This window comes from Struthio camelus, chromosome W (genome assembly GCF_040807025.1).
Source record: "Struthio camelus isolate bStrCam1 chromosome W, bStrCam1.hap1, whole genome shotgun sequence".
In the NCBI taxonomy this organism is placed as follows: domain Eukaryota; kingdom Metazoa; phylum Chordata; class Aves; order Struthioniformes; family Struthionidae; genus Struthio; species Struthio camelus.
In genome coordinates this window covers 66,062,583-66,306,375 of record NC_090981.1, presented here as the reverse complement: position 1 = coordinate 66,306,375, position 243,793 = coordinate 66,062,583, and the positions used below count along the sequence as shown (strand labels likewise).

The 243,793-nt window shown below is 48.8% G+C and overlaps 1 protein-coding gene and 1 long non-coding RNA gene across 21 annotated transcripts; one reads left to right on the top strand and one right to left on the bottom strand.

The window, feature by feature from the left end:
• Positions 1-8,351: 8,351 nt before the first annotated feature.
• Positions 8,352-221,047, bottom strand: LOC138060891 (CBP80/20-dependent translation initiation factor-like). 20 transcript variants are annotated; one of them, XM_068925319.1, is made up of 13 exons: positions 220,906-221,028; positions 171,930-172,142; positions 165,884-165,967; positions 150,135-150,257; positions 144,347-144,420; positions 143,312-143,416; positions 139,463-139,538; positions 107,155-107,234; positions 75,193-75,634; positions 72,957-73,286; positions 37,768-37,923; positions 16,747-16,800; positions 8,352-14,452 (listed from the first exon to the last, which is right to left on the bottom strand). In XM_068925319.1, the coding sequence occupies exons 2-13, from the start codon at positions 172,107-172,109 to the stop codon at positions 14,237-14,239; spliced, it is 1,920 nt and encodes a 639-aa protein (XP_068781420.1). In that variant the 5' UTR covers positions 172,110-172,142; positions 220,906-221,028; the 3' UTR covers positions 8,352-14,236. The 20 variants fall into 20 exon arrangements, with proteins under 20 accessions (XP_068781420.1, XP_068781423.1, XP_068781416.1 ...); XM_068925322.1 differs by having other exon boundaries at positions 72,957-73,256; XM_068925315.1 differs by lacking the exon at positions 220,906-221,028 and adding an exon at positions 206,746-206,857 and having other exon boundaries at positions 107,155-107,231.
• LOC138064135 (uncharacterized) lies at positions 110,338-111,771 on the top strand. Its single transcript, XR_011137409.1, has 3 exons — positions 110,338-110,465; positions 110,613-110,832; positions 110,910-111,771. It is a non-coding gene; the product is annotated as an uncharacterized lncRNA (long non-coding RNA).
• Positions 221,048-243,793: the final 22,746 nt, after the last annotated feature.

Sequence of the window (243,793 nt, the reverse complement as noted above, 5' to 3'; positions counted from 1 at the left end):
CGTTTCTGGTTCTGGGGGCTCCTCTGAAGCCTGGTTTGGCCACCAGTGACTGGACGTTATTCCTATTATCATAGGGAAATTTAGGAAGGAAGAGACTTCTAGACCAGCCGGCTGCTCAGACGGTCTTAGTAGACTATGCAAAACCAGTTTCAGACTTTCAGCCCGCAGCAAACATGACAAGGTCTCCGCAAAGGCTGCCTGCGGTCAGGAGTTACTGGTGACCCATCGGGAACCGGGGGGCCAGTGCAGGCATGGAGCAGCATGGGACCACCTTGCTGCCCAAAGATGGTCTCCGGCATGGGGCTGCAGATGTCCTTTGGCCAAACCCCCCCTACCCCCAGCAGAGAGCCAAGTCCTCCGTTTTTCCAGGCCGATGCTTGGGACCGCTCATGACCAGTAACAGTAGAGCATCAGGAACCTCAATGCTGAGCACGGGGTGGAAGTGGTGCTTGGGGACAACTACGTGGCCAGAGCAAAAACCATGCTGAGGGTGGTCCGAGCAAATCTGCAGCAGGAGATAATGGCTTTCTAGTGCTGGGGTGCACTCCTGGCCACTTTGGATGTGCCACCACTGACGGAGCTGAGAGCCCAGCCACCTCTGCGCTGGCAGGTGAAGCACATCCTTGGATCCGAGGCCGCCTGGCAGGTTTTGGGGCCACCAAATTCACCCAGGCTCCATGCTGGGGTGGCCATGCATAAAGGGATAAGCGCCGGGCCCGTACGAACCCCTCAGCCTATACAAACCCCTCAGCCATGCCGGGGAGCTGGCTGGAGGCCCAGGGAGCCGATGCGGGACAAAACGGTGCCGAAGAGCGCTCGAAGCGGTAGAGGAGCAGCCGAGCATGCTCCAGCACCTGGGAACCTTCCCAGATGCACTTCAATTTTCCAGTACAGCCCTTGAGGCTACCTCCAGCAGCTCTCACAGCGTCATACCACCTAGAGGACTCCATTTTCCCCCTTTGCCTTCCCTTCCCTGGGACGGGTCATTAGGACAAACACTGGGGTGAGGTAGGGGCAGTTTGGGAAAGGACTGGGAAAGCTACCCAGAAACAAAAATCCAAGATGAAATAAGTGACCGTGGCAGTGTTTGGGCCATGCAATGCAGGAGCAAAGTGGCCCTCGTGTCTGCGGCAGCATCTCAGGGCCAGCAGTGATGGCCCTGGGTGCCTCTCTGGGCTGGAGATGGCTCTGCAGATCTGTCACAGCATCAGTCGGTGCTCATTTTCTTAGCAGCTCGCTCGGGATTTGATGTCCACAGGCAGCTGGGCTGTTTTTCTTTCTTTTAATTGAAAAAATGGAAGAAGAAGGCTGGAGAGAGGCACGTCTGAGCCGCCGGCAGGACTGGGCCGTGGAGGTCGGGAGAGGCAGCGCCAGACCAAGTCCAGCCGAACTGGAAATATTGCAAGAGGATCCTCTTCGGCGGCGCCCCAGCGTTTCCACGCAGACGAGGAAGTCACGCTCCAGCAAAACCATAAAAAGAACAACTTAAAAAAAAAAATTCAGGCCCCCTCCCCCGCCAGCCTTCCTCCCCGTGAACTTTTTCGAACTGGGAAAAAAAAAAAAAAAGCAAAACAGGGCCGGGTTCAGCTTCAGTTCAAGTCGTAGATAAAGTTCAGCCTTGTTCTAATTTTATCTCGGTGGTTCCCACCGTTCCCAGCAGAAAGCCGCTCCACCGAAACGCCTGGGCGCCCCGAGCCCGCGGCGCCGGACCCCGCGTGCCGTGCGAAGCTCAGCCGATGCGGCCGCACGGGAAGACCGGCGGTGCCGCTGCCGCACGCTCCGGCCACCGAGCATCTCCGGCCGGGGCCACCCGGAGGATTGCCGGACGTGCAAGGGCAAATCCACGTCACATCCCGGACTTGTAAGCCTTCGCCTGGGTTTCCCCCCCCCCCCCCCCCGCTTTTCCCCCCCTCTCCGCTGCTTCCCTTAGGAACAGACCTTTGATCCAGTGCCACGCAGGCAATTAGTTAAACTGGAGAAGAGGGTAATTAGGGGAGCAATTGGGAGGAACCGGCTACGAGAAAGGAGGCTATGGGCTGCTCTGGAGGGAGAACACAGGACCAGAGGGGACCACAGACCTGCCTAGGGCATCGTCTTCATGGACCTGCGAGCATAGCCAGGAGAGCAAAGAGCTTCTTAAAGACAGTGCTGGCATGGGGAATAGGAACATCCTAACCAACGGAGCAGGGATATTTGGGATTAGCCCCCCTGAGGAGCCCCGTTGCTTCATCCAAGGGTCCCTCGGAGGCCCTCATGGGATGCATCCAGCGAACCGGCCCGGCCCTCCCTGGGCTCAGGCTTTATTTTTGCCTTTGTAGCGGAGATTTCGCTGTCATCCAAGGCTCCCCCATTGCAATAAACGACGCGTGGCTCTCGGGACGAAAATAACTGCCACCGCAGCACCGTTTTCACTCTGGTCACAGAAAAAACAGCAGTGAGATTTTGCGAGGACTATATAGGTGGACGTGCCCATGCAACTATGGTGAAAACAGTTCAGCTCTACTCCAAGGGAGAGGGGGGCGATGAGCACTTGCAATCTCTGCACGCGACACAATCGTCTTCCGAATGCTTCTCGCCCCCTTGAAAAACCAGACTGCCTCTTGTCTTTAGGAAATCAGCACAAAACTTTGCTTCCTAATACGACCCCGTCTGCTTCATTTTTGTGCTTTAAAAGAAGAGCAAGGTAGCCCTGCAAACTAGGGTTCGACTTCTAGCAATCATTGTAAAACACAGCCCTCGGGATAGAAGTTGCCTTAGCTGTAAGCCAGTACGTGCGCTATATTTCACAACCTTTGCCGTCTTTCTCTCCCCAGAGTAAGATTTTACAGCATTTGCCCTCAAACCAGTTTGTCCTAATACAACCCGCAGCCAGGTTTTTGTAACCCATCCGCTGACACACCTTTAATCATCTCTCCCTCTCCCCCTACCCCGGTTCCAACATGTTTCGCCTCCGACCCTCACCAAAACTGGGCTCTCCTGGCTTCTCCTCGCTCTGCAGCAAGTGCAAAATCGCCGCTCTCCGGCACCGGCTTCACCAAAACGGAAACTTCTCACAGGAACGCGCAACGGGAAGTTGTTGAAAAGGTCTGGGCTAATCAAGTCAAAACACTGTGTTTAAATGTTATTGCTACAGCAATGTAACACACACCGAAGTGAGATGCTTTGCTTGGTGAAAAGCTCGGGCAATTGAGGACGGAACGGAATCATGACATCTCGGCATTCCTCTTGAGGGGGACTCGGCATTTTGGTGGCATGTCCCCCGGGTACGTTCACCCTAGAAACACAGGGCAGCTGTTTCACAGTGAGGACAATTAGAGCCACTCCCCAAGAGCTGTAAGTGGCTTTTGCATTCCTGGAAATGGTTAAAGAAAGAGGGGATTTTTTTTTTTTTTCCCAGAAGGTCAGGAATTAATTTGGAGAAGTCCTGTGGTTTGCAATAGCCAGAAAGCTAAACTGAATCGTCACTTGCTGTGCAAGTCTCTGGCTTTATAATTAACGATCGCAGCGGAGGATCCAAAAGGAAGAGGCCATCTACTCTTGCCATGTGTGTTATTACTATTATTGTTGTTCTGCTTGTTATTAATGCTGTGATAGCACCCAAAGCTGAAGAGCTTGTTCCTCAACCATGGAAAAAATGCTTCTGGTGTCCAAAGAACCTACAACCATCGGAAATCAACACAGTAATTAACGGACATTATTTGCTGCCAAATGGCTTTGGCAAAAAAAATCGCGTGGTTGCAGTGAAACAATGAGGCTCAGCCCTTGCGCCAAGGGCGTTCATACAGCAGGGTATGGTGACTCATCTCCAGCACAGCGACGGTGGGACGGGGCTTGTTCAACCCGCCGGGCGCCGAGCCCCGATGAAGCGTACCAAGATCCCCCGAATGAGTCACGTCGTTACCCAGCTTTTGCCTCTTTTGAGCCTTTTGCAAGGCAAAAACGAAGGGTTCAGCCGTGTGAGGGGGGCGAAGGCTGGGTGCACGGGCACATTTTGGCCCCGTTTTCGCTCGGTTGTGCCGAGATCCCACTGGCATCTTTGCTCTAGGGTGATGGCTCCGTGGTGCCATCTCTTGCTCTGGCCAACTCCGGGCACAGTGATTCTTGGCGAGGAAAATCGCTTCCTCGCTGTCCCTGACACTAAAGAAAGAAAGCTGTTAACAAATGCAGCCCCAGAGAAGGGTTTAATTACAAAGGCAGAGCACTGGCGCTGTCCCATCCTGCCTGGTAACGTTCTGTTTTTACTTTTGCCAAAGCAATAATCATTTAAGCTACATTTCTGCGCGTGAACACGGCAGCAATGCCGTCGCATTAAGTGTGAACTCGCTTTGTCACTTAGATGGGATTTATCTTTGTTACTCGCTTTGCCGCTTGTGCGAGCATTTAAAAGCTCGGTCATTATTCACTATTAGAAGCGGAGCTGTTGGGAAAGTAAAACATCCTCGCTCTTTGCAGGTTTGCCGTGTTTTAGAAAAGCAAAGTGAACTTGCGATGATTCATGGGGTTTCTTTACTTGCTGCTCTCTGGGTTTCTGGACGCTGCTAGAGATGCACAGAAATATTCCTAAAATATTTCAGAACTGCAGCAGTGACCATCGATCTGCTCCAAAAAGTCTCATCTTTGCTACATGTTGTTTTCTCATTTAAAAAACTCCTGCTGTCCAGGAAGAAATTTGTCTCGCTCGCTGCAATACTCTCTCCTGCCTGGTTGATGCAGTGACAGAAGTCACAGGAACAGTCCAGGAGTGCATAAAAGTACCATGACAGAAACGACTCCTCGTTGAGTCGGCTTTTCAGTAGATAAGGGGAGATAACGCAACCCAGGTTATTGTTTTTCTCCATGCTGTTATCCAAATAACCTCGAGTATGGCGATCATCTGCAGAAGGACTAAACAGGCCTTTTATCTTCTCCAGCGTGAGAGTGGATACTTTCATCATCAGGCTATGGGCAGAATAGTGTCCATAGCATGAGCAATGGGCCAGAGCATGGATTTGGGAAATGGCACATGTAGACTAAGAGGGCTATAGCCTACCATGGGAAGATGCCTGGGGAGGCAACAGGAGGTCTGCAGATGCTCCTTCACTGGAGGTTTTAGAAGTAAGTTAGCCCAACGTCCCCTGAGAACAAGGCCGGCTGGTTGGTCCTGCTTTGGGCTGAAAGGGTGGACTAGCCACCCTTGCACTCCCTTTCAGCTGTGTTTTTGGCGAGTAACACCACCTGGTAGGTCACAGCATGTGATGGTTCCCCACCTCCAAGCTGTGGCTGCCTCCAGCCTTGAGGTGGCTCACAGGCTCGGAAGATTCACTCGCTGATGCCTTGGATCCCTCATGCCAGTTCGGCTGTGCCCCAATGAGCTCCAGGAAAGCCTGCTTGCAGTTTGGAGGTGTTTACTGGTTGTCACCTCCGTCCTGGGACACGCTTGCTATCTTGCAAGCCACCACATCAAATCTGCTGCCTTTCGGTGCAGCTACATCCCCAGAGGTGGGATGTGCAGCCCACCTGCCTTATCTTCAGTAAAAGACCAGCAAAGCCTCCTGCATTTTAGTGCCAGGGAGTTTTGGTCATAGCCACAGTTGATCCTCTTGACCATATATCAGTGTTGGCTCTGGTAAACAGTGAGTAGAGGGAGCTCCTGCACGGTCCTTGGGACACTGCCGATTTGCAGCTTGGCCAAGACTTCTGCTTACAGAAGTACAAAACCTGTTTGGAGATAGGGCTGCATTCCCCTGGGAATCACAGGCTAATTCCAGCACAAATCTCAGCGTGGATGTGTTTTACATTTGCATGTCCAAAATGTAGTATCGGCAAAGACAGTCATCTTCAACCAGCCCTGCATGGCAACCAGTATGCAAACCCAGGTGTGGAGCAACACCACGTCCCCAGGAAGGGGACATTGCCTGGGAGCATGGCACTGGGGAACTGCAGCAGAGACAGGCTACTGGTAGGAAATAAAATACAAGGGGTTAGGAACATGCACAGAAAGCATCTTAGATTGCTTCAGTTACTGTAAGGCTTTGGCATCTTTTCCCAGCTGCATCGCAATGATCTACGAGCGCATGCGTGGTCACGTACGGGATTTTGCAAGAGAGAGTGGCAACTTCTTAAGAAGCAGCAAGTGGATAACCTGTAATTTTCTGACGGTAGCCCGAGAACCTGATGACACATGCACAAAAACCACTTACTTCGAGCGACCTGTGCTACCAAGTGCAGGTTCCTGGGCAAGCTCATGCATTTCAATTAACTGAAAACTATTTCTAATTGACTGCAGCTAGACCGAAAAGGGTTTTCCAGAGGAGACTTCTTAGTGAAACCGCAGGCTTTCTTTTTTTAAGCAGATTGACTTCCTGCTGGATCATCCTTGCTGATTTGGGGTCGGCATTAGTGCTCAGTGGGGAGAAGCCGGCACCAGGAGGTTGCTGCTTTTGCAGCAACTCGCAGTCAGTGGGAGATGGGCAGACATGAAGTTGAGCCCTGATGGCCAGCTCTAGCGCCCAGATCTCTCTGCTTGGGGCAGGATTTCCCTTTTTGCAGCTCTCTAAGTAACGAGATGAAGTGCTGAATGTCACGGGAATAACCTGTCCTCCACGACACATGCCCGGGGTTACAGCACAAAGATGGATTTTACTAGCAAGAGGAGAGCAAATTGCTTCTTTAATAATTTACGTGGGCCATTCGCAGGGAGTCAGGTTGGTGATATGGCTGCTGTCAGAAAGTCCAGTTTGTTCCTGGAAATTTGGCTGACTCCATGCTCCAGCCAGAGAGACCAGAGGGGGCTGCTTTTTCCTGTCAAAAACAGGCAGCAGGGACTTGGTGGGGTCTGGATCAAGGCGAAAGGTTAAAACATAATAATCCATGCAACATGTTAAACTGATCTCCGCCACAGCCAAATACATGAATACATCAACGTAATCAATACAGAGGAAGGGGCCAAGAGCCAGATGCTATGTGTGCCAAGTTCACCGCAGTTCCCACATGCTGGGAAGCAGCATTCAGGGCCTGGCTCAGCACCATTTAGCTCAGCGAGAACCCAGCTCAACACTGTCCGGCCCAATGAGAGCCCAGCTCAACAAGAGTGCAGCTCACTGCTGTTCAGTCCTACAAGAGCCCAGCTCAACATCCTCTGGCTCAATTTGAGAGCTCGGCTCAATGCCGTCCAGCTCATTGAGCGTCAAGCTCAATACCATCCAGCTCTACGAGAGCCCAGCTCAACACCGTCCAGCTCAACGTAAGCCTGTCTCAATGCTGTCTGGCTCAACGTGAGCCTGGCTCAACACTGCCTGTCTCAACACCATCCAGCTCAACGTAAGCCTGTCTCAATGCTGTCTGGCTCATCGTGAGCCTGGCTCAACACTGCCTGTCTCAACACCATCTGGCTCAATGAGAACCCAGCTCAATGAGAGGCCCATTCAATGCCGTTTAGCTCAACGAAAGCCCAGTTCAACACCATCGAGCTCACTGACAGCCTGGCGCAACAACATCCAGCTCAACAAGAGCACAGCTCAACACTGTCTAGCTCAACAAGAGCCCAGCTCAATGCCATCTGGCTCATTGAGAGCCTTGCTCAATGCTACCCATGTCAGCACCACTCCTGCAGCTGAGCTAGCATGCGGGTTACGGCCCCCTACTCTCTGAACAAGGTACGAGCGTCTTGCGGTGGCTCGCACACCCCGTCTCCTGGAATTAATTTCTTTGTCAAAGAACGTGCCTCTGGGCTGAGGGCTGCTTCAGCCAGTATGCTGAGCCTTTGAAGGCTGGGCTTCCCCAAGCCTGCTGCAAACTCAGCCTGGAGACAAAAAGGCTCCTGCTGACAGCTGAAATATGGTCGCTCCTCCTCAGCCCGCACAGTCACTGCCCAGTGACACCCACAGGATATAATACCCAAAGGCTTGATACCCAAACATGGCCTCCACTCATGAGGACAAAGCAGGGCTGTTCCAGGTGAAGGGTAGCCTGCTGCTCAGCTGGTTGCAGCCTAGATTTTGCAGGCTCTGCCTTGGCTATTTCCCAGTCATTAGCAAGTGATGGCACCACCCACCTCCCATGCTTGCATCCACACCGTTGTCCCCACTATTTCCTATTCCCAGGGACAACCTTCCCCAGCAAACACTTCCAGTTAGTCTAATACAGCAAAGCAGGTACCTTTGGCTCTCCATCAGGTGCCATGGTGGCAGTGGGAGAGGAGGCTGGTCCATCCAGAGTCTCGGTGAGGAAACGCCGAGGTGAAATGGTGGCTCACCGAGCGCAACGGTCCGGGCACGTGGGGCAGCTGCTTTGCCCTGGGCTCTCGCAGGAACGGGAACAAACACCCCTGTGCGGGGTGGCAGAAATAAGAAGGCAAAGGAAATGTCCAAACATTGATTTTCATATTTATTCTGTGATCGATGTCACAATTCACCATAATAGTTGTACTATTTGTCATCCGTTTAGATGAAACCACAATATAATAAAAATGATAGTTTCGGCAAGTGAGGTTTTGCAAATATTAAACCGCAGACTTTTACAACAGCAACGAAAATGTGCAAACACCTCCCCAAAATAACGAACAATATCCCCCCAAACCAACAAAAGAAAACCCTGACGCTGAGGTATTTAGTCACGCTCTCAATCGCCACCGAAGCCGCCGGGGGCAAGGGAAGGGTTGGCCGGCGGCGGGCACGGAGCTGGGATGAGAGACACAACCTGGTACCCGCTGGCCTCTGGGACCCTCCGCGCCAGCTCCCCAGCCTCCCACCGGACCTCGAGCCCCATCCACAGCGGTGATACCCTGGGGCCTGATGCCCTCGCGCTGCCCCCCGCGTGGTGCTTAGTCCTCCTGCCGAGGCCTGCGGCCAGGCAACCCGCCGGGAGGGCAGGATCCGACCTGCTGCTGCCGTTCGAGTCAGATGCGGCTAGTTTCTTTTTTTACTTCTGCCTCCGTTCCCAGCCAAACAAAATAAAAAAAATCTCTTCAGACCACCAAAACTGATAGCACATACCAACAAAGAGATGGTGAAATGTCAAGCTTTAAACATTTATTACTCAGATGATGCATTTTATAGCATACAGTGGGTCTGGATGTTCTATAAACAAGACTGAATTGCCACAAAGAGTTATTGGCTCCCTTGTTTTAACAGTCTCTGAAATGCTGAAAATGATGATTTTTTTTTTTTTTAAATCTAGTATGGATATCTAGTCTTTATTCTCCCCCAAACCTTTTTCCTTTTTTTTTTTTTTGTTTTAAAGCGCTTAGTTTAACAAACCTGATTAAATTAAAAATGTTGCTTTTTTCAAATGCAAATAAATACATAAAAAAAATGAATTGCTAGCGTGAAGTCTGTGTTCTGCAGGACACCACAGCTCCCTTGGCTATTGATAGTTAAAACCTTTAGTGTCATTCCTCCTGAAAAATGCTAGAAGTATCACTGGGACTGGCTAATAGCTAACACCGAGAAGAGCAAAATTAGTGTGAAGCTGTAAAATACCCAGCGGGGAAATAAAAATCATATTTAAGATTTTGAGAGACTTCCAAGTGAGGGATGTTATAAAAATAAGCACGAAAATAAATCATAAGTTATTCTGACAAGTTTTCCTTCTAAGCCATCAATCATGCCAAGAATAGATACTAATTAATCTCCTTTGGGAGAAGAGGGGAACCGAGCAGATTGCTTACTTCACCATTTTTCCCCCTTTTTCATTTCACCTCCATACAAATGAGTCTTCTCCAGACAGAGGTGCAATCCCTCATGGGGAAAGGCGTGAACCACTTTGCAGAAAGGCAAAACCTTTGGTTCAGAAATAATTTTGCTAGGAATGAGGCGAATTGGACACAGTACGGGTTCTGGCAGAGGACTAACCACTGCGTGGCTCGGCATACCGTGAAGCTGCTCTTCATCTGAGCACCTCTGTAAAGGGACAGTGATTCGCACACTCACGTCCACCAGCCCAAGGTTTGGCCTGACACGGTTTTGGCCCAAGGAGGATAGTCTCCTCCTGGCTGATTTAGCAGTAGGGGGGCAATATCTGAAGCCCCCCAACCAGGTACACTGAGAAGCAAAGAGCAAATCTGCTTAATAACTGATGAGGAGATGTACGCGGTGGCTTCATACCTTCAAAAATCCACTTGATGCACCTTACAGAATTATACTCTTTGGCGACCTTTTCTAAAGAATGCCAAAAAAACAGAAGAAAGCACTCAACAATTTCTCTAGGTGTTCTCCTCAGGCATCACCTACAGAGATAAGTGAGACTCCCCTAATCCTACTGCACCAAAACAACTCTTTTAGGAGGTGTTGCCAACGCGGCGTGCCTTCCCCAGTGGGCGATACTGGCACCAGTGAGTCACTGGCGACATTTTCCCCTTTGGACGCAACCTTCAGGCGTGGCCGCTGGATTCTGAAACCAAATCCAAGGAGAAACCTCAGACCAGAGGCAATACTGGAGGGGAGTCACTTGTTTGCAATGGTTAATGACACCTTACGTACGCTGGCTTGTCACCGATGAACTTAAAAAAGATATGATTGGCAGCACAGACTTTCACGAAAAAATACATTTTTGGTCAACATTTAGATTCTTACGCATCAATGGAGCAACCGAAGTACTCTATTACGAAGCAGTTAATGTCTGAATGAACGTGTGTTAATGAAATGCTGGAGATAAATCACCGACATTTAAAAAGGACAGATTTCACATAAGAAGAAATTCTTAGATGCTGCCTAAAGATTGGGAGAAATCCCAGCACTGAGGCTTCATGGCCCGAATCTGGTCATCTTGGGTTACGGGACTGCACCTCAATGGCAATCTCAACTACAGGAAAAACTGAATAAACCCTCATGCCTGGCAGCGGGGAAGCACTTAAGTAGAATTATTGTCATGAGGCTTGCACTTTGCCTCTGAATGCCTCCTAATGCAGTGCCGGGTGAAAATTCAGGTTTTAGAAACAAAATCTCCAGCTCTTCTCCAGGCTTTTTTTTTTTTTTTTGTCTTCTTTCACTACATTCAGAGATCAAATAAGGGGGAGAGTGGAAGAGGGAAGCTGCAGAATCCACAGTCCTGACTGCTCCATGGTTCAGGAAGAGGAGAACTGGCAGCCGCCAGAGGATTTACTGCCCTAGCTGGTTGCTGGTAGGCTCTCTGGCACACGTACCTGTCAGGCTGTGCCTGCATTACATTTTTCTGTACTTTAAAAAAAAAAATCAAGACAAAATTGTTTTTAAGGTCTTCTCCCAGGGTCTGAAAAAGTAGCAACAACTGAATAGATACAGCTCCTAATTAACGCTTTAGACTGGCTGTGTCTAATTTACAGGAAAGCAGGAAAGGCCAAAAGCAAAGGACGCAATCCTGATCCTCACAATACTGATGGGTTTTGCTGCTTTGATGAAGTTCAGCTTCCCAGAGATATTTACTGTCAACCAGTCTTGCCTTTTGACAGCAGAACTAATGGAGCTGATCTAACACAAGTGGCTGTCTTCACCATGCTAATCCCCCAGGCATCTCTGGCTGATGCTACAACCTAGAAATTAGTCTTTCCAGAGATGTCCAGCACGTTAGATTATTTTGCTACACTCCTGATAGACATGAAAATTGGAGTTTCTGTTCCCTGCAACATTTTCTCTGGCTTCATGTATGGATTAGAAGAGGTATCAGCAGACAATCAGATGAAAAGTTCAAATAGTACTGAACCATAAAACACAGATTCTCTCCTCCTGCAGCGTTTTCTCTGTCGGAAATTTCTGTCCCTCAAATTCTGCCATGTACTGCACGAAAGCTTCTCCCCATTACAGACAGAGCAGTATCTTCATATGGCACCCTAGGAGATACCGAACATCCAGAAAAACCTGGCCGAAATCTTGGTTCTTTTCAGTAAGCTGGCAGAAATTCAGCATCTCTGTTGGAAAAATAGGTTTAGTGGTGGAGTTCAGATCCTGACTGTCTGGAGCTGAGCGCCTGGCTCGGGTCTGCGTTCAGGCAAAGCCATGCTCCGCTTCCATGGGGTGGAGAGAATTCCCTTCTTACCAAGGCAAAGGAAAGTACATTGAACAATAGGAAGAAATGGAGAGAAAGAATCGGAGTATACTCCAACCACACATGTATGTGTTTCAAGCCCTCATCCAACCACAAACTGTCTTTGCAGCTTTGTGTGTCTTGTAAACTCTGAAATTCCTAAGTGGGTTCCTAGACCTGCAGTGACACTGAATTCAGGTAGGTGCCACAAGCGAATCTTTGCTGCATGACCCCCTCGACCGGTGATCAGTCAGATGGGCAAGATGGGATGGCGGGGTTATGACTTCCCTTGCTCGCCTTCCACCGTGTAGATCAAAAAAAGGGAAACTTTCACCCCCTAGCTCTGTTAGACTTTGTCAAAATAAGCACCAGAAGTGATTTAGTAAGTAAAAGCATCGATAAAGAAGCAAATAAGGAAATTACCAAGTCCTGACATTTCCTGGTCACTCTTCAGGAAGTGAAGTCATGGCTTGGCAAACCCCTCCTGACCAACAGAGAGCTGCCGAAATGAGCAACTTCAAAGCATGTCTCAAACACAGGGCTAGAACGGGTCTCCAAATCCAGAAATAAATCCAAATGAGTTAACAGGACTTAGAAATCTGGTTGAAGTTAGTCTGAGCGCAAGCAATAGGCACCAGGCTTTCACCCCTCCTAGAACATATCGCTTGCCTCGTGCTACACATGACAGGACCAGATCCTGCAACCTGCTGAACATCTGCTTCTCCAGTCCATATTGCTGGGAGTTTAAGGCATCAGCCTGCTGCAGGCCCAGAGTCGTGGGAAGTGTTTGGAGGGCAGCTTTGCTCTTCTCAGAAATTACAGACTTTGGCCAGAACAGAGACTTCATAAACCAAACACACAGAAGCTGCCAGTTCTCTGCCCAACTTGCGGAAGCTTTGGGACTAGTGCTCATCTCCCCAGCCTCCTCTAGCCCTCGCCCTCGCTCCTCGCCGTTGGCACTCCCTGCGCACTGCCACCCTCTTAGCACGTTCCCATGCCATGAGACTCGCTCCCTCCAGGACGCGCTATCAGTAAGACTACGCAGACAGCTCCACGTTCGAGCCGCCACCGCACAACGCAAATCTAGAAACACCAGGTAGGAAATTCAGCTACTTAGAAGCTAGGCTTGAAACCTGTATTTTTGGCTTTTCTTTATGCCATAAGCGTCTCGTCTTCTCTTTACCAGTTTCCAAAGAAGAACATCAAGTCTTCATTTTTTTCCCTTGCCCTGTACATTATTCGGCCCAACTATAACAGGCCTGGTTTTAAATGTATAATTACAACCGTGACAGTAATTACAATAAAGCACTCTTTCGACAGAAACAAAAAAATTACAAAAAAAAAAAATGGATTACAGTTTAGTGGATGAGGGATGCTGTGACTTTAACAGCAAGAGCAAACAGCCGCAGGGCTCCTGTGTTTCTTGGAGTTACCAGCTTGGAGCAGACAGTTTTCCTTACTCTAATAGGTTACTGGCAAGATAACTGTGGCTACGGTACTTCTACAGTGGCTTTTGGACTTCTTCAAAATCCTCCTTCCACTTTCGCATCTTCACGTAAACCATTTCTGAGCTCACGTGACAGTGTCACTTCCACGTTTCCAAGTCGATCGCAACTGTCCGTCCCAAATAAAATAAAATAAAATAAAAACGACTACGAAAAAGAAAACCCAGTGCAAATACAAATCCGTCCTACTCTCAGATCCGGTTTTGGAGGGGTGGAGGATAGAAGGAGCGGAGGTGGGGACAGAAGGTCGAAGACAAGAGGAGGGGAGAAGAAAGAATGAAAGCCTCGCTCGACAAAAGCCCTCGATTGCCGGCGTCTGGCGCAGTGCGTGGCTCGCTTTGTCCGCCCGGGACATCTGCTGCATGCTGTCTCCCGCCGGCTGGTGAGGGCAAGCCGGGAGAACGGCGTGCAAACAATACGAGCCCGCACTTCTCCTCGCTTTTCAGCTCCTCCGTGTCCTTTCTGCGGCCAGACAATAACACGGCGGGACGCGCTGCTGCTTGAGCAATGATTTCATAAAAGAAACCCGAAGACAAAAACGCGGCAGGGAAGAGGGGTGGCACTCGGCGACACGGCTGAAAAGAAACATGCTTCTCCCTCTCCACCCCACGAACGTATTCTTAAGCATGCTGGGGGTTGTCTCCTTAGGTATGGAAATCGGAAAGGTCCTCGCTTCCCGCTCTGCTGCGATCCCGTTGCCTTTTAAGGTGCATGTCTTCTGCTCGCCCCCCGTCCGCCTGCCCTCGCCCGGCGCCTCAGGCCGTCAGTTTTTGGATGGTCTTGTTGTAGTACTGCGTGATGGTGGGTGTCAGCGGGTTCCAGGTGTTGGCGTGCAGCTCGATGACCTCCAGCAGCAGCGAGCGCGTCAGCATGGACTCCGAGGGGCACAGCATCTTGTCGCGGGCGATGGCCAGCAGCTCCGTCATCATCTCGGGCAGCTGCTCCTCCAGCAGTCGGCCGGTGCTTTGCAGCTGCCGGGAGAGACGGGGCGAAAGCCGTGCGTTAGCGTGCAAGTCGCCGCCCCGGCTTTCATTAGAGCTTAGTTTTACACCTCTGCCCAGTGTGACTCGGGTGGCAGCTGGGGCTTGGCGCGTTGGGGATGGAGCAGGGGACGGGACAGGGAAGGGTGAGGCTTGGCTGACGGGAGCGGGACCCTCTGCCTCGCGGGGACCCTCCTGGGTTATTAAAGGGGGAGGACGAGCGCCGAGCTGCAGGCGGGCATACGGCGCCGCTGAAAAAGCAACGCTGGCTGGAGAAAAGCGGCAGCGGAGCTACAGATGGTGCGGTGGTTGCTGGCGGCTAACAACTCACCGGCTTGTGGATACCGCACCGAGCTGCCTCCAGCACTAATGGGGAAATATTTACGTAGGAGAGCTGTTTTCCCCTCCAAAACAGCCACTTTTTAATATGGCCTTCAGTTCCTCACCCGCGTTCAACCTCTGGGAGTGCGATGGAAGTGCCGGTGCCACCGGCTCACCTCGCCCTGCCCTGCGCCCGCAGCTCAGCCCCGCTGCGGAAGGGTTAAGTGCAGACACGACAGCGTGACCCACATGTCGGGACCCCCAAGGCGCGTGTGCGGAGAGTTGCCCGGATTGCCCATAACCTGCCGAACAGCAGCAACCGCTTTACTTAATGTTATTGCAGCGGCCGTCAGGTTTTGTGCGGCAAGGCTCAGTCTGAGGACTCGGCTTGAACCTGCGAAGCGGGAGGCCGGGCCGCGGCTTCGCTGCAAACGCCTTCGTTTGCGGGCGCACCGGAGACGCGGCCGGACCCGCGCGGCACGGGCAGGCCGGCGAGGTCTGCTGCGCCGCCGTCTGCGAGCCCCAACGCCCCGCAGCCTCGGCTTTGCTCGGCTCAGGCGTGGTTAAGACGCCGTCGTTTCTGCAAAACAACCTCCACCGCAGCGTGCTCTCCCGTGTATTGCCAAGCGCCGTACATTAAGGGCGAGGTTTTCAAAAGCATTCACACCGGGCCTCCCCTCCGCTCCTGTAGGAGGGAAAGGTTCAGCTCCCGTTGACTTCAAAGGCAGCAGCGCTGGCTGCTTTTGAAAAATCCCACCTAAAATCAAGCTATTGTCAAAACAAAGTGCAGGCTGTGATGTGGTATTCCTGCCTTTTACCTGCTCCTTCATTTGCTCGCTGATTCACAGCTGCCAGTGACTCGCAGTCATTAATCTGAATAAGCAGGGCTCTCCCGTATGCGTAACAACCTGCCCTTTGCACAGCGAGGAGATTTGCATTTCTACCTGTCGCACCTTTTCTCTGAGGGTAGCCAAGCGTTTTTAAGGCAATCACTCCTCGGAGCGCCTTCGCGGAGCAGGGTAAGGCTTGGACGTCTCCCCGCAGTGGAGGAAATTAAACTTGAGAGTGGACAGCGATGGGTCCACCATCACACAAAGCCTGTGGGGTACCGGGATTTGAAAGCAGATCTCCAGAATGTCCTAGCCTTAAAAATGCAAAAGCTTCTTTTCAGCTCCCTGTCACTTTGCTGAATTTCTACCATTCAGGCTGCAATTTTGCCTCCTACTTCCACCAATCTCTTTACGAAAAGTACCTATATCCCCACGGGCCAATCACTTCCAAAAAGCAAAGCTAATGAACCTGAGCAATTGCCTCTGTGTTATATTTCTATAACCGTTTCTCGGCAAAGGTGCTATTGAGCACGGCAAAGCCATCTGTGTGAGCTACTGCAACTGCATGGCAAAGGCAGCGCCATGGGGCGGCCTTTGTTCCAAAACGGGTATTTCTGTGCTTAAAAACCTGCAGGCTGACATTTGAAGGAACCAGGATATTATTTTCCCATTTCACCAGCTTAACGTCACTGCAGGAGCTGGAAGCCAGAGTTTGCTACGCAGGACACTTGCGTCGTATGGAGGTATAAAATAGAGTAAATCTAGCTGAACTGAAAGAAAGTTGTGGGACTCTTGAGTCTAATTCCCTGTCTTGCACTCCTCACCCCACAAGAAGTCATCCATAAACATGTAAGCCACCAGGCTAATTCTGGAATCAGCCTCCCATACATAAACCTGTTTTGACTGCAGTTACCTTTGTGATGACATCCCAGCTACCAAATTTAGGCTGCATCCATTTAAAACAAGGGAAATAATAGAGAATAGAGGCCACAAGACTTTTGATGACTGCAGGGAACTCAAATACTTGATTTTACAGCTCATCTGGGTGAAAGCTGGTGTTGCTATTTTCAATGGATCTATAGGAGAATTTCATTTCCATTGCTACGTCTTTCAAACAAAGGCATGCTTCCCTACCTCCATGGAGCAGCAAAGGACAGCGTCTTCCTTCACATCCTGAGATTGCAACAACTGCAAAAGAGAGAAAACAGAGGTGGTGACTGGACTTGTGCGACCTCCTCCTCCTCCCTTACAACTTTTCTTCCACCTCTTAACCCAGCTTGACTTTCGCCACTTCCACAAGAAAAGGACGGAAAATCAGAAAGAAGGGAACAAAGAGGTTATAAAAAAATTACGACAAACAGTGACAACATGCAGGGTAAGGGGTGTATCACTGACATGTCTGCTGCTGAGAGTGAGCAAGCAGAGCAGAACATAGGTAATTTAGATTAATAGCTTTCAGGGTAAATTTTATTCAGAACAATATTTTTCTCCTGTGGTAGGCAATGAGAAAATGCACTCATTTCACCTATACAGCCGCTAATATGCCATCCTATGACAATATTAAAGCAGTAGAGCCTAGAGAAGCAGCTGCTTCCAAGTGAGCCCTGTCCCACACTCCTGAACCTCTCATTCCCAGTAGGGACCTTCTTCTAACAGCCAGAAAATTTCCTGGTGGGAAAAAAAGCATTACTTCCAATGCACTGCACTAATACAGCTCCTTCTTGACTGATTATATATTGCTGCAAGTGCAATGGCTCCAGTGAAACTATTACATCTTAGGTGCTTAGGATGGTCTCACCCCACAAGCCCCAAAATCATGAGTAAGAGCCCTCAAAACTGGTTCGAAAATAAACTCTTTTTTCATAAAACATGTTTCTTTATATTCACCTTTGTTTCATGGGTTTGTCATGCATATGAAGATACACTTTCAAGCTTTTTGCTAAAACCACAAGAGATAAAGCATAGCTGTTCTGGTTATTTTTCCAAAAGATAAAAATGGAGATTCTCACTTAATCAGCCAACAGTGAGCTGGAACGTTATGAAAAAACACTGTATCATGAGACCGCTGATAAAATCACAGGTGCTGGCAACACTCTTACACTAAACACATGAAGTTAGAGCTGCTTCCACTCCATCAGTCTTACAAATCAGTTTAACTTTTGCACACTCCCAAGTTGGACCTTCATAAAGTCAGTCCTCCATCACCCATGATGACAAGGGCTGTGCGACTCTGCGTAATGGGAAAACTATTTCCAAACATGGCGGTCTGGAGTCTGAGGGCATCTAGGACTTTTTGAAGAGCCAGCCTGGGTCCAGAAGTCGTATTGGCGTTGTCACGTACCACTGCGTGTGAGCTGAACAAGCCCTGCTAGACCAGAGCCAATCCATACCGGTACTGGGGAGCTGAACGTATGCTCTAAAAACGGACAAAACTGACTTCATCAGTATCTGAACTTCATCAGGGAAAGCTAAGCTTTGGAAAGCTGGTTCCACTGATTAAAAAGTGGCCACATACAAAATTGATCAGTGTAACTAAATTTGGTCTGAAGTCATACCTTTTAGTAAAAATAACAGTTCTGATTCTCAGCCTTCTGCTCTCTCTTTCCCATTCTCCTCTTTTTCATCTTTCCTTTACCGTTCAAAGAAATGCCTATTTGTTTACAAAGTCCCCAACTGCTGGGAAAAGCTAGGAAAAAAAGGTAATTTAAAGAATCAACATTGCCCTCAAAGTTTTGTCATCGCTCTTTTCTGTTTTCGGCACACAGCAGTTTGTTAACTTTGAAGATCATGTTTATAGCATCTGGAGGAGCATGTGGTCCATGGGTTTTATCTCACATTAGACAAAGGTTCAGCCAGGGTTCTGAATACATGCAACAGTTCCCCCAAGTTTATCTTTCTGTGCGTTGTTTGGAAAATGTTAGTTAAGCCCAAACTGCTTGCTTTGAGATAAGTTCACACAAGCAGTTCACAGATTCTTTGCAAAAAAACATGAGATTAGTTTAAACCCAACAACAAAAAAATTCAATTAGGGGCAAATGTAAACAAGCAGTAACCTAGAAATACCCTCCTTGGATACTCAGCAGACTGGCTTGCTAGCACGGAATGAAATAGGGCTGTAAGTTAACATATATTGGTATCTCTTATTTTTCCTATTCTTTAGTAAAGAACATAATATGAACGTTAAAGCAAGAAATGTGACGTGAAGGAACTTTAACAGTAAAATGACTGCAGAAACTGGTACTCTCCTCCCATGGGTCTATACCACATATGCTCAGTTTACAAAACGGAGGAAGACTTTATAATTGCAGAGGCAATTAGGGAGGACCTAGGACGTCTGGCTTGCAGCTCTTCTTTGCCATAGTCTCCTTGGGTGACCCCGAGTCTGTTGCTGTGACGTCTGGGCCAGGCTGCGAACTTCCCTCGGGCTCTCTTCGCCCCAGTTCCCCAACTGTAGAGGGGGGACACCCTTACCGCCCCTCCTATGAAAGGTGGTGATGAGGATGAATACGCCAAAGGCTATTTGCAACATGGGACAGCCCAGAACTGTCCTCGTGCTACATGGGCACATCAAGGCATTAAGAGATACCAGTCTTGCAGGGTTACAGATGAAGCTGTGCCTGCGATAGCTGGGTCAGAAGACCACAACATGCTCCCCAAACCAAGGTTTGTCCCTGGGTGGTAGAGAAGGTCCCAGCTGGCAGATCTGCTGGTGATTCAGGAACTGAGCAGAGTCAGAGTCCCATGCCCACACATGGCTAGCAGTCACTTGCACCCTTGCAAGTGAAATGATCCACATCTAGGATGATTGGAAAGATGTCACTCTTCCTCTACCTGTTTCTGGGAGGGTGGGAAAGAGGAAGGAAGGCTGGAAAAACTGCCACTGAAGTAGACAAGTAGAGCAAGGATGTCACTGGCCCTGCAATGAAGGGGCTACATGGGGCCCCTACCATTTCCCCAGCACACCGACAACATTTTGCATGCATTTTTCAAACATTGTTTTGTCTCTGTCCACCCACCCTACTTAACTGCGCTGTAACTATGGGAGCTCTGCTGAAAGCTGCTCCTATTCACGACCAGGAGGCCGGTACGGGCAGCTGGGACGCTGCGGCTGTAGGCAGGAGGAGGGTGTGGGGCCATCCCCAACGCACCAGAGGACTGAGCTCGCTGTCCTGTTGGAACATCACTGCCAAGGTGGCCGAGCACTGGACTGGGTTATACAGCCAGTGTCCTGCATGGTGGTCCAGCACCTACAGCATTCACACCGTTGCCTCAGGGCTGGAGACCATCAGATACCCTGCTCACTATGCCCGTGCCCTCATATGTTACAGTCAGTCAAATACTTTGTTCCAACAGCTTTGGGATGATAGGCTGTAAGCCCAGCACGAGGACAACTCTTCTCTGCCGTCCTCCAAAGCCCTCATCCCCAGCTGTGTGAAGACCTCTCCCATACTCAGAGCAACCAGGGCAGTGGAGCCGGTCGGGGCTCTACGCACGTACCCGAGTGTGGAAACGTCTCGTGGTTTGCCAGAACGACCACTCCTCAGCTACTGCAGAAATGGCAGTGTTGAAGCCTTGGCACTTATGTGATCAAAATCTGACCCTAAACCAATTGCATTCATCGTCTGCAAGCTAATTTATATTTACCTAAAGTATTTTAAAGTAAGCATTTTATACCCCTTAAATGAGCACTCCCACATCACAATTATTATTTATTTAACTATTTATAACTGCTCCTCCCTGCTGCATTTATCTGCAGAAACTCCACCATGTAAATCAGCCTGTCTTTCTCAAACAGGTTCCCACATCATTCAGACCAGCAAACGAACGCGGACGAGGGAGCTGAAAAGGAGCGCGAGGCAGATGACAGCACAGGTGAGCTGAGACTCACACGCTTCTTCATTCAACCTGTAATCATCCCCTGGAGGCTCAGGCTGTCTGAGTGAAAACTTCCCTTTGCTCTAGAGTCGGTTCCCTGTATCAAGCGTGGAATGAAAGAAGCAGTTCCTGCTGGAAAGCAGACAAAGAGTCTACTTGATTTCCTAAGAGCAGAGGCTGCATGCCAGAATCTGCCCGGCTGGTCATATAATACCCAAGCTTTGTTGCGAAACGCTTCTCGCTTTTGTTGCTGGTGCTGGACTAACAGCTTTGTAGGCTGGCAGGAGACATCACGAGCTTTCACTTAGACCTCCGCAATGGAGGGCTCCCTCTTCCAAATCTCCCTGTCCCTCTGACAGACGCGGCACCTGGCAGCCTCCTCTGGAAGGCTAGCATGCCCTGTTGGTCTCTGGGTGCTAAATGTTTTCATGGACAAACAAAAATAAACTTCAGGGTCCGTTCCTGCAAATGCTCTGGGGAGTGAGGTGGCAGTGATTCGATGGGAGCTGCAATGCATTTTTCCCAGAATTCACTAGTCCTCCGGGCTCCAGAAGGAAATGGCCCACACCTTCCTCCTAGTAGCCTCAGACAAAACGCCTTCCTCCAGCACTTGTGAAGGCAGTCAAGAATCAAACCCCGACACGTCCCTGAGATAGAGAGATAACGTTCACAACCTTCAAGCATCCCCAGTATCACTGCCAATGCTCTTCATGTCCACTCTGGGCCCAAGCACCTTTCTAGCAAAAGGACGTTAAACTCACAGTGTGACTTCTGACGGGAGGAATCAAATGGGAATTACAACCCAGCTCAAGGCCCGCTATGTCCCTGCAAAGCAGGAGGGAAGCACTGGCTGTACTTACCCTCGTCAGCAGGGTCCACTCCCAGGGAGATCCCCGAGTCCAAGGGCCAAGGAGGGAGAGCAGGGAGGTTCATGTGTGCATGCCAAGTGCAACGGGTTCACATGGCACACCACTGAGCCCCATCTCCTGGGGCCTCTGTGGCACCCTGGTGGCCCCAAAAACCTGATCTTTCTGTCATTGCCCTAGGCGGGCAGTACGCAATGGTGTTGGGGGGGGGAACCAGGTAGCACCTGAGCAGCGTGCAGTGAGGAGGGAGCCAAACTGGGATGTTTCGTCCACATTGCTGTAGCGAATGCTATTGCCTCAGAACCTCCGCTGGGCTTCATCACGGAGACAACCAGACCGTTCCCTCCAGAAGGCAACAGACTGACATACGTTCAGTGCAGACAGCGAGGGGACCAGATCCAGAAGCAAATGGGAGAGCTGAGTTGACAGGGTACCCATAGCCAGGATTATTTGGGTTTATCATCTGCTTTCTACAGAGATAAACCATAATGCAGAGAAGCTAAACTGCTTACTTGGTATTCTCAGGGATGCCAGCACCATCAGCAGTACTGAAGAACCTGACTCACAGTCCCTTTGCTTATCACTAAACCATGCAGGTTTAATTGTCTTCTTTAGCCCCATTCTCACTGGGAAATGAAGTGGGAGCAGTCAAACGCATATATTACCCTTCACGAGTGCAATGATATTATTCCTGTAAGGCATAGTACTAATTACTGTGTACGATATCGCTTGCAAAATGAAATAAGCAACGCTTGCCACAAAGTAGCTCTTAGCGTGCAGTCTTTTCTGATACTTTGGGGATGACTCCAGTGTAAGAACCCAGAAAGGTTTTCCACCTCCAGAAATATCCACCCAGATAGGCTCAATCCTGTGTACCCCTTCCAGATGGGCATTAAAAGTTTGGGACTTCTTTCAGGTCAGCTCCACAGCAAAAGTCAAACTGCCTGCAGTCCCTGGGCCATCTCCCTGCTTCCCTGCTGGGTGCCCACATTTTGATCACAGGTTCTTCCATCAAGATGACAATGTGCACGGACTCACGGACAATCCACGGTGTGAAGCTCCAGCACTGCAACTGCCCACAGGTACGTGCTTAATCTAACTCATAGATCAATAAGGTACCTAAGGTGCCTACCCTTATTCCCCTTGGGGAGCGTAGACCATTACTACAGAAGATCAAATATGTTGTAAGTAATCTACTTGGAGTAAACTACTTGGTGCGACTCATTGCCACTGGTAGGAAAAGAAGAAACAGCTGAAAATGGAAGCTAGACAGATTTAGATTAGGAAAAAGGAGCAATGCACACACTTACGCCATTCTGAGCTTACATAGAAGGAATATAACATACTTCAAAAGCTGCAGGAGAGACTGTGCTTTTCAATCCTGTTTTTAAGCAGAGGAGCCCCGGGGAAGGGCCGTAGTGGATCTTCTCGTAGCCAGACTGATCTGTTCCAGTTCAGTTGTTGGGATCATCTCACAGAACTGAAGCTCTACTAAGGTGAGGCATGTGTTGTGCTTATAACATGGCTCTGCAGACCCTCTCAGTGGTCTAATGGACCCTAGTAAATTCATGAAAGTCCCAAGGTCTGCTAGACGGACCCACCTGGGAGCAAAAGCCAGTTTTGCTACTCCCACGAAGGAGGGGCTGCACTTCACACAGGCTCTCCGCAGAAAGACATTAATAGCTATCTTCTACTCTTTCAGAGGTCCCTTATCAATCTACTGTTGCAAGTCTTTAAGCAAGATGCAGGCGATAAGATCCACGTGACTGCTGTGCTGCTTTGCATAGGGAAAGTCTGAGCTTCTCTGAGCTGAAGGTAACTGTTACAACTCCAGTTTTCTTATTGTCACAAGACAAGCGGTGGTGAAAACAGCCAAGACAGGGGAAAATGTAAAGTACAAACTAGGGTGTGGGGAATGAGTAATTAGAAAATACTCTATCAGCAAGTCCAGTTTCAGCATTTCTACAATCTGTTCCCATTAGAAATATCAGCATCCTGATCCAGGGTATCACAGGTCACCTGGGCTGATCCTGCACCCACCAATAAACTGCACCAGTGCCACCTTCTCTAAAGGATATTGATTCCCACGCAGGGCATACCCTGAGCGTTAAGGAAGTCAGGTGGCTAGGTGAGTTTGAGTCGATTTTTTTTATTGAGAGAAAAAAAATAAGCACTTGGAAACAGTGGACCTTTAGAAGCTCACAGTCATCCTACCAAGTGGTATCTTCTCCAATGCGTCTTTCTGCGCCAGAGCTGGATGGAACTACCCCAAGAGCTCACTGTTTCCCCACCACGTGGTCTCCCTGCAAGCCTCATACTGCTGAGCTCTGCATGAAGATGGGTAACAGGTCCCAGAGCACGCTCCAGCATACCAGGCAGTGATCACCTTGCCATAGCTCAGGCCCAGAACGTCCACACCTGCCTTGAGGAGCATCAGCCTCACATCACCGGCACGGCTAACCTGTCTGTGCTGCGCAGACAAGATCCTCTGTGTTATGGTGTGCAGTACGCTCTGACCACCCCATCCAGACAGGTGTGAGGTGGTGACTTACATTAACCTTGACATTTTGCAGTGCAGAGGGTGAGCTGATGTTCACTTGGGGGGTGGGCTCAAACCCTGCACTCAGCTGCCAGCATGGATCTACCCTTCTGACTATGCTGGAGAGTCTGGAGCACACCTGTAACCAGTGACACCAGCACTACTTTCCCTGCTCTACACAGGGAACTAATGCAACAAGTCAACACAGAGGGAGGAGGAGAAAGTGGTATAAGCACAAAAGGAATCTGAACCTTTGAGCAGCTGGGCTGAGACCCATCTCACCCAACTGTAGCCATCTATGATGCCTGCTTGTAAGTTTTCTAGACTCTCTGTAGCGGACAGAGAGGGAGAAGCACTTCTAGGGCACAGTTCACTGGTTCTGGTTTTGGTATCTACCCTGGGAGGAGAGGAATTGTGCTGCAACTGTGGGGACCACAATGGTCCTCCACTCCGTAAAGGTACTCCCGATACCCAGGACAGTTGCAGACCTCACCCTTGTGAGGAATGTGAGGCGAATTCCCACCCCTTCTTCAGATCATCAGAAAGACCCCAAATGGGCTTGATTCAGGTCTCTTAGGATAGGCAATTCAACAACGGCAGTGCAAAATGCCATAGGAGCTCCAAGAGGTCTGCAGGAGGCTGGAAGACGTGACACAGGAACTGCAGGAGACATGTACCCTTCCAGAACAGCAGCTAGAGCCCATATGGGATATCAAAACATGTGAGTGACTTAAACAGCACTAGGTGACCCTGGGCAGACAATCGAATTGAACCCTGCATTATCATTATCATCATTAAGAGCATTGTACATGGCCTGATTAATTGGAATGGCTATGCTAAACCCTTTACTGTAGAGAGCATTTCTACTCAAAACCACATCTCAGTTAAAATGGCTACTGCATTGCTGAGATTTCAAAATTAAAGTAGGTTCACTGAGCAACAAAGCTCACTGCCACTTCGTTGGGCTCTGAAAACCCAACTTAGCTAGGAGTCAGGCTGCACTGACACACAACGCCACTAGAAATAGTCTTTCGCTCTGCATTGGCTTCTACTCATGCCTTCCAGTGGATCTGCCTGGCAACGAAGTTTTCAAGCCCACTGAAGATGCACAAAACGCCTCCAGTCCACTCACTTTTTTCACACTGCCTCAGAGAACATTTGGGATAAGAAGTAACAGAGCCCCTTCCTCCTGCCACCAAATGCATTTCTGTCTCTAAAACTGGCAGAGCAGCCCCTACGTACAAAGCACAGCATTGTCCTTGCAAGGTCAAAACCCACCCCATACAAATTCATCTTTCTGTAGCAGGGCTTTACTTAAAATGGGTGAACAAGCTCTTCTGCTGGTAAAAACAGCTGCAGGGGGCATGGTGATTCCCACAGCAATGCCAGCAAAGGGAGGTCCCTCTCCCCGACTCCTTCAGCTGTGGTGGCCTGGTCTCAGCCCATGCTGAGAACGTGCTGACCGCAAGTCAAACTCTTTCCATCAGGAAGAGGACACCAGTACGAGTCACTGCCTGGCCCCAGAAGCATCTGCACAGATGAGGTGGCACAGGGAAAAGAGGACCTCTGGGCAGGAGCTGCTGAGAGAGGTGTGTATGCCGCCAGGTCCATAGGACGTATTTTCCTTAACATTTTCAAGATGACTTGAAACAGTTTGTTTGGTGGCACCTACTCCTTCTACAGCAACGTGCTGCTCTTAGCTGAGGAGGAGACTTCTGTTCTCCTATTACCCAACCAGGACACACTGCGAGGATGGCAAGAAGAGATAGTTTGTTTACTGCATCGAGTAAACCAAAATTGTTGAATAGCGTCCTTGTCAGGCTCCTGAGGAACTCAAATGAAAGATATTTAGAAGTAAATTGAATTAAGGCCAGGGGAACAAAATCCTGTACCCAGTCGTGGGAAACTCCTCCTTCTCTTTTCCACTGCAGACAAGGAAACCATAAAACATGACCCTCTCTCCCCAGATCTGGAAGAGCAAAAGGGATTCCTACTAGGATGGAAACCATTAAAAGGTAATTACTGCAGACAATGATGAAGAAAATCTGGTCGCTCATCAAGCCAGACAGTGCAATTCACCAGTAGCCTGGTGGTTCCCATTAAGCACCCCAGGCAGAGGTGGAGGTTATTGTCCTCATCGGTGGGACGGGAGCCACGGCGGCTTTCGGAGAGGGGCGAGAGCGTGCGTGCGCGGGGAAGATAGAAGGAACGAGCCACCCAGCCTGTGTGTGAGCGACAGAGCCACCCAGCCGGCAGACTTCATCCTGCCTGTCTGAAGACATAATAACCCTGGGAGCGGAGGATGTGATCTCACCCCCAGGGTTCAGGGAAATACAAAACATGGAAAGAAAAAGCAGCAAGACCATCCCCGCTTGATTGCAGAGGGCTCCACCCTTGCCCGCCGGACATTCTCCGCTTTCCTGGCTCTTCTAAGAGAGCATGGCGGCAGACGCAAATAGTTATGTTTACATCCAATTGAAAGAGCTTTGGGAGCTAACAATGCCTGGTACAATGGGGTGAAAGACAAAAGCAAAGCCACGCGAGGAGGAGGGACCATCCTGTGAGATGATATCTAGCTTTGTTTCTTATCTGCCATAATTACTTCCCCTGCCTTCTGAACGGGCTGCTGAGAACCGACCACTCTTGCGCACTCTTGCCCAGCTCATCCACGGACAGGAGGGCAGTCAGCAGCCCTGGCTCTCGCCTGGTCCTCGCTTGGGCCCAAATCCTGCCGCCATGCTTGGAGCTGGTGCGCACTGGAGTAACTGCGCTGAAAGCTTAGATGGAAGAGGACAAAACTCAGGGCTTCTAGGTCAGCAGCTAAACAAATGGGAGCACGTTTTCTCCTTGGAAACTGTATCTCTGGCACCAGAGCTGTCCCCTATTTAAAATAGGCCACTGTGGTTTTAAAGCTCACTGGCTGGAACTAAACAAGTCCTGTAGCTTTCTAAGAATATGTGTTCCCGAACACAAAATACTAAACACAGCAGCTGGGTTCAAAAGGATCATGCAGCCTTCTCCGATTTGATCTGTTTTCATCCGTTCTCAAGTAACACCCACTTTTCGAGGTGGCATGTTTCACAAGCTTCTGCCTCAAACGTTCTCCGTGGTGCCCCCGTCCAAAATTAGGGAGCGCATGCTGAATTGAATTGTCATTACCAAATTATTTACACAGCTCGACACATGTATAAGGCAGAGGCTCTCCCTGGAGAGCTTGGGACATAGCGGTTTAAAAGTCGCTGGGGGATCTGTACCGGTAAAACTACCTCGGTATCCCCTTTGCTGTGGTGGATATGCAGCTTGTTCTGACAAAAGAGCTCTTTGACCTTAAACCTGCCCTCTGAAGGAAACAAACTGCACCGATTACAGGCAATCTTTTTCGTCCATACAAGTTGCACTCGTGGGAGAGTTTTTGCCAACATTGCTCTGCGGGTTATGTGTGTGGGCAATCTTTTCATAGGGCTAGCGTCATTCTGCTGACAAAATCTGAAGTCTAGGCCAAGCCTAAATAAAGCAACTGCAAAAACAGGAGAGGGAGATGCTGCAGGAGTCGCGTGCTCGCAGGCACCCACACACTCCTCATCAGGTGAGCTCTGAGCACTGGTGAACGCCCAGGGGCTGCCCGGTGGGTGACAGCCCTGCTGTCCACCCAGTTCCCCCAGATCCACGTGAAGCCCTCAGAGATGTGTGAGCTGCCGGGATCTACTCCTGCCAATGCAATGCAGAGCTCCAGGACAGCTAGGCACCAGAGGAGGGAAGTTTCTGAACTGGGAGGGTTTTTGTCTGTGCTGAATAGGCCTCCTGTGAGCCAAGAAAGCCCTCCTGAGGGAATCTAACCACAGCAGCTACCAGCCATGTTCAGAGGTGTGGCTTGCGGTAGTTATGTCTCCGTAGATTACTATCAGCATTAAACGCTAAGAAATAGCTCTCGGAGAGGACAGCCGTATAATAACCATGCATGTGTGGGGAAAGCAGCGCCAGCTCCTCCCGGCTTTTCATCTGCCCGGCTGGGACCGCACAATGCCTCTCCCCTTGCCGCTGCCTGCAGCCTCCCCAGGCTTTCAAAGGCTCCTTTTTATGAGCTCTTTCAGGGAGACAGGGATGAGGCTAAAGGGATCTTCACAGCCTAATAGGAAGTGGCGTAACAGTCATTAACGTTCGAAGACATCCCCGGCTAGTAGCTGGAGGGTGGCTCGCACAGCGGAGAAGCAACGGCCGCGCTGCTCCCAGCTCCGGGCGACTGAGTGGCCAATGGGGAGCACTGGGGCATGCGCTGCAAGGGTGAGGACGGGGCAGCAGTCAGAGGAGACGCAAAGAGGTTTGGGCAGAGAGGGAGGGCAGACAGCACAAGCTGCTTTGCTTGCTCGCTATTTCATTCTGCAGACCAACGCTAGCCCTTTGCTCCTCTTTTCAGACCCTTGTACATTCATGCTATCTTCTGCCATGTGCCTGAAGGTCCGAGTCACTGCATGCATACACGCACCCTGCTTGCTCCAAATCCCAGCCTCTTCTCCCTGCTTTTCCAGGTCTTACGTCCTCCCTCTCTTCTGGACTCCTCTACTCCATTTTCCCACTTGTTTGTTCCCCTCATATTTCTCCCTTCTTCTTCCTTCTCCTGTGTCCCTGACCCATAATCTGCTCACTCTCTCTGCTTCCCTCGGGATCTCTTCCCTTCTGATCCACCCTCTGCGTAACCCACCCACACCCACATCCTGTGCCAAGAGCGCTACCGCTTCCCTCTCATTCGTTCGCCGGATCCTTCCTTTTCCCCAAGAAAGGACCTCCCATTTTGTCTCCCACACCTCACCGCCTGCCGCGCTCGCTCCCGGCGCAGCGAGGGGTGTGGGGACACCAACGGTGCTGCTCCGCAGAACCCAAGGGTTTCCCTGGCTCAAGAGCTCAAGCCAAGTGCTGCACATGGGCACAAAGTAGTCTCGGCACCAAAACGTCTCATATGGCATCTTTTGCCTCTTCCAATGAGAGGATTATACAGGACTGCAGACAAAAACACTGTTTTTTGTACAACCAGCTGGGACAACAGGACTGGCAGAGACCAAGGTGCTGGCTCTCCTTGCACAAACCCAGTTAAGGTCAACGTCCCTGGGAGACGCCTCTCAGGGACTCTGGAGAGAGCTTCCTCCTCTTGGAGCTCAGCTCAGAGACTAGCTTACCTCTTTAGGCACAGTGACTAACAATTTATTTCTTCCCTTCTCCCTCCCACAATTCTTCTTCGTATGGGACTTGCTTTCTCCCCAGGAAAAGTCCTGTCTCCAGTCAGTATGCTAGCGTCAGTCAGGCCAGTCACACGCAATTACCTGGGCCAAAGAATGGCCCGAGGTCAGAATCCAGCCTTCTCGGTGTCTACACTTATATGACAAACAGAGGCAAACTCTGTCTCATTCTCTGTCTGGGAGCATCATCTTAAAATCCTAGCATCTTATTATACTGTCAAGGACCCTCTTTTGACTCAAAAGGCTGGTGCTTTTCAAAAAGTGAGAATGATTAAAAAAAAAAATCCTGCACATTAAAAGATACAATTTTCTTTTCCAAACAGCACCACCCTCCAAGCTCCTCTGACTGCAGTTGGAAAGCTTTTTCCTCTCTCTTCCTCTAAAGGAGACAGTGAAAAGGCAGTGCCCTCTTGAAGTTCAGACGTTAATTACTGTGTTAGAATATTTTTCTAAATTACACAGTATGGCCCCAGGAGATAACAGGCACTAAGAGAAGGGAGGGGAGTGGATACCAGTCTACATGCTGCACCGCAGACTCAGACGTGGGGGAAAGGCAATTAGACAGGGAGTATTTATCCTCCCTGCACCACCACCCTGAGGCTTTCAGTTAGCAGCATGCACCATAGGCAGGGAAGCGATGGGACCGTGCCAGGATTTCAAACGATGCTGAAATGGGACAGTCTCTGCCAACCAGACTGGAGGCAGGAGACACTCCTGCAGAGGAGCAACTGTCCTGCCCTCCGCCAGCCTGCCAGAGCTGCTCCCCATTGTCTCTGCGGGGCTGATTCATCCCTCCCAGCATCGTTAGTCTTCATGGTTGTTAATAAGAACATAAAAGCAAGCTATTTCAAGTCGGGTCAAAGGCCACCTAGCCCAGTACGCTGGCCCCGGCCACGAGCAGAGCAGGAGACATGCAGTGCCACTCTCCCAGGGTACTCTCCAGCCCCCAGCAGTAATAGCCTTCCACCTCTCCTCCTCCATGAATTGGTCCAGCTGGTTTCTGAGCCCTGGCAAACGCTTTGCATCCACAGCCTCCTGCAGGAAGGAGCTCTGCAGTTTAATTATACTCTCTGTGAAGAACTACTTCCTTGTGTTTGCTTTGAGCCTGCACCCTGACAGTCTCACTTAATGCAGCTGAGGGTGTCAAGAGCCGTCCGATGCCCTGTAGAGAGGCCGCTATCATCATCTCTGTAAAATCACAGAGACTGGGAGAGATACTGCATGACTGGTGAAAGGCAAATGTTACACACATCTTTGGAAGAGGCCGTAAGTACGACCTGGGCAACTACATGCCCATCAGCCTCACTTCAGGCCTTAGGAAGAGCACAGAACAAGTCCACTTGGAACACATTTCAGGGCATAAGGAGGAGATGATGAGTGGAAAAAGTCAAAATTTACTTAGGGTAAATCATGCCTGATCACCTTCGATGGTCTTGTGGATGAGGGGAGAGCAGTGGGTGTCATTTACCTTGACCTTAACAAGGCATTTAACTCTGTCTCCCATAATATTCTTGTATCCAAGCCAGGACATTATGGTAGATGGTGGACAACCAGTTGGTTAAAAAGCCCGGCTGGATGGTTGGGCTCAGAGGGTTGTAGTTACTGGACTGTATTCTCCTGGTACAGTAACTGGACCAGTAACAAGAAGAGAATCAAGGGATCTATCCTGGGACCTGTCCTGTTTAACATCTTAATCAACATCCTGGAGGAGGTAAGGAGTGAACTTGTGTCAAGTTTGCAGATGACAACAAACTGGGGAGAACCAGTCAACATGCTTGAGGACAGGGCTGCCACCCAGAGGAATGAGTCAACAGGAACCTTACGAAATTCAACAAGGACAAATGCCAAGTCCTGCACCTGAGAAGAAAGAGCCCTGCGAGTCTTGGTAGACACAAACTGGGCTTGATCCACACATGCACCCTGGCAGCAAAGACAGCTAGCAGCATCATGGGCTGTCTGAACAGGAACATAGCCAGTGAATCAAGAGAAGTGATTATCCCTCTCGTCTCAGGACTTGTTAAACCACATCTAGATACTGTGTGCAGTTTGAGCCTCCCAGTACAAGAACAGATTGATTAACTGGAGTCAGTTCAGTGAAGGGCCACTGAGATGACTGGAGAGCTGGAGCACTTGCTCTTTGAGGAGGGGCTGAGGGAACGGGACTTGTTTGGCCTGGAGAAGAGAAGGCTTCGGGGGACCTAACAGCAGCCTTTCCTTACCTCTGAGGAGGTTAAGAAGATGGAGCCAGGCTGTTCACAGTGGTGCAGGGCAGGAGGACTAGGGGCAACGGGCATAAATCGAACTGAGCAAGGTTCAGACTGGGCATAAAGAAAACCTCTTTCATCATGAGGACAGTGAAGCAGGTTGCCCAGAGAGATTGTTTTATCTCTTTCCTTGGAGGTTTTCAAGACCTAACAGGATCAAGCCCTGAGCAAACTGGGGTCTGACCCCATAGCTGCCCCTGCTTGGAGCAGGAGGTTGGACCAGGGACCTCCTTGGGTCCCTTTCAAATTGAATCATTGAACAGGACGCACCAGGTGTAGGGGTGCAGGGACCTCCATCCTCCAGAGGTCCAGCTCCCTACCTCTTCCCAGAGCAGAGGTACTGCGAAGCCCTGCCTACCCATGGACAGCACTGGGGGATTGCACAGTGAAGGAGAGGCAGGAGTAAGGGGCGAGATAGGGTCAGGATAGAGGTAGAGAGGGAGGTAGAGCCCACACTGTGGTGCTCATGCTGTGCCACGGGCCCTTGTGGGGCCCCAACTGGCAAGGCATCTTGCTGGACTACAGCAACATCCCCACCTGGCACCTCTCAAGCTTTAGGATCTACAAGCCAGTTTTCCCACCTCCTTGCTCTCCTGCCACAGGCAACAGCTCAGGTTACCTGGATGTAAAGCCAGGTCTGACTGCTGAGTGGCTTCACAAAAATAAACAAATACATCCAAAGCAGCACTTGACACCAGCCACCTTGGCCCAAACCGGCTCCTCCTGGCAAAGGGCTGGCAGGAAGGTGGCAGCTCCCAGGCCCAGAGGCACCTCCTGGGTTGGCCTCTGAACAACATCCGTTGAGGATGAGACTGAGACACAAGAGGAGCCAAACCCGTTGACACCACAGATTTGTCCCTATTTTAGCACAGTATGGCAGTGGCTCTAAGCTGGTTACAACCCTTTCCCAGCAGACCTCAGCCACTGCCTGCCATCACCAAGATCTGTTCCAAGTCCCTCAGGACCTAATGCGCCTCTTTCACGGAGGCTATTCACTAGTGCTAGGGGAATGAAGTGGGACGGGTGGTGAGCTTGGCTGACCTACGCCAACACTGTTTACGCACACACAGTAGATGCAGTTGGAGGCAGCATAACTAGTATTATTTATTATCTCTACTTTTGTAGCAGTGGTGGGATACTTGTTACATCAACCACAAGGCACTGGAATGCCCCTACCCTGCTGTTGGTTCAACTTGCATTTGCTGGTCCTTGGTCTTAAACCATTTTCTACTCCTCTATTTGCTGACTCTGCTCAAGGGCCACAAAAAAGAAGAAATATGGGTGTGCAGGAACAAACAAAGTCCCTTGGTTGCTCTCCCGTTTTCAGCTGTTTTTTGAGGACACGCAAACTGAAGTATGTAGGCCAAGAATGGGCACTGATCCTGAAAAGCCAGCTGAGTTTTATAGCACGGCGGAATATGGCCCTCACCATTCGGTCACACCACAGTGCCTTCAGAGTGGCAAGGATGTCAGCAAGTTAACTCCATTTCATCCTAGAGGGGGCAGAAGGAGATTTACAGTGACAAATTTGGTGTGGCTTTGTGAATTAAAATGAGGCCACCGTTGAGCACATATGACTCTAGGGCTGGGAGAACACAATGGGACATCCCTCTTGCTTAGGCCCTCGAGCAAGGGCGCCAGGACAATTTCCTAAAAACGCTAAAAGCCTTTTCATTGGACCAGATAATAAGCTCAGCGAGGACTGTGGTCCTGGAAGACCTCACCAGTGGTGTGGACTGCAGTCCTGTGCAAGGAGAGCCAGGCTGGACCGGCTTCCTGGAACCAGGCAGGCAAGGGCCAGGCCTGCTGTGCTCAGACTGAAAGGCCGCATGTCCCTGAGGGAAAGCCTTTCCCGAGGAACAATGCCCTTTTCCATGTCACTCTGGATTCCCCAAAGCTTAGAGGGATGAATAGGAGGAAAGCTTTCTTTTTATTTATATTTAACTTTTCTGCTTTGTTATTCTTTTCCCAAGCTCCCCAGATTTAAGGGTTGCGATAGTACTCTGGTTCTCATCTGCAAAGGGGCTCTCCGCTCTGCTTTGAGTGCCTTCTTTAAAAAGCACTCCTTTCCATAACCCCCAGCTGTCAATAATAACAATCTTCGGGTTGGGTTTGGGTGTCCCATTTCCCTTGTCCAACTTAAACTACATATTCTTCCAAGCAGCAAATGTGTTTCAACCCAAAGTGCCACATAAATTCACTGTGCTGTGTAAAAGCATTTTTAACCAGGGCTGGACCCACTTCCTACTTTTCTTGGCAAACCATATCTTTGCCTGAAATCCCACTTTTGACCCCCTTTACCTTTTTGTGAATATGCCTCCCATCCTGCCTGCACAACGCTCACCCCAAAACCTCAGAACAGTTCTAAAAATTAAATATTTTGATTCTTGGCCTCTGGTTCCCACATTCGGTGACTCTGAACTCCGGTCCTCTCCTCTGCCAGGTAGGGGCCACCTTTCTGCAAAGCAGAAAGCCATTCCCTTGGCTTTTGAAATGTTGCCCAAGCGTCCAAGTGAAGATACAGTTCTGACTCAAATTTCCTTTGCTATCAGTAAAAACCCATTCCCGTGCCTGACATCAAAGTGCAATGGTCTGCCTGGTTCCCAAAGGACATGCTTCATTCAGCCTGTGATGAATTCTGGTTCGATTAACCAACAAACCTGAGCATTTATCACTCCAGCGTAGCCTGAAATGAACTTCTGTTTTGATTTTTTCAGTCTAGCCACTGAACCACAAAACCAATCCGTCCACAACACTCTCTTTCCGAACAATAAATAACACCAGCCTTGCTGCCCAGCACCACAGCCAGGTTCCCGGCGCTGGTCCCCACCTCGCTTCACCTTTCCCAAGGTCAGCTTTCCCCCAGTCCAAGCAAGACAAGACAGAGCTGACACGCAGCAAAGCCCAAGGCTTACTCATCGCCTTCCCTTACACAGCAGCTTCCCTTGCTGCAAGGAAAGCAGCCATGGTGACCTCTGAGTCCTCCTCACTAGGCAACCACACGCTGGGTCCACCCAGCACCAATGGCTTCATTGCCATCTTCGCTTCCTCCCCATGGCCCACCCTAGCCCAGCTCCGGCAATTAGAGAAGGTGTTAATAAGCCCTTTCAGGAGGAAGAGAGGAAAGGAGCCCGGGAGAGGAAGCCTTGCTGGGGGAAGGGAAGAGACATTCCTGCCTCAGTCATCATGCAACTTTCCCCTTCCTCTTGCTCACTCCCTTGCTGACCTTTGGCTGAGTCTGCCAAAGCTATAAAGGAAAAGGGAAAAGAAAAAAAAAACAGAGACAGAGAAACTGAAAAGCAAGACAGGCTGAAAGGACAGGCAGAGACAGAGACGTTATCTTGCCTCTAATAATGATTTATTGTCAAAGAATGGCTGGATGGAGGCAGAGAGAGCTAAGCGCACACTTTTGTAGGCAGCGGAGAGAGGATTTGCTGTGGGACATCCAAGGAGGCAAAGTCAGGAGAGGCAAAGACATGCACACACACACGCTGAATAGCAGGAAGGAGAAAAAACTATGATGAGAGCTACTAAAGTATGCAAACCTGTCCTGAGGCAAGTGGAGGAATTCCCATGGCTGTTGGTCATTCCCAAACTGGACAAGCCATGAGGACACATAATCCTGCCCTGGCAGGTGGAGGAGGGGATACCAGCCCACCTCACACATTTCACAAAGCTCACCAAGGGTTTTAAATATGCGATGCATGTCTAAATACCCCAATCAGCTCCAAAGATAACAACCACAGTTCCTGCAACACTATGGTAGGCTTTAACATCCCTGGATGAAGACGGAGAGACCTTGGGAGCTCATCTCATCTGCCTTCTTCACCACAGCAGCATTGCTCAGCTACCCCTCGCAGCATCGTTTCTTTGGCATGCACCAAATGCATATTAAAGAGGAGCTCAAGCAGCCTAGGCCCCAAATATGGTTTATGCAGCTAAAGGAGACAAATGATGGGGATGGAGATGCTGTGCTTTAAATTATGGTGGTGTTCCTCACCTGGACAGAAACAGTCTAATGGCTGAAAGAGACAGTACTACTTCCTCTACCTCTTCCCTCTTCTCCCAGCTGCCTGCTCCTCTCTTGCATTGGCTTTGGTACTTAGCTGATCTTCTGGTGAACTGGTTCAACTCACCGAAGGAGCAGAGCATTAACCCAGTAAACTCCCAATCCCTGCTGATTCAGGGAGGGTGAACGAGCTCCTGAGGCCTGGAGAGGGGCCAGGAGAGGGGCTGTGCTGGGAGATGAGGAGTAGAGGATGTAGAAAGGGGACAGTCTCTTTCAACACTCTGAGCAATTAAAGTTTCCACTGTCTCGTGGAGCATTCAGTGGGGCTGGACTGCACAAATGTCCCAGTCCTTTCCTGGGTGCAGCTGGAAGAGCTCCATAACATCTCCTGGACTATTCCTGCCAGACACCTTTAACCCCAGAGGATTCTAGCTGTTGCTGCTCCTAAGCTGCAGGGAAGTATTAGACTCTGTCCTCAAAGATTCTAACCTGCCAGGAGATCCCAAGGTGGTGTGTGACTTTATTTTGTGTGTAAAAAACCCATCACAGGTTGCACTAACTTTTAAATTTTCAAATATAAATCCCGTTTATTGCTATGTTGTTGGCACGGCTCTGGCAACTGTTTTAGAATTTGCCACCCATCACCGATGACAAAATAGCTGGTCCCATTCCCATGGGCTGGCCCTGTGAGACAGGATTAGCTGACTGTAGTAAAAAACGGCACCAACACAAAAACCCAACCCAGAGCCATCGAACGGAAACAGTGTGAGTCAAGGTCACAACCCTGCAGAGCAGGACAGTCATGGATCAGTCATCTCAGGGCAGGAAAGCTGGCAGGGCTCGCCAACATCAGTTTAAGCTGTAGAGTGTTATTCTCCATCAAAAGAAACCATTTGGACAGAGTTGTCCTGCATAGGAACAGAGACATCTTTTTAAAAAGCAAATTTATGGACAACTTCTTGATGTAATTAGTAAAGGTTTTCTATGGGACTTTCCTGCAGCAAAAAATACCACTGGTACAGGAAATTCATTTGCTGCTGTCCACATGTCCTTCCATGTGTCTTCAGATTGCTATTCACTCCCCATGTCCCAGTATGATGACAGGGAGGGAACAAGACATCATGGAGGGCAGACAGGAGTGAGCAGAGAAAAACTGTGGGAGAACCAGGCCTGGATTTTGTCATGACTTTGATGGGAAGCCAACAGGAATGGGGACTTTGTTAGGAGCCAAGATCTTCCCGATGAGGTGACGCATACTGCTGTGGGTAGAGATTTTGGGGAAGTTATGCTATTCTTAGCTTCTCTTTCCTCTCCTGGATATTTGTGCCTAGACAAGATTACCGGAGATTTTTTCATTGTTACAGTCACTGTCTGTGAACTCTACTCACAGTATTACTGTGAAGACCAAATGTTCATACCGTGTTTGCATTCAGACAAAACTTTCCATGTGCGTAAAAAGTCGTTACTGACAGTTCTTTCCCCTCTCCTTTCTTTGCCCAAGGTCTGGAGTAGAACTTATTTTGCAGTAAACTATTTATGGCCCAGCAGAAGCACTACTGACCATTTGAGATTCACAGCTCCATTCCTGGGCAACAAGACAGATTTTCTAAGAAAATCTTCTACAATCAACTGCAGAAGACAAAAACATCTTTAAGACTGGATGGTGAAAAGTTCTCTCTCATTCTTCTGAACATTAACACTTGAGTTTCATTTTATATTTGTCCCCATTTAGATTTCTACCACCAGACCAAACCACGCTCACCATCATCAAGAATTCAGTCACTGAAACGCTCCCATCTCACTGCCAGGGCTTGGTTTCTACTGCACTAGGCTGGGAGTAATGAGATCTGGGACCTTTCCCCCTCTCTGTCTTCGAGCCATTGCATTTCATTTATATCTTTCCTCCCCTCAGTCTGTTTTGTCTATTCAGACCGTAAGATTGTCAGTTCCTTAGGTCAGGGACCCTCTTCCCTGACAAGTTGCATCGTTTTGGTATAGTGCCTAACGTAAAAGCTATCCATCCTCTTCTTCCTGGGCACCTCTCTCCTCTAGGAAACACTCCTGGACGTTCAGCTGTCCTGGGCAGTTTGGAGGGGGTGGCTTCACCTACTTTTAAGAACCATGACGCTCCCTTGGTAAGGGTTTTTTGCAACACTGGGATTTGCAAACCGAACCTTGAACAAAGGAACCTTGGAACATGTGTTTTTAACTAGTAGAATCACAACATGCAGGAAAAGCCAACTGTCCGTGCAGACATAGGCACTCTTAGGGTGAGGAGCTTTCACACTCACAAAGCATATATCAAGGAACCGTTACTGTCACTCAGTGGCTTAGTCCATAGGTGGAAAAGGAAAACCTTTGATGGCATTACCTCCCTGAGGCAGGTATAAATGGGACAGACAAGGACTCGAAAGGGCTCTCCGGTGCTGCTCCTCATGGTGCCGAAGACTTCGCAGAGGAAGGTGATGAAGCCCAGCCAGCGCTCCACGTCCCGCTGCTGCAACTCCTCCCTCATGGTGAAATCCTTCTGCAAGAGGGATAGAGACAACAGGCTGCATCAGCAAAACCGCAGTGCCACGGGAGAGGCAACGGCTGTCTGGAGAGAGAATTAAGAGGAAATTGAAACTTGGGGTGGGGGGAGAAAGAGAGACAGACTGACTCTTTAGTAACAAGCGAGGAGATTACTCAACGCAAGCGGAGTGGAATTTCAACACTGCAAAGCCACCAAAAAGCAGGTACTGTAGAAATAACAACAACCTCTGCAATAACTGTCACAACCTGAGATACAGATGGCTTCCTCATTGTCTCGCCTTGCCCCCACCTCTTCTAACAGGCATGAGGGCTCTTTTCCATATGCAAAAATAAAACTGAACAAAATCAATAACAAACAGCTGAAACGCAAGAGGTACACAATGAATGCGGGTGGCCTGGCTGGCCTTGGTGGACACCAGCTAAGTCTGCCCATGGCCTTCACTCCTTTATCTTCAGGAGAGGCAGCATTGACCATGCATCAGGCCTGGGGCTTCCCAAAGCCCCCGGCTGCTCTCCCTGGGGGTCTCATAAGATTAGAGCAGGAGACTGGCTTCCTGCTCGACCAGAAGATTGGGGAGCACAGAGTTGGCATTAAAAGGTCACCTTGCTCCTGAACTGCATGGTTGCCATGACCAAGGATTATGAGAATGACGTGATTTATGGAGCAACATCAGGACGAAGTGTGCTGGTTGCCTCCCCGCCAGTCCTCCAAACACAGGGGGGGAAAAAAGGGGGATTCACTCAAAAGCAGGATATAAGAACGTGTGTTTATTGTGAAGACCAAGGGGAAACATAGAAAAGCAAACAAAACATCTTCTAGAGGGTAACACAGCTGACAGTGAGGACACAAGGGAGTGCGTGCAGCGCTCAGAGCTAAGAGCACTTCCCTGACCTCTCAGCGATGCTATAGGAGCTTCTAGCAAGATATCTCACATGACTTTGCTTATCTGTCTCCACAGTGACCTTTCCTTGTTGTTAAAAATTAGTAGATGTTATGAAGGTGGAAATTAGAGAATAAGACAAGTTCATGCTCTATAATAGCGTGTGTTCCCAATGTGGGTTGCACAACACGTTAAATCCACCAACTAAATAAATTATCTTGTATCTTTTTCATCTCAGTTTATTCTTACTGCCTGACACAAAGACGTTACTGCTCCTAATGCCCCAACCTGCAGCTGCACTCTGCACAGTCAGAGAGATATAAAAGCCACCACACCAAGGATCGTGCTCATGCCCTGGACGACACATGGGAGACACTTCTTTTGAAACAAAGGTAGGTAAAGCAGCTACTAAAGAAGGCGAGGCAAAAGCTCGATGATAATTTTCATGACACAACCGTATGTACAGAAGATCCAAGAAAGAAGCTATTTATAAGTTTCACTACAAAAGGAAAAAAAGAAAGTATTTGCATATGCAGGAAAAAGACTTGTAAAATAACTGAGCCACTTACTAACCAAACAGCGATGACTAATTCCTCTCTACACCCATTTCTACAAGGCAATTGCCCAACAGCGTCTGCAAACCTGAGATTAACCTGCAGCCAAATACTGCTGGGTCCTTTCACATTTTCTGGGGGAGGTTAAAAAGTTCTTCCTTCCATTGAGCCAGTCCCAGGGTGGTGATGGAGGAGAGAGTTAGTTGCCAGCTCAGGTTATCACCCCAGGGTTACTCAATTATCTGCTCTGGAGCTTTCACTCATTTTTTAGTGAAAAAAAATACACCTTGAAGAGAAATATCCTTCTGCAACTAAAAAACCCCAAACACCCAAGTGTTTAGACATGGGAAGGGGCTCGTCCTCCCCTTTCCGGCAGGTGAGCCTCAATCTCCTCAGGCTTTCGTGCTCACGTTGCCACAGCCCAATGGATGGCCATGCTCTCACTCTCCATGGACGAACCTCACGCCCTGACGTACCTCTCGCCAGCCCCACGATGCCCCGTGCCGTCCTCCTCTCCACCTCCAAAGCTGAAGGCTCCCTTACAAACCCCAGTTTCCTGCCTGGAAACATTTGCTGACGCACTGCTGTTTCCTGCAGGGGACCACATCAATCCGTCCTGAAAGCCGTTTAATGTTTCGGGATTGCCGGGGCACACTGGGAAATTCTTCGCTGCTCAGGATAACCGCATGAACTCTGGCACTGTGCGTTATGCAGACAAGCCAAAAACAGCCCCGTGCAAGCAGGGAAGGAAAAAAAAGTACATATGCATATCCCCTGTGGATTTGCTCGGAGAGATTCAGTGGGTCAACACACAAACTACGTTCTGTGTTTTTAAACTTCCTTAAGCAGGCAGTCCTTCTATCATCCCTAAAAGCTATCAGACACAGCCAGGCTGGGATACCTTGCAGTTTAAATACGAGATTTATGTTTTGATCATGTCCAGAGAGATGAGTTTGTTGCCAGCTCAAACACTTCAAGTAGAAAATACACCTTTCCTTATTTACTGCTGGCAGAGTACTGCCATCTGCAATAAGTAATTCATGGTCGATTACTGGGAAACTGCGGGGAAAGGATAAAAAATACCACAGCAAACTCCTCCTCTACATTTCTCCTTCAAACACACTGCTCTGCTTCACAGTCTTGCAAGGAAAATCCTTTGAATTGTGTCAGAGAAATAAATACCTGCCCTGCTTTGAGATCCAACCTGCCTGTTGCTGTTCAGATCTGAACCAAAGTATCTCTGCAGACGTTGGCTAACTGCTTGGAATGGAAAAAAGCTTTTCTTTGTTATGAGAGATGTGCCATTTTTAACTGTGATGAGGGAGACCAAATCACATGAGTCTTAGCAGAGCTGTCTTTGGTGGGATAGCAGCTGTAAGGCACCAGCCGGGGAAACCTGGAGGCTGTTCTTTATTGACGCTGAGCCTGGACCGCCCTCCCTGCCCATCACAGCAGGAGAAAGGGCCTGAAAACACTGCAAGATGCCAAAGGTTTCCCTGAGCTGCATCAAGCCCATCTGACATCTCTCGCCTTTGTGCATCAGCAGGAAGAGCCTCCCTGGAGGACCCTGCTGCTTCGCAGTGACAGCGTTTTGTCCCCTGCTGCTCCACAACCTACTGGCTCTTCTGGTGTTGAAGGTGTCCCGAGCCCTCCCAGGGGAGCCAGCTGGCCTGGCACTGATGTTGAACGCTCAGCAAAGCAGGGCCCGATCCTAGGTTGCTGCTATCCCTCAGATGGTCCAAACCACCGTGTTTTCCAGTGCTTGTGCAATTGTAACCTCCAAACAGGTTCAGGGACAACCTCAGGCCCACCTCTGCTGCTCTCTGTAACCAAGCTCTCTCCAGCTCTTTGCACTGTGGTGGCTACAGTAAGGGACACAAAATAACAGCGGCTCCCACCTCAACCTTCACCTGTCAGAGTGGTCTGAGCATCGCTTGTTGTTTGCAGGACGAGGAAGGGGAGACCAGGCCTGGCATAGGCTGCTGGTGGGAAGGGAGGCAGCACCTCATGTCCAGTTCTCACCATACAACACCACATGGGCAACACTACCCAGCAGAGACATCAAAAAAGTACTCTGTCCCTAACTTTGGTGCCACAAAAGGGTAAAACTCCAGCGAGGATGTGCCGAGAGATTTTGGGAGATGGAGACAACCTTCCGGTAGTATTTCTAAACAGAAGATGGCACACCACGCCAGCTGCATGGCATACCGATGGCCTGGGCTGCGAGGCAGCCCTGTCCCCCCTGAGGCTGGCATCGCAGCCCATTTTGACCCTGAACAGGAGACTGCTGTGAAAATCAGCTTGCTTCATTTGTGGCCTCAGGCTGGGCCAGATTTCACTTGCACTTGTGGAGTAACTCCCTCAGAGCAGAAGGAAATAGTTTGCATTTACTTTTCAGTAACCACGCTGAACTTGCCCCAGTCTGGCGCAGGTATGTCTGCATGGACGTTCCCACAGTGGCGGCAACTCCCGTAGATGGATCCCAACCGGCTTTAAAGATTCGCCCTCCCATCTCTTTTTTGCAAGGTTAAAGACAGACATCCGCAACTTTCGCCATCTTGCTGCCCTGTCAGCACAATCCACCCGTTCTATCACTAACCAAGCCTGATTAACGGTACGCTAAGACACATTTGTTAACCCACGCTAACTGTTCTTGCACACAGGCGTGCATGCACATACACATGCAATTTGTGAAACGATGGAAAGAGAAAAAGGTGCCCTCTCCTGCTTCAGTCAAGACAGAAACGTGCCCCTTCGTACAGTGCCTTTTGAAAGCGTCCACGCAACTTTAACATTAGTATTCTTAGCCTAAGAAAACTTTTTTGTTTCTTTTTTGGTAATAACCCCTCATGCCCAATTCTGTCCCTTCTCATTTCTTCACTGTAACGCGCTAAATCCATACCGGAGACCAGGTCTTGGCAAAGTCACCTTTCAGTTGTAAAAGCGGGATAGCCCTTTAACTGCTAGTTTCTGCTGCATTGAAAGAGGGCCTGGACGTCAGTGCATTGCATCCTTTTACCAGCAGCAGAGCGACAGCACGTTTCTCGGCTCTGTTCATGAAAAAAGCGCAGAAGATGGACCGCAACAAAACGTCCCTGCTCTAAGAACCCAGAGTCCCGGGACCTTCCCTGGCCCTGGAGTGAACCTGTTGACTCAGGGCTTTTGTCAAACGCCCTGCCGAGGACTATCTCTGGGTAGCGATGGCCACCCACCACTGGGGAGGAGAAACCTGTCCCAAATTCCATGAGTGCTAAGCTACTTGAGTGCATTTATTTGTAGCAAATTATTCACTTGACTCTATCCATTGCTGAAGAAAGCATGCTTAGTATTTTAGTGACATGTCATGTCTGAACAACTTTATTTAATGCAGCAACACGCATTCCCACAGTGTCCCAGAACACTTTCCACCACTAAATAATAAATAATATCCGAGATGGAAATCTCAGCAGAGCAGACTGGGGAAAACATTCTACGGGCAGATCTGGGATGAAGGCAATCTCAACGAGCAGATACAGTGCAGGAAGACTACTTCAGGCTGCATTAGTACTACTCTCATGCCGCTGCTCTGCGTAAAAGTGGGGAAAAGACTTGCTGTAAAAGCCATTAGCAGGCAGCCTCCACATCTGGTTAGACAACTGGGCTCTGCTGTTGTCTCCCTGGCTATATAATAGTCACTGCACCGTTGTGCGTGGTGCCTTGATGTCTCCCTCTGTAATAGGGGGGATGATATTTGACAATTTCTTTGACAAAGTAGGAAAAGCACCATATAGGTATTACACTTTTCGACCATGCTTGCCCACAGTCAAGAATCAACGCCCAGGGACCTCAGGGAAAGTTGAACTTGCAGCACCTGCGGTCTCTCTTCAAAGCATCCCAAAGACCTTCTGCTTTTATCCCACACAGGGTAGCGTTGAGCATGGTTTCACGGTGGGCAGGAGGGAAACAGCACAGGGAGCTTTGAGCTTAAGTCTGGCCTTAAGGCAGTAGGATTCACTAGTACGACAACACACAGATGGGTGAGCCAACACAAATGTCACCCAGATAGAGGCCGTCTCACCTCACTTTGGGTGCCCGTGTCGCAGACACTTCCTTCCGAGCAGTCTGACAAGACAAGTCAACAGTGATCTAGTTGATTTGGTCAACAGAGTTAAGGATGTGATTCATCTGGCCAAATGCAGGCTGCATGAGTCGAAATGGATTGCAGCCTTGGCTCTGCCGACAGTACTGGCCAGCTCCCCATTGACTATCAAGAGTGACGAGGATGACTTGAATTACAGACACCAACAGCTAGCTGGAGGAATCCCACCCAGGGAGAGAAGAACGGCACTGGGCTAGGGTTTCAAAAACAATGACTCAGTGGGTCACAGCCCAAAACAACTGTACTGCTATTATTTAGACTATAAGAATGCTTCCAGCAAGACTGGTGACCTAAAGGACTGGGCACAAAAAACGTGCAGAGCAATTCAATTGTTTCCCCAAAGAGTTCGCAACCAAAACAAAGCCAGATCAAAAGGTGGGAGAGACGAAGAGTTATCCAACAGCAAAGAGCAGGCCAATGGCAGATTGAGAACAAAATCCCTGCCTCGACTCCCCCGCACAGCCATGTTCAATGGTGTCATGTCCTGTAGGCTGCTGATCCTGTAGCTTATGAGCCATGCTGCAAGAACGACCTGCAGACCTCTGGATCACGAACGCAAAGCGGAACAGAAGATTTCAAAAGGCTGAAGCATACAAAGAAACACGATGTCATGGCCACTGCCCAGCCCAATGAACTTTATTTGCTCTGGAAATGCCTCATGGAGTTATATAAAAATAACCCATGGATTGGCTTGCCCCATGCTTAGGTTGTGATGTCAGTGCAGTAAGCAAATTATCTTTCATCAGTTTGATTGTATTTTTAAACACAAACTGTATTACTAATTTGGGGGTGCTCTGGCCTGTAGATAATCTGAGCGTGTTTATTGGATGACCTTCCTCCAGTGTCCGTAGTTTAAAATAAAATGTATTTATACCAGGTAGGAAGGTCGACCTCACTTCACTGCCTGGTTTGGGAGAAGAGTTCATTAGAAAACCATGCAGCAAGTGGTGGGGTTGCTGATGGGACCTTTGGAGAGGTTTCAGACAGGACATGACTGGGCCACAAAGCAGAAGGCAGGATGCCAAGCACTTCGTCACACATTCATCATGCTGGGCCACACCACGTGGGTGCTCAAGGGGCTGAAAGGTAGAAGGAAAAAAGACACCCCTCTCTCCTGTGCTCCAAAGCCTATACTAGGAGGCCACCTCAGCTCATACTCTGGAGGAGAGCACTTTTTGCCTATGTTAGGGGTGGCCCATGCTGGTACGGATGAAGTCTGGGCACAGCTCAGCCCACCATCTGGCATCTGAGGTTTGACCCTCTCTAAGCTTGGCAAGGTCTCTCTGAGCTCAAGCTACTGCTGAGCTGCTGCCAGCAATAGGAACAGAAAAACGCCTGAATCTTGGGGCTCTCCAGTCTTGTACCCTGTCAAACTCCGCTCATCTCCCAGTGCAGATGCAACTCATGCCACGTTTTTGGCCCAAGCATGAGGTTTCTTAAACACCAGGAGCAAACTATACGAGGTAAGAGGACTAGCTACTCCACAGGAGAAGAACAAGATCTTTCCTCTTCTCCTCTACCATTTTTGTCAGGCAGCAGAGTCAAGCAAGAGAAGCAATACTGCATTTTGACCATAGGATCTAAGCCCTCACTCCAGCTCAGACAGCTGCAGCTGAAATTCATCCCCTGGGAGCTTGCCACTCTCTTTTTAAGGCTACACCCAAATAACTTTGCCCCAGATCTGGGCCCACCAACTCATGGCTGACAGTGTCAGCAGCAAGTTAGAGGGCAAAAGTCTACAATGGGATAAAAATTAGGCTAATTTAAGCATCACCACCTTCTGATGGAGAAAAAAATTACACATCTGAGCTTGTTGCTCTGTAAACACAAGGCTCTTCTTCTGGAAGCTCTGCTGTTTACTCATTGTCAAGGAGGCAGAAAACATCGAGTCAGAAATACTGTGCAAAACATATATATAATGCTTAGACAGCAGAGATGGGCACTACATAAAAAGCTGAGAGAGGCTGTGCTAATTCCTTGATCTTACTGGCAAGTGCTACAAAAGGTTGGAGCCTTACATGGCTCTTTGGAAAGGGCCTGTGATATATATAAAAACAGCTTAGGAGAGAGCTGCCTGGTACCAGCTGGGACAGCACCAGACCTATGTTGCTCTTCTTTCCTCCCTATTATGCTTACAGACAGGCTTTGCAGAGCATCTGCTCCTGAAAACACCCTCAGGCTGCTCCCCCACAAAATCCTCCCAGAAACAACTATGATAACTGCCACTTCGTATATTTAATATCACTCTTATTCCCTAGAACGTGGGTTATTTAAATATGAGCACTTCGATCCCAGCTTGGATTGGCTTCTGGAGCATAGCCTTGCTTTGCAGTCAATGTAATCAGTTAGACAAGTAGCTTCACAACCACCAATTTGCAGATGATGTTCAGGAGGTGCTTGAGACCTGTGACAGCAGATGGGATTGATCAAGTGTCTTTGAGCAATGGCTTATACTTGGGCAGGGCCTTAATTAGCCCTGTTATCATCTATCTATCAGATCACATCAGCTCCAGCCTCAAGGCAGGCCTGTCACTCCTTGCAGCCCCCCTGAAGGTCAAAAAATGCTACATGCTGCTGCCCAGTATGCCATGGACATCCTGGGAGACCAAGGATGGACTCAAAGCAGACCAAGGTGGTTGAATACTGCTGGCCTTGGGTTATGACCCAAAACCCATGACCTGCAGAGCTCAGTGACAGATCCTGGTAATATGGCATATTGAAAGCTCACAGCATCTTCTGGGGCAAGATCTACCCTCTTGACAGAAGTCAAGGCATATGATGCCCTCACACTGGAAGTGCCCTTGCCATGAAAGGGATGCTTTTTAAATCCTGTCTCATTCACAGGGTTTGCTCATTCTCAAGCCAAAACGAATCACTGCCCACCTAACTGTGCCCATCTTCATGTTGATTTGTGGCCAACAGCAACAGATGAACTGTCAGGGTTTCCGGTTGAAAACACCGAACAGTTGGGGGTGGCAGCCACCTCTGGAGATCATCTGGTCCAAACCCATACTCAAGCAGGTTGCCCAGGACCATATCAGTTGGCTTTTGAGCATCTCCAAGGTTGGAGACTTCACAAAAGAAGATTTTGGAGGTAACTGCATGTAGCAGTCCCATCAGGACTATCACCTGCCTGGGTCTCACAGTCTCTTCAACGCAGAGCTAATACCAAGTTGACAGCTTCCACAGAAACACCACCTTCCATATACACAAAAATAAAAGCTCTTTTGCTGTACTAGTCTTCTGGATAACACAGGACATGACACTAAGGAGCGATAAAGCCCTTAGGTTTCTTGTTTCTTTGAAATATCCCTCAAAACTTTCACACACCTACAAGCAGGAGAGGAAGAGGAGGGAGGTGCCACTTATTTAGATGGCTAAGGACTGTGCTGACAGCCTCCCCACCCTTCACTGTCTGCCCTCACAGATTGTGAAATCAGACATGGCAAGGGTCATGATGTCATTTTGTTTAAGAGCAGGAAGGTTCATCAGGTGGAACCAGCTGTTCTTCCATGGGTCTCTGGCTCCAAGAAGGGGCCTTCTCCTCCAAGGAAAACCAGGCTTTTTGCCCGAATCTCTGTTCATACCCCACCTTGTACTCTGTGGGAGGACCACCATATTCCCTGCAGTGATCAGGTAACCTGAGGATAGCACACCATGTTCCCCCTAGTGATCACCTCTCCGTAGGAGGTGGCTGTAGCCTGCCTGGGAAGAACAGACCCCCTCAGCTCCCCACTTTGAGTTAGTCAGCAAGAGAGAAGCTGAGACTGGAATAGTTTATTGGCAGACCCAGCTGTAGCTCTTGCAACAGTGGATGGATTTGCTATCCTTAGTCTGGCAGGGGCTACAACTGTCTCAAAAGAGTCATATTGAAACCCCAGGCTCTGGACTCCACCACACTATCCCTTCTCATGCTACTTCAACAAAACAAAAGAGCAGAGTAAGATGATAACAAAACTGCTTCGAATAAGCGACCAGGGGAGCTAACAGCTTCCAAGCAGAGAGAGCAGGACTAGGCAATACTAGTATGAGAGACTGAGGACAGCTCTGGGAAGCTGAGATTTATTTTCAGCTTTGCACGGACTCATATCACCTCTACACTCTGACTTCCCAGCTGGCAAATAGGAACAATTTACTCATCCTCTTTTGCAAAGTGCTTTGGGGTGTGTGACTGAGACATGCAAATCATAATTATTACTCCAACAAAGGAGCTATTGACATTTAAAAGATAAACCTTTTAAATTACAGATGACATTCTGTACACAGCCTTGCAAAGGTCTGGGCTTCACCAAGCCGCAAGGCATTTCACTCCCGCACGTTTTCATCACTCTATTTCCTCTAAGCCGCATCAACACATACGAGCATACACTGGCCTCTTCTCAGCATGTTTTGACCACTTTGGCAATAGCAGCCAATCCAATCAGTTGCCTTTAAGGTGGACCTTATTTCATCATCCTCACAGCTCTCCGAATCTGCTGTGCTTTTCGCACCAAGCTCTTCCCAGTCATTTATCAGAGGTCTCCAAAGCACACTACACTGAAGGTCTGGGTACAGGCCCTCACCAGCAACCACCATCACAGAGGTAGCTACCACCATCAGCTGACAACCAAAAGAAATACAACCTGTTGCAATAAAAGCTGCTGATCTATTCAACAAGAACAACTCAAAGATCATACAGTTGTCAGACAGAAGCAACCTACAAGAAGGAAATATTGGTGTTGCCTGTTCTTACCAAGGAACTAGTACTTCCTCACAAAAGGATTTAGGCAGGAAGGGGAAATTAAGGTCAGAAGATTCCTGGCTCTCTCAAAGATTTGCTAGGAAACGCTGCATAAACTCCCTAGGACCAGGGCAACCCACGCATTTTAAATCTTCAGTTTTTGGGGCACCTCCTCTGAGGTAGCTGATTATCACAGACATGCAGACTGGAGCCAACAGCAGCTGCCGGTACTTCACATATCTGGAAACACACCACCAGGGTACCTCATCAGCTCCGATTTCTCTGTGACCCTCTCCATCTGGCTCTAAATTTGGGGATCAACAGCAATCACCCACCTGATGTGGGTGTCTGAAGGCTTGAGTCTGCAATGCCTCTGAGGTCCTTGGGAGCTGCGCACACACACAAGCAGTTAATTATTAATTCAGTCAAGTTTTACAACACCTGAGCAGGAAGAGAATAATGGATTTGCAAATATAAAAGCATTGCTGTTAATCTAGTAGTTGCTAGAGATGTTGGAGCACTGTCTCAGTGGGTGCTCTGAGATGATCAAGAGGATGAAGCAGCATAGTCTGGACAGCAAGAACAGCAAACACCATTTAGCAGTTGTTCTGGTATAAAAACCTGCTTTCACGACCCTTTTGACTAGAGGTGTGGTCAGCACAGTAAGCAGAGCATGGGCAATCCAAAGTAAAATACACCATCTCCTATTGCCTCTTTCATTTTCTCTCTTACTGGGAGAAGAGGAGAGTTCAGATGTGGTTACGTCTGAAGGTGACAATGTGTCCCAAAGATGAGCAGAGTTTACAGCCCAGTTGCACACTGGCAGAAAAACTCATTTTGACCAGAATATAGTATCATCACTACTAAGTTATAGGCATTTACCAAATGATCACAGGAGTATTTCTTCAAATACTTTTCAGGTAGGGTAGGGTAATAGGCACAGCACAGACACTCTGGAAATAGATGGTTAGTTACAGAAGAGAGAGGGACACTTTTGATGCTCTCAGATTGCATCAGAGGGCTATTTACCAATGCTTCCTCCAACACAACTTGGTACCTAGGTGACAGAGCTGTCTTTCTTGTTACTCAGTTTTCACTGTCAGCCTTCCTTCCAAGCACTTTCTGGGTTAACACTGGCTTCACAGAGATATGCGAGGGTGTTAGCCTTTATCTTAGCTGGATAACAACTATTTATCACCATCCCTTAAAGCTCTTTCTCCCATGGGTACGTGTTTTACAAAGCAGGACACAGGCTCTATACACAGACATAGTGAAGAGACAGCACCTCCCTCAACCAGACCTCACAGTCAGAGCACAGAGGGGACACAAACAGGGACACATGGATATAGGGAACCAACAAAAGGCAGTGGCTAGAGCACATTTGCATCCAAACCAGTCACCTTCTTTACCACTCATGGGATCTGCATAAGACCCACCCAAGCACAGAGCAGACCACAAACATCCCTTAGAGAACATAACATGTGGAAGACATTAGGCTGGTGTCCCTGAGAGCCAAAGCTAATCTCTAGGTCCCTGCAGAGAGTATCTGGCAGGGAGACGGGAGCCACCAAGGGCCTTGGAGTGCAGAGAGCCTCAAAGGGTGAAAGCAAGCTCAGGGACACAGAAGGAGGCAGAGCATCACCAAGGTACTGCAGCATGCATGCCTGGTGCAGAGAGGGCAAGGAAGCACACATCAAGGCCAGAGGGAACAGGGCAGCAGTAGCCAAGGGTTAAATGAAAAAGGTTGGTATGCCCACGCAGGACCAAAGAAAAACAACCCCAAAGCAAGGAAGGGAGACCAACAGAGAAAACACCAGAGAAACAGGGACAGAAAAAAGCTGAAGCAGGGAGGAAGAGTACCCCAGCTTCACAGCAAAGTGCTAACCACAAGCAAAGATACTCAGGACTTTATAGTCTTTGTCAATGAGCAGGATCATCTCCAGCGGCCACCTGCTTTCACCATCATTGCCTTCAGCTGAGAGAAACAGCCGGCGTCACTGGGCATCTGGCTGCTTGTTAGAATCACGACGACTAATATTGATTCTGTCTGATTTACTTAAAATCTCCTCACAATGCCAGTTCATTCCTTCTCTGCTTTTGAACTTAAATATTACCAGGAATAATAAAAAAAAAAAAAACAGTGGCTCTATTCCACCCCAGAGATAGCTGCTTCGCAGCTACAGGCACAAGTACTCAAAGAACACTTTGGCATGAGAAACGTTATTATGAAGGTGAGATATGATTAGCATAGCTGATCTTTCTAAGGAAAGTCCCGGAAATGCCGAGAAACACAAATGTGTATGAATTTCCTGCTCTCTTTCCTATAAGTATTATTTTTATGGGCAATCAGGTTAGCTGTGACCTATTTTGCGGTGCAAGGCTTGTAAGAACATGGAAATCACAGCAGCCTCTAGACTTGCATTCTGCAAAGTCCCCATTAAACATATTTTCCCTCTCCAAAACCCTGGTCAATGTGGCTTTGTGCCTAACGAGAGTAGCCGAACATCTCAAAAGGTGTATAAGACAAGTATGTGAGGCAGCAGGAAAAGTTAGCCTGCTGCCCCCCGAAAAGAGGGAAGGGAAGAGCACCCTTATTACATGAATCTAGCACCTGGTGCTGCAAAGTGTCCTTTTTTGGGACAATTTGCAAGTGTTTTTGGGAAACCCCCTGGTTACCTTCTGCATGCTGGGAGACACTGAAGTGACAGATGGGGAGGCGACATCCCTTCATTCCTGCGGACCTGGATTCCCCGATTCCTCCCACTGTCCACCTGCATCACATTGCTTCCCCCAGCCCCACGAACCACACGCTCCAGCAGAGACGCAACCCCGGGGCCAAGTTCCCAAAAGCATGAGATCAGCTTCAAACTAGGGCATTTTGACGACGGCCTCCCATGCCAACACATAGGGATTGCTTTGAATTTGTGTTTGGGTGCAGACACTTTGATGATCCGTTTTTGAGCCCTTCCCTGCAGCCAGGAAAAGCCAGGGCTCTTTCTGCAGCAGCGCTGGTGCCGGACGGGTTCACCCGCCGGAGACGCCGTTCCTTGCCCTCTCGCGGCATGCACGCTCAGCCCTTCCCGCGGCTCCCCGGAGCATGCTCGGCTCCTCAGGGTTTATTTTCCCCAGTGTATCTCGCCAGCTGACCTGCACCTCCTGCTCGGCCCTTCTCGACAGTGTAGCGCGTTCCCTATTACGCCTTGGCAGCAGCACACCACGCGACGAAACTAGCCAGATCGGTTCATCCTCAGAGAACAGAAGCTAGCATCATTTATTCGAGGAGGGGGAAAAAAAAAATAAAAGATTTTCGGATTGAGGGCAATCGGGTGGCTGAGAAATCCCGAGTCCTAGGCGCGACACCCGGCGCGGGGCAGCGATGGGGCCAGCAGCCACCCCGGCAGCAGCCGATGGACGGATCCTGTGTGCAAACGCCTCCCGTCGGACAGCGTGGGGCTGGCAGCCGCCTGGGTTTTGCGGCGCTCCCCCGTGCAATCGGAGGTGCCCGGTCTCGCAGGCGAGCAGGGAACGCCGGGAACCAGCTGGGCTTTGCCAGCAGGCTGCATTCTTATTTTAAGCTGCACGCATGCAACGTGTCCTCTTTATAAGGCGGAGGTGCCAAGGAGTCTATGGGGACCGGCCAAGTTTGCAAAGGGAGATATAAGGGGAACGAAAGCTGACGAGGGGGCAGGTGCGGGTGGGCGGTAGCAGCTCCAGCCCCCGCGGCTCTGCTATTTCTTTAAGGCACCGCGGGCCGAGTTTGCCCCCGGGAGTTTTTTCTGTGCGAGTGCTCCTGACTTACTTACGCCAAGCCTGGGAGGCATTTTTGCAGCGAAAACGGCGCTTTCCGCGGTGAGCTGGCGACCCGTGTTGCGAGGCTCTCCCCGCAAAGATGCTTTCATTCTGCCTGCTTCGTTCCTAACAAATTCGTTTGTCACAACTGTGATCTCTACCCTGCTTGCATCGAGACGCAGAAGTCGCGATTCAGCCCCTCAAGCTGCCACGCTGGACTGAGGTCGAGCGGTACCTGGGGAGGTTACACGCATCAAAAGCCTGCGTGTTGCAGTCCCTCTTCCCCAGCCTTGGCAGCGAGTGGGATGGCCAGACAGCATCCGTCTCATCCTCCCGGCAAGCACAGACTCCCGAGCTGAACCTGGGGCTCCAGCCCGCTCTGGGTCCTCTGAGCCACCCCTTTGGGGATGGATGGTGGGCGCAGAGCTGGGGAAACCTATAACTACGGAGCCATGGGTGGTTTCGCCTTCTCGCTCCTCCTTCTTCAGCTCAGTGGGGCAGACAGCGAGGACGAGCTGGCAGTGAAGAGGAGCTGCCACGAGCTGCCGCGATGCCTGATCGGGGCAGCAGGGCAAAGCTCTGCTTCCTTCATGCCTTCCCTTTGGAGAAGCCTCATCCCGCAATGGAAATGAGCACCTCGATCCCCGCCGGGGCTGGCAACCCATCTGAGGTCTGACCCACGCAGCCCACCAAGGGGTCCAGCTGGAGGTGGACACAACGTGAGCCCGATGGTATCCACAGGTGAGTTCGTCAAGGAGGATGAAGCATCCGCAGCTCTGGAAAGCGCTGATGTAGGGAAGGGGAGCAGAGAAACCATCCCGTGCCCCTTCCATGCGGAGTAACATCTCACAGGGTTGCTTTAGCTGGGAACGGTTTGGAAGCTTCTCCTATGGGCTCAGGAAGTGCTACCGGTTCCCGAAAGGACATTTCCCTGCAAGCTGCAGGATGCTAAAATGATCCTTTAAGAGAAACCACAAAAGGCTCCCAGGTTTCAGCAGTGAAACAGAGATGCGAGAAAATGAGGAGGATGGGAAAGCACAGACCTGTCTGCTTCTGGCAGGTGAATGGCAGCCTAGGGTGCCAGGGAAGGGGAATCCCACAGCTTACGTTACACCTTTTAGGATTTTCCACCTCATGCACGTAGCAGAAACCTGAATTAATTACCCTTGCGGCTTCACTGTTTTGCAGTGATCAACTCAGAAACTGTTTCCGTAGACCTCCCTAAGCAGGTCTGGCCAGTGATCAGCTGGCCAGTCTTTAGTCCAGATTCCCAAAGGCGGTGAGTGTAGGTGTCCGTGAGAAGCACGTGCAGGTTATGCTCCTATTGACTCTGTTGCTCACAAATCCAGAAACGGGTCCTGAAAACCTGTTTGAAGGCTGTTCCTCAACTGTGTCTCCAGTTCGGTGCACTTTCCCTCACACATGGCTTCACCTGGCAGGCTGGAATCCATGACCACGTTGAGAACTTACCTGGTGCACCGCAACGCGGGACCTGGACGCCTGTGGCCAGCTTGCCACGTTTGTCCGAGGATGGATTTTCCCCCGAAGGAGACAGGGGCGAGGGAGAGGACTGGAGGGGATAGAGTTAAACTCCCAGCCAGAGACACTCCTGGCACCCAGAGTTCATGACAAGTTTCGCACGGGGACCGTTTTCTTTATTCTTTTGGTCAGGGCAGAAAACAGTGCAACTGTTTAGTCTGCAGGGAGGTGGTGGCTCTGGCCCAGCGCTCGAACGTCGCTGAGCAAACATGCGGGGAAGCAAGGCGGCTGGCAAGCCTCTTCTCTGCTCCGCCTGCTTTTCACCTCTCCTTTCCCAACGCCGTGGCCGAGCATCCGGCCACTTGATGGGCACCAACGCATGGGTGCTGCTCGAAAGGCAGCTCAGAGCGCTGCGGGAGCGGGGGACAGGCGATACCCAAAAGCCTGGAGGTGAAGCACCCGTCTGCTAAAAACTGCTCCTCTCCCGCTCTGTTTACACAAAAGATCTCAGCAAAATCTTTCCCGGGGCAAATATTTACAAATCCTACAAAGCCCGAGAGTTTCTACTATAGCAAATGTTTTATTTGGCTAATTTATTTTTAAAGGATGTAGAAGATCATTAATCTTGCCTGCTCAGCCCCTGAAGGGTCTAGGTGCAGAACACACTCTACATGCACTTTGCCGCCTGCAAAGCTGCCCGTCCACAGTGGAAAAGCTGAGCTTAGAGCAAAGAGGCTGGGCAAAAAGCTGCAGGGCGGCAGAGAACAACGTTAACCTGCAAAAATCCTCGCCCCCTCCAGGCTCTCTGGCTTTAAAGGGACCCTCTCGCAAGCACGAGGGCATATTTTGTAATGTATATCGGTGCTACAAATAGCATTTTGGTCGAGCGACAAGAGTGTGATCGTGACCTTTTTATAAGATTACTAGACAGCAGTCATTGGAATATGCACACCTTATTTTGAGCACAGCAAAAATTAAAACGTTTTGCTTTTCAAGTCTGACACCTTTTCCTTACTCTGCGCACGGCGTCTGCTGGGACCGGGAAGCCAGCCGCTCCACGCGGTTTTGCTCTCTCTACATGCAGTTTCGCTTCCTGGTTCTCTGGTACTAGCGGCGATATAGCTCTGTTGGGGTTGCCAGTGCTGCCAGAGAGCATGTTTCCAAACACTCCTCCCACCTCCTCTGAATTACAAAAAATAATATGCATAGCAGGAATAATAAAAGAGAAATAGAAGTGGAGCGACTGATCACTGGGAGGGGAAAAGGAAGCACATGCAAATCTAATTACCCCGATTTCAGACCGTCGGCGCAGGGGAAGAGCGCGGAGGCGATCCCATTAACGGCAGCGTGCTGCACCCATTGATTAAACCGCAGGATGTGTCCCGCTGCGGCGGCGTTATCAAGCCACGCTCTGCTTTCCTCTGCTCCCTCTGGAATCTCCCGGGTCCTCGGGACTCGGATGCCGCACGTCCCGCCGTTATCAGGCCCGGTTTGCCGGCCAAGCGGGGCACGGATAAACGAAACGCTTCTGTTGTATCCCGTTCCTCACCTGGAGCCTTCCCTCCAACACCCTTCCTGGGACTCTTCCTATCAGAGTCGCTCCGTGCCGTGATTTTGCAAGCGTTCGTTTAAATGCCGAGGGTAGAAAAAGATGCGCCGGGGCAGAATTATATGCGCTGCGTGCATGCGAGGCCCTGCGAGGCTGGCCGGCCCGCGGGCATCCCTGCGCCGCAAGCACCACCTAGAGGGCTGCGAGGCCCCGCGGGTCCCCACGGCACCCCGCTCGCCAGCCGACCCGTCAAACCTTCCCGGAAAGGGAACGGAGTCGCCAGCCGGGGAGGAAAGCAGAAACAGCTGTCGTGACAGCGGGGCGAGGAAGGGGCCCTTCCCTCCGCAGATGCCGCTGGCGGGGTCAAAGTCTCCTGCGGCGCTCAGCGCTTCCCTCTGCTCTAATGCCCCATCCGGCACGTCATCCCGTTTTGGGGAAACGGACTCATTGCGGGTTATAAAATGGAGGCAAAAGCAGCCCCGAGAAAACTCCCCTCTTGCGGCCGAGCGTACGCCCCAGGGATGCCGTCCGCTCCGGGCATCGGCCAAAACCTCCAGCATCTCCCGCCTGCGTTCACCTTGCCTCTAGGCTTGTCCCCCAGGCTCGGCGTGGCCCCGGGGCGGCCGAGCGCTCGGCTGGCGGCGCCGGGTACCGTTTGCAAGGAGAAGGGTTCGTGAACTGCCCGGTATGTTCCCCGGCTGTAAATAGCCCAGCGCGCTGCGTCGCTGCCGTCGCGAAAGGTGCCTGCTGCAGCGCCGCGGGGGTGCCTACTGCTGCCTCTGCCACCTCTTCCCCAGGGCCTTATTTTGGGACAGCGATTCCAGGGCACCGGGGGTTGGGGTCGGCGAGCCCCCTCCCACCACAGCAACCCTTGTCAGCGCTGAGAAAAAGCCCCAAATCTCTCCGGGAACAGAAATTCCCGCGAGCTGGGTGCAGCGCGATGCGACGTGGAAGATGGGGCCCTCCACCTGGGCGAAGCTGGGAGTCGTGTTATAGCGGCTGGCAAACGGGTTACTCGTCTATCTGCGTACCGGCGAGCACCGAAATAAACCGCTCAGTCAAGCCAGGTGTGGACCAGGCACAAAACATCCCATTTCACCGCGTTCCCAGAAGCGAACCGCCCTCTCCAGCATCCTTCTGTCCCAGCCCGGCGGCTGGGCTGACGTTAGCACCGGTGTGCGCTCTCCGTCCTCGGTTCACGAGGGCCTTGGCGACGTCCAAGGCGCCTGCTCTCCCCAGACCTTCCCCGGGCTCATCGTTTCCTTACGAAAAGGACGGCTCATCCCTCGGGAGGGCCGTGAGGGCAAACCAGCCGGGGCGGTCGTTCGACAACCGTGCTAACGCCGGTGCCAAAACAGGCAGTTCCCAGCTCCTCTCCTCCCCGCGCCATCCTTGCTCCCCCGTCCGCCAGCACGGGTGTCTGCGCGGCTGCGAGGTGCACCGGGTCCGGGCACCGCTCTGGCTGAAAACAAGCAGAAAAAGGGAGAAAAACGTATTGGGCTGGTAGGAGGAAGGGATAGCGTGAGGGCACCTTCTCCCGGGGGCAGATTGACTTGCAGTGATTTAGCGGTGCTGCAGCTCGAGGGTTTCGGGGGGTGGTTTGCCCCGGAGGTGCAGGCAGCCCTCGCTGCGGACGGCTTTCTCGGGTCCGCTCGCGCAAGCCAGCTGCGAGCGGGAGCTTGGATGCAACGGGGTGAGAGGGGCCGGGCCGGGCCGCCGAGCTCGCTTGGCCGCGGGAGCTGGCGTGCCTCGACCGCCCCGTCCCAACAGGCCGTCTAGGCTGAGCCAGACATTTGACCTCGCTCGGCGCAAGCCTGTCTGCTTCGAAGTTCGCTCCCTCGCCCCGGGGGTTTGCTGGAAGCCCGGTGCCGGTCGCAGGTGGGGAGACACCTTACGCCGGCAGCTGGCTCCGGCTCCGGCTCCGCGCCGGCTGCTCCGAGGAATTTCCCGAGCTTGCAATCGCCGCGTTTGCGGCTCCTCGCGACGCGCGCGCGGCGACGGCGCCACCGAAAACGCTCACCCGGCCCGCCGGGGATTTTTGCAGATAAGCATGTCATCCGCCGCCTCCGGCCAAAAGAGGCCCCGCTCTCCGCAGCCCATCGCAACCGCTTTTCCCAGGCACGGGGAGAGCGGCGCATTTGCAAGCAATTAAAGGAGGGGCAGCGGCGCCAAGGGCACAGGCGGGGCGGCCGGGTCCCTGCGGCCCGCGAACAAAACGAAGCCCTTGGGAGCAAGCCGGCGCGGCCGGGGAGCACGCGGTTCACCTGCGCCCACGGCCAGGCCGCGAGGAGCCGTGCAAAAAAATTATCCCGCGCGTCCCCGAGCGGTGCAAAGGGGACGCGCTCAGGGGAGAGGAGGGCGGCTCTCTCCGGCGTTAGCCTGCCGGTGCCAGGAGCAGGGATTTCCCGACCCTGCAGCCGTCAGCCTCAGTAAAACCTCTCAACCCTGAGCGCTTCCAGCAGACTGACCCGGATTTAAGCCGGCGGGCTCGGCAGCAGATGGCCTGACAGACTGATGCATTAGACTGGCTGAGTCCCTGAGCTGGCGGGAACGCGCTCCCTCGTCCTGCGGGAGGATTTCGAGACTAAACGGATCCGGCAAAAGAGATGCCAACGTTTTAAAACGCCGTCCAGTCTGGTCTGAGGCGTCTCTACAGCCGAGCAACCGTCCGTGCGTAACGCATGCAGCGAGATCCTGAGCAACTTCTTCTTTACCCTTCAGGAAAGGGAAGGAGGAAACGGCATGGGAGATGTTTTTTTGCTGCCTCCACTCGCTAAATCCCAGCCAGATGGGGAGACACCACTCCGAGCAGCCCCGAGCCGCCCCGGACGGCCTCACCGAAAGCGATAAGCTGGGGAATAGCTGCAGGTAGCCGTAGCGGCCCGCCGGCCCCTCTCCGGGCAGACGCGGAGCCGCCGGGCCGGCCGCGACGGCGCGGGCGCAGGCAGGCTGCGCGCAGCCCGCAGTCTCCACCTAGAGCCCGGCGGAGGGCTCTTCCGCAGCATCCCTCCGTCCACGGCCCGACTCCTCTCGTCCGAATTAGGCTGAGCTTTCCCACAAGGAAGGAGGAGACGAGAGCCGGAGCGGCCGGGTTTGGGACGCTGCGGCGCTGCCTCTTTCCGCCTGTCTCAGCTGCGCGGGCCTCTGCTCTTCCCACCAACAAAAACAAAAGTGAAGCACACTTTGAGGCACATCAGCTCCCCGGCCACGGTGGCCAGACCGCCCCCTCGGCTGCCCAGAGAGGAAAGAGAGGGACCTCCCTACCTTTTAGACAGGTCGCCGGAGATGACGGCACCTGACGTAACTTTGGCTAACCGCGCAGCGCAGCAGGGCCCAGGCTCCTGCCCGCTTTTCCCGGCCGTGCCCTGGGCCGTGGGATTCTCCAGGATGAAAAGGAGCTGGAAGAAACCATGCACACGGTATTCACGGAGTAAAAGAGAGGCCGATTATTTTCTAACGAGCTGCCTGAGCCCTGCCATATCTACTCTTACCAGCACATTGAAGTCAAGTCAGATACGGCATTCTTTGGACCCCTAAGGTTTTTGGTTTTGTTTTTGGCAACTTACTCCTGCCGAGCAGTCGAACGCATGACGCCCCGCTCATTGAAACGAAGCGTCTCTGTGGCGAGGCAGCAATCGTGGCCGGATCGGACCGACTCCAACCGCCCCCAGCGTCACCTATGACGTCCCCCGGATACGTCTGCAGCCAGGCCCTAAGGCCACCTCTGGTTGCTCTCCACCTCCTCAGTGAGCCAAGGAGCCTGGTCTTGGGCCACCACCAAGCCAGAGCATCTCGATGGCACTACCTGAGGCCCAGCGAGTCCAAAGATGACCTCGTGGGCTGCCGGTGTGCCGGGCACGCAGCAGGCTGCCCCTGCCAGACCCCACCGGCGTTCCCATCAGCAGCCCGGCAGCTACGTGCCCTCTCTCCGCTCCCAGCTCGCCAGTGCTATGCCGAGTCTCCCGGCCCCTTCGCACGGTTTGGATGCTCTCGCCCAGGAATCGATCTACGCCGCGCTCTCTCCTCCCCGCCTGCGTGATGAGAAGGCTCCGCAAATCAGCCCCGCGGCTCATACGGCCAAGCGGGGCCGTTGCTGCGCCGAGAAATCAGAAAGTTTCAAACACGCAGCTTGACATTTAATCCGGGGCTCTCCAATGACTCCCTCATCTGCGTGGGACCTGGCTGAGAGCAGCTCCCGTAGCGGCAAAGCCGATCGAGTGTTAGTGCTGTCGGTAGATACGCAAAGCCTACGGCGTGGCCAGACCAGCGGGGCACAGTGGCACGTTCCCAGCTATCCATCGTTAATTGATGTGAAACTCTGCTCTTCACCTGCCGGCCCCGGCAGGCGGCCAGGACCGCTTTCCCGGCTCGCATTCCTCCCCGCTGGAATTCGGGTGGCTGCAGACACTTGGATAGGTTACGTTTGGCCCCCGGCGACTATGCAAAATATAATAAACACCCTGTTACAGAATCGCAACGCATCTTCAAAGGCGCAGTCAGCGGTACCAACCATCAGGCCCGGCAGTTTGGGGCAAGCAAGATGGAACATGCTTCCTTCCCGCTCTTCTCTTTCCCACTTTTTAAATGGGGAAGGATGGGCACAGGTCAGGATGCTCCTCCGAGCCATCTGCTTTCTCCTCCAAACCTAGTGCCCAGATTCGGGCTCTCTCTGCCATGGCTAATGTCACAGGAGCTATTGGTGGCACCGGGGCCAGCACGGTGAAGGCATGATGGACATTCAGCCTACTGCGACTGTCTGTACAACGTGCACAAAAGTTGTGTGTGCGTGTATCTGTAGATAAATACAAACATACATATATACTATGTATACAGTACACGTGAATTTAGAATTGCCTTCCAATCCCTTAGGTGTAAAGAAAAGAAATCCCATCTGCAAAGCCCTCAATCTCCGATATTCCCAGTGAGACATCCCTGCTCTCCGGAGCCCCACACGGGAAAAGCCGTGGGGACCAGTGTGGGTCTGCTAGAGCTAAGCAGGATTTCCCCCCTGAATTGCCACCTCACCTCAAGCAGAGCTTGTCAGAGGCTTATGGAATATAAATTACAAGCCAGCAGAGTCTGGCTGACACATAAATTGAGGAGAAGGAAGTGGTAACGCTCCACGGAGCTAAGCTTACAACCCCTCCGTGAGGATGCTGTGGTAGTCCATGAGACAGATACATTTCTAGCCTTGCAGTTTCTTCCAAGGACCTTGGGACTGTGACAAGTCCAAGGGTCTGGAATTTTTTTTTCCTTACATGCTATGTTTCTTTCAGTGAAGTAATCTCTCTCCTGGGCAACGGCTTCTCCTAGATAAGCGTCACCATTGTGCCTTCTGAGTATGAACTGGACAATCTGTAATTAAATTAAATTGAAAACAGCAGATGTCTTATTGGTTTTGCAGCCAGTGCTGGACATTGCTTACAGGTTAGATCCTTTCCAGTATCCCTTTCGGAGCTGCACTTGGATTCTCCTGTCTCCACTTCTGTCAAACCACAAACCATTCCTCGCTGAACACCCAGACCACTTCCCCTCCAGATCATAATAATGTTAAGGGGGGGAAAAAATCTGCCTTTCAGCATTAACCATGAATATTACTTACATGTCCCATTTACCACAGTATCCACTTACTTTACCATCTTCGGTGTCTTTATCCCTACAAACCCTACGGCCCAGAGAAGTGCTCCTACCACCGAGAGACTAAACTGTTTGCCCAAATAAACAGGAACTCTGTGGGAAAGGAGGGTTTTCAACTCATTCCTCCCAAATCCTAGCCCTCAGCACCGGTCCACACTTCTCTTTGCACCCTGATTTAAAGAAAGGAATTGACTAATTCTCCAGTACTTAATGCCACAACGTTTGTATCCCAAGAAGGGCTTCAATCTCAGTTTTACTCTTCTATCCTCTGTCTGGACCAGTAACAGAAGATTTTGTTTTATGGGCTTGGTTTGCATCCCTCCAGATCGGTCATCCCGAATGTTTCAAATCGAACAGAGCCCACTGACATACAAGCGGGACCAGCTACTGCGACCTGGGCAAAAAGCCACACGACTGGAGTCAAGTTTTTTTAAAACAAGAGCGGAACAGGACCAAACGGAGGAAAGAATATTTCTGGGGCATCAAGAGATTAAAGTAAGACAACTATTCTGTGAATAAAGTCCATGTTTGAACAAGCATTAGCCTGATGAGCATAAAAGAAACCCTGGCCTCTGCGCTGAGACAGTGCAGTCCAGTGGGAATCACCGTGCACCACTGGGGCAAGCAAGCTCGAATCCTGACTTCAACCCTCCTCTCTTGGCTTTGTATCAGAGCTCCACCTTGACTTGAGGTGCTCACAGACGTCGATGTCGCTGAGGGCAATTACCACCACATTCCCAATTTACGGGAAGGGAAATGATGGCACAGAAAAGACAGGATTGACCACGATTCAAATGAGAATTCTCAGTGGAGTTACACTGTGTGTAATCATTAAAGTGGTGTAAGAGAGAGGAAAGCCAAAGGTGAAGCCAAGTCTACTGGCCCATCTTGCTAGTCCACGTGAGGGACCCCCAATTTTGGGAGTCAGTGCCACGAAAAGGAGTAAGGACACTTCAGGCTGCCTTAGCCTTCCCAGTAGGCATCACCCACCTGCGGCTGAGCCGCTGGAAGACCAGACCAATAGCCGAACTCAGCCCAGGGGGTGACAGGGAGAAGACCGAACGTCTTTGCCACGGCACTAGTGTAAATAATGACAACAGGCCAAAGCAGGGATTAATGCGATCCAAAGCCTGGGGACAGGGTTGGAAGCGCAGCACCCATCTCCCAGGTCCTAGTCACACGTCCTCAGTGCAGCCTGTCCTCTCCGCCTTGCGGAGCTGAGGAGCTCCCTCCCGTCTCCTCACTCCACGCACCTTCTGCTCACCATGACTTGCCCATAGATGTGTGCTAGGAGCCATTTAAAAAATATCCAGTATATTTCATTTTAAAAAACCCAGATCCACCTCTCTTCAGCAAATGCCTGCTCAGAGACAGCTTTGGTGCAAACAGTCATTCAACTTACAAGATTTTGGGGTATGTAATAGAAATAGCCCTTTGGGACCCTGGCACCAATGTGTTTCCAAAGGCAGGGACATACCAGATTTTGACTCTGCCTGGATTCATGCATGAGCTCTGAAACAGGCCGTGTTGGTCTGTGTGTATAGATGTGCCTTTTTTTTAAAAAAAAAAAAAAAAAAGGTATCACCCTTCTGTTTGATGTGTTGTTGGGAACGGTTGCTAAGGGAAGCGGTGTACAATTACAGCCACAGTGATGTCCACTCTAAGAATATACTTTGCTATGCATAGTTCAGATGCAGACACATCTCTGCTATAAAGAGCACGGAGATTTCAACAGAGGAATACTCCAACTTATGTTACACATGAAGGGTTTCTGACACATTGCTTAAAAACATTCCCCCCCCCCCCGAAAAAAAACAACAACCCACCACAGGCAGTAGAAGGCAATGATTAAAACCATGACAAGCAAAAATCTCTCGCAGGAGACTTCCTTTCAATGTATTAATCAAGCAGGTATTTATAGAGGGGCAAAGACACCATACGTACGTACGCCAAGCTGGTTGTGCGTGAACCCTTCCCTTCAAACACTCCCTGGGCCCAATTCAGACATGTCCCTCCTGGAGGCTCATGCTAGGACCAACCTCAGGCTCTGGACCTGCCTTTCTGGGCCCACAACTTCAATCCCTCCTTGACAGCATGTTTAATGTGAATGTGAATGGGCTATAGCTGCTTCCTCTGGCCTGGATTCACCATAGCAGAGGAAAAAGAGCCTTTTCCATGGAAAAAGCAGCTCGCTGGCCTGTTAAACTTATCAGTGGTGTTTCTTCTAGGAGAGGAGGATATTTGAACTCGGAAGGATACCTCCTGAGAGTAATAAAAGCAACAGAGGGTGAGTCTGGGCTCTTTGCTCTATGCTTCAGTGCATTCTCAGTGCATTTTAGATGATAGAAATACCCCGTCTCAGAGGAAAAACCTGCCCAGCTTCTCCACTGCACGTGCAACCATCTCCTGGGAGCCCAAGATCGCTCTGGGTGCTGCTCGTGGTGGTATTAAGGACCTCTTTAGACCTCTGCGCTCAGGAAATACATTTTCTGTGTTGATCTGAGGAAACAGTGAGTGTTGGGAACTGCAGTCTGGGCAGAATAAAGACAACCGGTACCATTTTGCACTGGTTTGTTGTGAACACGTGGCAAGCTATCAAAGCACTTCTCTGCCGGTGATGTTGGGTGACTCATCTAACTCGCCTGCATCCCCTCCAAACTAAACTGAATATGGACGAGACCAAAACCCCACCGAGCGGAGCCTAGAAAAGGCAGCATTTCCTAGAGGCTGCTCAGATGTCGATCGCGTTATTCCACTCTCCACGTCTCACTTCAGCATCCCCGCAGGTTGGCATCACGCGGGTTTGAGGGCAAAGAGGGGATTCAGACCCAAAGCATGGAGCAGGGTAAACTCAAACCAGAGTTTTCCTGATACCGTCAATCCCCATATTTCACATGGAGACAGCTGCGACAAGTCTTTTGCATTTTAGGCACTGGTTCGCTTCCAGCCAGGGCTATTAGGTTGGAAAGTGTATACGTCGGCCAAGGGAGATACTCTCTAGAGGAGGTGTCTGCAGGGAGGGGATGACACGACGGCATTCTTGTGCCATGGAGCTGGCATACGCTTCGGGATCGCAACAAGTCTCATGAGATAAGCCGCGAACATGTGCAGTCCCCGAGCGCAACCGGTGTGGGCACCCCTCCTACGCGCGCGCTTGTCAACAGCTGCAAATATAAGAGGAGCCAGGTTAAAAAAGACAAGTTTCTTCAACGAACGATGCTCCAGCTCTGCAGGCAAAGCGTTCAGCACTTGGTTTTATCGCCCCGGAGCCCCGCTGGGGTTTAGGGACACGATCAATACGTCTTGCCCGGCGCTGGCCGGGCGGCTCAGCGGGTTAGCGCACTAAGCTGTTAGATCCTCCGCGAGAGCCTGGTTCATGTCTGGGTGCCGCAGGTCAGGCTGAACTCTGGGGACCGCAGCTCGCGGCCTAAGAGCAAGGGACAAACAAGTCCACCGCGCTCCTTCAAAACAGCAACATCTGCTGGCGGCATATGGGGGGCCGGGGGGAGCGGCGGCGGCGGCCGGCTCTGCCCGGGCTGGGGGCCGGCAGCAGCGCTCCGGGGATGAGCGGATCAGAGGAGAGGGCATCTTTATCCCTATTTATCACACCCGGGGATGGTAATTCCCGAGCTTGCCAGTGTACAGCTAGCAGAGCTCCTTACGTTTTGGGAGGAGATTAGTCTGAAAGGTGCTAGAGAGACACAAATCCAGCTCTCCAGAGCGAGCATTTTATTCAAGTTTTTAATTAACAGGAAATTATCCCGAAATGGCTGAAAACATCTGCAAATGCCTGACTGCGGAGAGGTTAGGGCCGGAGCTCGGCAACGTTTTCCGCTGGCATCCTTTGCCTCATACTGCCAATGCCCTTATTTCACTTCAAGACAGCTGCAACAAGTCTTTTGCACTTTGTGCATGGGTTCGTTTCCAGCCCGGGCTATCGAGTCTGAATGTGTTGCAAAAACTGCAGTTTTAGGGCTGACCAAAATATGTCATAAACTTGTGTGAATCCATCCAATTATTTTGGCTGGAAAAAGAAACTGTGTGTGGAGAAAGTCAAAATACTTTACTATCAGCTATGAAACATTAAATTCTTTAATTTCAGATAACACTGTACTTTTGACCTGTACTGATCTGTGACCTTTTGCCATGTCAAGATATTTTTAAGAGATGTGCAGTTTTGGGCTGACCAAATTCCTTTGCAGTTTTCTGTGCTCTTGCACATGAAATCAGTTATCTGCACGGTCTATTCACTCTCTGCAATTGATTTCCTTGCAGCTTTCCAACACCAGCATCATGTTCCCTGCCTGTGCACAGAGCTCACTGAGACTTGTTACATGTTTCTGAAGAGCACTATGGGATTCTCTGGAGAAATGATATATTATTTATTCTGTATACATGCCATCAAAAGTGACTGGGAAGAGCTGAACATGAAGCCATTCAGTATTGCAAATGATTCTGCAATAGAAATGATTTTATTGGGTCTGATGGTGGGGAGTGGCAGGGCAAAAAGGGTGACTGACTGTGACAAGAGAAGAAAGCCACTTGGAAGAGCCCTCTCTAATGCAGATGGACTGCCATTGTGCTCTCTTCGGATAACTCCACGCTGCCTTCCTGTCCATTGCTCAAATTTGCTTTGATTCTGCATTACCTAATTTCTTTACATTACTCAGCCAAACTGGGCAAGGCGCAAGAGTGATCTAGCATGGGAGAAGAGAGCAGAGGGGTGCAAGGAGGGTAACAGAAAAACAGATGCTCAAAGCATCAGAGCCGGCAGTGCTAACAAGTGGTTAGAGCCCCCTCTGCTCCTTGCTGGTCAATTTGGGACTGATTTTCCATAGCGATTCTAACAAAGCCTTATCTGCCTGTATATACCCTGATGGAGGTGGACTCTAGTGAACATGACTATAATCTGTCTCATCCTGCTTTATAATCGCTTTTGAAATAAAATGAGCAGAAGAAAACTGCTGTTTGGTAAAAGTAACCACCAGATTTGTGTTCTGGCTGGGAACACTCAAGGCTTTTGCATGGGAAAATTGTGAATCAGTGAGAGACCCTGGGAGAGAGGCTGGGTCTGATGTCTGCTGGGCTACAACAGCCCACCACTTCCAAGGCAATGAGAAAAGCAAAAACGGACCAGATAGTTTGCGAGCTTACCTTGGTTTACATGCAATATTGATTTTCAGTATCTGATGTTGTGCCTTATTTGCCTCTTCCCCTAGTTGCTAAACACCGTCATTATCCAAGACCAAATAATTACACGGATTTACCCGAGCCCAATTGCTGTACCGACCAGCTGAGAGGCTCCTAGACATGCTTTGACAACGACAGGCACAATAAAACACAGAGACACCGATTCTCGTGTCTGCTCTGCGGCTTTCAGCACCTCTCCATGGTTTTCAGCACCTCTCCAGGTGCGAATCTCCTCCCAGCTGTGTAGACAGTAAGCTCCTCGGGGCAGCAGCCTTTTGGCCTTGTCTGCATACACCCTAGCATGGCAAAGCTCTCTTCTTCGTTGAGATTCATTATAACGCAAACGTGCACACTTCTCCTTCGATGCTTTTGACGTATTTTAATGTACAGGGGTAGTTTCTTTGGCCAGTGCGTGTAAGTGCATTGCAATGGTCCTGTTTATTCCTGAAGAATGGATTTCAGACAGTTTTGAGCCTTGTTGGGAATTCTGTGTTTCCATCAATACATGTTATTCCTACACAAACATCTCAGTGTTTCACTGGATTTGTTACTCACTGTAACCCCAAGCCAGGGGTCTCTTCCGCTCTTCTCTTTGTCCCTGCCGATAAAAACTGCTTAGCGGCTAACCTGAGTTTTCTAGAGCAGTAAAATAAAACTCTGCAATGACAAATAAGCTACCAGAAAAATTCACTCTGGTTTGGTAATTTTGTCTTTAGAGAAAACAAAAACCTGACCTAGCTTTCCTCTCCTGCCATGCATGTCTTCACTCAGCTCTGGTACAGACACCGGGATATTCCCTGGAAACCTATTTTTTAAAACCTATCTTTCCCGCAAAATTGTTTCTGCACCAGGGCAATTATCTGACTTATTCAAAGTTCCACCCGCGGTCAAACCGCCTGAGTCATGCAATCTATATATCAGCAGTGCACCCTTAAAAACCTCTAATCCTAGGAGACAGAAAATAACATAGCATTAAAAAATATTAAGACGTAAAAAACGACAAGTGTATTAGCCAAATGGCTGTGTGGTGCCTAGTCATAAAATTAAACTTAATAACCCCTCCATCGTGGTCATGGGAAATAAAAGAGATGGATGGCTTCCTAGAGCTTCTGTGGATCACAGAGTTCCCTTTCCAGAGTTGTGCTTGTTTTTGGAGGAGACAGGGACCATCCTGCTGAGCTCTGCAAGGCGACACTGTTGGGAGGTGACCCCTCTCGCACGCACTAAAATCCAGGGAAAGACTACTATTATTTCATGGGAGTTTGCAAGCCTAACACGGGGAACCCAAACATCAACTATCTCTTTGCTCCTCTCCTGATGCCACCCATGGCAACAAATGTCATGTGGAAGCTTCCTGAGTCACTGTCCTCCCCAGCACCTTGCTGCTGGGTGGGAGACCCTCCATCTCTGCTGGTTGCCTGGGGTCAGCTCGGCAGCAGTTCTCCTGGCAGGAGGAGAAGGCTTTCTGTGCTTGTCTTCTCCTCTTTGAGCTGTGGTGGGTCCACATGGTCACAGGAGAACCCGCCTGGAGACAGTCGACACCAGCTCCAGTTGCCCCAACAGCCTTGCTCCAGGCTCTTGCTCCCATGGGACCACAGAGACCAAGGAAACAAGCTCAAGAATTCCACAGGTGAAGGCAGGACTCCTTGTGACCAGAGGAGAGACAATTTTGGTGGTGAACCTGAGCAGAAGCGGGACTGGGAAGCACACGGCTGGGTAGAAGGGAGGCTAATACTCATCTATGCAGTTCGGCCCTCGGTGTCATGCTTTGAAGCAGAGCGCTCCTCTCTTCCTTCCTAGCCTAACAGGACCTGAAGAAGCCAGGCACCTATGAAAGCCTGACCCCAAGGGTCTGCCAGCGTCACAAAGGACTGTCCAGTTTGCACTTCTGTCCAACAGCAGGAACCCCAAGTCCAAGCCACCTATCTATGGGACTGTTTGGTTTTCACTTTCCACCCTGAAGGGATGTGCTTCTCACAGAGAGGCTGTTTCTGCTCTCAAGGTTTGAACGGCTGTAATATAGCCATGACCTGCTTTGTGTCCTCCACGAACTGAGTCAGCCCAAACTCCTGCTCCCGCAGCTAAGGCCCTCGTTAGCTTGGACGCTTCACAAGAGGCTTCAGAAACGGTGCTCTCCTTGCTGCCATGGTGATCATGCTGTTCACCAACCATCACGATTAACCTTGCCTTGTCTCAGGTCCTTATAACCGTGTGTGTGAATAGACTGTGGTCACAGGTTAGGCCTGGGACTAATTCAGTGGGTGTTCTTCTAGTTTCTGAGCACAGGACCAACTCTTTAGGGGCAAAACCCGTGCCAAGAACAGCATGCCTTGGCTGGATTCCTTCTTGCATCAAAGACTCATTCTTCTCCTTAAAAATAGCTTTCTTCCCCTTAAAAGGAAGCAACAGCTTAATTTAAACCTAATGAAAATAGGAGGACCAGCATGGTGACTTGCCTGCTCCCTCTCTTCCAAGCTGCTTTGCAAGAGACTTGGGACCAGATCAAAATGCTGTCAATCGAACATGCCAGCAGGGCTGTGCGCATGCTTGCTCTGCAGCAAATATGAGGTCACGCAATTTAGGCATAATTTGGCGAGCAATGTTTTAGCAGCTCTGACGGCCTAAGAAATGACATCCCCCAACCCACTCTTCCTACCCTGTGCCAGCACATGTGCTTCAGCGGCTGTGATGGGAGCCAGACAGGGCAACTAATGCAGCGGGAGAAGAACCCTCCCCGCCTTTTTTTTCTGCTCAGTTATTTTTTAGCTGGATCAGTTCCTCAGTCTGATTCACTTCACAAAAGCCTTGGTCAGATCAGGACAAAGACATAATCGCAAGCGTGGAAGAACCAACTGGGGCAGACAGGAACAGCTTAACCTCGCTGGTAGAAGAAGTTCTGCAGCCAAATGTCAGACCACAGCTTCAGCATAGCCGGCAGGTTGAAGATTTGAATTACATGAGACGGAGAGAACCCCAAAGTATAGGTGCTCCTAAGGTGACATGCAGAACTATCATTTTCTCAGCTTAGCCAGCACTAAAACTCCCATCAGCTTTGCAGGGCCAGGACTGCACTCTGGATCTCCCTGACAGCCCTGTAGTTAAGTATTCCTCCCTGGACTGCTCCCTGCACAACTCTGCATCTTGCTAGACTTTGCTTCCAGCAGATTTCAGGCAGCGTTTTAAATCCCTTCCAGTTGCCTAGGATTGAAGAGTGTTCATGGGTACCTTTCTTTCAGAGAAATAGAGGTTTCCTTCCCTTTTTTAGTTTCAACCATAACCACACTTCAGCCTTTGCAAATTTTTGTGGAGAGCCTTGGATGTCGGTATTTATATGAAAATGCATGGCAAAGATGCAAGAGACTGTAGTTAAGGTGCTAGTCTGACACTTGGGAGAATCTGAATTCAGACCTCACCCTGCTACAGATTCCGCATGTGCCCTTGTCCAAAGTGCTTAATCTCTCCATGCCTTCACTTGCCGGTTGTAAAACGGAGAAAGCTATCACTGCTTTTGGACTTTAATCTCCTCAGACCTATGCCCAGTCCAGATCTGGATGGGATTTCTAAACCCTGCTGCTGTCTTATGACTATACCCTGTTTTTCTCCAACCTCCTGCTCTAGCACGTCCATGCTTGTAGCCCTAGTAAGATGCCTAGTGAGTGCCTGCTATGGCACTGCATTAAGCCACAGAGCCGTCTTCTCCTCACCATCACCCCTTCTCTCCTCAACTTCACCCTATCTACATGCAAGAGTTGCAAAAACAAGAGCACAGACTCAAAAGAAAATATCAGGCGATTCAAGAAGAAGTATCGGCTAGCCTCTGCCTCTTTGTTTTCCTAGCCATAGTCAACAGATGTTAAAAGAAGCAAAACAAAGCCATTCAATACATTGGCCATTGGACCCAGCCAGTGTTGAGCCTGTCCTGAATAATATCTAACGCTGCACTCTCCAAAGCCTGGACAACTGCCTTGTCTTCCAAGGAGAGAATGTGGCATGCAGGTCTGAACAGGTCTGCTCATCAGGACTCCTGGGCTCCTTCCTCAGCCCTGCCTCCAGGTGCTCCCCATGGAGCTAGACGTGTGACAGCACACAAGTGCTGCAGGCTGTTCCCTTTATCAAGCCTTGCACTGCGCTAACAAATGAACTCCTTGACGTTCACTTGGACACTGCGTATCTGACCTCCTCACTGGAACACACACACATGCAAGGCAACAAACACCACTGCGGTTTAACACAGCTTGTGGCAGGTGACAGACTAATCTTCCCCCACTCTTTCAGACTCCATCTCTCCATGATCCTGTACATCAAGAAGCCACTCTAGCCACTGTGCTCATCAGATGTGCCTGCCTTCTCGCTGACCCACCGCTGGGAAAGCAAAACGCTCCTTCCGTGGATGGCGAGACATGAAGCGCTGAGTAAGGGAATTTCTTTGTTGCCGGACTCATGATTTTCTGTCATCTGTTAGCACCACCAGGAAACGAGAGTGGAGACTCCTCGTGCACAGCGGACCCAGCAGGTTAGCCCCTGCATGTTTACCGTGTTACCACGACAGACATTTATAATACAGAGCACAGAGGACAGACACGGCTAAGGGCTACACGCAGCACACAAAACGCTTCTCACCGCTCCTGGGGCCAACTCCTTCCCTGCTGTAATTTCCTTTCTTCGGAGACATGGCGTACGCGAGATCAGCCAAGTCCCTGAGGTCTCCCCGAGCGCACGATGAACCAGAGAGAGCAAAACAATCTAGCAAACAGCCAACGTTGTTTTGCCCTTAATACTGCATCTTTTTCTACGTATCTCCGGAGGCTCTGTGTTAGCTCAGCCTCTCAGCGGCGCTTGGGGTATGTAAACAGGAATTAACTCTTTCCAACAGAAACTGAGGCAGAGGGAGATGAAAAACCTACCGAAGGTCAAAGACTGATCACTAGCACAGCAAACGTAAGAGCCCTGAATGTGGTAGATACCTAAATCTATCGGACTACTGGCTACTTACCAGCTTCCCTCTCATTTCCACAGGAAAATCCATCGCCGGAAACATTTTCCTTAAGGTCAAGTTTCAAGGTCAAGTTTCCATTTGCCATTTTTTAAGAAAAAAAAATCCTAATAATCCCAGCAAGTGCAGCTATTCTGGATTCTTCTGGGAGGACAGAGACCTTTAGCAGTGCCACAGCCGTGTTGGCAGCAGTGGCAGGACACTAGGGACATCTGCGGCAAGGTCCCCTCCTTCTCTGACTGGTAGCTGCATCAAACTATGGATCACAAAATGGAGGCAGGGATTGTTCCCAGGGAACGATGTCTATGTTGGTGGCAGAACAAGGGAGCTTCTTCCCTGCCATCCCTACAAACAAGTGATAGCCTCTAAACACAAGAGAGAAGGTATCCAGCGAGCAGGAAGAAACAGCAATATCATTCCAACACTTCATCCACAGCAGGATCAGAAGCACCGGTGACCACCATGTGCTGTTTGCCCAAAAGATGACTCAACCCACACAATGCACACACATCCAGGCACAACTTGGGAAACAAGCAACCAAAGCGATGAGCTCTGGCAAGAGCAACAGATGTTCCAAACCTGGAGAGGGCTGGGACGCTGAACGTGAGTCAGAGGTAAAAAACGGTCCTCTGCTCGCCGAAGCCTTGCGTGTTTTCAACAGCCCCAGGGACCCTGTGTCATCCGAAGTGTTCCAATATCTGCACAAGACTCACAGTCGCGTGCAGGACAGTGTGGGAACAGGGAGGACCCTGACCCACTCAGTACTAGTACTGATATAGCAGTGGCAGTCCAAATGTTTGAGTGATTTGAGCCACCCTGCCCTCATAGCTTCCCTATCCAACATCAGTCTGGACTGTCCTAAAAAGTTCTGGGTCAGCCTCCACTTTGAGAAGCAAGTGAGACCTACCATCACTTTCCCAGTGCCCCGTGACAAGCCAGCATACTATTTCATCCTTCATGGGTCTGAGATGGCCTTGCGAGCCAATGGTACACTGAAGCTGATACAGTATTAGCAGCTTTGGTCACTACCAACCTTGACCAGATTTGGACGGATCACTTCAAGTTGAAAAATAAAGGTGCCATCAATCTCATAAGTCTCCACACACAACTGATAAGCTGAGCTTAAGGACGCAAACTCCAGCTCCACGTCTCCTCTCCAGTAACGATGGAGAGCCACGTGCCATCGGCTGCTCCTCTGGAAGGGGTCCCACTCCAAGACACAACCAGAGGGACTGTGTGGCCTGTGCCATCAGGGAATGAGGCAGCCAAGTGGGGGAGCAGAGAGGTCTCTGAAGCATAAGACACCCTTTCCAGAAAACAAACCCCACCTGGAGAGTGGCAGTACAGTAAATACGCTGCCCCAGCAGTCCACTGCCACGTGAGGACAGCCCTATTTCCCCACCATACACCGTTATTATGGGCTAGTTACCAGAGCCGCTGCTTTTTTCTCCTCCCTGCCTTTGCTCTCTCTGATGGTTTTAGAGCAGGACAACCAACCACTGCTGTGCATACCAATAAACAAATCACCCAGAATGATCGGCAAATGCACAAATTATGACTGTCTGGGTTGCAAATGCAGCTGGTGCAGCTGCAAGCCACGCGAGACGAACCCAGCAATTAGAAACCAGGAGCGAGCCGTTCGGCCAGGCCATGCAGCCAACAGCCTACTTGGGGACCGCGACTTAATTTGATATCCCTGGTGTTCAGAGGTGTGGGGAAACAGAAAGGGAGACCGACCTTAGCTGAGGAGACTGGCAATGACACTCCACTGTTAAGTGCCACAGTCTCCTCTCTTAATGCCATAGGGAAGTTGCCACAAGAAATCCGCTCGCCTTACAGATGGGCCCTGGTGTGAGACACCAGATTTCCACGAACAGCTCATGAAATGGAAATGGACAGTAACCAGATGATGCCTACAGTGTTACTACGGCAATGGTAACTATAAAAGATGTGCGCAAACAAAACCACAGAAACAATGCTGTTCTCCTCTAACAAACTGGGCACAAACGGCATTTGGTAAAAGCTCAGCTCTCATAATCTACAGTAAGACGAGGCTGGATGCAGCTGCAGGTATCTAATTAGCTAAATATCTCATTACCTGCAACATGTTGAGGAGCAGGCTCCGGAACTTGGTTCCTTCCACCATGAAGAGAGCCATTTTATCACAGAGCTTGGCAGCTGTGGAAGCAAAGCTGCGGTCTGTCACTGCTTTCTGATAGATGGTCTTGACGATCTCACCCAGCATCTCCTCTGAGTTGGTGGAGTTCTGGGCCTCCTCCATGAATGTGGTTAGCTTGGAGTCAACATCGCTGCTGTTGTTCCTCATGCTGTTGAGGATTTCAATTAATTTGTCCATTTTGTTCTTTTGGGGATTGGTGGTTTCCACCGTGACTTCGTCCTGGTCCGTGAAAAGGGAAAGACAAGGCGTCTGTTACACAAGGAAAAAACAGACATATCAGCCCTTGTTCTTCCAGAAACAAGAAAGGGGGAAAGGGGATTGGGGAGACATATAAACAGATGTAGAAAAATTAAGGCATCTTCTAGAGGCATAATGGTCTCATCTCAGAACTGGAAGGCAGTTAATGAGTCCTGACCTGGAAATGTTCTCTTCCCCCATTTCTCATTGTAGTCAACCCCCTAGTGCTCACCCTCTGCTCAGGGAGAAGATTTGCTTGAGACATTGATGCAGGATACCAAGGTCAGATCACCCCCCAGCTGTCTTTGTAACCTCAGAGGGACTTCTGGGGGGTGCCTGCCTGTACCTCAGTTTCCCATGTGCAACATGGTAATAATGGACATTTTCTTGCCTCCATTTTCAAAGCTAGTTCATTAATGTTTGCAAAATGCTCAGATAACAGTTCTACAGAATATCTACAGTTCAATGTATATTTAACAGTCTAACTTGGGATCACAGATGTCACATGATCCAGGCACTAGAAGAACTCTTAACCTTTCCATCTCTTGACTGTTACGTGTTTCACTTCATGCCATTCTCATGGAATTTATTGCTTCTTTTTAAAATTTAATTATGCATTTGTCCCTTTCCCCTCATGCACCTTGCTTGCTCTGGTCTGCTCTCTTCTCTTCCTCCTGTTCAATCTTAAAAATGTGCCATACAATACAAACCTTTAGCAATTTTCTTGCACAACTCTCATGCTAGCTGGCAGGAGCTATCAGGCCAATTGTGTTGATTACACGCACTGAAGAGTCGTGCTTACATGATGTGTTTCTTATAAGATTGTAAGTTCCCAGGGCATGCAACTATTAAGCCTGATCCTGCAAACCATTTCTCACTTGGGCAGGCTCACAGAAGCTACAGTGTAAGAAGCTATGAGTGAGGACGATTTTATGAAGAAGCTTTTGCAGGCTCAGGTCCTACATTAGAACATGAGAAACTAATTAAAGTGAACTCTCTGAAAGTCTCTGATATACTGCTTTTGCTCTAAAGAATATGAAAATAACTAACAAAATATATTCCTCCCCTCGTGGTGCATACATAAATAGTAAACGCACGTGTACTCAGAGGCATACATTTCCAACATGCAGTCCCATGGAATTGTCTATGTCCAGGTTATTTTTGCTCATTGGAAATGCCCACATAAATGCATTTTCCAGCCTGAAAAAAGCATCTTGAGAGAAAGAATTCTGAGTGCCACAGGGGGCAAATGAAGGTTTTATCTCAGAATTCCTCAGAAATCTGAGGCTGAAGATTGTTTCCAGAAAGGATTTCGCCTCTGTCATTTGCATGCAATACCTTTGTTATTGTTGGGTAGTTGGAAGGAAGGGGAAAAACAAGGGCGTTTCAATTCATTATCTAGATAAATGGATATCACCTTTAAGTCGCTGACTCCAAATATTCAGCACTCAAAGTCTAAGCTTGGCATTTAGCTCTTTAGTTGCTGAGAGACAAATTGCCTTTTTTAGACCTCTGCGCAAAGCAGATGAGCTCTGCAGACTGGGAGTCAGTCAGATGGGACCAGCCACCGGAGAGGGGCCGCCTGTGCCAGGGCTTGCGTGTGCACCAGCCTTCTCAGAAGGCCTTCTGCAGGTGTCGGGGGAGGCTGCACAACCTACTTGGGAAACTCAACCCAACAGCAACCTCAACCAAGGAGCCACATGCTGATGGGTTAAGCGCCTCAGCAGTGTGTCAGTAAAAAGCCTCCTGGAGAAGCACAGATACTTCAAGGGAAGTGTTGACACTGGGAGATTAGAAGACAAGTCGGGTGCCCTCATGGGAAGGTCCCCGGGAACCCAGCCTTCCCTTCACGTGGAGAATGGCCAACGGCCAGACCCTTGAGAAAAGGGAAATTCAAAGGTCCTCTAAGGCGTAGTACCTTTTCTTTTAGTCTCCTTCGCAGCCTGTCTTTGGAAGACTGAAGCAAATTGATCTTGGGTCTTTCCCCAATGCGCTCGTGAATACTGTCTTTCCGCTTGGTTTCTGACTCCTGGGTGTACTGCTGAGACTGTTTCTCCACAGCCTCCGGGCCCCGGTGCATTTCTAAGGGAATATGCACCGTGCAGACGGAGGTGTCCTCGATTTTCAGATTCTCAGTCTCTTTGGCATTTCTGTGCGTTTCTTTGTCGTTGGGTGAGTGCTTCTGGTTGTGGTGCCATCTCCGGTTCTGGCTGTAGCCGTGGTGGCCCGTCCTGCCTGAGGAGTGAGGGGCCTGGCCTCCCTGGTAGAGTTTCTGGTGTTCCCTGTTGTGTTTGGTGCCACCTTGCTGATGATCTGTGTGCTGCTGAGATTTATTCCCACCAGGAAGTCTCTGCTGTCGCCTGGAAGGACAAAGACAGACGTTATTACATGCAGGCCCCTTATCTTTTTGCTGCCTGGATCTGTAGCAGAAGAGCAATGAAGATGAGGAAGACCTTTTCTAATGGGGTTAACTGAGGCACCATTAAACATATTTACTCACAAAACAGCCTCATTCACATAGTGCCTGTAGCATCAGAGCCCTGATACCCTAAAGCAAAGGCACATAACGGTTAGGTCGTGCTTTCAGAGAAAGCACTGAAGGAAAAAATTGCAGCCATGAAGCAGAAAATACGATTTTTCTCCCTGCTAGTGACCAGCCAGAGCCACATGAGATGGAAATGACTTGAAAAAGAATATGTAATGGTTTCAGCCCTGCTGTAGTCATATAAATTATCCCAGCAGCACAGCCTCATACCAACTAATACATTTCCAGACCCTGCTGAGCATCTACATCAAATGCAACCTTAATGAACAGAAATAACGTAACCCCAGACTCAAGTTACATGATACCTGAAAAATCATGTGCTATTGTATGCCGCACGAGGCTTTGCTTGGCAGGTCAGTGTTAAATCAACTAGTCCCATTCGGTTAACATATCTTCTGTCTCACCAAACAGTCTGGCCCTTAGGCGTTTGACTTTGTGGGCCTCCCCACCACAACAGGAGGGACAATTCCCTGGCATCCAGCATGATGTAATATCTGACTCATGCCTCTAAATCTCCCTTCAAGAATAGGCCTATTTCAGCCGGGGTTTTCAGGAGCAATTAGATAACGTTACTTCAGTTCCCAGGAAAAACTCTCCCTTGTTTCAGTGTTAGATGAAGACTTGCTTCGACACAAAATCGGGGAAGACTTGGCTAGTCCCATCTCATCAATGGGAAGCCAGGCAGGGAAGAAATGTCAGAAGCTTTTTTTTTTTCCCAGACAAAAGTAGTTCCAAACCTGCCTGGCCTGTTGTATTGTTCCAGCGACTGGCACCTTCGTTCTATCACCAGCACGTACTGCTGTGTTAGTGAACTGCTCAGTTTGCCATATGGTTTTAAAAGTGTATCAGGAATTTCTGAGAGAGAAAAAAAAAGTGAAAAAGTAGACTACCAAATAACACAGGTACCTACACTGAACGTTTTCATTTGGCCTTTCTCTCTGAGGCAGACACCAACAGTTCTTCCCCGCTGTTTTTACAAAAAATCCTCCGTTTCTAAGAACCTTTCTCCCCAAATGTCCCCATTTCTGGAAATCTCTTAGAGCCCTGTTTACACAACAGAGCTTGCAAACGCTGATGTCTCCCAGAGAGGGCCAGGGAAGGAACAGCCGATGTCGTGTTAAACACAAATGCTGTGGCCAGTATTTCCCTCCTTCCTTATGTGGTTGCAGATCTCAATGGTTCACTCCTTGGGGAAAAAAAGACCGAGGAAGCCACAGACTGGACAGTCAGAAGAGACCAGCTCTGCCCTTCCATGACTGCTACCACCATGTCGTTCATCGTCGCTTGGAAAGGAAGAGGACACATGCACAGATGAAGAAACTGAAGGATACTTTTGGCACCCTACTAGCAGTAGCTGCCTTTGCTGCCCGTATAAAGTCTCGCCCTTGACTCCCGTATAGGTGACCGGCTCAGACACCTCTCCCACTGGTAGCGCAGACAGCCAACACCAGTAGCTCTGGATAGGAGATAGCGTGAATACAGCTCCGGGCAGACAACACGGAAATTCAACAGGCACAAAGAAGAGCAATTGCCGGCAAACGATTTGCTTGAGAGGATGCATCTACTCAGAAGGGGCGAGCAAACCCACTCGGGCTGACTCCGAGCCCCTTGCTGCAAGCAAAAAAGAGCCAGCTGAATGGAAGAAATGCTTTGGCAGTGTCTTTGCTTTTGCGTCCAAAGTTTGCATTTTCTCTAGAAACATGTCTGGCGTGGCAGGGTTCCTCAGAAGCAGACACTGTTACACTAAACTGCAAAAAAAAAAAGGTTGAAGAGCGAGGAAATTTTCCTCTTGTTTCTTTCTACAGGAAGCTGGAGCTGGAGGAAATTCCTGCCAGCAGATGCAGCCAGAGAGTGTCTTGCATCCTCCAACTGAACTTGGACATTTTGGATTTCCAAACGGGCTGTCAAGACAAGATTATCAGCGTCTGCACAACACACACACACACACACACACGCACACGCACACGCACAGAAATAACAAAGGAAGTTTAAAGGTCTCCTTCTTGCAGAAGGGCAAGACTTAGGACATCAGACGGTCTGCCTGGCTTTGCGCTCCTTCGAACTGGGTTCATGCCGAGACAATAAAGAAGATACATGTGGAGTGTCGTGTTTAGTGAACATCACATGCGTTCACCTCCTTCGGAGGTCGTGTGCCTTTTATCAGGGTAACTCCCTGGCTCCTCGGCATTGACAAGCTGTGTTTCTGGGCACGCAAACAGGAACGCTCTTTCTCTCCCAGTGCCTTTCCCCTTTCGGATTGGCTTCACCGGCCCCCAGCACCGAAAAGCGAAGTGACGGATTCTGGAGCACGGCTTTACCGGGGAAGAGGGAGAGGGCAGAGCTGCAGCGCCTTTAACGAGGAGACGCTCCTGGCATCCACTGGCTTCGCCTGGGACCGCACAGGGTTAGAAACCAGCCCGGCAGCAGCTCCCTGCATGCCGGTTGCCTTTTTAACACTTGCTATTTGCTCCGAGAGCGTGCTGGATGGTTTAACGTTCAGCTCCTTACAAGGCTCTGGGGAACCGTGCTGGAGACTCGCAGGGGAATCTCTCCAGACTCACATCAAGTCAGAGACAAACAGGCGCACCCGCAAGAAGCAAAGAAACGGAGCAACAAATGGTAGCGTGACAGTAACCCATGCGACTCTGTGTCGCTACTGGTTTTGTAGCCGTTATAATCCCCTCTCTGTGGCTCGGTCTCGTCCCTTAACCCAAATTGCCATCTCTGTTGGGATAAATAGCACAGGGTATTTTACACGTTTCACATAGCAATTAATTTTATTTTCCCAGCAGAGGTCTGCGCAGCTCTGCTAAGCGTGCTCGGACGAAGGAAGTGGCCATTCACAAATATCCTTCAATGGTCAGTGGCTAAACAGCCTCCAGCCTTGCCTGCCAAACCCATCTGCCCATCAAATCTGTATTCTTTGGCATCCGCACGAGTTAAAACCTACTTTCTGAGGCCAACTGGCTCCTAACCATAGAGACTGAGGGCTTATGCTTGGCCAGCGTAGGAACAACAGGCTTGTTCTTGGTGGCAGTGGAAGGAATTTGTGTTTAGTCTCAGGCCATCGATTCCGGGTTTCTGAGATATTCAACATGGTTTTTTTCTTTGCAAGCTGACTGGCAGAGGAGAAAAAAAAAAAAGGAGACGGGGGGGGACCTTTCCTGTTTGCGGGAGCTTACAACCATTTTATGAGTACAGATTCTCCACATAAAGTTTTCCTGGCATTTCTTTGTTTCCTCTCAGTAATGCAATCATACAAACTGCTTTGTAAAAGAAGGAGCAGAAAGAGCAACGCTTACGAAAAGAAGAATGTCAAAATAAAAGTTAGTTAAAACCTTTTAGCGTGCGACTTAAGTTGTCACACGCTTAAACTTGCAAGAGTTTGGCTGCTGTAATGTAGCGTTCACTCTCCGGGGTTTTGCTCTTCTCTCGTCTTGGACATCCAAGTTTAACTGCTCAGCTTTGCTTCCAGTTTTGGGTTCATATGCCTAACAGGCTGCTACTGTATTTGGGTTGCAAGTACTGCACAGGGATGACAAAAGCTACACACGGCTGCAGTTTTAAGTTAAGAAGAGGGAAGGCAAAATGCGTTTCTGCACGGCACCCGAGACGGTTCTTCTTCTTAAAACATTCCAAATATCTAGAAATCACAGAAATGAGCTATGAAACAATCCAGCCTGTTCCTACTGCCATAAATTCCTGTAAGAAGTGTTTGAAGAGACATTTCTTCTAAAGACAGAATGATGTTATAAAACTAATATTTTCTGTTTCAGGGCTGTGAAAGAAATGTAACATTAAAACACTGAAGCGCAAGTGGACTATTGTTCAGTTTGGAGCTTTAACAATAAAACAGGGACAGGAACGGCACCTCTGCTCATGGCCAGAGGAGTTGAAAAGGCAATGTTCAACTGGCAAGTGCTGAACGAACACAAACGTAAACCGAAGCTCTACAGTCACTGATCCCAGGAGAGAACAAGTTAGGAAAAAAACACAGAAGAAAAAAAAGGCAAAGGAAGGAAAATGGCAAACAAGAAGTGATGTCCACGGCTTGGCAGCAGGCATGGGTGTGGAAGATAATCCAGCGTTCAGGCAAACACTTGTTTTATGCTGTTATCCTCCGAACACCCCAGTGAAGCAAATTTAGCTCTGCTTCACAGAAGAAAAGCCAAAGGAGAGAGAACGTGGCCTGTATTTTAAAATTATTTAGATATTTGCCTGTACAGGTCTCTTGCTACGGATTAAACCGGCTGAAATAACATCGCGTTTGCTCAAGGGTAGGAGCGCGGACACAGGCACGACGGCTCAGTTGACTCAGGATAACTCGCCAAGCTTAGCTAACCTGGTGGCGTGGGAACCTGAAGTCACTTCCAACACCAGGATTTTAGGCTTGCAATGCCAAATGCAAGAATAGCTCATGCTGTTAAAGATGCGGGCCTCAGTGATGCAGGGTCCCACAAAACCATCTCTGAGAGGACAGAATTCACTCCAGAAAAGCACCCGAGCTCCTGGCAGATCCTTCCGCTTTTCCCTTCCGATCATCACTTAGTGTGAGGACTCAGTGCCTTGCGTTGGCTGCTGAATCAGTCTGCCTTCCCATGCCAGCCACTTGGCTCCAGCCCCAGGGAAACCGTCCCCACCTGGTGTCCGATGCAGGGTTGCAAACTCCATGGGAAGCAGCACCAGGAGACTAAGGTGGCTTTGAAAAGAGCCAAGTGAAAGGCAGGAGAAAGGGGATCCCCCACCATCGTTGCACTTCTGTCAGTTATGACAGTCATTTTCCACCCATGATCTGAAGACTTTTGGGATTCATGGGTTATTCTGAAGGGCCCACAAAAGGTAAAGTGGAAAAGCAACCCTAATGCCGGTGTGCTTCCATGCCTTTCAGGGGTCTCCAGTGGCAGAGCTTGGGGGGACAACATACACTAATATCCTCCTTTCTTCTTTACAGTAAGCTTGTGTGGGTACTGCGCTGGAGAGCACTGGTTGGGTCCTGGAGCCGCACTCCACCTTCATCGCAGGCATCGTGCCATCCTCTTCCTACCACAAAGCGCAGTGCCACTGCCAGAGAAGCAATGATTTCCTAGGCTACGATGGTCCATGCATCAATCCCATCCACGCTACCCTCAGGAGAGAGGTAAGGCGGTACCGCCTTTCTTTCACTCTGCAGCACTGGGATTTGAATCGTTAAAGTATTTTGCAACAACTGGGCTGAGTGGAGTCGAGCAGAGAACTAAGTTTTATGCCGGTGGCTTTGCTCGGGGCACAGGACGGCACCGTGCCACCGGAAAGAACCTGGCCAAGGGATTCTCAGCAGCTGCACTTTGTCAATCACATTCAGGGCGCACGTTAGTTCTGCAGTGGTTGCCTTGGGATAGATCAGCCCTGGAAGAAAAGTAACCCCCTCTCCCCCCAGTTAAAATGTTTTGTTAAAATGTTTATCTGAAGATGCAAATCCTCAGCCTTCCTGGTGGTGATGGGCACGTTCCTCAGCATCAGTCTCTCCCCAGGCAGATGATGATCTCCAAAAAAAAAAAACCTCAACAAAATACGATGCCCCAGAGAAACCCCACAAGCATCCAGGGACGCATTCATCCCTTCACGGTGCAAAGCCACAGTAGCTGCAAAACGCAGCTATCCAGAGAAACCACGCTGCATGTGTTCTGCAGCATAAAATGGTCTTTTTTGCACCTTCATCAACAGTAATATTCCCTCCATGGCATCTTCCCAGGGAGCAGGCATGCCAGAGCAGAGGTTTCCTTTCAAGACAAACCAGCACAGACTTAACACCAAAACTGGCCGTTGTTGCCCCATTCACTTTCAGGCTCTGCTTAAGAAAATGCTCTTATTGCGCAAGGAGCAATCCTGCAACTACAGACAGAGCAGCTTGGTGCACTCATTAAACATCCAAAATCTCTCAATTTTATGGCACCTTGGAAAGGTACAGTCAGATTCCTTCAGCTACAAGAAGGTATCTGGAAAGCACAACGGTCTCTCTTACCTGTTCACTCTGATACTGAATAACTGCTTTCACTTCAAGGGCCAAATTCTCATTCAGCTCAGGCTACTGACAAAACTCCCACCGACTTCAACGGGACCAGGAGTTGGGCCATCAGTCAATGCGGAAACTAAAGAGACATTCAGAGCTACAAAGAGACTGCAGAAATACTAAAAAGCAAGGGGAGAGAGCCAGGGTTGCCGAGCTGGGAATAGGATGGTATCATTTGTGCTATCATTTCTCCACTTTTTTTTCTTTAATTAACAAAACGACATACCTTTCAACAGACTTCAGATCTGACAAATGGCTGCCCTGGTAGAGGACCCTATACAAACAAATGTAAGACTCCAGCTGTCTCTGTGATTACCAGCCTACGTGCTCAGAAATATAGGATTCCTGTAAGTTTTACTACATCGTTTGCTCCCAAGGAAAGGGGCTGGAAAGTACAAGGCTGGGGGAAATAACTCCAGACACGTGCACAGCTGCAGTCTAAAACACAGTTGCTCCGTCCCGTCAGCCCTGCTCATATCCCTTTAGCTGGACAAGTCCTCCGAAAGCTCGCACCATTTGTCTGGCATGTCGAAAGCCTGAGGACAATGCGGGCTTGCATTCTCCTAGTGGTTGCATGGAGATTTGGTTAGGCAATTCCTGTAAATATGGAGCATTCAGCAGCTCGATCTACAACAGCACTTGGAAAATTCACCCCACAACGTGGAGCAGTGCATGTGCTTTGGGATCGGGTGCTCTGGGCATCCCCCTGGAAAAGCAACGTCAGATGACTTGCCTCTGGAAAAACTGCCCGAGCATCATGCTTTCCCTCAGTCCGAGATAGCTCTCCTATGGGACAAACCTTACTGGACATGCCAAGCTCCTCGCAGGGAGGGATGATGTTTTTGTCCCTTTTTTGTGCAGTGCCTAACGGTTGGGGGGCATGACCAGGGCTGCACAGCAATTAACAATAAATAGCTGCTCACAGTCACTTTGGCAAGAAGTTGAGACTTAACGCTGGTGCCTTGCCCAAGGTCTAACCTTCTGCTTCCCATTAATCTTTCTGGTGCTCAAACGAAAACATTCCTCACCGCATTTCGCTTGCTGGCTCTCCTGTGCCCTACTGTGTTTAGACAACTTCTACAATGCACCGGTCTCCAGAGAAAATCAGGTAAAGGTGTCCAAACTGGAGAACAGACCATAGGGCACACAAAAAGCTTGTCCTTCTTTACTTTCGTACCGGCAATTTGTCGTCTTTGTCCCTGGAGCAGGCCCAGGAATATAATGCTGAATCTTGGGAAAGCCTCATGACCAGCTTTGCTATTAACATGCCTCTGATTAATCAGGAACTGCCGATATTAGGGATTATGATCTGATGCCGGAGCAGATTCTGAACCCGACGGGGGCCCCTCAGGATCTTCCACCCCCAGGAAGATCCCACATACTCATAGCACCCTCAAAGCATCCCCAACGGTAAAGTTATTGCAGCTGTGAATGAAGGATATGCTGCTGGGTTAGATCGATGGGATGAAAGGCTGCCTCCCTCCCTTCCTCGCTCCCATCTTCTTTTTGAAAATCCCCCAGTGACTTTCTGTTGAGAGGGAGAGAAATTAAATATAACTATTCGAGTCATCAATGAAAGAGTTAAAAGTCTCAGAGACTGATACCAACAGCGAAAGCTAGTCTCTGCATTGTTTTTCTATTTAGTTGGCTGGATTAACCTAGCTTGAAAAGACAAAAAGGCAGGAAGAAGCAGAGCCCTCTTAAATATCCTCCTGAACAAACTGATTTTTCTGGGTCCAGCCTTTCTGAATGAAGCGTTTCACCCAGCGTGAAACGTGAAGGAACCCCATGCCTGGCATGGGAGGCAGCCTGGGACACCGGGTGCAGCACGGCGCGCTCAGAGGCTGGCCTCACACCGCTCTCCGGAGAGGGGAATCGCCAGCCCCGCTGTCCCCTCCGCACTCAGGTCACGGCTGTGTCCCCTCTCCCTGGGGCTGGCGACCAGGACACCCACTGTCCCCAGCAGCAGTGGCTATTAAGAGGCGGTCTCGGTCCTCGTGATTACTCTGGTTCAGGGCGCATCGATCTGCGGGATTAAAGCCCAAATGCCTGGGAGCGCGTGTGGCATTTTAGCACATGCACAGGGATTGGCAGGATTGGTGCGTTGCGCTCATATTCAGTCTCCTCTCCCTCTCCACCCTTTCATTTTGATCCGTGAGAGGTGCCGAATGCTGCACTCCCCGCCGATCCCTAAGCGAGCTAGGCACCGTCCAAGCACACCCTGAGCCCGGGGGCTCCAGGGCGTCTGCACTGGATTACACCAGACTTTGGGCAGAAGTTAGCTGGCTACATGCCTGTCCAAGATGCTTCTAGGAGCTCATGCTAAGGGAGGAGCTTGACAATAATTTCTTTCAGCCTCAGAGCTGGTTTAAGGAAGCCACCACCTCTTCTGCTTGTCCCCAGCCTTGAACTCAACTGTCTGCAGAGCAGCACACTGGGCAACTCATCTGAATTAAAAAAAAAAAACCTAGAGGGAAAAAAAATATTCCAGCCAGACCAGCTGCCTAATTTTGTGCACTGCACAGCTCCACAAATAGCCGGACTGGCACCACTGAGCAGGCACTGCTGGGCCAGCCAAGGCCAGAGGGGTTTGGGCAAGGCAGCGCTGCTGCTGCTGCTGCTGCAACTGCCCATCAGCACTGGTTTTAGACACCTAAGGAACGGTGTGAACCAAACAGGAAGGCCTGAAGGACCCCAGTTAGGACCTAGCTGGAATTTTTCAGCATCTAAAACTGGTCCTGAAGGTCTACCTTGGCGGGGGTCAGGGGGAATTTTGCTATTATTTTTATGAAGAAACGAGCCTGAATTTCCACTCTAGAGGCCTGCCTTCCCCCAATAAGTGTTTTTCACCAAGCCTGCTTCCATCAAAGGTACTCTGATGTTTCATGTATGTGCATAAAGATAACTCAGTGTCATGTCAGTATAGAGAGCATTAAAGCCCGGCCATGGCTGTTTTCTGTCTTTGCTTTGATTGAGAGTGGGAAACATTCAAATAAGCTTGACGGTTCCACACAATTTAATCAAAAACCTCAAAACCCCACAGAAAGCAACAACCACCAACTCCAAGCATGAAGAACACAGGACTTCTGTGTGTTTTTCCTTTGGCTTCCTCTCTCAAACTGGTTTCGCTTGGCTCCAGTTTCATTTTTGTTTGCATTTTTCTCTGATGAGAAGGGAACAAGATGTCATGTTCACTTCTGAAAACAAAAATTGAAATTATTCACACTTCTTTTATGCCTTTTTGTCACTAAGATTAAAGTCTATACCAATCACTAGAACCAGCCTAAGCATCCCAAAGGACATGGCGCTTTGCAAGGGTAGAAAATCCACCTGTCAGAATGGTGGTGCTCAGGTTCTAAAATCGGCATTGAACATTTGAGACATAACGTGCATTTTTCATCTTACACTCCCGCATCCTTGAATACATACAACCCGCTAGAGGACAAGAATAGCCAACAAAAACAACGATATGAGGATAGAGATGTTTTTGATGAGGCTCACGGTGAAAGAATCTGGCTGATAGAAAAAGCATGAGGAAATCTTGAGATGAGTTTCACACCTGCAAAGAACTCTCTTCACTGCCATAGTCTCTCAGAGTACACCCATAGCGGACAATCCTTCACTGGGCTCGGAAATCATGTCTTTGTGTACTAGAAGTGATTTCGTTTGGCCTTTACAAAATAATTGAACTTAAAACAAAAGGCTAGTGTTAAAGGACTTCAGGCAGAGATACCCAAAAAGCTCACACGATAGCTAAACAAATCACACAACTGGTGTTAGCTGTGATGCAAAGTCAGGTCCATCATGGGAGGTGTTATCTTCTGCTACAGGATGCTGATTACATCTGCAATGAGCAAGGGCCATTCGTTTCTCCCTCGTGCCTTTCTGCCACATGTCTTCACACCTTTGGGCTTCCTTCACAGTGATGGACAGCCCACTCGTCAGACTGGCAAATGGAGCAGAGGAGCACATGGTCTGCAGGCTGGAGTGCACAGAGACAGCGCTGTTGGCTGAAAGGGGCACTGCACTAAGTCCATTGGAGCAGACTCAGCACAACGCTGAAGAGCACACTTGTCTTCCACTGAAGTCAAATGAAACTCCTTGCATGCTGAAATGCTTGGCCGGATGGGGTGCCTGAGTCAGCTCTTTTCTTGTCAGCTTCATGGAAATGAATCTTCAGGAGGAATTTCAGTAGTTGTTTTGCAACACCAGCTTGGGAAAGATATCCCAAGTACAGATGGCATGTGAGATAGCTCCAAAACAGCTCTTTTAAATGCTTTGCTGGATCTCCCACAAATGATTAGGGATGTCCAGATGGAAGCCCTTGTTGCACAGACCAAGCAACCAGCTAGGAAGACACCCCCCCACACTTCCAGGCTGATTGCCCAGACTGGTGTAGAAATTGCTGTCGTGATTTCATGTAGAAATTGCTTCAAAATGATTCTCTTCATAAATTATATTACTTGGAACTACATTTTTGGATTCTTAGCTTACTGTAAATATAAAGCCAAAATTACACGAAAACCATAGAAGAACATAGTGACAAGCAACTATATCCATTTTAGCTGAAAAAGTTTAAACCCGAAATGCATAACCACAGTATGCAATGTTTCCCAAAAATCTGCTGAGTGCAAATACACAGGGATCCTGGACTACCGGTAAGAATGCAAGTTGAATGAATATAGATTCATCTTTTACTACTTTGCAATAAAAGAGCTTATATCGCAGACTCTAGGCTCCTTCCTTTAAAAATATACCAAGACTGATCAGTTATCCCAAGATCAGATAATCCTCTCACAGATATAATAAAATGTAAACCCACGCCAAGATGCACAGACTCCCAGACACAGCCCCGCATCATCCCTCCATGGTCCTATCCCTCACGATACATCCTAAATAGTATGTATAAAAATCCCACCTGCTGCCTTTTTGTTCAGCTGTTTTCATTTAGACCTCTGTGACTCTTTAACCCGCAGCAAGGAGACATCCTCGTTTTTTCCATAACCTATTTATACCAGTGCTTTCTAGTGAACAAATACATGTCTTTCCTGTAGAAGCTCAAGCAAGATTTGACAGGATCTCTTAACAGCTGTCCAGACACATGAGCCGATCCAAAATCCATGGCAAGCAGTTACTTCCGACACAGAGATCTGCTAAGACACCAACCCAAGGAGCAGAGATGCTTTGGACTTATGTGCGGCTAGAGCAGCAGCATCCCGGCGCCGCTGCCCCAACCCCCTAATGCAGGGTGCATCACCGCTTCGACATGCATCGCGTTGCGGAGAGGCTCAAAGTGGGGAAGAGTTGCACAGTCCCACGTGGACTTTCCTACCTGGGGCTCGAATGTGTTTTCACCAGTGTTACCCTAGTGCTGCATTCAGAGAAGTGTCTCCTAATTCTTGCTCTGGGCATCCCAAAGGCACTGCTCATGGTGGCAACCAGGACTGGGCAATGTGTGAACCGCACTCCCCTGCCCAAACTCACTCCTTCCTTGTCCTGCAGCAACCCCTCCGCCATGCATGCTGTTGGATCAGCAAATGGGCCAAGCTTAAAAAAGAAAGCATGGGGAGAGCAAAGGCAGATTTCTGAAGAATCACCGGCCTGACCCAAATCGCTGCATGGCACCACAAACAGCTATGTTTCCCCAAAAAAGGGACATGAGTGGAAAGAGCAGAATGGGATGGGAACTCCTAAAGAGCCAAAGCTCCCACTATCATCAAGCCATGACCAAACTGGAATAAATCAGTTCACACCAGCATAGATATTCTTGTCAGGCAAAACTTCTGCTGTGGGACGTCATTCTTGTTTTTGCTTTTACTCTGCAGTGATAAGTAACAACAAAATTAACTAAAATTGGCTAGTTTAAACAAAGGAAAGGAGCCTGATGCCCACTCATGCCATGGAGGATGTCAGGCCAAAGAAAGCTATTATGAGCGACAGAGCAGATATTCAGCACCTTCATGCCTGTTGATGACCTCAGCACCTTCCTAATCAATCTAAAGGACTATCTTTCCCACAAATGATCCCTTGGAGACAGACTGCTGAGACTTCAGTAGGAGTAAACGGAATCCAAACAGTTAACAAATATCCAAAAATAGAGCATAGTTAACTTTTTTTTTTTTTTAATATGGAGATGAAAAATGCCTGGGTGATTTACGTGCCAGTAGAGATATTAGCTGCATATAATAGATGCAATATTTTTAATACTAATATTTTGGGCTGAGACAAGAGTGGGAATGGAAAGTATTTCCAGTGCCTTGACTTCTTTATTTTGCAAACATCAGTTGCTAACTGGGGTCAGACAGAAATATTGTTTCTGCAACAAGAGCCCAAACAACTTGAGCTGGCAGCTTCTTCACACACGAACCATGCCAGGAGGCACTGCAGAGATCCTGCACATTGCTGTTCCCAAGTCTCTCACGCCAAAGTCGTTGCTCTGGCTTGCAAGGAGAAGGAAAGGGTTGTAAATGCTCTCCTACAGAATGGGAAGCTGCTCTAGAGGCTGCTTTGAGCAGGATGCATAATACCTATTACAGATTTTCTGCAACTCTCGAAGCCGATATGAAGATCTTGCATTGCATTAATAAAATCCATTTCACTATGTGACGCCTTGTCCATCTCGCCGTTAGCTGGAATAGCCTGGAGAAGACATCATTCTTGTTAATTTGATAGGAATCCTTAGCTCCTTTCTCAGGAACATAACGTGAACCAAGGTTTCCAGAACCACCTCCAGGTACAAACCTACATTCTGGGGCTTAGTCCACACTGGTCTTACCCCAAGGGACGGTGAGGAGGGTGACAAGGCACGATCCCATACACTTTTTTCGACCTCATCTTCTTCCAGCCCTACAGGAGGGAAAGGCACAGAGGGAAGCTGAGAGCAGCCATGCTTTAGGGCCTGCCCCGGCTGGGATACAAAATTGTCAAATAACCTTTGAGAGCAACCTCGTGACAAAAAAACCTTGACGATAATTACAAGTGATTTCCTGTGAAAGGGTCCAACCTGCTGGCGGGGATCCCCCACTCTGATTTCACTGTGTGGAAAAGGAGAGCGTTTCCCATCCTTCCTACGGCAGCTTGCTACAAAGCAGTCTCTGAGGTTTTGTGTAGACCACATCCCCTTGTACTACCGTAAATTCACACTGCACCAAGTCAGATACCTTCCCATACGACGACCACAAGATTCAACCCAAATGAATGTCTGAGCTGAGAAAAAAGAGAGACGAATCCACCAGAAAATGGTTCCTGAATCACCAGTTGCAGCCCATGTATATGAAAGGATTAAAAGCAGGAGAAAGAAAATAACCACTTATTCATTCCACTGACAATGCCTGCCATGAACTCACGTTGAAAAACAACACGTAGATGGAGAAAACCATTTTCAGCGTCGAGGAGCTGCGCCGGAAACACTCCACCAAAGAGAAAACCATTTCAATAACAGATCGGTTTCCTAGTGGAGAGGAACCTGCTGCTATATTTCCTTCCCTCAATTCTGACAGGCTGAAATAGTAGCACGTAGACGTTTATACTTTGCACTACATGACACTAAAACAGCAGCCTTTAAACACAGTCTCATGGGTGAAGGGATTAGTGCATAAGAGCAGGAGGTGGAGGCCACGGGTTCACCGCAAGGTCTGAGCTAGACAAACTGCGTAACCACTGTCACTTCAGCTCTTTTTGCCTCAGTTTCCTCACGCATAAACTGAGGATGCTGACACCAGCCTTGTGGCGAAAAGCACTTTGAGGTCTATGAACAAAAACCAGCCTCTCGTTATTTCATCTCTGAATGCAAAAGGAACCCCCCTGGCCTACCGAGAAGCACAGTGGCCAGGTTGTTCTTGGGGACAGCTCTCTTAATAGCTCTCTCGTGACTTCTCCTCCAGCTCACTTTACCCACTCACAACCTGTGCCACCCTACGCAAAGAGGATTTTTCTAGCAGACACATAGCAGCAAAACCCTCTCGGCCCTGTGAATGCTGTTGTAGCAGCACAGCTCTGAGGACGTCGGTACAGCTGAGTATATATATATATATATATATATACTGGACAGGTCCCTTGGCCAGTATAGAATACGTCTGCCTGAGCACACTATGACTTTGTTGTTTAAAAATAAAGAAATTGTAACTTCAGCTAGGAAAGCAATGCTGAGAGACCTGAGCTGCCTGAGGGACACCTTGGGTGACGGAAGGTCCCAGCTCAGGCGTTCCTGAACTCTTCTGTCAATGATCTCTTTCAAAATGGCAAAACCTGTTTTAAATGCTGACTCCCACTTCTTGGAGTCCAAATGCCTTACGCTGAACAGCAAATATAAGTGCTCAGTGGGTTACTCCACCATCACAGAGATGGGACACATCCCCGTCCTCCGCAGGCCCTGCAGCACATTGAAGAGCTAAGTCTCGTGACACTAAAAGGAGGAAGGTTGAGGAGAAGCAAAGGGGATCCAGCACAGCTTTTGCTCTTACTGACTTACTCCTTGAGGAGATACCTGCTGTCTCGTCTTCCAATCTACACTGGCTCCCAACACTTCCCCCCCTGTCAGCAAAGGGAGAGAGGCTTCTCAGGAGACCACCTGCAAAGGAGCCACCTCCTGGAGGCTGGCGCTTGGCTCACAGCCATAGTCTGCACCGCCAAGGCCGCAGCAGGGCTCCAACACACTGCCGATATAGCGCAACTAATTATGAATTATGAATTGGTATCCCTCTACTGATGCACACCAGCGTGCACACGCTTCGCCCGTGGCAAACATCAGATAAGGCAAGTTATGGCAGACCTCAGTGACGCAGGCTCAGCTTAATGCACTCTGCATTAACAACTGGCTAGGAGCGTGTGCGCGCAGACAATTACTGCAGCCCAACTCACGTGCGGTAATTCATTAAGCTGCAGTAAGGCAATCATTTAGCAGAGTCCTTTTAGGAGCAAACCGATGGAATGATATTGTACTCGGGGGACCTGCAGTTCAGAAAATTAATTTAGCGTAATAACTTCGGCAATGTTGCGGACAATCACAATGGAAGAAACAACGATCCCTCTTCAAATTGCCTGTAACTAACACCTCAGCTGATACAATATTCATCTGCAACCGCAAAGGCTGCTCTGCCAGGCCGCCCATTGTGAGCAGCGTCCGCACAGCCTGTGCTTTCCCAGATGCATATGCCCAATAAGCGCCCACTGCTTATTTGGTGGTGTCTTAAGTAGGAACACTTAATCCTCAAGAATTCTCATCTTGAAGAAGAAACACTTCAAGAAGGAGCTCCTCATTTTGTCCTCTGGGATGTCAAGCTCCAGCCAGCACTGTTTGCCCCATGCATGGCCCTCATTTCTGAAACATAGCTTTGATGCAATTGCTGCTGAAAACGTGGCCTGCCCTTCACAAGTGGTTCAAAGTTTCTAAGCCTTAAGCAGGACAGCAACTACTATTTTAATAGCATCTCTGCAGCCAGTGGCTTTCAACTGTTCAGAAGTGTTTTTCCTATAGTTGTTTGTACCTTTACACTAGCGAGATGCTAGTACTGTCACTCGCCATTACAGCAGGTGAGTACTTGAATAGAGACTTTTTAGTTAAACTTAACGAAATTTGATTCAAAATGCTACTAAGAAGAAAAAGGGTGCTTCAACCTTTTTAATTCCTTCCCTTCCTCTCTTTTCCTTCTATTTTAATACCATTTGTTGAGTTCAATAAAAACTCTACAAATCATTCTGCTTGATTTTAGTTTTCAGCGAGTATGCAGTTCATCTGAAAAGCTGCATTTTGTTCCAGCTACGAACAGAAATTCTGCCCTGAAATAATGTCTTGATATTGTTGCTTTCTTTAATAAACATCCTCTCCGCTTGCTGCAAACTTCTCAATAAAGGGCCCTGTAAGAACAAAAGACATTTCTGCATTGTTTTAAGTTCTCTTCCTTTCTGAAAACCTCAATTAAAATGGTGAAAAAGCAAACGTGTCAGTACTACACGCTGTAATTATGAACTCATTTCTATTCACTCTCCCAGCAGGAGAGATTTGCCCTCTTGACCTTTGAGAATGGGTTTCTGAGGCTTTTCCAAAATTTCACAGCCTTAAAAATGACATGTTAATGTCAGCTGTAAAACACGTTCACCTTCACATTCACCCAAAATAACTTGCAATCTTAAAATCTATGGTGAGTGACATTCCTATTACTATTTTTATTTGTGAAATGAGCACTAGCACTGGGCCATGAATAGAACGGTATGGGAGCAGCTCTCGAAATAGTGCAACTTTAAAGACAGCGTGAAAATTGCACGAATACGGACCTTCACGACAGCTTATTGTAAGGAGTTTTGAAATAAATATCTTGCGTGGCACACTCATAAAAGGTGCCAGGCTTAAAACTTCAGGCTTTTCTTACCAATCTTATTAAACTTTCAACACAAAAGCTACCCTTCTTGGAGAGGACATGTGTCACTGCAGTCTTAGCCTTGTGATTTGCCAATATGGTGCTTGCTGAAGGGAGGGTTTTTTTGGATAAAGTCTATCCAAGAAAACACTTTGCAAGACAAAATGCTAAAATAACCCAGTTACATATGCCCCTTTCAGCAGAGCGTGAAAGATAAGGACGGTAAACAGGAGGAAAAAATATTATTTTTTAATCAAGAGATTTCATTCAATAGTGGATAAGAGGACGATGTAAGAGAACTCAGAATGAGATCATAAGGAATGCACAATAGTAGATTCTCACATAAAATTACATAATACTTTCCTTTAAGCACAACCTACAAAATGGTTTTAATATTCACATACAGGACTACAAGCCACTCCAGTTTATGATCCATTCCTAACTCTCCCATGATTTCAAGCTCAAATGACACATACACCTACGTGTATGTATTTGCTTCTATCAATATTTAGGAACCATTCCAAGGGAATATGCATACATCCCAAAACAGCTTCCTAGAACTGAAGATCCTACACCCAACAGAGCAATTCACAAAATCCTGTCTGATCCCATGGGTTTGGAGGATCTCACATGCTTCGTCCAAAACATACATGCTGAAAATTTCACTCTAATGCACGTCATGAGATGCCACAATGTCCCAGATCCTAATTTCAGCAATCTCCTGCTTTAGGACTTGCCAGATTTGTGAACTCAGTTGCCAGTTCCCCAGATCCCAGCAGTCACACTCCTGTAGGGATGGTCCTTGCACATCTGACGTGCCCTGATGTCACTGAGCTAACCACCAGGCACAGCAGTTGCACCGGCTCTCCTTAGCTGCTCTCTTTCCAAAAAACATTGGGTGGCCCTGCAGCCACTTTTTAGAAAATAAATTTAGCAATTGAAAATATTGCTTGGGAAGAAGGGGATCTGCATCTTGGTCCCTCCTTGGCATGAAGAAACTCAGCCTTGTATCTTTAGAGTTCCCACGTACCTGGCTAAAAGAAAGGCTCAGGCTGGGGCAGCCTGTTGAAGTTGGCTCATTCCGTAGTCAAAAATACAGTGTTCCTGCAGAGAGAGAGCGGGAAGGCATATAAGTCCCTTCCCGCTGGTGCAGGCACTCTCCAGGAAAGGGGAGCCCCCATGGCAGATCTTGCTACCAGGCTATTTACACCTCTTATTAAAAGTGCCTTTGGAAAAAACACAGAGCGCAGGAAGACAGGCTCAGAACTCCCCATCGGTGGAAAAGAAAATCTCTAGAAGGAGGAGCTAATTGTTAACTGAAGTCTGACCAATCTAGTGGTGACAATGAGTTGCAGTTTTAGCGGGTGCAGGCCATGCACTTCAGTGGCTCTGGGCTAAACTCCTCCACTTGTGATGCCAGCAGTTTGCGCTGTTGGCACCTATTTAAAAAGAACTACGGATGAAAATCCAACTACGCTTCATCCAGGCTGCTGAAAAACCATCAATTGGTATCAACTTCTGCTCATTAGCACTGCACAGCTGTCCTGGCTGGTAAACCCAGCTGGAGGAGGACAGTTGGCGGTGTAAGGAGGGCTTGTTCTTGCCAGTGAAGCCAGGAGTCAACAAGCCAGGATGCAAAGGAGTGAGCAAGAGAGCAGGGAGACTGTGACATAAATGTAGGTGAGGAATTTCGTCAGCCACACGTATCTTCTATGGGCAGGTACATTTTCTTCAGACAACGGAAATACATATGGCAGGCAAGCTCTGCAGTGGAGACTGCTGTCCCCAAAGCTTCATGGGAGTGCCAAGAAAGTGGAGGGAACATCCTCTCTGCAATCATGAAAATGACTCAGTGGAAAATCCTGCACTTTTCAGTTGGCTGAGAAGAGATTTCTCTTCCCTAAGATGAGATGCTCAGTCTGAAGTCTTTGTTCTCTTTGAAGAGAGCACAGAAACAAATCCCTGTCCCAATGGTTCCTCTAATGTAAGGTGTTTGGGCTCAGCTCCTCCCAAACTTCTTTGTTTTTCAGACTTCCTCAGTTCTGGTCAACCTGGGAAGGTGAAATGAAGCAAAGAAACCTGTTCTCGCAAGACGGCCAGACCGATTTTTCATATTTACGGGTCAGAAGATCTCTCAGTGTGAAGCTTTCTGAGTTCTCTGAATGTCTGTGAATGCAACCTTTGGAAATTCCTGCTTTGGCCCGGGGGAAGAGGAATCCTCTCTCCTCTCAGTGCATTACTGTAGGGTTGCTTACAAAATCCAGTTTTGTACAAGACCTCTACCAGAGTACCATGGTGGAGACCCTCAGGCCCTGTAGGTATGTGCCTAGAGTACAGAGCACCTGCTCCCCCAAGAACTTACAGCGGCGAGAGAAAACACCATTTAATGCATGGGGAAATAGAAGCAGAGAAGAGGAAACTTCCACAGCTTCACACAAAGGGTGGGTTCAAATTGCCTAACTTCAGGTATCTGCAATGTCAGTGACTAAACGTGAAGTATCTGAACTCCCTTTATGACCAGTGGCAGCCCAATCCGTACGGGCAGCGGAGGCATAAGAGCGACTCACCTGGCCATATGTCTGCTTCAGGATGAGATGAACCATTCTCTTAACTCCACTGAATGTAAGGACCGAATCCCTACTGACTATAATGGAAACTTAGGCACCCAGTTCACAGACGGTCTTCTTAGCTATAGACACGTACAGTGGAATTCAGCTGTCTGCATCACTGGAGACATTCTAAGGCATCTTGCCTGGCCTCCATCCCATCTTGGCACAGGTTTCACATGGGTCCACTGTCTGCTAGCTTCATGCAGGTGTTTCACGATAGCCAGCAGTCGCTGGTAAAAGTGAGAACTGTAATGTCCCATGTCCTCCCCAGTGTCTTAGATACAGGGACGAGCTGCTTTGCTAGCATCCATCCTAGCTGTTCAGCCGTAGTCTGCATCCCTTCCTCTCTGACTGGAAAATAACTCTCATGAGAACAGGTAGTGTAGAAAAGAAGTGAGGGAAGAACTGTCAATGTTAACAAGGACATTGTCCTCTGATGCAGCCCCAGCTGTCATGCAGGAACAGGGTGCCAAATAAATACTGAGGAGTTTTGAGGAAATCAGGTGTTCCTCCACCTCAGATACATACAGTGCAAAAATTGCTCCTAGATGTTTTGCTGGAACAATTATTTTGCTTTCTATGAAGTAACACCATAAAACCCTGAGCTTATCCAGCAGGCCATTATTTTTCTATTGAGGTTGCATAACAGTGAAATGTTTTGCCAGTGGTACGTAAGTCTTTCAATCAGCTGCAGAGACGGAGAAAAACAACCTGCAAAAGCGCCCTGATGCCATAAAGGCCACAGGCAGCCTGGCAATTCCAGTTACATTCAGTCTGCAGGACAGGAGTCACTTCAGTCACCAAGATTATAAAAAAAATCTAGAAGAGCGAGCCTTATGTTGTACAGTTTTTATGTAATGACAAAGCTGCTCTCAGTAGAGAGGTGGCAACCTTGCAGCTGAGAAGTACATCCAGCTCTCTCCTGCCACTGACCCCTGGCATTAAAAAAAAGGAACAATGAAAGGAAAAGATTAAATTTGCTTAGATGAATAACTTTTAACCCCTTCTGTGCTTTCCCTTTAACTACCCATAGAAGAAGGATGACACAGATATGAAGAACGGTGGTGGACACACAGGTCCCAAAGCCCTGCCTACACAGAACACATCCCATTGAACTCTCAAAGGATTTTTTCCTCTTTGCACTAGTTTTGAGTCAATTCTGCCACCATCTAAAGAACCCCAGTTCGCAAAGCGCTCTAGTATTCACAGAAGTACATCTTCTTTGCATCGCATGAAATACAAAATTCTGTCAGCTGTTGTTAGTGTCAGGAAAGGAGCTATAAATACGGCATCTCCTTTCATGGTGTGGGTTGTCAGCAGGCTTCCAGCCACACCATCTGCCTTTATAGGTGATTCATGGCTGGGCGCATTTGCATTGACCTCCTCATTACATAAGGGCTTAGTCCTGATCAAAACGGCACAAACAGAGCAGCTAGGTGGAAAACTCCTACTCACCCCATCACTGTGTCACAGACTGAGACACTGGTGACAGTCAAAACAAACCACCGATAAATGCTAAATATCAGCTGCTGCACTTCACTATTACTGGTGCTTTAAATGGACCGCTTTGGTAATGGTAAAACCCTAAGCATACAGCTTTGGGGACAGTGCCGGGGCGTACAAGTGGCCCTCAGAAGAGCCTGTCCAGAATTGATGCTGGATATAAACCTGGGTGAACTTAAGCTCTGGAGCCAAGAGGAACTAAGACAGCTTTACCAAGCCCTGCTGGATGCTCACCAACTCAGTGCAGGGCTATATTCGGTTCTGGGAGAGATAAGATGATGCAGCATAGGGCTGGCTGTGGCCTGTGGGGCTTGCAAGCTTAGATTTGCACTCAAGAGAAGCTGCAGTGCTTCCCAGCCGATGCCAGTCCTGGAGTAGTACAGTGGTACGGCATTGACCGCTCCACCCATGGCATGAGTCACTCGCAGCCGGATACCCACGGGTCGTCACGAGGTGGCTTTTTGATCGTTCAGTGTTCCAGAAATGCTCTTTCAATGGGGATCCTGGTCTGGGCTCTTTGTTCTCAGTTCCCTTCTCCTGGGAACCGGCTCCCAGTTTGGTGACCCTTGGCAGGAGCTTCCACTTGATGCTTGGAAGGAAGGGCAGCAAGGACTGTGCCATGTCAACGTATCTGGCCAGCAGGGCTGGATGAGTAGGAAAGAACACTTTCTTGATCCCTCTGATACCATCTCAGTCCTAGTCCACCACTGCCTTGCACAAGGAGCAGCAAACATTTTAACTGGTCTGAAATAATCCCCGCTTTCCATATGTTCACGGCTGTATCTACCCGATAGCCTCTTGTATGGGTACAAGACAATGTATGGGAGTAACTATGAACATTAGGAGGGGGCTGGAAGGGCCCTCGTGTCACTGAACGCAGTCCTCTAGCTCTGCACAGAAAACCATCCACATAGAGCCAAACTACTCCAATTCCTTCCTTCCGTTATTCTCTTGATGGTAATCAAGCTAGACCTTCTGATTTCCAGCCTGTATGAGTGAATGGTCAGTTTTCACCCAGAGATTTTTCATGGTGACAATTTTTTTTAGCATAAATAGCCCTTCTTCCTCCATGATGTTTACCCCCAGGGTATTTAGAGAGCATCCATATCCGCTCCCAGCCTTTGCTTGGCAAGGCTGAACAAGCAGAGCTGTGCGAAGAAGCATTTCCTTCTCTATGCTTTTAAGTTTATTTTGCCGTTAACTTCCCTAGGTGACCCTGGATCCTTGTATTAACAGATAGTAAAAAAACAAACAAACAAAAAATCCCACCCCAAAATCCAAAAAACCTCTTGCTTTATCTCTCATCTCAGATCCCCCTGCTAAAGGCTCCACCTTGCTCCATCATCACGCAGTTGTGCTACTCCCATCCTAGCTTATCTCCTCTGCTGCCTGCTCCCACTCTTCCTCTCTCCACCCGTCCTCCCTCAGCTTCCCCCTCTTGCCGCTGGCTGCCAGCACGCGGAGACTTTGCCCTTGCAGGATCGTGTCGGGTGAAGCGGATTCCTGCAATGTTTATTACAGGGTAAAGTGGTAGGATACCCTTTATGGTGTTTTGAAAGGAAATTGTACAGGAACAATGTCCCGAGCCATGTGTCTATTGAAAATTCTTCACAAAGGGACTTTGCCACAAGAGGAAAAGCGGCTTAATCAGTGGAACTAATCACCGAAGGTGGCTGAGTGTCCCTGAGGGTCAGTAAAGTAAAATATAATGGGAAAAGAAATATATCACAGCTCGCCTACGCTCCTCGGCAGATCTCAAATGGTCCCTGCCTGGCCCCGAGCCCATGGTGGCTGGCCACCTCGGGCCGTGCCAGACCACGGCAGCAGAGCAGGACAGGCTTGATGGAGCCTTCAAACATGGAAACAGAGCTGTGGAAACTGCCCTCCTTTATTCACCCCAGATAACCTCGCTCTCAACGCGGGCACAAGCAGAACAGGCCAGCGGCGCTTACACAACGCTTGGGTCTCAGGAAGAGGAAACCGTCCCTGACAGCCACCCGGGGCTCTCCAGGGAAGAAGGATATTTCTGCCTCCCCCAGCTCTGAATCTAATTAAAAACAAAAACAACATGGAAAAAAAAATCCAGACTGTTTTTTCCTGATCATTTAAGTGTAAAGCCAAGTTAACGGTAGGAAGCAAATTGGGACAGCGCAAGAGAAAACTTGGGGACATTTCAGTAATCCTGTTATCAAAAGCAGTAGGTATCTGGGGCACGCTGAGAAGAGGCAGGGAAACCACAAGAACCTCTTTGTCCCACTTTACTTAATGTAAGAGCAGGTAGGACCTAGGCAGTTTTCTGCTCGATCTCCTTATTCCCACACAAGGGCTTTATGATGGATGGTTTCCCAGTTGCAGAAATGTATCTCCTAAATCCATGTCTGACAGCAGGAGGATCTCAACGGCAGCATGCTATGGGTGAAAGTCCTTCCCCTGCAGCCTGGTGTGGTTCCTGCCAGCGTGGCCGGAGACATCAGAACTTGCTGCTCTGGTCACCCCAAAACCCACCAGGGGCTCGGACAACACAACAGCCCTGCTCCCATGGCTGCAACGGGGCAGACGCGCTGGCCCTGAAAGAAGCACAAAGGATCCATACCTTTAAATTGAAAATAGGAATTTGGAAGCCTTTTGGAGAGAGGAAACTGATTAACCCTTTAAACTTCTACTCCATTCTCTCCTAGCCATGGGGCTGCACTTCCTCCTGTAATCCTCTCCTGCCTTTCCCCATAGACTGACTATCAAAAGCCCTGTGAGCTACTGGCCAGTATCTACACACGTGTGAGGATTTTCTTTTGGTAAGAAAATCAACCTAATTTGACTTCCCCATTTAACATAATTCCAAAACAAGCAGAATCTACATTAGAGAACTGATATTCTCCATTCAATGTCACCATCTCAAATAAAAAGTGTGAATCGTAATTTAAACAGATATCACTGAGATGGACAGCTATAAATATTTAAAAGGCAAAAGAACCCACAGAGGATTTTACAGAGAGCAGCACAAGAATAAATAGTTAAATTAGCTTACTGAGAAAACATACGGGACTCCTGACAAAGCAGTGCAAGGAACTAGTGAGATTACGATGATGCAAACTTTTTAGAAATTTCCCAGCATACCTTTCCTGGTTCCTCAGTAAAACTGTCCCTCTCCTTAAGTGAAGCAGAACAATTTAAGTACTTTGCTAATCAGAAGAAGCTGGTGCAAACCTACCGGTCTTAACCCTGCTTTGAGAAACCCACTGAAGATCTACCAAAGTCCATGTTTCCCACCTACCCATTTTCAAGTCATTTAAGAGGGGACTCCTTGAAAACCCGTGATTTAGTCAGACCACTGCAACGATAGGCCAAAAGCGTGTGTGCAGAGGTGGGGAGGTAATGAAAGAGTAGGAAGGCTTTCAAGCTATATCTGATTCTTGCCATCTTGTGTCCTGGAGTCTAAAAGGGGACTCGTGAACTCGAGAAAGGACACTGCTGAGATGAAATTCTGGTTAGCCTCTCAGCTGCTGAACAGTGTCTTATAAAAAGGGAAAGGAAATAGATGTTACATTTTCTTTACATTATCATCTGTATATGGGAATCACAGAAAATAGCATGGATGGGAAGCTTGAGAAATCATCTAGGCCATCTTATAATCTCCGAGACAGGGTAACTGAATCTAAATTATGGTGTGTGAAAGTATCTTCTTTAAAACCTCCTCCATATATTCCCTGTGAATCCTATCAAGAATGGACAACATTTCCTATCACTTCCATAAGGCTGTCCCAAGCAGCATAACACGAATTTCTGTCAACAAGCCTTAAGGACATTGGGTTTGGCTGGCCGGACCCTCCGCCTCAAAACGCATCATCCCAGGATGCCACAGATCACCGAGAAACCCTGCGCAGCAACAAGCTGACTTGCAACAGTTCAGCAGATATTTAACAAGTGGCGTTTTCAGGAATTTTTTTGAAAAGCAACGGGCCAAACTCATAGCCCAGCTCCCCAGGGACATCAAGTCACACCATGGTTTGTGCTCAGCGAGCGGAGAGAGCTCAGCTAGGCAGGGCTGGAGGTCAGCACCTAAGAAATGGATCCACTATGCTCCATCTCCCACACTGTTTCTTTTCTCTCGACTACTTGTGGGAGGGAAGGGCATGAGAGGTACTGCTGCCTCTCAGGGCCAATCCCTCCTTCCACAGCGGCAGTTACCTCTGGGAGGTCAAACTGAATTCCCTTTGGTGATGTCTAGGTAAGCTGGATCTTGTGTGGCAGCAGAAAGCAGATTAACATTTGGTATTCGACCCTTGCTCACACTGACAACTATGAACGTACTTTCCTCTGCTGTGCTTTTTCCATGATCCCGTTAAGCAGCGATGCCCCTCCTCAGTATCGTCACATAAAGAAGGTGAATTAGTTACCCCTTGTGCATCCAAACCTACAGAGAAAATACAGGGCGTGCAGATTTCTGCAGTGTGAGGTGGGGAGAGCGATACCTCTCCCTGCTCTGCTTCCCTGATTATAAGCTTATTGCAACAAGGACCTTGTCATCCCCTTTACAGTACCTCACACAATTAAGCCCTGAACCAGATGTGCTCTAACACTGATCTATGTTATAGAAAACCTGCCAAACAGACCCACACTGACCGTTCTTTAAATGGGAAATTCAATGCCTGTTTTAATGTCACCTTTAATAGAGGTGACATTAAAGGTCACCTCCTATGCACAAGGAGAGAATTATGGTTGCATGTGCACAAACAAGGGCATAAAGACACTTTGAGTTTGAAAACTTTAAAAAAAATTCCAATAGAAAAAAATCCCACGTAATTTTAAAACCTTTTTTTTTTTTTCCCATTAGAAAATAAGATGGGGAAGAGGTAAAGAAACTAAGTTGAAGGCAGGGGAAAAGGTTTGATTTTTCATACCTTTTGTCCTTCACTGGGAAGACAGGACAAAAGAAAAGCACTTCAGCAAAGGATGGATTGTCCACAAATTCCCAATGCTCTATCGAGTCGTTTGGAACACCAGCCAGTTTTGAAAGAAATAGATTTGTCTCATGAAAACATACGAGAGCTATCAGAAGCTTTGCTGATAACAAGCTTTTGACAGCTGTGGTGCTCAATTACTGATGCAACAAGCAGGATTTGTCCACGTGAAGGCAGATGCCTGGGACCTGCCTGTAGCTGTCTCTGCGGGTAGGGTGCTAGCAGGTGCCACTGTGACCACAGGCCATGGGGAGAAAGAGGCAGTTGCAGAGTGCAGGTCGCGTCCTCAGAAAGGAGACCTCTGAATTACACCAGGTGACTCAGGGCCCGGAAGGGTTTGCTTCTCCCCATAGCCAATGCAGAGCGGGAAAGGCAGAAATCTAACGCTAGGTGAAAGGAATTCATAGGTAACTCGGTGATAACATTTCTGAAGGAAAGGCAATAGGAACAAAGTGGGGACTTGAACTCTCTATAATACAGCCAGATATGAATGCCATTTCACATGAGAAACGGAAGGTGCTTCACTAGACCAAGACTTAGCTTCTTCTGAGCTTCACAATTGGGCAGCAAACCAGAGTGGAAAATACTATAGCTTTTGAGGAGAACCAGTATCTTTTAGAACACCACCTGGAACAAAACTGATGCTGATGACAAAAAACTGCGAGGAGTGGCTGACACACCAGAAGACCGTGCTGCCCTTCAGAGGGACCTGGACAGGCTGGAGAGAAGGGGCAGACAGGGACCTCGTGAAATTCAACAAAGGCAAATGCGGGGGTCCTGCACCTAGGGAGGAATAACCCCATGCACCAGGACAGGCCGGGGGCTGACCTGCTGGAAAGCAGCTCTGCAGAGATGGCCCTGGGAGTCCTGGTGGACAAGTTGACCCTGAGCCAGCAATGTGCCCTTGTGGCCAAGAAGGCCAATGGGATCCTGGGGTTGCATTAGGAAGAGCACTGTCAGCAGGTCAAGGGAGGTGATCCTGCCCCTCTACTCAGCCCTGGGGAGGCCACATCGTCTATCGTCCTGAGCACTGCGTCCAGTTCTCAGTTCCCTAGTACAAGAGAGACATGGAGCTCCTGGAGCGAGTCCAGTGAAGGGCTACTAAGATGATGAAGGGACTGGAGCATCTCTCCTGTGAAGAAAGGCTGAGAGAGCTGGGCCTGTTCAGCCTGGAGAAGAGAAGATTGAGAGGCGATCTCATCAATGTATACATGTATCTGAAGGGAGGGTGTCAAGTGGATGGGGCCAGGCTCTTCTCAGTGATGCCCAGAAATAGGACAAGCGGCAACGGGCACAAACTGAAACACAGGAAGTTCTGTCTGAACATGAGGAAAAACTTCTTGACTGTAAGGGTGACAGAGCACTGGCACAGGTTGCCCAGAGAGGTGGTAGAGTCTCCTTCCCTGGAGATACTCAAAAGCTGTCTGGACACAATCCTGGGTAATGTGCTATAGGTGACTGCTTGAGCAGGGGGGTTGGATCAGATGATCTCCAGAGGTCCCTTCTAACCTCAGCCATTCTGTGATTCTGTGAAAATAGGCAGATTTTTAGATACAAAGTTGCTTTATCAGCTCTTTCATAATGGGTATATTATAAAAAGTACCAGTAACTTGCAGGCCAAATACAACCTGTTGGGTAAGGCAGGGTGAATCTGTAGACTGATCGAACTTGCTTAGAGATCAGTTTTGGACTTCATAACTGCAAGTTGGACCACTGTGGAGGTTATCCATCCACATGGCAGGAGAATGTCCAGCTAGCGCCTCGCAGTTGTGCAGGACGTTATCCCCACGCCGAGGAGGCAAGTCGCAGACAAGGAGAGCTGGGTACACCCACCTTGGGTACACACCAAGGGCGAGGGGTGAGCCATGGGGCGTCTACTTATGGTGTCCATGGTGCTAGCTAGTGCTAAGCGTTCACCGCTTGGAGGAGAAAACTGCATAATGCAGGAAAAAAACCTGCATAATGAAAACCAGAGCCATTTGTGCCAGGACTCTGGGGCCACACCTGTTTCTAACAAAAAAAACAAGAAAACGGCTGTTTTTTGTGCAAGCCTGTTGCATTTTAACCCTGCTCCTGCCCTTCACCCAGAGACCGTGCTGCTACCAACCATCTTCTAAGAAACTGGCTCTTCTTCATTTGGATTCAGGCATTTACACTCGCTTCTCAAATACCATCCCAGCCCTCCTATGCCTCATCTACAGGGCTGTTAGCTCCTTGATTTTATTTCTGGCTTTAGCAGCACAGCTCGTATGTCCCGGGGCAAATCCCACCTAATACACGACAGGCCTCAACACACCCCAGAGACCCTCCTTCGGCGCAGGGGCGAGGAGCTGCCGTGTGTTTTACAGCACTCTTAAAGTTTCACTCACATAAAAACAATGGCAGAACGGGCACGAAACATTTTTCTCAGCTAATCAGCTAACTTTCTCAAGCTGGACGTCGATGGTTCTGGCAGAGCACCCTGGGCTTGGTTTTGCAATTTTGCGTCTTTCCACAACCAGACAATGTCTAAAACAAAGGCCTGTAACTCCCAACTGTTTCAGTGGCAATAAAATCTCTCCTCTCCTGGTCCTACGGCAGAGGGATATTTATACCACCTGTGCAGCTCCACCAGCTATGAAATGAATCCTTTCTCCACCAACACAATACCTGGGATATTAAGATAATAGCACTGCAATAAAGCGTGAACAGCTTTGCAACCAGTTTGTGTTCCAATACAATCTGGCATTTAAACTGCAAAACAGTTTTGGTCGGCGAGACCTTTTTTTTCCCCCCTATTCCCACTCTGCCATGTTTTTCACATAAAATAACCATTTTGAGACCTCACTTAGCACTAGAAATCAAATTTTGAAGAGCGAGCGCTCTCCTGGGGCATCTCAAGTGGCATTGGAGCGACAGGCAGCCCAAGTTCCCGTTCCATTCCCAAAGGTGCCGTGAAGCGCAAGGGGATCCCGAGAGGTTGGGCTGCTTAGATGTAGTGCCATCCATCCAACCATACAGCGTGGGGGCTGCCAGGGTCTCCCAGCTGAGGTCCGGGGGATGGGACTGTGCCTCTTCGGTTTAAATAATTGTTTAAAAGAACCTATTGTTTCGCTGCAGCTCCCTCTGCCCAGGGTTCTTAACTTTTTGTGGTTAAAATGTTTTTCTCTCTACACATTGATAGGCAGTGCTACCGAGGATGCCTGTGCCTTTAAAGGGCTTGGGCAGGACTGTGTACCTTGGTCCCTCTATCAGCGCAACCTCTGTTTTAAGTGAGGGGAAACTGAGGCAGAGAGAGGGGAAGTCTCATCCCCACGGTCATAGAGTAGCGGAGCTGGGCTGGTACCTGGAAAAGTGGAGTAACACCTATGCAAGCAGATTCCTATTGCAAAACCTGCCTGACACCCACGGACAATCTTAGGAATGAAGAAGGCTCCTCCCAATGAAAGGCAGGCATTTGAGTTGGAAATGACCTCCAAAAGATCTGGCTGCTGAGAGTTTATTATGGTAATCCGAACAGACTAGGAAGAAAAAGAAATACATCTAGCACGATCCTTACAGCTGTATAATGGACTGGTTTCTCAGCCAGGATAAAAGTGCTTACGCACAATCGCCCACGTTTGCATGAGTCAAAGTTCTGGCATGACATGTGTCAGCATGGCTCAAGGAAGTCCATGTTTCACAGGTTTCTTAGCATTTTTGTGGCCTGCTGCAGTGCTGTGTGAGCCTCACCTGGACAGGAGGTCTTCACCACCAACGAAGCCTTCATCACCCGCACCCATGCTCCAACACATGGTTGGTGGAGACAGAGACCTGATGCCTGCAAAGGCCTGTGTGTCAGGTTGTGCAAGCGCTACGGCAATGGCTGTACTCGCGGGGATGGGGACACCCGTCTGCATGATGACTACGTGTGAGCCCATCGCTGGCTTGGGTGCGGGAGTCCGTGCGTGAAGCACCATGTCTGCATTCTGCAGGTCAGGCTGCAGCCGGTCATGATGGTCCTGCCAAGTTTTAGCTTGCTCAGAGACAGGAGATCCCATTGCTCTACCCATTTCTTTCCCTTCAGCTCAAAGACATGCTGCCTTCGGATGGCAAAAAAAGACCCATTTCAAGCAGGGCGAGTCAGGGTGGGAAGACTAAGGCCCAATCCACATTGTAATTTCGGAAGCGCTCAAGACTCAGGTACCGCAGCACAGTGCTCTGATGAACCTAATCCAACCCCAGCTTGCAACACAGATAGAACGAAACTTGCTTTCAATCATATTTCTGTGATCACAAGGCTGCAACCCGGCTGAAACAAGGGTGTCCCCCCCCCCCCACCAATCACAAGACCAAATTGTGTTTTAAATTGGGTACAGGGAAAAAGAAAGGAGCCCAAAAGAGGAGTGGAAATGGAATTTGTCGCTGACTAACCACAAGGCCACAGACACATGATCGATAGCCAGCACCAGACCCGTCTGATTTTCTTCCTGGCTTGCCATCGCCACTTCACAATAGCAGCATAATAGCACCTTAGCAAGCGTATTCCTGAGGGATTACTCAAACGCCTTCCATTTTTGGCATTTGGTCTTATTTGTCCCCATGAGACTGTTACACTTAAATCAAAGAAACTGTAAAACCTTCAAGGATGGTGACATGAAAGCAAGTGAAACCAGACAGAGACTTGCGATCAAGTACTACATCATAACCATCCAAATTATAGGAATGACACATTAAACTGAAAAACAGAGTTTTGCTCTAAGCCCGGGGGAAAATTTGCCGTGGGGACCAGCTTGCCATGCCTGGTCTCTGCCCACAGAAGAATGTTTCTTGAACGTCGGAGCAAACTTTTTGCAGCTGTTTTTCACTTGCTCAGTCAAATTCAGGAAAACCAAACCAGAGTTAACCGTATCGTGGCTTTCTGAAAGCTGTTCACAATTCAAAAAGTGACAGCTCTGTGATTCCAGGATGCAAATCCGACTGTTACTGGGCAGCTCTCTGTAAGACTGCCCTGAAAAATCAGGCTCCACCGAGGCATCAGAGCTCAGAGACACATCGTTTTCAGCTTAATCTTGAAGAAAACATTGGCCACTCTTTCTCCTAGAAATAGCATTAACCCTGCAAACTCCTGGTCTCAGACAGGCTTTACTATCTTGGTTTTGTAGCTTAAGCTGCAGCATAAGAACGTGCAAACAGAGAAAAGCTGCGTGTGCAATTGCCTCTCCCATTCCTCATTTACTTTCAAATTTAACCACAAGCACGACTCCTGTGCAGGACTCTGGATGCCCTCATATAATTAAATACGCAACTTACACAATTAAATACACAATTTGCACAATTAAATTAACGTAGTAGATTTAAAATCACCCATTCCACAGGAGCTCAGCTGAATGCCTACTTAGCATGCGGACTCCTTCCCATGGAAAGGCGCCTGACGCTTGCTGCCAACCCCTTGCAACATTCTGCACAGGGCCCTGAAAGTCAGCAAATTCCACTTTTCAGTCAAAAGAGAGGAAGTTCCTGGGACTCAAAACCTTTACGGAAAATATCTTGCCAACTGCCTTTTCTAATGAAAGCAGGGGATCTGGCGCAAGGGCAGCTGGACATTAGGGTTGCTCCAGGTTCCCTCAAGCTGATGTAGCCTCAACCTGCACTGAAGGAGGGTCTCAGCTCTCTGGAGCAATATAGGGCATATCCAAGATTTTAAAGACACTCTTGTGGCACGGACAGACACTACAGTTCTAGAGTGTTAATGTTCAAATAAAGGTTTATGCATTTACGCAGCGGTGCCAGCTGCTAAAGGGCAATATTGTCCAAAGACGTTCCTGTGAGACAGTGGGGGAAGATGTGCAACAAGGAAGAGAAGATTCAAAAAAAATGCACTCAAGAGAGGTTTCACCTACCTGCGGTCATTTCTCCTCCTTCTGAACAGTTTTTTGGTGTGTGCGATTTCAGCTTCATGAGGCAATGGATGGTAACCCTGCTGTAAAACAGAGGAAAAGGCAATTATCAATTCCGAGCTATAGCAGGCATTGCTGTGTAGGTGGTCAGGGTGAGAAGAGCCGTTTGCCTAAAACGTGGGCCTGATAAAAGAGAAAGTTCCTGGCTAAGTATTCTTACAAAATACAAATCAGTGCAGTATCTCAAACACTGATCAAAGAAGCTCTGAAAATCTACGCGTCCATTATATCTTCCCAGGGCCATTGCAAGGAGCAGTGACTGAAGTTATCTGCAATTGCTGGGGAAGAGAAGCCACGTAGAGCAGACAACTTCAACACACGCTGGAGAACCCCAAAGTACATGACCGACAGGGAATTCACCCACATCACACATGATACTGTTTATGTCTGCAGCAGGGCACCAGCGTTCCCATCACGTTCTCCTCCTGCTCTGCTCAGCTACACGACAGGCGATTTTCAGTGATGCCACACCCCAGAGCAATGGGGATGACCCTGCGCAGCAGCATTTCAGTGGCGCTGGAGGACAAGCTTGTAAGAAAGGCAGCATCGCACAGCTAGCAGAGCACGCATGAGCCATAGCCCACAGGGTCTGTCGTGGCTGCACCGCTCGCTGTTAGCATGGGCAAGTCAATAAACGCGTTATGGAAGACCTCATGGTGCCTTCCCAGTGCTAGCTATGAACCCCAGCTGCCCCTTGGAGAAGGAGATGGCTGGGATCCCACCCTACGGACCAGAAATAACAGAGACGAGGACGTGAAATGACTTGCCTAAGTCAAGTAAGTGGAAGGGCTGTGTTTAACCCAAGCTGCCCTTTCCCCATCCTGTCCTCGTTCCACTGGAGGAGCTAGGTTACCTCTCCTGGACCCAGTATGCTCAGCTGATAATGGGGATGCTGTATTTACCTTCCTACTACAGGCACTGGGAGACTTTGTTAATGTGAGCAACAAGCTCGGACGTTCCTGGATGAAAGGCACTATGTAAATGCAAAGTATTATTTATTTTCCAGAGACTATAGAGCTGTCATAACCGTAATGATTTTTATTTACGTAGTATTGTACTTCCCAGGCTGGCAATAAAAGCCCTGCAAAAGTTGCTCCTTTTATTTCTATAACTATTCGTCTTGTCCTCTAAGCTATAGTCACTGCTAATGAATCACCACGCGAGAGGGGCCACGAGGGAGCAGCACGGGTAAGGGCATGGGGTGGGCAGGAACATCTCTCATCGAGCAGCAGTCTTGTCACATCGGCATGACAACACAACACACCAAAGTCAAAAAAATCCCTCTCTGTGTGGGCAAAGATCCTTAAAAGTTAGAGTGAACTTCAGTAGCGGCTCCTGATATAATAATATTTTGAGTTCCTCTGGTGGAAGATATGATAGGGTAGAAAGGTCTTTGTGAATGCTAATCCATTCAGGCTGGCAGTCCTCTGGAATCCTGAGGAAGCCTCCCAGATACTGAGACCAGCAGGGCTTATTCTGACCGTCCAGCCCAGCCACCTGCATATGACGGTCTGGAGGACTGTGCCCATGTAGTTACTGCAGCAAGCCTCACCATTCAGGAGATGTTCATTCTTTTCAAAGATTTCAAGCAATGAAGAATGCTCCAAGTCCATGGGAAAGTCATGCTGCCGGCTAACGTGTCCCCATCTGCACCTTGCTTTGTCTGCAGTCATGAAGAACTTTGTTTCCTGGGAAGGCACAGACCACAGGCAGTTCCTCTTTTAACTTTCTCCTTCATTTTTATACTTCCCAAGCAAATTGGATGCACAGAGATTGTATGGTTTAGCACGGGCATTATGAAGCACATTCAGGAGTAGAACACAGCTCTCAGTGACCAAATCATCCCTCTCTCCTTGAAACATCTACTAAGACACCCTTAATACTCAGCAATATCCCTTCAGCCACAGCACCCTACGTTATCAGTCATAGCAGTAGTACAGAAGTCATTGTTCAATGATGTTGCATGAGCGTCCTTGCAAATCTACTTGTCCACTGAGGACCTGCTCAGTATGTTGCTCTGCAGACATTTGCTTACATGCATTCACCCAGCATCAGAAAGAGCACTCTTCGTGCTGCTTGGATCTTGTTTCACTGGTCAAACATGGCCTCTCTGATTCACGAGAGGTAGTTTGGGAATAGTGACAGTTGGAAGTGGGCTCTCCTGTGGCAGTGGTTGGGTTATGGCTTATTTAGCAGGATTTGACTTGAGCTTTTCCTGCAGCTGAACACCTTATAGTTATTGGAATCTTATAGTATGGAATCTTTGATGGCTAATAGCTTAAAAAGCATGCTGAACCTTTTTCATTACTGGGGGCTGCAACTGGAGTTTTTCTCACCTATTCGATCAACGTATTTTCACTGAATGCATAGGCGGAGCTTAACATCTCTGAAATCTCTAGTCCTCTCAATATTTGTCTGAAATTGGCCAATGGGTTCCAAAGCTAATGGGAGAAGGAAGGGAGGGAGCAGCCACAGACAACCCAATCACATAAGCTGTGCTAGTTTAGGAAACCAGGCTAAAAATAGTACTATACTCAGTGAGACTGTTTCCAAATGTCGTACTACCGCAGCACGCTAAAGCCTGGGGTATTTTTAAGAATTCAAGCTGCATTGCAGAAACATGTGCAAATACAATTACCCGGAGCTTGAAAAATGAAACCATCCCTGCAGAATACAAGGGCTGAAACCACCGATTTCCGTAGGAGCAAAGCCTTCATTAAGTCTCTCTGGCTGTATTTCTGGTCGTCCCAGCTAGGAAGCACATGCACAGTGGTGCATCGCTGCACGTCTTCCTACTCGCAGAATGCTGCTGCTCCTCCTCAGAGCTCTGCCAGCCGGCAGCGGGCACAAGTTAGCGACTCGTCTGGTTACAAACATAGGTGTGAGATGTGATTTAATTATACGGGAATAAACCTAATCCAAAGAGCATGTCTGGAAACTGCACATGCCCAAACAGAACAGAACTTAGTGGCCCCATTAGGAAAATCAAGAATCTCCCTTCTCTGACCGAGCAGTTCCCTTTCCTAGGCCTAATCATGAGACAATGTTTTGGAAAGAAATGGTCATTGGTCCCTACTCTTGTCTATTTTGGTGCCTACACAGAGCTAATTTTGGAAAGGAGAAAAGTTGACTTTTTTTTTTGTGTAGCACGCTGATGTAAAAGGAAATATCAGGCACTTCCAAGAAGGGCAGGGTGCCCAGACAAGTCCAAGAGCGCTGCATGGGTGGGTGTGGGACAGAGTCCCAAGTGCAAGGTAAGTACATTTACGACACGGTTCTTCGATTTATCTGGTAGCTGCTCCCCACCACAGGTTGGGCAACACGGCAATGAAAACGCTTTTAACAAAACTGACTTGCTCAGGACAATGGGGGATCTGTAATGTAGCTCTTCCATTTTTCAGCTAACCAGGGCAAGAGATACGCTCTTTAGGAAGATGAAATCACTGAAGGAAATCGAAGGGATGTGTTTTGCAAGGTAGAAGAGAAAGAGATGGGTAGGTACTCACCATCCTCTGCTCTGCAGCGGGTTTACAGGAAGACCTACACAAGAGGGATGTTTCGCTTCCTTGCCTGAGCCAGAAGATGCCGGCGAGCCAAGGTGCCCAGGGTTTTCAAATGCAGGTTTGCAACTTATCCGTGGGCAGTAAAATCACGTTTGGTCTCTCCCACAGCGGTTTTATTTTGATATTTATTCCCAGGTGGCTCGAAGATAATGCAACAAACACCACTTCAAAGCTACAAGTTCTGGAAGTGAGAGGTGTGGGAAAAGGAAAGAACAAGGAGTCCATGGTTTTAGGAAACACTGCTAATAGGGGTCATTTTTAATTTTGGAGCAAAACATTCTGCAGTTTACACGGTGGTAAACTTCAGGTAGAACCTGAGAAGCCCATGGGACTTCTAATGTGTTTACATGTATATCAACTGTATACTATAAACACGTATGCTGCAACTAGAAAGGAGAGGAAGAGCAGAAGGGGTGTTCAAGAGCAGTCTGCTTTCTTGGTCAGTCACCTGGAGATCAGGTATGTTGTGATGTGTATATTCTTTCTTAGATGTCTTTGGTCAAAAGTTCTTGGAGAAGAGAAGGTGATGTCTGGTAAGCATAGGTGACTGTCATCTGGCCAGTTAGCGTATGCTAAGGAAAATCTGTAATTTACTTGAATTGGTGAAAACACACACGGAAAACCAAAGTTTGATGCTGCTCCCATGAAGATGGTGTGTAAAAATGGCTTGCAGAGAGCGATTCAGAGGAGACACAGTCCGATGAAGATTTCTGCAAAGGACAGTACGCTCCAGAAGGTTAGAAAGCAGCAGAAACCATGCTAAAGGCCTGCTGTGATTTTTCAACATGGAGCATGGTGGCTTTTTACCGGCACACACACATACCCACAAACATACCTGCACACACACACGCTCACGGGTGCTCCTTCCAGTGTCTGCGCTTTAACCACCCAATGAACGTGCCTGAACTATTCTTAACCCCGTCCATCCCCCCATAAGGATCCGGCAGGACGACAGCTGTCTCTTTGTTGCCACAGCACCATTTATATAAAAGTTTAATGGAAGAACTAAAAAAAAATAAAAAAAAAAAAGCTTTCAAGATCTTGTTGACATTCTGCAGTAACCCAAGAGCCTCCTTTGCTCCCATCTTCCCCTTCAGCAGCCGCCACCTCCTCAACGAACTCCCTTTTCTGAGCTGTCCTACCGCTCTCCTGAGCTCATTAACCCGCGGTTACCAGCCTGGAGAGAGACATGGTGAAGTGAAGCTAGAGAGCAGAGGAGAGGAATAGTCACTTTTTAAGCTAGCCTGCTCTGGGTTGAGGCTTGCTATCATTTTTCTCACGCTTCCTTTACAGCAGAACTAATTTAAGAAGCTGGAGGAAGGCACCAGCTTTTTTGGTTTTACTGATGATGGCCAGTCACAAGGAGATAAAGAGAAATAAAGTATTTTTTTTCTGCTGCTGCTGGTGCCTCTCTGGCCACCCTCACTTAGCAATTCCCAGAGATTCCTCTGGAACCTGAGAGCAACTCCCTTGCAACACGAACGCTCCTACTTCCTCCGCACCCGACTGCTAGTCCGCACTCTCCCTCCTTCCCCTCACCTTCTAGAGATCTCAAGTGCACATGTAGACAGGGGTGGACAAATTCAGTATGTCAGACATTTCACCAAGATCTGGCAAAAACCTAAGAGGCTCTGAAAGTTTGGAGTTCATCGTTTCGTCGCTGTGCTGCTCATGTCCGTCTAACTCAGTTTGACTTTCAGATGTGAAACGTCTCCCTACAAAGCAACTGTCACTTTTACTTATTCATTTATCCACTTCTGTCGATGCTGCCCATGCAGAACATATGTGTGCAGCCCTTGGACGCTAAGACAGTGAGGCACTCAGAGATGACCTGAATCCGAAACAGCAGTTTTGGAGAGTGAACAAAAAACACAAAGAAGCTACAGGACAGACAGAAAAAATAACACTGGGGCGATGAGAGGAGGAAAAGAAATTATCTGGTGATATCAAAGTATCATTCCATATGAGCTTTATCTTGAGAGCCTTTTCTGCCCTGGAGAAACATCTCTGCCCCTGCTTATCTTAAACAAATGGTTTCAGAACGCTTGAACTGAACAAACAGGTTATTAGGCCTCCAGTAGATGCTGGGAGTTTTGCTCCACTTTATTACACACAAAGTTCAGGGTGGGATGTTTTTTTCTGGGGAGGGGAGGTAGGAAGAGGAGGGTGGGGTTGGGTTTACAGGAGCTCTGAAGACATTGCATCTGCTCGCGCTAAAACAACAATAGAAATGTTGTGGCCAAAGGCAGCGCATTAAAAAAAAAAATTGCAGTTCCAGAAATGATCCAAAAAAACCAACCCAGAAGCTTGCAACACACTGTGATAAAGAGGCTTTAATCCGCCTATGTGATGAATTATTCATGGCAGTCCTGGAAAGTCCGGGACAGCACACAGCCACAGACATATTTACTTAAATTTTACTGTGTCACTTCCACGCTCGTGGAGCCTTATGAGATTGAATGTGTCAATGTTCACAGTACAGCTAACCCAAACGGGGAACGTCTCGGTGGGATTGCTGTGGGAAAGCAACTCGCTGCTCGGCCTCTCCCTACCAAGCAGCTCCTGCGAAAGTCCTGGCTACCCCCTCATCTTTCGCTTCCAGAGGCATCAGACTAAGCGGAGTGACAGGAAGACTGCAGAGCAAAAACGCACGTGCGGTATGAAATCGGACTAAGCTACATCAGACCGAAAATCTCAACCACACGTGCAAAGAGTGACAAATATACTCTGTAATGTATCACGAACCAGATGGTTCCCTCGCTGTGCACATTCATGCGTGAGATCCGCGGAACGGGTTGAGGTTGTGTGGACAAAGCGTGGACAGACCCTTTACCTCCACCGCCAACGTGCCAACGCGATCCCACACTATCTTCCCACCTACCTGCTCAAAGTCGGCATTTTACAATGCCAAGAATAAGTACTGCAGGCATTTCAGGTAAAGTCAGCTCCTTGGAGAATACCTGCTCTTCCTTCTCCCCATTCCAGGAATTTCCACAGAAACTGGCCTGCCATTCATTCTCCTGTGTTACAGGAGGGGAATTTTCTATCTCTTGAAAGACGATGGCTGTGGCATGAACCAAAGCCTTGACCTGATTTGGAAACCATAGAAGAATACCAAACAATGTCAGGAAGCGGCCTGTAAATGATTTCCTCTCCATTAAAATTTAAGTGATAAATTTGTTCCTTCAAATTGCAAACTATTCATTTTTCCTGGAAGGTGTTTATAATAATAGCCATGCTTCTGTATAAGGAATCAATCTGCGGCTCCTTTTTTATCTGGATTCGATACCAATTGAATAGAAAGTGCAACGGTTTTACAAAATGCTCCTAGCCCAGGGTAGAGGGCAGCTAAATCAGAGCGCTTCACTGCAGCGGCTTTTCCCATCACTCAGCAGTCACAACACAGTATACGTGGCTTAATTGTTTCTTGGGAGATATCCTGGTTTAGAGGATTTCCCGATGTGGAGAGGGCCGTAAACGTGTTTTGGCTGGCAAAGGCTGAACGTCGAGCTGAAGCGAGCTTGCTTCGGGGCTTAGCACGGAGGGGGAGATTCTTCTTCCAAAGAAGGGCTGGGGGCACAGAAGTGATGGTGGCATGACTGCGACAGCTAAACCACGCTCTTTAGCTATCATTAAAAATACCGGGGCTGTTTCATATACGGCTCTGCCCTCCCAAGTCGCCCCAAAGACGCCGACTCCTGGAATCCCATTTGCTGAGTGTTAATGACAGTTTATATAGCCCCTCTCACAAACTGTAGGCGTTTTAATGAATTACAGACCCTACACATGCCATCCCAGATCCAAAGAAGCCTCATTTAGACTCTTATCTTCCCACTGCTTTTCCTCAGTGTTTGCTCTCGCCTCCTGGCAGAGAGCGGATATTGAACTAGATGGAAGATAGCGCAGACTTTGGCATCTAAACACTTTGTGGCAGCTAAGCTGTAGCACTTCATCCCGCTGCAACGGGCTCGGGAATAAAACAAAAGCAGCTGAGAGAACGGCTACAACAGCCCCGAGTGAAACTGGGAGGGAAGGATCAATACGCAATTAAAAACCTTAGAACAATTAGGCTGGCACGCTTCAGTATCTCAAGCCAAAATTTACCTTGAATCTTCCCTAAGGCCTGGTGCTGATCACCAACAGCAAGTTTTCTGGGGTCTAGTTTTAAACGCCAGCCTCAGAGCTCCTGAATTATACATAATTCCGTGATAATAAATCTTTAAAATCCAGGACGAAGTCTCCTAGGAGGAACTGCCTCTGCAAACATATCCATATTCATAAATATAACGGCTGGCTGCTGTGGTCACCGCGCTGGGCAGGGCCAGGCCAGAAACAGCACAATCAGTGCCGCCAAACCCCGGCTAAGCAACAGAGATACGCATGCACCGAAACTCTCCTCGAAATTGTATTGAAACAGGGTGCTCCAGACGGACTGAGACGGACACACTGTGCCATAGGAAGGGTATAAATAACAGACAAAAGAAATCCCCTTCGTTACAAGAATCCGCAAATCCAAAAATGGTTACAATCTGACTTAGGAAATAGAGTTTTTCCCATGTTGCAGCAAAACGGGAACAATACTTCATAAGTGGAAGTAACTCTAATTGTTTTAACTGATGTTATTTTAGCGTTGTTTAGGTTTATTGTTTATTTGTATGTATTTCCTCTAGCCGGGTCACACTTTAAAACAAACCTTACTGTCAGCAGTAAAGTGTCCCATCCAGAAATAAATACATTTATCTAATAAATATAGATACAACCACACCACTGCTTGGAGCTCTTAAATTCAGAATTTTTAAGGAATCCACATGAAAAAAAAATCGTGTTCGTGACCTGGGCTTGCTTTACCCTGGAAAATGGACCCTTTTCCCACAAAGCCTGCAGTAAATGCTGTCCACATCACTGGCGACCAGGAGCCACTACACCCGGTATTTGCTTTGCGGTCTGCATTAGAGAGGAGTCTATGGTCCTTCAGTTCACAGCACGCAAACGCGACATCATCAAATTTCGCACTAGCTGAAGGGCTCAGATGTGAGATGCTGGATTAAACGTACCCTGAAGTCTGACCCCATTCCTGTTCCCTCCAAATCCAGGGCTTTCAGGGAAGCTGTCATGGCAGCGGTACTCTCCTCAGCTTACCATCGCTGCCATCTTTATCACTAAGCGGAAAGCTCCACTTTGGGACCTGTGTGAAGAGGGGTGTAAAGCCCAGGATGGAGGACTTTGGGCAGAGACTTGCTTCCCGGTAACCTGAGTTTCTCCTGAGAAAGGGCTGCACTAGTCTGAAAGGACTTAGATTTTGCCTAGCTTGTTCTAATTTGGGGGCGAGGGAGGAATTGCTTTAGCTGGGAGTTATAACATTACAACGTTGCTATGGGAATGAATATTTGTAACTTAAGCTATTTCATTTCTCTGGAGACCTAGCAGTTCTTTAAAGTACACTTTTCTTCTATATTTTTCAAGTTTCTACAAGCCACAGCTTACACACATCGATGTGCTACCTGATACTGCCTCCCAAGCGGAGATGAAGGGTGCAGATGAGTCAGCAAGAGGAAACTTGCATTGGCCCTATCGACTGCAGTGAAGACAGAGGCTCCACCACCCTCTGTCTGGCTCTTCTGACATTTGCAAAAAGTGAACAGCACACGTGTGGAAAATCCACTGGTATATGCCTGGCTAATACAAATACAGATATCATCTCGCTTTGGTTGCTTTGGAATGAAGAAGGAACATCACCCTTCATTCGTTGTTCACACTAACACCTCTTCATCATGTATCATGCAGTCTTGGTGGACGGTGTATGAGGAAGAGAAGCCCCTCACAGGACAAGGCTCCCTGATAAATTTTTACGGTGATCGGTTAACAGATCCTACAGCACATCAAAGAGTTTGGGACTAGGGCCCAGGTCATGCTCTAAACTGAAGAAAAGTCTACTGAACCCTCTGTAGAATTACCAGCTTTGGGAGAACACCTCCGAAAACAGCAGCTTCTGCTGGGTGTGCTCACCTCAAACTACAGCACTGCTTTCAACAGATGGTAGGGGCTGTATCCAAGTATATTTTCATTCACCTTACTATTAATAAAAACGTGCACAAACACACGTTAAGAACACCCAATCACCCAGAGCCAGGCCCCTGCCAACTTACTTGCCTAAGGGGACCAGAGTTTCAGCTCACAGGAGCTTCAGCTGATGGAAGCGCACAGAAGCTGAAACAGCCCAACAATGATGAAGTCCCTTTTTAGCAGACTGGTAACTACATCACCATAAAAACAATAGGTGGCTGCTCTTTCCTTTCAACGCGGGTAGATGCAGTGGCACTAGAACAACTTTCTCACCATTCAACCCTTGGCACTGCTATGGCACTTCCCTTTGGAGACCATCCAAATGCATTAAATTTCATAACACCCTAAGAACGCAGACAATAGTTAATAAGTCAATAAGCATTTTTCTGGTCTGCTACCTGGTGGGGAGCCGGCAGGCCTCTACCTAAGAGGCTGGTCTGTGGTAGATCCTGAATTAATTATCCCAGATATCTCCAGTGGAGAGATCTGCTGCATGCTTATCTTGCCACAGAAAATCATCTCCCCAAATCACTACGATCTATCCACTACCCCACTGAAGTCAAAGGGAATTTTACCACCAGCGTCAACGGGGTCATAATTGGTGGGATCTCCCTTTGAGCCACCAGTCTGTTTTTCTTGCAGAATCAAATATGGCACCTTCATGGTTGATGCAAGCTGTGCAGAATATCATTATCTTTTTGTCCTCTGGGCCCCTGATATTGTGCTTCAAAGACTTTCAAACCGCAGATATTCCAATTTTTAGACTCCTGTACTGAAGACATAGCCAATACGTAGCTCCTGGGACTATACCACACACACACAGAGTTTTGTCCTTTCTGAAATCTCTGACTAGTCTAGCTCAGTCCAGAGAGAGCAAGCGGGGATCCTATGTCACAATCACCCTAGCTCATAAAATAGCCTAATGCAAATGGCAATTTAATTCTAGAAAAAATTTTTTTCTTCCCTTTGAAAAGTCCAATTTCTTTGCAGGAGTGCAGGCTGTCTGACACCAGACCCTGACTTTTCTACTTGTCAGAAAACTCACACTTTGACGCTAGCCAAGAGTATAAATTCAAAACCTAGACAACCTTAGGCTCTCTTTAGAGCCTTCTTAATTAGGCTGTATCATCAGAAGCCGCGATCAGGTTACCAGCAGTTTGTACATGGGTAGAAGAAACTGCTTCTTGAATATCCGTCTGTTCCTTCCCAAGATTTTCCTTTTATGCATCAAATACTAAAACTCCTCCTGCCGTAATGCATTTTAATACAGGAACAAGCACAGAAAACATTATGCACTTGCCACAGAGTATCAGTCATATCTCATCATATATTAATTATGTTGGCGGCTTTTAACTCGTGCTTTGCAGGCCTCTGGGAGCCACAGACTACTTTGAACAGTCAAACAAGCATGGGTAAGAAAAGCAAGTTCTTATCTGCTTTACAGCAATCTCCAAATGTGACATTTCTCAATGGATCTGGTACTTCCACAAAAAGCCTTCAATAGTTCACATTCAAAGAAGGCTGAAAACTACCGAGGTGTATGTGGCTTGTCAAAGCACCCCACCAGCAGCTCCAGCTGGTATCTGTGGAACCCCCCAGCTCAGAGCCCACCCTGGCTAAGAATCAAACAACAGATCCCGAGAAACTTTTTTTTTTTTTTTTACCCAAAAGCTGCTACAGGACACAGGGGAGCAAGACAGCAGTATCTGCTTTCCCCCATCTTGCAAAAGATGAACCTCAACCATGACAACTCCAAAGATACAAGGATATCTCAAGTTCTCCACACACCACTCAAACCTTTGCCTCTCTGCCCGTACAAGCACGTACTATGATGGCTTTTGTGATGGTAGCTTTTTGCTGGGAACTGGGTGAAGCCCCTGCAATTCATTTCACACAGGAGAATCAGAGGAGCCTTCAGGCTGTTCCTCATCAGAGCAGGGACAAACAAAAGTCAGCGATCAGCAACAAAACATGATAAACAAACCAACTTCTGGATGTTTTCACGTGCCATGTGACAGCACCAAGAGCTTGGCTTATTGGGATTTCTCAGGTCACATTATGTGTGAAAAGCGTGATGAGCATTCACAGCCATGAAGCCCCGACGATGTCTATGGGCTGTTAGGAGTACAGAGTACTTGAGAGGATTTGGGATCGGAAAGGTGTTTGCAATGCGTGCTGTGCTGCCCCTCCTTGCCAGGGCTTTTCCAGCGCCATCGCTCAGTAAATGAGACCTTCTTGCTAGAAGGAGCAAGCATGTGTGATGGGCAATACTGGGGGCTCGACTCCAAAACTCCACTGTTGGGCTGGGAAAGGTCTGAGGTGGACCATTACTTTACTGACAGATTCTTTGTTATTATGCCCAACGTTGGAGAAAGGATGGTGTTTGGGATCTGCTTAAAGCCTGCAGCCAATGTTTGCAGAGCTACTTGGAGACCAAACCTGCCTGTTTTCTCCTCTGCTGTTTGAACTGTTCTGACCACCAAATGGGAAACACAACCCTGCCCCAAGGCTGAGCTATCCATCCACAGAAATGGCTAGCAAATATCCAAAGCAAACATCTCGCAGACAACCCACACACTGAAAGCCATGCAAAAAACAGCCTTCTGTTACTATGTACTGCATTTACGTTCCCCAGGGCCAACCCTGCAGCGGGGTCCCCCGGCTTCTAATGAGCCATAGATCACTGATAGCCGTAAAACAGGTGAGCAGAAAGACCTACACCTCAGTTTTTAAATGTGGGACACGAGGAGCATTTGTGAGCTGATATGCTGCATTAAGAGCAATTCAGAACTTGCCTGCAGTCTGCTCATTACCAAAAAGAAAAGGTAACATTTGCAACAAATACAGCTTCTATGTTTGGTCAGGCTGCCTTCTCTGTCCAGAAATCTCTCCCTTCCACCGTCAGCACAGCAGGCATAAGTGCCTTACAAACACTAATATTTATCCTCTTGCAGTGCCCTTTTCCACCAAATTACTGCGCCTGTTTTATGGAAAGAGGGAGACCAAGCAACGTCTCTGAAGTCACACTGGCAATCTACAGCAGCCCCAGGATACAAAATTAGGTCTCCCTGGTTGCACTCCAGTGCTCTGATCACCTGAATAGCTTTCCTAAGGGTCTACCTATAGCCTTGAATTACACAGCCAAGTATCTAATCTACAGTGGTTTTAGACGTCCTCACTTACATATTGCTCTTTGTCCACTGTATATAGCTACACCAGTGCCCAAGAGGCTAAAAGCAGACACGGTCCTTTCTCCTGCCTGTACCTCCGTTGGGAATGAAGACAATCTGGCAAACCGGGATGGTTAAACCCTGACCTTCGAGAAATCAATTCATCAGATGTCTGCGTGGGTGCTTGTGTCTCTGTACTTGGCAGCCTCCGCCTTTCTCTCCTTATCGACGCCAAAAATATTCATTTAACATCCATGGCCTTCTGCCAGGAAGAACGCCACACTAGGAGCATAACCGTCTCCTCCACTCCTCAAACAAACTGAAGCAACAAAAGCAAGGCTCTTCCTCAAATGAAAAAAAAAAAAAAATTGAAAAAAAAATTCCCACCAGCTAAGAAAAGCGGGAGGTTAATATAAATTCCATGGGTTTGAGGGGGAAATGGAGCTGCATTCAAAGACTCAATGGCTAACCACGCTTCCTTCGTCTGGCAACTGTGAGCTCCGTGAGTAGAGTTATTGAGGAAGTTAGACGAGGGCTATATTTGTTCCAGCTGCAGATTTCCCTTAACCCCTGGTAGTGGTGTTTTCAAAAAAACAGATTTTGTTTTCTGATGCTTGCTTTTCATTTTCATGCGTGCCACGCTATAGCTATTAGCTTTAATCACTGTCATTCATAGATTAAAAATAATGAAAAAATCCTTGTCATTCTAAGAACTCCAGGCTGGATGAGCAAAGCGGGGATTAAAACAAGGCTTTCAGGAATTAACTTGGAACAGGAAAGAAGAAGATAAAGTCATTATAAAAGCTTGTGCTAATACAGGAGTTCTTTTTGTTGTAAGTGTTAATGCAGCCATACAAATTCCTATGAAGATTTATTAGTCAGGTCATATAATCTGCTCTCCTTCCTCTTATGATGATGAAGTCAAGGCTATTTTTCTCTACTAAAATGCATTTCTCTCTCATTTAAGAGGGAAGCTTTTTTTCAAGACTGTGGGATACCCAAAGCTAACTTTGAGGCTGATCAGTGAAACAGTGAACAGTGAAATACAGAGACACTGAAATTAAGATAACTGTTTAGAGACTAAACTGTTAGGATTCTCCCTGTGAGGTGAGTACAGGCAAGAGATTTTCAGTACTACCCCTTTTTCATTATCCCAATACTGCTATAGTACTATTCACTGTCCCAGCACCGGTACAGCATCTTACCTCTCCACTGATTTTCTCAACGGGACTTTAGTTCACTAAAACATTCACTTTATGTGAATCTGCTCCTAAGTCTACTATTTGCCTTGGCCCTCAGCCAGCAAAGCACTTAGGCACATGCTTAAAGTTAAGCACAAGAGTAAACAGATTGAAGTCAGCAGGACTTAAAATTAAGCACATATTTCAAGGATTTGCTGGATAAAGGCCTTAACCCTGGTGTGCCACATTTAACTAGGATGATTCGCAGCTTATTAGCTCCCTCCTTTCCCTGACCTCCTCTCAATCGGACCAGGCAACAAATGGTTTCTGTTTTACTGACATGTTTTGCTGCCATGCTAAACGTTGGCTTTAAGGAAACCTTGTCTGGTCTATAGGCAAAGTATGCCTTTCTTTAATTATACCTGCCTGTGAAATACCTTCCAGAAATCCCCACCCAAACAAGGCCTCAGGAAAGGAAATAACGGAAATTCTTGATGGTTTCCATGGGGGAAACAGTCCTAACCAGTGAGACAAGGCGCATGTAAGATGAGGCTGATGACTGTTCCTACTGTACACGATTCCCAACCGAGAGAGGTTCCTCAAACAACCAAGAGATATCCTTAGGTATTATAGGCCTGATCTCTCGAGATAGAAACTTCTTTGAACCTGGCCGCTTGATGCAGCTTTTAGCATGTCTCCAATCTCACTTCGCCATTCCGGAAGAGTCTCTTGGTGAACATGTGGAAGAAGAAGAGACACATGCCAACCTGAAATCCATGAAACCACCATGCTTTTCTCCCTGGAGAACTGCAGCACCCAAAGGCCAATCTTCCAAGAGGCCACAGCCTCCATAACTCTTGTCTTCCATGCCCCCTTTTGCAACATGACCTGTAACTTATTCTGAGTTTATTTCAGTTGCAACTACACATCCCAGGATGTAGGCTCTGTCAGGGGCTGCGTGCACATGTGGTCTTCCGGGCCAGTGAACTCTTGCACGGAGAGGCAACCATCTCAACAGGCAGCTCAGGCAAGACAGAAGAAATGGACAGAACAGACAAGCAGAAAATTGGAAACTTAAGACATAGAAGATGAAGATTTGCTGTTGATTTCTCCAGAAACAGGACTGCTCTCAGCCAGGACCAGCAACTTGCCCTGACTTGACAGGAGGCTTGTGGAACATCACCCAAGTCCCATTCCGATCTCTTACCTGTCCCCATCCAACTCGCGCCTAACTATTCTTTGCTGCACTTCCGTCTGCTCTCAAACAGTCAGTCCTTCCCACCAGGGTACGATCACCTGATTTGCCTGTGCTGTGCACAGTAACGACAATAAATAATCAAGTAACTTTGGAAAAGTTACCTGTGAAAGATGCCTGCCTTACTCCATCCAAACCGCAAACTGTTCTAGATGAGCGCTAGATCTTCAATTTTCACTGCAGCATGTGCAGAAACATTTTGTTGCTAAAACACCTCTTTTCCTTTTGTCCAACTTTGTGTCAGGAAGGCTACCTCACACCTCCCAGAACAGGAGCATGGTGGTCATCTGCTTCACTGCCGAACCCTGAAGCCAACTGCTTCGCAGAAACCGAGGACTGTAGTAAGAAATTCAAGTATTGCCTTGTATGCAAATCATGTAATGAAAAGACATAGCAAGAACAAAGACAAACAAGCTAATCTGCATACACTTCAGACAGGAACGGCAGGATGGTCAAGTAGTCGAGGAACTCTTACCTCTAACACAGAATGTTCCCAGCCTCAGTTACACTTACAACCCTCAGAGCTACCCGCAATATGTTTTCAGAGCACACAGGTTCCCCACCTTGTGTTTGCACCTCTTGTTCACAAATGGCCATGCGCACCACACCAAGCACAGTTTTCAGGGAGTGCAGACATGCTTCCCATCTGTGGACCACTTCCTCTTCCAGGCAAGAAGAGCAGCAAAGGAGCTCTACCTTGGAAGTCTGCATTTCTGCAGTGTCACACTCCACTTGCTCTCCACCAAGGTCAATGCAGCCCATGCTATTATCGTTTATTATTGGTATTGCTATGCTGTTTGGAAATGCAAGAGAAATCTTAGAGCTAGATGGTCTACCCAGAGATCAGAAAGCTGCTCCACAATGTTCTGCCATGGGGAAAGCAGGATAACACTGAGGCCTAAAGAAGAACCGGTAGCTTACATTTATTTTCAAAAACAGGCACTTGCAAAAACTAGTTTAAATAATAAGTCTAAGCATTTATAAATTGAACTAAGAATAGTTTTCCTTTCAAATAAAGGACCCTTGTAGCGTGTGTAGTCTCAACACTGTAGTACTGTAAGAGGGTATTAGAACCTGAATTTCTCCCTGGCCCTGGGTTTTCCCACTGTGCCCTCAGGATTTCAGTATTCAGGTGAGATGGGGGGGCAACTCCCCCCCCCCCCCATCTCCCCTGTCAGGCTTCCTGAGCTCTTCCAGTTTTATGTAGCCAGGTTTGGTTTTGCTTCAGCCACAAGACCCAGAGTAGCCTCTCTCAGCATCTGCAGAACAAGAGCAGTTTCCACATGCCTGTGCATAAACGTACACACACACACGCCCTCCCACGGCCACACTGACTTGCAGATGAGGGAAGAGAGAGTGGAAAGAGGAGTCACTGTGGTGCTCTTTAGATCATGTCAGGTCGCACGTACATTTGAAGTTGGCCACACAGTTCTCAGCAGCAAGGAGCAATCCTGTAACGGCTACTTCCTCCATCACTTGCAGAGCTGATCTTCAGGAAAGCTCTGTAGTGCGAGGAAATCCTGACCATCACCACCAAAGCGTTATCGACACAACAAGGAGATAATAACGGCAGGAACTGCCTTACGGCAAAATTACCATCGTGATTCATGCTGCTGATTAGTGCCAAAGTCCAAAAAGCAGTCCACTCTACAACAGAGTGAGAGGAGGTCATACATGCTATTAGCCGATTATTGTGCAGAAAAAGAGGTGGGTTCCTACAATTTGAGGAGCATCGTCCACTCTCCCCGTGGAAAATGAATCATATCTTCAGCGCACAAGACAGCTTACTGTATTTAACTCACCTTCTCATAGAAGGCCGCAGAGCCCACCTTCTCCTCATGGAAGGTAGGTGCTATCTAACCTGGCAGACACCTTGGCTGAAAAGCTGACACTTGGGAAAAGTATCATCATTGAGGTTCGAACAGAACCTGGAGCAGTCCACAAGGGCACTCAGGGCTGTTTCTGGATTGCTCAGGATTCACAAGAAAATCATGGAAGCACTGTGATCTGTGTATTACCCCCCGCAACAAAGAGATTCAGGTTGCTTTGAAGATGAAAACAGACCTGTGTGCACACAGCTGTGGGACATGCCCTGTCAGCACATCTCTCAAGATCTTTTACTCCAGGGGTTGCTGGCTCAGTTCTTCACAGTTTGTGATTGGTATCCTAGGAGTAGCCTTCAGGTAGTGAAAGGTGCTGCCTCAAAAACCTGGGCACCAGCAGACACTGCTTAATCCCTGGAAGATGCTCAGTGTGGCAAGCAGATGAGCCTCTTCCAACCCCATCCTTGCTACGGAGCCACACAGCAGCAGCGTACTGGATTTGCACATGTCCTACAAGAGCAGAAGATTCCCCCACTTTGGATAATCAGAGAAGAGGTTCAACAAGGAGCACCTGGAAACGGTCAAGAACTGGGGAGACATGAGGGCTCACCTACCCTCTGCAGGGATTTGGCAGCACACTGAGCAGACACCGTGGAAGAGGCTGCCATGGAGCCTCAGAATACCTATGCCAAAGCCGGAGGACGGCATGGTGATACTTGAGTGGCGGGTGCATTAGATCAGCTCTGAGAAATACCCCTCAGTACCTTCTTCCAGCACTAACACTGCACCATAAATAGAACGCCCCAGAGACTTAGCTTTTTTTTTTTTTTTTTTTTTTTTTTTTTGCAACTCAGGATTACTAAATTCGCAGAGCTGTTCAAGAATCTTTCTTTAATGTCACATGTGTGGCTAAACTCCCTTAGGCCCCAGCAGAAGCAGCCTGGGATATTTGCACATACCCCGCACAATGGAAGGAAGAGGGTGTAGGAGGGAGGATCAGACTGCTGACCCCTTTATTGTTCTTGGGCCAGAAGAAAGCTTCCTCCTGGCTTTAGAACCACTGTGCTGAAAAAGTTTTCCAGCCAGAGCGAGTCATACGGAGTCACTGGGTTTTTCTTTTTTTTTTTTTTTTTTTGTCTCTCTCCTTCCCCTGCCTCCCCCTTTGGTCGAGCAACGGGGAGTCACAGGGTTGTGCTCCATTCACAAAATACCTGCTGCATATCACGTAGTCCTTCCCCCCGACGGCAGGGAAAGGCACTGTAACCCAAGCAAACGAAAATAAACCATTTTTCTCCGCAGATTTGAAAAAAAGAAAGGAAGAAAGGACCCTGCTCCCAGACTGACGCCTCTAGCGTGTGCGCACCGGGGAAGGGGTAGGCGGGGGGAAGCGAGACAACTATATGAAAGAAAACAAAAACAGCAAATTCTGCTCAGAAAGGATTAAATGGAGGTTTTCCAAAAAAACACCCCGCCATTATATAATGAGGCTTAACTCAGAGTCACAGGGGTCACACGATGCAGCAGACTGGAAAAACCAAAGTGCAGTGTAGCCTTTTAATTGTTAAGCCAACCATAAAAAAAATAAAATAGAAAAACGATATTGTGATTGTACAACAAGGTGGCCACTCTCACACTAACGGTCTAATCTTTTCCCTTTTGCTCTTTCTGGCTGAAATGCCCTTCAGCGAGAGTTAAACTTTTCCCCTTTCTGATTTTCTGGTCGGTGACCTATTTTGTCTAGACATTGCTCGGTTGAGTCCCAGCCTCCTCCCAATTTTGGCTGCGGGGCGCTGCACCCAAGGAGCTCCCTGCATTGAGCACCTGTCAGTGCTAGAGGTAAGGGCCGCTTCTAGGTGAGCTGCAACACTGTTGCTGGAGGAGACGGGGAAAGCTCGGCTCTGTTTTGGTAGCATACAGGACTTGCACTGGGTCCTGAAGACTTAAGGCACACATGGTTGACTCCCATTCAAGAGGAAATAAAGAGGTCCTCTTGTGTTAGATGACAGCTAGTAAACAGAGGCTTCAAGTACAATTCTGCTTATGGAAAAGGCTCTTTCAACTTTGTGCCGGCAACCCAGGTTGCTGAACGCAGGAGCCCTTTTCTAGATCAAAAGCTGTATGCAAGGAGACTATTTATATCATGCCAGTTACATATAACAAACTCAACTCTAATCAACAGTGGTAAAGCACCTGTCTAGCCCAGAGACCCTCTCGTTCCCCATAACCTCTAAAATAAGTCAATGACTGAACCACTGGAAACAGCTCTCTGAAGTTCCTCCGTCCTTGACGTTCTCCAGCACCCGCAGAGCTGAGCAGCAGGGCTTCCTCACAGCTTCCTGCTGAATAAGGTTCATGGACCCATCAATGTGGACAGCGAGTGAGAGAAACTGGAAGAAAGCTTTAAAAGGGATGTCTCTACTTTTTGTAAATGGCATGGGCAGAGGTGCTCACCAGGCATGATCCTGTCTCCAGTGCAAGTTACAGCCTTTCTGGGACTGAGTCAGGTTGGAAGTCTGGACGCCATCCCGGGACCATGTTCTCTTTTAAATGGTAACAAATGAAAACCCCTGCTTCACATTTAGATTTTAAAAACTGGCTATCCTAGCAGAATAACCCTTAAACCACAGCAAAGAACATCTCATCTTTAAAGCTGCTAGTTCCAATAATGCCCGTGTAAGTACCAACCACTAATCTTTTCATTCTTAACCAGTAACTATGCCAAAACGCAAACTTGAGGCTCTAGCTGTTCACATTTTATTTATTTATTGGTAGCCCCAAGAGGAAGGCTGGCAAAAGTTAAGCATGCACAGCCCACCAGATTTCATCAATAATGCCATTCGTATGCATGTGACCGAGTGAGCATTGGAGGTTTCTTCCCCAAGACCAGCAAACAGATGCAATCTATGTCTTGTATGATATCTGCTTGTTTTGCTCAGCCGAGCGGAAACAAACTGCTCCTGTAAGCATACATATTTTCTTTCCGTTTGGAGAAGGCGCCACAAAAGAATATACAATGAGAAATGAAATAATCAAGTGACCCACAAAAGCAGGAAGAAATGCAGCTTTATCATTCTCTAGTGGTTTCTCTGCTCATACATTACAGGAATAAAAGAACACCAAAACGAAATCCAACAATGAGCAGTTTCTTTGTGGCAGTACCAGCAGGTGAAAGGCCTGGCCGGTGGCTTTAAGAAGCAGCCAGCTAAAACCAGAGGCACGAACCAACAGCGCTAATGAGGAAGGGCGACGTTCCCAGGTCACGCTCAAGAGTAGATGCACAGAATAAAGCAAGGGCTCCTGTCCTCCGCCGGATCCTTCCTGGCAGGCAGAGCACGCAGCTGAGAACCCAGATGGACAACACCGGAGCGAAAAGGGATGCCAAAAGGCTGGGAATCCAGAGCTCTCTCTGAGCTTTCCTATAAACTCTTGGGGAGACCTTGAACACATCATTTCTGTGCTCTCTGCCTCAGTTTCTCCAGGCATACATAGGAAACAGCTATAACTTTGCTGCCTGTGTAAACACACACATCTCATGTAGATTTGTATCCGTGTCCAAGTACTGTCCAGCTGGACACAGGAGGAGTAAGAACACATCCCTTTTGCTATTTATATTAGCCCAGATTAAAGCCTTTAACCCCACAATTCAGCACAAGAATTTCAAAGATGACGCGCTTTTACCTCCAGCGGAAAAGCGCGCGGGGTAGCTCAAAAAATAAACCCCAAAGGTATGTTTAAAATCAGAATCGATAGGCAAAAAAATGTAGGGACAACATGAACACAGGACTAGGAAGGACCTCTTGGGTACGGAGCTCAGTCCCTTGCAAGGGAACGAGCCAGCATAGGCAAGTACGTCTTATAATTCCTTTCATAAATAACCTTTATCTTCCCCATGAAAGACATATACAGGCATCATGTGCAGCAAGAGATTCCCTAGCTAAGGGACAATCTCTGACTGAACTACCTTGTCTTGCAGTAAACATCTATCCTGCTACTAAATAGCTATATTTACATCTATAGCTATATATATATTTGTATGTCTCCAAGCTGCACGGCACGTTCAACTGCAGCACATGAGTGGATTTACTTACCTGCTGGCTACAAACAGGAAACTTGCATTTTAAGAACTTCTGGTCTCATTTACTGTATCCCTTGCTATTTCCATAACATCAGAGGAAAGATTTTAGCAAAAGGGGGGGAAGCATCTTCTAGTTACAAATTAATTTTAAATGCTACAGGAAACATTAACCTATTATTTTGGCAGACAACGGATGTCAAATTAGCAGAATTTTTATGAAAAGCTGTGTTGTCATGCTATACAGGTTCCTTTGCCAACGGGAACATTAGCGTATCTCTCTTCTTCGGTCCTTGGAATGTCTATTTTTTAGAAAGAAATTCCTCCCTTTATTTTGTTAAAAAAAATGGGCCTTTCACAGTGTAAGGAGAAATGGATTATGATGTGGAAATAGCCAAGCCATAAGAAGCATTTGCCTGACCAAAGTGGAACTGGACTTTTATTCAGGATCTTTAGAAATGTAGATTTTTCTCTGCTACTGTCATAACAACTTTTTAACTCGAGCAATACACCCCAACTGGCTTCACGAAAATATTCAGCAGAATTCAATGGAGTGCTGAGAAAAACCTCTCAGATTTCTAATCCTCTGGGAAAACATAGGAGAAAAAGATACATCACTCTTTAGAAGTTACAATAAAATTCAAGCAAGTGGGGAGGGGGGGGTTGGTTTACAGTCTATAGAAAGGACAGAAAAGAACAAAATAAAACCTTTCAGGCTTTCTTTAGATATTATATAGCTGCAAAAAAACAAACCAAAATTAAAAAAAAAAGGAAAGTCAGCTAGAAGCCTGAGAAAAGCCTGTGCTGCTCTTCGGTAGGTTTAAGCCAGAGTTCAAAGTTGTGATATTTTAGACGCCCAAACATCTACAGGACTGTTATTTATATGCCAATACTAGTCCCCATATCCAGATCAGCTAATTCCCCAGAAGCCCATGGTTCTCAGGTCTAAAACTACTCGTGGACTCCTAAAAAGCAACCTAAAGTTCTTGATGCTGCTGCCCAGGAACAGATTTTCCCATCCAGCTCTCAGATCCTCTTCTCTCGTCTCCTTGTGGCCCCTGGCCATGAAGCTCCACTCTGGAGAGAGTGCACTCACACTTCCCCTCAGCCTCACAACTCGGCCGCTTCACCTCTATCCCTTGGTCAACCAGGCCAAAGGACAAACTGCAAAGCAGTCTAAACCCCATCTATTTTTTTTTCTCTTCAGAACTGGCACAAATTAGTGCCTGGCAAATTGCAGCCTAAGAGACAGAGGTGCTCCAGTACCGAACATCAGCGGGCAGGTATCTGCCTCCCTCCTGCTGACGCCTGCACGTCTTTCCATGCGGGGTGAGGGCAACAGGCTGGATGAGGGACAGATGAAAAAAAACGGTAGCACAGATAAATGTCCCTATCTTCAAAAGGCAGTGTCGTCCCCCACGGAAAGGGACGGTGACTCAGTACTTGCACCACTGGTCTTTGCGGCGAGCAACCTGCTTTGGGACTAAGTCCCTGTCATGGTCCTCCCACAGGACCAGAGTCTAGCACAGGATTTTCAACAGATTCTCCAAAATGCCGGGGAGATGTGGCACCACGAGTGAGGAAGGCCTAGGCCATGGGGGCATCAGAGAAACATCCCACCGGTCCCCTGGGCAGCAGGTGCCACCTGAGAAACGGGGTCAGAGCACTGTCTCCTGGAGGGCCACGGGGCTCGGACAAGCTGATGATGGGGGCCGCGCAGAAACCAAGCGCTGATCGAGTTTAGCCCAAATTGCAGAAAAACATCTCCTCCTCCGTAACGCCAACGCAGGGTCCCACACGCCTACCGCAGGCCAGGGGACGGACGTGCCGCCTGACCCCGGCGCCGGCCCGGGGCGAGCTGCGGCAGTTGCAGAGGGAAGGGAGAGCACGGCCCCGGCGCGGGATGGATATAAGCGCGGCCGCCGCGCGCAGCGCGATTTGCTGTTTGGAAAAAGTGACACCCGGAGCCTCCTGCACCGCTTCCTCTCCGCAGAGCTTTGTTTCGGGGCTGGCGGCCATGCCGCGAGGCTGGCCGGGGCCCGCACGGAAAGGCCGCAGTGCCCTCTAGCGCCGCACAGCACCCCGGCCCCTCCGCCGTCAGTCCCTGTCCCCTCTGCTGCTACACACCAGCACCGGGGCCCGCGGCTCCTCGTCCCCATCTGCCTAAATCTTGACCTCCTCCAAACTTCAGGGGCTGCAAATAAGTCCCTCTCGCTCACTCTGTCGATGCTTGCTCAGTAACTTCATGACGCCAAGGGCTCCCGCGTTCTCTCTGAAGCAAACTGCTTTCAGATCAAAGAGAATAAAGACAAAATCAGCCAGTCAACCTGAAGGAAGAAGATTCTGACTCACGGCAAGTTCATAAAGATACTATGACTCCTTGGAGGAGTTTGTAATAGGTCTCGGCTCTTCACACAGCAGAGCAGGGCTTGGGCCAAGCTGGACTAACCGCATCAGTATCAGCTCCAGAAACTAGCCGTTTTAACTAAAAATGAATTTCCTAGCCCATCTGGCTGGGAAGAAACCCCTCCGAATTACAAGCTGAGTATAACCAATACCACTCTGTCTGCTCAAACTTGGTGACAGCTTGAAAAAAAAACAGCTTGAGAAGTGCAACTATTTCATTTCTTACAGTGTGAAACCAACTCTGAACTGTAATAATAACAATGCAAAGGGCAAAGGTCTTGTCCATTTGCCTGGTGCTTCCTGAAACGACCGTGTTTCTGGAGCTCTGAATCCACACAACTCTTTGTACAGTGTTATTGTATAGTCTATCATATAGTGTGGAAGACAACCATAATTTGAAACATCCACTGGAGTGCTATCCCTTTTCTGCACCGCTGTTAAAAACCACTGGTATTATAACCTGACTGAGGGTCACTGAGCTATTGTGCTCTCCTATCAGAGCCAAAGCTTGTCCCTTGCAGGAACATCCAAGTGGATGAACTGCACGGAAGACAAGCCAACCCTGGTCATGACTTCTCCTTTCCAACGCTTCGCAGACCATAACGGTCATCTGCCTTGCCCGGTTGCTGACCTCAAGGCTAACATTCGCACTGAAGGACTTACAGGTGACCAAGCTGGCCTTGAGTTCACTCAGCCCACTCCTTTTCCCAAGGAGATGGTCACTGTCAGTTGAGTTAAGTGTTGCACAAGATGGATCCCAGCAAGATGATATCCCACTGAAAGTCACAGCATAGAGGCTTTTTTCCCCAGCAGTGCAGATCCGACTTTCAATACATTGTGACCTATACTCAAAGTAAACCTTGGCTTTTTGACAGGGACTTTCCACAGCAGTTCTAGTGGTTACAGTAATGGAAAGACCCTTGGGATATGGGAAGCTGGCTTGGTAGACTAAAAGCCTTCTCAAAGAACTGTGCCACGCTTGCACGCAACTGATTAAATTCAGCAGGAAATGGGTGGGGAACGAAGACGACACTCCAGTTTGGGGCTCTCAGCAAGCTAGCACAACTTGGTCATATGCTGTGCTACGTGGAGGTATGAAAGACGTCAGGGTTACACACGATGAGTACAGGACTGGCAGGAGGGACACACAGCATAGGAAAAATTAGGGACGTAGACAGGGCCAGAGCTCCATGCAGTACTCTCTTCTTTCCAGTGGGAGAGGATGCCAGATAGTCAGAGATGAGAAAACCCCAGGTATACAGTTATGGAATAACCTGCTCTGAGATGGCTACGTGCTTAAGGCTGAGGAGGCTTTGTTTCAGGGTTTCTCCAGCAGTTGATCACATTGACCCAGTCCAGCCCTGCCTTTCTCACCCCCTTTTGCAAGTAAAGATGGCAATGGAGGCATATGGACGCTGGCAGAAAGGTACTTAAAGTGTTTAAGTCTTACACCTACGTTTATCCCATCCCCACTGTTGAACGCAACTGTTAGTTTTATGGAGGGTGGCTGCCTCCTCGCTCCAAGGAGAGCCGATTTGCAGCCCCCTGTGCTGGAAGGAGGGTGTACATACAGCACGTGCGTGCACAAGACCAGCCGCCCAGCACGGCGGCAGGCTCCCCTCTGCTGGCTGCTTCCAGCAATACCTCTCAGCAGCACACGTTTCTGCTTTTCTGCTGGAGCTGAAAGAGTAAAGCTGTCTGATACTTCCTATTCCCCAGCTGCAGTCTTAGTTTTGGTCTCTCAGCTGACATCTGGCTGTGGCACTGGAGCACGCAACTATAGACCCAGGCAGCTCTGGGAGTCAGGTGTCCTGGTTACATTTTGCTCCTGAGAAATAAAACCATCGCGCTCTTTGTCCTCCTGGCACCCAGGAAATCTCCAAGGCAATGCTAAGAGGGGTTTCCTATAGCAAGTGCTGGCTACACAGGGTGAAGTGCGTTCGTTAGCTTGCAAGGCAGTGCTGAAGAGTGAGAAGTTGCTTAGCAACCTCAGAGAGCCAGGAGACATCATCTGAAAAAATCCAGCTCTGAAAGAGAAGAGACTTGGGTTGGCTAAAGGACTGGCTGCCTGGAGAACAAGGACAAAGAAAGAACTGCCCAGAGGCATGACTAAGTGATCCTGGAAACCTCATGATGCAGTAAAAACAGGACCAGGTAGCAAGAGGGGATCAGGAGAGGACAAGTATTGCACTGAAGGGACTCAGAAGCCGCTGTATGGATGAGGAGGTAAAACAACCCCACCACGGAACCATCTTGGAGCTCCACAGGCACCAGAGACCATTGTGCCACTCCAGCCATGGTCCACTCTGGGAAGGTCAGAAATCTGCACTCTCCAGGAGTGATCCCTCATGCTTGCGCTGGACACTGAGCTCTCCGTCTTGAGCAGTAAGTCACGAAGACTGAGAGCAAAGAGAATGCTTGCCTAGGATTTACTTTTCTCTCCTCCGATGCCTGAGTCAGCTTCATTCCTGCTTAGACACCTCAATGTCTAAACACGTCTACATATCTGAGCACAGTCCATCTGAGCTCCTTTTAGGGTTGACGGGTATAGACACAGACATCCTTAGTTAGGAATCACCTGACCTTTTTTAGATGTCTACACTGAGATGCAATGAGTTGTGCACAGAAGTGTCTATTTCTTTCCAATGGCAGGGACCTAAGGTTACCAGCCCAACTACTGGCTCCTACCTTTACTCATACGAGCTCTGCGCTAAGTTCTAAGATTTGACTTGAAAGTACTTATCAATGAGAAGAGGATCCCAAGGAGACTAAGTAGAAAAACCTATTAGCTGCCTAAATTTAGGTACGATTCCAGTACAGTCACCAATCCTGATGCTTCTAAGCCTGCTTGGATGAAGTCTAGAATACAGACTACCAACATTCATAGCATCTTTGCTACCTTGCTCCTGCCATTCATTCAAGTTCACCCTCCCGAGCAGCCCTAGAATTTACAGAAAATGCGTGAATGTAGGCAAGGTCATAGCTGTTTTTTTTTTTTTTTAAATGTCACACTCCTGTTTTTATGAAAGTATTTACAGCTTTACGTCAAATAAGCTGGGAGCTTTCACGTGGACTGGACTCCAGATTACTATGGTTACCTCAAGCAGCAGTCACAGATTCACATTACCACACAGCTCTGGAGATGGCCCCTTCAACCTGCATTTAAGGAGGGCAAAAGTGACAGAAAATTTTCAAATCTGTCAAAGCTTGCTCTTCTAGGATGGTTCACATGTGCTAAGAGGAACACAAATAAGCTGCAGTCTCCCTTTTTCCTAAGAAATTGCACCACGGCTTCTCACGCAACAAAGCTGAATGGCAACCAGATCCATTAATCGCGCAGAAGTGAAACGATCCATTTATTATAACTCGACACGCATTCACAAAAATGGCCAAGAATCAGTAAGGAAACAGAAAGAGATGAGCTGCAAGGCAGTTAAGATGCCAAACCAAATGACATCAGTGCTGTGTCTGTGCTTCCCATTGAGAAACAGGCGAAGCAAAATACCCCTTTCAAGAACGTCACCTATTTCCTACGACTTAAAACACAAAGCAACGAGAAGCTACCTGATAAAGGCAGATCTGGACAGTTTGGGGAAAGGTAGGCCCAGCCTGGACGCATGAGTCTGGCAAACTGAAAGCCAAAAGCTGAAAAATGCCAGTTCAGCAACCCTCCACCACTCAGCGTATTTACCCCAAAACACTCTGCTTATGTCTACCAGTATCTACAGCACATTCCTGTGACACGCGGTCTCAGCTACCGGCTTCTCATCAGACCTTTTTGCAAAAAGTAAAGATGCAGAGGCAAGAGTCAGTCGTTTTCCTTGCAATTTGTAAGGAGAAAGGAAATAAGTCGCTGACGATCAGTGGAAGCATATTATGACCCAGACAGGTTGGAATCCATCAGAAATCTCTGCTGGTCTCTCTCTCTCTCTCCCTCTCCCCCTGCTAATGACGCATAAAGCTGGTCTGGCAGGCCTAGAGAGCTCGTACTCTGAGCTGCTCTCACATTTGGACATCAAAGTACGTCTGCACGTAGCCGACTGTATCACCACTGTTCTGGCTTCTATTAACTGACAAAAGTGATCCGTCTGCAACAGAAACAGGACTACCGGGCACCGGTTGTGACTGCAGTGAACACTACTTCACGATTACAGGCGTCGCCAACCCAGTCCGAGGGGGAAAATGCTGCTTCCCAGTTATTTAAACAGGGAAACTGCAGAGCTTCTGCCTCTTGCTGGATTATTGGTTAGTGAGAGACGTTATGTGAGTCTGGTTAATTTTGCCTGTTTAAATGTAAGCGTAATGCTGCACTCAGCGACATAAATAAAACTCACTGCTGTCTGCTCAGAGCAAACGCTTGCCAGGCCATGGCTGTTTGGAAAGGGGAGGTAGGTGTTTTGAGACACTTGCATTTGGAAACTACAGCAGCCTCCTGGGGAGGAGGAAGGAGATCTTGCAGGACGTGGCCCCTTGGGTTGTTTTCTGAGGTAAGTGTGGAGTATGCCAAGGGTTCACAGTCTCCAGATTGTCTCCATCTAGGACCATGGCATTCAACTGTGACAATTCCAAGCCTGAAAGCCTTTCCAAGCGTTTGCCAAAGGAATTAAAAGTAAAATGCACCGCGTAAGCTCCCCCCTACAGCTCCAAGCTATTCCTCCAGGACACTGAGCCAGTTGCATGGTCTCTTCCGTCAAACCAGCTGACCAGCGAGGTGAAAACTGAGAGGCTGATGAAAACCAGAACTTGCATCTCAACCGTGCCTCTCCAAAGCAGACGATCAGTCCTCCCCAGAGTGCAATAAAAAGCAGATCATATGAATGGGGAATACTTATCTTCAAAAGGCATTTTTTCCACAGCCACTTTTTGGCAGCACCTAGGTGAATTAGTGCCCAAGTCCCTCTACAGATCCCTGTGACTAAGGAGAGACGAAGAGGTTACGACTCGTGAGTAGAGCCAAAATGACGACTTCATGCCCTCTCAGCAATCGCAAAGGCAAAGTAAAAAGCCTTCACTTAAGTCGCGTGCACTGTGTGAACGAGATCCTCCAAAAACAGTGCCCTGTTATCCTCAACTGACTGTTATTTACAAGAAAGCAGATGCCCACTGCATGCACAATCTGTTTCATAACACTGACACTGCTGGAAACCAGTTATCCCAAGTATTGTGCGAACACAAAGGAAGGCGCGGGGCCACTCCCATTGTGCTCCACACTCATTCACTCACTGATTGCAACTGTCCCGCTAGAAGCTTTCCAAACAAGGTCTGTTACTACCAAAACCAACCACATCAGCTGAGCCTTGAAAAGATGTGGCAGGAGGAAATTTAAACCCAGAAATTGTCAATGCCGTCAAGAAGGAACAGGGAACGCGGTGCAGAGTACGGAAGCGCTACTGGATCTGCCTGGCTCGGTGTGTCCACGAGATGGCAGAGCGCGCCGTGCTGCTTCCTGGTCTGCCAAGAGCATCGCTAAGGAGGGATACACACACATCCTCCAATGTCAAAACAAAAGGCTGGGGACAAGCATTTTTCCCATCAATAGCTATGAAGAAAGAGAGTTTGAGGGAGGTTTTTTTTTTTTTTTAAATTTTTACACCTCTAAATAATATCACCAAATACCACAGGCCTTCCTTGCAACATTTTGTTAAAAACTATCGATAGATTCCAGCTGCAAAATTCAAATTTTCAGATTTTCAAATCTTAATGTCCAGACATCCAAAGCATTCTGCTTAACCCCTTGGAGGGGCCACTGGAAATATGAGCTGAGATACAGATAAGGACCTGGGCGTATCCCAGAAATAAGGTCTGGATTCATGCCTTATGTCCAGTGCATCAAAGGAAACCAAATTTCTAAAGCAACCTGTAAGGGAGATTTGCTCTCTCCCTCAAACCCGGTGCTCTTGATTAACTCTCCCACGGCTGAAGAGGCACATTCAGCATTGCAAAACGTTTGCATCACCAAATCGTACTCGAGAATGAGCCGAGAGGCCAGTCTGGCTCTCTCTCCATGCACAGCTCCCCATCAATTTAGCGCATCCTAAGAGACGAACAGGAAGTAATCCGAAAGCATCTGCTAACAAGCAACCCATGAGATTTTAAAAACAGAGAAAATTTTATCTATCTCTGACCTGAAAAGCCTCTTTTTCAGGATATGTCATAAAAATAACTGCAGCGTGGAAAGCTCCCTGGAAGCTGAAGGAAGGACTCATTTCCAAACACTCTCACTATGTGCCCTTCTACCCTCGTGCACAGTATTCCAAAGAGTCATTTAAAACAAGAAAGTGATAAACAGCAACACAATCACTGTCGGCGTTGCATGATTACGTTCAAATCCAGTTAACAATGATACGTCAGGATTAACCCAGCTGTCACGAAGCATTCCGCTTGTCAACGCTGAACGAGATAAATCCTCAACAACAGCTACACGGCTCTTAGTTCCCACAGGCGCTACAACTGCACATGCCTAGGTAAGGGAGTCTCTGAAATAATGTAATATTTACTCATCTGCCCAGAGGCACAAGCAAAGCACCAAATCAAACATAAATCTCCACCAGGTCTTCAAGGCAGGGCTTAGAGCCACCTCACTGACAATTAAGACCCACAAATAACACCGTACGACTTTGAGAGGCCACTAGAACCACTTGATAGATATAGATCCGCCTTTTATAGAGGTATAGATCAGAATTAACTCATTGCAGTCGATGAACTTAATCTAGTGTCTCAACAGGATGAGAGGATAACTAGACCAGGAGGTCCTGGCTTACTTAATACTTGTCCGTTATGAAAGAAGTTAAACTCTGGAGAAGAAGAATGTCAACTCCGGGCATAGAATATGAGTTTCTTTTCCGAAGGAAACTTCTAATAGCTTCTTCTAATCTTCTTTCTTTCTTTCTAATACCTTCTTCTAATAACGCAAGGTGCTGTGAGCAAAAGTTCACCGCAGCCTGCCTGCTCGGCACCCTCTCCTGAAAGGGTACAGATCTGCAGCCCGCTGCCCCAAGCCACAAGTCACTTACCAGGCAGGGTCCTTACTCCTCACCTGCCTTTTGTCTCCTGTCCGTAAGAGGTGATCTCTCGCGTAACTAAGAGAACGCGTCATATCGAAGGGAAAACGCTATCCTGAGACTCTGCACCTCTGCGTTTGGCTCACCCTGCGTGACCACTTACCCTCCCTGCACCATAGTTCTCCCTCTGCAAACTGCGTTCCTGTTTCCTACCCTCCCGGGGACCGAGTTCATCTAGCCAAGAGTCCTTACAAGAAGAGGGTCAGGGTTCATCACCAAACAGCACTTTAAATAAACCCTGAAATATGTAGCACTGGGTACTGAGCACAAAAAAATGCAGTTCTAGTGTGTCTGGAAACTCCCTTCAATTCTGTATGTAAAACATTTTCAATTATTCCCCAGGGAAAATAAACTTATTTTGCAGAATTACTGGGGTCTTTACTGTCAGCTAACCCCGATGTTTTCTGCCTGTGACCTAAAGTCCAGACACACTGAGCACATAAGAGGCTAAGCAGAAAACAGCTGCGTGCAGTGCTTCTCTGTGCCAAAGTTAGCAGTACTTCTCCACTCTTTTCACTACTTCATGCATTTATTGCCAGCTAGTTCACGCTCAAAAGAAATAGTAACACAGATCATCCCATGACTTGAAGGATGAGCAAGACTTTCTCTCACATGATGCATGAGCAAGAATCCCAGCGAGCTCTCGTTCAGTGCTGAAAAATCAAAACGCTACCACAGTACCTGAGATGTCTCGGTCCTTCCCTCTGAAGGCAAAAAGGAGTCGTTCTTAAGACCTAAAGGTGACCTCAACAAGAAGCATGCTGAGCACCTTCAGAAACATGCTTAGTCCAAGGTACTCTGCTCCTTTCAGGACTGGGGCATGGGAAAGAGAAAGGCTGTAAGACACTGACCAACTGGGACCATTTAACTGAAAGCCTCATCCTACCATTCCTTAGTGTCCGAGTGCCAAAGGTCATTTAACCAGAGCTACCAAAACTGATTGAAGAGGATAGACGTGGAGGAAAGAAAAGGCTAGAGGTAACTTATAAGTGAGTAATCATTGCATACACACATATACGCATGCTTCATGGTGGAATCATCTGAACCAGCACAGTCATTGACGTCTTCTTGACAGCAACTTATTTTGCAGCTGGCAAGTAGTTTGCTGCATTTCAAAATCTCCTTTCCTAAACTATGAACCTGTGTGCACGTATGTGTGTGTGTGTGCTTGTACATATATATATGTGTGTGTGTGCGCGCACATGTGCATATACAAGTATGAAAGCCATGTCCTAACTGTTTCACCTCAAGACAAGGCCGAAACTGTAATTCCCCTTGCCTAGGGGTAAGGTTCAGAGAAAGGCTCGCTGAAGCCACAGGCATGATTCTCTCTCACAAAACCTAAAGGATCATAGCTCAGGCTATCCAAAGTGCTTAAGAAATTAAACCTCAGGGAAATCAATGGAGTAACAGTCTTCCAGGATCTCGGATAGAATTTCTTAGCCGGAAGTAGTGGTGGACCCAAAATTTTCATAGGACTTAGCCACCAAATGGTAGTGAAGCCCCTATTGTCCTCAAGCCACTGCTGCCAGCTTAGCCCACTCCCCTGGCCCAGCAGCTTCCCCAGTCTCTGGGGACAATTTCGCAAGGAAAGGCAGCAAAGGGAGCTGATAGGGTACAAGCAGCACTGCGGACCGCTGAAGTCTATGACACCTACCTGCCACACGGGAAGGACTTTCTCTATGTCGTTCAAGTTGATGCTGTCTCCATCCTCATATTTCCCTTTGCCGAGCCTATGGCAGGAAGAGAACAAAAAAAAAAAAAGCATGTGAAACCTCGCTGGAAAGAGAGTTAATTTTCTATTGCAGCACATGGGGAAGATTAGTTCTTACTGCAGAGGACCCTCATGAAAATAAAGAGGCGTTCTGAAATGAATAAGCCTCCCAAACGCCCCCATGTGGCCACAAAGCCATTTCTGCCAAAGGAACGCTGTTTCCAACCCCACTGACCGGCACCAACAATTACCCGTTTGCCAGAGCATTAAAATGCTCTTGCTATGACCTGGTAGCATCTCCTGGGAGAAATCTTTAGGCAGTCTTGAGTGCTAACGTTAGGTGATTCAAGGGGAACGAATTCCCAGACCAAGTAAAACTAAAGCCGCATCCCATCCAGCCAAAAAAAACAGGGAAGAAAAACATAACCATAAGTGTTTCTTTTGAACTACTTCTCATTTTAGTAGACTCCCCAAAGTTCCTGTTCCCCTGCTGAGAAAGATGGCAGCAAGCAAGCATAAATTTAAATCGTAAACAGGAGAAAAGCAGTATGCAACAATCAAAACAATTACAAACACAAATTTTGAAGCACAAAAAATTGGTGAGAGCAACCAAGCACAACAGACCAAATACACAGCTGTCAGGACAATTAGCAAGCTTTTATTAGGTCAAGAAAGGAAAAAAAAACTTCTGAAGATATTATGGGCCTGCTACTGGTTGCATGCAGAGAACCTGCTAATGATTCAGAAGAAGCAAAAATCGTCAATATATATCACCTTCTGCATTTATAAAGAATCAGAGTGATCAATTTCTATCCTGCAAGAACGATAAAGTATTCTTCAGTCACTTAGTGACAAAATAATGTTAAACAAGATGCACTAGACAGCACAGCGGAGACCAGCACACTGAGGTAATCGGTGTCCAGGAGGCCAAGAAGAGCTGCTCTTGGTGGAATCATAGCAAATGGAGAAATCATATATTTCTGGGGAGATCCAAAAAAAAAAAATCCAGGAAAACACAACGTGCTGAAGCACCAAACTTGAAAACTAGTAAGCTGAATGGAGGCATTCATAGCTCAGCTAACCAGACTGCAGTCCCTGTGAGATCCTGGAGAAGTGATGTAGGACTCAACTGAGAGTAATAGAAGGCTGGAATGTAATTAACACGCTGATCACTCTGTTAGAAGCCAGGTGTGCTCAATAAGTGACTTTCCATCATAGGTCAAATAGTGACTTCAATTTACAAAGGTTACTGCAAAGATATAATTTATATAAGATATAATTTATACCAACTAATGATTAAAAAAAATCATCTACACTATGCAACTTCAAGGAACTGACTCGATGACAAACCCCCCAAAGTAATCGTCAATTGTCATCTAATGGTGATGTTTCCCTTGGGCTCATTTAGCAGGCCAATGCTATTCAGTGTCTTTGTCGGTGGTCTAGCACTAGATATAAAAAAATTAATGATGAAACTCAGTGAACACTGAACACTGTGAGAGTGGATTAAATGAGAACAGGACAATCATCCAGCTATCTTGAGACTGGTAAAAGGGGCCTCATCAACATAACTGATTTGGAACCAAAATCAGGTTAAACATCTCAGGACAAAGAATAGCAGCTACACGTACAGAACAGGAACCGTATCTTAGGGAAAGGCTGTTCTGGAAGGGACAGGTCGCACCGGACGCTACTTCACGGTGAACTTCTGAGGCTGGACTGTGGCATGAAGACAGTAAATGGAGAGGCAGCGCTGAGGAGGATGAAGGCAGCTTTTGTTTAGGGCAACACAGCTGAGAGTGACATTACAGTACTGCAGCTCGCTCTGGCACTCACATTTCTAAAAGAGGGTTGAGAATTTGCAGAGAGTATGCGAAGAACAAAACTGATACCTTTATACACCCTACCACGTGTACGGGATCAGCCTAAGGAACCAAATGATCCCTTCTGTGCTTACAGTGTAGAAAACATACTGAATACCGCCCGCTACACCTATTCAATACTGAGGGACATGTCCCTTTATTTATTTCCCATGTTATACTCTCTTCCTTTATTCTGATTTTAATATCATCTTTCCCCGTTTTCCATTCAATTTTTCATTTCACAGTTAATGTGTTAAAAAATCCCACTCAAGCAAGAGGGAAAATGCCTAACTAGCAGCCTTTCTGGAGATTCAGCAAGCTGAATCTCGTTCAGCATTAATTTAGTGTGGAAAGCTGACGAATACACAAAAGAGCAAACCTGAAAAAAAAAAAATCTTGTCTCTGTTTCTTCTATTCTAATCGGGTTTACTTATAACTTGTATTAACCATATCCTGAGAGATGCACCGTTTGCGCTGATGGCATAGGTTTAACCTAGAAACTTAGAGCTACTCACCTTGTTCCAAATATTCTGAAAATTGGTTTATTTAGCTGCAGTTAATGTTCAGAGTGCAGAAGAGTGTTATGCATCATGTGCTTTTGCTTCTCGTTACCTGGCACCAGAGTCTCCTGCACAGTTAAGAAGGCAGGTGCTGAATGCTAAGCTGGGGAAGGATCGCTACACGGCATGAGCCCAGATAAGTGTACAGCAATGGCCTGCACTTTGGAAAAAACAACTCACTAACAGATAAATTACTCTGAGAGAGGATTTCTATCACTACATACAACAAGAGCGGTACTGAAAAAAATCACTTGTAATTTTCTCAGCCTCCCGTTTTATACCTGTTCTTATTTTTTTCCTTCCTCTACTGAAGAAAATGACTCAGAAAAAAAAAGACAAAAAGCTTTACTAGACAAAATGTAGCTGTAGAGTAACTATATTTTTTCTTTAGCATAGATATTCAATGAGTTGCATCAAGAATGAGCGGAAACCTTGTGTCATAACTTGGGATAACAGAACAGGTAATACTACCCAGAAGAACAGTGCTGCCAGTGCATTAAGCAGTAGGACTCAAGAAGAGGGAAAAGGGACCTTCTGAACCGAACTAAGATCACCTCTCAACTTGCAGAATCTGCAGAGAAACTGCGACCCCTCTCTAAGCAACACAGGCGTCGCATTCAGTACACACGGGCACACGAACACCAGTGACGGTTCGGTGGACCTCAACTCCAGAACGAGACTGTGACACCTGGGAAATCCAGAAAAGAACAACCAAGATGATAGAGACTGCAAGGACTGACATACGACATAAAAAGAAACGTCAGTATGTATATAGTGCTTGACCAAGCACCAACCAAAGAGGAATCTGGCAGTAACATAAAAGTCCCTGGAGGTTTCAATCACGAGAGAAAGGAACTGTTTAATGTTTTCACCGTTTTACGCTAGGAGACAGTAGGTGAAATTCTGGAAGAAGCACTTTGATCTACATGGATCATTCTGATGCTCTGTTCTTCGCTAAAGTCTTGCTGGAGAGAACAACAGAAGCCCCATCGCTTACAAAAGTTTTATCTAAGATCAGCACTAAACCAGGATCTTTCTCCCAATGCTGAAAGATTTTTAAATCCACAGACCTTTGCTTGGACCCATCATGGTCTAAAACTGAACTCCACCAAGCAATACAAAATACAGCAAACAGTTCGGCTCCTGCCCAGAACTGGATGACAGAGTTAAAAAACAGACACTGCCATTTCTGATTCAGGAGCTCCCAAACCCCATATGTGACCTAGTGCCTCTTTTCTAAGTCCTCTGTATGAACCGTGCCACCAAGTTAGCTCGCCCAGTACAAGGCAAAAGTTATACATGTTACTGGAGAGAATGACCCTGCTATTATTTCTGGGGCTGGGATCCCTCTGTGCACACACAACACTCACCCTTCTCTGTCTATGTGAGGCAGCGGGTGTTTGGAGGTGTTTCGGAGCTTCCTGTGAAATTGGGTGAAGTCTAGTTTTTCAGGCTGTAAGTCCCACGTCGCACCACTAGGAGAGAAAAAACGGAGAAAAACAAAGACAGACAATACAACCAGGCTGAGGAGCAGAGGGCACGTCTGAGCCTGCAGAGAAGGAAGGCTGGTGTTTCTGGCGACACTGCCGCAGGGTACACGACACAGACCTCCAACCTTTACACTGCTGCGTTATGTCTCATTTCTTCAGCTTTTTGGAGATACTGAGCTCCCGTTGCCTGTTCTAAACTCATACGTTCGATGGAGATGTATGATGTAGTTACATACCTTGACAGCGACACTTGCTCTTTAAATCAAGTGGCTTTTGCAACAGGTACTAGTCTGGTCCACGAAACGCAGAGGCTCTGTTCCCTTACAGGCTGCCTGCTGCAAACGTGCCCTTCGTCGTCTGGGGCCCTGGTGCGAATCCCAGGGAAAACGCAACTCTCCTGCAGGCTCTGTGCAGACTCCCGCCATGCTTCAGGCATGGCGCAGGGAGATGCACACAACCGGATGGAAAGCATATTTCCCGGATTTGAGCTGTCACTGCTTCAATGGGGCAGCACATTCATTTTTCCAGGGCTGAACCAGCAGCTGTATAGTTCTTCGCAGCAGCAGCAGTGAAGCAAAACGCACGAGCACACTGCCAATTAACGGAAGGAAAAAACCCCAAATCCAGGAGCTGTAGCTCACAGCTGCTCCAGGCTCCCAGGCAGTTACAGTTAATCACATCAGTAACTTATTCAGATGTCTCGACTGCACTCAGCGGCCTCTCCTAGCACGTATGATGCTTGAAGCAGGTTGACTGTGCTTAGTGCCAGGGGCTAAACGGAGAGGTGGAGGAAGAGCAGAGACGTCGCCCTGTGCCGCAGGGCCGCCCTCCGTGAGCACCTCCAGGACAACGTGCAGGCAAAGGCTAACGGAGGGCACAGTCCCATCTTTTAAGAATATCTGTTAAACGGCTTACCTGAACGAGTCAAAGGTATTGGCTGCCCAGATGTCTGTGCCCAGCATGTCAAGGGAGCTCTCTTTGTTGCCATTCTGAAAAGAAGGGGACAAAGCGGTTACTTGGAGGAAGGGACGAAGCACTTTCCGGCCCAGCTGCGCTCCTGCACGCTAGCCAGGCTCGCGCCGCAGCGAGGCGGGGAAGCGTTACAGCTTTGGGCATGGGTCTCACCATCCCCATGGGGCTGCAGGGGCTCTTTTGGCCTTCCTGGTTTTACCAGCTGTTTGAGGAGGGAGGCAACACAAACGCTATGAGTTTTCTTTAGATCGGCCACAGCCCACGAGCTGAAAGGTCGGCTCGCCCGGAGCCTCAGCAACGTCGGAGCCTGGGTGCTGTCAACCTCCCAGCAGCAGCTGGGTGGCTGCACGCACTGACGTGGTAGATAAAAAGAAGTCTGAGGTACGTAATGATAGAAGGACGTGAGGCCACCGTCCTGGCAACCCACAGCCCCCTCACTCACTAAAAAAGGGTGTTTTGGAGGCAGGGCGTGACACACAGTTTCAGCCTTACGGACACACAGCTGTGGACAACATAGAGTAGACAACATTGAGTTTCCGCTCTGATTCAGGCACCATCCTTCTACCCCACCTTCCACAGCCAACGTGGGACCACAAGGCCTATAAGACCCACCAGAGCCCGGCTTCACAGCCAGGCAGGTCCCGGCCATGAAGACCCTCAACTGCAGAGCAAGTGTTCTCACCTACAAGGATACAGAAGACCAGTGACTGGCGACACACACGGCAGAGCTGCCCGGGGAACCTCTGAACCCCTCTACAGTTTACAGTCATGCTGACTGCTTTTTCAAGGAGCCCCGGTAACATGACTTCTCATTACTCAAATGAAATCTCGCTGTGGGATATAGCACTGTGCCAGAACTAACGTCGCCACGGCTGCAGGCTTTAAGATTGTAAGAGTCAGTGCTAGAAAGCTGCTGCACAAAACATTCAAAGGATCGTGCTGAGCTTGCCGATACATTTTTTTCTCTCTTCCCCAAAGGCATAAGCCTTTTACGGGAAGTGTCGGGCTAACTGAAATTAATACTTTGCTTTATTGTCTCATTGTTTTTGCTTGGCCTGAGATCAGCGCGCCACTCGTGTCCAACCTCCCCACCGAAATGCATCTCGCGAGGGCCTTTTGAGGAACACTTCTGCCTCAAAGGCAAAATCGCCCTCCGCCCTGCAAAACCCTTCCCGCTGCGTGCATCTTGCACACTGTCGACAGCCTTAACCATCAGACAGCGGCTCCTTCAGCAGCATCCAACCAACACGCGGAGGACGTGAGAGCCCCGGGCCTTACAAGTCGGCATGTGCCGTTCCTGCAATATAAACTGCCAGAACCTCTTGCACTGCCAGCAAGTAGGGAAATCTCAGTGTTTTAAGGAAAGGAGGTCAAGCCTGGCTCCTTTCCACCCCAAGAAACACATGTAGGGCTAGGGGAGCGTGTTGGATTGCGTTCTGTGGTCTTCACGGAAGAACGGCCTCGATCAGCTCTAGCTGCCTCGCAGGTTAAAGGTCTAAGGCTGTACCCAACGGTACAGTGTTAATTTGTCTGTTTTTCATGTGGATATTCTGGTATACACTAACAGGACAATTCCTTCCCCGAAGGAACGACAACAGCACTACAGCACAATCAGGCTGGGATTGTGAGAAACCCCCAATAAACTGCAAGCACCTGGAATTAGCATAAATTTTGTGAGGCGCCCGCTTTTTTCAAAACTGGCCCCCTGAAGCAAGAGCATCTAAAGCAAACACCTTACCCTGCTTTTCCTGCTTCGCAGCCCCTTTACAACCAGCAGCCTACCCAGAGCGATCCCACAAAAAACATCCTACCACCTCCACCATTTGCAAGCAGAAGAGAGGTAAAGAGGTGAAGCGTACCAGATTCTGCCAGGTTCATTCAAGAAATCAGACCTTACTCAGACCTATATGGGATGGACACATAAACGCATCAGGAATAAGGAGTCCCATATTATCAGTTGTCCCCACCATTTCTTCTCACATGACCCTGTTCCAGCTGCCCGTAGCTTGGCCTCGGACTCTTACATCTTGTACTTCTTCCACAGATTGTTTAAGCATTTCAGCCCAAATGGTCCTGCTGTGGAGAAATGAGTGTCAGAGAACGCGGCTGATGCATGCTCTCATTTCGGAGGAGCGTTTCTCTGTGCACTGACTGTGCAGAGTCTTCACCAGTCCAAGGTCACCTAGCAAGACTCTCTGCAAAAGCAATTTTAGGCTGTCTTCAGCAATGGGCACTACCAACAAAAGTCTGTCTACTTGCACACACAATGCCTTAGCAGTGTGGGCCCAAGGAACTGCATTTTAGTGTCATGCACAGCTATGCTGGTGATGGCTGGTCTCTCTGAAGACCATCTAAGCCATTATAAGCATCGATTAATGGTAGATTTACCATACTATTGCCGATGGCTGTCCTGAAAGCTGTTGTTTCTAATGCCGAAGGTACATTTACTGAGTTCAGATGTACATAAAATCATGATACACTTCCATGCTGATAACGATTATCAGCAAAGATTAGTATGAATAAAATGTTCCTTAAGTCCACATACGGCTTTCCTGTGAGACTACCAACTTTAAATATTAATAATAACCGGGAAACTGAAAACTCTTCAAAATTCAAATCATTTCTTAGTGAAGTCCCAGATCACAATTTGCACATGAACTGAGCAATCTTTTTCCAAAGAGAAGGATGTGCCTCTCCAGAGCCTACTACAGATGGCCAGATTTCAGAGCTATTCCCAAGACAACACACAATTTAGGCAACAGATGTTCAAAATACAGTTGCATTGCTCCTTTTTTTTGTTTTGGTTTTGGTTTTTTTTCTCCTACAAGGGGTCTATGGATTATGATTTTAGCTGCCTGGGACCGGCAGGTCAACATATCTCTGCACAGAAACAAACTACTAGAAACACATAAACCTCTCATGATTAGTTACAGAAGCAGAGCTTTTTATTTTCGGCAAAGGTAAGTAAAATTTCTCTCACCAAGCAGAGAAACTCCTTTTCTAAATACTTGGAGGCATTCGCATGCAGTGTAATGAAAATACAGATGTGCGGGTCTTTAGAGTTATCATCCAAAGAAGAACTACACCTTCTTGCAGACAGATGCCTTTCTCTGCACAGGGCCTTCCTGCGGACATGGACTATTTTAAGTACCTGTAAATGAGCAACCTACAGTAGGATTTCCCAAGAGGAAAGTATTTGGACTCAGGGAGAAAGTGCAGGACCACGTAACCAGTTACAACAAGGATGAGACAAATCAGCAACGAGCAGATTAAACAGCCAAGATTTCGGATGACATGGGAACAAGTTGCTAATGAAACAGTCTGGGTCATAAAATTGTTGACCAAGTTCAGCTTGGCGCAGGGCTTCTGAAGAGCCTGTTTGTAAACCCTCAAACAAAACGTGCAGCAAGTAGCCTCCAACGCCCTGCTTTAAATATGTTCAAATCTGGCCTGAAAGCCTTGGGCACCGATACTTCCTAATCTGCACCATAAGCAGGGGTGGTACAAGCTGTCCCTCGTAATTCCCCAGCGTCTCCTCTACCACAGCTTCAGGTCTGATCTTCACCACCCAACTTCACCACCCAGGTGAGCAGAAGCAATTCAGCCCCAGCAACAATGCAGCCGTGCTCTCCCTGCGGAGGAGGCCAGCAAGCAGTGGAAACTGCAGTGATGTTCCCTGCAAAGTGGTACCAAATAATCTCTAAGAACTGGATGGAGACCACAGGAGCTCTGAAGATGGGTCTAAGCTTTTAGTTACTGTTGGATACTCACACCTCCACTGGTCTCCCAGGCTTTCCCTGCTACCGCCGGGAGACATTCAAAACATTAGTTTCACTCCATAAAAAACGCACCTGAGCCAAATGAGAATGCAGTTTGTCATTAAGCTGTCAGTCAGTATGGTCATTTCAAGACAAATGTCTTCTCATAGTCTTAAATGACCAGTCTTTATAATATGTTTCTGCCCCAGTTCAAAGGGCACGGAGCGCACTTGCTGCAACGAGAACCGAAGAGAGAGCAGGGCAGCACCCGCACGCCAGGTACAGGCTACTAAATAGAAAGCTCTCAGTTTGGTACTGAGACTCAACATTTACAACCCCCCCCCCCCCCCCCCCCCAAAAAAAAAAAAAAAGCACCAATTTTCAAGTCCGGGGCAGGGGGAAGTATATATTCAAGAAAAGAAGTTACTTGGTGTCAGTTCCTCCAGGTCTGTAATTATAATAGTAATCAGTTTTAACTTGAAGTTCCCAGTGACCCAACCCACAGATTTAGATACTAATTTACACTGAAGAGGGGTTAGAAGTGTTGAAATTTAATTAAGCCACTAGGAATGATGACTGAGACACACTGATGAGAACCCCGTAAATACTCAGAAAGATCAGGGATTCAGTAAAAGAAGATCCTACACACACTATGCTTTAAACGCATTTTCATAACCTCAGTCCTCTGGATCCTGTGAGCACACATCCAGGTGAATAAAATCTACCTTTACCATTGCCTAACCACTGTGATTGCACAGACAAACATAGGGATAGGTGACCACGGCACCAGTGTGCAGACTCTGTACTTACGCATGCAGCTTCAGCAAATTCCCCACATAAAGTAGGCATTTACACGCACGCAGCAGCTTTTCGAAACCCAGCTCAACGTAACACCGATTTCTCTTACCGTTCCTCACCACTGTTCCCCGGCAAATCACTGCAAATGCAAGATCATGCTTTTCATTGCATGACTGCTGCAGCATAGGTCTAATCACTGTGCTTAGCACTGATAGAAAACAACACCAAGGGGTCAGCTGAGTCTTAGCACCACCCATGGTGTAAATGCAGGGATTACCCTGTGGGATGTGTTACTTTCTCAGTGCGTGTAAATTCTACGTTTGCCAAGACTCCCCTGCCTAACCTCCTTTTCAATCGCCTATGACCCCTGGCTGCACTTCGCTGGAAAACAGAAAAGAGCACACACAGGTAGAGCTGTCCAAAAAAACTCCAGTTAAAGGGTTTTTTTTGTTGGAAAATGGCAATTTCTCAAAACTGAAAGCTTCCACAAGAAAAATTCAACGGTTTTGGCAGGGGACACAGAAGAGGCCCCAGGTCTGGGTTCATGCAGGGAACTGACCTCAAAACAGATCAAAAGCCAATTCTCAAATTCCCTTTTTTCAGGGCGGGAAAATAAGTCCCCACCTAGTTCCACCGATGACTCCCACGGAAAGCAGCTGGATTCAAGGGCACAATTCAACACCGTGTATGCGGTGTCCACTCTTCTTAGCTAGTCCCATACAGCAGCTTCTTTGAAGGCTTCCAAAAAACAATTAAAGGCATCTCTTAATTTCCCAAAATTAAAGTACTCTGAGATTTCAAGAAAAAAAAAAAAACACATGTATTTCCTTTCACAGAATCACAGAATCGTTAGGTTGGAAGGGACCTCTGGAGATCATTTTTTTGCACTAAGCTAATCGGCTAGGGACTTCTGTCCTGATATTAAAGCCCTCGACACACCTAAGCAGACTCACGCCTGCCTGCTAGCCACATTCCCTGGTAGCCAAGCCACGGATGATGCACGAATTAGATAGCCCTCTTCGGCATAGTTCATATTTCACACGCTCACACCCTACACGGAGACACACTCGCACACACATCACGTTGCTAAGAGGACGCCTCCGAGGAACAGCAAGCAAAGGACACGACTTCAGCACTCTTCCGTCAGCTCGCACCGCCATCACTACTAGATATACCTTGGTCGAGTGACTGAACTGGCTGCTTCTCCCGCGGCTGCCAGACCTGGAGCCAGACCCACGCCTGGAGCCCGAGCTAGGCCGGGATCCTGAACTGCCACTGCTGCTGTGATCCCACTCTTCCTAGAAACGACAAACAGCTCGCTTTAGTCACGCGCACGCGGCCCCGGACCCGCGAGAACCGCCAGCCCAGGGAGCCACGCGAGCTGCGGCTCCCCAGCTGGGAAAAGCCACCCAAGTCTCCTGGCCCGGTGGGGACTTTTTTTTTTTTTTTTTTTTTTTGCGTGTGTGCTTTGCTGTCTTTGAGTCCTTCAACATCTCGAGGTCGAATTTTCTCATATTTACCGATTGCCAAGGGATGACATTGTGGGAGGCTTAAGTGAAGATAAGATTTGGCTCTTGTGCTTCAGTTCACCAGTCTATATAAGGGGGAAAATAATACTTACCTGCTTTACGCTCGTGAGGATTAATCACACACATTCGTCAACCCCACATCTTCAAAAACTGCTTATATCCTTAATTCCCCCCCACAAACCTAAATCAAACCCTCAGTCAGTTTTTCTCTCTGCTTAGACCACAGCTGGACTCCAGCTCCTCATACACCTGAATATTTGGACTTCGCCAGCCAAATGCATCAAATGAGTAACTATTTTAGTCTATTAAGCAGTCGTCCCTCACGTTCTGCCTTTCTTCTCGTTAACACGTATTATACTGTCAAAGAACCGGCAGGTTTCTTGTTCAGTCAGCGGCCCGTGGGCCAAGAGGAGTCATTAGGCAACCAGAGTTCGTGATTCCACCATTTATCCAAACAACCCACGTGGCAGCCGGGGAAGAAGGGTGGAGTTGTCAGCGTAAAAAGCTTCAAAAGCTTTGCTCAGAAGCTCGGGAAAGAGCTTTGAAGGGACCCAAGATGATTTTAAAAAACAGAAGTCGCAAAGCACAGCATGTTCATCCCTCTCACGTCTTCTGAAAACCTGGAATACGCGGTGAAGGGCTGGTGTCAGAGCTGACCACAATTACGCGTACGCAAAGCTGGAGTTTCACAGCTTCCTCTAACTCGACTTTCACAGCTCATGCCTGAAGATTGCATCAATTTTTATTTACCTAATTAAGCAGCACTTTGCTTAAGTGAGACCACATTAGTGCATCTTCCCTGCGGTCCGCACAGCAACTGCAGCGTAGTAAAGACACGCATCAGCTGACTCTAAGCTATCTAAGGCCACGTTATCCAGCTACGGCAATGTGGACTGTAGAGCACGTGAAACCTGAGTATTTTCCCAGCACCAGGGACTGGAGGCAAAATACATCACTAGCGAGTTCTCCGTGCTCAAAACTAGCAAGCCTCAAGCAAGCTCTTCTGTACTGTGACTGCCATAGCCCCAAATCAGCACTGACTGACGGAGGAGGAGGTTGAATGGCTTTAAAGTTGTGCATAGAGGAAATATGAGGGGTTGTGGCTATTCCCAAGAGATATTACACCAAGGGCTCTTCTTCCCCCCTTGCCATAGTGCCGTCTAAATCTCTCAATGGCCAAAAAACAGCAAGTGACACAAAGTTAAGGGAATTGTTAAACTGGCACCGAGGAAAAAACTGGACTGGTGCCAATCGTGAGATGCAGGGAGATGGCAGCTTGGGACACCATGGGGAACAGCATGTCTTGCAGGCATCTGGAGAAGTGAGAACAATTTCATTCGATGTGGGGAAGACACGAGCACAGACCGAAAAGACGAGAAATGACTCTTCACCTCCTAGCTGTTAGAGAAGGATCAGTGATGAATTTACTGTATGCTACACGCTAAGGCTGCAGAAAAGAGTATCTTGTTCATCTGTGTCGGTGATTGGTAGGTGCAATACATGGGCTACAGAGCCGACGTGGGAGCCTTTCAAGTCACCTCTAAAATGCACTCGGAGCTGTACTTCTGATGTTTCCAAGATAACATTAGAGGATGTATTTGGGCAGCTAGGAAGCACACGGAGGATTTCTTGGAGTATTTGGAGGAAAAAAATATTTGTTTTTAAAATATATTTCTGCTCCAAAGCTCCTTACGCTTTAAAAGAGACATTGAAATTTGAAGAAAAAAAAAGGCAAAAAAACCAAACACCATTTAAATGGTGGCCGCTTTGTAGAGCGAGTTGAAAAAAAAATAAATTAAGGGTATAACATCCCGCCGGAGGCACCACGAAGACAGACCAGTCAAGTCCACCCGTTGAAGTTGTGACTCACACTTTGAGTTTCTTCTCGACGCTCCTCGGGTAAGGCCAAGCCCCATCCACCCGCCAGCTCCCAGCCCTTTCGGAGTTGGTTAGATTTACAAGCACGACTTTTGCTCACGGTGGCCTGCAAGACGGCCGTGGGGATTCATGGAGATGGCGCCGGAGATCCCCTGCCAAGCTAAATACCTTCACCCTGAACACCTACCTGGGCTGCAACTTAGCATGTACCTGCACAAATGCCAGAAATTCAGCTGGCCAAAATCAAATCATGAGAAAGGGGGGGGATTAGTTCCACCATACTTTAACATCCAAATTCACTGAGACAAGACAGCACAAGCGTCATGAAACAATGAGAGAAAAATCACTGATGCTGCTTTTACTAAATCTGTTTGTCTTCTGGCTGTAACTCATGGCCCGTGGACCTTTGCTCTGCTATACTCCTTATCTTTTGTGTTTGCTATCCTTATCACTCTCTTCTAATATCTATGTTTTAAAAAATTCCTTTAAAATAGTAATTAAATTTGGAAAAAAAAAACAAAACCCAACAACCTCCACCAGCATCACTATCACCACCAAAACAACCTCAAAAACCCCTCTATAAGTCAGTAACTGGGCTTAACATTAATCAGACGTTCCCTGGTGATTAGATAAAGTGCTCTCACACCTCCAGCCAACAGCAGGACTACCTACAAGTCTCCCACGTGATATTTTTGTTAAATTAGGCCAGCAAAGTGAAGAAACAGACCTGATTTGTCTGCAGCTCTGAAAGTAGCTAAAGAAATGGTTGCAATGGCAAAAAGTTTTGTGTTCCTTGTCCTTGCTTCACACCAACCAGTCACACCCCCATATCCCAGTTCCACCATTCTCTGTTGAGGTGCTCCACAAGAGACCAAGACTCTTCCAGCCTCTTCCAGTACCCAAAACAATGCTTGAACTCTTGTTCCCATCTCTTACCTGGGCCCCAGCTACCTTTCTAAATTTATCCCCTCCACCACGAAGGGACCCCTGAGCCACAAACTGGGCCTCGGAGGGGAACGTGCCTCCTCAAGAGAGCAATCGCAAACAGCTGCTTTAATCCATGAAAATCCTTCCAGCCAACTCTGCAACCCATTGGGAATAGCAAGGCTTGGGTACATTAACACGGCCAACCATCCTCCTTTAGAAACTAGTTGTCAAATCTAACATTTGCATTTTAATTAACAATAATAATATGTTTCACTTACACTGCAATTTTCATCTTTGTAGCTCTTTGCAGCATGAACTAATTAAGCCTCTTTCCTTTCCCAGCCCAAGAGTTAACTCTTTCTGCTGCTTCAGCACAGGTTTGAAAACCCTATTCATAGAAAAAGGGGATGATTTCCCCAGATGTGCAGAAATGGAAATGCAGTGACCGCCTACGTGGTTGCCCTGACTGAAGGCAAGCACGAAGTCAGCTGTGCTGGGAGAAACGTAGGCCAAGCACGGCAATGCCACAAGCCTCAAGCAGCCTGGAGACAACACCGAACTTCCTAGTCACGCTCAACTGTAAGCAAAAATCTCTGCATTTAATATATAGCTTGAGATAGGCCAGAGAAAAAAGGAAGAGAAAGGAACACTAGAGGACTTCTTAAGACACCAGAGCCTCAAGGTCCGGGTCTGAGATAGCCCCTAGCATTTAGCACTGACCCATCGTAGCGCTTGCAAGGAGCTCCCTAAAACAAGCGGTGGGGAGTCCTCCAAAGGGCTCTGGCTGTCCTGCCCACAGAGCAATGACACAACCTTCATGCTCCCTTGGATGCCCAGAAGCTGTACGGAAATAAGCCTTGATCCTTAATCCTGTTATGAACTGGAGAAGGTAGTTATCATGTAAAGGTCCTTTTTTAGGTTTCTCCACAGCAGCAACTTTTATGCGCCCACTTCCTGCTGCAGCTAAGTCTTCCAGTTATGTAAAATTTTGACACCAGACTCCAAGTATTTCTTTCAACAACTCCCTGCTCTCCTAGATCTATTCAAGAACAGCTGTTCTTCCAGTCTTTTCCATGGATAATAAATAATTGAGAAGACATCTTTTAAGGAAAAGAAAAGAAGAATTTGCCCAAAACAGTCTGCTAGGGACAAACTCCCAGCTTCTTTATTCCAAGTGCATTATATAAAGTGATAAAAAACCTTACAGAAAACTCACCCACTCTAAAAATGTCATGCAAAAGATCTGACCATATACAAAAGAAGAGGCAGTTAAGCAAACAGCGCTGAAAAAAACAATTCCGTTTTCTAAGGATTTACGTCTCAAGGTTGAGTGCTTCTTGATGCCTTGACGTCTAATAAGGGTGCACTCTCAGCATCTCTCTCATACAGGCACATCTGGATGTGAAGCAAATTCAACGTAAGGCACAAAGATATTTTTCCTGTTTACCTCCTCCCTCCTTTCCTCAGAGAAATACTAATGCGTTCTCTCTTCCCCATTCTGCCAGCTTTTACAAGAAAACTGTGAGGATTTTGTAAGCCAGAGCTGCTTATCAGCACCCAACCTGGAGCCCAGCCCACCATCTCCCACAGCACGGAATGTAGACGGAGATCTTCACAGAAGAGAGAGCGGCTACCTTGCTTCTCTGCGTCTCTTTGGATGACTTATAAAAATATCTTTTCTTAGACTAATGAATTCAGATGGGAAAAGGAGGCAAGCTTTTGGCAAACAAAATCTGCAGGAGGCCCCACGTGCCTGAAACCACATTCACTTTCCCCAAATATATTATTGGCTAACTAAAGGTATGGCCTTTAGCTATCAATTGTCTCTTGCCTATGTCCTTAGATCCACGCGATTACAGCCATGCTTCCTCTGTTGCAAAGAAAACGTCCTCTTGGCCCTCTTTGTTTTGGTCCAGTCTCTACTACAACTGGTTGTAAGGTTACCTTAAGTTTATTCCACCGATCCCCTCATCCAGCCACCAGCTCCTGAAACCCATTTAGAAACAACAGCTGTAATAGATGTGCAGCTGCCTCTAACTCAGCGCAGTACACTGCGTACAATTACATTAGCCCAATGTTTTGTGATCTACTCAGCCGCCACCTGATTTCCAGGTTAAACATGGTCATTTTGACCTATAAAGCCCTAACTGCTCTGTTTACTGCCTGTCTGAATATCTCCTCTCATTAAATAATTCATTGGCATCATTGCTCAGACCAACCCAAGAAACACTGTGTTTGCATGGGGAGATCAGAAGGCAGGACATTTTTAAGGAAAACGCCAGTTTGGAAATTTGTGGTTTTCAGGCATCATATCCATAAGCAAATACTGCAAAATATGTTTTATTCTTGCCCTTCCCAGCCAACAGGCAGGTGAATAAAGCAACAGCTTATTCTGGAGGTAGGAAAGCCCTTGCTAGAGATCATCTTCTGGTGCTGGTTTGACATAGCTACGCTGTTGTTGGTGTTAGTGGTAGCCTTTGCATTACAAGCTGCTTCCAGATACCTTGCAGAGAGCCAAACTGTGCCCTAGAGAGAGAAAGCACAGAAGGCATGAACCCTGTGGTTACCTGCAAGTGTTAATGACACAATTTTGGGGGCTTGGGTGGGATTTTATTCTACAGTAGGTTTTTCTTTGAAGGAAGACCGAATATTTTCATTATAGGGTTAAAACAACTTAGGTGGGCCCAACAACCTAGTTGGTACACCACCTACCTCCAAACCAAGAGAACTAAAATGGTTCTGGCCTGTTCTTGAAACAGGTTGACAGTGTGCAGTTGAACCCAAAACCTGAAAGAAAACTAGGCTTGCAACAGTGCAGACTCGCCAACAGAGAGCCTGATGGGTGACTGCAGGGAGGTCACTTGTGCTGGGGCAGAAAGGGAGTAAAGGTGGACAAGCACTACCTTAGTTTGTTTGGCACATCTCTAAAGCATGATGAGAAGTCCCGTGGCCGGACTTAGTCAGTTGACACTTGGGTACTGCAGCTCTGGGACTGCATGTTTTTCCAGAACATCAGAAGCCATCTCAGAAAACAGCTATGGGAAAGCACTAATGAACCAGCCCATTTCCGTCTGGCCTGTGAAAGGCAACGAGGGGCTCACAGGGGTCTGAGAGCTGCCAGCAGCAGGGTCTGCAGTTCCACCAGAAACTGCAACAGTCAAGACAGGGTTACCAAGACATGCTAAAGCCATACTCACAACATATATAGCTGTGCAAGAGACCGTCAGGCCAGCAAGCAGGATGTCCTGACTCATTTATCTCATGAACTCAAAGCCAGGATGGTTCTGACTCCTTTTTCGGAGACGCACTTCAGAGGGACCCAGCCATCCCCCTTACCGTGCTGTCTAGACTGATCCATCAGAGAAGACGCGACGCACCTAACGCAGAAGCACCAGCTGTCAAACAGAGCTCTACAGAACGATCTGAACTCCCTCTCTCATTCTTTACCCATCTTCCTCACTCCTTCCTAGCCTCCAATCTGCTGTAGTACCTGCTCCTTGCGTCAGTAATGGCAGAGCAAGAAGTGACACCAAACCCCTCTCCCAGCCTTGCATAAACACTGCCCATCCTGAAAGCAGCCACGTGTTCAGAGGGGAAATGCAGGGCTGCACAACCATGTCTCGGAGACCAGTACCACTTCTACCCCAGCCAGCAGAGCATTACAACTTCTGCATGGCAGAGGTTCATGTTTCACTGATGCTTTCTGCATCCACTTGACAGGAAAGAAGTAGGCACGAGAAAACTAGAAGACCTGTGGATCTGCAGCTATGCACAATTACCCTTTTTACACAAAGGCCTGGCCCTCAAGCACTGGATCCAGCATAGGTGCAGCGCTGTCGCCACTTCATCATCTCAAGGGATGGAGTGCTTCCTCCTTGGTCTCCAACCACAGCCCTGCTCTCTCACTGGGTGCCTGGGCTGTATGGCTCATAAAGCCAAGGAGACTGCATCATTCTGCCCAATTTACACAAATGGAAACTGAGGATGACAAAATCAAACTGCCAGAGGACCTCCACAATAAGTCCCTAGTGACACCACACCTAGGAGACACCTTTCTCCATCCTCTGTAAGCAGCAGCAGTTCTTCTCATCAGGCAAAGTAGTGAACGTTTCATTCTCCGCCTACACATAAGGGGCAAGGAGGAGCAGCTTTAAAGCTACGTACAACTCGCAGAAACCCCTGAAAGCTTCCATGCCTGAAGCAGTCTGACACAACAACCTAAGAAGACAAATTCCTTCAAAAGATAAGTAAATAATTCAATGTTCAGAATGGGGAGAAGGCTAAGGGCCTTGAGAGCAAAGTTCCCTGTTGCATTTATCCACCAGGCAAGAGCAGTGTGGCGCAGAAGGATGCAATTAAAAGTCACAAGTTACTTCCACACTCATCCCATCCCCCTCCAAAATCAACTCCTTTCTTTGCAAGCCACTACCTAACCTAATTTCAGCCCACACTAGTACATTGCCATCCTGAAACGAGCACAGAGCAGGAGCAGGAGGACATGCGTTCCCATGCCAGATGGAGACACTGAGCCCGCAATCCACCAGCCTTCCTCTACGCTACTCTTCTCCTTACTCACTGTTCTCTACGTATCACCTACACAACACCACAGCAGGCACAGAAGTGCCTGTTTTGGACAGCAAAGATCACCCTTAAAGCAGTTATGGATGAAGAACAGAACAAATCTCAGTAACTGCAAATGTACAAGGAGAAAGGTCATAAGAATGTAAGAACAGCCAAGTTAGGACGGATCAAAGGTCCATCTAGCCTATTTCTACCAGCAGTCAGTAGCAGATATGTAGGGAAAGAGCATAAGACCAATGAAGATCACGGTGACCTTTCCGCAGTACACGCTCTTGGTATACTCGTGCCCTAGATGAACATTCATGCGCAGAAAACTAGACACTGTGAAGGATCCTAGGGCTTCTGGCTGACCAGTCAGCAGAAATCTAAGGACGTTTACTAGAAGAGTAAAGTTGCCAGGGGCCACAGTTATTCACTGAGGGCAGTATACCCTCATAGTGAAAACCCCACTGCAGCTTCAAGCAGAAGAGGTAAGTGTCTTCTCCATCTCCTCAAGTGTGCGTACGCTGCTGCTGCGTTGTAGCAGGGTATGTTCTTTGCTTTCTGCAAAGTGGTCGTATCTCAAATGGGGAGGAAGATGATTTCCCATATGCAGATCTCACTCTGTCAGGAAGGAGATGTGTGAATACTAATAACCATGGGAAATTTCTGAAAATGACACAGATTTGCCAAAATCAGATGCTACTGAACCATTCCAGACCTCTCCAGCCCTGATTCTAAGTTGTTGTCTGGAGAGCTTGCAGGAAAACATTTCTTGCCTTCTTGCTGGCGCAGAGAAGGGGAATCCCAAACTGCCCCCGGGGATCACGTGCTACTTTTTGCTGAGCAAGCAAATAATTGCACTTCAGCTCCAAACCCAAGGATGGGCAATTTAAACCAGAAGCTGTCTAACCAGCATAGGGAAGTGAATTAAATCATAAGCACGGAGACCTCCTCAGCCTCTTTACAGAGGCCACCCACTCTCTAAAGCTGATCCTGGAAGCCACGGATTTGGGGCTTTACTCTGCCCACTGATGCCAGTTGATTTAAGCCAGTAAGCAGAAGACTTCACCGCGGACCCGAGTTTCTGCTACGGCGCTGCTGGTAACGGAGTCTCGGCCTGACTTCAGCTGCTCAGTGTAGCACTACGTGAGACAGAGAGATCCTGTCTGCCTCTGTAGTATCCGTTACAGAAAATTTCCTCACGTTTGACCCAAGGCAGTCAACCAGCACTAATGTCTGCGATGAAAATCTCTGCACTGTTTGATTAAATAGGGATTGCGAGAGAAAGCTATCATTTGTCATCTCTCTCACTTATCGTGTTAGAACCTAGAATGCTAGGAAAAGAATACTAAGTATTACTATATCACAGTATTTAATTATACTATCTACAATATATAGTATTACAGCACTGTAAAGTATAAAATAGTCCTGTACTGAGTACTGCAAAGGACAGGACTGCGTTTCTTGGAGGATGACACCCGAAGCACAGCAGCTTGCTCTGTGGTAGTCACTCACATTTTATTGCTGAGATATTTCATTGTGGGTCAGAGAAAATCCGAACAGCAATCTGTACCATCAATCTTCCCTCCCCAAAACCCACCAACGTTCCTCTATGACGTGAGAAATCTATAATGATCCTGACTTGGCTTTTTTCACTTTCTGTAGAATTAAGTTTCACTGCACATTGAAACCTGCTGCTCCCCAACGGAAATAGCCTTCACACATCACCCCATCCTGAAGCTGCTTCAGGACAACCTGGGCAACGGCCGTACTAACGCCTTTGCTTTGGCACTATAACAGCCTTTTCAGTCACGACTTCATAGGGTCAGCCAAGTATTGAGCACCAGAGGGGGGTTCTGAAGTTCAGACGCGTCACGTAACTTTTGGGTCCCCTCACTTATAACTGGATCTGCTCTGACCCCACCCCACCCGAAGACAACTCCCCCAGGCTATGACTCACCGATGCAGGCGGGCCAGATGTTCTCTGCCTACAGCCTGAGCTCACACAACGGGAAGCACCTCCCATGAGGGAGCGTTTTGACACATCAGCACAGCACTATGCTTCCTTGAGTGATGGAGACAGTGGGGATAAGGTTTTATGTAAGATTAATTTTGATTTTGTGGAGATGTAGAAACTTCTCACACTTACATTATCAGCCAGGCTTGGGCGTATATTCAGATATCCTCGGCAGGATGTGCTACACAGTCACAACGGCACACAATCCCGGCAAAGCCCTCCAAAGCTCTGTCTGTGCTACTGAACAGCCCAGGGAATGTTCCCAGGCACCAAGACTTTGACGTTTTACGCTGTTAACTTGTTAGGACTGTCGCTGGGACGCTTCTGGCCCAGGTCAGCTAGTCCTGCTCAGACAATGCTCAGCCACGGTAGAGAATGAGCAGAGGGACTGCTCTCAAAAGGCAGCTTCCTTGCGTGCACCCTATTCTGGATGCTAGGAGTGTTTAATAACACACGTGGGTGCTGCTCTGTGGCAGTTATCAAGGAACAGTCTTAAACGCATTTAGCTTATCAGCACAGAGGTAGCTTAAGAGTTTGGGACAGACAGTGTAGAGGCAAACCAGTTAGCACTTAAGAACAACATTACAGGATGTCCTCTGCTGAGCTGGAAGGCAGGCCAGACCTCCTTTAACATCGAGCTCATCATTTGCTTCCAGTTTCATTTTATTTTATAAGTCTGTGGGCCACAAAAATAGGATCACCTTTCTTCTGCATCTCCAGTTCCCCTCCATTTCCCAGAAGCTATTTGTGGATTAGGGACAAATTGAAGAGTAAAATATTTGTTTGACCTTCTGTTTCCAGCATCAGATATTCTGGCCCAAGAGGATGGGGCTTTCTTTAAGGAAATGCACCATTTTCTTCTCATCCCAAGAGATGAAGTTTTAAAATCGCCAACTCTGCCAATCCCAAGTCAAGGAGAATCTCCTGAGGTCCCCAGTCATGCAACACATCCCTGCTGCACATGGTGAGACAAATGCACACCCATAAGCAGTAAAATGAATCGCAGTCCCATTCATTCCCAAGAATGCAGGCTTTCACTTGGTGATGATGGGTGACATCTGGCCAGGAAAGAGCAGTTTCAACCCACCCTCTCCCTCCACCTAGAGAAAAGGGACAAGCCCACAGAGTTGCTCTGTTCTTTGTTAATGCCCCTTCCATACGAAGGGCCTTGGATGGAGATGCTGACAGCCCTTTTGCGGATAAAGAGCTCTGCTGGACCTCTAAAGACATACCATACCAGAAGCCTTTTACTTAATGAACTGCTCTCAAAAACACATCAAAGAGTTTCCTATTTGCAACAGTCTCACAAGGGGAATGCAAATAAAGTATTATATAATAATTTTCCTGCTTTCCCACTGGGTCTTTTTAGAAAAAAAAATTCAAACATAAAAAGATTAAAAATGATTCCATTATCTAAACTTTCCTCATTTATATGGGCATTATGGTGCACAGACAGCATCTTACATGCATCGATGGGAGTAGTTTTCACCCCAGAGGCTCACATCACACTAATGGACTTTTTTAAGGGGAGCACTCAGCCCACCACTCAAACGCAGGGAGGCTTAGCAGAGCACAACAGTGTTATGCAGCAAACGAAAGATGCTACTGCTCACGCTGGGAAACAAGAAGAGTTGTAGATGAGCAGAATGCAATTATATGATTGGGATTTTTCTCATGACATGTGTGTCATGAGATCTTCTATGACCACAAGTAACCAGTTTGAGCCTTTCTTCCCCACAAATCGTCTTCTCATAGTCACCTCTCCACAGAACTGGAAAGATGAGAGTAAAAGTTTTCCAGGGAAAATTTTGTCCGTTTATGAACAACTATTTTGCACAGGCTACGCAAACTGCAGAGTGCTGCCCTATGGGCACCGACTCCAGTGCAGTCTCATGCAGTGGCTAACAGCAGATATCTAACCAAGGAGCATAAGAAACAGGGCAAGTATGGGGTGATCTTTCCCGGAGACACCCGAGACCCCAAGGAAAAACAGCAATATAACAACACCCTAGACTGGAGGTTGCATCAAGACATACTATTACCCATAAACGGGCATATTATCCAGGAATTCCTATCATCCTCTTGTGAATTCACATGCACAACATCCTGTGGATGCTTACATACACATACATTGAAAATATATATGAATGCCTATATAAATACATAATGTACCTTTACCCTGCTGAGAAAAGAAAATCTTCCTTTCGTTTGCCTTAACCTTGCTACCAGACAATTCCATGGAGTATGCCCCAATTCTCGTGTTGCAAGAAACAACTGAAAATTGCTCCCTATTGCCCTCCTCCCTTGGCATTTGTGATTTCACAGGTCTCCATCGTAAATGGAAGGACTCTCACAGCTCTCCATAGAGGATGCCCTTCCTCATCTCCAGTGCGAGGAATATCATGGTCAGTGCAGAGAGTGATATGCAACCCATGGTTTCACAGAAGCTGAAGCCAGTAAATATTTTAGCTGAGAAATACTCCGATGCAAACTGGCACTTCTTGCACAACTGGCAATATAGAAACTTCAACGGGAAATAAAATATGAAGATGGAAAATTCCTTTTTCCAACAAAACCTCTCAAAATCCATTAAATTTGCAACAGAAAAACTTAACAACATCCCTTGGGAAATAATTAACGAGCCTTTTTTCCCCTAGCAGGTTTGAACAGCGACTGGTAATTTACATATATGATAAATACCTTATTAATGCATTATTTTTTATGTTTAAAGCTACCAGTCAAAAATCAACAGCCTGAAACAATAATAAACTGAACCTAATTCTCCCCAGCAGTGTTTCAGTCGTATATCAGTAACGGAAAGTGAAATGTTGACTGGGCAGAAGAACAATAGCTTGCAGCTCCCCTTTGGTGCCAAGGAAAATTTGTAACTCGCTGTTCAAGGAAGTCAAACGTGGAAAGAGCTAATTATTAGCTCTGCTACAGGCTAGGAGAGAACCCAAATGCTGGGAAAACAGATCAGAAAGCACAGCTTGGACATATGTGAATGGTATTTGTATATACAAAACAAGCTCCCCATTGGAGGAGATCAAAAAGGTTCAGCAGCCAGGAAAAAAACCAAAACGGAATTGGGGGGGAAAAAAAAAAAAAAAAAAATCAAGCGCAAGGCAGATGAAAGATGTCAGGTCTGCGTCGATCTGAGTCAGAAATGCATCACTGATGCTTGACCTCCGCCTTCTCCCGCGGCATAAATCCACCGGGAGACCTTCGTGTCAGCACATCAGCTGAGCCCCGCAAGCCAATTGCTGCTTGGCTGCTTCTGGCTCGGGAGACTAACCTGAGACATTCTTCAATAGGAGGGGGAAAAAAAAAAAAAAAACCAAGAAACAAAAACCCCCACAATCCTGCTAATATCCTGAGTGACCCACGGAGGCTTACGGAAACCGCGAGGCTCCGATCTGAATTTCAAGCAGCCGGCCAAGTTAGCATGCAGGAGGCGACACGGACTGGGGGGGAGGCAAACACACTGAGGATTTGCTACTGAATAGTTCCGAGCGGCCAGAAGACGGCAGATCAAAGCTGTAATAAATTGAATCCACAATTAGGCTTGCCACCTTCGGAGGCTCAGTTGAAGTAGCGTCTTTGTACAACGTGCAACTTCCAAGATGATAAAATCTCTGCATCTTGTCTCTGTTATGCACAAGTGTTCGTATATATTTATCTCCCTTTTCTGAGGGTTCTCAGCTCCTTCATATCAAGGTACAAAGCATGGAAGAGAAATCTGAATTTCTGTCCCACAGCTGAGCAATTTTCAGTGCTCTTCACTTGGACGGGAATCTGCTTGGGAAAAGCTGTGCCCGGAGCAGGGAATGGAAACCGGATACAGGTTGCTGTGAAGCTGCAGGTTCCCGCACACCCAGGCTCTCCGCTTGCTCTTTGGGGAAGGGGCTCTTGGACGCTTTTGCATGAGACTCCGTGCACGAGACTGAGAATTGGAGGAGAGCAAGCAGGGGAAGAGTACAGAAATCACTTGCCTTAAGCACCTGCCCTAGGAGATGCATCCAGCAACTGTGGAAACTGCACTTGCGAATATCGCTTTACTCATTCTTAGTGCAGCAAGAAATTGTAACTAGAACAAGTTCACTTTGCTCTTATTTCCTCTTTTCTCCCAACTCTCCCTTCCTTTCTCTCTGCACAGATTTACTAGCACTCCCCATAGCTCTCACATCTCTTTGCTTTCTCTTTCCTAACTGCAGTACCTCCTTAAGTCTTCACCACATTCATCACTCAGCTGTGGCTTTCTTCCCATCTTCCTTGGGATGGGAAGGGCCTTTGTTAGCATCTCTGTTTCAGCTCCTCCTTGGTCCCCTCCCTGGGGCTGGAAACAGAGCCCAGGAGTGTCCCAGGGCTAGACCGCAAGACTCGCAAGCCAGGAAGCTCCAGCCCATAGCACGGGACCCACCAGACAATCGCTGGCATAAAAACAGCTCCACAATTAGGAATTAAGAAAGCTGGTATTATCCTACAGGTTTTTACTCTCCTCACTTGTTTTATGTCATGCTGTAGGTTAAATTCTTCCAGTCCTGTGAGGAGCTCATACTTTTAAGACAAATAATCTGCTTTTCAGGTTTGGAGGCAGCAGCTGATGACGACAGAGCGCAGTTAAGAGGGCAACGTTAAAAGAAATGCCGGTCCCCTCCCTCTGGTTGCCAGACCTTTTTCTGGAAGGAGACAGCCTGCCGTCTCCGGGTGACTCACAGGATTCCCGCTCTCCCTCCAGCTGGCTCAGCCTCCTATCTCCTCTGGGGAACACTGCCTTCACTGCCTTTACAGTGAAAGGGCTGATGGTCTCGCTGTGGCATGGCAGCTCCTGAGCCACGTGACAACTGTCAAATCCATACCTTTTCCCTTGCCAGTCCTCTCCCAAAGTGGTGCTGGTGCTGAGGAGGAAAATCCATCTCCAGTGATGCCAGGAGTACTTGGTAGATACTCTTCATTGATGTTTGCATCACATGCAATTACCAAAAATAACTCACACTTAAGCTTCCACTAGGGCTATCATTGCAAGCTCAACATTGGCTCTCAGGATTTGCAGTTTTGCTTCTTCTCTCAGTCAGCCCTCTCAGCTCTTTAATCCTCTTGCCTGCAACACCACCCTTGTATTGTAGCTAATATCCCAGCAGGCACATAACTTAGACACGTAACTACTCGGAGCTCCCTTATCTCAGCCATGTCTCATGCTTCCAACTCCGCTTTGATGCTGCAAATTGCTCCCTCACAAAGGTTGTAATAAGCTCTTCAGGAATAAATGGAATATTCTGCGTTTCTGTTCCTTTATTCCTTCTGTTCCTGCGCTTCTGTTCCTTTGTTCCTAAATTCCTATATTTAATAAGCTTCTGGTCAAAGTGATGTGCATGACAGGAAGTTCTTCATCTCCCATGGCTTCAGCAGGGGTGAGCTTTCCATGATGACTAAAAGGACAAGGTCTCTTGTCGCATATTTGCATCGGACTGCAACTCAGGAAGGACAGTGAAGCAGAACGTGAACTCAGGACACGTACCGGGACATAAATCTGTTCCTTGTGCCCCAGCTTCCCTTCACACCAGGCGAAGCACCTCAGCTCTGAAATGGGTCTGGTAGCTCAATAAATATTTCTCCTCCCTATTTTCTAGCACTCAGAGCACTAGCAATCTAGCAAAGTTTCCTGTTGGGGCTTGATGAGGTATCAATAAACAAAGGCTAAGTGGTACAAAAACCACAAGAAAAAAAGGTGCACGAAAGCAAAAAGATGAAAGCATAGTGATGTCCAAGTCATTACCACCCAAAAGTCCTGCTTCTCAAGAGTGCAAATCAAGAATCTCCACACTTGGTTTTCACTAAGCCTAAATATCCCTGCTGGGCCTCCTTTAGAAGGCATTGCTGCAACACCCGGCACATCTCTTTCTCTGGGAGAGGGAACGCTGACGGCACAGAAAGCCTCCATGCTCCTAGATGACACAGTAAAGAGATAAAAGCAAGGCTTTGGTGAGGAAGAGCTAAACACAACCCCTACCTGATTGTGTTCGTGAGCCGACGAGCCCTTCCCTCTCGATGGGGAACAGCTGCCATCAAGCTGCTCACTACAATCCGCCGTCCACTGCAAAAGGGATAGAAAGGCATTGTGTAAAATAATACCTGGGTCGGGGACGCTGCTGAGTCAGTCCACAGCACACAGCAAACACCGGCCAGCTGCTCTCCGAGGCCACGGGAATCACCGAACAGGGCCCCCACTGGAAAGGAGGGAAGATCTCAAAGGTTTTGGCCCCGACATGGTCCAGCAGTAGATGGTGAGAGGGAAGATTCATGAACAATTGCAAGAAATTGAAAAAGAAGCTGTCGCCGCCGAAAGCCTCACGTGTCCACATGGATACGTCCAGGGAGAAGCTTCCCGGCACAAACGCCGCCTACAACAGCGTCTTTCATGCCCAGAGGAGCAGGCATAAGGAAACTTTGTTAAACAAACATCCTCAGTATTTCCTTGCAGGCTCCAGTAGCGTTTTTGGTGTATTAGGGATGGCACGGCCAGCTCACTATGTCCCAGACCCAACTTGTCTTGATTACTGTTTCCCATGGAGCCTTACACAGCTTCTGCTTCTCCCCACCCTGTTTAGCTTAATAACACATATTAGTCCAGAGCTGCCACAATATCAGCTCAATACGACCACCCAGGATCGTGCAGCAGAAGAGGCAAGGACACAGATCCTCCCCATCTCTTTGGCTAACCACCTACAGATAATTTTACTAAAGATGGAGAGATCATTTCCACAAAAGTTTTTTTTTTTTTAAAAAAAAAAAAAACCAAAATCATAGCCCAAAATTGCATATTCTATCTGATTCGATTCCATCTCTCCAGTCCACACTGGCTTTTCCTCATGATGAAGGAGGTGAACGTCATGGGGCTTTCCAACCATAAGGGATCATACGCTCTCGAGCCTAGCGGGCCAGCACAGCACACTGAAGAGGACAGCAACCATGCAATGACTACGACTTCCTCCAAAGTTTGACAGTGAGGTGCTTGTACCAAAATAATTCCGCTAGGGATCATTTCGGGTTTTTTCCTAATAAAAGGGGCAATATATCATGCTGAAAAAAAAATTAAGCCTTTTTCACAACACAAACATGAAAGATATCATCTAATCCAAAGTCAATTTTTTGGTGTCCCCCAAAGTTGAGACTGAACATTTTCAACCAGTCCCATTTCTGAGCTCTTTCGTCCTGGAACTGCCTGACTGAGTAAGCATTGCAGAGAGAGCTGCTGCTTGGGTGACATTACAAGGGCTGAGACACTGAGAAAAAAGGAAAAAAAAAAATCAATTCCATATAAACAGCAGCTAACTGAGAGCTTCTCGACAGACAGGAACGGCTCACCCATTACGTTAACAGCCTCCACTGCCGTACAGAATTGAGAGGAAAGGGCATTTTTCTCCTGACTTTACTCTCTTTTCTCATGGGAGCAAGGTTGGAGATACCCACGTGATGGGAACGTGGGTATCTCCACGTATAGGTATAGCCTTCATTAGATTGGCTATAGACTCAATTTCCCTGCAAGTGGCTTGCAGTATACAGGACAATACAACATGCCCTTCCTTTCTCAGGGCAGCAGTTTTTTTCCCGGGATGCTGTACCGGCTGAGCATCTCATATACATGGTTGAGTGGATTTATCCTCTCTCAGATAGCGAAAGCATTATTATAGCCGCAAGGAAGCGAGCCACAGAGAGATTAAGTAACTTGCCCAAAGCTAAAGATTAAGTTACTGGCAGAACCTTGCAGTTAAAAACAATTTTCTTTGTCTCAGTCCAGTGCCTTAGCCATAAAACCATCCTTCTTCCTCCAGCTCTCATTAAAAGCAAACGTGCTACCTTCAAATCAATTTAAGAGTCTGAGCCAGCTTCCCACCCAGCAGCTCCAGTGAGCAGCAGGATACATGCATGTTTATTTTTTGCTTTGATAAGAAGCGACTGGAAAAAGAAAACCAGTAATACATTATTTCTGATTATTTCTTAGGCAAATTTGGGGTAAGAGGTAGGAACACAAGTATCCTTTCCAGAGAATATGCATCATCCTTGATGCATTCCTTAAGACAACTTGATAAACACAGATGACTTATGGAACGTCTCTGCCTCGCTTCTTGCCCCATGCGCAGCCCTAAAATGCTGCATTTGGCTGGAATTTCACCTAAAATTCCCACTTCCAAGTAGACACCAATGAGGTGGTGTTAAGCACATTTAGCTGCTTAACTTGAGATGCCTTTAAAAATGGTTTAATTAAAAGGCTGGATGTTCAGCTCTTTCATCATTAGTCCTTTCCCCCCCTCGCTGCCCCCAAGACACTCAGGTTTTATTTCAGAGACCCTACCCCTAGATTTGATGTAAAAAAAATTCAGCAGCTCCCTTTGAACACGGAAAGTTAAAATTCCATTTCCACAAACAGAAGATGGATTTAGTTGTGGCAACCAGGGATCTCAATGCGGAAACTGTAAATGGGCTGTCATGAAAACTAACAGCTTTTGTGCCGGAGATGCCATGGGGAGCCCAGGGTTGGCGGCAAAGGTTTGGACAGACTGCCCTCGGCTGACTGCCCTCAGGTCAGTGTGATAACTTTGCAGTGAACACCAGATTTCATTTATCCTTTCCTTTAATGGAAGGGGGGAAATCAGGATGAATATTTGTGTACCATCCAGAATTAAGCCTCTTCTGAGCCGTGAAGCGGTTGTAGAACTTAGACTACTAATTTATTTCTAATTCAATAGCATTTCTAAACTTGGCATATTAAAGCAAGCAGTACTTGCCTGTTTGACCTGAAGCCCCTCCAAAGCATCACTTCAAACACAGCCATTTTCCAGTCTGAGCTTAAAAATGGCACTATGAAGTACTTTGGATCACTTGATTTTTAAATGCATTTTCTCCCACATCTAATGGCTTGGATCCTCAATTTGTAAAGACCTCTTTATAGCAAAATTTATTCAAGAAAAAAAAAAAGTTCCTTTTAGGGTTAATTTCTTTAGGCAGAGTTAATATATAAAGGGTCCAAAGCGCTGGATCAGATCGTCAGCTACAGCAAATCTGCAGAGCTCAGATAAATCAAGAAAGTGCTACTTGCATCAGATAAGGACAGGATCGTTCATATCTCTCTTTCAAGCAAGTTTCTCTCCGACAGACCACAGGACATTTGCTTTTATGATCTGCAGTGCAATTGAACTCAGAAATACAGTGCAGTGGAAGGGAGAACTGAGCCCTTCCTGCAGTTCACGGAAAAGAGGCTTTCACTTGCTATGCCAACCGCTGCTCCCAATTTACAGCTGAAACAGCAGCAGGGCTTCATTTGTGAGCAATCAATAGGCCTGAGCATGAAATGAGAAAGAAAACAACCTGGAAAAAAAAAACCCAAAAATACAAGAAAACAAGACAGAAACTGGATTTCTCCGCTTCCTGCTGCACAACGCTACACGTTTTTCATAAACTGCAAACACAGCCTTCGTACCGCGACGTTTTCAGTTGGCTTGTAGCCTGTACAGAAACAGCATGGATTTTGGCAGGATTCATCACTCAGATGTTTCAGAAACAAGCCAGGAAGCAACGAAGCCATCCAGCCATTACCCTGATGGGGTTTACCCAGCTCCGCTCCCGTTGCGGACACCAAGCCCGGCTTCACAACAGAGTCGGTCCGTCTTGAGGGATCCGAGCACTGCATGAACGAAGCCACAGCAACGAGGTGGTAAGTACTGATTCAGTGCAAACCCTCTCCACTAAGGTCTTCTTGCTGGGTCGAGTGCAGCCGGGCAGGCTTGCTGCAGGGCTGCCCAGCGATCGCGCTGCTCTAGCTTTGGGCTAGCGGAGGTCTCGCCCAACCCTTGCAGCGGCATAAAGCCGGTAAAACTCTGCATTGTGAGCTGGGGTTGATCGGATGGAGACGGGACCACGTGTCCTTGCCCGGCCCTTGGTCACAAGCGATCGCCAAGAGAGCTACGGACGCAGCCCAGTTGACTGCGGAGCAACGGTCCCAGGAATACCGGCATGAGGAAAGAGGTCTGCCAAGGCCACAAATGCCATGCGCAGCCACTGAATCCACAAGCCTGGCTTGGGAACGGCTCCCAGGGCAGTCCCGCTCTCCTCCCACGGACCGGCACCTTCTCCCCCATCTCCTTCCCCCTCTCCACGAGCCGCCTGCAGACTGAGCTTTGCTGCTGCAGCCTAATTAGCCAGGCAGCATTTGATGATTAAAAAGCGTTGCAAAGCCCCAGCCAGAGCCCCCTCTGGACCGAATCCCTGGGCAAAGGGAAACGATTCACTTCTCCCCCAGGAATCGGTATCCCATCCATTATTAAAAATCTCCCGTGCTTTTTCAGAAGCACTGACAAGCCTTAACGGATACTGCTTCGTTAGCCAAGTGCCACAAGCAGGGGAGGGAGGGACTCAGCAGTGCCGACTTGCCATTATCCGGCCTGTGACAAAGGCCCACCAAGGACTCAGGGCCGCGGCCATTGGGACCCAAGCAAATGTTTTCCACGTACCTTCAGCCCACGTTGGCCGGGGAACAGCCCTGTGACACTTGCGTGACGCCTGCATCCCCAGACAGCTTTCCCCAGTGCCCACCATACCCGTCCAAGGACCCAGGTTTGCAACGTGACAGCTGAGCATCGTCCACATCGCAGCCACAGTCAGGGTTTGGCAAACTCCCCAAAAAGGGTTCCCTTTGCAGGGGACCAGTCTTTCACCGGTGCTTGCGCAGGACCTTACACGACACAGTCCCTGCTCCGCTGCTGGGGTCAGAGCGGTACCTGGCGCAGCTTAAACGCATTTCCAGTTTCAGATATCTAATGATGTCCATACCCTTGCTCTTACGATCTTCAAGGCAATGGCTTGTTTTATTATTTGGTCCCCATAACCAGTGTGCAAGTGCTCTATCACCCAAGCACTTTATTCTACCAAGAAGCCTGCAAGGTAGGAAAGCACCTCTGTTAGCCTCACGCTATAAATGGAGGATCAAGGCAGACTGAGGTCAGGCTCCACATCTATGAAATGGCATGGGCTAATGCTCACAGCTCGCCCTGTACAAGCTTATCTACACTGCAGTTTGCCAGTTCACATCTTCGGCAAGTGTCTGGTACCCATGGCACCAGACTCACAGGATTTCCCTCAGAACAGTAACGGTCCAGGAGATGAAATTCCTCCTTGCCTTGGACCTCAATGTCCATTTTGAAAAATGACGTGATCCCTGTTAGAGCTGTTTCTAATGACAACACCAAACCACACCTTCCCTAAACCATCCCTCTGTTTTCTTGGTATTTGCACCCTCTGTAACAGCGCAATTTTCTTTTCTGACATAACAATTATGAAGCAAGCAAATAGGTTATTATATATATCGAAATGCGCAGCAGTTAAATGCTGTTAGGGAGCGTTTGGGGCTTTCAACTGCTTTTATTCATTCAGTCTTTTCATTAAAATCCCTGAAGGCTTCTGTATATGGATGGAAGCAGTACACTAGGACTGCAGAAGCCCTTCTTGGTACTGGATACTCCTCAGCTAGAGTCTCTGCAACTTATCTCAGGCCAGGCAAAACAGTCCTCTGGCATTTTTCTGGTGAAGCACCACCGGGTTGACCAGAGGCAGAGAGACGGGTTCTGCTCTCTTGGCCCCTTCCTGCATCCCACGGTGCTTGCACACGTACTCCTGGCTGTCACCGCACACCCCCAGGAGGACAGCGTGGGACAGCCATGCATTACAGCCATGTCTTGTTTTCCTTTATTTGAAACAGGAATCCCGGAGAAGTCCAAACTTCAGGGCACATCTCTAGACCACTTAATGGAAAAAAAATCAAATGCGGTTGGCAGGAGATCTTTGCTAACCACTTTGAGTCCTCATATCCGGCTGAACAAGAAAGCTGCCCAAAAATCCAATATGCTGTTCTGCCCTGCTTCACACTCCTATAAAAGCAAAGTCACTTTAGCTGAACCTGCTTCCCTAACGGAGGCAACAAGCCGTTTGCACAAATCACTGGCTTCCCTATAACCCCAGTGCCCTCATTTTGCATTCCGTTTTAAACCGCATCCTTCACTAACCTGTGAGATGTTGGACTGCGTCTTCTCACTCTCGCCGTCCCCCTCCGTTTTATCGGTCAGCAAGCCTTGGACTTGGTACTCCAGGACGTAGCTGTCAATGAATCTCTCCAGCTCCTCAATTTCCTGAGAACGGCTACTCCCTGCCTCAGAGGAGGCAGACGCCACAGACGAGTTTTCCATCACTCCAGGTAAGAAAGTGAGAATGGAGGGGGCCTGGGGGGGGAAAAAAAAAAAAAGATAGCAATTAATTCCTCATCCTCTGAATTGTCAAGCCTCCCAAGCAACACCTCTCTGTCGCACACCCACGCAGACGCTCCAGCCTTCCTTGAGGGATAAGCATGAGCATCTATTTTTACTTTCTACAAATCCACTAATTATAAAAAGAAGCCAGGTTAGAAAAAGAGCAGCCAAAGTCTACTGGTTACTGCTGGCAGGATGCTTTTTGTTATGCTCCTGTGTTTCCAACACTTCAAACAATTGACCAGAAAACAAGCCCTATACTTTCCAATAACTGCGAGGGCATTTCCTTCACAACAGCTTACGGTGGGAGCAACGTAAGAACACAGGATCAGGCTCTAAGAACGACTCCATTCAGAAACTGCCACGTGCAGCCCTAGACCAGCATAAACAAGGATTTTTTTCCAGCCACAGCAGACGTAGGCTCCAATGCCATCTCTTCTGTCTCAGATTTGCAGTGACCTTGACGCATCTTTGCAGAGTTACCACCAATACTGACTGTACAACACCGATTGCATTTGAGCTCCATGAAGAGCGTGCATGAGCGTAAAAAGGTCCTTTACAACGGTAATACTCTTCCATCGAAGGACTTTGTTTATCCTCCTCCTTAAAACCAAAGATATGGAAAGCACAAGAGAAAAAACTAATAAAGCACATATTTGCCCTTGAGGTTAGCTGCCCCAGAAACAGCACTGCAGTGAAGATGATGTTGACTCAACATCGTGAGTATAAGGGTCAGGGAGGAGGTTTGCATGTGGAAAAGAACCAGAGATCACATCAGAATCTATTTTTAAAATCCGTGGTTGTTAAAAATGCATTAGAAAGAGAGAAAAAGGGAAAAATCCTGCAAAGCAATGAAACATTTGCTACATCAGCCAGTTGGCTGGAAACCATGGAAGAAACCATGCATGTCTGAATCGTGGTATTCTCAGGCTGACCTTAATGCCTAGCACGGACCTTGAGGCCCATGGCAGTAACAGTATCACCTCCAAGGAAAGGAAGTACAAATCCCCTACACACAACCTGCCGCATTCACTGGTGACAACAGCTTTATCCGCAGGCTCAGTCAGAGCAGTCCCCCCTGCACCCAGAGACACTCCTCTGCCATTACAAAAGGCACAAACCCAGGTTTGCTTTGACCAGACATTGGCCCTTCTGCTCCCAAATCATATCCTTGTCTGCTGAGCTGCCTCTCCGTAGAGAGCTGTGAATTGAGCAGCTCCCTCGTGTCCCCTGTCTCCCTGCTACAGGGCAAACCCAACGGGACCGGCCCATAGGCTCACACCGCCTGCCCCCCCCCCAGCCTTGGGGGCCAACCCAGCCACAAGGGTGCTTCTTGGTGGACAAACCCCTTGCCAACCTCATTAGCAAGCTAGCATGAGATCTAAAGGTGAAATACTCTACAGAGGACATTGGGACTTTATGATGTTTTAACACAAGCTATCCTCAGGAGGTGAAAATCTCCCTCGCCTGATTCTAGGAATCTAGTGGATATCTCAGCCAAGATGCCGAACCTTTAGATAGAGAACACGAGTGAATCACTAAGTGTTCTGTATGTGGATTTAAAACATAGTCTTGATTGCTATAGCCAAAATACAGAGCAGAGAAAGCAAAGAAGGCTGTGAAAATACCAACAGATGCAGATACCAAATTAGATCATCAGGTCTCAGGGCTTCATTCAGCTACCTAATTATCTAGAAAGCCCAGGGTATGCTGGCCTCCAGCTTATAGTCCAGGAATATAGCTATCTCAGACGGCCCAGCATGTGACCTGCGAGTCACAGGCTGGGGGAGACTTCCAAAGGTCATGCAGTTCATTCCCTGCCCTTAATTCTGCAGTTTTCTAAGGAGTTTTCTCAGCAACTGATCTGCCTGACACTGGTCACGTAACAGCTCCATGGGGCAGACATCTGTAAACACAAAGATACCAACTCCAGGTTAGGAAAACTGAGTCCTGAAAGCAGTGATAACGTATTGGGAAAATACGGCTTTAGAAGACACGACATACACACATACATACAGATAGACAGAAAAGAAGGATTCTTGGTCCGACCCAGGTCACTCTTTTGTTCTCACAGTACACCGAAGACCCCCACACCAGGCACTTGCCCTTCCCATGCATTCCATGAGTAGGGACGCACTCAAGACGTACTCAGATGCAGCACAGACCCAGCTTTTGCACCTGAAATGGAAATGAGGCGCAGTTGAGCTCCTCATCTGCACAGATCCTATCCAAAACACAATTTAGATAATGATAACCATTAGATGTCTGTTCTGGAAGCTGAACCAGTTGGTCTTCTAGCGCTATTTAGACAGGAAGGGCTAAATATGTTCATGCAGATTATAGCTAGCAGCATAAGAAGCCATTATCCAGGGGCTTATTTTACAAACCCTATTAGGATGGTCTTATTCAGTGCACAGATGATCACAGAATTAAGGGTTCTGCTGCAAAACAAAAACAGATCCTCTCTACCGTGCCTACCAATAACCCCATCTCCTCTTCCCAAAACCAACATATGCGAACACAGCCCCCCCGCAAACATACACACACACTCTTACACTTACTTCAAGCGAGGTAAGAGACTGAACTCAAACCACTCTCACCTCTTCTGATCTGAAGAGACAATAAGAGCCTTTAGCAAATCCTGCAGTTGTTCTTTAACCAGTGAATGAATACATAAGGAATTCAACAGCTGCCATCCAAACCAATTGACAATTGTGCATCTAAATTAAGAAAAGCTGACAAAACCCCAAATGCAGCATTATTAGTAAGGGCAGCTCTAATGATATTCAAGCTGATGCTCTCACATGCACCACCAGCGCGTTGATCCCAGAATACCATAAAGCTCCTTTGCAAAGATAGTCAACTTTGTTTCCTACCAACATACAGGACATTCCCTGCATGTCACTGAAAAGCCACCTTCTCTGGTGCAGAACAGGGCAGGTGCTTACCAAACCATATCTTTACGGGGGACAGAAATAAAAGGCATGTTCCACAAGCACAGAAAAGGCACAGAAAGACACTTATGCAGCCTCCTGAAGACACTTCCACACCTCGTGAACCTCATGACACCAAGACACCTTCACCCTCATGAAAATGGCCATGAATGTTTCTCTGAGCAAGACTTGGGTTTATATGACTTTCAAAGCACCGGGCCAAGTTGCTTTCTTCCTGAGGACTTACTGTACAAACGCTGATTCACTGCTCACTGCTCATACAATAAATCTGACGCTCTCGGGATGCGCCAGATTTCACGTGCGTGCTCAAATCAAGCGCACAGAACCAGCACGGCTGCCTCAACGGGCAAGTTGCTGGAGGGAGGAGAGCTTCACGTTGAACGCACGTTACTGCTGCCAGCGCTCGGGATTTCCTGGGAGGTCTCTCCAAGAGCTCCTGACCACAGCACACGTTGTTCCGTTTGCAAACGTTGGCTGAATTCACAGCATAAGCTCATACAGCTGCAGGTTCCTTGCTAACCATACAGCACGTTCTGCGTCACTCAGCTCCCAGTCCCTGGGGAGTCTTCGCAAATTAAAAACGGAAACAGCGTGAGTAGAGTCGACAATTACTACAGCTCACTACGTGCTGCAAAATACACACAATAACCCCAGAACATAAATCTCTTTATAGCAAACGCATTGAGTTCCCCCAAACACCACAACCCCAGCAGCAGGCACAGAGCATCCCAGCTGGTGGGTAGCTGAGACCATAAAAACGGCAGAGACCTTTGGGCAATGCAGCTCTCGACTCCTCTGGCTAAGGAGGAAGGTGGGCAGCAAAACCAAGAGACAAGAAAAGCCATCAAAACTGGTATTTTCCGCATGATATAAAGCCTATAGAACCCTCTGCCACAAGAGATCAGGGGGCTTAGGAGCTCATCAGGATCCGGAAAAGGAACAAACACAGAAAACATCCCATTTATCCCAGGAAGAAGAAACAGGAGTTCCTACCACGTTACAGACCACAAAGGTTTCATCCCTCACCCTCTTCACTGGAAACTGGTATTTACAGTCTGTTTTGAGACAAGTAGAAAATCACCAAGCAAATCCTAAATGAGTCACATGTCATCCGGAAAGGAAGAAGAAAAATCTGTTCCCAACTCATGTAATTTCCAGCTCCTGAACTATTGCTCATCTGTCACTTCTGAACAATTGTGGCTTCATTTGGAAGCAGCTTAGAACGAGCAGTTCTGGCCTAAGCTTTTCATATGCTCATAAAATTATTCCCAAATGTGCCCAGACTGTCAAAAGCGCTCATTATGTAGATCAATATCACACATCAGCTCCTGAACAAAATTGTGTGGCATGTTAAAAAGAAAGGAGAAATAAAAAAAAAAAGAAAGAAAAAAGAAAGGAGCCCCAGAGATCATGGAGCCCTGGGGAAGGGCATGCTTCTCACCCTCTGGCTAATTAGTGCCAATTATGGAATGGAAAGCACTAATTATTAAATAGAAGGTGCTTTAAAAAGAGAGGGGGAGAGATTGAGAGAGAGAGAGAGAGAGAGAGAAAGAGAGAGAGAGAGATTGAGTTGAACTCAGCTGTGAGAATAGGTGGCCATAACATGCATCCTCAAGGGCATGAAATGGGGCGGAGATGACAAATCGGTGGCAGTTTGCAGGAGGGAGCAGCTGATACAGGTGGACCGGCATTGCTTCCGAGCCGAGCTGTAGCTTGCCACAGGGGCTCGGCAGGCAGAGTTGGAGGGTAGCTTCCACCCTCTGGGACCACATGAGCACCAGGGAGGATTTTGCCTTGCGTAAACGACACTAGTGGAAATGAAGCCAAGGGAAGATCTTGATATGTGACTGGGATGTAAAATACATGAGTGAGCACTCCACTTTTTTTTTTTTTCTGGGGGGGGGGGAAGGGGTCAGCCCCATGATATGTCAACGTTTTGCTGACCAGCAACATGAAAGACTCTGGCTTGAAAGGGAAGATATGCTCGTGTGACATTTGTTTTGTCCAAAGTCATGAAATTCAGCAAACAAACAAATTACAGGTTTAGGATGTTTCTAGGTCCCTAGGAAGAAGCTCTTTTGTCCACAAAAACAAGCCAAGTTCCAGTACCTTCATCTCTCTCTGAAGGAAACTGGAAAAAACAGCTTAGCAGAAAGAAAATTACCTAGTGGTTAAGGACGATGAGTTGTCACATCCGCGTGGTACAGGATTGTCATTTTACACAAACGCCCTTAGAGCAGATGAATGGACACTGACAGCAGAAAGCCTGGGTAGTAAGTTGCTTGACAACTCTCATAATAAGATAAAAGACTAACATCTCGCAGTATGTAATCTTCTTTATGTGCTTAGTCTGCACAGAGTCAATGTGAATCATGTAATGACACAGAGACCAACAACCCAACATGGTTATTCCAGTGATAGCTCCGTAACCTGGTACTCGATCCACGACTGATACTTCACTGCCGCCAAATGTAGCACTTCAATAAAGAGGCAATAAGCACAGAATCAGCTTGAGATGCTGAGGTTTCCCCTTCAACCCTCGTGCATTGCCTGGGGATTGACACATTCAAATTGGAAGACCAACGTGTCTATGCAAGTACTGGCAAAAACCCACCCTTCTGAATTCACATTTTGATGGCGCTCTCTCCCTACAACTGGGTTCATTGGTTAGGACCACACTAAGAAGAAATACCCAGATTCAGTGTTGATCCCGTTTTGAGCCAGGAGCTGGACTAGGGATCTCCTGAAGTCTCTTCCAACCTGAGTGGTTTTATGCTTCTAGGAGAAGTTGTTCAAGCAGTTCATCATGGCTCACAAGCCTCATCCGCTCTTAGCTTACTTTTTCCATTTTCAGCTTCATTCTGAGTAGTGGCTCCCTGTTAGAAAAGTCTCTCACAGTTATTGTGCAACTGTCTTCCCCACTTGCACCAACCTGCTCAGAGATGCCCCAGTGCTCCCAAAAACGCCCTCAGGCGAGGGTTGCATTGGTCACCGTTCTCTATCCTCTAGGACCTTTTCAAGGTAGGGCCTTTTCAGATGATACCTACTGATTTCTGTACTTTGCCTAATTCTACCAAGCGCGAAATGCATGTGCCCTGAATATGCTTGATACCCTAAAACAAAAACCAGAACAGTCACAGGTTTACACAGGTGCATTTGCTGGTTCCCTGATCTGGGGCATTACAGGATTCACTTGTGCTGTCAGCAGTATTTCCTCCACGCTTGAAGGAAAACTTTCTGAGAAATATGCTTCACAGTGTAAGCCCAGAATTCCCAAACTCATCTGCTGAGTGACATACTGGTCTATATCTAGACCAATTCAAGTCCACCAGCATAGATTTACTCTCCATGCTGATGTCCGACTAACGCTAAACCTTTTCTCCCTTTCCAGAGTTAACGTTCACCATCCACTGACCCCCGAGAACTACTATCTCACTATTGCTTTATATCCTGTTTCCTTCTAAAAGCCACCAGGAGAACATCTCAGCCTAACCACAGTTAAGAAACACCTCTTCACAAACAGCCAGTTAACAGTCTTCCTTACGGCTCTATTGCTAGCAGCGTGTCTACACCTGTGACTGCCCTGAATCACTACTTCGCCTAATGACACGACAGTGCGCAGAGCCTGAAGCTCAGATAAGGACAAGGTGGATCGCACTCACCAATTGTCTAGTCTAAGGGTTAATGATTCCAGCCCTGAATCAGGTGCCTTAGGACAAGCCTGCCTGCACAGCAGAGCTGGGTCACTTCTGCCAGCCTCCCGTGCAAACGTGGGTTCTTGTGAGCTCTTGGGGAGCACTGAATTTGTGTAAGCATAGGGCCTACTGCCAAGGAAGCATAGGGCCTACTGCCAAGGAAGCATAGGGCCTACTGCCAAGGATTTCCAGATCTCAGATATGGTTCTATATGGTAATTAATAGGGATCCACTTCCAACCTCTATTTTTCTCCCTCTGTTCCTCCCCCCTCTGCCTTCCACCAAAGAAAATTCACTTACTTTGTCAAAGCACAAAGGCTATATGCTTTTGGAGCTTGAAAACCACCTCGCAAACCCCTTCTATGAAGCCCACGTCACACTCATCAGTATGACCACATAACATGGAATCAGCAGCAGAGAAAGTTTATAGATGTGCAAACTGCTCGTTGTTACCTATTAATTGTTGACGTTATTGCAATATATAGTTATTGCTAATAGCTGCTATTTTAAAAAATGACCTAAATGGGGTTCTTGCTTTAGCCCTCTAATTATACAGTTTTACCTTTAATTGGCAAATGATCTCAGTAGAATGGGCATTTTTATGGCATTTGTGTGTTTGGTAACGCTCCACATGCTTCATCCAGTAGAGAGAAGGTAGAAGCAGCATCTACAGACTAGCCTGATCTATTTTGCAGCCCTAGGCCACCATGCAGGATGCCAAGCCCAACACATCCCCCACCTCCAAAAAGTCCTCCATGTTTGTATTGAACTGGAGGAACCACCTGATGAGTCCCCTAGAAAAATCCTTCCCTTAAGTGTAGAGTAGGGTCTCTTGGTTCAGAAACTGCTGACATAGCAACTCTGTCAGCAAGACTGCTGCCCAGGCTGAGAGAATGCTGCCCAACAATTCTTGCTCCATCTCAGCAAGACAAACTCACATCCCAACCTACCCTTACAGCAACAACTGCACGCTCTCTTGCCCTATTCCAAGGCCCAGCCTGGTTAGGATATCAGCCTTCGTGACAGCTGATAGCGCTAACTCTGTCATCAGCTTCCACTGAGTACACAAAAGGCAAGCTAACTGCATCCAGTGTGCCACCGCAAGAACAAAAATACCAATTTCTTATCAACTAGTGGCATGTGACCCAATACAGATACACAACCGAATGCCAACTTTGTTTTCCATATAGAAATGCCAAGACCAGGGAATACACTGAGTAGCTGCTGCACCCAAGCATGCCTTGGGAAGTCATGAAGCTTATACAGCTGGGGTAAAGCTCAAGGATTTGGGAGAGACAGCCTCTCGCAGACAGAGCGGTCATCCACACTCAAGCAGCACTCGTGGGCTTGTCTTGACCCAAAGCCTCCTTGAATTATGACTCCGGTGTTGGGCCTAGCTTAAGTTTGGACCCATACTCAAAATACTCTGTTCTAACACGTTCACCAAAGCTGACTCACTTAGAAAGTGGTACAAGGGAGGGCTCAGGTAAGCAGGTGTTAACATGACCACTCTGTAGTGAGGGTGCAGGCTATTTCTGGGGTGCCTGCAATTCTCCAGTGCCTTCCCATAACTCACCATCATTTGCCTGCAAAAGGAGAAAATTATAGCAAATTGCTGCAGAACAAAGACTTTAGATAGGCTCAGCTTTGAGTAGAGCTAACAAAACATAGGCTGTTTCCCCAGAAGTCTTAGCCCTGGTTGAGGGCACAGCAACCCAACATTCATTTGCAGTAGGGCTGCTATTACTTGGGCTAGGTGAATTCAGCAGCAGAACCAGGATTGCAGACTCCAGTCAAGACACAGTGAAGATCACCAGCTAAGTGCCAAAACATCCCAAGAAGGTCAGTAAGTACCATTACTGTTTGGCAGAGAAGGAAACTGAAAAAGAAATTGCTTCTACCCATTTTTTTTTGCTTCCATAGCATGCATGCTGAAAACCTAAAATGATTTCTCACCCACAACATGTCTCAGAAAAGTCTGTGACAGATAATCATGCTACTGCACATACCCACACAGTGCAAGTTTGAAAAGGATTTTTCTGCCCAGCTACATGGCCAGAAGTTAATACTTACTTAATGCTAACGTCTAAGTAAGACAGCTGGAAAAGATCTGTTACATACAGAGTTCAGGCAGAATTTCCTAACGTAGGCACCTAAAATCAGGCATCTCAAGATTTAATACAGTACCTGTATCAAAGTTCAATTATTAAAAGGATCAACTGCCACCAAATCCCAACAAATGGCAAGTGTCCAGCCCATCTTTCCAACCACTTTGCCACAGGTGTTTAGATATGGGTTTGAATGACTCACTTGAAACATCCTAGTTAGAGAAATCTAGGCCTCTTCAGTCCTTAACCTTCAGTTAAGTGCTGGAAAAGCTCCCAGGTTAATTCGCTGTTCCTCCATTATTAAAGTGCAGGGCAGCAGGAGCAAAGAGCAGTCAAATACTTTCTAGCGTATTTGCAGAAGCCTTATACAGGGCGCAGGCTCTCTCTGCTAGTTGCACTTCCCGAAACACTACAGAAAGCCTCAGGCCGGCCAGGCACTGCACCGAGTTGTTCAGAGGCAAGTTTTGACAGACCTCAGAACTACTCTGAGAGATCACTAAAAACCTTTCTGCCATATGGGATTTATCATCTCATGTTTTGGTAAGAACGAGAGATGCTTCCTATAAAAGGAAGCTGCAGCGCAAATTCTTCTTGTATCAACACAGCCACCTCCTTCTCTGCTGTGGGGTGGTAATCATGATTCACGGCTCAAGCACTCACCCGGGGAAGGCCATGCATCTTGTGGCAGCACCCCTCTGTAAAGGCTCTAGGTGGGCTGTCTATATATTTTTTTTCTCCCTTGCCTCCAAGTGCCATCTTCTGTGGCTTGACAAGAGGATCCTTCTGTATGCCAGTGCCAGACGCTAGGCACGCGTTGTGCGGCCACATCTCACAGCCATGCGGTCAGCGCATGCCTCATCCCAACGACAGAAACTTGCACTCAGTGAAGCAAACGTTCTCAGAGAGCATCCCCGGGACTTCCAGGGCAGCATGCTAAGGCCTCAGAGTCAACATCAGCACCCCACAGCCTGACTTTCTCCTGTGGCAGATACATAGCACCACTGTTTCCTCATGGAAGCTACCCAGGGCATCATAGTCCTTGAGAAAAAGTCCCAATTTAAGCTAAGCAGATAGGAACAAAGCCCGAGGTTGTGATACCAGATGTGCTTCAAGCCAGCCGTAGCAGTGCAGTCTGGTCCACCTGCCAGTGGCTACACAAAGCATATCAGGCAGAAGAAATGAAATGCCACAATGCCCCACTGCAGCAACCTGGGAGGGAAAGCAGGACAAAGATATCCCAGAAGGCCTCTCCATACCTGCAGCCTCCTGTAATCCAACAAGTTGCATCTGCTTCGAGCCCTCCTGGGGTGGGCACATGGCCCCAGCATGAACTGAGACTATCGTACTAGAGCACTCCAGTTTAAAGCTAAGCTTATCAGTCACTATAGTGCTTTTACACCACGGCCAGCAGAAAAAAGGGGAGTTATTTACCTGTGACCGCACAGGATCACAGTATAAAAAAGTAGGCCCACTCCAATGAATACTCTGGAGAGATCAGGAGAGAGGCTCCAGCCCAGACCAAGCTGGTAGACACTGCGTTCTGCCCACGAGCCGCCAACGTGAGCTTTTATTGCTCTTGTCTGACTTCTGACTCACCCCATTGCTCTCTGTTCTCTACAGTAAACCATTGTGGGACCTTACCAGCCAGTGAGATGATACCCTGCCCTGCTCACTCCCTCGCTTTGGGAAGCGGCAGAAAGCAAAGAGACACCCAGGCAAAGCCTCGCTCCCTCCCTTTCTCCCTCGTTGTGTTTTCCAAGCTGTATTTCAGCTCTTTCAGGGCATATGGTTCTGGCTACTGCTTGGCCAAAATCCCTAAATTACCCACTTTCGGGTTAGTATCTGGCTCCAAGCAGGCTGAGTATTCAAGTCAAGTAGTAAAAGCAGTCCCTTTCCTCGCTGTTGCCTGTTCCTACTGCTCACAAGTAGGATATAAATTAGTCAAGAGTTAAAAATCTAAATCATTAGATTAAAAATCTAAATCATTCTTCCTAGGTGCTGCCTGGGACATAGACACACGCAGGGGTTACTGCAGGTTGAGCTCGGTTGCGATTTTACAACCCATGAGCCTTTCGAAGGGAGCTGCCCATGTGCACAATCCCTCTGTAGTAAGACAGGTAATTTCACACTCAAACCTAGAAGGTAAGAGATGCTGCATGACTGCATGGTGACAGCATCCACCAGCACAGAAGAGCATGGCAGCTTTCCAGCTCCAAGGCACACGACTTACCTGTTCTAAATTCCTAGCCTTTGCGGGTCCATGATACATACCTGCTAAGAAATGCTCGGGTATTTCTACAATGAGCAGCTGGTGTTTTACTGTGCAGTGTGCAGGAAGGGTACACCAAGAACATGCTTACACCTCTACTGACACATCAAGCCATGAACTGGACACCAGAGCCCTGCAATATTGCACACTTCTAGGGTCACATCGGTTAGCTCAGTTCTTGCCGAGCCAGTATAGCTAGAGTTTCCCCTCCAAGGAGGGCTGGGATCCACAGAGATTCACAGCCAGTCTTTCTGACTCATTCCCAGAGCGTTTTGCATCTGGCAGCCCAGCTCCAAGGATTCATTTCCAGTGGTGCTGCCGGTCTCCTGATAAAACATCGTACAAAGATGCACCAAGCACATGGCAGTCGCGTGGGCCTCCTCCAACTTCTGCTGAAGTCGATTTCAACCTTACCAGGGCCTTCAGGTGGGGTGAAACCCTTCATTAACTTTGATTTCACAAGCAGCAGTTGGCCATCAGCTAATGTCCTCGCAGCGGTAAGCGTAGAACGACTTCTGGCTGCCTGTGCACTTGGGGGTCTGAACTACCGCCTATCACCATGGTACCTGAGCTCAGCCGTCGGGCAGCCGGCTCGCTTCCCAGAATCTCCTTTTAATGAGCTCCTTTCGCAGCAATATTTTCCCTCCTCTAATCCAGCAGATTTCCAACAACAAGCAATTAGCAATGTGTCTGTCTAAAATGGTGCGAGTGTCCTGGTGAATGAAATGAGCAGTTATCTTCATTGCCAAAGGCCAACTTTCATATCGAGCAAACTGCAGAAACCACCACTACGGAAAACGAAAATAATCAAGATGAACCACTTTTCCCTGCATCCAGGTATTATCATATCTCTGCAAGAACAGATGAAGCATCACGTGCACAGTTTGGATTTGCTGCCTCCCAGCTAATATGTTTCGAGTTGGCAAAACGTAAAGCACAGCAACAGAATTTATTGCATTCTGCATCTGACCCCTTTCTAATTAAACTCTAAACACCTTTGAAAACTACATTGAACGACTGCCACTGGATCTAGCCTTGGGCTTCTCAGATATTTATGCACCCATGGCTGGCTGAGCATTTCATATATTTCCTCATCCTTCCAATCTCGGATCTGGTTTCTGCTACCTGGCGATGCAGAAAAGCCTGCGTGACGTGCTAGAAGCCAAACAGCTGTCACGCTGCAGTGACATCTAGGAGCCTGGCAGGCCACAAAGTGCCGAGCGGGCAAAAACCAGAGCAAATCTAAACAAAGCCACTCATTACAATAAAAAAAAATCCCACAAAACTCAACAGGGAGGAGATAGCTTCCCATTCTGATGGTGCCTGAAGCTCATCTACACAGGGAGGTTCCTCCTCAGGCATCCTTCTACGGAGAAAATGGTCCCAGCAAGGTGCGTTCACATTGCACTGCTCTCGTCTTGCTGCACCAAGAGGCAGGACAGGCGATTTGGAGAGTGTCCTCGGCCATCCCAGCACCCTGCCTTACATGTGACTTTTCTACTTGCCATGAGCAAGGCACGTCTGCTTATGCCGATGTAATCAAAAGCTGCTGACCTTGATAACAGTAAGCAAAAGCCAAAGGACCCAATCTCTTAGTGCAAAAGGTCACAAAATCTGACCTAACACAGCCCTCTCAATCCAGTCATCTATCAAAAAAGGATAAGCAGCCCAGGAACAGCTAGAAAGCAAAATTTCCTTGTTCTAACCCAGCCAACAATTTACTACCTAGCTTGCCGTTGTTTACAGATGTTATTCTGTTTGTTTAGATTGACTTCCTATTCTCAGGAACTGCTGTGCTCTCCTCCGCAAGAGGAACCAAACTAATCATTTTCTGACTGGATAGTCTCAAACAGCAGAATAGGAAACTGCTAAATCCCTCCCTTATACCACCTCAAGCAGACCGCTTGAGTTATGGGAAATTGCTTGTGGACCACACGATCCCCGCACGGTGGGATGCTCCAGACCATGGAATCACCAGACAGGCGCGTCCTCTGGCTGCCGCACGACAGCAAGGCACGGTGTCTATCCTCTGATTTTTTAAAATCATACAGGGCCTCGGAAGAAGCATGGAAATATATCAGCAGTTCTAGAAATAACATTTGAAACCTGGCCATTAAAAACAAAACCAAAAACAGCAAAAAAAAGAACAGCCTCAGTTCTGAAACTGCGACTTATTTATACATTGACTGATACTACAAACTGTGACTTAGATATCATCTCTTTTCACGTTCCCTTGCTTCTGCTAAGAATAAAACAAAAGCCCACATTACAACTCACTTCTTGCAATTTTTCACCTTTTCCAAAGGGAACGCAGCACCAAAAACCCCAATTTGAACAGGCAGCAAAAATGCAGATGTCTCACGTGCCCCAGGAGCTCCCCACTGGAGCTGCATCATCTCTCCCCCGAGATCTGAAAACTGCTGCTGGTACACGGCGCTCAAACTAGCACGCTGCTAATACCTCACAGCCTGAAGAATTAAATTACAAGACACCTACTCGGAAATGGAAATGAATGATGTTCTCCTCGCAAAAGGCATCCGGGGAGCGCGTGTTTGCACGCGTGCACCACGCGCACACACACACGCACGACAAGGGTGGCAGGTGGCAAGTTCTTCGGCTGCCAAGGCGAGCGCTTTCCCAAGGGCTGCCGCGAGCCCGTGCCAGGTCCGCTTTGCTGACAAGAGCTCCTTTGCAGCCGAGGTTTACGAGCACGATCGCGTTTAGAGGAGCATCCGTAGCGTCCGATTCCTCACGCAGCAGAGGACATACTCCACGCCCCAGGATCACCCTGCTATCAAAGCACGTACAGCGCGCAATGCATGCCCCGGCGATAATGAGCTGATCCACACAATCGCGCTTTTCAACCATGCGCTTGTGCATCAGCTCCAGCCAGCCTGCGCTGTCTTTTGCAAATAAACGAAGGGAGACCATTATCAGAAACTAAAGCTTTTCTTTTCAGGCACTGAGGCAACATAATGGCCACTTGTGCCGCGAAAAGCCCCATAATCCTAAAAGACACATCCAACTCGAGTTGAGATGTCAACTCGCTGAAGTAATCCACACAGTAAGTCACCGATGGAGGGGAGGGACGGGGCGGGAACGGCATCCCATGGCCAGCAGCAAGGCAATCGGGGAGGGCGCTTAATCCCTTTAAACCGTGCCTACAGTTCGCTGGCAGGGAGAATTTTTGTGCTTGCATGCAGGCTTTCTAGCAGCGTTCAGAGTACATACCTTGGCTGCAAGCCAAAACGCCCAGGCTGCCACCTAGCCTCTCTCTCCATCTCGCTGTCACATGCACACAAACACGCAATTAAGGATCACACCAGCGACAACCTAAAAGACAACCCCGCTACAAAGATGAACGCACTGAAAAGTTGGACAGGTAAACGCAGAACTGGGGTGATAAGCACTTCCTGTGTGAAGCTCCCTCGTTGCAGGGATTTTAAGCTAGAAGCCACTGGTAGGTCCTCTCTTCCTAGGAACCACATGCCACTGCAATCTGCCTATATACGCTTAAATTGAGCCAATTGCTTCGGTTAATCACGACCTTTCTGTTCTTCAGAAATGAAGCTGTTTCATGCTCCAGGCAGAGAGCTGCAGAGCTTGAGGTGCTCCTACTGCTCAAGGAGCTTGAAATACAGAATGGAAATGAGTAAGTGAGATACGTCCCCACGGTTTACGCTGACGGCCCAGAAGGCGGCTGATGCTGCAACGGAGGGGAAGAAATAAATCAGTCCTAGGTTTCTGCTGCTCTGACCAAGGGGAAAATTCCTTCCTGACTTCAAATCTGGAGCTAAACTCATCTGCAAGACCCTACGCGTGGATGAGTGCAACCTCTGCTCTGCTCCCAGGAGGTTCTGAATCTTTCAGCACCTTCATTGTTTAAAACAAAAAAAAAAAAAAAGCAAAAAAACCCCAAAACATTCCACGAGATTCTGCAAACGTTCTGAGGGAAAAAGATCAGGAACTGGGGAACGTGGCAACTCTGCACACGCAGAACAAAGGATGGCCCCTTCCTCCAAACGCTTCCAGTCTAATAATAAGAGGCAGGGAAATAAGCAAAGACATGGGGAAGCCCAAGAGCACCAGGAACGAAGCCATATTCAGGCCATTCCAGCGTTTAGCCCCTGTGCGCTGCGTTGCGATAGAGATCTGTTGTTAATGCCACGCGAGGGGGCCCCAAGCGGCACCCAGTCGGCTGAGGAACGAGGAGCTTAGTGTCATGGGAGCACAGCCCTATGGGCCTGGCGTCTCCACTTTTGGCTTCCACCAGATTTAAACATAGCGCGAGCCAAGAGCTACAGCTACTTGCAAAGACAGGAAAAAACGGGGCTGGAAAGGGCTGGAAAACACTGTCCTCCTCAGCTTCCTGTACCTGATCCTTGCCACATGGACTGGATATGGTCCAGACAGTGGGTGTCAATCTAGAAAAGCGACCGCTTTCCACAGTGGCAAGCAGCGATTCCAAACAGACAGATCATCTCAATTCATCAACCTCTCAGATTCCCTTGGACAAAGAGGGACCATCTCAAACATACTGTTTTATTATTGCACCAGACTGCTGGCAGCAAAGAGTAGGTCTGTCCTTTCACTTAGGGAGCAATCACTGTTCCACCCTCTGCAATAAATTCTCTCTGTGATTTAATAAAGAACTGATGGCTTGATTTAGCAGGACCGCTCTGAGAAGGTTCATTATTTTCTCCATCACTATATACAAGAGAGATTTTGCAACCCAGAAGAGGAGCCAGGAGAGCTCCCATCAGTTATGCCGGCACCTGTCTGCCAGTCGCCAGGCAGAGACATTGCTTTGTTTCCCACAGACAATAAATGACCATCTGGCAGGAACAACTTTCATTCGCAACTGATCCTAACGGATTGGAGCTGGCAGCCGAGCAATGCTTGAACCACCAAAACGCTGCACGGAGTATAAAGCTCACAGTCCTGCCACCCCACCGCCTTGGGCTCTGGTAACTCTCCCCGCCACCACCAGCTAACAGAGACGAGACGGGATGCAGCGCGCGCAGCCGTCAAGGCGTTCCTGCAGATCCTCACTCCCTCCATGGCAAAAAAGGAAGCATGGGATCCACCTGCCCCGGTCTCCCACCTAGTTTCCAGGAGCAATTCCGAGAGTGCCTCTGGCACCCATTGGGACCCAGGTTCTCCATCAGGTTCCCGGCAGCTGTGCTGAGAACAGATCCAACTCAGCGCTAACCACCGGCGGGCAGCACAGCAGCTGAAGACACTAGCGCTGAGCCGAGGATCTGCCGTACGCCGACGGGGCATTGCAATCTCATCGCTTCCCTCCCCAGCACCACGCTGCTCTTAGTCACAGCACTGCTGCGTCACGTGAAAGCACGAGAGAGCAAGAGACACCAACAGCTGGCTGCCTTCATTTTGTCACCCACTCAATCTTAGCTGTTGTCTGCGCCGCGAAAATGTGTCAGCATTTTCCAAGCATTGACGAGTCTATGCAGCGTGAAAGCAGGAGCGACAGCAGCCAGCCAGCATCTCAGCCTCGGCACGGGAAACTTGGACAACGCAGAGGTGCAAAACATCCGGCAGCAAGCTTTTCCAAATAGGAGACATCCAGATAAGTAATAGCTCTCCTCTACTTTTGTTTCGCCAGAAAAGACTGTCCAGCCCCGAGGGAAGGAGGTCCATGGGATGGAGTCATGCATGCCACTTTGGCCAAGGGAACGAGGCCTTTGAATACCTTCTGGGGGATGCCTGGCACACGCCTGCACCCCATTTCTCTGATCCTGTGAGGCCAGCTGGGGCACAACCATCCCTGCTGAGGTTGGGAGAGGAGCACGACCTAACAGGCTGCTCCAGACCCAAGCTAGCTCTGCCGTTCAGCTCCAGCTCCCCGAACCAGTAGCGCCAGAAGATGACAGGATACTAGCGGTACAGAGGCGGGCGCAGCAGGACACGGATCTTGCCAAATTTCCACCAGTGACACCTATCAACGAGGAACCACTGCCCAGAAACAAGGCGCTACAGCAGAAGCATTGTTCCGCAGAGCTCCCTGCCTTCCCAAAGCACAGCCCTCGGCCGGATATGGGTTTTATTACTCAGCTGGACAAAATCCACCAAATAGTTCTGGAGATATTTTAGGAAGAGGCTGCAGCTGTAACAAAAGCTGGGGACAGCAGGGAAGTTCTAGGTGATTCGCCCCACGGCAGGTCGCCTTCACTGCACGGCCCTCCCAGCCACCCGCACGGGAGGGATGCGCTTTGAGCCGAGCCCTGAGCAGACCTACCACCTCTCACACCGCATGCAGGGCCAGAACAGCCCAGATAAGCTCTTTGTCACGGCGTACGGAAACATCAAGCCTCGACATTCCTGCAGTGCTCAGCACCCATGATTAGCTTCACGAGGGCGGTGGCAAGAGGCTACGAGGATCAAAGCCACGCTCAGCTGAGCGCTAGAAGACAATCTGCTCTCGTTCCGCCTAATTCAGGCAGGACACAAGCAACGGGAAGAGCCATCAGGAGACAAGGAAGGAACACGCAGAGCCAGCAATGCCACACTGCTTATCTGTTTAAAGAGTAACCATCGTTTGTAAGGTAATGACATACAAAACAAACGACCTCTTGCCTGAGTTGGTGTTCGCTGCCTCGGCTGGCTGCTGGTGACGAGTTTGCAGAAGCGGAAACCGGAGTGTTTGAGGGAGAGCTGAACTGTGATTTGGGGGTACCCAAGTGTGGTATTCACAACCACACCAGGGTCATGGAGGAAAAAGTCAACAGAACGAGGTCACAAAGCCACCACTGACAGCTGACATTGCAGAGATGGAAAGACAAGAAGAGGCACTACAGAAGGAACTATTCCGGCCCATCCAAAACACTGGGTGCAGTGCTCCAACCTGCTCTGCTAATTCCACTGAGAGCAAGAAGTCTGCCCTGGCCTTTCCAAACCTCATTGAAGGCAGAATCAGGCCACCGTTCATCCTTCAGGCTGCTCAGAGACAGGCACACATATTGCAACCCTCATCCTTCCACCTGCTTCCCCTTCACTGCACCTCCACCTTGGCACCTATCTGCAAACTGTCCTCTCCAGTGGGGTCGCTCTGTATCTGGAGATACAGAGCACAGGAGACAACTCTAGCTCCCGAGGCCTGGACGGATGGTGAAAAGGCCCATAATAAAGAAGAACTGCGCTCAGTGTATAAAGTCTCATTTTTCCCCAACTACAAGTAGGCTGAACAGCAAGTGGTGTGGACAGAGTCCACGGGCCATAGAGCACAATGTATTTAAACCTGCTCTCAAATCTACCTGCAGCTTTTCACAGCTGTGTCATGAGCCATGGAAAGGAGTTAAGAACAACTCACCAGGATAACGCGTCCCTTAACGAACCAGCCTCACAAACAGCAAGCAAAGAAACTCCTCAGACAAGAATGTTAATGTGTTATTGGCCTGCCACCAGCCTCATTTTTGAGGCCTGAAGTGCATTTTTGTGCAATCATTTCCAGACTTACACACTCCCCGTCAGACAAGTGCTGCTCTGCACCAGCAGGACAGGACGGAAGGAGCCTGTTAGGCACCGTGGGGTCCCACGGAAAGACTATTTGGCCCTGCCGTGGCCCGGCCACCCTGTACACACGTGCCAGGCCAGCGGCTGCCCTGCTCGCTCCCCACCCTGCAGCAGTGAAGCTCGCAACAAGGAGCAAGCAAGGGAGAGCTGAACAAGGAGCAGTCTGCTGAATCCCAGGAGGTAAAGAAGCTGCAAGTAGATACATTTAGCGCCGGAGGAATCGCCAGTTTTGATTAATAAAAAGTAAATGAGGCAGCTCAACTGGGTAAGCCCTGGTGGATGGGAGAAGGACAGAGAGGCTTTCGGTAATATAAAGCAAATGTAAACGACAAACAGCTTTAGGGCATTTTACATGCCAATGTCATTACTTCAGCTAACCGGTTAGGAAACATTTTACAAAGTCATCTGTAAAATAGGTGTTATGCAATGATTTGTACATCCTCTGCCACCTCTGGCTCCGGGCAAGAGCCACAGGCAGCCAGAGCTCACTACCGAGCAGGATGAAGAGCAAGGCTGCACACTATTTTATGGAGTCCATCAGGAGGAGAACGCAAACAGATTAGAGGTGGGAAAACCTGGAAATGGGGAAAACAGGCTATAGCAGCACACATCTTTCTCTCTGCATCACCTTCCAAACGAGCAGACAAGCTGCTCAGCCTTCACACTGCAAGCTGCAACAGCTGCTGCAAAACCACTGCCCTCGGCAGAAACAGCCTGCAACACAGCTATGGCTTGCAACCCTCACACAAAGAACAGGACGTGACAGTCACAGCTGGAGTCGCATACACTCTTGGGATGGGCTCATCCCACCCAGCTAGGGAAGACACAGACGCGCCAGGTAGCCCACAGAGAGAAGGATATTCCAGGACACAATACAGCTGACCTATTTCAGAGATGAGCATGAGATCAAGTGAGCTTTGGAAGTGTCTATTTACTCCCGCCAGTCGTAATGATAGCCTAGACAGCTGGCCCAGATACAGACAGCTAATGTTCAGTTACACGAACCTCCACCCTTACCAGCTTAACATGACTTAATGTCAAAGCATCCTTGACATTAGTCTCTTCAGCAAACTGTAGCTCTCAGATACACCTGCTTAGCTTCAGAGTTCCTGCTGGGGCTGTGGTGGTAGTGAGGAATTAGAGCACCACAGTCCAGGTCTGTGGTTGTCTAGAGCCCAGATCCACTTAGGGTTGATGAATTCTGTTAAAAACTCTGATTTTGCCACTTTGGCCAGTGGCAGTTTTGCCACTTTGGCAGATCCTTGCTACAAAACCCCACGGATCCCTGGATCGGGCAGACATGCAAAGCTGTGCTGATTATGCAGAAGATCACGTGAAAGCAGCAGCCAGCCTGGCTGTGGTATCTCCCCAGATCAGCAAGAACTCTTGGACAAAAACCAGCAACATCCCTCAAACCTAGTGACAGACAAACAGCATTACAGCTTCCTAAAAATGGTAAATCAGTGCTGTTTATGTAAGTGACTCCCTTCCTAAACTGACAACTAAAAATAGGAGATTAAGTCTACTGTTTAGAGGCAGTAACTTCCTGCCAGGAAGTTACCCTTGGACTATGGACCCATATTCCCTTGCAGGTGTCCCCCAGCAACGGGCTGGAACTACCAAACCTGAGAGTCAGAAGCAAAGAGGCCGACAAGGAGCGAAGGGGGCAGGGGGTCTACAACTATAGCCATGAGCTCGTCTCCACTACTTGGGTTTACCAAGAGAAGTTTGACAGAAGATACGAACTGGTAGAGCTTTTTGGCTTCAAACTCACACACAGTTTCACGGTGAGCAATGAACAGGCACAACTGTCATCATGACCTGGCACTGCCCTGTTGTTTGTTCACCAATGTCAAAACTATGTCTGAAAGACTGAGGCAGAAATCACCTCAAAGTAAACTTGAACTCTTGACTAGAAAAGGGAATGTTTTGGGAAAAGGCTAAACCACATGCAGGGATCAGCTTAACGCAGATGACATCTGTGATGGACACAGAAAACCAACGTGGAAGGTACACTTTGTGCTCTCCAAGATGCACGCGTGCACTTCAGAACAAGGACAGGAAAGCATTTACCTGCCTTATCTGGAGAACGCCAAAAGATAACCTGAACATGCTGGCCTCCCTGCTCAGTATGTTAGACTTCAGGCTTTTTAAGCTGAAGGCGTCAGGACAAGAACCTTGAACTTATCTCTTATCGGAGGCAGAAGAGCTCAGTCTCAAAATACCATGAACTGACCTCCTTGCAAACCAGCACTTCCTTCGATGTAGATCCCAGCATGGCCATGCACATGTGCACTCTATGCCAAACTCTTCATTCAAATTAAAAACTGAATATCAATTTTCAGTGTGCTTGATCCATATCTTCTACCCACAATACAGGGAAACGCTATCAGTGCCTGCAGTTTGACAGGAACTTCTCAAAACCCCCAGAGGCAGAAACAACGTAGGTCCTTTGCTTTGTGCCACTGTTTAGCTCACGCATGCTGAGAGGCTTTGACAGTATAGATAAAACTACCAATACTCAAATATTTGAGCTGGCACAGCAGGATAAATGCTCACCTGAAACAAAGACAAAAGTGTAACATCTTATTGACTTACTATGCTGAAGCTACATATGTACAGGTGTACTTAAAGAGGCTTATCTCAGAGACCTAAACAGACCCTGTTTATATTACCCTGTAACATTCAATAAATAGGCCTAGAGGGAATTTATGATCTTTTAGAAGGAGCAACTGTTCTATAGACCCTCTGTATACAAGGGGTGAGACTGCCTATCCCTTCTAGGTCTCCTCCTACTCAAGGATTTACCTCTCTTGCATGGCTGCTGAGAGCCACTGATCACTTGTGGTTGGGGTATCTGATGTACATAGCTGAAAGGTGCCTCAGTTTCCTGCCCTGGAAAATGCCCTCATGCAACAAGCGCTGTGACAACTTCCTAAATTCCTGGCTTTTCTTTCTTATATGGGAGGGGGAGGTCTCGGGGCTTCACGGTGCTACTGTAGGGCAAGTATTACAGATTTAGACGTTTTCTGTAAGAATTAAATATTAGAAGTTTAGCCTTAATTTTTAGAACGCCTCTGGGTAACCACATTGGGTAAACGTACAGCAGCTCGGGAAAACCAGGCCAAGAATGCACTAAGCTGTTTCTCCACAAACACTTACAGACTGCTCAGGAATAGTGCCAGAAATACTTATTTTGGTTAAGTTTACCTCCTGACCCAAGAGGAGGCACAGTTCCTACAGAACCAGATGAGGAGTGGAAGACCCAGGACCACTCAAGGACATCCAAGATGAACAAGATCTATCTTTCAGGAGACCCATGTCCACCCTGAGGTACCCAATGAGACACCACAGCAATGAAACCCACCAGCCATGCCCACCAATTGCTCCCCACGGAGCGACTGGGGGACCCGCGGTTAGGCGGACACTTCAGATACACATCCATGAACTAGTTTTGAACTGGTTTTTGCTGTAGCACAGAGCTCAAAACAGAATGCAAGATGTGCCACAAGAAGTAAGCTGGCATTTAGCATTACACCACCCTGTCCCTTGAAACAGCTATTTAAAACTTTCACTGGCAAGTCTATATGACTAGCCCTGATGGCAGGGAAAAATTCAGAGCCTGTACTGCCCTAGACATCTTGTTCCCACGGTAAACACAGAGCCTCAAGGGCTCACAACTGTGGGATGATCCTACTTGCACAGGCTCCTCCGGAGCAGGGGAACAAGTCCAAGGCCATGGGGACGCAGAAGGCTCAGAGCTGCTCTGACTTCACCAGCTGCACCTTCCTCCACCGTGCGTCAAACACCGCAGCAGGGATCAAAAGAGCTTGTGCAAAGCTCTACCGCCCTCTGAGAAAGTTCCCTTCCAAACCTCACTGCATTGGCCGACCTCTAATTACACTAGGGATTAACATCCCTGAAGTTAATTAGAATGAGAACGTGATTTTAATTGCAGCAAAAGGGAGAATCGCTTGCAACTGCAGCGGAAACTTTTGTGACAGGGAGCCTGATGTTCCCATACCTTCAGCCTTAGTGAGACAAGCAGACAGCTCAAACTATTTCGCTTCTCAAAGAAAAAGCACAAGAGGAAACTTGATTAATCAAGGAACATTGTAATGTTATATACACAGGCGATATCTTACATTAAAGGGCCTTTGAGAGCAGCAGGTGGAAGCACAGCATTACCCAACAGTCAGAAAAGGAAGCTAAAAAACAACAAGTAGAAATGGGAGAAGGGTAAATAATGATGGGAACGTCTAGCAAGAAACATGGTAATTTCATCATCTCCAAAACCATTCAAAAGGAGGAAGACAGGCTGCCAGTGTGAAACACAGCCTTGTTCAGCCAGAAGTGACTGTGGTTGAGTATATTCAAAAGACCAGCTCTGAGCACAGCCCAAGTCACTGGGTGAAGCACCATTGCTCATGTTAGGTGGGTCAGATTAGACCATTTGAGGGATCTTTACAATCCATGAGTTGAGTAGCTGAGCTTAACAAGAACCTTGGAAAGGAACTTCTAGAACAAATTATACAATATCAGTGGTCAAAGAAAATAAAACCCGCACCTAGCCCCTGGTTATTGTAGGCGCTTTGATACTTTACAGTAAAAATATTACTAATGCTTACATGAATGGTTTTATTGATTTAGTGCCTGGTCTGTTGGAAGGCACACAAATTGCCATGGCTTACTGCAGGCTTTCCCCTCACCCATTAGACAGTTTTCAGGGCTTCCAAAGCCAGCAAACAAAAAGCAAAGTGTTTTCTGAAGTGACCCTTCCCTCATATTCTTCCACAGCAGTCCAAAGCATCCCATGACAGAGGGGGTTTAAACATTACCCCCGATGCCCTACACATACACAGAGCTCAAGGCACCTTCCGGAGCCCAACTGTTTAATCATCTGAGATAATGACGAGCCCTAGAAGTTCTCCTAAGGTTCCTCCAGCTGAATGGGAAGTTATGTTTCCTTTCTTTTCCCACATATGCTTTCTTTCCCTCCTTGGGAGCGCTGTGAATCTGAAGAATGGCTGCATTTGCTTAGGATTACCTGTCTGCGGAAGCACCACTATCCATGAACAGTCCCTGCGCAGTGGCGTGCATTATACACTGAGCACAGCGCGAGGAAGGACTCTGGATTCCAGCACTTGGGCAGCATCTCTGCAACGTGCACAAGAGGTCCGGCACCTTCCAGGACCACTCCCTGCTACACCGGAAAATAGAGAGGACACCTAGCACTGACCTAAACACCAGTTTTGAATCATCCTCCAAATACAACGAGAATGAGGACGGGTACAGAGCAAGCACCCATGGCCAGCTGTGCTAGCACGACCCAACCTTCTCTGAAGCTGCACAGTCCTTTCCCGTAGCATGGGGCAAGATGCACTTACCTGCTTTGCCTGCAATCTCTTGAGGAACTGAATCTACTTGTGCAGAAGTAAACAGCTGAACATGTTAAGTTAGCTTAACCCCTTCTCTGCAAGTCAGCACTGGGAAGAGACACAGCCTTTCATGGTCATGTTGTAATAGTCACAAGTAAACTAATGTCATAGAGCCAAAGAAATAAAAATTCTATCACTTATTTGCCAGCAACCTGGAGTTGGCTTGGTGTATTTAAAATAGTTTTGGTCAAGCCATTTCAGCCAAAACCCCGGGAAGAAAATGCTGGAAAGAACTACTACTTATTTTAGGGTTTGATATTTTTAACAAAGTATTTCTACTTTTATTTCACAGTGATGTACATAACATTTCCATGTCTCCATCTAATGGCAAAGAATACACAAAAACACCATATTTCAGTTTGGACCAAATAAGACATCTTTAACTTGACATTATTTCCTTTGCTGTTTTAGCCAAGCTAAAAAGAAAACTATTCTGATTGACCCCAGGAAAAAAAAAAAAAATCCTCTGTTGGAGCAGTAAAAATGAACCTTTTTGGAGCAGTGCTCCCAAATGGAACAAGTAATTTAAAGTATAGCTGCAATTTTTAAATATAGATTATCAGTTAGAAATTTGCAGGAACCTCAGCAAAGGGTCACAGAAGTTACTTTTTCTTAAAAAAGAAAATAAAAGAAGGGCAAAATGGGTAAAGTGTGACACACCTCCCAAAGAGAGAGCAAAGCATTGCACGCAGCAGCCTTAAGTCCAAGGACAACGTGAGACACAAGATCCACCTCAGTGTCATCCACCTCTTTCCAGCTCTATGCTCCCAGGAACGTATTTGCTTTGGCTTCTTAACAGCTCCTACATGGGCTGTTCTGCCCGACTGGAAAATATTTACTCCACAGAAGCTTTCAGACCTTATCCAGGATAACACCAACGGCCACAGAAACCCCAACAGCGATCAAGCACAGGCTGCTACAGCCCCACCACTCCAAGAGCCAGCAGCTCCCCTCTGCTATCTGCTTTTACCCTTTTATCAATGTCCTCTCCTGCCTCCTCGACCCCTTTCAGACCAAACTGGGCTCAGCTGGATATCCTGCAGGACACGGGGAAAAACAGGCACTGAAGAGAGCGATGCCAAGTTGCTGGCTCTTGACCCCTCCGCTGGGACGTCCCTGCGTTGCTAGCAGCCTCCCGTGATCCCAGCAGGTGGTTTAGCACGGGAGCTTAGTGGTAAGCCCTACCGCAGCAAGGAGGCGGGGAGTTATAATTACCCACGTGTGATTATGCTCTGCAAAACGGGCTCTGCAGAGGCTTTGAGACAGTGCAGAGACAATACCCAACTTCATTAGTTTTCACGAAGAGACTAAGAAGTTCATGAGTGGACAACCCACTCCCAAGATGTAATGTTTTGTTGGGTTTTTTCTTCCCTTGTCTGGGCTTGGTTTTACTTATTTATTTATTTTAAAGTAGCTGTCAAATCCTATTACTGTGCTGTAAATCCCTGTCCTGCTGGAAAAGAATTTGGCACCTTTAAAGGTAACCAACCTGCACCTAAGGGACCTGTCCACCGCCTCGGCGAGGCACTGGAAGAGGGATTTTTGCACTGAAGGATCTTCTGTTTGTGTAACTAGAGGGAGAGCACTCCGCTTTGCCCCTCTCCTCTCCAAATAAACCCTTATGGAAGGGAAAGCAGTCAGGTAGGGGACGCAAGCCAGTCCCAGCACTGAGGTCAGGGCAGCAGAAGGGAGAAGATGACCAAGACGGGTCTTGGAGAAAGGAGAAAAACTGCAACAGGGAACAACCCTGGATCCACGAGGAGGGCAGAGACTGATAATGTGCTATTTCCACCCATACCTCCACAACTAAGGCAGGTGGAGGATGTTGTATGGCCCGGCTGTGTGCAGAACATGCTTTGGGCTCCCTGGCTAACCCAGCAAGGCAGCAGGCAGCAAAGCAGCCAAATCGCAGCAGGAGGGCCAACAGGAGAGGGGAAGGCAATTCACAAGTATTTCGCTGTATCTTGCTACAAATCTTATTTTCTGGCTTAAATAACATGAGCGAATGAACATTATTATTAAAAGAAAGAAAAAAGAGAAATCAAACAGTAGCTCGGAGAAGCCAGGGAAGCCTCCTAAGAGCCAGGGAAACCTGCACCATCTAGGGAGGAGTCAGATTATAATAATTAGGTCAGCTAGTGATAAGCCTTCTCAAATGCACACAAGCATATAAAGCGCTACTACATTTCTAGAAAGTGGCAATAGCCCCAACAGGCCAAAAAACCCAAACGCGACATGCCGATCTGTGCCAGCACAGTGCAACACACAAGTGGCAAGAATGAAAACTGTAGCGCAAAGCTTTCTCCAGCAGCAGAGAACGGCAGTCCCTTTTCTCGCATGCTCTGAAGAGCACTAGCTGCAGTGCAGCAAACTGATGGGATATAAGAAAAATTTTTCATTGCAAAAGTGGTTCAGCACCACGACAGATGACCTGAGAGGGTGTGCAGCCTCCATCCTTGCAAACGCATCGTCAAAAATCAACTGGACGAGGCCCTGAGTAGCCCGATCTGACTTTGAAGCTAGGCCTTATCTCTAGCTTAATCAAAAAAAAAAAAAATCAAAATAAACCTTCCAGGCCATTTGCCGCTGGGAAAAGTCAGGAAAACCAGCAGGTGAGACAACAGCAAGGCTGACCTTTAGGAGAGGCAACACATGCCAATGTGAAGCTCAGCCATGACAGCTACAGTCATGGCAAGCTGGTGCTTCTGGTTCAGAAGGCAAGGAGCAAAGAGGATGCTCCCACACACTGAACACTATAAGGGTATGCACATACTTTGACCTGTAAAAAGGAAATCGGAGGCTTTACGTTACCAGACCATTTCTTCCGGGCCGGTTTAACATCACTTCTGTCCATCTCAGCAGCTTCGATGTGACCTAAGTGGCCAACAGAGGCCCCAGCTACAGTCCCAGAGTGGTAATTTTGACACGGGTCACATCCAGATGTTTGACACGGGACCAAGCAAACAGGAAGGGCAGACCAAAGAGGAGGATGTGCTTGCTGGGGCTGGTCCTACCCCCTCCTGTTCTTTCTTCCTCTCTGTTTGTACCAGGCAAGGACGATCATCTGTCTCCAATATAGCAGCCCAGCACCGGGGGCCAAACCTCCAATCCCCAATGACTCTTGAGGAAGTGAACATGTTATTGCAGGAACAGGCTCTAAACGTTTTACAGTTTGGATCCACTAAAAATACTGAAGCTTCGCTTGTGCCACAAGGGCCGGATGCTATTATTATAGGAGCAAAAAATGCTATTCCCCAGGGTTTATATGGGCACAAAATCCAGAATAAACATTCACATGAACCAGTGCAGGACATGAGCCAAGAGCTTGACTTTCTATCGCCTTGTCGAACCATTTATGCTCGCCACACGCATATTGCCATCGCTCTTCCCGATATCATCCTCCGCACAGCTGGGGCCAGGGCAGAGAACAGAAACTAAGTGCAAACAGCAGAAAGTGCCTTATGCCAATGACCCAACAGGCAGAAACAGTATTTGCTGCTTTCCTGTATCACTGCATAACACCGGCATAGCAAAGACTAGAGCTGGCCACTCTTGCAGGGAAGTGAAACTGCAGACGCTGGTCTGTTGAAAACAAGAACGTGGATGAAGATAAAAATAAGTCCAGGTACTCACTGGTTTTAAGGGTCTCAGGGCACTGGAGACACAGACTGAAGGTCCGAGGTACTGTTGTGAAGCCTCTTGCTTCCCTGCAGTGGCTGCAGAACCCCTCCTGGTGCTGAGCCACACAGCTGATGCCCGCGATGCACAGGAGGGACTCCCGGGCTCGGCTGTATCACAGATGACTTTGGTACACAGAGGTAAATCGGCTTGGAAACACAACAGAAAACCAGGCTGTGCAGCTGAAAGCAGACAGGTAGCAATTTGCCTTCTCTCTTAGCTCATTAAATCCAGCCTTGCCATCAGTCACTCTGGAGCGACTGCTCCAAAATAACAGTGGAGATAGGTCAACGTCAGGCAGCAGCTACAGCACAGCCAAAAGCGATTTTGGCCAGCATGCCGCAGCGCTGTCAGCAAGCGGGGAAACAACAGCCGGCAGCATGGACATCCACTGCCCACCCTGAAGGCCGCCGCAGACGTGGCAGCGGTGAAACCAAGAGATTCCTGCATCTCATGCTGCTTCACCCGGTAAGCCTCGCACCCAGCCCGTAGCACCCAGCTGCACAGGAGCACCATGTTTTTCCTCCCTGCACGCACACAACACACCCATCCTACGGGCTGAAAAGGAAACAAGCAGGTGAAGCTCAGACTGAAGGTAAGCTCCACGCTGCAACACCAGCAATCATTTGCCGGATGGCAATGCTTCCCAGGCACTGCTCAGGCCTCGCTGCATCAGCGCTGCACAAGCAGGGACCGAGCATGGAGGTGGCTCCATCTCATTCAAGGGACAGGCAGCAAAGGTGGCACAAGGACACCGTCAAACATCACAGCCTCCTGCATACCAGTCTGATCTCAGCCAGCAAACCCCTCTGCTCCACGCCTGGGATACTTCTCCCTGGATGCTCCGCAAGCAGGGAGGCAGGAACAGGCAGGTCACTGTACCTGACAGCCTGCTTTCAGTGCAGATCCAGACCTTACGTGCACTGAATTGCTCTCTTGCAACATCTCTCTGTCTCCAGTGACTGCAGAGGGGAAGTATACGCCTAACTTCACCACCTCCATTAGCTGGGGTAAATCCAGGTCACCTGGGAAAGGCCCTACAAAAGGGAGCAGCATGTCTGCCTATCCAAACCTCTCTCTTCACTGCCTGGATCCTCCCTACAGCTCCACGGCTCTGGCCATTCAAATAGCTCTTCTAGCAGTCACAGCTGTTAGGGCAGTTTCATGGCTTCCTTGTAAGGCTATCCCTCAATCAAGGTGTGTTGAGATCAGCTTTTCTCAACAGTCAGCTGCCAAATACTCTACTGACCTATCAAGTCCTTCAGTATATTAAGTACTGCACTGATGCATTGCTACAAGTTAAACCCAGCGCTCAGGTTTCAGATAAGAAGAGCATCCTACAGACTTAAACGCGCCGTGTCTGTTTTACCCAACCATTCAGTTCCTGCGGTCACTATGGTCTGCTGGCCAGAAAACTGCAGATGCCAGAGAGCCTCTCCTTCAATATGCCCAAATGTTCTTCCATATTACTAGGACACAAAGAAGGTCTCATGCAGCGTGTTCATCTTTAGCCTGCAGACTCCTCTCTTCAGGCTGCCTCTTATGTCGTTCGGTTCTCTGGCCTCCCTGTGGCACATGGGAAACAACTGGCTATAGTTCCTTATGTATTTTGAATCAAAGTTCACTGCTTTTTTTGCTAAAATAATTGGCTAATCAAACACATTGCTTCTCAGCTGACATTCCTCCTAATGTTTTAATCAATAGATATAGATACTCAGAAGAGACCTAATACGTGCTGGGTTTAGATTAAGCACCAAGAGGATAAGGCTATGGCTTTTCATTCATATTGCCTGACGGCGTGGAAGCCGATAAAAGAAGAGCTGGAAGCAGGATGGATGTGTGTAGTGTGAAGTGGATAAAACAACAGAATTAAGTAAATAAGTGGGAAATTTTAGCCGGAGTTATTAGTCTGTGGAAAGAAAGAGAGAAAGGCTTTACCGGCTGGCATTTCCTATTACACTGAGCATAATACTTGTAGACAACACATAAAAGGTCTGAAACATTAAGGGATGGAGCAGAGGACTCACTAACAAATCTGCCTCTTGACATCCAATTAAGACAAATCTGAGATTCACACCACCACAAATGCCAAACAGTTATGCTTTACAACAACTATAAACTGGCCAACTAATAGCCTCTGACAGGTTCATGATTTGGTTGGACTGCTTAAAAGAAGAAAAAAATCTACTCTGAACAGCAGCAAGCAAAACACAAGTAGGGTTATGAAAATGTTCCCAGTTGATTACCAGCTTCAGACTTCTCAGCGCACCTTACCACCTCCACGGAGATATTTACCTTCACTGCTAAATTTCCATGACACTTCAATTACAAGAGGTTTTTTTCACCATATCAGCCGTCACGTTAACACCAGGCAAGTCTAAAGCACTTCCAATAAAACTTTAATGACTATAGGGTCTCACAGTTTACTCCAGTGGCCAGAACCGGACCAAAAAGACAACACAATGTCTCCGGGCAGCCAAGCTCCAACCTGCTGCCGCTGGCTGGCCAAGGGAAGGGCCGAGAAACTTGAGGAAGCAGAAGGAATGTGATTTGACCTGGATGTTTTAAGCAGTAATAAGTTTCATTTTCTGGGATTTCTTGTAAAAATATATGGAAATTCTCAGTGTTTGTTTTTACCGCACCTTCTCCAGAAATACCTGGTGTTGGCTCTGACCAAACTAGGCAGGTCTGATTCAAAAGAGATCCCTATAAAGATCAGATGTAACTTGAAAATCCTGGCTTTTTTGTTCTTACTGCAAGATCTCGGGCTAGTTAAGGCCCAGTCTCCCAGGAGCTGAATGTGCATACTCCCACCACCAGCAAACAGAAAGTGGGAGGTAGCACCACTGCACAGCACAGAGGCACAGCAGCACCAGCAGTTCAATGCGATGATGCCCCTACGCACTTGGAGGTACCGTATTAGTGCGCTCCAGAATTTGGCCTAGCCCTGCTGAGCAAGCGTGATGTTATCACCAAGCTGTTCAGAGCTAGCACTGATCTCGTGATACGAGACCACTGCCCATCATGTGAAGAGGCCTGGCTTTTCAGTTCCTCTCACTTTCCCTTAGCTTCACTCACTTCTGAGGTCATGTTTTTGCGTAGCACTTCGCACAGTGGGGTCATGATGAAGATCTGTATTAATAACTACAACACTTGGTACCTAATCAGGTGTTAATATACAACAAAAAAGCTCAAGTTTGCTGACCCTCCGAGAAGTATTGCTCACAGCACATTAGCTTCAATAAGGCTGCATGCAGTGAGCATCTGGACTTATTGTCGTTCTAGTAAAGGTTTGGGAAACCCTTCAAATTACCACTCAGACTCCACTCTTAGCACTGTCAAGCCAGATGCCTGCTATCATTTAAAGTGGTAGATGATTTGGTGACTCTCCTACTGAGCAGCAGTTTCTGAAAGTCCTGCAGAGAGCAAGCGATGCTTCCTCCTCAGCATTTAGCCATCAGGTCAACTCTGCCGCAAGAGGCAAGCTAGCAGCAGTCCTCCACGGTTCCGTGGAGTGTCACCATCCATCCATCATCCTTGAGACCTTTCCCATAGGTGCCCAAGGGAGCATGACATCCTTCAGGGGTGCTGACAGAGTGTCTACCGTCACCGTGGCACTCCCTCCCTGGTGACTCCATGCCTTTCTGCTCCATCTCCTTTAGCACAACTAGGCTACCTGTATCCTTTCCAGGAGCTACTTGCTCCTAAGCTGTAGGAAATTCAACCCTTTTCTAAAAGGACAACATGATTCTTCTGGCTGAGGAATGCCAAGCAAAGCACCATGTTACTACGTTCTTCGCACGTGACTGCTCCTGCCTGTAGACTGTCCTCCCCCACCATGCCTTTCCACCCCATGACGCACGGTGACAAGGCAGACAGGCTGCTGCTGAATGAAGCGGTAGTAGTTGGAGGTGCACAACCAAAACCTCAGCAAATCCGGCGAGGGATGACTGTGCAAACAGCAGAAGAGGAAAGGCTGAGTCACTTCCTCCTCCAGAGTCCTAAATACAGAAGGAGATAAGGAAAATAATTCTTCAGGCTTACAAAAAAAGGAACAGATCCCCAGCTAAAAAGGAAAAAAAGGGGAAAAGCAGTGATGGCAGAAAGCGAAGGGAGAAAACGCAGCCTTGTGTGATACAGCAACCTGCAGCTGTAATGAGAAAGGCCATTAAAAGCAGAGGGGCGCACAGCATCGCACCCTAGCTCTTTCGGAAATGGGGTGCTGATAAATCATCTCTACTAGAGGCTCAAACTGGCCAAGCTCTACGACCAGACAAGCTCACATATCCTCACATATCCCAAGAATATTTATGTTAGAGTAAGCTGCTCTCAGCTCTGCATAAGGCACCTAAAGGCTGCAGTGCTGAACCACAGTTATCGCCTTGCATTACTAAACAAGGCATCCTTCTCCGTGCTGTTTTTCATACCAACGGTTGTATATGGTTATCACGTTTCCAGCACCCAGCGCTTTTTGAGCCAAGTTATAAGTACTTAGCTCCCCAGAAAAAGGTTCAGAGAGCAGATTTTTCCAGAATGCTGTTGGCTTTGCTGCTCTTTTCCGGATGGCTTGATGCTCCGGGTGGGCCCAGCCCCAAGCTCCACAGCACAGCGCCTCCCCATCCACAGCCTTCAGCTGCCCTGGCTGGTCACTCCGTAGCGTTGGAAGCGTATTCCTCCTGCCTTGTGCTGGCATCCCTCATTGCTTTCCAACTGAATCTTTTTCACCAAGACTCGGGATCTGCTTCTGCTATTCACAAGGGCTCTCTCTTTCCCAGGGCTTTATGTCTCTATTTTTGACCTTACAGCGGTTCCTTCCCATCCAGCATTTCTTTGCCCTCTGTCCCCTGCTATACCTTAAATTCCCGGGATGCTGCAGTTGCAGCCTGAACCCTCTACAGGGGATGCTTCCATCCTTCAGAAGTATCTCTGCAGCTGCAAACAAGTCCAGGGAAGCACGCCTAGACGTACTGCTGCAACTTTGTGCGTCTGTATCAACTTCTGCTCTGCGAAGTGCCAATCACAGCACCTTCCCACTGCCCACCATGCAAGCACAGTGCTCAAATGCCAGGTAAAATACAGAGGGGTAGACAAAGAGATTCCTACTGAAATCAAAGATTTGGGCCGTCTCCAAGCCTATGAATTCTTTGCAGTGGATTTTTTATTCGGTTCAGTGCCCTGCGGTGCTCCTGTAACAAAAAAGGCCATATTCAGCTGTCCTATATTGCACTGAAAGTCCCTGCTCCGAGCTGATGGAGGGAACTGGGCATCTCTAAAGGCTTTGAAGTTCTTCACAGTCTCAGTAAAACAGAGAGCCACCCAGAACTGGCCAAAAGGAAACACATGGCCCCAGGACTTGCGTGGGATCTATAACACCTGGGCTCAGACCAAAGAGTAGTTCATTGCCTAGCACTATTTACAAGGTAGGAAATAAACTATGTCCCAATAACAGAAAAAGGGCCAGGAAGGCCACAGTTCGTGCACTGTAGGAACATCACAGCACGTTATACCCTGCCTGGCAGCATCCCTGCAGCCACTCCTCTTTCCCAGTGTTCAAGATTTGGATCATTTGCTTAAAGGGAGATTTTTGTGAGGCGCATTACTAAATCCATGTCTGAAAACCAACACCCAGCCCAGCCCATTTCACCTCTGTAGTTTTAGGCCGTCCAAGAGAAACGCAAACGTCCACAAGCAGCCACACAACTGAAGCCCAGTCTCGTATAGATTTGTGACCTACATCCCCTACACTCCCCTCTATCCCCCACAATTTCCCCCCACAGACAGGCCTGGACCCTCTCTTCCTTCTCCCAGGACCTTGAGCTCCCTCTGGGATCTCCTAAACACCATCAAGGCAAGAAGCAAAACATATTTTGGTTGGTTCGCAGTGACACAAACTCCAATTCCCCAGCAGGCAGAAGTGTGTTATCCAACCCACTCGCGCCCAGATAGGCAATATTTGAGCTCACAGTTGCTGTTGCCTCTCCTCATAGGCAGGAAGTTATTTGGATTTCCCTCTTTCAGCATTCTTAAAGCCTGCAGGACGTTATCTTTGAGACCTATGCTCTTCTGTCAAATTTGGCTGAAATTGGTCCCTGGATTAAAAAGTTTCTGGAGGAATAACAACCGACAGTCAGGCAGTCTGACTGCAAAAGCCTTATTTCGGTAAGGAAACCAAATTCTTCCGATCTCTGCAGCTGGGAAGGAGCCGATTCCTAGAAGGATTGTGTGTGCTAGGACTCCCCAGAAACCCAGCAAGCGGAGAGGAAGGGAGGGGAACCAGTACCCTGTGGTTTTAATAAAGCCATTTATTATTGGCCCATTGCAGGATTTATGATTCCAATTAAATGGTTAGGCTTGGACAGGGTACTATCCAGCTGTCCGAGACGGTGCATATTTCAACCAACCCCCCTGCTTTCACCATACAGATTTAGACTACCTCCTAAGATCCTCAGACAGCCCAATGCAGAATCAGCATCACGGCCGCAGCCTGCAGCGCTGGGTGAACTGCGGAGGTACCGCTCGGGGTTTTCAAGGCGGTCTGCAAAACAAAGCCATCGCGGAGGGGCTCGGCGAGCCAGCCCCTGCGGCGGGGAGAGGTCTTCCTCACCCACAAGGCCAGCGTGGGAAGAGGTATCTCCACCCCCTCCACGTTAATGAGCTCCATGAGCGCTTGGGCTGCTGTTGGCGGCTCACGGCACGGAGGGGAGGGATGCTGGGGCTGCTGCCAGCGCGCGTGCCAAGGAGAAGGGGGAGGACGCGCCGCAGCCGAGTCCCTCCCTGCGTATCGCCTAGCACGGCAAATAAAACTACACACCCCGCTCCCTGGCTCCGGGACCCCCACTGTTCTCCCTGCCCCCAAAAATCTACTGTCCGATCCCTCGCTTGCCCCACGATAGATTTTTACCTGCTCCCTTCCCAACAGTTGCTTGCTTTCTTTTAACGTTACTGCCGAGATCTTGAGCATTTTCCAGCCGCAGCTCTTGAGGCAGGAGACAAAGGAGGACAACCCCTTGCTGCGTAACGATGAGAAATCAAGGCACTGAATACTGCAGAAATATTACCCGAGGTCACGCACAGAGCTGCCCGCAGACGGGGAATAACCCCCCAAGCCTCGAGGGACCCTCGGGGAGGTGCTCTGCCGGCGACAGGCACTGCCCACGATGCAATCTCCTCGTTAAGCTGCGGCTCTCGTCACAGAAATGCTCTTCTTCTCTGCCTCCCTCTCAGCATGCTGCCTGCTGAGGATGCTACTCAGAGCATCCAGAGAGAGAAAAAAACGCTTCACTGCCTACACCAGACCAGCACGGGGATGGAAAGAGCAGGGATGCAGGGAAAGGATGGAAAGCTCGCTAGGCAGCAAAAGAGCTTTCCAACAACGTGCATTTAATTTAAGAGCTGCCATCAGGAGCTAGGAAAGTGCTGGCCCCCAAATAAGGTGAGGGCAGCTGCCTCGCACATAAACACCCGTCGGCGCGGCTCCGGCTCGGCCCCTGACGTGCCCTGCGGCTTTCCGCATCAGATGTGACCGTGTTTGCGCGGTTAACTGCAAAGGCTGCCTCGCTTCCAGGGCTGCTCCTGCTCGGGCAGAACCATTTCCTGCATTTGATGGATCTGACAGCCCAGATGCTGCTAATGGTCTTTTCAGTGACAGGCCAAATCCTTCTCAAGGTCACCCTCCGCTGTCGAATTGAAGCAGAAAGAGGCAAGAGCAAAGTGCCAAGCACAGATGACGACTGCAGCATTCGATCAGGCATTTTGGTTGCAGCCACCCTGAGTGGCAGGAGAGCTCGAAGGAAGGCCCGGGGGGGACAGGGCTCATCCTCACTGCATGGTTAGCTGGAAGGTGCCTCCAAGCCTTGGCAGGTTCCAGGCAGCCGGTTCCTCATGCCGTGCTCTTTGCGGTAGCCTGTCTTACATCCGCTCACAGGGTCGTGCTGCTGTCCCTCTCCCATCCGTCAGCCTGGTCCGAGACCCCGCAGCCGGCCGGCCAGGCTGCTCCGGGGAGCCACGGCAGGCAGCACAGGGACATGGTGGACTCTCAGGGGACTGGAGAACTCCCTCCTGGGGAGTTACTGTCCCAGTATTTCCGGCAGCCACAGCATTTCCCTGAGCCAACACCACAGGCAGACAATGACTGGATTTTCAGATCTGAAGTGGCAAGACCAAAACTAAACTCATCAGCTTCAGTTTAAATGATGCAGCGATCGGGGATGCCTTGAGGTCCAACCAGCAGCAAACAGGAGGCGTCTAACTGCAGAGACGAAGCCTATGTCACGCCAATACCAGTGCACGCCACACTTCTTGTTACTCCCTGTTTACCAAAGCCCTTGAACACCTTGAAAAAGTCACACACACCCTACTGGGTTTCAGGAAACAAGAGCCACGACAGGGAAAGGAATTAGGGTGATGGAGAGGGGTACCCCTCACCGGGGAAAGCCTCTGCACAGTTACACCTCGCCAAGGGATGGAAAACAACCCTCCAAGCCAGCTTCCACCTTCAAGAGCCGGAGGGACGGAGCGCAGTGACGCTCCTCAGCGGCATCGAAGACCTGCTGCGTCCAACACACACAACTTCTCTGCTCCTCGCAGCCAACCCTCTGCACCCCAGCCTTACCCCTGACAAACGCATTGGCAGAGTTTCGTAAGAGGCCGCTCGCCTTTCACACATGCCTTCGCGGAGCAAGGGAATAGCTAAGTGCCAACATTTACTGTCCCATCTTCAGTATCTGCGTCAGCACTTACTAAATTAAATGAGCTTGCACCAGTTACACCCCAAACATGCCTCCATGGCTCTTCTGCAAGTGCTTAGCGCTTGCACCCTTCACTCTCTCTCTCCCCTCTGCTCCAAAAGAAAAAGCAGAGTTCCTGGATAACGACTGTCCCGTCCACCTCTGGGGAGCACACCTGCACCCTGTAAACCCTTCAGATCACACCCTACAAACAAGCAGGAGAGCAAAGCACAGTTACTTCTAAATAGTTTCCACATGACCACAGTGCTAGAACCTGTTTATATGTTAGCAACTACTCAAATAAGTGATGTGCAATTCACACCTGCCGCTGCCATCTCTGCTGGATAGAGAGAAGCGAGTCTGGTAACATCAGATCACATAAAATCAGAACGATTGTATCAAAGGTAAAACAATGTCAGCGTTAAAGACATAAGTTGTCCCACAAGAATGGTCTCCGCAAGATTTCAGCATCTTCAGGATGACAAAATATAAGTCTCAGAATTTGAATCTAGCTTTTTATTGCAATGATTCTGTCTACTAGCAGCTTGCGTCTTATCCCCAGGGAGAGGACAGATACTGTGGACAAAGGGACCGACCAAGTAAGCCTCCAATGATGAGCCTGTTCCTCCCCTTGCAGTGCCGGGAGCGTAACCATGCCAGCCTCCCTCCCTCACCTGTTTTCCACCCACACGGCTGGCTGTAACCAACCCACATGCAGGACCAAAGCATCCACACTGTGCTTGCAAAAATGAGAGCTCCTGAAACCAGCTGGGCCGCAGCATGCTTTGCCCCCCACATGCCTGATGCACGCAGGAGACAGGCACCAAGAAGCTGCGACCTGCACTAGCACCACAGGTAGCCTAGGCTCTTCCTGCTCCAGGAGGTCAGAAAGCTCAAGCAGTGGTGGCCCCTCGGCAGGCTGTAAGGTGGCTGGCAGGTGATCTAGTCCTGAGGCTGGGCTTGAACCTGTTTTCCAAGGATTGTGCAGACACAGCCTTAGCAGGTAGGACTTCAAGTCAAGAAACACTTATTTCTTTAGTATCGGGGAGACTTCAAACACCTCCTCTCCTGAAAATTCGCTGTGCTGGGAGAGCACTTGTAACACCACCAACCGAGCAGGATACCTTTCCAGTCTCCTCCAGGAGATTATCTCATAGTGCCCATATCCAGACAGACTCATAAGTGGGCTACGAGAGCTATGTGCCTTCTCTCCCTGTTAGCACTAGGTGGTACTGAGCATCCTCCGCGGGCAGCCACCTTCGGGTCTGCATGGAGATGCTCTGTCCCTCCTGCACCACCCCAGGTCTACAAGTGGATGCGTCTGCTCTTGGGGAAAGAAAACACTTGATTTGCAATCTGTAACTTTGGCTTTTCAGCTAGCTGTATAACCTGGTGAAAGGCAAGTAGTTCAACGCAAAAGGCTCAAGCTTCTTCCAAGTCTCTTCCTACTGGCAGCAGAAACCAAAACAAAATAAAAATTCCAGCCACGGGCTGAAAGCCTGGAGCAGCAGAGTGGGAGTCTAGCAGGGAGCTCTGCTCTTAGAAAGTGTCGATGGGCCAACACAGAAGCAACATCGTCACAAAGCAAAAATTCAGCAACGCAATCGCCGCGGCTGAGCCGCTGGTGGGCTAAAACGGCTGCTCACCAGACTAACCCACATCATCTGGGGTTTCTCCCACCAGCCGGAGCCATGCTTTCCAAGACCAAGATTTTAAGTTCTTTGAAGCAGGATCCATCCCTGTGTTTAGTATTTGTGCAGCGCCAGCCCACTGCTGGGTAGCAGGCCAGGGCTGAGGTTCCTACATGCTGCATAGTACAGATAATATCGGTCAGCCAAATGTAAATAAATCCTAAGGGTACACTAGCAACACTGCCAGCTTAAAAAAAAAATACTTGTTTGAAATGCTTATAAAACATGCTCTTCTGACAGCTCAGCCTGTTAGAGGCGAGTGATCCTGGCGGGGGGAAAAAAAAAAAGCTATCTATCACTTCACTGCAACAGCCCTGAGAGGCTCCAGTACAGAACCAGTCTCTTAGCTGGATTTCCAAAACAGCCCTTCAGCGTCATGACTCCGTGAGCACGGCAGGGCTGTGCACCTTGCAGAGATGGGCCTCTCTGTGAGTTTTAATAGACTCGCTCTTCTTCCAAAGGCCAGGAGTGATCAGATTATGGATTCATAGCTGCCATGATGAAACATCACAGTCAACTAATCCCAGGTCCGACGTCTGAGCAGCCTGCCAAAGTGCAGTTTTATGGTCATATTTTGAAAGAAGACAAAGTGGTCGTGCTTAAAAAAGCCGATACAAGAAGAGAGAGATGTCAAGTCACTATTTAAAGAAACCAAATGTGCAGAGGGGCTTCTCACGACACAAAAAATAAACTGAAGAATAAATGGCCTGAACTTCTGCCATGCTCCTGCAAAAAAATCATCATCTGAATTGGGCTTGGAGAAAGGAGAAGGGGAAAAAAAAAAAACAAACCAGACCCTCCCTTTAAATGAATTCCCTCCTCCTGCAGCTGCAGACCTCCAACACACTGACTGCTCCGTTAACTTAACGACCAAAAAGGGAGATCCTCTTTGCCATGCTTTCAAAGCAAACAGCTTATAACCCCCTGAAAAAGAAACCGAATTAATTTACCAGCACGCACCGATGAAAAGCGCATGTGGCTAAAAAGTAATTTCAAAAAGCACCACGAGCCTCCACGTACAACTGCAAAGCTTCCAGGCGCAAAAACGCTGCACCATTATTGACGCGAGTTACAAGACGGACAGCCCGGCTTCCCGAGTCCGAGGAGAGCTTAATCAAACGTCTGTCTCCAAGTCGATCACCCAACTAGGAAAAGGAACCTCTTGGATTGCCGATACATACTTCCGAGTTTTTCTAAGTGAATATAGCTCCTGCGGACACAGGCTTTCAGCCCCAATCTCTTCTTACCATACAAAGCAAATAAATATTTTCAACATAAAACATTTTTCTATTATTAGACATCAACCGAACCACAACAACAGTTCCTGATTTCTTTTTCTCTCTCGCACAAACACCAAAGATGGTGTTTGTGATGGCAATACTGGCAAGCTATTAAAATCCTCTTCCAGCTACAGAGGGGTGCCGTGTTCCTGCTTCATCGCTGTCAAGATGTAGAGCCCAGGAATCCTCTGGCTCGCGGTGGGAATTCGCTTCTGGCCAACTGACACACGGAGACGTCACATCCCAAAGCAAAACACCCGTCGCAGACTGACTCCAGAAAAGCGCTTACTTCTCCGAGGCTCTGCTCGCTCTCAGCGCTCTGCTCTGACCACAGCACCCAGCACCAGCACAGCCTTCCCCGCTCTCCAGGACCCTTCTCCAGCATGGCCACCACTAGCCCAGACCTCCGCTTTTAAGCCAGCTGATGGCATCTCCTCTATAACGAAGTCCCAATGGTGACCGGAGCGCACACTGCTCTGCAGGACAATTCATCTCCTTTACAACTCATTGGAAAACTGAGGCAAACGTTCACCATGCTGCCACCAATTTTAGCCTGGGAAAAAGAACATTCTTCCCCCATTTCGATCTTGGAAAAAGCAAAACAAATCTGTCCTCACTCCCTTCCCAGTACGTAGCCAATGGGAAATTTGAACGATGGTATGGGAAACGACAGGTTGCTCCTCAGCAGGATGGTTAGATCAAAGGCTCCGCAGCAACCCGTGGAGGTGCGCTCAGCGAAAGCTGGCTTGCAGAGAGGCACTGTCAAGGGCTCTGGTTCTCTCTCAGTATCAGCTATGACAATCTCGGATAACAGACAGCAGTGCGTATTGACAGGGAAACAAAGGCCCGGAGCCAGTAAAAAAACCTTTAAAATTTAATCTAAGGTTATTCCTGCAAGATCCCCCATTAGCTATTTCCTAAAACGTGTTTTTGCAGACCACAACGCTCTTCAGAACAGTCTGAAGATGCTGCTAGTCCCAAAACAAAGACCTTGCTGCAGTGCTCACGGCCTGGTTCGTGGCAGAAACACGGTTTGTAGCCAGTGCTGCGGGAGAACAGAGCTCTGCAAAGGGATACCCGAGTTCAGATTTCATGCAACGCAATAACGCCCTGCTTCACCCTCGGAGCCACAGAGGACGTGGGCTTTTGCAACCAGCTCATTGTAGCATCTTAGGTAAGTCACTGCTGTCCTGCCTCAGTTTCCCAACCTGTAGTACAGGGCCAACGATGCTTCCCTCAGCGCAGCACGCAAGTTTCACGAGCGAGGGATGCCTGCTTAGTGATCATGACACCCAAGACTCAAGAAATCTCTCTGATGTATTTTTGTTCCGGTTCAAAAGCATTAAAAAGCTGTAATGATCAAATACGACAAGTCCGTCTTTGCAAACACAAGAGATTCAAAACTCAGAAAGTCATACCTACGTTTTGCACAAGCTGTTTCCAGTGTAAAGTCTTCACCTTCTCCAGAACTTCTCCTGACCTTTTCCTACTAATTTGGGGATGGCCTGAGGGGACCCAACCGTCATCCTTGCAGCATTGCAAGACATAGCTGATCAGAGAGTCCGGCTTCCCCCGAACGGATGCAGCTGAGCAGCCGCACACCTGAGACAACATGAAGCACTTCTGCTCCACCACCTCCCACGCTGCTCCTCAAGTGCCAACCCCACCTCTCGCTTCCCTGCACCAGCTACCACAACCTGCCCGGTGAAGGAATGGCCCCAAATACAACCGCTAGTGAAGGGAGGCACATCGCTGCTCCAACTCGGCTTTCAATGCCAGCTTCTCCCAGGCATTTAACAACCCGAAGCGAACAGGCGTGCAGCAGAACGTAACACCTGCCACTACAGAAGCTATTTTTCCTCCGTGGGTCTGGCACACACAACCGCAAAGCAAGTGCGTGCCCCAGGTGTAGCCAAAAACCTGCTCTTGCCAAGAGGGCAGCGGTGCTGAAGTCTCGGTGAAAACAGGCTAAGTGAAATCATCCTCGACAGTGCCTCCAGGATTTTGCAAGTTCTGAAGCTTTTGTTTAAAATTAATTACAAACCGAAGCAACCTCAGCGATCAGGGTCCCTGTCACGGGCAAGCTGATGGCAACCACACACGTCTCCCTGCAGGTCCTGCTTTGACTCAGGGAAGGCAGCTCCTGCGGCAGCTAAGCTTTCCCATGGCAAGGGCAGGCTGTATAAATCAGTCCGAGGGAGCTGCATTCACAGCAAGCTCCATAAGGAGAGGGATTTTTTTTTTCCTATCCTAAGACCAATTAAAATAGTTGGCAAGAAGTGACAAGCTCGTGGGCACCTGAGTCCTTCCTCGGCTAAGCTGGGCAAGACTTGACATGAAGGGAAAGGCCAGCACCTCCCAGCCACGCACCCCCCTCGGCTCTTCCCCTTGCCGCGGCAAACAGGGACCTGGGACGCCCAACTCCGAGTCCCGGCTCAGCCACAGACATGCCAAGGACAAGTCTTGACCACGGACAAGTCATCCCACTTGCAACCCTTTTGGTCCTGCCATCTGTTCGCGGCAGATGATAATGTTTACGAACGCTGGAGGAGACGGCAAGGCCGGATTAACGCTTGTGGTCCACAGAGGAGACGCCCTCTCTAAATTGCCATGTGTTATTAAGCACTCTGTGGTAGACTCCTCTCCATATGCTGTCCACGCTGCACCAAATCCTGTCCCACCTGTCAGAGGAGTGCAACTGTGTCACCACAGCTTCTCCTACTACAAGGAAACTGGGGATTTCTCTCCTTTACCACGACGGCCACATGCTTTACTACTGGGTGAAAAAGGAGGCTAAGGGTTGCCTCTGTAAGGGAAAAAATAGAAGTTAGGTAACGCAAGTATGTATTGAAGCAAGTATGAGAATACTCCTGCCCAACCTGTGGTCCCTGAAGCCTTAGAGGTCCGTGGCCTACACCAAAGGAATCTCTCAAAGTTAACTCGGGAAAGCAAAGATCTCAAATTCTTTACAGAGACATCATCCCCATTACTGGCTGCTTTTTAGAGATCTCTGCATTGGCAAAGACTGACGATGACTATGCAGGATTCCAGCCCAGTGAGCCAAGAGCGACCATGGGACAGCCCAAGGCAGCTGTGGAAGAAATAAAGCTTTTCTTTTCAGAAGGAAAGCTGACTGTTAAGTGCACAGAGGTTTTGGGAACGCCCAGTCTTAATGTCACCCCCATTTTCAGCTGGAATTGACCAATAAGTATATTTCTCTGAGGAGTGTAAGGAAGGCACCTTCTAAGTTGTGAATGACTATATGTATTTATAAATATATTTTTTTTAATATTATATAAATTTATGTATAAAAAATAGCAAGGCTTCTAAATAAACAGAAAATTATTATTTAGCTCCATTAGCCTTTTACTTCTGACGACTCAGAAAAGCCCTGTAGTTATACTCAAGTATCACAACTGTACCTTCTACAGAGTGTTTCACAGGGACATCCAAAGCACTTCATGGAGATTACCTGTCCATAAGCCTCAACATTTCCACAGATTTTCTCGACAGAAACAGTTTTCCTTCCCCCAGCTTGACAAAGAGCATGAGCTACTCCAATCACACCAGCAGGCTGTTAACTCTGGAGCTTAACAACGTCACGTAAATATCTGAATGTTTCTGCTAAACTGAACAACAACAAAACAATTAGCAACATCTCACTGCTCTGCATTTTAGTAAAAATATTCAGGTAATATGCTAAGCGCGCCCAAAGCAGCTCCTGAAATAGCTAATCTCCTGCACCCAGCTTCCATAGAAACCATAGGGTCGTAGTGTACTTTTAGGTGTAGCTTGTCACAGATACACAGAGCCTTGCCAAAGACTCACTTGAGCAGCAAGAGCATGAAATTAAATAAGGTTCAGGAGGGTCTCCTTTCCACTCTTCAGAGACCTAAGGGCAACATTTAAACTGGCAATAACAACATGGATTTCAAACTGCTCCTGCTGGGAACAGACTGAGCAGCCCCAAAACCAGCAGCTACGGGTAACAGGAGAGAGACACCTAAAATGAGAGAGAAGGGGAGAGTCAGAACGGCAAAATTTGTCTTCAGCTGCCAAGAAACCACAGCAGAACAAAAACAATGGAGCACTTCTCCCAGAAACAAACTGGGATGCTCAAAGAACAAAAAAAGGGTATTTTTATCTTCCAAAAATGAGCGCTAAAGGAGGGACATCTGCAGAAAAAGCTCAGGACCTCATCATCTTCCTCCCCCGATTTGGATCAAGAGCTAATAGCTATTAAGCCTATTTGGACATCATTTTTTACAGCACTTAGGAACCTTCCATAGGCGATTCCCATCCAATTTGCACCCTAGCCTGACTCAGCTACGAGAATAACCTTGCAAAAACAAGTCAGACATCTTGGCTATCTTGCTCCTCTTACAGAGCTCCTTGCAAATGCAGAGCTCACTGGTCAGACAGCAGAGGCGGAGGGAGGACTGGGATTCAATGTCTCCTCCAACAATTCCCCAAACAACTCTTCCAGACTCCCAGAGCCTCAGCCCGGCCCGGGGAGCTCCCGAGTGCTCGGCTCTACCCTCCTGTTCACCTGCTGGTTCACGCGAGATCAATCACTTCCCCACCTCATTCTCTTACCTGCAGCATTCAACCATTGCTCACCTGCTTTCCTTTAAAAGCATTTTGAGATCTTCTGATTAAAAAAAAGTTTCCGAAGAGCAGGACCACACTGTTATTCCCACAGTTCTTTAAAAGTGACACAGTAAATTCACAGAGCCCTCCAGGACAGTACCTCTGTAGGAAGGAGGGCTCACACTCCACAGAGGTCAGAGGAAAAGAGATTTAAATACAAACACAGCCTGTGCTTCCCAAAACAGAAAACATTCATATCGCTGCCAAAGATAACATACAACACGGCAAAACCGCAGTCTACAAATCTTACTCAAGGCTTGAGGGAATAAAATTTGCTGCAAAGTTTTGCACCTTGCTCCTCAGGACCAGGAAGGAAAGCTGCTTGCAGAGCAAATCCGTTATAGCCCTCACGGGGAAAAATAACGTGCATTACCACAACAAAATGTTTTCTTCCACTTGCTGGAGACAAAGCGTGAATGTTTGCTTGTGAGGGTCACAAAAGCCGTAACCAGGGAGGGATATTTCCCCTTCTACCACGCATGGCATCCGTCTGCCACGCTGCTGAGGGCCAGGCTCTCAGGTGACTTCCACCACCAAAAAGTCCTCCCTGGTCTGAATCTGGTAACCCAGCATCTTTGAGTTGAAAGAAATAACCTGGGAGCTCAACGTATCTTCTGTTTACTTCCATATCTCTTGTTATTAAAGACTTCCACTACAGTAATCCCACCCCAGGTACTGAAGTGGGGATACTCAGCCTACAGCTCACGGCTGTCCACAGCCACTCTCCCGAGAGCTCCTCGAATACAGGTAGGCCACGGGCTACAGCCCAGATGAACCTTTTGGAGACTGCTGCTTACTCCCAGCCTCCAAGTGTCCAAGGTGTCGCCCCAGAGGGAGCAGCGATTCGCAATAATCCTGACAAATCCAGCCAACCGCCGCGTGCGTGGGCAGCGGCACAGCACGGCAGGGAGGGACAACAGGGAACGTCCCTCTTTTGCCGCGATAATAACTAATGATACCCAGCCAGCTGGTAAGGTTGCACGGCTGTTTCGGGAGACTGAAGCATGCTGTGGGCAGGCAGCTCCTCTACATCTATCACATGAAACTCCAGAACAAGACGAACCTTACAGCTCACGCAGGGGAAAACCTTCACCAACCACGCTACGATTCTGGCGAGCTACCTGGTGCAGTTCTTCTGCTGGGAGGCTGGACTCAGACCCGCCCCAGTTCTGGGCTCCCAGGACTCCTGTGGGCTGGCTGCGATTTTACGTTTGAGTTTATACCCATTCAAGCAAAGGAGGAAGAGTAACATTTATGAGCAGCAAATCCCTTCCCTCACACCGTCTTTGCAGCAAAAGTGGGAGGGAAGGTGCTACAGACAGGCATGCACACCTGGAAACAACTCGTTTCAGAGAAGCAACGATTTCTACAGAAAGGCACAAGACATAATATCCCCTGTTCCTATTGTGCGACCTCTGGGAAGTGGTACCTGGCTCTTTTTAATCTAATAAAGTTGTCTGAGGAAAAGCTGTATGTGAAAAGCCACCTGTGGGAACAGTATTGCAGCCCTAGATTTGCACCATTCCTGTCTGGAGACTCCCAGCCTAGTCCTCACATCAAATTACAGGCCAAAACAACAGCTGCCTTCCCTAGGCAGTAATGCAGTAGTAAATGTCTCTTCTGGATTGAGCGAGAGACACTTTCCCATGGCCAGAGTAAGCTTAGATGCAAGAGGAACAACAAAGAATTCACGCTGCATTCCTCCTTTGCGGCACCATCTCTCAACAGCTGGGGCAGAGGGAAGATTCAGAGGGACACCATAGCCCAGTGATCCTCCCAGGTGAAGAGGCCACATTTCTTAGGGGGAAAAAAAAATCCTTGTGAAGTTAACTGCTAGATCATCTAGGTCTAAAAAAGCCATCATCTGGGGAAGCCCAGCCTAGCTGCAGTCAGCAGAGGGAATTCACCCTGTCCCCACCAGAGCCTGGCACATGGATGAAGGCAACATCCCACCTTTCCCAGAAACTGCCTTCATGCTAGTCTGGTCCCAAGCACCGGAGGAGCAGCCTTTGACCGATGCTCCCATCGGCCCTGCACCTCCACAGCCCTCAGAGCTACTGCAGTGTCCCTGCAGCTGTACCCCTTAGCTCAGGAGTGCACTCAACAACTCCTCGGGGGGGCAGGGCAAGGCCACGTCCCCTGCTTGGCCTAAAGGAGCTAGAATACACTGAATACGTTCAGCACGCATGAGTACATTCAGCAGCACAGCAGGACACGGAGGAAGATGTCTCGTGCAGAATAGCTGGGGTTGGAAGGCACCTCTGGAGATCATCTGGTCCAACCCTCCTACTCAAGCAGGGTCACTTAAAGCACGTTACCCAGGACTGCGTCCAGTCGGGTTTTGAATATCTCCAAGGATGGAGACTCCACAACTTCTCTGGGCAACCTCTTCCAGTGCTCAGCTACCTTCACACTGAAAAAGTGTTTTCTTATGTTCAGATGGATCTCAAGTGTTCCAGGTTGTACCTGCTGCCTCTCATCCTGTCACTGGGCACCACGGAGAAGGGTCTGGCCCCGTCCTCTCGACATCCTCCCATCAGGTATTTATACGCATTGGTAAGACCTTCTCTTCCCTAGCCTGAACAGTCCCAGCTCTCTCAGCCTCTCCTCCCATGAGAGATGCTCCAGCCCCTTAACCATGTGTGTGTGGCCCTTTGCTGAACTCACTCCAATCTTCTATTCTGCAAGGGCAGAAGTGGGGAGGAAGATAGGAAGCATGACTTCCTCTGGAGAATTCACTCCTGGGGAATTTCCTCCTGGGACAGGGGTGAGCTGGTTACATCAGAAAACATCCATGCTGCTACCTCCACTTTGCCTGGAGCGAGACCACACTTTCCAACAGCCCTGTGAGCCAAATCTTAAGCCTCATTTTACAAAATACAGCTCAAAGGGCTGATTTTTGAGGCACTGGGATGCCAGGGCCTATCTAGCAACTGTGCCTCCAGACATTCAGCATGTCTTGATACATCAAAAAAAATAAAGGCACCTGAACGCACTTAGGCCCCAGAGATGTGTGGCCTGGCACAGGTGGAGAACAGCACAAATGGCTTCTGATCGCCAGCCTTGCCCGGGCCGCTAACAAACTTGGTGCCCATGTGAGCAGGTTGTACCATACTGTCATTCACACCGGGCTGGGACTGCGCACGTCCACGGTGCCTCTGCGGGAAAATAAAAACAGTCTCTAGTCAGTCCTTGTCTGCTACAACCGAGCCCAGTGCCGTGCTGAGAGCATGAAAGAGCTTTTCAAGAGACGGGAGCCCCTCACTTCTGTCTCGGCTCCAAACCAAACGGCAATTTTTCCAAGGAGTCAAACTGGGATCTCAGTAGAAAGGCTTACCGTTAAAGAAGTTTTTAAAAGACATGGAGATTTTCAGCCTGGGCACCGAGGACCCCCAGGGCCCTTCGACGATCTATAAGAGATCAGCAACAGCAAAGAGGACTATAACCGGCAAGCTGAAATTCACCACATCATGGGCCAGAAAGAGGAATTTTCAGGTCTATACATCTAAGACCGCTGAAAAACCACTGACCTAACGCTAAGCTCTGAAACAGAAAATTGAGTTCGACATTTGCGTTCGCCTGAACTGCCAGTGACTTAATAGTTTTGCCCCAATGCTTTGCTATGGGCACAGAACCGACTTCCAATTTTGCTGCAGACGGGGTAACAACGAACCGCAGTGATTGCCGCACGGGCTGCGCCCTTACATCTGACCGGTTCAGCTATCCCTTCCCTCCCGCCTTCGAGTCGCGGCGCTTTCGTCTCCAGAAAGCTCTGGACCGCTGCCTTTCAAACCAGCGAGAGCGAGCGCCGGCGCCAGCCCCGCACTTAGCCAAGCCGTCCGCTGGCCGAGGCGGCGGAGCGAAAACCGAGCAGCCCCGAGAGCCCCTGCCGAAGCTCGGGCTCCAAGAAACGGCCCCGTGGCGGGCATCGCCACCGCTCCCGGCGAGGGCGCGAGAAAGCAGAACGCGCTGTTTTTCGCGGCGTGGAGAAAACGTTGCGGCGGCGGCGGCGCGCTGCGAGTAAAGGGGGGAGAAATTAATAATAATTTAAATAAAAAAAAAAAACCAACGCGCACACACAGCAGCACAAGTCCGGTTCTAGAAACCAAGCAGTCAGGAGACCAAACTTCCCTCGGAGCAGCCTGGGTACGTTTAACTCCATTATGTCTCCTGCCGCAAGCCCCAAGCTGCGAACAAAGAGCGCGAGGCGTCCGGCGAGCTGGAACAAGCCGGGCTTGAGAAGGGCGAAACCTCCTTCAGGGCCTCGGACGGGGACGGGGGTCTCGGACGCGTCCGTCCTCCGAGGCGGCGGGCAGGGCGGGGGAAGGAGCCTGGGGAGCTCGGGGATCCTGCTCACCCGCTGAGGGGGCGGCGGGGGCAGAGAAAGGCGCCCCCGACGGCCAGGGCGCCGGGCCGGGAGGAAGGGGCGGCGGTGGCGGTGGTGGCGGCGGCGGGGAAGGTGGCGCAGGCGGCAAGGCCCCCGCGGGCCGGGCCGCGCTCCGCCAGCTGCTGTGTCATCTCCAGCGGCGGCGCGGCCCGGCGGGGCTGCGAGCGGCATCACCGCCCGCCCTCAGCTGCCCGGCCCCGCCGCGGCCACCTCAACCCGCCCGGCCGCCGCCACACACACCGCGTCGCCGCCGATCCGGTCTCCCCCCCCCCCCCCCCAACCCCGACCCACCTCCGCTTCCCCCGCGCCCTCCCCTCCGCTCCTCACCGTGCTGCGCTGCGGCGGGCCGAGGCGGCGCGGCCCCCGCGGCCGGGCAGCGGCGGCCGTGTCAGATCGCCGCCGGGAGGCTCATGGGTGCCGCCCGCCCGTCCGCAGACACCCGGCGAGGGCGGAGGGACGCGCCGGCTCCGCTCCGCCCCGCTCCGCCCCGCCGGCCGCCGCCATTCCGAGCCCTGCTGGGAGATGTAGTCCGGCCTCGGCCCCTTGCCGCGCCGAGCCCTATCCCCCCCCCCAGGCCACCGCCGTCGCCCCTCCGTGGCCCGTGGCGAGGTGTCGTTCATCCCCCCCTTCCATCCCCTCCCGGCTCCGGCCGGCCCACGCCAGCGGCGCGCGGCGGCTTCGACGCCTTTGGCTTCGACACCTTTGGCTTCGAGGCCTTTGGCGCCCGGCGGCGTTGCCGTTCTTCCGGGCCGGCTTCGGGCGCGTCTCCGCTTGGAGGAGGAGGCAGGTCCTGCGAGAAGGTTTGGGAGCAACGCCCGGCCGAGGCCCAAATCCGAGGCTTTAGGGGGGACCCAAATCCGAGGCGAGCGCACCCGGGCAAGCGCGGACCTCGCGGATCCTCGCCGGCTCCTGCCGCCGCGTGTCTGCTTCGATGGTGACACCCAGGCCGGCACTGAGGGACCAAGACTGGCTTCGGGAGCCACCGAAGACCCGCAGGTACGCCTCCCAGCCCTTCTGCGTCTCTCCTGCCAACGCGGTACGAGCCTGACGTTCGCTCTCCTCTGTCTGAAAAGTGGCCGAGGTGCCGGACGCTCTTGGCTCTTCTCCCGCGAGCCGTAAAGACGAGCGGACGTGCGACGGAGGGGAAAGCAGAGCTCCTGCTTCGCGGCGGGAAGAGCTGCTGGGCCCACGGCGTGGCGCGCTGGCCGGCAGGAGATGGCAGGAAGAACTGGAGAGCCGCCTGGCGATGGGGTGTCCGAGGAAGGCTTCCGTTTGGAAAATGCAGAATTTATGCGCTTCTCACTGCCCGGTCGGGAATACCAAAAACAGGAGGGGGGGCTTATTTAAAAATAAGGTGAATTAATACTCTTTTATTTACCCATGCACCACGGGTACGCTTTGTCGTTGCAGTTTCAGCCATGGGGAGATGAGGTGTGGCGGGTCTGTGATTACGTCAAATCTCAACTCGCGTGACCTCAGCAGGATCTCGTACCAAAGTGCTGGGATCGCAGACCAACCTTCTCATGCCTCGCTTTTTTTCTCCCCGGATTTAACACAGGTTTAACCCTTTTTCCCACCTCCATCACCTGACTCAGCTCCCCAGACAGCCAGCTCATGAGCCACAGGCTGTTTGTTATTTCAGGTTCAGACCAAGAAACCGGTTCCTCTTCTATTCCTTGGCCAAGACCCGGATTCTTAAATAATCCAGGATTCCTAAGGTAAGGACGCCAAATGAAACCACAGGGCTCCACTTCCCTTTGACCAATACTTCTTCCAGGTTCACCTGCTGTTTGCCACCTTTATTTCTAATTTCTAAAACTGTTTTTGCATTCAGGAAAAGATCAGCTTTGGCTACCCTCGTAAGTACGCTCCAGTTACGCTTCCCGTGTGACGTCCTGAAGTTCATTCAGTTCATCTCCACGCCTGGCCAGTGAGGATTTTGTTCCTGCGCGGCTCGCATATCCAGTTATTCTGCCCTGAGTTCAGCCGAATTTGGGGAGTTCTCATTCGCGGAAAGCATAACGCGCACGGCTGGCCCGGTTCCCTTTACAGGCGCGCTGCTGCTTCCCGGACGTTTGGCTGCAGTGACAGGGCTCCAGGCAGAGCCTTCAATACCTAATGGCACCATTAGCAGTATCGATCTGGGGTTTAAGCAGGTTGGTTTTGAGCAGAGTTTAAAACAAGGTAACTGCAAATGTTGCCACGTAAATAACGTCGCATTCAAATTCAAGAAAAAGAAAAATAGAATTGCCACCTTTTAAATACTCCTCTAGCCAACCGGATCAATTTAACCCCTTCAGATCCACTCAAAGAGACTTATAAATGTTTCTACAAGCTATCTAAAATATCTTTTCCTTCCTTTCTGTTGCCCTCGACTTTGTCCAGGCCTGCTCTGTGCCATCAGGTTCTCAAAAGCGCCAACCTGTCTAATCGGTCATTTGTTGTTTAAATTATACTCAAGACATAACTTTTCCTAGCCATGAATTTGGTTGCTCTCTTGCCTTTCCTTACAGTTTCGCTGTAACATCCACCTGTATAACTAGATCACGCTAACGAACATAAAAGTCTTGTCATGCAAAAACCACAACCATAGATTAACCAGAATAGCTGGCCTCTAAGAAAACCTTAATTTCACTTTGACAGCAAAATCGGATTCAAAAGATCTCTCCCTGCTGCGCTTTATTTTTGGCCGTATCGTTTGCTGGGCAGGTTGCCATGACAACCTTCTATTCACCGGCGGGTGTCTGTAATTGGGAGAGCACGGTGTTAATTTCGAGCCAGGCTTTTTTATTTTTTTATTTGGTCGCATTTTGGGCAAGGGGAACTGCCTGGCGTTTAATATTTTTCTCTCGGATCATGCTACTCAGGTTCAGTGACTACAGCAAGCAGCGGCAGCGCCGCGCTGGAGGCTGAGCAGGCGCTCGTCTCGCGCACGCGGCGCCGGCTGCGGCAGCCGACGGCCATGTCCACGGCCCACGTCACCAGCCCGTGTCTAGTCCGCGGCTCCCACCTCCAGCCGCTGCCCAGCACGCTGGGACCCTAAGCCAAAAGCAGCCAGAGCGACGATTTCCCAGTGAGGCTGCTGGTTTATGGGAGAGCTAAGGGCTGGGAGAAAGGAAGGTATGATCCGAGCTGGCATTAAGGGGTGTTTTTCGAAATAGCGGTGTGATTGGGATTTTAAACTCCGACCTGACAAGAGTTCGTCTCAGCTAGTTTCCAAGGCAGGGGAAACCCAGGGAACGTGGCACGTGTTGCGTGTGCGTGGGACGGTGCCATTAGTTACCGACAGGGCAGAGTTCACGCCGAGAGCCAGCCAGCATCCGTGCGTGCGAAGGCCGTGGCGCTCGGGATAAGCAGGAAGGAAGAGGGCCGGTCTCTGCTTCTCGGGCCGAGCATACGCCGGGAGCCGTTCCTTCGCGTGAAGTTGAAGCTCGTGGGCTGGGCTGGCTGTGACGTTTTCCGTTAGCGACCTGTCGCGGCAAGGAAGGAGCTTGCAGCTTCACGGGATCTGGTGACTTTCTGGCAGGCGCTGGCGCAGCTCCAGATTCAAAGAGCAAAGTGGAGCTGCCTGTCCTGCGTCTCGCCAGGGCTCAGCCCTGCTGCCTTCCTGCCCGGCGCCTCGGCCCCTCTGACGGGCACGCTCAGCCCCTCGGCCTCTGCTTTCGTCCTCATCTGGCCATAGCCAGGCACAAAGTGGTCATAGCTTGGGAGGGGAACGGGGAGCAGAGAGGGCTCCCACCTAAGAGGAGAAAGAAAAGGGGAGCTGTGAAAAGGCAGAGATGGAGGAGGAAATCTTAACATCCTTCTTCCAAAGAAAAGACGCTGTGGCTGCTCTTACAGGTGCCATAGGCCAGGTGATAACACCGGATGACTCAGTGCTTGTGAAACTAAATTGGCCCTTTATTAAAAGCAACTATTTAGGGAGGCAGCAAGGTGGCGGGGAAGTTTCTCAATAGCCATAACAGAGGGAACTGAGGTAGGCTGGCTGGTTGCTTCTGCTGCTGGAAGCAGAAGCCACCGGATGCTGGCAACCAGGCGGGCAGCCCGGTTCCTGCCTCTCCTCCCACTACCCATGCTTCAGGCCAGGCCACGTGCTGCCTGGGCTGGCACCCAGGAAGGTGCTGAGTGCCTCTGGGAAGACAGTAAGGGTCTCCAAGCTCTCTGCAACTTCCGTGGGAACTGGAGGATCTTAGCAGCTCCGGGAAGTACTCCAGCCTAAAGATTTTATCCCAAAAGTCAGCAATCCTGTGGCACTAAACCCAGCCTCATCAGACTTCTCAGAGTACCTGTTACTCAGCCGGGATCAGAGCTGCTGTTCCAATAATTCCAGAAGACTGAAGGCTGAAAAACTCACTTCCGAAGCGACGGGCTCCGACCGTGTCCAGGACAGGCTGACTGTGCAAACCAAACCTCCCGAGAGAAGCGCTGGGCTCAGCACAGCGGCTGCAAAGGAGAGAGAGGGAGACTGCAGACATGAAAACATTTGAGAATACGACCTTTGAAAGCAAAAAGATGCTGTGCCAAACTGCGCTCTCCCCCTGGCAACAGCCTTGAAAATTGCTTAGCAATGATGGGAAATTGCAGCTTTGAAGGGAATATATAGAATACTTACAAAGTCACTTGATTGTAGCTGTGATGTGCTGGTAGCTTGTCCCTCCTTTGCTAGCTCTGAGGAAACGTTTTGCTTTAGAGAACGTAGCTGAAGGCAAAATTCAGCATATTGTCTTCTGCTCAGATTATGAAAGTTCAGTTATAAATTCAGGTAGGTACTGAAAAAAATAAACTAAAGAAGAAGGAACTGTCTCTGCTCTGCCCCCGTATAATTCTGGGATATGTGGGACAGTTGGGATATCTCCCATGACGGAGATAACAGTGATCCCCTCTGCAAGTTTCTAAGAAGTGACCAGCGAAATGCTGCCGCGGCCTTCACGTGCTTAGATGCTACATCAGAGATTCCCGCAGGAAAAAGAAACCTCTTCAAATGGTTGGGTCAGCAATGTTACAGCCAGAGTCAGAGCAGTCATTATGCTGGCGGGTGGGCAGTTGGGTTGAAAGCAAATAGACCCCCCTGTAAAACACAAATAATAGCCCCACTGTAAGGAGCAACGGCTGGCGACAGACGAGTTCTTTATTCCAGTCCTGCCCTCCGCAGACACAGAGCCTCAGTGAGTGCCTCTGTCCTTGTCCCTGAGAGCAGAGCTGCTGAGACGTTTGCCTGTGCCACGGAGGACGGTAACGTTTTCCACCCGTGACTCTCAGTGGGAACCCTACCTTGCGGCAAGGCAGGAGAGGAACCGAGGCAGGGAGGTGATGGGGGGACTTGCATGCGGCCACGCAGGATGTTCGCAGCAAGAGACAGAGACGGCACAAAGCTGTCGAGACTCTTATTCCTAAATCACGTTTCAGAGCAGGGTACCCCCAGGTTAACAAGTGCTTTGCAAGGGGAAGAGCTGTTTCTGAAATGCGGAGTGTGGGGACGGGCTCCCCTGCACGCTTCTCAGTTATTTTTAGAAGGGCATTTGCATCCAGTGCAGCAATCGGTGCCAAGGCTATTTTCAAGTCAGCGCTAAATTCACTGGTATTCAGCGAGGCCTGAAACAGGATGGGACCCAACTCAAGAGCTGGGGTTATACAGACCGCTTTGCTGCAGAGAGTTTGAAATTGTGTTCGGATGGGGCTGCCTTTTAGAAACCCTTGCTCGTGTTCGCTCGGGAGTCAAGCTTATCGGCTTCAGCACAGATCCCTTCGTTTCTCTTAGCTGTAGAATTAACCGGTGTGTTGAAAGCACCTAGTGCGTTCTTCAGCAGCTCCTGTGGCCTGAGACCACGCATCCGCAGGGCGCTTTCTTCCTCTTCCTCTGAAGGTCTCAGCACAGGGTCTCCCAACGGCTGACTTTTTTCCCACCCTGGGAAGTACAGGTGCTCAAGAGAAAAGCTGCAAAAGCGAAAGAGCACGAGAATTTCAACCCGACACAAGCCAATGTCCCAGGTCTACTCTAGGCAACTGTCTCCTAAGCTGCTGTCGGATAAACTGCTTTTACAACAGCTGATTTGGGCTTGGAGGTTACCCTTCGGCTCACCCTCGCTTACTCACCCCCCGGAGGTTATCCCGCAGCAGGGATGTGACTAGCGATCCCACAGCCCACGCGCTCCGTTGGCGACTTTAAGATAATTCTTCCGCTTCCTTCCTTCCCCTTGGCCTCTGCAGGAAAAGGCTCTCCCATCGGGTGCCGGCCGTTCCCTCTGCATTTCAGTCCCGGCCAGTGCCAGGAGCCCCAGCACCTGGTTTGGGGCTGAGGAGTAGTCACTAGCGCAATGCCCAAGCGCCTTGGATGTGTCATCACCCACCAAAAGATTCCTTCCTCCCTCCTCTTCTGCTTATTTCAGAGGCGACAAAAGTCTCTGCTTCTGTCCTAGAGATGCTGCCCCAGTCCCTCCCAGTCTAACCAGTTCTCTAAGCCTTTTCCTACTTCAAATGACAAGAAGAAAAGTCAGAAAATGGGGATTCTCTCCTTGACTTGCTGCCTAGCTTAAAATAATATCCCTCGTTTCCTGGTGTTCCACATAATTCAGCTGCATAATGGGGCTACCTGGACGTAATTCATGACTTTCCTACCCTGATTTAATTCCCAGCTACATCATTGCATTAAAGAGGGCATAGAAATGCAAAGTATGATTATACAGGTAGAGACCAAATTAACATTTCAAAGGGTTCCCACTGTTACAGCCCTCAGGAAACACAGCGGCATTTGCAAAGGTCAGGCTGTTTGGCTGCTGAGGAGGCCGAGCTGACAGCGGGCAGAGGCATCGCCTTGCAAGAACTGTGACCAGCCATGAAGGATCTCCTTGCAGGCTGGGCAAGGCACATCTCCTCAGCTGCCTGTGCAGGGTGGCAGAAAGCATCTTGGACAGTGACATCAGTAACTCCCGATTTGCTGCAGAACGGATTCAAATTAACCATTGACAACACAGGAGCTTTTTGCTTAGCTGGGCACACGGCAGCCCAGAGCGCCGTGTGCTTTGCAGGGACACGGCTGATGGCATTAGACAGACAACCAGCAATGCCGCGGGCCATCGCTCTGTGTTATTCCTCTCCGCCTGCGTAAGCCTCGCTGCCGTCTGCGGTAACCCAGGGAGCATGTCTCTCTTCCTCCGCGTTCGATTTTGACTTTTTTTCCACGCTCCCTTATTGCGGTTATTAATTGCATCAGAGGATCGCAATGCTCTTTGGAAGGGCGGAGAGAGGTGCAGCAGGAGGCACAAAGCCTGCCAGCATGGAGGGAGTTGTTAATCAATGAGGTGGGAGAAGCAGCCCGGGAATTTCCCTGGGCAAAGGGTGTTGAAAAACCTCTCCACCCAGGGGCGCTGGCTGGAGGGCTGCAGCAACGCACTCTTCTTGGTTTACAAAGGATGAACAATTTGACTTGACAGTGCCGGGCCCTTTTATCACACGACAGTGTATTAGCTACAGGCAGTTTTATTGAAGCTGTTGCCTTTCAAGCAAAATATACCCCCAAAAGCCTGCCTGGAATGAGGGAGGAGCAAGAGGGAGAATAGAGCTGTGAAGCCCTGGAGGAAAGCCATGTTTCTGGTGAGCAGCTAAGGAGAGCTGGAGAGATGCTGGGACACTTTTGGTGGGAATAGCAGGGGCTCAGCCTGAAGCCTGGTGAAGGAAACCTGTGCAAGACACGGGAGAGAGCCCTGAAAGACAACAGCTCCCTAGCCAGCAGGAGCAAAACCAGAGGGAATTTTAAAACCAGAGGGTCATATTCTCCGCAGCTGAGTATCCACGTGCGCATTTCAAGGCACGCAGCAAGGCACGAAACCACGTCAAGATACTGGAACGAGCACTCTGGTCTGGGGAATACTTGTTCCTTCGAAACAAGGCTAAGCCGTCCAGGCCAGGCACCACACTGAGACAGTTGCAATGGCTGCAATACGTGACTTGGCTCTTTCAGAGCGAGGGTAGATACCCTGTGGGACCTGACTCAGATTTTTACCAGGTATAAATCAGTCTAGTGTTTGTAGAGCTACCAGCAACCCTTGGGTTAGCAAGGACAGGGAAAAAGACTTTTTAAGCATTTGCCTCTGGTCCTCAGGACACAATCCCAGGACAAAATCCTCCTCCTCTCCTTGCCTGACCCTGAGATACTCCAGCATCTAATGAGGGAGAGCCAGGAGCAGAGTGACGCTGTCTGGTTTGTCTCACCCCCACCAAAGAGGCTTTTCCCCCAGGCTTTCGCCACACACCTGCTCACAGCAGCATCCTTCCTGCAGCCTCGGTTATCCCCCGTTCTTCCAATGATCCTTTCCCTGTCCCTGCCTCTGTTCCCTGTCCCTCCATTCCCTGCAGATGCCCTCTCGTCACCACCTGCCAGTGGCACGGCTGCAAGCAGGACGGAGAACGGGCAGCAAACAACACTCCAGCACCATTTAAGATAGGATCACGTACAGGGAGCTTGGAAAAACGGGCATATTTTTGCCAAGGAAGTATAGTTTGTGCATCATGTGAAGAAACTGTCAGGGTAACTCAGACTCCATTCCCTCAAGGTGAAAGAATTACACATTTACCCAGAGCTGTAATGGTCAACCAGAGCATGGAAGTGTTGCTGTTAGTCCTGCTGTTCTTATTGTTCACTTCGAGCACATCTATACCATGAAACGCTACTCCTTAGCCGCATAATAAAATCCTACTCTGGACAAGGCAGCTTGTGGTTTTTACATGTTGGCAGGTCAAGATGAAGAATGAGAAGAGCCCAGGATTCATCCTGGTTCTGCTAATAAATGTGAAACCACAAACAAGCTTATCTTTACATGTGATTTGCTTGTTATCACATTGCACTTGGTAAAAATACACCATTTGGCATAGAGACAACGAGGGCTGAAGGCCTTTGTCTACCTTCCCCAGCAGCACAGAGTGGCTTCTGCCAGCCGGTACCCCCGTTTAGAGCCCTTTGCACTCCCAGGAAGGTGAACGGGGATGAAAGGGAAATGCTATTATTCCCTGCTTGCTGCGAAACCTTTCAGAAGAAAAGGACTTGGCAAGTTCTTGCTTTTGATAGGGGGAAAAAAGATAAGAGCATCCAGCCATGAGCATGCTAGGCAGATGAGGGGTATTTTAGCGTGCTGGAGCCTTCATGAATCAAAGTGGGGCAGCAATATATTAACCATTCCTGGACATTGACCTCCCACAAATACATGCATGCATGCATATATAGATGCTGTAGACATCCTCCTGTACACACACAAGGTAGCATCCTCACATAAGATAGAAATTTACAGCTGCCAAATAACCAAGATTCTGAACGTACCTACTGACCTGAACAACAGGAATTACTTTGCTACACCCTTTTCTCATCAATGTACTTGCAATAATACATGGAACTGTTTCAGTCCTTACTGAATTCACCATCTCCGGGAACTATCACGCCACCGCCGTTCTCAGCGAGGATCTCTGTACCGTTCCTTTCTTACCATTTCTGCTCACATGGAGCTACTGTGCTTGATACATAGGTGGCCTCTTCCTCTAGGATATGCATTGATTAAAGAGATTTAAAAACAGCTGTTTGAGAGCAAAGGTATTATTTTCTCACCCCCAAATGCATAACACTCAAAGTTTAAAATAACAAAAAGCCTTTTCACCTGGCTGTGACCTACGCTCTTCTTCTCATGTGAGTTGGAGTAAGTCCCTCAGTTCAGGCCAAGGAAGGGCCAGAGAGGCCTAGGGAAACCACCTGGACCCCTGTCACCTCTGGTCGCTGCTGGCCATGCACTGCTTCCTCTCCAGATGAATGGTTCAGCAGCACTCTGCCATTGGGCTCTCTTGCACATATTAATCTGTTTGCCCAGCAAGGGACCACTTCCTATCAAGCAGCTCCTTCTCCCCCGTAGCGTCCTTCAGTGTTCTCCACAGAGGCATCTTTCTTGTTGTGTTTCCTTTTTCCTGGCTGTTCCCCCCACCCCAAGAGCCTCATACAACCTTAATATGGCCCTAATAGCCGTGATGCCATGCAGCCAGCCAGCCTAGTACCCAAAAGGAAACGGAGGCATTAGGGAGCAGTATCTGGTGCTCTCTCATTCGCCAGGATGATGCGTCGCTTTTGCCCCAGAGCCTCAGCAGTTCAATTTTGCCAGGCATCAAAAGCATATCACTCCACTGCACACTGAATATGCTCTTTAGCTAAGCCTGGCTGCTTTACCCAAGTCTTTTTGACCATCCAGCCGGAGCTGACCAGAGGAGAGACAGGAAGAGGGACTCTGTCCTGGGGATGGGATGCCAGGGAATCAGAGCGGGGCTTCTGGGTACATGGTGATGGCACGTGGAGAGCTTGTGCTCGCTGGCTGCGTCTCCTTTGCTCCCCGCAGCGTATCTGACCTCAGCAAGCCTCTCCGTCTGATTATTCCCCTCGCCTTCTGCTGCCTCTTCTTCGTCCAAGTCTCTCCCCCATCTGCAAGTGTGCCAATCGGCCGAGGAAAGCCAACGAGCTCCCCGTGCCCACCTGCAGCTCCACCAGCCCTGAGGCTCTCCCAATCTGAGGTTTAAGCCCACGGAGGCCAGTTCACACCGGGAGTGACGGGCACACATCCCAAAGGGAGGCACTCAGTCCTTCTCCCCCTCCTGCCTCTCCCTCCATCGCCAACGCCTCGCAGTTGCCTATGGCCAAGTCTCTGGCAAGGAAAAGGCAGCTGAGGGAATACAAGCGTAAGAGAGCTGCAAATCAAACCAGGTCGGCAGTAACGGAAATGGAAGGGGGCTTGGATATTTGTGTTTAGCTCCCCTGTCAGTCCTGTGAGCTGAGAGATTCCCCACTGAGCCTTTTATTTCCGCTCTGCGTATAAAATGAAACCCAACCAGTATCACTGTGAAGTTCAAATATGCAAGCAGAACCTAACTCAATTTAGGAGTCGGACCAGAAGCGTGTTTCCACTGTGGCACTGACGATTGTCCCAAGCTTTTGCAAACAGAAGAGTTGCCTTCTGCACGCACCGGCTTTAAAATCCTCAGCACTCTGTCCAAAGCCAGGGACACAACGTCTACGTTACAGCAACGAAAGAGCAGCTCAGAGAGCTTGCCATGGTGCGGATGCCTCCTTCCCAGGGACTCAGTCCTACATTTTAGCTCAGGAGCTGTACCCCCATCTGCAGCATTGCGTGATGCAGGGATTGAACACACCAAAGCACAACCGAGAAGGAAATAGGTTCAGAGTGGGACCCAACTGTCCTTAGGACGTTTGGATTCACACTACTGCTAAACATTGTTGTTGGATTTCCCAGCTCAGACCAGAGGTCAGCCATGACCTGATAGCTCCTGTCGGTCCTGCTCACTGCCAACATATGTGTTTTTTTGGGACATCCCTCATGAGAAGAGGTACAGACATGGGCGGAAGCACTGAGCGCTGGGCCCCAGCTTGCTACAGGCTCTCAAATTGTCCATACATTTTCCTAGTCAGTGACTTCAACGCTATTAAGAGGAAAACGTAACCAGATGAGGCAGAGGTTTTCAGTGCTTTTGCTGGAAAATGATTTTGCCTTTCTAATGTGTTGTTATAGCACAACGATGCTCTAATCCAGGTGGGGAGTCTTGGGCAGCTGTAGTGACCAAACACGCTGGCTTTCCTACACACCACAAATGGCTCGCGGTCCTTCAGCAAAAGGGACCGCTGCCCCAGGGATGGGACAAATGAGAGGTTTTGGGGCAGCCCTGTGCTGTCTGGGGGACAGAGGTGAGGGATGAGTAGGAATACGGCAATATTTGGGTGAAGAGATTCCCTTGTTTCAGAAATGACAGTAAAGTCTGGGAAGATGTTGAACTCCTCTCCTTCTTAAAGGAGCCACAAGGCTGGATCCCCGGATGCTTTGCTCCTACAAATACATATTTGTAGGTCTTTGGAGCTGGAGCAAGGATGAACAGACACTCCTTTGCAGCCAGCAGTTATATTCTGGTGTCCCCTCTTTTTCCACAGCTGAAATAATAAAATGTTTAATTTAATTTAATTTCTAAATTATCCTAATTAAAAAGGACTAGCAACACAATTAAATGCAGTCCGCAGAGAGAAACTGCTTTCCTGAAAGGAAAGTAATCATGAAAGAACCTGCTTTTGGACTCCAGATAATATAATTTCCAGCAGATAATGTTTAATTTCTGTATAATAAACCCATCTTCCCTAGCTGGGCTCAATTCACACGGGCTGAAGTGAAAGCAGTCGTAATAATATTTTATGAAACCAAATTTTGGTTTCCTTTGGTTACAAAGCCAAACTTTGGTTAGTAACTTCCAGGTCCTAGAGGAGAGAAAAACCTTATTGCTTTGAAGCAATAATGTGATGTTGTCCTTCAGACCCTCCCAATTTCTTGCTGAAACTGTACTGTTTGGTGGCAACCTGTACTCCATGCACGGTGGCTGCACACTGTTAAGACCACGCTGCTCCTTTCGTGGTTGCGTTTCAGGGCCAAAGAAAGTCGCTCCCACGATAAGCTGCAATACCATCGTTGCTAAAGCTGCAAGGGTTTTTCCCATCAATACCTGCAGTTCTGCAAACGCTGAACTCTGTGGAGGACTCACCTTCAGCCAGAAACTCTGGGCTGGTCTCCATCCGGGAAAGAGGGAGGGAAATCTCACAAGGTACTTTTAGCCATACACGAATCCAAGCACTTTGAAGTCCTCAGCATCTTCTGAAACGACGAGATCTTAGGTTTCCTTTCTTGATTGCCCAAGTTCTGAGCATTTACAAGGCACTTAGCAATCATACAGGCTAAAACCCCTCTTTAATGATGACTTTGATCCGTTTCGGGATTACACCGCATGAGGGCTGTAAGAAAAGGCACCATATACTGTGAGAGTCATGCCACAGCTCATGGGAGAGTAAGGTGGTGGGAAATGATTTCTCCAATTTAAAGGATTAAAAAGCCTGGCCGCCTCTTCCAAGTGACAACCTCTCCTGATTACACTTCAGAAAGGGCTGAATTTTGCTACTTCCATTGCACCACAAACATGGACCTGCATAACCAGCAGCAGCATCGCTAGATCCAAAGCCAACAGGTTCAAGCTACATTTATGGCCATTCAAAAGTACCTAGGGCCTGAAACCCTCAGTGAGCAAATCCTTAGTGTGTACCAGGGAGACAGTCATTAAAACGGTAACGGTGTCCCAGGGTTAAACCCCGCCGTGCCGAGTCTGAGTACTCAGGACAGGGGATGTTTGAGTGGGCTCTGCCTTGGCTCCTGTTGGCGCGGGGCGAAAACGCAGCAACGGAAATGGATGTGGCGAAGCACGAGCTACGTGTTTGAATAGATCCCTAGGGGTTTGCATGAATTAAACAGCCTCGCTAAAGGGGACAGCCAGAGTTTGCACTTTGCGAAGAGGCTTATGGGGAGGGAAAGTTTAACAGCAACCAGTTCTCAGGCACTGGGAGCGCAAACATCCCCCCCAGTGCTGCAAGCCTGAAGATGAGCTAACATACATGATGGCATCGAGGAGCTAAAACACTTCCTCCACATACAAAGAGGTTTCTGCTTCTGGTCTTCAGCATTAACTTACTGTTCACGCTCGCCTTTGCTTTCCGCTGCCTGACTGCCACGGGGTCGGAGGCTTTGGCAGAAGTGTTGCTACACCTCCTCCACATCCACTTCTGCAAGGATTACAGGAGGACACCTCTGAGCTGCAAAGGTCCAGGATGTCGCTCGGAGGACAAAGCATCCACCAAGGACCAGACCGAGAAGCTTTTCCTTGCGCTTTGTCACACCGTGCTCCTTAACCAGCTCCACGCTGCAGCCAGACGCAAGCCCACCGCAGCCAGATCCTTCCTCTGCTCTTTTCCCATCTCCTCTTAACATCACAATATATTTGAGGCAACAGCAGGGAAATCACTGCTTTTCTTCCTGCACTGACGGCACCGCGTGCAACAGCAGCTCCCGGCTTTCACCCGACTAAACGCCAGCGCAGACGGGGCCGGCGTCTGCCTTGGAAGCAGCCACCTCTGGGCTCCCGTTGCAGCCCATGGAAGGTGAAACTTGCCATTAAAGTTTATGATAAGTGTAGTCAAACAGATACGAGTTTCTGAGCCTGAGCCATTGATCGGAGCAGCCGATACTTTGTTGATTTTCTGCGGGCTTCATGCAACACGTGCAGAACATGTTCTGGGAGCGCTTGTGGCCGCAGTGAAAATCGGTTCTCGCTACTTGAACCGGAGACGCTAGAAACCTTCTCATCTCTTTTCCCACATCCGAGCGCTAACCGGCACCAGCTCGAGCACGCAAACCCCACAGCACCGTGAGTCAGGCCCCGCACGAACACTGAGAGACGACAAACTGTCTGGCAGGTGTTGTCTGACTCAGTCAGAATAATCTGCTTTAAAAACGGTTGTAGCGCGCAGCTTGCTCCAGCCTTGAACGTTTGCTGCTGGTGAGATGGGAGTGTTTGGCGACAGGGGTTTGCTGCATTCGCGGTCTGGCCTGAGAACAGCCAGATAGAAATACGATTCCTGTTATATTTGCCCAGAATTTCAAAAAACTAACCTGGAGCCACATTTCTCTGCGAACCCTACTAAAACACATATCCTGTTAGAACAGCTATTAGACCATGCCTATTACACCTATCAGATCGCTCCTCTTATACGGTCCCGCTACTGTTATCCCCAGCCTTGAAGTAATACGTAGTACCGCACGCTTTCCTGGTACCCTTTTCTCACACTGATTTTGTGTTTTTTGCACAGCTTCCCATCTGTCCCGTACCCGTCTCTCCAGCTGAAGTCACCAGCAGCAGGGAAGCGTGGAGTTGGCAGCACGGCGGTTTCTCTTGGATTTGGGAAGGGAGGGAGACCAATCTCATTTTGGAAAAAGAGGTATGGTTTTATATTTGTCATATTATTTATTGTCCTCCTACTCAGGGTAAGTCTGGCGGATCCCCTTTACTGAGTTGCTCTTTGGTTTCTAACAATCCCACGTCTGCAGAACGGCATTTGCCCTGCCATTACAGTGTGAGTCACAGGGACGCTGGTAGCAAAATTTCTATTCCACATTGGCATCACCAGACAAGTCAGCATAACAGGTAGGAAAAGTTTCATTTAACTGCCCAAACATAGGTGTCTTGTGCCAGCTGAGACACCCTAAGACAAGGGCTCACGGGCGACATCGGACCTCTGGAGCCTCCTGGAACAGCTGTGGGAGAGCTGGGAGATGGTGGAGCATCCCAAACCTGCTATCTTGCAGCTGAATGAGCCCTAAAATACCTCTGTAGACCAAAAATCAAGCAGTACAAGCCCAGCACACATGTCTGGGCCCACCAGAAACCAAGGAAACATTGGAAAGTCATGCTTAATCCCCGGTAGAGTGGGCGGCATCCAGCTCACGCCACTCGCTGTTGCAGAAGGCCGAGGCTGGGTCTGTGCTGGAGCTGGAGCAATGAGCGGCAGCGTTGCGGCTGCTCTGCTTGGGCAGGACAAGAAAACCCACTTCGGAGATAGGTAAGCTCAAATTCAGGCACGCCAGGCCACGCTGGGGCAGCAGAGAGAAGCAGGCTCCTTCTGCAGCAGGGGAATCCTTCCACATCCCGAATGCCATTAAAAGCAGTAATATTGCAGAGCAGCTTCACAACGCTTTACCGTCAGATGAAGCCCAAAGCCCCAGCTTTACCACTTACCCTGCCTGCAAGTCAAGGGGACAGAAAAGCAGGAAAGGGAAAATAAGAAGTGCAATCGTTTAGAAAACAAGGTTCAGTATGCAAGTTCTGAGCATTTACCAGCTAGCGAGCGGAGAAGAGGCCTTTTGTTCACTAAGTAGCAAGTAAAAAGCCTACCGGTCGCCGTTAGTCTATCTTTGAACAGAAGATGGGATTCAAAATGCAATTGAACATAGAATTAATACATCTATATATGAGATAGTATTTAATGCAAATAATAGTTACGAGAAAAAAAAAGTTCACCACGCCAAGCGACGCATTCAGGAGAGGCTGTCATTAATTACGGCGCTGAACCGACCGATCACTTCCAGGATCGCGTCCTTCAGGCGTGCAGAACGAGCAGATCTCATCCTCAGCCCCGTCTCTCAGTCTTTGATTAAAAAGAGGTGTCATGCTTTCCTGCTTTTTCAGCTCTCAAATGGTTTCTCTCCCTTGAGCAAACTCGTCTTTGAACCAAATTAGGGGAGTAAACGGAAGCCGGGAGCATGTGCTCTCCACCCGCTAAGAAAGCTGCTGCCATCAAAACCTGCATTCATACTTCAGACCCTGGCTTGGGGCTGAGCTAGCTCAGGGGTTCAAGGCCTTTGGCAGAAACGTCAGCAGCAAACGCGTTCCCCTGTCGCAAGAGCCATGATTTAAATCACACACATGGATATTAAGCTAAATATTTAACTCCCATCTCAAATATCTTTATTTTCGGGAAAAAAATCTTAGCATACTATTTAAGCCAAGCCGGATCGTAAATTTAAGAGTCAACTCATCTGTATTTACCCTGATATGTTTCCATACCAGTCTGTAACGCTATCCAGAAACCAGGCTACTTCTGTTTTCCTTCCCTGACATGCAACAATTAAATCCTTGGTTTTGTATCTGCCTGTACATTGCCTACCTACCACGAGTGTTAGAAGAAAACTATCTGTAACAATGAGCGGCAGCTTATTACCGGACTTCCTATGGCGTGGAGCTATAGGAGCCTCCCAGGGCATCTTTCCCAAGCTGCAGTGACAGACAGGCTTCACCGGGGACTGATCTCAGCCAGACTGGCTGCATTCACATAGGTGGAAGCACAGAAGAAATTCAGCCTGCTTTGCAAAGCGCCGTAGCCATGCGCTGACCTGCACAGGGCCATCACTCCTCCCTGCAAAACCCCTTCGGTGGCCGGCTCTCTCCATGGCCTCAGGGCTCTGAGGAGCTGCCCTCGAGGGGAGCCGGCACAGCTGCTAGCAAAGGGAGCCAAGGCAGAGCACGGTACCAGGGCAGGGCCCTTGGTGCCATGGCAAAGGTTGATGCAGGTGCAAGGGCGGTAGGAAAATCTGCCGTTGCTCCATGCCGGGTGTCCCCCGGCGCAGGGCGCTAATGCAGCAGGAAGGCTGCAAAGCAGCGAGCCCCACGCGCTGCGAAATCCATGCCCGTAGCACAGCACCACCATGAGCGCAGGCCCTTGTTTTCCCCCCTCTGTTCAAAGCGAACCTGAAGAGATGTTGATCTTTTCTACCCCACTCTGAACGCCTTTCACTCAAGGGAAATACTTTGCATCTGCCTTGGATTTAATGGGACTTGAGAGCTCTCAGCACTGGGCAGCCTCTGGCCATCAGTGTTGCGGCATGCTCAAAGGTCCCGTGAGCAACTGTGCGCTGGCACATGACAGGCAACAGTTACTGAGGGTTATTTCTGCCAGATGAAAAGTGGAAAAGGTGGGAGGCCAAGAGGCTTTGAGGTGACTGAACGAGCGGAGGCACTTGCATTAACACTTTGCCAACAGTGCAAGCAGCTGGAGAGCAGATGCTAAAAGCGGGTAAACAGAGAGTCTGGCTTGGCCAAGGATATCATGTAAGAAGTATTAAAATAAAATTTTATTTATTTTTATTTATGTATTTATTTAAATAAAAGTCGATTTTTGCATTTATCTTGTGAGTAATCTAACAATTGGCCAAAATACAGTTTTCTCTGAGGAAACTCGGTGCTTATTTCTCAGTCAGGTTGCCGAACGAGGCTAAGAGCACTATTTTCTGGAGTAACGCCTGTCTGTGTGTAATAGCAACACTACTCACCTACCTAATGTGACCTGCAAGCAACATATTACTAGTTTGTTTCCAAAACCCGCACCTAGCCCTCAACAACGAGAGGCTTGTGGAGCTACAGGATCTGAGGATGGCAAGAAATGCAGCCGTTACACGAGCATATTTGATACACGCTAGACAGTGCTTTTGGGTACCTCGCACTACACACATGTGGTTGCACACTCCATGGACAGTGCCAGGTCTTTTACATCACAACACACACCGCAGGGCCCTCAGAGGGACAGAAGGACAACTAATTTCATAAGTTTGGCAATTTTAAGTGCTTAGCATGAAGTATTTTGGAACAATTTCATATTCAGTGGATGCTCAGGGTTCCCTGGAGAGCCAGCTCCTTCCAGATGGGCAGAGCTAGCACCGGACAGTCGCTGCAAATGCTGCAGCCACCTCTGGGTCCAGGACTGGCACTGCTTGGTCCACCTGCAGCACTTGTAACAGGTGGGTTGGACACTGGGTTGTGTCTGGAGCTGCTGCAATTTGGTGCTCTGATCCTGGTACCCGCGACCCAGGGACCCCCAACGCCGGGATCCTCCATCCCAGTGCTCCCCCATCCCAGTACACCCCTTCTGGTACTCCTAATCCCAATACCCCAATCCTGGCACTCCTATACTGGCACACCCATGCCCAGTACTCCCCTTCCTGGCACTCTTGATCCTAGGACCCCCAGTCCTGGCACCCCCTTCCCAATACCCCCATCCCGGTATCCCCATACTGGTGCCCCAATCTCAGTGGGGGCACCCCAATCCCAGCACCCTCCATCCTGGTACCCCAACATCGGTGCTCCCTCATCCCGAACCCCTCCCATCCTGCCACCCCCCCCCCCCATCCCAGCACCCTCCATCCCGGTACCCCTGATCCCGAGGAACTCACGTCCCGGTCCTCCCCTCCCCAAATCCCGACACCGCTCCCGGTGCTCCGGTGTCGCAGCGGCGCCCCCTGGTGGCTCCGCGGGGGACAGCGGAGCTCAGCCGGCCCCCGGCCCCCTGCCCGCACCCTGCCCGCACCCCCAGCTGCGGCCCGGCCTGCTCTGCTCGGGTGTATCACCCCTGCACCCTGGGATGCGTCCCCGCCGGCACCCTCCACCTGCACCGCCAGCCCTCCCGGGGCACCGCGCAGCCCCTTGCAGCCGGGTTTGGTGTGCCAGCGGGGGCCTGGCGGGGCTCCCCCTGCCAGCTCCTGCACCCAAGGGGCTCCCACGGTCCCCTACAGCGCCGGCGGGGAAGGCGCGGGAAGGCCTGGCAGCGTTACTGCGATGCGGAGCATCCCGCGCAAAGCGCGTGCGGCGTTGTCCTCGAGGTGCTGCGGGCAAGTGGTGGCGATGGGAGCTCAGCTCCGCAGGTTGGCGGCCCCGGGGCCGTGCGTGTGCGGGGCTGCAGGCAGGGCTGCGGGCGAGGAGCGTGGCTGAGAGCGTTAGCGGCCCTCACACTCTGTAGCCCCGCACGACCAAGACCCCTGGCTCCGGGGAGATGCCAAGGAAGCGCAAACAGCGGACATGCTGGCCTCCTCCAGGAGTCAGCATGAGAAGCCATGACCCGCACGGGCTTTGCCTGAACTTCTGCTCTTTCAGCCCTGGCCGTCTCTGCAGCGGGCACACCAGCGAGAGCCCCGCGAGCAGCCGCGAGGGACTGTCTGGGATGGGCATTGCATTGCGTTATTCCCTGGGCTGCCCAGCTGCGTGCAGCCCCCTCACCCCCACCGGGCTTGCAAACCAGATACATGAAATCCTCTTTCTTCGGGTCGTCCGGCTTGCCCAGCCCACGCTCTTGCACAAGATGATGTTTTCCCTTGTGCTGCAAGGCGGGACGGCGTGTCCCCAGCTGTCCCCAAGGACCGCAGCCAGTGCAGGGAGGGCATCCCTTGCCCCAGTGACCACTGCAGGGCCCCGTGGCAGAGAGTCCCTTTGATGCCTCAGTGCCAGAGCATCCCGGCAAGGTTCACGGGTAAAATGAGGAAAGTTTTAAGACTGCTCCTTATAGTTCACCAGGAGCTTCACCAGGCAGCTCTACTTTGGGGAAAGTTTGGGAAAGGAAATGGGCTGGCGGGAAAAAGCACTGGAGCTGTGTGCAGGGAGGTTAGTTCACTGACTCCTTTCCTCCCCCGTTCTGAGGGTGGATTTTAGACAAGCATCACCTCCCTCCACCAATGGACATCAGTAGCACCTCTCCTCAGCACGAGCCCCCAGCGATACTTGCGTGCTGGGTTCCTGCTGTGCCAGAAATTCAGCCTTGTACTGGCAAGGTAAAGCCTTGCCAGATCCCCATCATCTGATGATGATGGAGACAGAGAGGTTAGAAGTGCCTTGTCCCGTTGCAGCTGCCATGAGGGGGCAACTGGATTTACAGAGGACGGTGACCCCACAAAGCCATCTGTCAGCTGGGGCTCGTACGCACCGACTGCGAGGGCTGCTCTCGCCGGTGCAGGGAGCCCGCGCTGCGGCAGGCGCAAGCTCGCGGTTGAGGTTTCGGGGTGTAGGCAGGGACCTGAGCCTCATTCCTCACCCAGCGCACCCAGCTGGAGCCTGCTGGTGGGTGCTGGCCCTGCTCAAAGGTTTCCTGAGACTGAAGATACCCTTATGAGATCCCTCCAGTGCAACTGCAGTGGGACCCACACCAAACACTAGGGTCTGAACCACACTGTGGTGTCAGTCAGTGCAGCAGAGCAAGCTTGCCCACGTGCTCTGCCCCTGCAGTGGGACACACGTATAATGTATGAGACCATTACAACCCTATAGGCCATCTTCAGAGATGGAGACCACTTAGGGAAACACTACTAGGAACAGCTCAGTGACAAGTAACCCAGCTCCTAGCAGCCAGGAGCTACAGGTGAGAACTGGATGCAGCTCCCAGCCGTCTCCTCTGTGAATATAGGTAGGTGCCTGCCTGCAGCCCAGGCTGAAGATGGACAGGCACAAGCATCCTGCAGCAGTGAGTCCCACAGCGACATCTTTGCAAAAAGATACTTCTGGGTTTGTTTTAACTGGCTGCCTGACATTTTTTTGGATGCTATCTTGTTCTTCCCCTGTAAGCAATGAACATTTTGTTCCGTAGAGGCCAGCTCCACGCTCATATATGATCATATCTTCTCTGCTCTCAATATTAACACTCAATGGGCATGGCTTCAGACCCCATCCACTTCCCCTGAACTTCATTTGCTTTGGGAAAGTGCTACAAGAGGTAACTGGGGCTGCAGCCTATTTTGAGCAATGCCAATATTAAAATGCAGGACTCTGCCAGAAAGAAATGGATTCAGATGTGAATGAATGGAAGGTTTTGTGGCACATGACGAAGCAGTTCTGCGCAGAGGAGAAAGCCCGGGGCTGTGTCAGCAGGCCCTGGCTTAGAAGCATGGGTGAGGGTTCGCAGCATAGACCGTGGGCAGCCTGGCCTGGCGGCGAACAGGCTCAGGGCAGCACTGCACTGAGTGCAGGCACCTCTGGACCTGCTGCCAGGCAAGCAAAGCACAGGGCATTAGCAGAAAAGGGGCAGGAGAGATCTCCTCCTCCTGGTGAGATTAGTGCTGGCCGTGCCAGAGGGAAGGACGAGGACACGGAAGGAGAACTCTACCCCACAGCCGTGACCACAGCACAGCTCTTCCCCGTGCCCTCTGGCCGAAGGAGAGAGCTGATGCAAGCACCTCTGTCTGAAGGTCAGCTGGCTTAGCTCGGCTTGTCGCAGAGCTGGCCTCCCTGCTGGAGGAGCTGGCTGCGTCCCAGCAACGCAGCTCTGCACCAGGCAGGATCTGGCCGAGGAGCTCTCTCCTCGATTCCTTCACCCAGCAACTCAAACACGGAAGGCTTCGATTTTTAAGATCAGGACCTTGCCCTACCTTCAGGGAGACCCTCTGCCAGTGACTGATTAAGCTTGCTAAAGCACAAAGTGAGCAAGCAGCGCGCAGCTAGCAGTTTGCCGGGTCCTAACAGGCCCGGGAACGCACAGGCTGCCTTGCAGCTGCTTGGCCCTCTCAACGGCCACAGTGCCACGTTCAGGGTAGCGTTTGGTGACACTGAAGTGACACTGAGCCCAGGGACTGCTGCAGGCACACAGTGACCTGAGCAGAGACCAGCGCTGTCGCTGTAGGGACTCGTCTCGCTCACAGGGCTTTTCTAGAGGACTGCTCTGCCTTACCTCCATGGGAGTCTGCTTGGAAGAGGCAGGCAGCAGGGGAAGGGAAACGCTTTCGGCACTGCCCACCTGCAAAACCTCGCAGAAGTTCGGGCCCAGAAGCCAGCTTTTAGAGCAGCTGTGTCAAGGAAGAGGTAGTGACCTGTGGGGACATTTGGCTAAGTACATCCCCTAGTTTCTTCTCTATAGCGTTATGAGGCAGGAGCAACGCAGCAGCCCTTGCCTGGGTCGAGGCTTGCACGGGAAGGAGAGTGAAGGCTGTGGACTCTGCCAGGCCTGCACGGCAAGCGTGAGGTCGCACCGGGACGACAGGGCAAGCGGGAGAAGGGGGCTTCAGCTCTGACAAACCCCGCAATGCTAGCTCAGCACCTCACCCACGACGCCAGAACGGGGACAGACACTGCTTGTCTACACCACGGGCGCTGCACTGTTTTTCCTCAAAGAAAGAGCCTTGTTTTCTTGAGTCTGCTCTTTGGGTGGGATCGGCTTGTCACAGCTCCCTCTGATCCCTGCTCCATGCACGCTTACCCTGCTCCACAGCACACAAATAGTTTCTCTGCAGGACGAACAAGCCCCAGCTTAGGTGCCTCCAAGGCAAGGAGGCTTTCTCCCCAACACGCAACCAGGCAGTAGCACAGAGAGCTGGTGCCACAGTGGAAGCGTCCCAGGACCAAGGCGGTGACCCAAATCCTGCTCTAATTCCTGACTGGCAAGATGGGCCCTCTGGGAACCGTTAGCAGCCGGAGCAGTTGAGCTGCCTCAAGGCTGCTCTAGCCTACGCCAGAAGCAGAACCAGCCTCAGGCTGTCCTGACTGAAATAGCTAAAGAGCAGACGGGTCCTCTGCCTTCCCAGTCTGCATCCTGTGCCAAGTACTTGCCCAGAGCTAAAACCAGTACTGCGCATGGGATAGGCCACATGATCAGGACCCCAAACCCTGGCAGGCCATACCTCAACCCTGAACATCACTGGCTCCCACTAGGGGACTCAGAAGGAGCATGGCTGGTGGTTAAGCCAAAGAAGAAGAAATTAAGAAATCTTGGCCCTGCTTCCAATGCAGACAGATTTACAGCGTGGGTCTAATCCCTCCGAGAGATCCTGACAGACATCCCACTCCCCCCACCCCGCAGCAGCCTGAATTACCCCAAACAGGCTCGGAGCAGCCCTGTCTGCAGGCAGGGGGTTTCACACGACAGCGAGGAAAGGCCCTGGTGCAGCTCTGCAGAGTGACCTGAAGGCCGTGCACCACTGCCGTGCCTCTGTGCAGAGCACGAAGGTGGCTGCAGGCTCACTGGACGCGCAGGCACATAGTGGGCAGCGAGCTAGGCTGGCACTCAGAAGAA

Bases quoted from the DNA above. Each gene is read 5' to 3' on its own strand.
- LOC138060891 (XM_068925314.1), bottom strand. From the start codon at position 206,805: ATGCTCAAGATCTCGGCAGTAACGTTAAAAGAAAGCAAGCAACTGTTG. The intron at 37,924-72,956 runs GTAATGAGATAT...TCCCTCTTGCAG, and splicing joins TGCTCCTCAACATGTTGCAG to AAGGATTTCACCATGAGGGA. The intron at 16,801-37,767 runs GTAATGCCATCA...TCTCTTTTGCAG, and splicing joins TTTATACCTGCCTCAGGGAG to TTGTTGCAATCTCAGGATGT.